The following is a 276,594-nucleotide window of genomic DNA, read 5'->3' as shown; positions in this document are numbered from 1 at the left end:
CCTCTAGAGTTTCCAGGCCGGGTTTTTTGTTTGTTTGTTAGTTTTTTGTTTTTTTTTTTTAATTAGATAGAGACTTTTTACAGATCCCTGCGGGAGCAGTCGGATTGCAGACGGTCCCCACATGTTCACGGTTTCCCTACAACCTTTTTCCAGGCATTTTCGTCCCCGCCTCCTGCGATCGTGGACTCTCCTTGGTCGAGGCTCCCTCCGAGGCGTTCACTGCGTTTTCCCAACAACAGTTTTCTCGGGAAATGCACTCGCATTTCATTAACGTCTTGGACTATTGAATTAAAAGTGCGTGTTCCCAGGAGCACGTACAACCGACTGATGTTGAAGGAACCCAGGTAACTTTGGGGAAGTCCGCCGTGGAGCTGAGAGGGCAGCCGGCCTTGCCGGGGCCGACACTCAGCTGCTCTGGGCATCGGTGAGGGTGTTTGCCCTGGAAGGTCCAGGACAGCGGAGGAAGGGCGCACTGAGTGTCCTGGTGTCATGGAGTCGCATCTGGAGAGTGTCAGAAAGTGAGCCGGAGAGGCAGAAGTTCATGTAGTCCAGATTACACTTGTCATCATTAAAAGTGTGTTTGCCCCCGGCGTCTATGAGTTTCACGCTCCAGTGAGGAACGTTGCTGCTGCTTCATGAAAAACTCCCAAGTTCTGGGCGCCTGGGTGGCTCAGTGGGTTAAGCTGCTGCCTTTGGCTCAGGTCATGATCTCAGGGTCCTGGGATCAAGTCCCGCATCGGGCTCTCTGCTCAGCAGGGAGCCTGCTTCTCCCCCTCTCTCTGCCTGCTTGTGATCTTTCTCTCTCTCTGTGTCAAATAAATCAATAAAATCTTTAAAAAAAAAAGAAAAAAGGAAAACTTCCAAGTTCTTTGGGGTTGAAGCAATTCCTAAAACCATGAAGTCCTAAAGCAGTTCCTCAAGCCTCAGCTAGCTTTGAATTGGCCCTTTCGAGACAATGAGGGGTGCATGCAATGGTGTGTGGTTCCCACTCATTTCTTCTGCCTACTGCTGTCAGGGACTGTACACCTCACATTCATGTCTTAGAGTCACAAATACGCTTTTATGCCTCCCTTAAGCCCTGGCTCACCGCCTTGTCAGTTACTGGTGGTAACTTACATACTGTTTTTGGCCAAGGGACGGGTGCCTCACCTCACTGATAGGTGCTGTGTTCATTGTGACAGCACGGATGAGCCGTCTCAGCAGGGCAGAGTTGTTTTTCCAGCGTAGGATCAAATTGCTGTTGGGGGGGGGGGTTGGGCGACAAATGATTGGTGTTTAGGGGTGGAATCCTTTGTAACATCGGGCACAGCTTGCTGTGGTCAGAATCATGTTCCTAACAAGAAGCCTATGGGAAGACTGATTGGCAGCTCTTAGATCCTGCTCACTTAAGACCCAAGTGCACGGAGGCCAACAGGTGGCAGAATCTTGCATGTTAATTTATTTTGAATTATCTCAAATATTTCTTTTTATTTATTTGTTTGAGAGAGAGAGAGAGAGAGAGAGAGCACAAGCAGGAGGGGCAGAAGGAGAGGGAGAAGAAGTATCAAGCAGACTCTGGCTGAGCACAGAGCCCAATGTGGGGCTTGATCCCAGTACCCTGAAATCGTGACTTGAGCCGATACCAAGAGTCAGATGCTGAACCAACTGTGCCATCCAGGCGCCCCCAAATATTTCTCTTTATAATGTTTTGTTTGTTAAGATTTTATTTATTTGAGAGAGATCACAAGTAGGCAGAGAGGCAGGCAGAGAGAGAGGAGGAAGCAGGCTCCCCGCCGATCAGAGAGGCTGATTGAGGGCTCGATCCCAGGACCCTGGGATTATGACCTGAGCCTAAGGAAGAGGCTTTAACCCACTGAGCCACCCAGGCGCCCCTTTTTTTATAATGTTTAACCTAAGGTATGCAGTCTTGTAGATGAATATCCATATAGTATGACACCATTCTACTGTATATCTGGGAGACAAAACCTAAGTCTAATGGGCCTTGACCAGTTAAGAGATGAATTCTAGACCAACTGGTAGGAATGCATCTTCATATAGACTGAGTTCCCAGCCTTGTAGATTGCTTTTTTTTATTTTTAAGATTTTATTTATTCAAAAGAAATCACAAGTAAGCAGAGAGGCAGGCAGAGAGAGGACTGGAACCAGGCTCCCTGCTGAGCAGAGAGCTGGAGGCGGGGCTCAATCCCAGGACCCTGGGACCATGACCCGAGCTGAAGGCAGAGGCCTCGACCCACTGAGCCACCCAGGCACCCCTGTAGATTGCTTAAAATACCAAGTGATGTGGTAATATTGGAATGTCTTCAACAGTCTTGAAAGTTAATCAGGTTCTCCTGAGATTTTTAATATTTGGTATCAGGAGTCTGCCTTCTCCCCTATCATGGGACCATTTAGCATGGACCCACCCTGGTCAGGAAACCCTGAGTCCCCATGCCGACAAAATCCTGCTCCCATCACTTGGTCAAGGTTACTGTTGTTGAGAGATCATTTAGTGCTCTTTTTTCAAGATGCTCTTTTGAATCCGCACTGAATAATTTAATCTGTCTGTGACTCTGTCATGTATATTAAAATTGCCCCAAACCATGATTCTGAGCAAAAGTTGAGATGCCCTTGACATATTCATTTTCATGACACATCCGGTCTTCCTTTTTTTGATCTTCATTTTTAAGTACTCTCTACACCCAATGTGGGGACTGAACTTCCAGTTGTGAGATCAGAAGTCCCCTGCTCTCCTGAACCATGCTTGACACACAATTTACATTAGTTTCAGGAGCACATCCAGGCTTTTGATGGAAACTAAACAGAGGTTTTTTTTTTTTTTTTTCTTCTCCCATAATGGCACTTGATAGAAGCCCAGTATCTTCTGGGTCCAGCTTCTTGGTTTTCTGTCTATCGAGAGAATGAGCCATAAAATACGTATCATTTGTAAGGCAGCAGTTTGCATAGTCACGTCAGCGCTCACTGTTAGGATCTGTCCAAGTTAGTCCCGATCACGGGGGTTGGGCCACAGTGACATTGTCAGCTTCTGGATGGGTATCTGCGCTCTAGCGGATAAATCCCTTGTTATTACAAGGATGCCTTTTTAACCGATTATAAAACACTGTTTTTGCACAGTTTTCCATTTGGATAATTTGAACATTTAGAAGGCTGGATCAGTGACCTTTTCCAGAACTCTTCCAAAAGTGGGGGGGAGGGCCTAAATCCCAGTTATAATTTATTCATAATAATTAATAATGTAGATGTGATATAAACCGACCTGCCAGCTCTTGCTGTGCCTTTCATGCTAGCATCTGCCCTGTGCAGTACACCTAATGTTCACGGAAAACTCGTTGAAACAAACAGGGTTTCTTGGAGGGGGCTGGTTAACAGGATTTAGAGGAATATGGTTTTCTGTTTAGCATTATGTTCAGATGGATGTAATCATGTAACTTAGTTTTTAACAAGTAAAATCTCTATAATATTTTCTCTGCCTCCCTCTGGGATTTGGGGGAATCAGATGATATGTAAACGAAAATACTTTAGAAACTCTAAGTTAAGTGTTCTATAAATATTACATGGTATAATTTAGCCTTCCAAACATTATTTTTAAATGTGAACAACATGTGCATGTTTCTTTTCTGACTGAAGAAATCTATTGCTCATTTTTTTTTTTAAAGATTTTATCAATTTAGGGGCACCTGGGTGGCTTGGTGGGTTAAGCCTCTGCCTTCAGCTCAGGTCATGACTGAGGGGTCTTGGGATCGAGCCCCACATCGGGCTCTCTGTTCAGCGGGGAGCCTGCTTCCCCCTCTCTCTCTGCCTGCCTCTCTGCCTACTTATGATCTCTCTCTGTCAAATAAATAGATAAAATCTTAAAAAAATATATTTTATCAATTTATTTGATAGCGAGAGAGGGAACACAAGTAAGGGGGGAGAGAGAGGGAGAAGCAGGCCTCCCACTGAGCAGGGAGCCCGATGTGAGGCTCCTTCCCAGGACCCTGGGATCAGGACCTGAGCCAAACAACAACTGAGCCACCCAGGCGACCCTCTATTGCTCTTTTTTTTTTTTTTTTTTTTTTTTTTTATTTGAGAGAGAGACAGTGAGAGAGAGCATGAGCGAGGAGAAGGTCAGAGAGCGAAGCAGACTCCCCATGGAGCTGGGAGCCTGATGTGGGACTCGATTCCGGGACTTCGGGATCATGACCTGAGCCAAAGGCAGTCGTCCAACCAACTGAGCCACCCAGGCGTCCCTCTATTGCTCATTTTTAAAATGCTTTATATTTGGGGTGCCTGGGTAGTTCAGTGGGTTAAAGGCTCTGCCTTTGGCTCAGGTCATGATCCTGGGGTCCTGGGATGGAGCCCCGCATCGGGCTCTCTGCTCAGCAGGGAGCCTGCTTCCCCCTCTCTCTCTCTGCCTGCCTCTCTGCCTACTTGTGATCTCTGTCTGTCAAATAAATAAATAAAATCTTTTTTTTTTTTAAGATTTTATTTATCTGACAGGCAGAGATCACAAGTGGGCTCCCCGCTGAGCAGAGAGCTGGATTCAGAGCTCGATCCCAGGACCCCCGGATCATGACCTGAGCTGAAGGCAGAGGCTTTAACCCAGTGAGCCACCCAGGCGCCCCAATAAATAAAATCTTTTAAAAAAATGCTTTATATTCTAATATCTGAGAAACTACACTTACAAGACTGACTCTTACCACCGGATTCATGTGGGCCTGACTGATCAGATGATAGAAATAATAAAAAAACAAGTAATATAAGTAGCATGTCCTTCCAGAATAGATATCTCTGTCAAAAATATTATAGAGGACTCAGAAACCTGAGCGTACAGTTGTCTCAAGGAAAGCTATTTCCAAACAAAATGCATAACGGAAGCCTGACTTTCATAACAACCAAGAGAAGGAAAGTCTCGTTTACATGCTGAAAACAAATCTCCCTTTTTTCCTTCCTTTTTCTCTCTATCTTTCCAGTGTCAGTTTAACGTCAGTGGTCCAGATTCTTGAGTTTTTAATCTGTGCATTTCGCAAGCCTTCTCTCATTCTCTGGTCACTCTCTAACCACCCTTATTTAATCCCCCTTTCATGACCTCGTGTTTATAATGATAATTCAAGTAGAGATGCTCTTGGAGCAATTTTCAACCAAGAATAAAGTGAATTTTTGAACAACAGATCAGAGAGGGGGGAAAAAAGCCAGTGATGAGGAAACGGCTCAAAGATGAAATTAACCACCGTGGCATGGGTGTATCAAGTACTTTTTGTCTTCCCAACTGTGGGAAGGTGTTCAATCATCCTCTTGCTTCACCCTGCACCTGGGGAGCAGCCTAGCCAGGCCCTGGGTTGTATCTGGGGTCTTAGAAGAACATGATTTATTCCTGCAAACTGTGTGTTCCCATCCCAAATGAATTCAGATTGGCCCTGAGATAATGGGGGAAGTGAGGGACACGTAAAGAACTGGTAAGAATCTGAGAATGTATGAAATTCCAGAAAGCTTGTGAGCCTGTCCCCCCAGGTCTAGCTAAGACGGAGACTTCCTTTCTTTGAAGCCCTACCCGGTGCTCCACTCTTAATTATCTTATGGCGCGCTGACAAAACCCCCACTGTGGCAGGTGCTTAAAACCTCCCCATTTAGGAAGCCTGGGTGGCTCCGTGGGTGGGGCTCCTGGATGGGAGCCTTTGTCCTGAGATCCAGTCCCGCCTTGGGCTCCCAATCCGGATCCTGCTTCTCCCTCTGACCCTCCCCACTCTCATTTTCTCTTTCTCATTCTCTTTCAAATAAATCTTAAAAAAAAAAAAAAAAAACAAACCCACAGAATTTAAAAACATTAAAAACAAAAAACAAAAAACCCACAACTCCCCATTTGCTAAAAAGGCTCAGAAAGGTTAAGGTACTTAGCCAAGGATACGCAGATGGCAAAATCCAGACTTGGATCTAAATCGGCCTGTATCCAAGCCTGACTTCTTTACCGCTGCCTATCTGCAGGCTCCTGGCATCTCATCCAGGCAGATAGGATAAGTGAATCAAATACAAGGTATAGTCAGTTTGATGCCACCATGAGATCATACCAGAAGGTTAGAGACGGAGACAGGAAATTTTACACGGAGGAGGTCGCATTTGCAATGAATAGTAAAGGTGGATGGAATTCTTAAAAATTAAGTAACCCGAGTATTAGCCTTCTAATGCCTAACAGCAAAATGATCACATCGAAGGACTGTGACCTAAAAGGTCAATACACACGCCCAGTTCGCGCTTCAGAAAGATTGCACCACTGGACGGGACAGGGTATGAAAACGTCCACTTCCTCCACACCTGCCCCATTCCAGGGAAAAGGAGCATTCCTTCCCACCCCCCCACCCCCGGTTCTACTGTGCACCTTGATTTTGAACCAAGTTGGGTGTCTTTTCATCTTTTTATTTGCCATTCTCCTGCATGTTTCTGCAAAGGACATTCCTGTTTGCATTTTCTCCATTAAGTCCTTTGCTTCCCCCGCCCCCCCCATCTTACTCTCCTGTGCGAGTGCTATATACAATGAAAGAAATTGGCGTTTCTCTCCTTAGGTGTGTTACAATAGTTTCTCAGCTTGTCATTAGACCGTGACTTTTTTTTTTTTGGTGCGTTGTTGTGCTTAAGTTTTATGGTTGATACAGTGGAATGTATCCATTTTCTGCCTTATGTGTTCCGTGTTAAAAAAAATCAGTGGTGAGAAGAGCCTCCCCCACACCACGATGTAGACAGACACAGATAAATGCACGTGGACGTGCAGACACAGGCGTGCATATGTGCACAGACACCTTCACACGTTCTCCCCGAGCAAGGTTTCCGCATTTCCACATGAGCTTCAGCGGTCCGGGCTCTCCATTGCACCCTGCCTGCAAAGCAGTCCCGCCCTCCGGGTGCGGGTCCCAGTCCCATTTCCCAGTTCGGCCCGCCTGCCCGCTGGGTGGGCCGAGGGACATCCCTCCCGCAGGACCTGCGGGCTCGTCACTTCCCCTGCAGCCCCCCGGGGAGGTGCGGGTGGGGGCAAGGTCGTCCAGGCGGGGCGGAAGTCCTGCCCCGCGGGCACCTGGACTCTGCCCTCCCGGCAGGCTCCCATCGCGGGCCAAGGGGCCTCCTCCGAGCCCGGGAGCAGGCCTGTCCTGGGCGTTCTTGGAAATGCCAGCAGCACGTGGCCGCAGGAGAGCTGGTAGGGCACCTGCGTGGGGGAGGGAGGTGGGAGTTGCCCCCCACCCCGCCCCCGCAAAGCAGCTGCATCCTCGGGGGGCGCCTCCAGCCAAAGCAGAGCAATCCCAGAGCAGGTTAGGGCTTTCCGTGGCCATACAGTTTGCAGGAGGACAGAGACAGCTCCGGACACGCCCGTCCATCCTTAGAAACTGTGCCCAGGAGCCCCCTGTTCTGGTGTCCTAGCGCAGGGCCCCGCTCTTGCTCAGCACGCCGCAAGTTCGCGTCCCCAGTCCTCGCCCCTGTCCCGCGCCCCAGACAGCATCATCGACCCACAACGTTGGAAAGGTTCCCCTTTCCCACGGTCTTGTCCATCCAGCTAGTCCGGAAGAAATGCTCACCTTGGTATGCATTTTGGTTCGGTTGTCAATATACAGAACATAAAACTCCCTGTTGGAACCATTTCTAGGGGGACTGTCCCTGACATCAAGGACCTCCACAGTGTGGTGCAGCCGTCACAGTGAGCGGATTCCAGGACTTTGGCAGGACCCAAACCCAAATTCTACCATCAGGCAGTAACTCCCCATTTTCATCTCCGTCCGGGGCCCCATAACTTCTATTGTACTTTCTGCCTTTTCTCCATACCTCATAAAAAGAGGATGGCACAGTATTTGCCCTTTTGTAACTGGCTGCTTTCGACCAGCAAGTTTTCAGCGTTATTCGCTGAAGCATATGTAACAGAAATTTCTTTTTATGGCCACTTTTCCGTTCTATATGTATTTATTTTGCGTGTCCATTCATCCAACGGGAGGCATTTCCACCTTTTGTCTGCTGTGAATAATGCTACTAGGAACATTCACGAACTATCTTTTTGAGTATCTGTTTGAGTTTCTGTTTCCACTGCTTTTTCTCGGCTTTTTTTTTTTTTTTTTAAAGATTTTTAGTCATCTCTATGCCCCGTGGGGCTCAAACTCACACAACCCAGAGACTGAGAGCAATAGGCTCCCCTGTCTGAGCCAGCCAGGCACCCCCGTTTTCCTTTGGGATATAGTCCTAGAAGGGGATTTGCTGGGTCGTACAGTAAATTCATGTTGAACTTTTGGAGGCGCCACCAAACTTTTTTTTTTTTTTTAAAGATTTTATTTATTTATTTGTCCGAGGAAGACACAGCGAGAGAGGGAACACAAGCAGAGGGGGAGTGGGAGAGGAAGAAGCAGGGAGCCCGAGGCAGGGCTCGATCGCAGGTCCCTGGGATCGTGACCTGAGCTGAAGGTGGACGTTTAATGACTGAGCCACCCAGGCGCCCCACCATTTGGATTTTGATAGGGATTCTGTTGAATCTGTATTCACTTCCAATCTACAGCTGTTAGAGTGCCTTGCACAGAATAGTCGTTTTTCACTTCAGGTAGTATCGTCATTGTGACAATAGTGACTGTTGTACTCCGCGACTAAATTATCCTGCCACTCAATTATCCTGCCACTCGTTTAGGTCTGTAGTTTCTTTCAGCAGTGTTTTGAAGCTTTCAGTATGTAAAACTTTGGTCTCCTTAGTTAAGTTGATTTTTTCCTAAGTATTCCTAAGTATTATATTCTTTTTCATGCCCTTGGAAATGGAGTTGTTTTCTTAATTTCCTTTTTAAAAAATATTTTATTTATTCGTATTAGAGAAAGAGAGTGCGCACAAGCAGGGGGAGGGGCAGAGGGAGAGGGACCAGCAGACTCCCCGCTGAGCAGGGAGCCTGACACCCCACTCGATCCCAGGGCCCTGAGATCACAACCTGAGCCCAAGGCAGATGCTCAACCCACTGAGCCACCCAGGCACCCCTGTTTTCTTCATTTCCTTTTCAACTTGCTCATCGCTTAGGTTCTAGAAACACGAGTGATTTGGAACACCTGGGTGGCTCAGTCAGTTAAGCATCGGCCTTCAGCCCAGGTCAGGATCCCAGAGTCCTGGGATCCACTCCCCCAGCGGGCTCCTTGCTCAGCAGGAAACCTGCTTCTCCCTCTGCCTGGTTCTTTAGCACATCCTACATATAACATCATACTGTCTGTGAACGGGAATAATTTTATTTCTTCCTATTCAATTTTGATGCCTTTTTTCCTTCTTGCCTAATTACTCATACTAGGGCTTCTATGTGGAAAATACATGGGGAATTAAATGGGGAAAGCAGACATCCTTGTTTTGTTTATTTTTTAAGGTTTTTTTGTTTTGTTGTTTTTTTTAATCTTTAAGTACTCTCTACACCCAACATGGGCTCAAGCTCACAAGCCCAAGATCAAGAGTCACACGATCCACTGACTGAGCCAGCCAGGTGCCCCAACATCCCTGTTTTGTTCCCAGTCTTAGGGGAAATGCTTTCAATCTGTCACTGCTTATTATGACATTACCATAAAGCAGTGTTACATTTTGTGAGATTGGGGCACCTGGGTAGCTCAGTCATTAAGCCTCTGCCTTCTGCTCAGGTCGAGAACCCAGGGTCCTGGGATCGAGCCCTGCGTCGGGCTCCCTGCGGAGCAGGGAGCCTGCTTCTCCCTCTCCCACTCCCCCTGCTTGTGTTCCCTCTCTCGCTGTCTGTTTCTCTGTCAAATAAATAAAATCTTTAAAAAAAAAAAAGATTTTGTTAGATTATTTTTCTGCTCAATTGAGATGATCATGTAGCTGTTTCTCCTTCCTTCTGTTAATGAAATGTATTACATTGATTGATTTTTGTATTTCAGAGCAAAACGCCACTTGGTTATAGCACATAATCCCCTTAATGTGCTGCCGAATTCAGTTTGCTAGTATTTTGTTGAAGATTTTTGCATCTGTATTCATAAAGGATATTGACCTAGTTTTCTCCTTCTTTCCTCCCTCCCTTCCTTCCTTCCTTCTTTCCTTTTTTTAGAGAGAGAGCACAGTGAGGGAGGGGGCTGGTGCAGAGGGAGAGGGAGAGAGAATCTTACGCAGATTCCACACCCAGCACAGAAACTGTTGTTACTCAGTCTCAAGACCCTGAGGCCACAATCCTAGCTGAAATCAAGACTCAGACACTTAACCCACTGAGCCATCCAGGTGCCCCTATAGTTTTCTTCTCTTTTAGTGTCTTTGTCTGGCTTTGCTATTGTGGCAAGGCTGGTGTTCTAGAGTGAGTAAGGAGATGCTTTCTCCTCAGTCGTTTTGAAGAGTTTGAGATGGATTAACATTAATTTTTTTTAAAGACTTTGTTTATTTATGTCAGAGAGAGAGCAGGGGAGGGAACACGAGCATAAGGGACCCCGGGAGGGAAAAGCAGGTGCCTGTCTGCACTAGTCTGCTCCGGGAACACCAGACAAACCAAAGTGCACAACCCCAAAGTTTTGAAGGGCGATATTCCCCACTGCCCACCCTGGCACCCATCCAGCCTCTCCAGAAACACAGGCTGCTCTGCCCACAGTCATGGTGGGGCCCGAGGACCAGGCAATAGCGGCTGCTCTGTGCACGCTGGTTATGAAACAGCTGCCTCTCCCTCGTCAAGCACTCTTCTGGTTGTTACAAGGGCTTGATCAGGCCCCAGAGTTCTGAAATCGTTGATTACAGTCATTCTTTTCAACTCAATGTTTGCTTCAGGGGAGGAGGCACTGACCCCCAGAGCTGCCCGCTCAACCATTTTGTGTGACACCGGAATGGATTCTTTTTTTCATCATAGGAATTTATTTTTTTATGTTCTTGCCATTTTTTTTTTAAAGATTTTATTTACTTATTTGACAGAGATCACAAGTAGGCAGAAAGGCAGGCAGAGAGAGAGAGGAGGAAGCAGGCTCCCCGCCAAGCAGAGAGCCCGATGCGGGACTCGATCCCAGGACCCTGAGATCATGACCTGAGCCGAAGGCAGCGGCTTAACCCACTGAGCCACCCAGGCGCCCCATGTTCTTGCCATTTTTTTAAAAGATTTTATTCATTTATTTGACAGACAGAGATCACAAGTAGGCAGAGAGGCAGGTAGAGAGAGAGGAGGAAGCAGGCTCCCTGCTGAGCAGAGAGAGCCCGATGTGGGGCTCGATCCCAGAACCCTGAGATCATGACCTGAGCCGAAGGCAGAGGCTTTAACCCACTGAGCCACCCAGGTGCCCCTGTTCTTGCCATTTTTATTGAAATAGAATTGATGTACCATTGTGTATGGTTAAGGCATACAACCTGGTGGTTTTTATGAAATCATCAAATTATCATGATAAGGTGAAATGGTTATTATAATAAATCCGTTAACACATCGACCACTTCAGGTGGTTGCCCTGTCTGTGTGTATGCGTAATGAGAACAAAATGGATTTGTAAAATTAACGTAAATACACCCATTTTTTTTAAAGATTTTATTTATTTATTTGACAGAGAGAGATCACAAGTAGGCAGAGAGGCAGGCAGAGAGTGAGAAAGGAGGAAACAGGCTCCCCACTGAGCAGAAAGCCCGATGCAGGGCCCGATCCCAGGACCCTGGGATCATGACCGGAGCCAAAGGCAGAGGCTTTAACCCACTGAGCCACCCAGGCGCCCCATGATTCTAATTTCTTGAGAGCAGAGATCTCATCTCTTTCGTTACTTGACCCGAAGTCCTGGCCCAGGGTAAGTGCCTGTCACATGACAACGCCTAATAAAATAGGAGTCAGCCATTTGTTCCCAATCAGAAACACAGGTCCCTTGTCACCAGATTTTCTGGATTAAGAAAAGTCAGAAATTTGGATTTTGGTAGAACTTTCCTGATTTTTAATCACAAAATAGAGTTCAAAGTGAAAGGAAAAAGAAACAAAAGAGAAGGACATTTACCAATAAGCATTACTGATACCAGAACGATGCTAGTCCTTTAGCATACAGAACGGGCTGGTTTCCTGGGATCTGGGATTTTCTGGGATCTGAAAATGATCCTGAAAATGGCCTTATTTACCAAAGTGGCATTCTTGGGTGTGTTCACAAACTCACATTTAACAGCTAAACATCATTTACTGAGCAAACAAAACAGTAACCAGCTAACTTAGAAATGAACTGTAGGAACATTTTTGTTTCCACATACCATGGAGGTGTTCATTTTTTTTTTAAGATTTTATTTATTTATTTGACAGACAGAGATCACAAGTAGGCAGAGAGGGAGGCAGAGAGAGAGGGGGAAGCAGGCTCCCTGCTGAGCAGAGAGCCCGACATGGGGCTCTATCCCAGGACCCTGAGATCATGACCCGAGCTGATGGCAGAGGCTTTAACCCTCTGAGCCACCCAGGAGCCCCTAGGATCACAGTGTTCTACGCCTGAAACTAATGCTCAATGAAATGAAAAAGTCATAACAACATAAAATAGATACAGGTAATCTTATAGATTACCATAGAAGAACAAACAGGTCCCAGATGTTGACTAACTGAAATGAAACACTGTTACATCAGTGTTAAGAGTTCAAAGAGCACAGCCCAGGGACTCTGGGACTCTCTGTGTCATGCTGGGCCCCCCACAAGCGTGGCTCCCATCTGTCCCCTTACAACACGATTACAATACCATTGATTATATTGCCTATGCTGTGCCTTTCGTCCCCGCGGGCTTAGTTATTTTATAACTGGAATCTGTACCTCCCACTCCCTTTCACCCGGTTTGCCCATCCCCCCCCCATTTCCCTCCCAAACCACATTTTATCCATTATAACTCTTTGCGGGCTTACAGAAGCTAAAGGGCAAATGAGGAAAAGCCCCTCCTTTATGCTAGAAAAGGGATTGAAATTTGGCTTTGTCCCATTAACTTCTTTTTTCGTATATCCCAGGCAAGCAGACAAGAGCACAGACTAGTCAATAGCTTTATGAACTTTTAACAGGGGACACCCCTGTGTGCTCAGAACTCAGACCAAGACATAGGTCAGTGACAGTGTCCCAGAAGTCCCCCCCACAACACTCACCGTAATAACCACTGCCCTGATTTCCATGACCACAGATACATTGTGTCTCTTTCTGAACTTTTTTTTTTAAGATTCTATTTTTGGGGCGCCTGGGTGGCTCAGTGGGTTAAGCCTCTGCCTTTGGTTCAGGTCATGATCTCAGAGTCCGTGGATCGAGCCTCGCATCAGCCTTTCTGCTCCGCGGGGAGCCTGCTTCGTCCCCTCTCTCTCTGCCTGCCTCTCTGCCTCCTTGTGGTCTCTCTGTCTGTCAAATAAATAAATAAAATCTTTTTTAAAAAAGATTTTATTTTTAAGTAATCTCTGCACCCGACCTGGGGCTCGAACTCACAACCCCGAGATCAAGAGTCACGCGGTCCTGCCAGGCACCCCCCGCTCTTTTTGAAGTTTACGTACACGGAATTACGATGGGTATAAACTCTTCTGTGTCCTTTCCCTTCCCTCCGTATTCTGTTCATGAGATTTCCCCCATGTTGTTATAAGTAGCAATCATTGGGTTGCATCATACTTTGATGATAGGTTTAATTCTTTTTTTTTTTTAAAGATTTTATTTATTTATTTGACAGAGAGAGATCACAAGTACGCAGAGAGGCAGGCAGAGAGAGAGAGGAGGAAGCAGGCTCCCCGCCGAGCAGAGAGCCCGATGCGGGACTCGATCCCAGGACCCTGAGATCATGACCTGAGCCGAAGGCAGCGGCCTAACCCACTGAGCCACCCAGGCGCCTATAAAAGCATAAAGCAGAGCATAGGTACCGGTTTCCCAATTGCCCTGCTCGAGGTGGTACCGACGGAGTAAGCGCAATTCTATCTGTCGTACCAATAAACTGGAAAGGAGGAGAAAACCAGGCACACTTGGCCCCGAATCAAAGATAATGCTTTGTTTTCAAGTCAAATGAAATGATCTGCAAGCAATTTCCTCGCATGTTGCAGACAGACATAGGAAATTAAAGATTTTTTTTAAAAAATCTGACTAGGAAAGTTGAGTCTCCCAAAATCAAGCTTCATAAAAGTGCACGGACAGAACTTCCAACAAATACTGGAGGAACATTGACTGCATTCCGGGCCTCGTTCTAGGCACATCTCCAGAGCCGTTACATTGAGGCAAGGCAAAAGGCAAGCAGCGACGGCATAAACTTTGTTAATAAAATCAAAAGATTTTTATAGCAGAATACAAAACATAGCTGTGGCTATAAGCCCAATGAGAAAGCTGTGAATCTGGGGCGTCCAGGTGGCTCAGTGGGTTAAGCATCTGCCTTCAGCTTAGATCATGATCTCAGGGTTCTGGGATCGAGCCCCATGTTGGGCTCTCTGCTCAGTGGGGAGCCTGCTTCTCCCTCTACCCCTCCCCCTTCTCTCTCTCTCTCAAATAAATAAAATCCTTGAAAACAACGACAACAACTAGGAGCTGCTGCCTTACTTGTGGGTTCGTGCTGCTGCAGACGGCAAAGTGGGGGAATGGCCACCCGAACCCCTTCATTCATTCACTCATGTTTCCATTCGGTGAACGCTTCCCACTCTCTGTGAGCTGCTCCGCTCTCTGTCCTACTGCTGCCGCCTCCTGCCTTTGAGGTCTCCAGCATCATCACCTGAAGTCTTGGAGCCACAATTTCCTCATTTGCAAGTTGGGGGGAATCCCATCCGTGGTACTAGGTTGTTGGAATGTATTGGGTGGACTTACGTAGGCAGGGCGTGTTGCATAATGGACATTCAGGGAAGGTGCTAGCTGCCTTGGGGGGTGCAGAGGGAAATCGGGCACCATGCCTGACCTCGAGGCGGTACGGACTGTGTGGGGGGGACTGAAGAGTAACAGGTTATAATACAGTGAGGCTAGCCCTGCCATAGGGAGAGCCCTGAGGCCATGGGGGGAGGAGACACCCGAGTGGCGCTCTCGAGGATCCATGGAAACTCCCCACCAAAAACGTGGGGGGTACTGAAAGCACGGAGAGGAGCAGGTCAAAGACAGGGAGGTGTCAAGGTACAGGGCCCACAGAGAGAACGGGAACCAGTTCGTGCTGGCCGGGCTGAGGACCAGGTGCGGAACAGGCTGGAGAGAGAGACTCGGGTCCGCTCACAATGGGTCTTCTGTGCCACCTAAGTCGTTCGTGCTGGAGGCGTTGGTCAGGATGCCTGTCATTCCAGCTTCCCTTTCCAGGCCAAACGGAGCCACCCACTCGGGCAAGCTGGGCTAAGCTGCTTTAAAAAAAAAAAAACCAAAAAAAAAACACAAACACACACAAAAAAAACCCATTATTCAAGTACTTGATTTACACAGAAGAAAATGATTCCTTTTTCCGGGTTTCGTTCAATGCGTTTTTGACCAATGTGTTTACCCACGGAACCCCCGCCATAACCAAGATCCAGAACATTTCCGTCACCGACAAAGTACCCTTGTGCCCCCTTGCTTTGGTTAATCCTCCCCCCCCCCCCCCCCCCCCCCCCGCCCAGCCCCTGTGATCTTTGATCTGTTTGCTTTCACTCCTTTGCCTGTCCCAGACTCATCCAGTCCCTACTTTCTATGTACTAGGGCCTATGTCCCTGGTCCCCTCTAGTGCTTTGGGGTTGGAGTCACAGAAGAGTGAGTCAGTATCTCATTCCTTCTTACTGCTGAGTCGCATTCCATTGCATGGACGCGGCAGGATTTCTCCAGCCTCGACCAACTTCGGGATTGTCTCCCCAGTGAGGTTATCATGGATAAAGTGGCTGTGGTCGTAATACCCGTCTGTGTGGGGACGTGTTTTCACTTCTCTGGAGTAAATTATTAGAAATGGGATTGTGTAGGGGCGCCTGGGTGGCTCAGTGGGTTAAAGCCTCTGCCTTCAGCTCAGGTCATGATCCCAGGGTCGTGGGATCGAGTCCCACATCGGGCTCTCTGCTCAGCGGGAGGCCTGCTTCCCCCTCTCTCTCTGCCTGCCTCTCTGCCTCCTTGTGATCCCTCTATCAAATAAATAAATAAAGTATTTTTTAAAGAATGAGATTGTGGGTTCTTAGGGTGGATGCTTGTTTCACTTTTAGGAAACCACAGACTGTGAGAGAAGAGGAGGAAAGGGAGGGAAGGAAGAAGAGAGGGAAAGAGAGAGAGGGAGAGAGAGGCCCTCAGCCGACAGCCAGCTGCCCTTGGCTGGTGGGGGCTTATGGGGGGAAAGGAGGACATGGCAGGTATCTCTCAGCCCCACACCCATATCTCTGGGCCGCCATGGCCTCCCTGACACCCTGAGAAAGTCTTCCCCCGGTGTGCGGGATATCACATCAGACCTGAGGCCCCTGCAGGTTGGCGGGGGAGATGGTCTGGGCTGCTGGAATGAGCCCTCAGGGGATGGGCAAGGGGCTGTGTGGACAAGCAGTGAGTTATAGGAGATCTGATGGCCTCAGGAGCCCCTGTCCCATGAGCCCACCCGCCAGGCCCCGGAAGTGGCCCACGGTCACACCTGGAGGCACTGGAGGCCGGTCCCTTGTACGCCCGTATGGTCTAAAAAGAAAGGGTCGAGGGGCACCTGGATGGCTCAGCCAGTGACGCTTCTGACTCTTGGTTTCAGCTCAGGTCATGATCCCAGGGTCGTGAGATCGAGCCCCGTCAGGCTCTGCGCTCAGTGGGGACTCTGCTTTCTCCCTCTGCCCCACCCCCCCCTAAAATGAATGAATAAAATAAATCTTTAAAAAAGAAAGAAAGAAGAGGGGAAGAACAGTCCTTGACGCCTCAGGGAGGGCCTCGCCCGCCTGCGTTCCGCATCTTCGGAACATGCGCGATGCCACAGGTCGGGCCACCCGTGTCCCCTGGCAGTGGGGGTCACCCCAGCTGCCCTGGCCTGCGCTGGGCCCCCGCCTGGCCTTGCCACCACCGGGGCGACCGGCAAGGCCTTCCACTGCAGAGCAGTTTCCAGAACATTTCGTCAAGTAATAACACTGTTTTTCCGCACGGAGACAGTAAGGAGCGGTTGCTGACGGGCTTCCTGCCGAAGTCCTCAGGGCACCTGCTTCCCGGCTCCTCCCGGACCTAGCCTACCTTGACCCTGGCCCAGGTTGGCATGGGAAGTGCAGATAACACGGGGAGGCCTAGGATCAGATCCTCAAAGCCAAACCTGCAGAACCAGACCAGCCTTTTGTGAAATTCCCAGGCCTGAGCTCCGACCCCACAAGGCCCCTCTGCCCACACCTGGCCTGGGTTTGATCCCGGAGGGGCCCCCTCTTCCCTTTGCCACCGGTTTTCCTGTCGGGTTTCAGTTCCAGGATCTGTCCTGAGAAGCCTCCCGGCAGGCCCGTTCTTGTAGAACTCAAAAGACCTTGACCCTCGCCAGTTGCCAAAAGCACACTTTTCTTTTCTGCTCATCCAGGTGAAAAACGTGGGGCGGCGGCAGTGTCGCTGAACAGGCCCCCACAGATGGATTTTGTTCCACACACCCCAGCTCTCTACAGCGTGTGTGTGTGTGTGTGTGTGTGTGTGAGTGTGTTTTGCATACTTCATCGTGAAGTTCAAACTTTCAGATCTTGCGTTCACTGGCTATGCCTCCAGTGGGACGAAGGGGTGGTTGAAAACACCGTGCTCCCAGGGGCACGGGGCCGGCTCTGTCACGGGACCGTGTGACGCTTGATCTCCGGGGTCAGGAGTTCGAACCCCACGTAGGGTGCAGAGATGACATCAAGAAATAAACTTGAAAATATTTTGCTGGGGCACCTGGGTGGCTCAGTGGGTTAAGTCTCTGCCTTCGGCTCAGGTCATGATCTCAGGGTCCTGGGATCGAGCCCCGCATCGGGCTCTCTGCTCAGCAGGGAGCCTGCTTCCTCCTCTCTCTGCCTGCCTCTCTGCCTACTTGTGATCTCTGTCTGTCAAATAAATAAATAAAATCTTAAAAAAAAAAAGAAAATGTTTTGCTTCCGCAGAAAGACAAATGCTGTATGATTCCACTTTTTTGCAATCCTTAGAGCAGTCCTGTTCCTGCAGACAGAAGGCAGAATGGCCGTTGCCAGGAGCTGAGGGAGGTGGAATGGAGAGTTATTTAATAAATATGGACATTCACAAGCACCTGGGTGGCTCTGTCGGTTAAGCACCTGCTTCTGGGTCAGGTCAGGACCCAGAAAAAAGGGTCCTAGGATCAAGTCAGGCTCCTTGCCCGGCAGGGAGCCTGCTTCTCCCTCTCTGTATGCTGCTCCCCCTGCTTCTGCTCTGACACATAAATAAATAAAATCTTTTTTAAAAAACAGAATGGGCTATCGATGTGGTTAGGACGGTGTACAGAGGTGTTCCAGGCATGCAGTGTGGTCATCCCAGGGGATGTGTGGCCCCCAGTAGAGGAACACCTGGTCCCCAGCAGCCTGAGTTTTGCTCTTGGCCAGAAGCTGTTACTATGGGCTGCTGCTCTCTGGTTTCCAAGGCAGTAGGAAGAGAGAATCTGTTTCGAAGAGGGGAAGTTTGGCACACATTTATTTTTTTTACCAAGACATATCAGGACCACACTTTACAAAAAAGCCTGGAAAGGGAAGTGGTATGAAAATTGTTTTGGTTTTAATACAGAATAATTTTTTTTTTTTTTTAGATTTAGGACATATTTAAAAAAATGTTGAGTTCAGTTTAAATATATGCAGATACCTTCCAGAAAAAGGTAATATTACAGTAAATTAGTCTTGATCAGGCAGCATGGAGAAAATTTTTGGAATAGTTGCATTTGAAGATTCCTATTTAATGAATGGCTTTGACTCAAAACTGATTTAACCAAGGGGCAAAGAAGAGAGAGAGAGAGAGAGAGAGAGAGAGAGAGAGAAACAAATCCTAAGAGACTCTTAAAGAGAGAACAGAGGGATGATGGAGGGAAGTGGGTAGAGGGTGCGCTGGATGGGAGCTGGGTATTAAGGAGGGCACTTATTTAAAAAAAATTTTATTTATTTATTTGTCAGAAAGAGAGCTTAAGCAGGGTGAGTAGCAGGCAGAGGGAGAAGCAGACTCCCCATTGAGCAGGGAGCCCAATGTGGAACTTGATCCCAGGACCCTGGGATCATGACCTGAGCCAAAGGCTCAGCTTAATGACTAAGCTACCCAGGCAGCTCTATGGAGGGCACGGGTGTTGCATGTTAAGTGATGACTCACTGAGTGCTACTCCTGAAACCAATATCGCACGGTATGTTAATTAACTAGAATTTAAATTAAAATTTGAGGGGCGCCTGGGTGGCTGAGTGGGTGAAGATCTCTTGATCTCAGCCCAGGTCTTGATCTCAGGGTCATGATTTCAAGTCCTGTGTTTGGCTTCTCTCGTGGAGGAAAAGAAAAAAAAAATTCTTTTTAAGATTCGTTTATTTCGGGCGCCTGGGTGGCTCGGTGGGTTAAGCCGCTGCCTTCAGCTCAGGTCATGATCTCAGGGTCCTGGGATCGAGCCCTGTGTCGGGGCTCTCTGCTCAGCAGGGGGCCTGCTTCCTCCTCTCTCTCTCTCTGCCTGCCTCTCTGCCTACTTGTGATCTCTCTCTGTCAAATAAATAAATAAAATCTTAAAAAAAAAAAAGATTCATTTATTTCGGGGGCGCCTGGGTGGCTCAGTGGGTTAAGCCGCTGCCTTCAGCTCAGGTCATGATCTCAGGATCAGGTCATGATCTCAGGATCAAGCCCCGCATCGGGCTCTCTGCTCAGCAGGGAGCCTGCTTCCTCCTCTCTGCCTTCCTCTCTGCCTATTTGTGATCTCTGTCTGTCAAATAAATAAATAAATAAATTCTTTAAAAAAAAAAGATTTATTTAGTTATTTTGGGGAGGCGTGAGAAGGAGTGGGAAAGGGAGGGAGAGATTCTGAAATAGATTCTGGGGCTTGATCTCATGATCCTGAGACACCACATGAGTTGAAACCGAGAGTCAGGCACTTAACCGACTAAGCCACCCCAGTGCCCCCCAAAATATATTTTTTTTAATTTTTTGAAGGAAAAAAAAATCCTCAAGAGATCTGCAAAATATAAAAAACAAAACAAACTGATTTAACCAAAAACTGCTGATACTTTTATGAGGGGATTTAGAACTAGGTCACAGCAAATAAAGTACTTCAAGTAGTAAAAAAATAAAAATTAAAATAAAAATAAAAAAACAAGAAAACCCCCAAAACCGAAACCCACCTGAACTGAAGCATTGTTTTGGGAAGGGACAGAGAAGAGGGGAGGGGGGAAGGCCCTGCTGGGACGTATGGCATAGTCATCTAGTGCCTTTGGTTATCTGGACATTAATTTCAGAAGTGTCCTTATAATTAGAGTAAATTAGAGATCTTGCAAATTACAGGTCACGGATCTCCACTTTCCCTGTTGAATTAGTGTGTAAAGGCGATCGTGAAATGCTGCTCTAAGACCAGACGGCAAGTACGTCCACTGATCTCAGTGAGATCCCACGGAATCTGCGAGATTGAACTTGAAGCAGCAGCTTCCCAGATCCACTTAAGCGAAATCTTGGGTTTCTTGGCCGGCAGCGGCCTTCGCAAGGAAACCACGTGACGGCTCGGGGTAAGGCAGAATCCCTTCAAGGGCATTCGGAGGGTTTACGAAGTGGCAGCTTCAAGTTCACACCCCACCCACAGGGACTGGGGCCATTGCCTCGGGCTAGAGGGAGGGCTCCCGAGTGATTCTGCTGTGCCACCCGGGAGGGCAGCCAGCCAAAAAAGGATTGACAAGAGGATGAGGACTTTGATTTTTATTCTGCCGTCTTTCTGGGGTGGGAAACAGCAAACGGAAAAAAAAAAAAAAAAAGCGCCAGCTGGGAAACATATTTGGATGGCCTGGTGAAATATTTGGCTAACTCCCACTAATTTGGACAAACACCGGCTCAGAGATCAGGTGAGGGCCCAGCTGCTAAGAGACAGAGCCCGGGCTCCGCCTGGCCTTATCCATCTGCCCCTTTGTTCCGGGAGAGAAACAGTTCTCTTCTGTGACGGCCCATCCTTTCTAGTTTTTGTTCTCTGCTGCACTTGAGCTAACTGGGCTCCTCTCTTACTCTTGTCTCCTACTCACAGCGTAAATTGGGATCGGTGCGGATTTCTGAGAAAATAGAAATTAACAGGGCAGCCAGCTCCGAGAGCAGAGAAAGTAAGAGACACACTCCCGGCGGGGGAAGGGGGGGCACGAAAAACCGCCAGATGCCAGAATCCCTTACCTCTTACTTCCCATTGCTTGGCGGGGCTGACCTTGAACACGGCTTTCTGGTCACTGTGGTGGGAATCGCATTTTGCATCATTCATTAAGACTGCTGGCTCGGAAATGACCTTGAGAGGTAGAAGGAAGTCTCTGTCCGCCTCCCGCTTGAGCTGGCAGAGAATAGGTTGGAGAAAATTCCAGAAGAGAGCGACACTTGAAACCAGTTTTGCTCTGTAAATCGGGGAATTATTAAATCATGGCTTTTAGGGAGGCAAAGTTCACGTGCATGAAAGAGATACCACTTTAATGGCCAAAAAAAAACCCCAAAAAACAAAAACAAACCCACCAACACCGAAAAACTTGAATTTTCAGCTGAGCTCATTTTCCATGACTCCTTGAAGAGCTACTGCCACCTCATGGAAAATTTTTATAAACTCCCAGTTGAGGCAGGAATCCATGTTTGCTGTCTTAGGGGACCTTCTGCTTACAGCGGAGGTGTGATTTGCTCTCACACCAAAAAACCCCTGGCAGCCTTTGGCCTGCAAACTGCAATTTTTACACCGTTCTGGGTCCATTTCAAAGTGGTTAGAATATTATAGACACATGTGATTAGAAATCAGTAAATAATACTTCTCTTAAAAATATTTCAGGGAGGGGCGCCTGGGTGGCTCAGTGGGTTAAGCCGCTGCCTTCGGCTCAGGTCATGATCTCAGGGTCCTGGGATCGAGCCCCGCATCGGGCTCTCTGCTCAGCAGGTGCCTGCTTCCTCCTCTCTCTCTCTCTGCCTGCCTCTCTGCCTACTTGTGATCTCTGTCTGTCAAATAAATAAATAAAATCTTAAAAAATAAAATTAATTAATTAAGAACCGAGAGGCCAGATCCAAACTCTCACTTTTATGATCAGCTGATTTTTCAACAAGGGTGAGCGACCATTCAGTGGGAAACAAATGATCTTTTCCACAAATGCCCTTTTACAAGGGATCCCAGAGAGCTCCCTCCTGTTAGCATGAGACTAACAGCAAGCAGCTGGCCTCAATGAGGAAGCAGGCTCTCACCAGACCTGAACCTGCCAGAGCCTTGATTTGGGGGCGTCTCAGCCTCCAGAACCGTGAAAAATCAATTTCAGTAGTTTATGTTCTACCTCGTTTATGTTTTTGTTTTTGTTTTTCTAAATAGCAGCCTAAATGAACGAAGACAGTATTTATAGTAACCCCAAAGTGGAAACACTCCCAATGCCCATCTGATACATAGAAGTTTTTAAAAAGATTTGATTGATTGATTGATTGATTTGAGAGACAGAGCACGAGCATGATTAGGGAGGAGGAACAGAGGAAGAAGGACAAACAGATTCTCCACTGAGCAAGGAGCCTGAAACAGGGCGCCATCCCAGGACCCTGAGATCATGACCTGAGCCCGTTGCAGACGCCTAACTGACTGAGCCACCCAGGTGCCCAGAGATTTCTTTTTTTTTTTCAATGTAGTCTATCCATAGGAATCTATGGACTATTATTCCATAATGAAAGGAAATAAATAAATAAATAAATAAATAAAATACTGGAACATGCTAGAACAGGCATGAACCTTGAGAACATTATGCTAACTGAAAGAAGCCAGTCATGAAGGACCACGTATTATATCATAATGTTTAGGCAAAACACGCACAATGAGCAAATCGGTAAAGACAGGAAGTTCACTAGTGGTTGCCTAGGACTTTGGGGGCCGAACTGCGCTATGGCTGCTGGTGGGTCCCAGGTTTCTTTCTGAGGTGATGACAATGTTGAAAAATTGATCATACGATAGTTGCACAACTCTGGGAATATACTAAAAACCATTGAATGGTATGGTTTAAATGGGTGAATTGTATCTCAATAAGCTGTTGTAAAAAGTAAATTATGGGGGCGCCTGGGTGGCTCAATCATTCAACATCTGCCTTCAGCTCGGGTCATGATCCCAGGGTCCTGGGATCGAGCCCCGAATTGGGCTCCCTGCCGAGCGGGAAGCCTGATTCTCCCTCTCCCACTCCCCCTGCTTGTGTTCCCTCTCTTGCTGTCTTTCTGTGTCCAATAAATAAATGGAATCTTAAAAAAAAAAAAAAGTAAATTACAGTATGTAACTTGTTAGACGATCACGTGGCCATTTATTTATAAAAATTTAAACCATAAAGAATATGCCAGGGGCACCTGGCTGGCTCAGTGAGTAGAGCATGTGACTCTTGATATTGAGGTTGTAAGTTTGAGCCCCGAGCTGGGTATGGAGATTACTTAAAAATAGAGTCTTAAAAAAAAAAAATAGAATCTTAAAAAAAAGAATATATTCGGGCGCCTGGGTGGCTCAGTGGGTTGGGCCGCTGCCTTCGGCTCGGGTCATGATCTCAGGGTCCTGGGATCGAGCCCCGCATCGGGCTCTCTGCTCAGCGGGGAGCCTGCTTCCTCCTCTCTCTCTCTCTCTCTCTGCCTGCCTCTCTGCCTACTTGTGATTTCTCTCTGTCAAATAAATAAATAAATAATCTTTAAAAAAATTTTAAAAAAAAGAATATATTCATAATATGACATTCTGGCAATAATAAGAATAAGAAATTATATCATATCAACTGAGTATATTTGTAAAGGAGACACTGTTGGTACCTGCCTACCCTCCTTTTCCTCTTCTTCTGCCCTAAATGACCATGTGACTCAGGGGGCGCTGTCCCAGCTCTGCGAGTGATTGTTCTAAGTCAATGGCATGAATCCCACCTCTTCACCAGGTCTGTACGGGTCCGGGTCCGTTAACCTACGGCATTCCATTCCCAGCAATGGCGTCTGGTTCGGGAGCGGGGGCTTGCAGCAAGTTGGCCCAGTCAGACTACAAGGAAGACTATCAGCCCCTCCAGGCATCTCCTTGGGTCAATGAGATGCTCCCCTTGCCAGAGAAGGACCCTTGGGATGCAGTCAGGGTTTGGGTGGCCCTGGAGACGTCATCTGGGTCCTTTACAGAAAGTCATTGTTCTCCACCAACCCTAACATCTGGCCTCCTCAAGGTTTCCTGTTCCCTGGGGTCCCGAATAGCTTTCCTTCTATTTTAGCTTGTTTGAGCCAGGGCAGTTTCTGTTATCTGAGAAAGCATCCTAACACAATGTGCGTAGAAGAAAGAATGGAAGGAAATGTATAAAAATGGAGGCCGCCATTAGCTTTTGCTGGTGGGGTTATGAGGCCTTGAGATTTCTTTTTTATATTCTTCTGTGTTTTCAAGTTTTTCTAAAATTAGTATGGATTACACTTTTTCTTTCTTCTTTTTCTTCTTTTTTTTTTTTTTTTGTATTACACTTTCAATCAGATAAGCCCATTACCTTTTTAAAAAGGAAAAGGCAGGGGCATCTGGGTGGCTCAGTTAGCTAAGCGTCTACCTTCGGCTCAGGTCGTGATCCCGGGGTCCCAGGATGGAGCCCCACCCTGAGCAGGGAAGTCTGCATCTCCCTCTACCCCTAACCCCCGCTTGTACTCTCTCTCTCTGTCTCTGTCTCCCAAATAAATAAATAAATGAATAAAATCTTTCAATACAAAATAAAAAAGTAAAAATTTAAACAAGAAGACTGTCTTCTGTCCTGGGTGCTTACTCTCTCTCTCTCTCTCAGCTTTTTTTATGTGAGAGAGAGAGAGAGAGAGAGCACAGGGGAAGTGTAGCAGGAGAGGGAGAAAAGCAGGGGAGCCCGATGTGGGTCTCCATCTCAGAACCCCGAGGTCATGACTTGAGCTGAAATCAAGAGTCAGATGCTTAACAAATTGAGCCTCCCAGGTGCCCCCCTCATTTTCTTTCTTAAATCACTCTTTTGTGGGGGGAAGCTTGCTGCCGTGTTGTAAGTGGCCCCTTGGTGAGGCCCAGGTGCTGGGAAAGTGAAGCCTCTAGCCGCCGGCCGCACGAGTAAGCTTGGAAGGTGATTCTCCCGCCCCATCCAGCAGATGAAGGCTGCCCAACCACAGCCTGAGGACAGCCTCCTGGGGCGCGCCGATCCAGAAGCATCCATCCAACGGCTCCCGGATTCTTGACCCTCAGAATCAATATTAGACAATAAGTTTATTGATGTGTATATTTATTTTATTTTTTGAAAAATAATCTCAGTCGTTCAGCGTGTGCCTTTGGCTCAGGTCATGATCCCAGGGTCCTGGGATAGAGCCCCACATCGAGCTCTCCGCTCGGCGGGAAGCCTGCTTCCTCCTCTCCCTCTCCCCCTGCTTGTGTTCCCTCTCTCACTGTGTCTCTCTCCGTCAAATAAATAAAATCTTTAAAAAAAAAAAGAAAAAGAATCTCTATGCCCGTGTCGGGCTCGCACTTGTGACCCCGAGATCAAGAGCAGTATGTCCTACCAACTGAGCCAGCCAGGAGCCCGGGCCCCCGTGAGTTTATTATTCTAAGCTATTAATTTTCAGGGTCATGGTTCCATGGCGATCGAGAGTCACAGAGATGCCACTCTTTGCTCTCAGTGAGCCACTCTGGGAAAACCTGATCTTGAGGACCAGAAACCCCAGCATGAGTCGATGTATCTACAAGGGGCCTTATTGCCTCTGCCTTTGCTTTAGGAAAATACTGGGTACAATTAGGAAGGAGGGTGATGCCATTCTGTGGGAATGTATGCGTGCCTGTATGCGTGAATCTGGAAAGGTTCATGGCCCACCGAGTGGGGAGCAGAACGGTTGCTGAGTCCCACGTACGGCGTCTGTGGGAGGCGCTGCTGGAGGTGGCTCCCCGGCACCTCTCCTCCCCTTCCTCCTCATCCGCAGGCTGTGGTCCCAGCGTCAAAGCTGAGAAGCTTCCCTTGCAGCCCCTGGCACAACCACGGGAGCGTATTTCTGGCTTATGAGATAGAAGCGGAATCCCCAGGAAGGAAAGTTACCAGTTTTTAGTAACATGTATATATATATATATATTTTTTTTTTTTTTTAAGATTTTTATTTATTCATCAGAGAGAGAGGGAGAGCGAGCGAGCACAGGCAGGCAGAGAGGCAGGCAGAGGCAGAGGGAGAAGCAGGCTCCCTGCCGAGCAAGGAGCCCGATGTGGGTCATGATCCCAGCGTACTGAGCTGAAGGCCGCTGCTTAACCAACTGAACCACCCAGGTGTTTCACATGAATACATTTTTTTAAAAAAACATTTTTCAAAATTTATTTGAGAGAGAGAGAGAGAGAGAGGGAGTGGGCGTGTGAGCGGGGGAGGGGCAGAGGGAGAGAATCCCAAGCAGATGCCGCACTGAGTGTGGATCCGGATGCGGGGCTCGATCCCACGACCCTGAGATCATGACCTGAGCTGAAGGCAGACGCTTAACCGACCGAGCCCTCCAGGTGCCCCGATCCGTTTTTATTTAAAAGAAGAAAGGGAGGAACATTACGGGGGTGTGTGTGTGTGTGTGTGTGTGTTTACTTGTGTGAGCGTAACGACGTTGAAGGATGCGTATCCGACTGTCAACACTGTAGAGGTTACGAAGCTTTTATTTTTGCCCCATTTATGTCGTGATGGCAAACATTTGTTCATCTTCTGACGCATTATAATAGGGTCCACAAACCTTATAAAAAGAGAGGAAGAATCAAATACGCTAATATCCATATAGGAGAGGAAGAAAGGCAAAGGGCACAATGGCACAGCGTTCCGGAATTACCAGTCATCGCTCCGGCTCAAGGCAAGCGGGTCCTCAGTGACCGGGCGGGTACCGAGCCGCGTGCGGGGGGCCGGGAGCGGACAGCTGAGGAGATGGGACAATCGGGCTCTGCTGCGGGATCGAGCACTACCAGCTCCAGATTTGTTCCACGGGCCTTGGTGTGGAGACCCAGCCATCCCGGAGGTCATTGGGACCCCACCGGGACCCGGGAGGCCCAGAAGGGTAGATGCAGCCTGGCTGAGAAGGGAAGCAACCAGAGGAAGCAGGGCTCCGGCGTCCGGGGCCGGGGGATGCAAGGCGGGGTGGGGTGGGGGCACGGCTGCAGCCCCCCGCAGCACAGGTCCCGGGCTCCCCTTTGCTTTGAAGAGCAGGTGTCTGCTCCTATCCCTGCTCTGGGGCACCTGGGGTTGTGGCCTGATCCCACCCTACAGGTGCTGAGCAGGGCTGCGGCACATGGAGCCCCGGGTTGGAACAAATCACCGTGTCCTGCAGCTGGCTGGGGAACATGACCTATGTCTTCCTACTCGGTGGCTCTTTGCTTCCTAGTGCCGCTCTGTGCTGGGCCCCTGTGCTGCCCTGGGGCTGGGGGTTGGGGCAGCAGGGCTGCTGTCTGGGATCCGCCTGCCCACCCCCTCCCAACTGCCTCCCTGCACAATTTCCTCTCTTGCGGCCGCCAGGGGTTTCCTGTTCTCTCTGGCTGTCTGGGCAGCTTCCTCATTTCCCCTTGCGACACCCACATCGTGCAGCAGCTGTCTGGATGGCTCCGGCTCTCGGCAACTCTGGCCACCAGGGACCGAGCCGATGAGCCTCTGGGCTCACACCAAGGTGTGCCACGGAAAGGGACAGCGGCTCAGCCAGGCCAGGCCCGGCCAGGTTCTGGAGGAGGCCGAGGAGGGAAGCTGCCATTTCTGGCTTATGACCCAGATAACACACGGAGCTTACTGAGGCTTGAGAACTCTCTGTTGCTTATCGAAAATTTCCCCTTAACGGAACATCCTGTATTTTTATTTGCTAAATCTGGCTGCCCGACCCTAAGCGGCTCAGCCTTCAAAGTTCTAATCGTATTTTTCCAGAACGGGAAGAGAGAGAGGAGATGAGAGAAAATAAGAAACTCCCCATGGAAAGAGGCTGGGTGTGACTCACCAGCGGCTCCTCCCCACTGCGGGCCGGACACGGGGCCCGGGAGAGAGGGCAGAGCCGGAAGGGGCACTCAGTCCTGGCTCAGCTACCAACTTCCTGTGGGTCACCCGGGGCCCGGGCTGGCCCTCTCTGGACTCCCAGGCTGGAGTCTGTGGCCTCTAGCACTCACTGGTCCATCACGGTTGTCCCCAGCGCCCCCTCCGTGGGCCAGACCCAGGTCTGGGAGGGGAGCCGGACTCCTGGGCCCGGGAGCAGCTGGCTGGCAGGTGGCTCGTGGAGGATATAGACGGGAAAATAGATCCCCATGATCCGGAAGATAGAATTTCCACTTCCCTCCTTCAAAGGGAGGGGTACTCCGTTCCCACTGGGCCCTGCACCTGCCTTCTCCTTCTCCCCCACCCTTTTTTTTTTTTTTTTTTTTTAAGATTTTATTCATTTATTTGACAGAAACCAAGAGAGAGGGAACACAAACCAGGGGACAGGGAGAGGGAGAAGCAGGCTTCCTGCCAAGGAGGGACCAGCACTATTTGTCCAAAGCATATTTCTTTTCTTTCCTTTTTTTTTTTTTTAAAGATTGGTTAGTGGATTTGGCAGAGAGAGACACAGCGAGAGAGGGAACACAAGCAGGGGGAGTGGGAGAGGGAGGAGGAGGCTTTCCACCGGGCAGAGAGCCTGATGCAGGGCTCGATCCCAGGACCCCAGGATCATGACCTGAGCCAAAGGCAGATGCTTAACCACTGAGCCACCCAGGCGCCCCTGCCTTCTTCCTCTTCCTGGTGCCAGTGGCCGCTCCGGGATCTGTGGGAGCTGCCTACTGGTGGCCTCGGCTGTCATGGCACTGCTTATAGACCGAGCCACCCTCAACAGGAAGCCCTCCACAAGGCCTTGCTTCCTCTGGCAGCCCCCAGAGTGGTGTGTGGGGGAGGGGGCAGAGCTATGGGTTGTGAAGTGTTCTGGGGGACTTGTTTCCTCTGGACCAGTGGGTTGGGTTGGATCCAGGCAAGCCTGGGTCTCGCAGATGCCCACCTGCGTGCCCAGGGGCTTCACATCACCTGATGGCTTCAGGATGACACAAGGTGGCAGTCCGCTTTTTTCCCAGCATGTGTGCGTGGTGGGGAAAAATAGAAGAAGGAATTTGATTGAATTAGGGTGTGGCGGGGGATTACCTGGGTGGCTCAGTCTGTTAAGCGGCCAACCCTTGGTTTGGGCTCAGGTCATGACCTCAGGGTTCTGGGATCCAGCCCTGCATCAGGCTTGGGTGGGGAGTCTTCTTGTGGATTCTCCCTCTTCCTCCGGCCCTCCCCCCTGTTCTCTCTCTCTCTCAAATCAATCAATCAATCAATCATAAAATAAAATAAAATAAATTAAAATAGGGCGCCTGGGTGGCTTCAGCAACTGCCTTCAGCTCAGGTCATGACCCCAGAGTCCCGGGATCGAGTCCCGCATCGGGCTCCCTGCTCAGCGGGGAGTCTGCTTCTCCCTCTGAGCCTCTCCCTTCTCTCACTCTCTCTCAAATAAATACATAAAATCTCTAAATAAATAGATAGAAAATAAAATCTTTAAAAAACACATACCATACCGTTTACCATTTCAGCGTACAACTCAGGGGCATTACGTACGTTCCCGATGTTGTGTAACTATCACCAGTATTTCTAGACCTTTTGCATCATCCCAAGCAGAAACTCTGTACCCAGTGAACAATCATTCTCCCCTCTTCCTCCTCCCCTCCCAGCCCCTGGTAACCTGCAGTCTACTTACTGTCCCCGTGAATTTGCCTGTTCTGAGTGTGTCATCTGAGTGGAACCAAACCCCGTGTGTCCTTTTGCGTCCGCCTGCTTGCACGTAGCCTGTTTGCGGAGAGCTCCTGTACTGTCGCAGGTGTCAGTGTCCTTCCTTTTTATGGCTGAATCATAGTCCACTGTGTGGCTAGACCGTGTTTATCTTATCCATCGTCCGTGGGTGGACACTTGGGTTGGTTCTGCCTTCTGGCTACTGTACATGATACTGCAAATGATCGTGGGGGTACAGAGATGGGCTGTTTGAGTCCCTGCTTCCAGGTCCGTAGCGTCCACACCTAGACCCGGATTGCTGGGTGACAAGGGTCCACTCTGCTCTTCTCCACTACAACTATACTTCCGGTCTACACTTCGGGTCACCAGATAGGTGGGTTTTTTCCAAAACCAGGCCTAGGCATGAATGATTAAACCACAGACATCGGTAATTAATTCAGTTTCTAGCCCGCTCTCCTCTCTGGGAGTCAGCATGGGGCCCTTGTTAGGGGCTTTCCAAACGTCTCTTCAGTAACATAAAGTTGGGTGTGGTTGAAGATTATTATAAAGATTATTATGAATAACAAAAGACACTTGTTGCGCTTATCAGAAGATTCTAAGGGTTTTAGGTGCTGGTATCAGGCATGCAGGTGAAATACACGTTTTTTATTAGATGACAGGATCACATGGGGTCATATGACAATTCTGCCTCTTTCCCATAACAGCTGCACCATCATTTTACATTTCCACCAGCAACAGATGAAGGTTCCGGTTCCCCACATGCTCACCAGCACATGTTATCCTGTTTTGTTTTGTTTTATTTTATTTTATTCTATTTTATTTTTTATAACAGCCATCCTGGTGTTGACCCATAACTAGGTTTGCCTCTTGGTGGGTGTCGAATCCAAAAGACACCACTGAGCCAAAGAATAGGGAAAGGAAGGGTTTTGTCTGCAGCTAGTAGAGGATACTGGGGCCATTTCCCAAAGTGGCATCTCCTCCTCCAGCCACAGAAGAACTGGGAAGTTTTAAGGAAAGGACGTGTATAGATTCACACAGGGGCTTGCACCGTAGGGGGTTCAGCATGGAATTAAGGCAAAAGTCATCACAAGGTGGTCTGTCTGTCCCGGTGGCAGGCAGGAGGGCCAGCAAGAGCTGGCATTGCCCATTCCATGCCTCATTTGACTTTCCTCCGTTTGAGAGAAGTTGAGAATGTGTGTCAGGTCATTTTTTACTTTGGAGTCAGCACTGCGAGCTTTACCACGGATTTATTGTCCCCGATATGATAAGACTATCTCCTTGCGTGACAGAGGCTTTGTTTTTACATTCTTCTGTTCCGTTAAAAATCATTATCTATTGGGGCCTAGTCTTCTGTAATTTGCAGGAGGAGACGTTTCATTGAAAGGTAAAACAAGGGGGGCGCCTTCGTGGCTCAGTGGGTTAAGCCTCTGCCTTTGCCTTGGGTCATGATCTCAGGGTCTGGGGATCGAGTCTCATATGGTGCCTCCCCCCCCCCCCCGGTCTGCCTCTCTGCCTACTTGCGATATCTGTCAAATAAATAAATAAAATCTTAAAAAGAGAGAGAGAGAGGTAAAACAGGAAAGAGGCACCGCTGTGAGTTGGGAAGGAAGGGAAGCCCTTTTGAAGAAATGGAAGGAGGACCCCCAACCCCATATGCAGACGGCCCCGAGGATGACCTCTGAGGAACATGGGGCAGAGGCCAAATCATGCAGAAAGTCTTAGGGTCATTGGGTCCTGTTTTAATCCCCACTTCAGCTGCTTCCCACATCCCTACTCGGTATCCTCAGACATCACCCAGGACATTGCGGACCAGAGCGGTGCGTCTGGAGACTCACCAGCCTCTAGCCATGCTCCCCCACCGAACTTGGGCCTCAGTTTCCCCACTGAAAAATCATGACTATTTTCCCAAAGACCATTCCCCTTCCACTGGGCCACTGCATGAAGCATTACCAAAAAGAAAAAACAAAAAACAATGGTCTACTTTCCTCTCCATCTTTTCTCCTCTTCTCTGGCTGGGCTAGGTGGCTGGAGGAGACTCTGTGTCATGGGCTTCAGGGAAGAACCTTCAATCATTTTTTAACATTTATTTTGGTGGGGGGTGGGGACGCCTGGGTGGTGCAGCAGGTTAAGCGCCTGATTCTTGGTTTCGGTTCCAGTCCTGATCTCAGGGCGAGATGCTTCCTCCCTCTCCTGCTACCCTCCCACGCGTGCTCTGTCTCTCTAAAATAAATAAATCTTGAAAACCCACAGAAATCTACTTTTATGTAATCTCTGTGCCCAACATGGGGCTTAAACTCACAACTCTAAGGTTGAGAGTCAGACGCTCTAGGGACTGAGCCAGCCAGACGCCCTATGAAGTGTGGACTCCTTAAAAGAAGACCCTGTCCCCAGAGCTCAGGTTCACCCTGTTTTTTTTTTTTCAGCGGAAGGGGTGCACCTGGGCGGTGAGGGAGGATGGCGGCGGGGAGCAGGTGCCTGAGAGCCGCCCCTCCCTCCCCTCCCCTCCCGCCTCACCCTAGCTTTGTCCCTGCGCTGATGATTGCTTTATTACTGTTTTCAGTCAGATATAATTCCGGCATTTTCTATAATCTTGATCTTTTCACTGATACCAGATTTTTGCACAAAGATTTGTATATAAAATGATTATGTACCCACCAGAATACATTCCCCGGCAATTACAGTGTTTAAGATGCAGCTCCTAACACTCCTTCGGCACATTCCTCATTTATTACTTTTGAAAATGTTTTTGTTGATTTTTTTTTCTAATTTTTTTTTTCGGTGGATGTGTTTACAAATCCAATAACAATCCTCATTTAGAGTTGCAAAACACGAAGCCGTTTTGAACCCAGACAGATGGCAGCTAAATGAACTTTAATTAAAGAATGAGTGCTTTGAATCAAATCACTTGAAAAAGTACAGTGCGCGGAGACTGGAGAGGCCGCATAAACAGCATCTGGGCTCTGCGGCAGGACGCGGGCTGCCTGCGGGAGCCGGGAGGCGGCCCCGTCCGTCGGATCGGGCTGGGTGGGCACCGCGGGCAAAGCGGGGCACGCGTGGGGGGGGCGGCCCCCAAAAGTGCCCTCGGTCCGGACGCACCGTCCGGCGCGTAAAGCTCCCGAGACGGGCTGGAACGGACACAGGCCACCTCCTGGGTCAAGGGCTCTGCCTTGCGGGGGATGTGGGGGTCCCTCCTTCTGCTTTCGCGGAGTGCGGTCGGGCCCCAGGGCGCGGGGCCCCGCCGCACCACCCGCTGAGCCGCCCGCGGGAGCGCGAGCGCAGGCAGACAGATGGCGGAGGCTCCGCAGGCCGCGGCGCGCGTCCCCGGGCCCTCCCCGGGCGCCCCGCCTCCCGCGCAGCCGCCCGCCGGGCAGGAGCCACTTCCGGCCGCGGCCGCGGGGCTGGGCGGGGGCGGAGGCTGGTCTCTAGGCGACCGACAGGCGCCAGCCGGCCCGGGGTGGGCAGCGGGGGCGCCCGGGGAGGGGAGGCCGCGCCCGGGAAGGCGGGGGTCCCCGGCGGCACCCGCTCCCGCTCGGTGGTGGCGGCGGTGGAGAAAGGAAGGGGGCGGGCGGGGAGGAGGGGTGGGCAGCGGGGCGCCCGGGGAGGGGAGGCCGCGCCCGGGAAGGCGGGGGTCCCCGGCGGCACCCGCTCCCGCTCGGTGGTGGCGGCGGTGGAGAAAGGAAGGGGGCGGGCGGGGAGGAGGAGAGGCAGGGGAGGGGACGGAGGGGAAGGGCCGCGATCGCCGGGTGGGCGTTTGCACGCCGTGCCCGGGCGGGGCGGGGGCAGGAAGAGCGCCCGAGGCGTCTAATCCGGGGAGGCGGGATTAGACGGGGGCGCCCGGCCTCCAGGAGCGGGGGCTGAGGGCCAGGTGGCAGCTGCCGGATTGTCTTGGGTTTCAAGAGTTTCTGCCTCCAGGGCCGGCGGGGCGGGGGGGGGGGGGGGGGCGCCCCAGCCCTGATCTGGAGAGAAAGGGGCAGGGCTCTGCGGGTGGGGTGGCTGGCCCTGGTGACCCCTGGGGCCACCGGGATGGGACGGGGAGGTGGTGGCAGCAGCAGGGAGAGGAACAGTCTGGGCTCGGCGTGCCAAGCCTGTGGCTTCTGGCTTCTTGCATCTTTCCAGGAGGAAACCGAGTCCGGAAGGCTGTACCCTCCCAGGTCTGGGCACCTGGCTGACCCCACGGGTTGGCAGAAGCTCCCGGCCGGTTTGGATCGTGTAATTAGCTGAATCAGGACTCAGGCTCATTGGAATCCTAGGCCGGCTTCTAGCCCTTGGCTAGACCTGTGGTCACCGTGACCCCTCCGTGCCCCGGCGCTCCTGTCCAATTGACTTCCAAGTCCTGTTGGCTGACCTCCTTGTTATTCTCCACCTGGCTGGAAGCCGGGCCAGCTCTTCCCGGAATAAGCACAGGAGCCTCCCCTGGGGTCTCCCAGCTTCTCCTTCCAGCCCTGACCATTCTTGCCCGCAGGAGGCCGGGTCCTTCTATAATTGGGTGGGGACTCCCCCCCTCCCTCCAGGCCGCCCCTGGCAGGCCCCAAGGCCTTCCACACTTCCACATGCCGGTGGAAAAAGCGACGCAGGATGTCCCCAGGGCGTCCAGCTCAGCCTGAAGGACCCAGGCGGCATTTCTGCCTCACTCACCCAGCCAGCGGGGCTCCCTGTGCGGGCACAGCCCTCATCCCGCCGGCAGCCACTCCCTGTTCCTTGAACGCCCAAGGTCTCGGGTCTCGGGCAGCCTCCCAGCCTCTGCACAGGCGGCTCTCCTAGATCACGGTCCTGTCCTCCCCATCCTGCTTTGCCCTGCCAACCCCAGCTGGGTTCTCGGAGTTTCTGCTTCAGAGATGGTTCTAGGTTGGGCACTGCCCTGTCTTCCCAGGGCACACCCTGCCTTCCCCACCCTGAGTGAATGGGGGTGCTGCCCACTGTCAGGCCCTTTTCGACCTGTCCTGCTTTCAGTCTTACCCCTTCCTTCCTCCTCCTCACCTTGCCACCAAGGTGGCCTTGCTGAGACACAGCTGTGACCCATCACTCTGCTCAGATGCCCTTGAGCGCTATCAAAAATGTGCCCCACCCCTCTGGGTCCAACCCAGAGGCCCCTCTGCCAAGGTGCCTTCTCCCCAGCCATGGAGATTCCAGGCTTACTGGTCATACTGAACACTTGAGCTGTCACCTCTCCGTCACCAAGACAGCCCCCTGCCACCCTGTGTACTCTGAGGCCAGGGGTCAGTCTGTCACCTGGCCTCCCGTGGCAGCTCATCTGGAGGCCACAGGGTCCCAGCAGCAGAGAAATGAGAGAAGTCTGTCCCTAGACACCAGGGCCCAGTGGTCAGGGACACCGCCTCTGCTCTGGCAGGCACCAGCTCTGGCAAGGAAGGGGGACCTTGGCAGGCCGTCTGAGCCGGGTTTCCTGACCTTGTCCCAGTGACAGCTGTACTTGTTAATTCCAAACAAGAACACGCAATAAAGTTATGAGCAAGGGCCATGCTTTTTTTTTTTTCTTTTTTTTACTTATTTAAAAAGGCCTTGGTGGCAGGAATATAGTGTAAAAATCATTGGAAAAACTAAAAGGCATCGATACATATCCGAATATACACTTTGTACATAAATTACATTTCCTTTAGTCTTTCTGAGTGAGGTCCTGATTCAGCACTGAGGTCTAGTAATTCAGAGGTCCCGGGAGCTGCACGTTTAGGCCGGCGTAGTCCACCATGTACATTGGCCACTGCTAGAGACAGGGGGACAAAGGGTCTGCGTTAGGACTCCGGGATGCGGAAAGACCGCCAGACCACTTAGCGATGCTTTCCGAAGGGCCTTGTCAGATGGTATTCGTCTGGAGGCAGCTGAAGGTCCAGAGAGGGGACGTGACCTGTCCAAGGTCACACAGTTCACCAGGGGCCAGGGAGCCCGGGCTGTGGCCTTCTGACCTGTTCCCACCTGTGTCCCAGGGGCTGTTTCTGTGGACGGGACGAAACTGAGGCGTGGCTCAGAACAGCAGTCAGCCCTCCGGGCCTTATGCCCCAAAGAGTCTGTCCCTCTCCCTCCAGGCTGCCTCTGCTTGGCCCCCAAGACCTTCCATGTAAGGATCTGGGCAGTGGGAAGAGCTAGGGACCCTGTATAGGCACCCCTAGGTGGGGAGAAAGGGATAGCCTGAATTGGGGGGGGGGGTTCCCCAGGAAGGGGTTAAAGGGAGGCACGGTCAAACGATAAATCCCCACATCATTTTTTAAGGCATCCCACTATTCTCCCCACCGGACTCAGGACTTCAAAGTCGGTATTTTAAAGTCAGAAAGAACTCCCGAGGGTGTGTGCCCCTCACGAGGTTTTCCTCTTGGAGGGGACACAACCCAAGCCAAGCCCCTGGCGGACGGGAGGAGGCAGCGGTGGCTGCGGGTGGGGTCCTCCATCTGCGCCGACCACAGCGAGGCCACAGTCAACCAGCGCTGACCCCCGACTGCCTCCTCCACACCCTGCGGGTAACACCTGCACCTCACAGGGCTGTGGCGAGGCAGAGGGGAGCGCAGAGATGAACTCAGCCTCTGGTAGCCTGGGAACCGAGAGTCTGCTCGGGGTCCTGCTCTGGCACGGCCAGGGGAGTCCCCTACCCTCTCTGGGGGCTCCCACCGCCCACCTGCCCCACGGGGGGTGTGACTTCCTGCCTGGGGTGGGGGCGTGAGCCGCCGGGGACAGGGTTGGGCTATGTCTTGAGTAGATCAGCCCCATTCAGGGCCCAGCGTCTCCCGGCACCCCAAACGCACGCCCCAGAGGAGAGAGCCATGCCTGCGTGCGGCGGGGAGGTCCGGATCGGTGCCACCTTACCACGAGTGAGATCTGGTTGGACGCCACGGACTCCGGGTTAGAAGACGAGGAGGAGGAAGATGAGGAGGACGAGGAGAAGGAGTTCCCTTCTGAGACCCGCTTTCTCTTGCGCTTGGGAATGCTGCTGTCTTTGGCTGGTGGGAGAAAAGGGGCGCTGGGTCTCGGCGCTGAACCCCTCTGGAGAAGGCTTTTGTTTTCAGGTTTCAAGCCCCTTTCTCGGCATTCAAGGCTCCAGAAGCCCCAGGCCCCTGAGGCGCATCCCTCCAACCTCCGACCTTAACCAGGTCCCACTGCCCCTTGGGTCCCCTGCCTTTGCTAACACGAGCCTCACCCCCCGGGTATGCCTCCCCGAGTGGGCTCAGTTCAGGCCCAGGTCCCCCTTGTACCATCCCAGGAGCATCCAGCCTTGGCGGGGGGAGGGGCTGGCCTCCCTAGAACTCCCAGGGCCCAGCATGCCGCAATGAAGGGCTTGACCTTGGGCCCTGGAGAAAGTCACTTCAAGTCACTTGGCCCTGTGCCTTCATTTCCTCTGTTAACTGTGGACGTGTGATGGCTCCGACCTCAGACTGCTGGGACAGGTGACCGTTCCCAGCAGGCAGGGCCCCCAGGGGAAAGAGACCTTGGTTTCCAGTCAGACGTCCCAGATTCCAATTCTCATTACTGCCAGCACTAGCTGTGTGACCCTGGGCAGATCGATTAACCTCTCTGAGCCAAATGGGGAAAACCGTGTGATGTGAGACTCAAAGGAGATTACTGTGTATCAAAGAGCCCAGCGTCCAGCCCAGCACGGGGCAGGACTCAGCTGGGGCTCTGCTGCGGCAGAATGACATTGGGAGGTATACGTGAGACGTAGAAAATAGATTTGCAACTGCGGGTCACACAAGGAGGGTTCGGTGCTAGACTGAGCGGCCAGTTCCCTGAGTAGAAACCAGCAGGGCCCTAGTGACAGCATGAGGGCTGGCTGGCTGACGAGGTGGCTGTTTGTGCAGCTGGTGAAGACAACTCAGAGGCTGGGCGTCTGTGACCAGGGTGTAGACAGACATCCTCGGAAACCGAAGATACTGGAGGCGGAAGGAGCTCAGGGAATGGGCCGGAGGAAAGGGGTTTTGGTAGGGGGCCCCATGTGAACAGGAAGGCAGAGGTGCTGGCCCAGGATCACGGCCAACCGGGGTGCCTGGAAAACCCTAAAGATGGCCATGGTGGGGTAGGGGGAGTGGTGGACACAAGTCATGGCATCCGCCCTGGGAGCTCGTGGCCCCGGCTCTCCTCCGTGGGGCCTTCTGCATCTCTGCCTTCGACCTGGGAACAGCTCCCCAAACTTGTCACCTCCCCACCCGAGAGTCTGGTGCCCCGCTCGGCCCCCTGTGATCAGCGCAGGCCAGAGGGCAGCCGGCTCCTGGCAGGGCTGTGCCACCCTAGGCCGTGGTGGTCCAGGGAGACCCAGACCCAGCTGGAGATGGGGCCTCGGGTCTTAGGCCAGGATGGGGGGCCCATCACTGGGCACCTGCTGGACCTGCAGTTCGGAGGGATGGCTCGAGGGGGCCACCAAGCTCCTCACATGGGCCCGTCAAGCTCCTTCCCCTCTCTGGGCCTCAGCTTTCCAACAGCACACTGTGGCCAGAGGCGTGCCTCCCAGTCACCCCCAGGAACACAGCCCCGTTCCCCTAGTGCATCTTCTCAGTCGGAACCATCGTCTGCCGGACGGTCTCCCAGCTTCCTGTGTGCTCAAGGGTTCTAGGGGAGTTTCTGGTGTAGGTGTGTGTTCTGCAAATGCAGGAAGGATGGTGGGGTGCCCCCACCGTGGGTCACCTCCCCTGTGTCTGTCTCCTCCTCGGGGGGGTGCCATGATCCCACCAGCCCTCCCCCCCCCCCCCGCTCCAACCTGCCCGTCATTATCTCCGGCTCATAGGACATGCTCAGCCAGGCTGTGGCTGCCCCACCCCCGGCCCTGGCAGGCACCTGCACCCCATCTGCCCACAGACCCTGGTCCCCGAGAAGCAGAGAGGTGGCCTTTCCAGCCACTGCCTTACCTGGCACCTTGGCGTCATTACAGATTTCTGCAAAAGGTCTGAAAGAGAAAGAAATGAGATGGCGGTTAGAAACATGGGGTTTCCCCTCTTCCTTCCCACCTGCCCCCTGAAAAGAGGCGACACCTCTCATGAGAGGAGATGCTCCGGGTCTCAGGACCCCGAGGTCAAGAGTCACATGCTCTACCGAAGGAGCCAGCCAGGTGCCCCGCAAAATCTTTCTTTCTTGTGACAAGGACTTTTAAGATCTACTCTCTTAGCAATTTCCAAATGTGCGATCAACTATTTTTAACTATAGCCATACAGTGACTGTGTGGTAATTTATTTGTAGTCTTGATTTTTTCTGATAAGTTTTAATTTTTTTTTAAATAACTTTTTTTTTTTTTTAAGATTTTATTTATTTCAGAGAGAGAGAGATGACAAGTAGGCAGAGAGGCAGGCACAGAGAGGGGGAAGCAGGCTCCCTCCCGAGCAGGGACTCAGGACCCTGAGATCATGACCTGAGCCATAACCAAGAGTTGGATGCTGAAGCGACTGAGCCCCCCCCCAGGCGCCCCGAGAAGACGGGTCATCCGGAAACTAGGAAGCGGGTCCTCACCGGACCCTGAACCGGCCACCACCTTGATCTCGGACGTCCCAGCCCCGTGGAACCGTGAGAACGTGTGTCGTACTGAGTTCCAGTGAGTGGGACGGAGTGGGAGAGCCTGGTCTGCCTCCCAGCTGACCCACCAGGACTGAGCCCTGCCCTTCTCTCGCTCTGGGGAGCGGTTTCCTTTCACCGAAGAGGAGAGTGTTAAGCTACCTGTCTCCCGGATTCTGGGCAAGCAAGAGGCATGTGTGTGTCTGTCTCTGCCTCTCTTGTTCCCCGGCTGCGACAGCTTTGGGAATTTCTCCACCCTTTCCCCCCACGGTCCCTGCCCTCTCTGCCCTCCCCCCACCGCACTCTGGATGACGGGGTGGGGAGGTGGGGGGAGGGCACTCACTGGAGCTGATTGATGATGACCATTCGCACGTGCTCGCGGGCCTTCAGGATCTTCTCCAGCCGGTGGATGTCGTACGTGTTGGGGTTCCGGAACGGGATGTCGTCAGGCAGGCCCGTGACCTCTACGGCGTCCGGGCTGTCCCGGATCAGTTTGTAAGGGACCAGCACAGGCCGGTTCAGGCCCAGGGCCTCGCCTACAAGACACGGTGGGTCAGCGCCAGGGGACGATGTCCCCCGTGGGAGGCCACGCCCTCCGAGGACGGGGCTGGATCCCGGCGTGGTCCAGCTCCGTGGCCACCGCAGTACAGAGTTTAAAAAATCAGTACACGCCCTTTTTAAAAATCCGCTTAGCAAAACCATAAATCTAATACCCAGCGCTGAGAATGAAACAGGCACTTGAGCGCGCCCACCTGGTAAAGCAGGTGTGTGTACCCACGGTAGAATAACTACAAAGTCCTTCCTTATTATTTATACTTACATTAATCTATTATTAGTTACTTATGAATGATAGGACGGGGTGTCTTGGGTGTGTATTTTTTTTTTTAAAAGATTTTCTTTATTTATTTGACAGACAGAGATCACAAGTAGGCAGAGAGGCAGGCGGGGGCGGGGGGAAGCAGGCTCAATCCCAGGACCCTGGGATCATGACCTGAGCCGAAGGCAGAGGCCTAACCCACTGAGCCACCGAGGCGCCCCTTGGGTGTGTTTTCCCAGATTTTGAAGCGCGTTCGAGGACGCAGAGCAAGTCAGGTTGGCCAACGGCTGGCGATCCCACGGGCTGGCTCTGGGTGACCGGGCGGGTCACCAGTGCCGTTCTCTCCGCCTTCATCCCCGTTTGAATTTTGATGTCACCATGACAAGTGACAGATGACCCCAACAACGGCCAGCAGAGTCGCCTGTCACTTTCAGGACGAAACCCCAACTCCTTGGTCGACCTGCCTGCCCTTCCCCGCGCATCGGGGCCTCCCCTCAGCTGCTTGCTCCAGGTCCTCTGGCCTCCTTGCTGGTCCCCAGTCGCCCAGCCGTCCCCAACGCCCCACAAGCTTTTCCTGGCACGCGTGTCCTCTCCTGACATTTGAGTGTCAGCTAACGCGTCCCATTCTCCCAGGGGCTTTCCTGCCCCACCCCCCAGGCCCGCGACCCTTTATCCTGCTCCTGCTTCTCCATTATCACTCTCCTAAACTCTACTTTAAAATATTTTTTTATTACTGTCTGTCTCCCTGCTACGGTGCAAAATGGAAATGATACTGAATTCTTCACAAGTAAAGCATCTGGCATAGCTCGGCACTCAGTGACCTAAAAATCTCAACTGTAACCATACTATTATTATTATTATTTTAAGAATTTTATTTATTTATTTATTTATTTTAAAAAAGATTTTATTTACTTATTTATTTGGCAGACAGAGATCACAAGTAGGCAGAGAGGCAGGCAGAGAAAGGGGAGGAAGCAGGCTCCCTGTGGAGCAGAGAGCCCGATGCGGGGCTCGATCCCAGGACTCTGGGATCATGACCTGAGCTGAAGGCAAAGGCTTTAACCCACTGAGCCACCCAGGCGCCCCGAGAATTTATTTTATTTTTAAGAATTTACTTTTTAAGTATCCTCTACACCCAACGCGGGGCTCGAACCTGTCACCCTGGACCGAGAGTCGCACCTCCCCCCACCCACCAAGCCAGCCGGACGCCCAGTAACCGTATTATTAACTGCCCCATCTGGGCTCTGCCCTGGCACCCTGGACGCCTTCCCCTGGCATGGCACGGCCCTAACCCACTCCGTGACCACCTCCCTGCATAGATTCAGAGCCCCAGGATGGCAGGGATCGGACCCCTTGCCCTGGGTCCTCACAGCTAAACGTGTGTGGGGCAGGTGAGCTCACCAGCACTTGGCCGTGGGCCATGGCCTCTGCCACGCGACCCAGCCCTAGAGCAGCGGAATCGCTGACCGCCACCACCGCCCTGGGCGCCCCAGACAGGCTCTTTCCCCTTCCTCCGACGGGGGACGTGGGGGGGTCAGCTCCCACCAGTCATGGGCAGGGCAGCTGGCAGGGGCGGGGGTGGGCGGGGCTGGAGGCGGCAGGGCTGGCTGTAGAGGGAGGAGGGGCTGCCCGCAGACCCCACTCCTCGTGCACTGACCGTATTTCTCATTGAAGAGCTCCTTCACCTGCTCGCGCAGGATCACCTTCTCCCCGAGTCTGTTGGCGTCATCTTCATCTACGAGAGGAAGACAAGGGGGCCGTGAGGTCAGCCCGGGCCAGCCCCTGGACGGGCTCCCGTGCGGCAACCCCCCACCCCCCCGCCTGCCCACAGAGCTTAGTATCAGGCAGCCTCGTTTCTGGCTTCGGTCCTCTGTTCTCCAATCCATCTGCCCCCCTGCCCGGAACAGCTTCCCCAGCGCGGCCCCCGTGTCCGGCCCGGAGCACTGAGTCCAGGGAGGCAGGGGACCTGCTTGGAGGAAGGAAGTCCCAGCCTCGTGTGGGTGGTGCACACTCGCAGCGCCTCAAGTGTGACGGGAGAGCCGGGGCAGGAGGCAGGGTGCCCACCCCCATCTGCAAATCCGGGCGGGCTCCCTGGAGGAGTGGGCTGTTGGAATCTTCTCTCGGAAGGCAGGCAGGGGACTTGGGATGGATGGATGGATGGGGTGAGGTGGGGTGGGAAGAACTGGCCCAGGCCGGTCTGCTGGATGTGGCCGGAGCATGGGGGCTAGACTGAGCTGGGCTGTCGGAAACTTGCCCCGATTGCTGGGGGATCCTGAGCCAGAGGCTCCTGAGCAGGGAGACAGGTGGGCTGCCGGAGCAGGGGGTCTGCACATGCTCCCACCCAGGGCCCAGGACAGACCTCCATGGGCACCTGCTGTTGGACCCTCGGCTCCCCTCAGCCCTGTTCTGGGTCTAAAGGAGCAGCTGGGAAAGTCCTGAGACGGGGCCTAGGGGGCCGGCCAGGCTGGGGGACGTGGAGGATGGGGATGGGACGCAAGGATCCTGGGACAGAGGGGCCTGCGGGCTTGTGTCCTGGGCTGGAGATCCAGGAGGGGTGCCCTGAGCCAGCAGGGCCTCCAGCAGACAGGGGTGGGGGCAGAGGGTGGAGCGGAAGCGGGCAGGGAGCCAGGGCCTGGGAGATGCGGGGCAGAGCAGACAGAATGGGTTTGTGGAGAAAAACAATTCCTGTTTTAATCTGGAAAATCTCACAGAACTTAGTTCAAGTTCAGAGGCCAAGGCAGGCACTGGGGCCTCCCTCCCCAGTCTGCCTGCCGTCCCTGCCGCCCCGGCCTCCCGATGCCCCTCCCTCCCCCACCACCCTGTGCCCTGTGCGGTCCGGGTCATGTCCACGCTCCAGACTCTGGACCGAGGTCTGCCGTATCTCCGAGTTTCTGCATGTGTCTCTTCAACCACGACCTTCCAGCCACCTGGGTGCCCCTGAGACCCGGCAGACGTCTGGCATCCCAGATAACAACACCCTTTTCCTGTGTCCCCCTCCCTGGGAATTACAGTCCCATCAGTTGGGCCAAGGCACTGAACTCAGCCCCCCTGAGAGGCCCCCTCCTCCCCACATCCCCCCGACACGGCCTTTCTAGATAGTCTTCAAGACCTCACGGTGGCAAGAGTCAACGTGACCCTTCTCCAGGTCCTGAGGGGACAACCTGACAGACTCCTGGGCCCAAGGGCCACCCAGAGCCTGTGCGGGAGTGGGCAGATGCTGTCCATTTCCCTCCTTCCCCCCCTGGCATTCCCCTGGGGGCCAGGATTCCACACAGACCCGGTGGCACCCATGGAGCAGGGAAGGATGGCCTGGTCTAAAGTGGGGAATGGGGAGGGACACTGGGTGACCAGTGACCCACTGGTCTGGATGACTACCAGTGCAGGGCATGCAGTGGGGGGATCCTAACCCAGCTGAGAATCAGGGAGGGCTTCCCAGAGGAGATGCTGCTGCTGGGTGCTCAGCACCTCCTGTGTGCACAGTGCCAGGCCTCAGAAAGGGTGCCTCTTGGCTCCTCCCTGCTCTTTGTTTTCGTTCATTTTTTAATTAAAAAAATTTTTTCTTGGTTTTTATTTAATTTGGAGGAAAGAAGTTCCCGCTGTGTCCCTGCGCCAGCCCCGACGGGGAGAGCCAGGCTGCCGGCTGGAGCCTGGGTGGCCCAGCCAGGTGACCCTCTGGGTCGGCCGTGGGCAGGTCACGAGCCCCCTTTGTGACAGAGCCGGGTTCCTGCCACCACGGCTGCACAGGTCGTACACTCACCATCGGGAGAGGCTGTGGCCAGGCCTGCTGGTCCCCAGGGACTGTCCCCAGGACTGCGGGGGGAGCCGATGCTCTCACTAGCCTGGGCTGGGGCAGGACAGGCCCCCGGGAACCATCTCCTCTGAGTCTGGTCTGCATGTGGGCAACACAAACCCAGGAAACTGTCCCCGAGAACACAGGGTAGGGCAGGGAGCACAGCCACTGTGGGGCCGTGTGGGGCCTCGGCCATAAACCCAGTCTGAAGGGCAAGCCCTGCGGCCGGGAGGTAAGAGTGTTTACTCCGCTATCGGACGGCTGGGGTTCAAATCCTCTGTTATAAGCTTGTGACCTTGAACGATTCTCCAAACTGCTGGATTTCCTTGTTTGGAAAGATCTGGCACCAAATCTGTTCTGGGGGGAACGGTCTGAGCTCCCCTGAACCCAGACCGGCTATAAAGGATGCCAGTGTCTGTAGACATTTCAGAACGTTCTCCACTTGGAGATGTCACACTTAGGGACCCACGTGGAGTGTGGGTCCCCCCAGGGCACCTGTCTGAATGCCTGCATGCATTGGGGAGGAAAGGGGTCCCCAAGGGCCTGTGACGGGGGCTGGAGGGGGTGTCTCTGGCCGAGCAGACCGCAAGGTAATCTTGGTTCTACCCCTAATGCTATGTGATGTTTGGAAAGTCACTCGACCTCTCTGGGCCTGTTCCCACATCCCTCAGCCGGGAAACCTTCGGGATCCCCTGACGTCACGTATAAAAAGTCGAAGACCCTGTCACCAGAATCAGGTTGTCACTGATGCTATTCGTAGATCAATGCTTCCATTATCCTGGGGTATCAGGGAATTAAACGTCACACAGGAGACTTCCGGATAACGGATGCTTATTCTCTCCAGTCCCCCGGGTTTGTCGTACCCATTCTGGGCAGGCCACTTACTAAAATGCATCGAGTGCCCCTTTCTTAGGTAGCACGTCGTGGGGTAGAGAGGTCCCCCTCGGGATCTCCCGGGCCAGAAAGTGCTGCACCTGCCCTCGCAGAGCAGAGACCTGGACCCCCTCCACCCCTCTCCCCACCGCAGGGACCCCCTTCGAGGACAGGCCCGCCCTGTCAGCGTTTCTGCCCCCTCCCCCACCCCTGCTCCTGCCAGCTTATTGGTCTCCGTCACTCCGTGGGCCCCAGTAGCTCTCATCTGGCTGTTTCTAATCTGCCGTCTGTTAGCCTGAGGATTAACTGAATTTTGCCCCGGGGGAAGAACGCAACCAGGCTTATTAAATCACCGCCAAGCTGGGTCCACAATCAGAGACCAGCAGGCTCCGGGTGCCGACGGCAGGGGCCCCACAGTCCTCTGCCCGGGAGCAAAGTATGAGAACCCCGAACACGGGGGCTTCCCCGCACCGGCTGGAGGTCCGCGGCTCGGACTGATGTCTGTACACGGACCGTCAGGATCGTGGGGCCAGGAGGAGCCCGTCACAAGGGACAGGCTGCTCAGAGGGACACGACGCCCCCCTCCCCTCTCCCAGCGCTTCCGCGGGACCCCTCCTCTCTGCGAGGCCTGGGCTGGGCCATGCAGGCGTCACGTAGACCCTCAAGAGAACAGAGGGGGGGATATCCACGGGGGTCCCCCTGTTGACGGGACAGCAGGCCCTGCAGCTTGCACACCTCCCTTTCCTGGCTCCAGACCTTCACCAGAGCGGGAAGACACGCTCAGCTTCACCCGTTTGCCCCTCTCAGCCAGGCGTGCAGGTGCAGCGGGAATTCCATCAGTGGCTCCGAGAGGCCACGTGTGCACGGCAGTGGGGGGGGCCCTCGCCCCCGTGCCTGCTCTCCCAGACCCCCGAGAAACTTCTTACACGTGCCAAAGGAAATAGGGTCCAGAGGGCTAACGGCACCCGTAGTCACAGGAAAACCACAAAGCGCCCCGAGCGGCCGAGGACCGCAGAGGTGCAGGGTTGCCCGTTGGAACCGCACGGTGCAGTGGCTGCGAGCCGGGGCCGTGTCACACGTCAGTGTCGCCTTAGGTAAGGCCGAGTGAGGAAAGTGAGTCCGGACTTGACACACGAGGGCACACCTCGCTGATATAAGTAAAAAGCAGGGAGCCCAGGGAGGCTCAGTCAGTTAAGCGGCGGACTCTCGGCTTCGGCTCAGCTCGTGATCTCGGGGTCGTGAGATCGAGCCCCGCGTCGGGCTCTGCGCTCAGTGTGGCGTCTGCTTGACATCCTCCCTCCCTCGCCCCCTCCTTCCGGCCCCTCCCGGACCCTCTCTGAAATAAATAAATACATCTTCAGAAAAGAAAAAAAAAGGTAAAAAGCATGCCAAAGGAACAATTTCAGTGTCAGCAAACATGACACATCACAGAGCCCCTTCAGAGGTCAGCCTGTGAGCCGTGAGCGAACCTTAGATACGCTGGACGTTTTTCTTACACATACACACCGACGTAGAGTGTAATTTAGAAACCGGGCACAGTAAAGAGATGAGCGACGATGATGGCAAAACCGAATTGTAACAACGTACGGTATTGTAACAAAGTCACGAGAATGTGGCCTCTTTCTCTCTGTGAACATGTAATTGTACTGTGGTTCCCCTTCTTGGGATGACGTAAGAGGATAAGACACCCACCGGGGGAGGAGCATCGAGGGGAGGGATGCAGAGGCCGGACGTTGGGCTACTGTTGCCTGGAGAACAGTGGCAGGTCTCGGGACCGCAGCTGACCGCGGGCGGCCGAACCCCGCAAAATGAATCCGCAAATAAGGGGAGCGGCTGTATTTGTTCCGGGGAGAGAGGAGGGCAGGAGGGGGGCGTGCACGGGGGTGGGGGCATGTTATCTGCCCTGTTTTTTTTTTTTTTTAAAAGGTTATTTATTTATTTATTTATTTGACAGACAGAGATCACAAGTAGGCAGAGAGGCAGGCAGAGAGAGGGGGAAGCAAGCTCTCTGCTGAGCAGAGAGCCCAATGCGGGGCTCGATCCCAGGACCCTGAGGTCATGACCTGAGCCGAAGGCAGAGGCTTTAACCCACGGAGCCACCCCGGCGCCCCTACCTTCCCTGTTTTAATTCTCGGATGGCAGCGGGCTCACGGAGTTCACTGCTGTATCGCTGACCAAGCAGACACAGGAGCAGGAATAGGAACAGAAAGAATTAAAAAAAAAAAAAAAAGAATGTGTGCTACCTGCACTCTGGTATGTAAAAATCACTAGTGGAGGAACTCAAGCATCTGAACAGAAAGCCTGCGGTTTAGTTAAGCGTATGCTATCGATCAAGGTTGAATTCTTAGTGTTGACAAAAGTACGCGGTTCTGCCGACCCTGTGTGGGTCAAAGGGTCTATCTGGGGAGTCCAGGCTATCTTGGCAACTCCTTGGCGATTAAAAATGATCTCAAAATAAAAAGCTTAAGCGAACCATCGTCAGATGCAGGGATGACCGATGGCAGAGCCGGTCCTGGACCCGGGGTCAGGACTGATCTGGTCAGTGCTCGAGGTCCAGTCGGGAGGGGGACAAGGGAGGGAAGAAGGCAAGCCTTCTTCTCCAGAGTCTCCCCGGACAGGTCTCTGAGTCCACATGCATCCATCTCCCTTCCCTGGTCGGGTGCTCCCTGCCCCTCCCTGGAGCTCAGCTTTGTGACCTCTAGCTGTACCGAAGGTCTAGAACACCGGGCTCTCTGGCTGGAGCCTCCCTGCTGGGGTTGGAGATTTGCCCTTCACGCCTCACGACAAGCCTGACCTCCAGCGCATGGTCCCATTCTACAGATAAGGACACTGAGGCTCAGAGGAGTCAAGGTGCTCACCCAACATCACGAAGGTCACAAGGTCTGTGATCGGCCGCACTAACACGAAAACCCAGTCTCTCTGACCCGTGGGTACTGCTTTCCTCTCGGAGAGTGGCCCAGCACCTTCTCGAGGGCCTTTGTACCAACCTGAACTTGCTGTCCAGGCAAACACCAGGTCTCCTTGTGGGGGTTCATCTGGGATCCTGGCGCCAGCCACGCACATGGCCCTTCCCAGGGAAAATCACCTCCTTCTCCGTCCTCTCCTGTTCCTTCCTCCCAGGTCCCAGCTATGCGCGCCAGACATCACTGACGTCACTGACCCAAGGCCGGGCAGGCCCCTGGCTGACCTGGGGCCGGGACCAGCCCGGCACACCGCGCCCTGAGCACCAGGAGCAGGACAACAGCGCCCCTCCTGGGAGAGACGGACAGATCTGGCCCCTGGGCTGCAGGAGCCAGGACACAGGGAACGGCGCATTTCTGCGGCATTTCTGCGGCATCACCTGGGGTGCGGGGGCAGATTCCCAGGATGCGACCAGTGTTTGTTCAACAGCAGCTCAGGCTGCCCCCGAACACAGGAGGACGGTCGCTCCCTGTGGCACGCACGCTGAAACGTGTTGGCTCTCACCCGTGTGTCCAAGAGATGAAAGCCCTAGCGCCCGTGATGACGCCCAACGCCAAGCGACTGATGGAGAAGTCAAGGTCTGGCGCGCGGCCGGGAACTGTTCTCACAGCTCCGCGTGGATCCATCCCCTTAATCCTTCCAACAACCCTCTGTGGCTGGCCCTGGGACTACCTCCGCTTTACAGACAGGGAAACTGAGGCACGGAAAGACAAGCTACCTGGCCCGGTGACACAGCGAGTAAGCGGAGGCCGGGACTGGCCCCCGACTTCCAACCAGCTGGCATGAAGACAGAGTGTCCCAAACCCAGGCTTGTGGCCGTGCTGACTGCTGATCAGGACCTTGTTTCCACGCGTGGGGGGAGGAAGAAAGAGCATCCGTCTCCCCGTCTCTGCACCCCCAACCCCCAACCCCACATTTCCCACTGCCTCTCGGAACGCCTTTGATTCTGCATGTCCCCGGGCGGCCTCTCCACGGCTCCCTCAAACCCGTCCCTCGTCTCTGGGCTTCCTTCCCTGGGGTCCCCCTCCTGGTCACCCAGGAGAGACACCTCGGCTGCTTCCAACCCCGGAGCAGGCGGAGTCGTGTCCCCCTCCCCCCCCCCCAAGCTGTTCCCGTCCCAGTCCCCAGAAGCCCGGGACTACGGTTCTTTACACGACAGAAGACACTGGCTGGTTCAGGTAAAGGTCTCGAGATGCGGAGGTCATGCTCAATTACCCAAGGGGGCCCTAACAGTGATCATTAGAGTCCTTCCAAGGAGGCAAGAAAGGCAAAGGCAGGAGAAGTTGGGCCAACAGAAGCAGAGGTCAGCGTGAGAGCTTCGGAGCTGGAGGAGGGGGTTTCTGGAAGGTGGGAAAGGCCAGAGCCTCCTGAGGGACCTGCCCGTCCACTCATCTCGGGTTCCTTACCTCTGCAACTCATGGGGAAAAATACTCGTGTTGTTCAAGCCACCATGTTGGGGTGATCCGGCCCCGCAGCCACAGGAGACCTGTGCCAACCCCACGTGTCCCCGTTATCCACCCATGCAGGCGGTCACCACGATGGGTCACTTTCCCAGAGAAGCCTCTGGCAAGCCCGGCCCACGGCGAGAGAACTGGTCCTCTCATGGCGGGGGAACTCCCCGCTTGGCCGCCCCAAGACCATTCTTGGCTCTGCAAGTCGCACCGATCGCTCTCAGGAGTCTAGGGGACCCCGTCCTTCCTGTGCTTGAAGCCTGCTAAGGACTCTGGTGTTGCTGTCCATGGGGCAAACCCCTCCTCCCTCCCCTGGCAACCGAGACCCTCTGCTGGGGCCACTCTTCCTGTTTCCCACCCCAGAGACGGCACACTGGGAACTCGGGGCTCCCCTACGTCGCAGAGTGTGCAGGGGGGACCTTTATCTCCTCCCCTACCTCGCGTGGCATCTGTAATCCTGCTGCGGGGGGAGGGGCTGGGTCCTGCTGAGGAGCCACCACAGCTCGAACCCAGGACCCTGAGATCATGACCTGAGCCAAAATCAAGAGTCGGACGCTTAACTGACTGCACCTGCCCAGGGTGCCCCAAAAGTGCACGTTCTCATCCAGCCTCCCGCAGACGGCCTCCTCTCCCCATTTCCACCTCATCTACCACTTCCCCCACCTGCTTCCTCCCACACCCTGGCAGGTGACCCCAGGGCCTTTGCCTGCACTGCCCTTCTCTCTGCCTGCACTGCCCTTCTCTGGCCACCCCCGGGCTCACAACCTCCCTCTTTGAGTACTCCCCGGACGCCCACCCCGAGGGCTCACCACCTAGTTCATGTTGCAACCCCCTAAAAATAACCGCAACCTCCCCCCATCTGCTTCCCCGCCTCCCCTGAGCACACATCTGACACACTTTAACACTTGGTGCGTGATTTTCCGCAGCCACACCAGAATGGCGTCTCTGTGAGGCAGGAGTTTCTTTTCTTTTCTTTTAAACTCATGTTGAGCAAAAGTCCCGCACCCAGCCCGGCAGAGTGCCAAGAACCTGAGCTCCCTAAGGGGAAGGTCCTGCTCCCTGTGCCTGCGGCGGGCTTCAGGATAGGGCTGCCTGTCCCCTACTCCTACCTCCTACTGTGGGGCCTCTTTTTTTTTTTTTTAAAGATTTTATTTATTTATTTGACAGAGACCACAAGCAGGCAGAGAGAGAGGAGGAAGCAGGCTCCCTGCTGAGCAGAGAGCCCGATGCGGGCCTCGATCCCAGGACCCTGAGATCATGACCTGAGCCGAAGGCAGCGGCTTAACCCACTGAGCCACCCAGGCGCCCTGTGGGGCCTCTTTTGTCCCCAGAGCTGTCCTTAGCAGGCCAGGCAGACGGAGTCCCCCCGGTCAACCACGCGCGCTGAGTCCCCCGACGCCTGTGGCCCAGAGACGCGTTTGTCAGCCAGTGAGAACTTCTGATCTGCACGCCGGGGCCCCGGGACCCTCGGAGCCCATCTCAGTCCAGCTCCAATAAAGGCACTGGTTGCTCCTGTGAGCTTGGGTGGTCCCAGCTTGGGAACCAGTTTCAGCGTGGTTTTCTGGAATGCTGCAGAAGAGTCTGAAGCCTCCCTCCACCACCCCCCTGCCTTCTGGGGAGCCCACAGCCTAAGGCGCTCTAGGAACCATGGGGTCCCCCTTCCCAACGGGCAGGGCTCTGGGAGGACAGGGCCTGGGGACCACTAGCCCAGTCGGGGGCGGGGTGGGGCTGCGGGGACCCAGCGGGGTCCTCACGGGCCAGGAAAGGGTAGGGGCCTCCCGACCGACGGCGTTCCGCCCTCCCCTGCGCTGGGCCTGGAAGAAAGGAGGCAGCGGGCCAAGAGCGCGGGGGGCCTGGCAGCCCCGCCGGGCGTCTGCCCACAAAGGCCTCCGGGCCCCGCCCCGCAGATGCCAGCTCTCCCCGGGAAGGCAGCGGGGAGGCTGTTCCTGGAGCCTAATTAACAAAGAAAAGCAGAGATAATTAAGTGGAGAAACATGTGGCTGGCGCTGGAACGGGGATATCTTTAGAAACGCGAGAAAGGACGGCTTTATTTTGAGCTCTCAAGAGGGGGACAGCGTTGGAAGCGGAGAGAGGGGGGCGTGGGGGCCCCAGGGAAGGGGCGGTGGAGCCAGAGGAGCAGGTGTGTGTGCGTGTGTGTGCGTGTGCGTGTGTGTCCACCCTGAGGAGGAAATGACCCTTGGGGGGCTAAAGGGAGGGGGCAGGGGACCGCGGAGGGGTCTAGAGACCGGGGGGGTCACTTATCCACCGTCACGCAGCTCAGAAGTGGTGGCATCGGTTCCTGAGGGGGCCGGAGGGGACGCCGCACTGCCCCCCCGCTTTGTCCCCGTCCCCCTCCATCCTGGGCTGAGAGCAGCCCCATGCTGGCCCCCTTCTCCAGGAAGCCCACGCGGCATAGCGGCTGCTGAGTGGCAGGAAGCCCCCCTTCCCCACCGGGAACAGGACCCCAGCCCTCTGCATGAGAGGCCCTCGGCCCACCCCGCTGCCGCGCTTCTCGGGGCCGAGCTGGGAGCGTGTCGTGGGTCAAGGGGGCTGACTCCTGTCTCTCAGCGAAGGCGACCGAACACCGCTGCTCTTCTAAGGGCAGAGTTTAGGGAGCAGACGGTGTAGGTAGAGCGAGGACCCCCCCCCACCCCCAGCCCTTGGAAACTTCAGCCCTGCCCTGCAGGGGTGCTGGGCTCCGGCCGCGGGGGACGTCAGCGGAAGAGCCTGCCAAGGCCGGGTCTGCAGGGTCTAGTCCACGCTGCAAAGCCAGGCCTTCCAGGCCCTCCACGCTCCGCCTGGCCGGCCTCGCCGCCTCGCGCCGCCTCCCGCGCGCCCCCGGCCCCCCCCCCGCGCCTCCCCGCCCTGCCCCGGCCGTCCGCGTGGGACCTTCCCGCTTTACAAGGAGGGAAACCGAGGCCCAGGCAGGCGAACCTGACTTCCTGGAGTCACACAGGAAGTCGGCAGCTCTGCTCCGTCTCCGGGACCCGGAGCCCCTGTTCTGGGGAGGAGGGGGGCTGCTGCTTGGTTTCTGGCTGAGGGTCCCCTGGAGCCGGCAGGGAGGGCCACGCCACTTGGGGGGCGGGCAGGGACCGGAGCAGAGGACACGGGCCTGGGTCCCCCGGGACCCTGCGTTTGCCAGAGGGCGCTGGGGTTGGGCGGCTGGGCCTGACCCGCGCTCGTGGTTCCCGAACACCAGAGCGGGACCCTGCGGAAGTTGCGGAGCTGGGAGGCCCTGGGAAGCGATGGGGTGGGTGACCACCTTGCCTCTGAGCCTTTCCAGAGCTTCCTCTCACCAGGCAGGGGACAGTGAAGCCAAAGGCGGCTTCCGCGGGGACGTGGAGGCTCCGATCTCCACTCAAATGCCCCCAGTGACGGGGAGTTCATTACCCAACAAGGCGCCACCGCCCCCTTTGTTTTTGCCACTGCAATTCGAGAACAGTTCTAGAATGTTATTTTCTTGATCCCTCTTGTGCCTCCCTGAAGGGCCCGGCTCTCAGCTCTTCTTACCAGCAAATACTTCCACTTCCTCCCCCCACCCCACCCCGTTCCTTCACAGGCTCTCCTCCTGCAAGGTCTCCCAGGGGTCAGTGTGTCCCCTGGCCCATCGCCGAGGGCGACCCACTGGCCTGAGTGGTGGCGGCAACTGCCACCTCCGCGCGCGGACCGTGCCCAGCCCCGTCGCCGCCTTGCGCGGAAACACCGATCGGGTCCACCAAGTGCGACAGGCCCCGACCCAGCCTCCGGCCCGGGTACTGCCATCGCTCTTCCAAAATGTTCCGCCCGGCCTCCCCCTCACTCTTCGGCCATCTCTAGATCCTAGCACCACCCACCTCCCGGGCCTGCTGCCTCCCACCTGGGGTCAGCCTCCTCAGCCCTCCCCTGGCTTCACCACCCCAGTTTTGCTTTTCCAATCCACCCCTGCTGGGCGGCAGCCTGGTTACCATGGTAATCGTAAGACAATGTGAGGCGGATCCTGTCATTTCGTTGCCTCAGAACGCAAGCCTCCAGTGCCACCAGAGAGGGCCTGAATCACCGGTGAAGTTTCTGGTCCAGGCCTTTTCTAATTCTGGCCTCACTCTTTGCCCCCCACCCCCCCACCCCCGCACGGCAAGAGCCCAGACCTGGGTACGACTTGGGCCCCGGGCTAACCCAGGCTGTCGCCTGCAGCCTCACTCAGTGTGCACAGCTGTGAAATGGGCGTCACCACGGCATCGACCCGACAGGCTTGAGAAGGGCTCCTTGTGGCCGTGTGAGAGGCCTTCCCCGGCCTCCTGGCAGGAAGCTAGGTCTCCGGGGGGAGAAGGGCTGGTCTTTGCCGCAGGTGGCACTGAGCTCATGACCAGGGGGGCTCGGGGACACCCACCTGGCTCCCATCCCATTTCCTGGGGAGCAACGCATAGGCAGACGCACCTTCCAAGCCCCTGGCCCCCCGTGCCTCGACGGCCACGTCTGAACCTCTTGGTCACCCACGGGGGCAGCCCCTCCATGGTAGCCCACGTCAGGATGGACGGGACTGTCCCTTCCCACCTTTCTAGCCGTTGCCTCGAGGACCTGACTCCACCGGTCTCTCATGGGCACTGGGGCCCACAGCGCCGCCCCATCCCTTTCCCGTCTCCCTAGGAGGAGTCAGCAGGGGCTCCGGCACCAGATCTAAGATCCCCTTGTCCATCCCTGTTTCTCGGGGGGCTGGGGGGCGGCGGGGTCCCTCCTTTTGCCCCTCCCCACCCCCATCACTCATTTTCCTAGAATCACACTGCGGCTCTTCTTACCTCTAAAACCCTACTCCTCTCCCACGGCAGCCGGCAGCCCTGCCCCATCTCTCTCCTGCCCCTGGAGTGATCCATTTCTCTGCTCTCCGTCCCTCCTGAGCCGGCCGCAGCACCCAGGTCCCCTCCCTGGAACGGCTGCTAACCCCACTGGCCACGACCTCTGGGGGTTGCTCAACCCCACGGGCCGGTCTCTGGTCTCCCGTATGTGACCTCGCCAGCAGCATCTGGCTCAGATGCTTGGCTTCTGGCCGCCTGTCTCTCCTCATCTCTCCAACACCTGAGTGTGGGAGGGCCCAGGGCTCACCCTTGGGCCCCTCCAAGCCGTCCACACTCATTCCCATGGTGATCCAGCTTCACGACCAAAACACGCTGCCGACGGAATCGTTCCTACCCGCATGGTTCCAGCAGGATGCTCTCTCTCTGATTTACAGATCTGCCTGTCCAACCTGGCCCCTTGGTGTGTGCCTGATAGACCCTGACCCCTCTTGCCCTCCAGCTGCTCACGACAAAATCTTTGGCTCACACTCCACGCTTAACTGCATCAGCAAGGGCCTCAGGGCCTTTGCACGGACCCCCTCCCTAGACGCTTCCGCTGGGATTTCGACATGGCTCCGACCCTCATTTCCCTCAGGTCTTAACTCCTGCTGGGCCTATCTAAAACTGTCCTTTTGACAATCCTACCTGTGTTGCATGTCCCCATGGCATTCGTCACTATCAAATACGGTGCTCTTTGTCCTTATTTATCTTCCCCATTAAAAAATAAGCTCCATGAAGGTAGAGACTTTTTTTTTTTGTCTATTTTGTATTCCTAGATTCTGCCTGCCACAAAGCAGGCCATATATACATATACTTAATATACATACATATTTTATAGATATACAAATATGTATTTTTAGATATATATTTAAAGTTTGAGAGAGAGAGTGCACACAAGCAGGGGACAAGAGAGGGAGAAGCAGACCCCAAGATCATGACCCAAAAAGAAGGCAGACATGCGCCCTTATATGTAATTTTTTTCAAGTAATATCTACACCCGACGTGGGGCTTGAACTCACAACCCCGAGTCCAAGGGCCGCACGCTCTTCTGACAATATATTTTTGTTGTACATATACATGAACCCAAAGGATTAACTGTGAACCTGAAGAGGGAGAAGCAGGGCCTTTGTTATGGATGCCGGCAGCCAGAAGGGGGCAGCAAAGAGCCACCCAGCGCGGCTGAAAGCTTGGGAAGGCACCAGCACAAGCTGTGTGACCTTTAGCGCGTTCCTTAACCTCTCTGAAACTCGCGTTCTTCCTGGAAGACTGGTTACTGGGGGAGACCCCGTGTGCTGCTACGGGAAGGCTTTGTGACTGGCCGGATCATGTGTTCGATGTAGAGGTCAGGTGTCCACGGTACGAGGAGCTGTCCGATGTCCCCGGCTGGGGGACGGGACAGTAACTATGACGCAGCCTGACCAGGGAATGTCATCAGGCGCTTTAAAAAAAACATCAGAAAATGGTTATGTTTCTAGCGTGTGTGTACGTAAATGTACAGAAAGAACAACAGCGAGATGGGAAGTTAATAAGCTTGGGGAAAATCTGGAAGAAACGTATCATCCGAAAAACGAAGAGCTGTCTGGGCACTTAGATTTCTGTATGTTCCAAACTTCCACCATGGACACATACTCTGCATTTCCCTTCCGGTTTTTATGACCTCCCAGAATGTTCTGTGGTTCTTCCTACACCAGGATCCCGGGCGGAGGGCCTATCCTTCCTGGGTCACCGATGCTGCTTCCCAGCATTACCCCAAAGAGTCCCTGCTGCTGTGCTGGTGTCCACGGCCGGGGGCCCCTCTGGGTCTGCTTCCAGAGTCACCCAGATCCCTTCCACAGCAAACACGTCCTCTGTGCTCTGTGGGGAACGGTGGCCTGTGGCTCCTGGTGCACATCTGTGTCCGAGAGCTCGATGCCGGGGCCTTTGAGGAACTCTGAGCGACTCCTAGTGCTGTTCCCAGGCACCTGCCTCCCAGCCCCGCCGGCCCGGCCTCCCTGCTTTAATGCAGTTCAAGCCCACTGAGGCAGCCAGCAGCTCCAACAGTGTGGACCTCTCCTGTTCTCACTCACAACGGCTCCTGAGCTCACGCCTGGGTCACCCGGGCCCACTGAAAGGCAGGACTGGAGTTCACGCTGGTATGAGCAGAGGGCCCGGCGCCCCCTGCCCTCTGCAGCCCCAGGTCTCTCCACCAGGCCCCTCCAGCCAGCATGCCGACCCCCTTAGGGATCTGTCAAGCGGCTGGCCCTCGGCTCCCCCCACCACCAGAGGCCCGAAATCATACCCACTGTTCTCTGAGACTCAGTCCAAGTCCATCATTAGCCAGGCGCCTGGCCAATACTCCGGAGAAGGGCTACTAGACACTGTGGGGGAAACTGAGGCCCGGACGGCAGATGTGATGTACCCAGTTGGGATAACACTAAAGGCCTCTGGTATCATCTCTTTTGCCCCAGAACAAAGCTAGCTCTGAAATGTCCACACCCTCACCCCACTCTGGCCCAGCCCACGACTCTAGGAAGCACCATGAATGCCCCAGGTCTTATGACCCATTTATCCTCAAAGCGTCATTTTCTTTTAGAATTCACTTGTCTCGGAAGGTTCTTGTTAGGAAAGGCTTCTATGGGAGCCTTTGCTGAATCACCTAGAAAACCTCAGAGCTAACCTTAACAGGCCTCCCCCTCCAGGAAAGCCTCCCCTTCCCAAGCCCCGCAGCCCCGCACCTCCCCACCGCACCCCTGATCTGCCCCCTCCCACCCTGTCCCACCCATGGACCAGGCCCTTCCCCAGTCACTGGTCTGCTTGCACTCTAACTCTCTGTAGTAGGAAGTTGCTACACGGGTGGGCTTCTTAGAAGGTTCCAGGCCCTGGGGGACCTCAACAGGGAGGAGCAAGGGGCATCTCTCCAACCTTCGGCATGGACAATTGTCCATGTCGTCTTGTGGGCACCCAATGTGGACACATGATAGTCAAGACTTGGTGGCCCCGTGATCCTAACTCCTTGGCACTGTGACGCCTTCTGAAACCTGGACACGAGCCCAGGGAAAAGGGGAGGAAAATGGACTCAGATTCTCCCACTATGCCATGCAGCCTTTCCGTAGAATCTGGTTTAATTTTACATGTCTTGCGCTTCTGAGTTTCCGTTCCGTATTTCTGGAAGAGGACGGAAGGAAAAGGAAAGTGTCTTGATGGCCCCGCTGTGCCCAGGAAAAGGCCTGTGTCTTGGCCATGACACGCCACACCCTCCTGGTCACGCTGGTTTCAACCCTGCCCCTGTCCCAGCCACGGCCCCCGGTGTCCCCTGTGTGCCTTCGCTTGGGCTGGGCCCTGCGTCTGTACCACACACTGTTCTCCTCGTCCCCGAGGCCCGGCTCAATGCCACCTCCTCCAGGAAGCCTTCCTAAACCCCAGGAACAACCGTTGCCACCGTCCCCGTGGCTGAGCACTTCACGTCACTGCCAGCCCAGGCTGAATGATGTGCCAACGTCTCACTCAAGCGTCAGGATGAAGCTCCCAGGACAGCAGGGGGAAAACAGTCCTCCACAGCCTGCCGGTCACTGCCCACCATTTACCCAATTCCGATCACCTAAGGAGGCAGGTACGCCTTTCCCCATCACAGAAAGGAGGAAGCAGATGCTTGTGGATGGGAAATAAGGCGCCCAGAGTCACATGGGTACAAAGTGGGGTGGGGCAGGGATTTGAACCCAGGTCTGAGCACCAGGCTGGGCTTCCCTACAGTCTACGCGGTCCACGTGCTGCCACCGGCCCACAGCCCATGTCCGCCGTCCACATGCCCTGGGCACCCCCGTGTCCGGTTCAGCCCACCTGCCTCCAGACTACGGCACCTGCCGACGTCCCACCTCACCCAGACCCCAGATCCGAGCTCCCTCTCTGGTTCATCTGGGGACCCCAGGAGCTGGCCTGTGTCAGAAAGCTCCTCTAACTGCCAGTGGGTCACCGGGCTCCCTGGGCTGGGGGAACTTGTCAGTGGGATGGCCCAGCCCTGTGGTCTGCGGGAAGGTCGCCGGCGAACCTTCTGCCCCCCTGTGTTCCTCTGCAAAGCCTGACTTTCCTCTACTCGGCGGCTGCTGAGTTACGGACCACCCGCATCATGGGGCCTGCCTGCCTGGAGCCAGGCTTGGGACCCAACGGTCCCTTCACCAGAGGTGGGCATCTGGGCAAGTCACTGATGTCCCCTTGGCCTCCGTTTCCTCCTCCATATAAAGGTCACAGGGCAAAGCCTTGTAGCCCAGGTCAGGTGTCGGAACTGAATTCCTTTCCTGCTCGGCAAGTTCATTAACGATTGTGTCTGCCCTCCACCCCAGGGCAGCGACACGCTCAGGCCCCCACAAGGACCCTGCCTTCTGGAAGGAGGGGCTGGGAGCACACAGACGCTCACTGCGTTTCTGCTCTTCCTCTGCAGAGATGGGGCCTGGGCCTGGGCCAGGCCGCAAGGCTTCCCGTCTCTCCATGCACAGGCTCTGGGGTCAAGAACTCAGCAGAGGCAGCGTCAGCCCTGGAGATCCCGAGGCAGCCCAGAGGACTCCAGAGGCAGTCATGTTGCCCCCACAGGGACAGGGACAGTCTCTGCTCATTCAGGGTTTTCTGGTCTTTTTTTTGGTAATCTCTATGTCCGATACGGGGTTTGAACCCACAACCCCAAGATCAAGGGTCACGTGCTCTACCGACGGAGCCGGCCAGGCGCCCCTCTCCTTCAGGCCTTAGGAGGGCCAGGACACAGCCCGCAGAGGAAATGGAGACAGCGGGGGCCTTGAAAGGCGGTCAGGAGAGACAGCTTGCCACCTGGGGCTGAGGAAGCCCTCACCCAAGTCCGGGGGTCCTTATGCAGAAACCCCTCCCTCTGCGATGACAAACCACCCGCCACCAAGCTCACCCACACACGGAGGTCAACCCGGCCCCTTCATCAGGAGCAGGCCCAGCCCCTCCCTCCCGAGCCCTGGCCGGGTGAACGAACACGCGAGTCCCCGTGCCCCGCCGTCCCCCTTTTCTCGGCCGAGGTTCCGCTGTGGCCCTCCTCCTCCCACCTGGGGCCGGTGCCCAGAGGAGGTGGCAGAAGAGAAGGGCAGGGCCTGGCGTCCCACAGAAAGCCGGGGCTCCGGCCTCTGGCCCCCAGCACGGCGGCCGGCCTGCCTCCCACGCCAAGCGGCCCCCCCCCAGCCAGTGCCTCTTACCAGGCTTTGGGATGAGTCCTTGAAAAGGCCTGGAAGAGAAACAGAGATGGGAGTATCAGGGGGGAGCCTAGGGGCTCTGCAGAAATGTCTGGGGCCCACACCACACAGGCTGCCTCAGGATGGCATTTTAACCAGCTGCCCGGGGACTCGGTGCTTGGCCGGATACAGTGACAGTGTGGTAGTGTGCTGTGCAGGAGGGGGCCCGGGGCCTCCTGCTGGCTCCGGAACCCCAGGCAAATCACCGGTCTCCCTGTCCCCCCCTCTGGAGTGGGCTGACTGCCTCTCCCCGGGGCTGGGAGGGCAGTGAGTGGGAGCTGCAGGCAGGTCGGGAAGGAGGTGACAGGAAGGCCACCGCTCTGCTGTGGGGGCTGACGTGGGGTTCCCTGCACCCTGCTGGCCTGCAGTCACCCTTCTGCACCCTCTGCCCCAACCTGGGACCCAGGATGGCACCGGAGAGCGGAACAAGGCAGGACCAGATCACATGAAAGGCTCGGGGTCCCGCTCCTACTGGTCTGGCCTCCTCATCCTTCCCCCGAGTACCTGGTGACCGTGAACTTGATCTTGTCCGCCACGGCGAGGATCCTCTCCAGGTTCTGGGAGCCAAAGGTGCAGGGCTTTCGAAACGGGATTCCCGGGGGGAGCCCCTCGATGATCACCGAGCCGGGGTTACTCTTGATCCGCTTGTAGGGGACCTGGACGGGGTACTTGATGCCCAGGGCTTCTCCTGTGGAAGAGGGACGAAGCGTGTGTCGTCAGGAGTCAGAGCAGGGCTGGCGTGTGGACGCGGGGGTGCAAACGCGATGGGAAGGCGTGCGTGTGGGGTTGCGGGGGTAAGTGGGCTGGCGTGTAGCCCCGTGGGAAGGGACGATCAGTGCGGGGCCGGGAGTTAGGGGGCGGGTCGTGCAGGGGTGCTGAGTGTGTCCACGCAGGGCTGAGTAACAGGCAGGCACACGAGGCTTCAGCCACGGGGAGGACAGTGGCTCAGGTTCCTTGGTCTCTCCGCCTGGAGGATGGGACCCGTGGGCATGGCTGGCCCTTCTCTACAACACCTGACCCTCCGTCAGCACCCCCGGGACCCGCCCCGCCTGAGGACAGACTGCGTTTGGGGTCCCTCCTGGTCAGAGGGAAGGAACTCCCTGCCGTCCATCCAAAGGGCTCACTGAGAGCGCCATCCCCCGCGTTGGCAGGGGGATGACGTGTCTTCTTTAGGAGGACACGATGCAGAAATCTCTGCCTGTCTCAGCGTGAGGAGCTGAGCCTTCTCTGGGCAAGAAACTGGTTTTTATCTCAAGGATACCGGGATTGGTAATACCAGACTCATTTCCCTTTTTGCTCTGGCTCCCAGGAAACTCAGAGCCTCATCTGTCATCTGTATCCACCACTTACAGAATCTCGGTGGTTTCCTAGGACCCCTGACTTCTGGCCATCATTCCAGCCTGTTTTTTCTTTTTTTTTCATTGAGATATAATTTCCATACCATAAAGCTGACCATTTTAACGTGTAAGATCCAGGGGTTTTCAGAACACACACGAGGTTGTTCAAGTCTCACCACTAGCTAGTTCCAGGACACATTCATCACTCCGGGGAGAAACCCTGCGGCCATCAGCGGTCTCTCCCCATCTCTCCCCGAGCCCTGGCGACTGCTCCTGCTCTGTCTTGATGGATCTGCAGCCCGTTTTTAATTCTTTATCCTGACTGTGCTGCTGACAAGGTCACAGGCGATGGCTAAGAGATCCTTTTTGAGATGAAAAAATAATTGGACATGCAGGAAATTTTATACCCGTGATCCATCAATGGGAGCCCCGCTGTCTCCACTTCTACCCTCTCCGCTGGCCCTTGCTACAATGACGGATGGCCTCTGTGTGGCCAAATCCAGTAGACTCCTGCCCTTCTCTCTACATAGTTCGGCACAGATGACCACGCTCCCCTCCCTGAAGCCCTCTCCTTGGTGTCCATGACCCCGTACTTTCCAGATTTCCACTCTTTCCGGTCACTCTGCTCCTGCCTGGACCTGACCTCTAAACACCAGGGCTCCTTGGCCTTGGTCTGGGTCCTCTTTTCGGCTCCTCTGCCCCCTTGGCCTAAACAGTAGACTGGATCCCCCCTTGCCTGTGAGTCTTTGCAAGACATGCAAGATGGCACCCATCCTCTCCCCGTCAAGCTTCCCCTCCTTGGTGAGGGCGCTGCCCCTTCTCTCTAGCTGACCGTTTGGGTGTCCACCTGTCAGGCCGATGCTCCACCCCTGCCTCTCTCGCTCGTCAGGGTGATAGGTCGCGATCACCCCATGAGCATGTGGTGTTTCCCTGCCACAGGGATTGGATGAGGAATGGACATGTGACTCAGTGGGGGCCAATGAGAAACAAGGGAGGGGCTCAAGGAAAAAAACCCTGCTCTCTGGAGAAAGCCTGTGAGACAGCCAGCCCTCTCCTTCCTTCCTCAGGGCATAGGTGGGATAGCGCAACCTGCTGTAGCCATTTTGCCACCAAGAGGGAAGCCAGCCTAAGACTGATGTCCACCTGGTGGAAAGACACTAAGGAGATCTTGGAACTGCTGGATCCAGCTGATCCTGAAGGCGGATCTATTGCTGGAATTTCCAGGCTGTGCGCTCTGGCTGATGATACTGCCCAGAGACAGCTGCACCAACATTCCTCCCAAACCACAGGCTCCTTTAGCGTCGCCAACACTCCCCCATGGAGAACTGGACCTATGTGACCCCGGGCAGGACGTCGTAATCACCTCTACCAACAGAGGACTGCGGAGGCTCTCAAAGGTGACGGCTCCCACCTGGCTGGCAAATCCAGCCACCTTGGAGTCGCTGGGCTGGGGCTGGGGAGTCCACGTGGGGAGACGGCATGGAAACAGGGACAGAGGCCCGAGCAGCCCCGCTCTTCCCGTGCCAGCTCTTTCCCCGGCCCAGCGGTCCCATGTGAGGAGCTGTCAAGGTGACCCCAGCTTCAGCCACCTTCCAACTATGACCCCAGGACAGACTCCGAAGGACAGCCACCCCGAACCGCTCCCAGAGACTCCTGACTCATGGACACCACGAGGAAGAATAATGGCCACTGTTCTTTAGGCAGCTCGGTTTGGCCTGCTCTGGGCTGTGGTCCTAGGAGCTGAGCCAGCAGCCAACCAACACCTTTGGCTGGGGCAGCTGGAGTGTTTGTTTTTGTTACTTGAGGCTTTAAAGCACCTGAACCACACGAGCCTGTTTTCTTCAAATCAGACTCAACAGGAGGCCTTGGCCCCCTTTGCCGTCCTGCTCCCCACCAGGTGGGCACCTCCAAGTTGACCTCTGTAGCTTGCCTCCGCTCCATCCACCATCCTCTAGCACCCCTGCCGGGGCCCGGCCAGCCTGTCGTCACTCCGGTTCTGAGCCAGTCGCCCAGCCCTGCCCTCTTGCCCCTGTTCACCTTCCTCGTGGGCAGCCAGGAAGACACTTTACAACTAGAGTGTCTTCCGTCACTTGAGTCCTCCCAACGAAACACAAAAGCGAGACCATGGTTCCTTGGAAGGGCCTAGGGGACGGGGTCTGTGTCCTGGCTGCCTCTACAGGGCCCCGCCCCTCCAGCCCCCCGGGTCCCTTCCTAGGACAAGCCCCAGGGCCTTTGCACGTGCTATTACCTTAGCTGGCCTGCCCTTCCTTCTCCGTGAGATGAACTCCTTACCCACCCTTCAGGTCTTTCTTTAAAGAGGCCTCCTTGGCTCCCTCCCTAATCCAAGTCAGTCTCTCCTGAGCGGCTCTGCTCTTTTCCTGTGAAATTGTGGAACAGGCCCTTGTTGTTATCAGATTCTGTGTGTGGTGACTGAAGGTCTGTCTCACCTCCCTGGCCTATGGGGCCCAAGAGGGCAGGGCCTCTGTTTCCTTCACTGCTGTTTCCCAGTACATAGTAGGTGCACAAGAAACGTCCGTGCACGAGTCCCTGGTTTTCCCAGAAGTGACCACGGCTCCAAGCAGGAAGTTCCCGTCTCTCCTCCCACGGCGGGCAGGCGGGCTGCCCTCCCCCCCTGCCCGGGCACCCCGGGGCTCACCGTATTTCTTATTGAACAGATCTTGGACTTGCTCCCTCAGCGTGTTGGCAATGTCGATGCGCGAGAGTCGAGCGTCATAATTCTCTGCAAAGGGAGAAACGGTTATGGGCGGGGCCGTTAAATTAAAAGGCACTTGGGGACTTTTAAGGAATGTGATTTTCTAAGGGTGGGGAGGTCCCTCTCGGGCAATTATCAGACCCTCGGAGTGGGCCCCTCAGAGTCCCTCAGAAGGACCGTCTAGACGGAGACGTGTTTTTCCGGAAGGACGCACACAGTTGTGCCAACAGCCGTGAGTGGGGAAATGAAGTTAATTGTCGGCCTTTGAAAACCACCAAAGCAGTAAATAAGCCTGGGAGATCAGAGGCCCCACGAGTGGGGAGCAGGTTCTGGGGCTCGGCGGGGCCGGTGAGGAGGGCCACCCCAGGCCACTCCCCCAGCCGGGGGGGGGGGCGTTGTCTAAGGAGCCCACGTGCCAGCCATGCCATGGGGGCCCCAGAAGGGCCCCTTGACCTCGAGAGACTGCAGCCCCGCACTGCCTGGGGACACAGAAAGGGGAGGGAAGGAGGGAGGGTCCCCAAGGTGGCCAGGGTGGGCGGATGTGGTGAGGACCCCCGGTCTGCTGCAAGGCTATGAGGAGCCGCGGGTGGGCTGGAAGCCAGGGGGTCCCTCATGGCAGCCACGTCCAGCTGCCTGGGAGGCAACAGAGAGAGAGACAGGGCAGGGAGTAGCCACCCCTCCGGGATCTGGGTACCATCTCTGGGTACCATCTCTGGGGTACCCAGCCACCCTCTGGGGGATCTGGTACCCCCGCTCTCTGGGCTGGCCCTTCCTATCGCTGGTCTCGCTGACCTCTCTCCCCCTCCTCAGAGCCCCAGGGACCAGCCGGGGGCCACTGGGGAACGACCTGGCCTCGGGGATGCGTGCCCACCCCCTGGAGCTGGCCCCCCCACACGTGGACCTCCTGCTTCTGTGTCTCCTGCCTGCCCACACACCCGCACGGGTGCAAGCTTCTCCTACTTCCACCCATCCTTCTCCCTGCCTCTCGGCCCTTCTTGGCCGGCAATGTTCTCCTCCACAGAGCCCCTGCCCCTCGGGGCCCACGCCCATTTTTGGCTTTGGGCATCCGGGAGATGCTGACAGCCCGATACAGAGCGGACCGGAAGGACAGTGGGCCAAGTCCTGTGCCCTGCTGCCTCCCCCACGCCCTCCTGGAGCCTCTTCCTCCTGCCCCACCTGCCAGCCGGCCTCACTCAGTCCCCCAGGCCCTGGTGTCGGGGGCCAGCCCCTCCCCCACCCCCAGTCTGGCCCTCCAAACCCAAGCCAGGTCAAGGTCACGGCGCTGGGGCAGCTGACCCCATCCTGAGCTGCAACCTTACCTTGAAAACCCTGTCTCTTCAGGCTCTCGTCCACAAGAGGGTCCCCGGAATCCCTCTCTGGGGGCGGGGGGAGGGGGAGAGAAGCCAGGGTGAGCAGCCAGCTCCTGGGACCCCCCGTAGGAGGTAGTATCTGTGGGTGGGGAAACCCGACAGGGAGGGCGGCGGCGGGGGGCGCCGGGAGGCGGGACTAGGCTAGAGGAAGGATGAGGGATGGGGGCAGAGCTGGGACCCCTCCCACAGCCGGCCCGTGACCCTGCCCGGGGTACCTTGGCTGTCCGTGATGGGCTCTTTGACTCCCTCGGTGAGCAGCTCGGGCCTGGAAAACACCACGAAGGGACAACTGCTTAGGTCCCTCCGGGCCTCCCTGTACAGGCCCTCCCAGCTCTGGGGTCCCCCCCTTCCCTTCCCCCCTCCACCTGAGCCCCCACACCTGTCCTGCAGACCCATGCCTGAGATTGCGGGGCTCTGAGGATCGCGGCCCAGAGGGATGGTGGCCCGACCCAGACCCAGGGGACGCTGCCCACGGGGCCAGTGTGAAGCAGAGAAGCAGCCGGGGCTGACCATGGGGCGAGATCTCGGAGGGGCAGGCAAGGTCCGGGGTTTCTGAGGAACACCTCAGAGCTGCCGTGTCACTCGGAGTCGGGGCCTTGGGGACCAGCCCCGGCTTTCCACTCACTTCTGTATCTCGAGACCGCACAAAGCCCTTCCCAGATGTCTGGTGCCCTCCTGACATGCTGGAGGCGTGAACTGTTTCCATCGCCCCATTTACCGGGTGAGGACACAGGCATTGGGGAGGTGAGCGAGGTGCCCAAGGCCACGCAGCAGGGAGGGGCAGGGCTCCCTCAAGGCCTGCTCCATTCCTGACTCGCGCGGGGGACGGTGGGGTGCCAGTCTCCACTTTCTGGGGTTCAGTTTCCCCACAAGGAGAAGGGGTTGAAGGAGTGTGTGTGTGGAGGGTTCTACACGCAGCTGAGGCCTTTTCCAGCTCCTGAGGCCGTGCTCCAGGCCGGGGCTGTGCCTCCTCCCTCGGGCCCTGTGAGCCCAGCTCTGGGCAGATACCCAGGTGCCAGGTGCCCGCTGGCAGGAGAGGCACCAAGTCCTCATCCACTGGACCCCTGGCCTGGGGGAGGGGTATGCCCTCAGAGTCCGGCCTTTGGTCTCCTTTCTAGGCCTGGTCTCCTCTGTGCCACTGCTTGGCTATCCCCATGATGGGGAGCTCATTACCTGTCCAACACCCTCATCCACAGACCCTAGTCCAGCACCCCTGTCCCGCGACACCCTTCGGGAGATCTGAAGCAGTGGTTCCACTACCTGTCCCACCCCACTGTCCCCTGTCCGCCTTCCCCGGGCCTGCGTGGCGCCCCCCAATGCCCTCAGCCTGCCACAGATTCCAGACCATGCCTCCCTCTCTTAGAGCGGACAGGCCTACCCTAGCTCGACAAGTCTGCAGGGAAAACAGGGCACTTAGGGTCAGTACTATATAGTACTATATAATAAAGAGTTTCCTCCTTGTCCCTGCGTCCTGGGACATAATCTCTCCCCTTTGGTATTTCTCGAGGGGCAGGAATATCCGAGTTCTTATTCCTGGTGGGACCCTGGGATCACAGCTAAGTTTATGCTAATGAGGTGACTTGGGATTCTGGAACCCAGACCCAGCGATCAGAGGACGGGGGCTTTAGGTGACCTGATGTCCGCTCACCCTCCTGATTTCTGGGGTGGGGAGGGGGCCGCAGACGGAGCTCAGTCACACAGCCAACGACCCAAGCAAGCGCGAATCCCAGTAAAGACCGTGGGCACGGAAGCTCGGTGCTCGAGGGTGACATGTCCTGATACCGTGGGGACCTTGACTTTCACGTCTCTGTCTGGCTGTCTTGATTACAGAATCCTTGATATAAAACTGTAACGGTAATACAGCGCTTTCCTGAGTTCTGTGAAGTGTTTTAGCTGATTACTGAGCCCCGGGAAGGATTCTGAGACCGCTGCTCAGAAGTGTGGTCAGCCCAGGGGACCGTGAACTGGCAGCAGGGACCTTCTAACACCCGGTGGTCGTTACCGGAACACACGGCAGCACCGCACGAGCCAGAACCTTCCACCACGACTTCCCTGGGTAGCCGTCCCCGTCCGTGTGAATCCACGTGTGATTTTCAACTTCCAAAGGGTTTCTTAACTTCAGAGAACTGAATGAAAGCAAGGGCCCCTCTCCCCAGGAGGCACAGAAGATGAGAACTTGGCACACAGGTTCAAGGACTGGGGTAAAGAAGGCTTTTCGACCAGAGGTTTAGAAGGTTTAAATGGACTTTGTGCCATCCGTAACTGGTCGTGGTTGTCTGCGATATTGTTTAGAAGGACGTGGAACTCAGAAAGAGTGACAGTTGGGGCACCTGGGTGGCTCAGTGGGTTGAGCCTCTGCCTTTGGCTCAGGTCATGATCCTAGGTCCTGGGATCGAGCCCCACATCAGGCTCTCTGCTCATGCGGAGCCTGCTTCCCCACGCTCCCGCCTCTCTGCCTGCTTGTGATCTCTCTCTGTCAAATAAATAAAGAAAATACTAAAAAAAAAAAAAAGAAAGAAAGAAAGAGTGACTATCAGCAAGTGATGTCTTCCGTAGGTGTTTCTCACACACAGGGACACGCAGCCGACCGTTCAACACGGGTCGGAACTGCGCAGGCCGACGTACAGGCATGGTTTCCTCGATATAGGACTGTAAATGCCTTTTCTCTTCTTTATAGGTTCTTTTCACGTTTCCTTTTTCCTAGTTTCCTTTATTGTAATAATACAGTACGTTACATACGTAACATATAAAAGACACATCCATCGACTGTGTTATCGGTAAGGCTTTTGGGCAACAGTAGGTTATCAGGAGTTAAGAGGTTTTTTCCCTTCTTTGAAGATTGATTTATTTATTTTAGAGAGAAGGGAAGGGGCAGAGGGAGAGAAGGACTCTCAAGCAGACCCACCGTCAAGTGTGTAGCCCGACGTGGGGCTCGATCCCAGGACCCCGAGATCATGACCTGAGTCAAAGGCAGATGCTCAACCCACTGAGCCACCCAGGCGCCCCTAGTCTGCTTACAGTGGACACACAATGTTACGTTCGTTTCAGGTCTAAGTGGCTAGGTTTGTGGGGAGTCAGAAGTTATATGTGAATTTTCAACTACAAAGGGGTGCAGGGGGCGGGCAGCACTCCTAACACCCATAGGGTTCCAGGGTAGATTTTAATATTTTTGTTTGATAGAGAGAGACACAGCGAGAGAGGGAATACAGGCAGGGGGAGAGGGAGAGGGAGAAGCCGGCTTCCTGCTGAGCAGGGAGCCTGATGCGGGGCTCGATCCCAGGACTCTGGGATCATGACCCGAGCCAAAGGCCGATGCTTAACGACTAAACCACCCAGGCACCCCGGGTCAATTCTATACTTTTACAGGCTGAACTGTGCCTCCTCCAAATTTCGTATGTCAAAGCCCTGACCTCCGAGGACCTCGGAACGTGCCTGTTCTGGAGATGGGGTCTTTAAACAGGTGGTTAAAATTCAATGAGGCCAACAGAGGTGCCCTCATTCCGGGCTGGGTGCCCTTCTAAGAAGAGGAGATTAGGTCCCATGGAAAGAGACACCAGGGATGTGTGCACACAGAGAAAGGCCACTTGGGAGGCACAGCGAAGGGGACCGGCGTCGGGAGAGGCCAAACCTGCCAGCACCTTGACCTTGGACTTCCAGCCCCCAGAACGGTAAGAAATACGTTTCCGTCGTGTAAGCCGCTCCCATCCGTGACGCCTCGTTACAGAAGCCCCGTCAGGCCAGTATGCACGTGCACAGTCTCAAAGTACGCCCATCCCTGGTTTTCTGTACACGCAGGCAGTAGCGGACACAGCTGTGCTTCTACCTGATCCCAGAACACTTACGTCACCCCTGCCCAAAGGCGCCCTTCTCTACGTTAGGATCAGTGACGAGCAGCTCTTTGGTGCCAAATATCCGTTTAACGGTATTTTCTGCCGGTTTTTATTTTTTTAAATATTTTATTTATTTATTTGACAGACAGAGATCACAAGTAGGCAGAGAGGCAGGCAGAGAGAGAGGGGGAAGCAGGCTCCCTGCTGAGCAGATTGCCCGATGCGGGGCTCGATCCCAGGACCCTGGGATCATGATCTGGGCCGAAGGCAGAGGCTTTAACCCACTGAGCCACCCAGGCGCCCCATGGTTATTATGTTTTTAATTCCATTTCATTTTTCTGCTGGACTTTAAAATGAGAAATAACAAAATACACGAAGGACCCAAATCTCTCAGAATCAGCCAGCGAGGCCACCCCCTTCCCCCACCCAACACTGCGCCCTGCAAAAGCTCATCGCGTTCTCCTATGTGAGCCTTCGTCCTTGCCTGGCTTTCCGGGGGCTGGAGTTGGTGAAACTTACTCCTTAAAACGGATCTATTTTTAAAGACATGAGATCCTCATCCAGGCAACCACACGAACGAATCTCAAAAGCTCAAAAGTGAGAGAAACCAACTCAAAAGGCAGCAGCCGAATCATGGCACCTGTAGAACGTTCTGGAAAAGGCAAGGCGACGGCAGAAGAGAGATCGGCGGTCCCCAAGGGATACGAGGGGAAGGTTTTGGGGGGACAGGGCTGTCCCGTCTCTTTTCTTCTTTTTTAAATTAAATTAAATTTTTACTGATTTGTTTTTGATCATGTTATCTTCGTCGCCATGCAGTACATCATGAGACGGGCCCCTATCTTCAGGGCGGTGGCAGTTATAGGACGCATGAGCTCACCGACGTTCAAACGGGTATGTGTGCACCTAAAACCCGATGTTAGGGAAAAAAAGCCATCTCGATGGGGTACTTCGAGCGTGCCAGGCCCTTCGCTGAGCCGTGACCCCACTATCACTCCGGGACATGCTACGGTGCTTCCCGGTTAACAGCCCCTGAGAGCAAGCTGCCCAAGGTCATGGGGAAGAGTGGGAAGTTGGCGGGGAGGCGGCCTCTCGAGTCTGCCAGAGAGTCACCGGGCTGACCCGCCTCCCTGTCTAAGTGTAAAATGGTGTGAAAAATGCTCGTGAGCACAGGAGAGGGAAGCTGCATCTTCACTGAATGATGAGTGGCCTCCATGCGGCATGACCCCCCTGAATCTGGATGTTCAGGACATTCCGCTCCCAACGTCCTGTCCCCGCCCCACCCCAGCCTCTCCCCTGAGCGGGGCGGGGGGGCGAAGTCCCATTATCCACCTGCCATCCCCTGCCACCCCCGGAAGGCCCCGGGCCCCGCAGGCACAACAGACATCTGACCCCACTCGGGATCGCGGCCTTCTCCTGCACCCCCCGTCTCAGAGAATGGCATCACTGCCGCCCCAGGTGCTCAGCCTTGACCCCGAGCCATTCGGAACCCCCCTTTCTTGCACACGCCATATCCCATGTATCAGCGCATCCTGACAGCCCATCTTCCGAACACGGCCTGAAAGTGACTTCTCACCAAGCCGCCAGCCTATCCCCGGGGCCAGCGCAAAGCCTCCTCCTTGGTCCTTGCTTCCGCCCTGCCCACAACCCCAAAGCCCCCTTCTATCTCACAGCAAGAGAAAGAAAAAAAAAAAAAAAAGACCAGATCATGTCATAGTCTCTTTGGAATCTTTCAGTGAGTTCTCATTAAATGTAAAATAAAATCCAAACTCTTTTAGCCAGGCCGAGACCCTCCGTGATCCCAACCCCGCTCCCTCCTGGGCTTTACCACCCTTTCCTCACTCACCGTGCACAGCCATACCAGTGTATCATGGGCCTTCAAACACGCAACCATGCCCTGCCCCACGGCCTTTGCACCTGCTCTTCCCGCTGCCTAAATACTCTCTCACCAGATATCGGCATGCCTCGCGACCTTAGATAGGTTCCTCCTGCCCCTCTCTGTCCCCAGACCCCAGGTTCTAGCATTTATCTCTCCCTGACATTATATGATAGTCTTAGCCCACAAAACAGGCCAACTCAAGACGTGCATTGTTTGAGTCTTCTGGAGCCCCCTCGTTCTTGTTCCTCCTGGTGCAAACCAGGGCCTCGGGGGACAGGACTCTGCCCCACGCCCCATCACCCGCCATGAAGGTATGCCACGAATCTCCCAATTTGGGGGCCATCGCCATCAGCAGCACCCCGGTGCCCCCGGCCCTGGATACCCACACACGCCCAGAGAACGTGCAGAACGGTCCAGGAGAGGTAGCTGGCGGGCAGATTCCCATTCCACGTGGAGACACACGGGCGAGTTGCTTTGGGTCTGGCAGGCCCGGGCAGGATCTGGGCAACCTCCCGCTGGCCCAACTGGGGCGAAACCCTCCCTAACACCCCACTGTTCCGAAACACCGTAAGAGCCTGCCCCGACGTGAAGACCAAGACGGCGCTCTGGCGCTCCCCCCACTCCCTGCACTGGACCCGTCCCCCACCGCGGACACGGCCGGGCCTCACCTCTTGATGACGAACTGGATGCTGTTGCTCGCCTCCAGGATCTTCCGGAGCTTGGCGATCCCGAAGCAGTTGGGCCTGCGGAGGGAGATGCCTTCAGGCAGCCCCACCACAAACAGCTCCTCTGGGTACATCAGGAACTTGGAGTAGGGCACCTTGACGGGCTCCGAGATGCCAATGGCCTTGGCTGCGGAGACACGGCTGCTGTAGGGCCATCTGGGACTACGGGGGCCACGAGCCCCGGCTCCAGCCTCCCGCGTCTGCGGGGGTGGGGGTGGGGAAGCAGGTGGCAGGGCTCCCTCGAGAGTCAGTGCTGAGTTGACCCCCCCCAAACCCTGAGAGGTGGGTACTGTGACCCCAGCCTGCGGGTAAGAGACCAGGAGTTCAGAGGGGATGGGACACAAGGACGCAGGGGTTGGTTTCGTGCGTGAAGCCTCCGGCCAGTGCCCAGCAAGCCACTGGGGCCTAATAAAAGAACAGCCTCCCCTGCCTGCCCCACCCCCATCCTTGTTCCCGGACTCTCGAGTGGGAAGGGTCTTGCTGGGTATGTGTCCTCCTGAGGACCCCGAAGGAGGGTGTCCATGAGGACGGAGGGGCAGCTACGCAGTGGACAGAACAGGTTCTCCAACCCGAGGCCAAGGCCGACCGGGAGCGGGCAGGTGGCAAAGGCCGGGGGCCGCGTGGCAGGAGGAATGGTTTCCCTGGGTGTCCCCATCCCCTTCCCCGTGCGCCCTGACCCCTCGGTCTCCTCCCTGCCTCGTCCCAGGGCAGGGAGCAGGAGGGACCCAAAGTCCCTCGGCACACGGGGCCGCCGCAGGGAGGGTGCGCTGCCCGGGGGCCCCGGCCGGCTCCTGGCTCACCGTATCGCGTGTTGAAAAGCAGTTCCACCTGCTTCCGTAAGGGCCGGATCACGTCTCCGTGGCTGTCTGGAAGGCAAAAGGCAGCCTGCTGGGCCTCCCCGGGGACAGCGCGACCCCGCTTCGCAGCTCATGTCCCAGCTCTGCCGGCACCAAGAATGACCCTGCATTGGGACCTTGGAATGCGGGAAGGCCGGGGCCGTGGTGGTAACAGGAAAGCTACTTCCTCAGAAACGGCACCCCCGGACGGGTCCACAATTTCTGAACTCAACTGTCTGCTTCTAAAGCCAGGTCTACGGTGTAAAGGTGTGGAAGATTCTGCCGCCTAAGCAGAACCACACATCTTTCGAAGCGTGTAAGTCATCCTAGACCGGCTCAGGGAGTGACTCAGCTAGTGGGTGAACGGCCGGCCGGCACGGAGTACGCTGCCCCCAGGTGGCGGTGGGGTTTCAACCTCCCCCGCACGGAGGTCGGGCCGGGGTTTAGGGAAAGGACCCTTCTCTCCTTGCACGCCCACTCCGATTCCGTCCCAGGGGCAGGTACTCCCAAGAGGAAAGGGACCCATCCCCGCTTTGATCTCTCCTCCTGCACAACACTCGCTCAGCGGGAAGGGAAGGAGCACTGTTCCTGAGAATGCGCGGGGCTGTTGGACACAAAGCCGATTTTGCGCTTCCCGGCCTCCGTGCAACTTGCTGGGACTCCAGACTTAAAACCTTTGTGAAGCGGGTGCGTGTCTAAAAATAAAGATGGAAAACGCTCTGTATTTCCCTTAACCAGAACGAGCTGCGTATGCCTCTGCCCAGGTGTCTCCTCGTTCTAGAACACGGGTCTATCGGCCTCCCCCCACTTTGGGGCAGCCCACAGGACTCCCACCTCCAAACGGGGGGCTGGGGAGTGATGGCGTGGACAGAACCAGAAACACCGGGGAGAGGAAGAGTTTGGGGGAGACAGATCGGGTGATGGGATGGAAGGGAACGGACGGCGCCTCACCCTCCACAGGCCGCTCCTCGGGCTGCGGGTCCTCGCTGGGGCCTTTCTCTGAAAGAGAACAGAGGATGCCAGGAAGCCACGGGCATGGTCTCCCGGGCCCTGTGCCGCAAAGGTCAGGCCGAAACGTGGGGTGCAGCAGGCTGACTCTGGGGCAGAGCACAGCGCCCCCCCCTCCGATGGGGTCAGGGACCTTGATGCTGTACGGGCACCCCCACCCCTGTCTTCACACAAAGAGGCCACGTGTCCAAACACGTGTTCAGAGCCACGTGTGCAGAGCCACGTGTGCAAGCACGTTCGGTTCCTACCCTCTGGAGACCAGACCCGTGTGGGTCGGTCCTTCTTTCTGTGTGCAAGGCTCTGCCCTCGACACGAGGACATGCAGGGACAAGGCAAAGCCCTATTCTCCTGCTGTGACACCAGATCGGACACGGACGGCCCGTCAGCAGGGATGCCGCGAAGAAAGACGGTTCGATAAGGGGAGAGCAAATGGGCCCAGGGGCACGGAGCGACCCCAGGTCAGGGCGTCCGCGGGGCTCTCTGATGCGATGGCACGGACTTTCGCCTGAGCTCAGAGCAACAGACCCATCCTTGTCCCCAGACAGCCAGGACGCGGCCCGTCAACAAGGAAGGGGAGTACTGAAGCTGTATGGGGGTGGGGACCTGTGCTGGCCTGTTGCTGAGGGAGAGGAGGGAAGGCTTCCTGGAGGAGGTGAGCACCTGGGCTGGAGATGAGGGTCTAGAAAAGCAGTCGGGGAGAGGCAGGGAGGGAGGCGTAACGTGGGGGGCCGTGAAAACAGCCACGCTACACGGCGTCCCTCCGCAGCAGCCCTTTATGGCCAGGGCTGGGCCCAGGAAGGCCTCGAGGGCTGGTCAGCACTGGAAACCACCAGGAGGGGTTCTAACCGGGGAAGCTCGCTGCCACTGTGCCTAAGCGCCTCCGAGGGCCTGTTTCAGCCCAGGACGGGCAGCCGAGCTAGAGGGACAGGCAGAGCCCGGGTCTGCCAGACTCCCGGCCGCCGGCCCGCGCCCATGTGCTCTCCTGACACCTCCTGGAAGGCGCACGTGTTGACAAGGGAGACGAGGCACGGTCCCCTGTCCCAGGCGGGACGGTGAGCCGGAAGGAAAGGCGCTGATCCCGGGTGAGCTGCCGGGAGTCCACATTCGCTCGGGACGGAGGGAAAAATGAGCCTGTACCTCGGATCCCCAGACAAGCCTGAGGCTTGGGACTCGACGTAGAAGGCGCTGGAAGGTTCTGGAGGGCAGGAGAGGACCCGCCCCCTCCGTTCCCCCCCGAATCCAGGTATCCTCGGCCCCACGAAGGAGGGGCTTCTGTAGGGCTGGGGCCACGCCTGAGTGGGGGGCTGTGACCCATGTGCTTTGGGGTCCCAAATTCCAAACGTGGAGAACCTGCCAGATTCTCCACCCAGACGCGGGGGCTGGGTTATTCACCGGCTCGCCGCGCCCCCCCATTCTCCACTGTTGAGTAAGTGGCGACCCCCTCCAGACACGAACGAGGGCACGCCAAGGACCCCTGTGCTCTAGAGACGTCCACGGCCTCTGGGAAGGGAGGGAGGGACAATGTGTGCACAATCCTAGCCACAGGCATTCGCACACGTGCAGAGAAAGGACACGGGAAGGCCGAAGGACGCGAGACGGGCAGCGGCTCCAGGAGGGGGAAGGAAGTGCCTCCTGTTTAGGTCGCCGAGCCCTGCGTCATTTATTTTATAATGCACACGTGTCAGCAGAAAAAGCACACGCACACACATACCCCGTTCTAATCCACGGTGGTTCAGCATCTTCCTACTCCCTCGGTTTCGAGTGTGGTGCTGGGAAAGGCACCTCAGACGGGCAGTCAGCAAACCTGAGCTCCAGCCCAAGGCTGGGTGCCACTGGGGAGGTGGACTGGCCAGACGGGACCTCAGGTTCCCACTCTCTGTCACGCCAAAGAGGAGAAGCCATTCCCGTAGGTCTGCTGGTCTGTGGCCGCCCAGCCCCCTGCGGTCCGGACGGAGACGGACACGCGTGATCCTCTCTAAGGGGCACTGCGACCTGGGCGGCCAGGCCCCTCTGTCAGCTCATCCCGAGCCTCGGGTCACCCCACTGCTCCACAGACTGTCGTCAAGTCCGGTCCCGTCCAGCCCAACGAGAACAGTCTGTCTTCACGGCCACGGTATCAGAAGCCCATCCCGACCCCCGGAGCAGACAAAGAGATACGCCCCTTCACCTCCCAGAGCGACCGTTCCAGCACTTTCTTCCATCTTCCGGTGCTTTCCACAGCTGCCAACACAACAGCCCAGCGCCTTCACCGGCTCCCCACTCGCTGCCGATTTTGGGGGGCTGCCGGCAGTCCGTCGGGGGGATGCCACCAACAGGTCCCCGTCCTTTGTTACCAGTGACATGGTCGCAAACTCCTCCGTGCAGAAGACGCTGTCCGGGTTTCAGGTCATTTCCAAGGACCGGACCCCGGGGACTCCCAGGGGTGCTCGTTCTGACCCCTCGTCACGTTGATCCATTTCTGGAAAAATCAACTCGGCACACTGCCTCCTCACCAGCACCAGAAGGGCATCCCTTCCCCAACACGCACAGCAGAGGTCCCGCCCCATTCAGGGGTGCAGAAGAGGTGTCCCCTTCCCGTTCCCGAGGCGGTGCGTCGTCACGAGGCCCGCTGTCTCTTCTGCGCGCGACTGTCCATCCGTGTTGCCGCGGACACTGGGTTGCCCCCCTCGGGTCCCCTTCTGGGGCGACTCCCGTCCCGCGACCGATGGAGGATACCCCAGGTCAACTCCGAACAACGCCAAGGGCCCGTTCTGGCCGCGGAGCTTCCCACGGGGTCGGCAGAGGCTGTCGGTGGGGCCGGGACATGCCTCCGCCTCCCTCTCGGCCCCCCACGCACCCATCCCCTATTACATAGATGCTGAGCCTAAGGGCAGCCCCTGGGAACCCCCCCCACCTGTTAAACGCCAGCTCCGAGCCTGTTCCCTGGGGAGCTTTACCTATACGACACGTGTCCTCGGGCTGTGAATTTTTCCTGCGGGTTCCAGGCCAGCGTTCTGGTCTCTGCAGGCCACGGTAACGTTATTCTTGGGTGCACTGCCTGTCCTCTCCCAAGGAACCTACCAGGGCAGAATCTTGCCGCCTGAACTACCTTTCCCCGACTGACTGATCCATGAAACAGAAGGACAGAGTCCCCTCCCGGGACACCGTGGGAAAGCCCCCCAGAGGAGGCTGGGGTCCCCGTGGTCCCCGCTTCTCCAGCTGGCCCGCGATCGGCCCCAGATCCTGGGGTCCCACGAGCCGACTAGGTCCCGATGAATGAGTCTCTTCTCGTGGTTTGGTCGTCCATGTGGACACTGAATCCAGAACCGAACCCACAACGGGCACGGGCTCTGCCCGTCTGCAGATTGGACAGACCCTCCTCCGGAAGTCGGTTTTCCACGGTCGTCGGCTCAGACTCTGTTCCCCGCAACCTCTCCGGTGCTGTAGGTGGGGGACCACAGCCCGCGGACCCCCACACGTCGCCTTGCTGGGCTGGACTCCCGGGTCCTCTTCCTGCTCTTGTTTCCGGAACATTCCCCCAACAGACGGGAGCAGACGAGGAGCAGAGACGTTCTGCTTTTACTCCGCCGCCGCAAACACGGCGCCACTGGGCTGGGCCGGCAGAAAACCTTCCACTTTTCCAGTCATGAGTCTACTTTTGGTGTGTGTGTGTGGGGGGGGTATGGATTTCTCAAGTGCAGCAAAGCACGCAGAAGACTATTGTAATAAACACCCCAGAGCCCACCGGCCAGAAGGAGTGTGTTATTAGCGTCTGGTCATTTCTGCATCTGATTTTTTATTTATTTTTTTTTGCACCTGATTTTTTAATGAAACATGCAACAACACTGTTTTGATGTTTCCAAACTTTTCCAAACTTCCACCAATGCTGTCATTCCTGCCCTTCTGCAGGTGCGTTTCACGCTGAACGTCCTGTTTCTGAGACCTCTTTGCCCTGTTTTTTAATTTTACTGTTTTCAGGGTAATCTCTTTGCCCAGGTGGGGCTCGAACGCACGGCCCTGAGATCAGGAGTCCCACACTCCATGAACTGAGCCAGCCAGGCGCCCCTGCGCTGGTCATTTAAACGTGGCCTGCTGTATGCTTCTGAATGCCATCCCCGGGCACCCCCGTCTTCCGCTCCCAACCGGGCCCACGCCGGATATTGCACACACGGCAAACAAACAGAAGCCAGTCCAGTCCCCTTTTTTGAGTTTCGTGGCCTGGCCCCGCCGGTATCCTGTATTTACAAAGCTTTCCAAGTTTTAATTATTTGAGTACTAACGTCATTTTCTAGCCTCTCTGTGAACCTTGTGTCCCATACGTAACATACCATCCGTCTTCCGGATAACCAACTCCTAAGAAATATCACCTAGGGGCGCCCGAGCGGCTCGGTCAATTGTGTGCCCAACTTTTGATTTTCGGTTCAGATCAGGATCTCAGGGTCGTGGGATCGAGCCCCACGTCGGGCTCTGCGCTCAGCATGGCATCTGCTTGAGATTCTCTCTATCCCTCTGCCCCTCCCTACACGGTGGTTCACACTCTCTCTCAAATAATCTAATTTTTTTTTTTAAAGATTTTACTTATTTGTTTGATAGAGAGAGAGGGAACACAAGCAGAAGGAGTGGGAGAGGGAGAAGCAGAATTCTCACTGAGCAGGAAGCCCGACATCGGGCTCAATCCCAGGATCCTGACGGAGCCACCCAGGTGCTGCTCAAAGAAATAACCTTTAAAAAAAAGACCTTTTTTTTTCTTTTATTATCCATGATAAATACAGGACATCTGTTGACAATGGCTGGAGATGGGAGGTGGGCGCATGAGAGCTACTGGTTTCAATTCTACGTGTTTTTGAACATTTCCAAAATGAATTTAAAAACACGAGACCTAGAGAAGCCCACACCTCCCCTGCCGCTATCTACCTGCTGGGCCAGTCCTCTTGGCTAGGATACTGCAATAGTCTGTTCCTGTCTTTGTCCTCTGTCCCCTGTGGTTTATCCTGAACCCCATGATCGGAGTAAACATGGTTAAAACGTCACTCATTAGCTCCAACCACCCCGTGAGGAGGCTTCCGTCTCCGCGGAGTCATGCCCCCATTCTTTCCTTTGACGTACTTGCCCTGCATAACCCACACCCATCACCTACCTGCCTCCCTGACCTTGCTCTCCCCACCTCACTCTGTGCTAGCCACCCCGGCCACCTTGCTTCTCTTTGGACATGCCGGGCACAACCGACCACAGGGCCTTTGCACATGCTATTCCTGCCGCCTGCAAAGCTCTTTCCTGACATCCAATGGCTCCCACCACCTTCAGGTCTTTGCTCCAAAGTCACTTTCTCAGTGAGGTCCTCTCTGACCCCCTAAGTCCTATAATAACAACTGTACCCCTGGCCCTCATGCCTCCCCCTTCTGGCTTTGTGCCCCCCACTGCACTTACCACCCTGACTTTCTCTTTCCCCTCTTGATTTGCTTACTCTGTCTCCCTGCACTAGAAGCACATGGACCTTGGTTGTCTGGTATACTGCTCTGGCCCCGGCACCTCAGACAGGACCTCCTGGAACACAGTAGGTGCTCAGTAAACAGTCACTGAATAATAGAACAAGTTAATTCACGTGGGGGTTCCTGGGGAAGATGCAGAAGCCAGACTTCATATAAACCAAGACCGACTGCAGGTTTCCAGAGAGGAACCCAGCCTGCGCAGGGAGTCAGGCACACACTGGGTTTTCCCTGGGGGTGTCCTGGCCCACCCCGTCTCCCTATGACGCCCCCGGGAGGTGAGCCCCCAGCCCATTTCTTACCAGTCAGCATCTCCATCCCGTAACCAGAATCTTCTGAGGGCAGATGCCCAGGCATTGAGTCTGTCATCTCCTCAGAGGTGGGCGAAGGGTCTGGAGACAAAAATGACACCAGCATCTTCTGCCTGTCCCACCCCATCATGGTCCCTTGGGGACCCCCAGCCCCACGTGCCCGCAGAGGGGGACCCTTCAGGAAGTCGTGCCCCTGGAACTCCGGGAGGGCAGCTTTAGTGAACAGCTGTGTCAGAGGCCTGGCCGGGGCCCGAGGGGGTGTGGGATCCCACACTGAGCCTCCGGGGACCACGTCCACCCTGTTTTTGCACAGATGTGGACACTGAGGCTCCCGGGCCTTCAAGTCTGACCCTCCTATTCCCGTACCTCTTCTCCTCCCCCCTGCCTTCTGAATCCCAGGGGAGCAAGGCCTGAGAGAGCAGGCTGTGCGTGTAGGGGGCACCCTTAAGAAGGCTGGAGCAAGAGACAGGACCGTCAGCGCGGGGGGGAGACCCAGCTGCGGAGAGGGCATGCCAGACCCCACTGCTCTCGGGACTGACTAGAGACCCCTTCTTGGCCCTGGGGAGACAGAGGTGATAGCCCAGGAGGGGACATGGTGGTTCCGGTCAGCCCGGGGGCAGGAGGTGCTTGGTTCCTGGAGGCCCACACAGGGCACCCTTCAGACACCGGTCCCTTACCTGGGACGGTGACCTGAATAATATCTAGATCCTCTGGCTCAATTTTAATGGGCCTCAGCCCACTCAGCTCCCCAGAAGTTCCTGCGAGGAGGGAATGAGGGATCCAGTTAGGTGCAGGCATACGCTTGGCTGGGCAAAGCAAACCATTCTAGAACATTCTTCCATCCGCAACTTATTAGTAACGCCCCAGGAAGTCATGCCGGCCCCGAGTTCCTGCCCAGCCCAGGAGTGGAGGGTCATCAGGCAGGCCCTGAGACCCACAGAAGGAAGCCACACTGGCAAACAGTGGTGATGCCAGAATCCAGGTGCCCCGACTCGCCCACAATGCCACCCACACCCTGCCCGGCCCTCCAGCCCCGTGATGAGCTCCCAGCATGCTCAGAGGCCTGGGGCGTGGGGGGCAGGGACGGACAGTGTAACTCATCGGTACTGCGGGCGCATGGTCTGAGCTTGGCTCCCTCCTCCCCAAGGCTGCGGGGAGGGGAGACAGGGGGTGCTGGTGGACGCCCTCTCACCGCAGGACACACACAGCGGGTCCTGCTCCTCCTCACCTGGCCCAGAGTCTTCAGAGACACCGTTCTTGTCGGACCTGTGGGAAGGAAGGAGGCCAAGAAACGACCCTGGATCAGCCCTAGCTCCCTCCTCCAGGCAGCCGGGAGCCCACGGGGGCTGCCGGCTCCACAGCCCCCACCCCGGACCATGTTCACCCCCCTGGTCCCCACAGGACAGTCCTCCCTACGGGAAAGATGCCCAGGGTGGGGGTCTCCCAGGCCAGCAGTCACCCGCTGCCCCAGCCGAGATGCTCCGTATCCTGGGGTACACGGTCTGGGTGTCCACCTTCCCCACCAGCTGGGAGCACCTGCGGCCCGGCTTGGGCCAGAGTGGGAGCCCCACAGCTGAGCACAGTGCGGGTCGACCGGTGCTTGCAGGGGGCGGATTGAAAGCGGAGGGGGTACATACAGCCTGGAGGGGCTACCGAAGCCTGGGAGGAGGGGTGGGGAGCAAAGGGGGACAGGGTCCCCAGACGGATGATCCAATGAATTCACAGAGCACTGTTGGGGAGGCCCGGGCTGGAATAAATGGGCCGTCCCCAGCCCCCAGGAGCCCAGAGCCTGGGTGGGGGACACTGGTGGACAGTGGTGACCCGGCCATGAGCGGAGTGCAAAGTCTTGTCAACTCGCAGGGCAGACGCCCGACCTAGTCCGGGGGCCAGGGAAGGCCTCCGAGACACGAGGCAACAGCTGGCGAGATCCTGAGCGGGGACAGAGCTCTCCAGGTGGAAAAAAAGTAGGCAGAGACTCTGCTCTCCTGTCCCTTCAGGTTCTCCTTGGCCCGCAGCGGGGGAGGACACAAGGGTGTGTATGTCGGGGGCGGGGGTGTCTGTGCAGAACGACCCTGTGCTTACACACGGTGCTTACACGGGTGCCCGTAGCCTCTAGGCATGGCATCCTCTCGCCAGCCCCAGACCTTGCCCCTCCCCGCAGGGGTCACACCACCAGCCCCGAGTGGCGGAGGCAGTAGGCCAGGGGCTGGGGCGGGGGGGCCTCACCGAGCGGTCCCGGGCAGCTCGAGGACAGCAGCGCGCGAGATCTCGGCAGAGGTATCCTCCGGGGGGCTGGCTGGCTCCAGCTTCGTGGGGTCTTTGGTAAACTTGTTCCCTGGGTAGAGATGTGGGGGAGGGGAAGGTCAGGGCCAAGGGCCTCCAGTCTCCGTCCGCCTGCAGGGCACCCGGACAGGGGCCTGTGGGAGGCTCTTGGGGTCTGGTCTGGGCTCTGCCAAGCCAGGAATGGGTCCTGGGCAGAGGAGGAATGCAGGCCCCAGTGCCAGAGAAGGCCAGGGATCTCGGAGGACTGCAGGACAAAGCAGCAGCCAGAAATGACCGTCCTGACCTCACGTTCACTAGGAACGCTGAGGGCGCCCTTGGAAAAGAGGCCAAGTTGCCCCCTGAGGCTGAACTGCAAAGCCGCCCTCCCAGGAACTCGGAGGGAGATGCGTCTTATTACCATCCCCACTTCACAGATGTGGAAACCGAGGCCCGGAGGACCCTGGCCAAGGTCACAAAGCTGGGGGCATGGAGGGTCGGAACCGCAACCCAGGCACGGCCCACCCCAAGACCTGGGCTCCCTTTGCTGCACCAGGCAGAGCCTGACACTTCCTCCATGCGGGGGTGTGCTGCCCACGGCGGGGGTCCCTGAGCCCTGCATGTGCAGCCAGGCCTCACCCCCGACTAGCTGAGCTTCAGGGTAAAAAGCAGAACCCACTTCATAGTATAGCACATGTTAGCTTCGTTATTCCCGAGGGGCTGTCTGCACCAGGGAGCTCAGGCGCCCGCCCCGCCCCAGGCTCCCGTCTGGCAGTCCGACTTGCTCGGCCACTTCAGAAAGGACCGGCTGCCCCCACATACCTGTGAAAATTCGCTCATCAAACATCCTGGGGAGAGAGGAGAGACCGGCGTGAGGGCAATGCAGGCCTGGACACCCCCCCAGGCTCGGGAACAGGCCCCCCTGCCCCTCAGGGACGCTCACTCGAGTCCCACACACACGACCACTGCTACAGAGCTGGGTCCCGGGCTGGTCACACGTGGGGGCAGGAGACGGCACGTTCCAGAACAGCCGGGCACCCCAAAACACTTCTCTGCAGTCCCCACCTGGTTCTGGAGGCTCCAACCTGTTCATCGTGGGGCCCCAGGGGCTTCCTCTCACCCTGAGCTCTCTATGGCCACCGCAGGAAGGGAGGCCGTCGGGCAAGTGGGCAACAGGGGAGCCCCCGAGGACCACGCCATCAGCACGCAGACCGTGCACTGGAGGGACGGCTGGGGGCCTGTGGCCATTCGGGACCCCCGCATCGCCCGGCCAAGATGCCTGCAAGTCTGGGCCAGGAATGGGGGCGGCAGAGGGAAGGCTGGCGAGGAAGCTGGGGCCACCCACCCCTCCACCTCCGGGGGCGGCTCTGCGGCAGGCCCCCTGGACCGGCCTGGACTCAAGAACCAAATGGTGCCCAAGGCAGGTCCAGCGGGAAATGTAAACAGGAGCCAAGGGGTCAGCATGGGAGGCAGAGGTAGGGTCCCCTGCTGCTCCTGGGGGCCCCCGAGGCTGAACAGCAGTCATGGGACCAACTCTGGGCAAAACCGACTTTCTCTCTGAGGCCCACTTCCCCTGCGGGGTACGAGGAACTGCCAGCCTCAACTCTGGTTTTATGATCAAGTCACCTTATGATCAAGGTCAGCCACGGTGAGGACCCACATACCAGGGTCAGGCACGTACGGGGACACCGAGGCATCCCTGCAACTTTCTTCTCACCTAGGCCCCCGTCCCCCTCCCAAGAGTCAACACTTGGGCAGCCGCAGGAGAGAGTTACACTAGAAGTCAGCAGTGACCACTGACTTCTGCTCACTCCAGAATGATCTGTCAAGTGGGACCCCACAGTCGGGGTCGTGAGGGCACAGGAGACGGCGCAGAGGCGGCCCCGCTGCCACAAGGGAGCAGGCGACACGCTCCTCCTCCTGTCAGACGGGGGCCCTCTTTCCCACCGCCGTGTCCTCCCTGGCGAGCCCTCCCCGGCCCAGGCTCAGACAACGCTCAGATCCCATCTCCGGAGCATCTCCAAGTCAGCACACCCCGCATGGACTTCCCACCGCACCCCTGCTTCCCCCGATCGTACGCTCAGACACACGGGGTGATCCCGGCCTCCGTGCTCCCCGCCACGCCCCCACATTCAGCCGGTACGATTCCAGCCCAAAGGCAGCCCCTCGTTCCCTCCGCCCACCATGCCAGGCCTCCTCCCGAGTCTCCCCACCCCTGCGGCTTGCTCCTCACCCCCCAACCTCCGCAACCCCGCTCTGGCCTCCAGCAACCCCGCAGAGGTCCTTCTCATGGCTGGAGAACAGCGCTGTGCTCCCGGAGCAGACCCCCCGCCCCCGCCCGGCCTCCCCGCATTCACCCCGCACGCACACACTGGGCAGCTGCTGTGTCCCGGGGGCCGCTCTGGGCACTGGGGATTCAGCGATGAGACTAACACAGTCCTTGCCCTCGGTCCCGGACGTCAGTCTGAGCACAGGCACACGCCGGGAGCGAGCCCCCACAGAGCTCCGGACGCACGCCTGCGAGGGGGCCGGGGCGGCGCTGCCCCGAGGCAGGGGGCTGGCCACCCCTCCGTCTCTAAGCAATTAGGAGGAAACGTTTCAGGCAGCCTGGGCATTGCCCGGAGACCCTGATGCTTCCTGGGAGGTGGGTCCAACCAGCAAACTCCCCTGTTGGAGTCCGGAGCAGAGGCTGGGGGATGGGCAGTGGCGGTCTCCCTCCCCCATACTCACGCCCCGCACCCCCCACCAAACCCAGCCACCCTGGGGGGCTGCTGCTCCGGAGAGCATCCTGTCTGCTCACCCACCCACCCCTGCGCCAGGGGAGCCGGCTGCCTGGGAGGGCGGGAAGGGCATCCAGCCACCAGCAGGTAGGGCAGCCCCGTGTGGGTGTGAAGGGGAGAGACGGCCCGCTGCACCTGAGCTCAGGTGAGCTCCTTTCCCACGGCAGGAAGTTCAAAGGCCTCAGGTCTTCATTAGGGGGAGGAAAACACCTCTTACAAAGGACCGATCGGGCCAGGCTTGGGCCAGGCTCTGTGCCTCGGTTTCCCGTTCAGGCCTCAGAAGGGGCCAGGAAGTGGGGGGCCCCCCCGTACAGCTGCCAGGTTAAGGAGCCGGACACCCCCTCCCAGACCTGCCTGTTCTGTTGGCTGCATCCGAACCCCTTCACTCCAGCCCTGTGCCGTCATCGCCTCCTGGGGGCCCCTGCCCCCTCCTCACCCCTGTTGTCCCTCGCCCCCCAGACACCCCAGCACCCCAAGCTCGGGCCCCGCCCCCCACTGCGTACCTCTTAATGACGAAGTGGATGCTGTGTCGCTCCTCCAGGATCCGCTTCAGCTTGGGGACCCCATAGGTGCAGGGGCGCTTAAAGGGGATCTTGTCCGGGATGCCCACGATCTCCACAGCCTCCGGGTCGCAAGCAATCTTCCTGTAGGGGACGGGGACCATGTGGTCCAGGCCCAGGGCTTCCGCTGGAAGGGCAACGGCAAGGCTGAGCACGGGACGGAAGCGGCAGGACATGCGGGGCCCCAGGGCCGCGGGCACCGTGACCTTCCCCCGCCCCCTCCCCTGCACCGAGTCGGCCATGCAGCAGCATGTCGCTTCCTCTTGAAACTGCCCACAGGCTCCCATTCCCCTCAGCGACAGCCAGAGTCCCACCTGGGCTTATGAGGCCCCATGTGACCGGGATGCCATCACCTCTGATATGAGGTCCCTCCTTTCACCCCTCAGCTCACCCCGGTCTCTCCAGCCTCCTTGTTGCTTCTCTAACAGGCCAGACACACACCTGTCCCAGGGCCTTTGCACATGCTTTTCCGGCTACTGAGATGCTCTTCTCCCAGATCACCATTCACTTCTCTTCCTCCCTTTCCCCACTCAAGCGTCTCCTCCAATGTCCCCTCATCGGCCGACAACAGCCCCTTTCATCTCTCTGGCATACCCTGCTCTGTTTTCTATCCCCCATTTACTGTGACCCGACATCATAAGCATATGCATCTATACGCTCGTCCACTATCCGGAACGTCAGCTCCACGGGAGCAGGGGGCGGTCGCTGCTCCACGCCTGGGATCCAGACAGGATGGGACACAGGCTACCTGCTTCCTGCACCCCGAGTGAAAAAAAGGCTGAAGGAAGCTTCTCAGCAGGACCCCTCCAGCCCCCCCCAGATATGCTCTTTCCTCCAGGGAGGCGTCTGGCTTTCCTCTCACTCATCATGGACAGAACCGAGACACTGACAGCTTTGCCAACGGCAGTGTAGACAGAATCCGGGCTTAGGAAGTGGTGACTCGTTCCTTTCTTCCTTCCAGACCTGGCCAGGTTCCCCCCTGCCTCGTCCCTCCCGATTCCCGCGAAGGTCCTGCGTCCCCGGGGCCCTTCCTCGGGCCCCTCCCCATCCTGGCCTCGCTCCTCTGTCCACACGGCACTTTGCCTGTGTCCCGGCAAGTGCCAGCCCCGAGCTGGCCTCCCCTGCGGCCACACCCTGGCCGGGACGGGGCAGAGCTGCCCAGGGCCCTCCCTGGCACGCCGTCAAGACTGTATTCCTGTTGATGCAGCCAGGTCTGCGTCGGCGGCTTTGGCAGCCAGATCCTACTGTGAAGCCACACTTAGCTCGTTGTCAAATTAAACCCTCGAAATCTCAACAGCTGTCAAACCGCGTCTCCCCCCACCCCCCAGTCCCAGCCCCAGCCAGCGAGCGCCGGCTCCGGTGAGTCTGCGGGCGGTCACTTGCTGGGCCTGCCTCTTCGGCCGCGAGGACGCCCGGTGGACAGAAGGTGACCCCGCCTGGCCCCCAGCCTCTGCTCCCTGGGAAGGTGAAGTCGCAGCCGCCAGGCGGGAGCCTCTGTCCCTCGTAGTCTCAACCTCCTTCCAGGTGACAGGGTTCCGGAGGCCTCCTGGAGGCGGCGGATCCCCCGTTTCTTCCCTGCTTCATCCCCACCCCTGCTGCTGCACCCCCAGCCCCACGGCTGGCCCCTTCGCCCAGAGCTGGTGACCAGAAGGGCAGACCCGGGAGCAAGATCCATTAGTCTAGGGTGTGCGGGATGCCGCAGGCTGCCGCTCGAGGGCCTCACCCCCCGGGACGTCCCCAGGCCTCCGGGGAACTTCCTTCTCCCCAGCGCAGCTGCAGGGGAAGCTCTGGCCCGAGAAGGGGCAAGGCCTCAGCCACTCCGAGTCCAGGGCTCCTCCCTGGCTTTGGATGGGGCGAGGCCAGGGCTGGGCTGGCACGGCGAAAGGCTCAGCGTTCTGGACACCTCCAGAGTACACAATAGGCAGGAAGACGGGCGGCTGCTGGGCCAATTTGGCTGGGGCAGAATGCTCCCAAGGCAGCCCTCCCCAGATTCCCAGCCAGCTCGCACCTGCCTAGACAAGAGGGGGGTGGGGAGGAGTGGGTCCCTGGAGAGACCACATCAAAGGTAATCAAAGGTGCTCAGCCCATCCCAGACTCCTCACTAGGCCTCCCAGACTCCTCACTAGGCCTCCGGAGCCTACCTCCTGCTCAGCCCCACCCCAACCCAGAAGGCGCAGCTTGCCAAAGCCCCACGGCAGATCAAAGGGCACCTCCTCCAGGAAGCCATCCCTGACTCCTCAAGCCTGGGGAGACCTCGCTTTCTTCTGCGCTGCCCTGTCTTTCTGAGGGCCCCCACCCCTGCGTATTACTGTGCACTACTCCGTCCTACTGCACGCGGTTGCCCACACCCGTAGACACCTCTCCCGACACCTGCCAAGCACCTTGAGATCCGCGGCGGCCTCCGGGCCTGGCACGAGGTAGGGAGCGGGGCGCTTAAAATTCGTGACCCATAAGTGAGTGAACCAGTAAATGAGTGAGAAGAGAAAAGAGGGGGAGGGGGCAAGGGTGACAGGTGACCTAAGAAGTCGCGTGGTCTTCAGTGTTCCCAAACCCCCGGTTATTTCCTTGAGTGATAGGGCTGAGGAGAGAGTCCTGTTTTTCCCAATAAGCCCCATTCGGCCCATCAGAATTTATGGTAAGGAGGGGCGGGCCCCCAGCGCCCTCAGGATGGGGACAGTTGCCGGGGCAACCAACCACCTGATGAGAGGGTGGGCACTTCCGGCCTCATCCCCCACCTCCTAGGAGGGGCGAAGACTGAGCTAATCATGGAGGGGGGCGGTATTTTAATCAAAGCTGCCTATTTCATAGGACCTCTGTAAAGACCCTAAACAAGAGGCTTCAGAGAGCTTCTGGGTTGGTCGGCCCCTGTGCCAGGGGGGTGCACGCCAAACCCCCCCAGGACAGAAGCTCCGGTGCTCGAGACCCTTCTGGACCTCACCCTAGGTGTCCTGTCATGTCCCTGCTCATCTGTATCCTTTATAATAAACCGCTAAAGACAGATAAAGCGTGTCTGGGTTCTAGCTGCTGTTCCAGCAGACCGACCGAACCTGGGTGGGGAGGGGGGTTGTCGCAGGAACCATGGATGTGCAGCCAAGTGGGACAGCAGAGCAAATGCCCTGGGGCCATCTTATGGGACTGAGTCCTTAACCTGCAGGCTCTGCGTCACTCCGGGAGGTCAGTGTCGTGACTGAACTGTAGAGGCCACCCAGACAGAGCACTGCTTGCCGTGGAAAACCCTCTTTGGGTGTCAGAAGCATTAGAGAGAGGGTTTTCCTTTAGCAAGGCAGGAGGGGAGGGAGGAAGAGGAGGAGAGGAGAGAAGGACGGAAGGAGAGAGAAGGGAGGGAAGAGGCAAAAGCCCCACCCTGTCCTTTCTGCTTAAGGTGAGAAGGCCAAGGCTAGAGAGGGAGGCAGCCGACTCCTCTCTTGGTTGCCGGGGGCAAGCGGCTGTGGACTCCCAACACAGTGCTCCTCCTAGACCATGCATGTTCAGGAGGCTCCCAGGGTCCCTGCCCCTCCTCTCCGTTGGCAGCCCTGGGTGGCATCCGACCCTGCCCTCCCTTCGCCCCACGGGCAGAGAGGGCGGACATGCACTCTGAGCCCGGCGCGGACACAGGAAAACAGACAAGGCACGTCAAACGCAGGACGCATACAGGGAAGAGCCCATCGGGGCTCTGGGAGCCCCATGGCCCGGGCTGAGACTCGAGGAACCCGTGGCAGTCTGCTCCCCAAACACGCCAAGGGCACGCCAGGCAAAGGGGCCAGGGAACGGCGCAGTCTGCGGGGGACCTGCGAGCCTGAGGTCGCGGCCACTTTCCTGGGTCTCCCCTGCGGGGTGTCATCCTCCCCCACCCCCGCAACCTGCAACCCTATAGGTGAGTCCAGCTTGGGGCTCTGCCAACGGTCCCACCCCCTGGAAAAGTCTGGAAGGGAAATATTGACACAACCGCCCCCTCCCCAGACGCCAGTACCAGCATATGGCTCCCGCTGTCATGTTAGGGAACACGAGTGATTGCCACGTAATGAGATGCTCAACACGCTGCCGGGGGCCACGCGGCGGGCCGCGCCGCCCACTCACCATATCTGCTGTTGAACAGGATCTGCACGCACTCCCGCAGCGTGTTGATGTCCTCGGTTTCCTTTATGAAGGCGTCCCACTTCTCTATCAAAACACAGGAGGTACGAGGGAGGGTGGGTCCGGGCAGGGACGCCACGGCCCCGCTGCTCCCCCTTTCCCCCCTCATGGGGGCCTGGGCCCCGGAGACGGCCACACTGCAGGCCCCCAGAGTCCCACAGAGGGGCTGAGCTCTCCTGTTCACTGCCGCCTCAGACACCCAGCCTCCTCTGGCAGGCGACCCTGCCCAGATCCAGGGTGCTCGGAGGACCTCCCCCCCTCCCCGGCTCTCTTCTCTTGCCTCTGTCGGCCCCCAGGGTCGGTGTGTACAATGCGGGCTCAGCCTGTCCCTCCTGCGTGTCTCGTGCCCCACACAGGCAGGGGGTCTGCGGGGCCCTCCGAGAGGAGTCGCCAAGTCCTGCCCTCGAAGGCACTAACCCTGAGGCTTTGCACATCCCGGGTCTTCCCCGGCCTTGGCCCCATGGCCTCCCTCAAACCCTCGGCTCTGCTGGTCTCTTCCCCAGAAACAAAGCCTCTGCCTCCACTTACTATTAATAACTAGAGCCACCATTTGGATCATTGTAACACCATTATAAATGCCGCCTTTAATTTATTTATTTTTGCTTTTTAAGAGATTTTATTTATCGGTCAGAGAGCGAGCACAAACAAGGGGAGAGGCAGGCAGAGAGGGGGATGCAGGCTCCCCGCTGAGCAGAGAGCCCGATGTGGGGCTCGATCCCAGGACCCTGGGATCATGACCTGAGCTGAAGGCAGATGTTTCACTGACTGAGCCACCCAGGCGTCCCCCATCTTTAATTTATTAAGGGCTTATCTGTGTTGAATATTTTATATATTACATCTCAGTTCGTCCCTCATGGCAGCTTTGAAGCACAGACAATATTCCCACTCTGAGGCCGGCAAACTAGGCTCAGAGAGGCTGAGCATTTCGCCGGAGATCACCCAGCAAGCACCCAGCACGCAGCTGGTACCCCTTGCCCACCACGGCCTCCTGTGATGCTACCGCACCAGGGATGGACCCCGTGTGGGGCCGTGGGGGTCTGCATTCTGATCTCAGGGGGTGACATCTTCTCAAAGAGCCTCTCACGGAAGGTGAGGCCGAGACCCCCACCGAGTGTCACTGCTGGGCAATCTCGCTTCACCCCCATCCACGAATCCCAAATAATGGCGTGGTACTTGTAAAACCCGTCCACGTAGTTCTGTGGCCCTCCCGTCTTCAGGAGGTGGAGTTCAGACGGCCTTCAGCAGCCGCTGCCGGTGCCCCGAGTCCAACCTCATGACACAGAAATCCTGAGCCAGAAGCACCCGGCTAAGCTGTTTTCCAAATTCCAGACCTGCCCGAACTACAACGTGTAAACGCTTGCTGGTTTAAGCTAAGTCCCGGGGCAGTTTGTTACACAGCAACACCTAACTGTTACACCCGTTTCACTCCCATGCCCCTGGTGCGGAGCCGTCCCTCCCGGCGGACACACCTCCATTTCGGGAAGCAGCGCCCTCAGCCCCGGACCCCGACTCTGGTCACGGCGCCACTGTGGGTACCACCCTACCTGACTTGTCGTGGACGATGGAGAAGAGGATACGCTTCGAGGCATGGACGTTCTGGATGAGGGGACCACCGGGCCCGGGGGGCTTCTGTCCTGGACAAGGGAGAGGAAAGGCGCACGTTCGAGGCCCCCCCTCCCGCCCGCCCCGATCTGGCCTGGATGCAAAGATGCCGGCTCCAGGGTAACAGTCTCATCTAGCAAGGAGAATTTAGAGCTCTGACCTAGGGTCGTAAGCTCAGGGCAAGTTCCCTGCCCGGAGGCCTGAGACATTCTTCAGCAGAGTTTGCGGTCCAGACGGCAGATCAGGGAGGCCAGAGTCAGGATGCCCGACAACGGGTGGGGACCCCAGTTTAGGCGTGTGAGTCCCATCCCGCTGCTCAACTCTCCGTTTGGCCGGGGGTGGGGAAGAGGGAAGGGAAGTCCTTTTTTCTCCTTCTCCTAATAGTAAGTGCAACTTATAAGCACCTACTGTGTACCAAGCACTGGGCTGTGCCTTAACACAGCAGCCGTCAAGCCCGAGCACCCGTTGGAGCCACTCGGCAGATTTAAATACACAGACGCTTGGGCCCCCAGCGGCCCCCAAAGCTTCAGATCTAGCAGGACGCCGGCAGGGCCTGGGAATGTGCATTTCGAACTTGTCCTGTCATTTGACCACGATAATAACCTTGGGAGGGGTCCTGCTGGCGACTTGACTTGAAGGCTGAGGCAACAGAGGCTCAGGGAGGTAGAGATTTGCTTGTCCCAACACGCCTCCTTCCTCCTGGGGTGGGCCTGAGCACCCCCATCTGCCCAGGGAGAGTGTCCCCCCCCACCCCCCGCAGGAGTGACCTCTGTCCCACCCCCCGGACTCAGGGTCCCAGCAGCAGCTTACCACAGCAGTCGGGGAAGTCCTGGGCCCCAGAGGCCTTGGGGTCAGGCCCAGGCCGGCCAAGGCCCAGGTCGCTGGGGGCAAGTGGGCAGGCGGGCGCCTCCTGCTTGAGCTCTCTGGGGGTGTGGTTAGGGAGTGCGGGGCTGTACAGGAAGCTGGCCACGGAGGAGGTGGCGGTGGGGGGAAGGTCCTGGGGTGGCCCCTTGGGGGCTTGGCCGTGCAGGCCGCAGTCCCGAGAGCCCTTGGCTATCAGGGAGACACCATTCAGCTCCACGAGGGCCTTCGAGTCCCGTCCGCCATCCTCGAGCGGCCTGGGGGATGGAGAGAACACGGGTCAGCTTCCCATGCCTGGCCCTCTGAGCAACAGGACGGCCTACGAGGTACACCGTGGGGAGCTGGTCCCCATCCTACAGGCGGGGTGCAGACCCAGGGCAGGGATGTGATGTGGCCAGGGGCACAAGGCCGGGCCACTGGAGGCGCTGGGCCCTGCCCCTCGGCCCCAACCTTCCCCCATCCCCCACCCGGGGCGTAGGCCTCACCTCCACGGCCAGCCTGGGAGTTTGCCAACCGGGGTCCCTCATGGGTGTCTGAAGTCCCCTCCCACGACGTCCCCTCCCACGACGGGGTACATGGCCTCAGGTGGCTAAGCCAGCACGGACGCGGGTCACCTCCCCCACACCCCGCCCGCGCCAGCCCGCCCTGGCCCGGCCCTCACGGTCCAGCAACCTGGCTCTGGGCCCACTCCCAGGCTGACCGCTCACTCACCTCTTGAGCTTGAAGCGGATCCGGTGGCTGTGCTCCAGGATGGCCATGAGGGCCTTGGGGTCGTAGTCGGCCGGCCTCCGGAAGGCCAGGCCCTCGGGCAGCCCCTGCACGGCCAGCAGCCCCGGCTCCCTGAGCAGCCTCTCATAGGGCAGGGGTACCACGCTGGCCCTTCCCAGGGCCTCGCCTGTGGGGGAGGGGGTCGAGGAGAGGGTCTAGTGTGAGAGGGCAGCCAGGATGGCGCGGGGGCCAGGCGTGCCCCGGTGCTGGGGCCGTGTGGAGTCCCTCCCTGCGGCGCCGGGTTCCTGGGAAACCGGGCCCCACGGGCCCCTTCCCTGCGGACTTCACACAGAACAAGGAAGGCTCTGCAGGGCAAGTGGGGCAGGCGGGCGCTGGGGACGGGCCCCTCTGTGTGCCCTGAGGCCCGGGGCTCAGGGCCGCGGGCGGGCGCTCAGGAGCAGACCCGCTAGAGAGAAAGGAGGGCAGTGCAGAGGCTGCGGGGGAGAAAGCCACGGGGAGGAAGGGAGGAGGAGAGAAAACCGGAGAAAGAGGGGACGCAGACAGAAGGTGGTGGGGCCGAGGAAGGGCCGCGGGGAGGGGAGACTCCCTGGGGACGGAGGGGGCGGGACAGCCCAGGCGCTGGGCTCAGGAACACCCGCTGTCACTCCCACACTGCAGCCCTCCCGGAGCCAGAAAGAGGCCGTTCACCTCAGACGCCGCCTGAGGTGGGCAACTGGGGGGCAGGGGCAGGGCAGAGCGGGCTGAGGTGTGGGGAGGGCGAGGGTTGAGGGCACGAACCCTGTAGCTGGCAAAGCCAACCCCAGGTGACAAGTCCTCCCATCCCGGGGTAGACGGCGTGCCCGCCCAGCGCCTCTGGGCCTCCCGTCCCACCTGGGTCTCCCCTTCCTCCTGACAGCAGGAGATCGCTCAGAACTGTGCTTCACACACAGCTGGGACCCTTAGGGACCAAAGGGACCTGCCCACCGGGAGGCTGTGACGGCTATCACTGGGCCAGAGGGAGGCCAGGCCTGCCCACCTCCCCCAAGCCCCAGAAGAAGGACTTGGCTAACTAGTTAAGTTAGCGCTCACTCAGTCATTCAACAAACACCCCGCGGGCCTCAGCCCGTCGCCGGAGCTGCGGAGGGGGCAGGCACAGACCCCGGCCCCAGAGGGCACCGGGCTGGTGAGGCGTCAGAACACAGTGGGTCCCCAAAGGGGGCGTGAAGCCAGCAGCAGGGGCTTCCCAGAGCTGAGCCTTAGAGAACATGGCGGGGTCCGCCGGACCGAGGGGAAGGCAGTCCCGGGAGGCACAGCGGCGCGGAGGCGAGGTGTGGGATGGCACGGGAGTGGACCGGGGAAGGGGAAGTGGCTTCCGAGGCAGGGCAACAGGGCGGCTGGGCTGGGGGGCGGGGCAGAGCCCAGCGGCGGCAGGGAGGGTGCCGGAGAGCCCCCAAGGCCATGGTCAGAAGATGCCCTTGGTCACAGGTCACAGGACAGGTGGGCACAGCAGGGAGCTGGCGAGAGCAGGCCCAGGCAGGCCTGGGGAGGTGTGGACGGCAGGGGCCGGGAGGGGCCTGCTCCGCAGGATGGGGACGGGGGCTCCCACCCGCCTGGGGGCCCCAAATGGAATGAGGAAGGATCTTACTATAAAGAACATCAAACACCTCCTCTACCATCTTGCGCAGAAGGTACACGTCCGAGCCGTGCTCCAGGGAAGCCCGAGGGACGCTCCGGCCGCCACCGTCGCCCCGCGACACCTTCTTGGGCTGCTCTGCCTCCGGCTCCTTCCAGGGGGCCCCGCCTGTGGGACACAGAGCAGCCGAGCCAGGATGAGCACCTGTTTTCCCCCCTACCCGGCAAGCTGAGGTGTCCCTGCCCCACGTGGAACCCTGTGGCGGACACTCAACTGGAGCGGAAATGAAGGAAGGAATGAGGCACGAGTGAGCGGGCCCGGCCCCAACCCCCTGCCCAGGGCCCAGGCTGCTCATCTGGGAGCTCCTGGAGCCTAACACGGGGCTTGGGTCTCAGCCTGGTCACCTCCAACTCGCTGTGTGACCTTGGGCAAGTCCCTTCCCTCTCTGGGCCTCAGGGTGTCAGCTCTCGCAGACCAGCTGGCCCGGCTCAGAACTGGGGTTCAACCACTGCCGGTTCCACGCACCCCTCTCTGTCCTCGGACACTGATGCTGTCTTAAATAGTCGAGGCCCTGGCCTGCTGCTCTGCCCCGTGAGGAGATGATGGGGACCCCACCAGGAGGCCAAGGGGGCTACAAAGAGGCAGGTTTGTGCCAGGCTGGGCCAGGGAGCGTCCGTGGGCCCCCGGATAGGGAGATGCTAGAAACTTCATGGGAAAGGGGACGAGACGGGGGCCTGGAGGCCCCCCCTCACAGCCGGGGAGCCTGATTCCCTCCCGGGATCTGCGGAGCCTGAAATAAACCAGCCGAGCTCCCGGGGCTAAAAATAGTAGCTCTGCCGGGCTTGGGAAGGCAGGTGCACCGTCCCCGGCCCCCGCCTGGCAAACTGGGGGCCACAGAACCCTGCCACTGTCTGTTCTAGCCTGGGCCAGTCCCCACCCAACCGTGGAGAGGGGACAGGCTCTGAGAGCTGAGTGGGGGTGGGGCTGGGGCCCCAGGGATGACCTGCCCGGTGCCGGGGGGCCAGCCTTCCCCGAAACGCCTGATCTAGGCTCCAGACCCCAGGGGGCCCTCCCCTTTCACTGACAAGGAGGTTGAGGCCCAGTAGCCGGCAGGTGGCAGAGCCAGGACACAGCCCGGGGGACAGCCCCAAACCGTAGAGGACCTAACCCACCGAAAACGCGAAGCTGCACAGTGTGGGGAGTAACCACAGGGGCAGGGGCGGTGCGGGGAGAGGGCTGGCGTCTAGGGGTGGGGGGCGCAGAGAGGGCCCCAGGCGGGAGGCACGTGGACACGGAGGCTGGGGAGGCGGCTGCCGGCCGAGGCAAGGAGGGAGGGGGACAGCGGGCACAGAGGCAGAGGGGAGAACGTGTACAGAGCCGGCGAGCTGGCGCTCAGCCCGGAGCCGCCTGCGGTCAGGGTGAGGGGTGCCGGAGGGGTGACGCAGACGGAGGGGCTGGGTTTCGCGGGTCTACAGGCCCCGGCAGAGTGCGGAGGAGCTGGGGGCTTCGGAACGACCCCCCGGCTTCGGGGCTGTCAGCACTCTGAGAACTGCTCTCCTTTTCAAGTGACCAGGAACCCCCCAAACAGCCCATCCCCGGCAGGGCTCCCGGCAGGTGGGGGGTGGGCAGGAAGGATCCTGCTGCACCCGCCCCCCCTCCCCGCGCCCCCGATTCTGAAGGAGTGAGTGCGGCAGGAGGAGCACGGGTTTCAGAACAGAAGCCTGGCCTCCGTCACCTGGGGGCTCTGTCTCCCTGGGCACGCGGCTTATGCTCACCGTGCCTCAGTTTCTCCCTCGTACACTAGTGCGGCTTCCGGAACCTGCTGGGGAAGCGAACAGAGCACGCGGCCTCGCCCAAAGCACTACTGATCACTACGAACGGCTCGTGCTGCCGGTGTCCTCAGTCCCTTGGTCCCCAAGAGCCACCACGGGCCGCACACAGTCCAGGCTCAACCAGTGTCGGTTGAACAAGGCCACCTGGGCGCTGCGTCAGAGACGCACGGGAACTGGGCAACACTGGGCCTCAGGGTCCCCTTCTGTCAACGAGCAGATGGACGTGTCTGGGTCTGGCCCGCCCCACGGAGGAGTCACCCCGTCTCTGGGGACCGAGGGGCCGCGGGAAGAGTCACGCCCCGATGATGCCCCGTTGGGAAGCCTGCACGGCCGCGGACACAGGGCGCCCTGGCATTGTTCTGGGGACCCAGAGACACGCCGGAGCTCCCGCCCTCGGGGACCGCAGGCCCCACCCACGGGAGCCCCGGGGTACTCACGGCAGAACCTGAGGAAATCGGACTGCAGCTCCTTCCGTGCGTTCAGGAACATTCTCCCCTTCTCGGTGCCCACCACGAAGGCGCTCTCATCGTGCACGGCGACACAGGCCACCTCTGCGTTCAGCTTGGACAGCGCTGAGCACTACGGGAGGGAGCAGGGTGCGTGAGCCTGGGGGAGGTCCCCCTGCCACGGTTCTCAGTCAGAGCCTGCGGAGGAAGGACTGAATGCCCCCCACCTCCCCAAAGCTTGGCCACGGTCAAGGGAGAAGCCACGTCAGGGAGCCCCGAGAAGAACAAAGACACGGGGCCTCTGCTTTTCCCTCCTTCCTCCTGGTCCTCCTAGCTCTGATGGGGCTTCCTGCTTGGGATTGGGCTCCAGCCCCAGGCACAATCCTGTCTTTGGTTTTTATTAAGTCCTAAATGAGAAGAGATGGGGGCAGGCAGGAGAACCAAGGCTCGGGCAGATACAGGTTTCAATCCCCCATCAGCCGCTTCTTGCTATGGGACTAACGCACGTCTATCCCCCTCTGGGCTCGATCTGCAGAACGGGGACCAGCAGTGCAGCCCCCTTTCAGTGGGCTTGGTTGTGGGGATTCAGCGAGGCCCGGCAGGCAGGAAGGATCTCTAACCCAGGGTATCGCTTGTGGGCCCACAAACAGAGAGGTCATTCCAGCAGCCCGAGTTGAGGGGTTGGCTGGCCTGCTGCACGGGAAGCCTGAACACGGGGGCCTTGCAACCAAGACCACCAGCATTTCAGCCTTCCAGACCTGTCGGCGGAAGCTCTCTGCCTGCCAGGCTCCCAGCCTGCACTCAGCGTCCCATAAATGCTGGGTTTTAGGTGAGTCTGGTAGCGTTCGGCTGGCAGGCACGAAGTCTGGCTTCTCATCCCAGTTCCGCTGCTGTGTGACCTAGGACAAGTTTCTCAACCTCTCTGAGCCATAATCATGCTCCCTGGCTCCAGCCCAGAGTCCCTGTGCCAAGGAAGCCGGGGACATCGTAGAGCCGACCGGCCTGTCCCCTGGGATCTCCTACAGTGAGGGGTGTGTGATTTCCCGCTAAGATTAAAATAAAACCTGCCGCTCGCTTCCCCCGTGGCAGTGCCCCACAGATCGTCACAAGCAAAGGAGACAGAGTCACTCGTTAACCACACGGGAGGCCCATCGGAGCTGGAGGGCTTCCCCTTAGATGGGGGGCCTGCTTCTCCCTCTGCCCTCTGCCCCTCCCCACTGCCTGTGCCCTCTGTCTCTCCTTCTTTTTCTCTTAAAAAGCAAAACAAAACAAAAAACTGGTCGTGCTGTGTGACTCCAGGCAAGGTGCTGCCCTCTCTGAACTCAACTTCACCATCCTCATGGGGCTGCAGCTAACGGACGCCAGACAGCTTCCAACACCCGCCTACCCACTGTCCCAGAACCTCCCCCCAGGGAAAGGCTACAGTAAAAATGACATTATCATGTCCTCATCCGGGAGAAACCACTACCAGCTTCAGTACGTAGGCAACAGTGTCAAAGGGATTACGAGGCCCCATTCCTCTCTCCTGGCCCTGAGATGCTGTCACATCGGGGGTGACAGCTTCCTCAGGAGTCACTGACCACACAGATCCTGTCCTCGGGGGGCCCTACTGGGGGTCGGAGACCTGGGACCTTCCCAACGACGGGACCGGAATGGCCAAAGGCGATGAAATGAGGACGAGGGGTCAGGGGACCCGGGGACCAGGGCCAGCGCTGACTCCAGGGCTACATTTTCACATCCTTGGCCGCACCCAAGCCTCTCGCTTCCCTACCCCGCCCCCGATGTTGGCAGATGGGGACAGTGAAGGCCCCTCAAGGTGGCGGAGGTGGGACTCGAGCTCCTGCCTCTGCTGGCAAAGGCCGGGGCTCCCCACCCCCCGTCTGGGGCAGACTGGGGCACTCACCATGGAATCTAATGCAGACACGAGGCTGGTGATGATCTCGTCCTTGCGGGTGAAGGCCGAGCTCCAGCGGTCGGGCCCGCAGCCGTTGGTGGGAATGTCGCAGCGCTTCCCCAACAAGGCCATGGTCACCTGGATGGAAGGGGGACGCGGAGGTGGGCGGGTGCTCCCCCCAACCCCGCCAGGGCCCCAGACCCCTAGGGCCGCCTCTACTTCCCAGGTGGGACGAATCAGGGACTGGCCCCCGCTTTCCCCGAGGGGTCACGTGCATGCAGGCGTTAGACCCCCCACAGGCCTAGACCGGGAGAAGCCTGCACACAGCTCCGGACAAGCACGGGCGCCCGCGGCCAGGCAGCCGGGGAGTGTGGTCCATGGCGTGTCCCCCAGATCTGCCACTCCAGGGCTGAGCCCAGTTCCACGGCCAGTCTGCCTGGCCTACCTCGACTGCCAACTCCCCCTGCACGTCGCTCTGGCCACGGCTCTCCCTCCCCCTTGCTCACACACCCTCCATGGCTCCCTACTCCCCAGGTGAGCTCTGGACTCCTGCCCCTCGTCTAACTCCCCCTTCGCAGCCCACACTCCGGGTCCCCCAAGCACACCCACGTCCTTCACGGCTCCCCAGCTGTGGCGGGTTCCACCCTCCCTGACCCGAGCGGCCTGCTGGCCCCTCTGTGGTGTGCCGACCGCCCACTCCGCTTTTAAGGATCACCTCTGCTAGGAGGGTGCCCTCAACAGCCCCACCTCTTCCTGCCCCTTCCTGCCCTGCCTGGGCCAAGGGTCCTGGCTGGTTTCCCACCTGTCGTCAGGCCCCCCGGTCACAGCTTTCAAACAGGCTATGCTGGGCAAGGCCACTGCCCTGAGGCCCGGGAGCCCGTCTCAGAGGTTCAGAAAGACAATGGAGGCCACTTCATCTCAGGACAGGGTTTCCCCAAGACAGGACTTTGTCCCCTTGTCACGAGGCTCCTGGAGGACAGAGGTGCGCCCTCCCCTTGCTGGAATGCCCGCAGACTGGGGCCCAACGTCAGGGCTCCCCCAGGCAGGGGACAGGCCTACTGCCCGTGCACCACCTGGCTCAGGCCACGCACCCATGAGATGAGACACAAAGGTCACCCTCCCTCACTTCCAGTCCCGGCCTGCCCCTCCCCAGCAGAACCCCAGGAGTCAGATCCCAGGGGCTGCCCCAGTGCCAGAGCTTTCCCCTTGCCAATCCCAAGCAAAGGAGAAGGCAGAGGGCGGAGGCAGGGACCCTCAGTTTTCCTCTCGGGGTTTGGCTCCCCTAATGCTGTGTATGGACCCCAGGCCAGGTCAGAGGCACAAGCAGGGAGCAGGGTTGCAGGCCTCAGAGAGAGCCTGGGGGTCCTGGCCTCCCGGCTTCCTGCAGATGGGGGTCACCGGGCAGGCTGACGGTGCCCAAGCCGGAGCGTCTTCTGCCCTGCAGCTGCCCGCACCCCCCGGCCAGCACCATAAGCTCGCTGAGGGCAGAGACCAGCTTGCCTGTCACTGCCACACCCCTGGGTCCTGCTCAGGGCCCGCCGCGCACGACCACCCGTGAGTCACGAAACCGGCCGTCCGGAGTGAGTGTCACAGAGCATCACCCACGACAAGGTAAGGAGTGTCCCAGCTACAGCTGTGGGCACCTGCGGAGGCATCAGGAGCACGGTGGGGCCTGGCTCCCGCCTCCCGTCTGGCCCGCGTCTGCTATTTGGCTGTGAATAAATATCGATTTTAACAGCTGGTCGGTCAGCAGTCGGCCAGCGTGGGAATTGGGTTCACTCCGAAATGTTACAAAATGTATTTCTTCACCCAGGCTGCGACTTTACCATGTCTGATGTCCACGGTGTTAGGGGACGCGGAGAGCGTGACAGGCCCCGTCGGGGACACCCTCATGGGAGCCGCGGGCAGCCGCTGGCCAGAGCCTGAGGCCTTGTGCAGTTCGAAGCCCACTGGAGGGTCCGCCCTGCGACCCGCTGCGAGGTTGGCCCGCCCCGGGGCACGGGAAGGCTCCTCCCCCCTCGAGCCATTCCCAGAAAGACCTCAGCCCGCCAGCCTCCCGGCCCAAATTGAATCAGGGCAAAGCTGCCGGCACCAGACAGCCCTGGCCTCCGGGTCGCCCCAGACAGCTGGTGGCTCCTTCCTGCAGAGTCCTAATCCACTTAGGAAGGAACGAGGGACGCGACGGACGCGGGCAGGGAAGGACGGAGGGAGGGAGGGAGGGAAGGTGGGCTCCGTGTCCGGGGTAAGGTGGGTGCACTTTGGGGGTCGGGAGGGAGCAGACCCTCCTGCAAATGCCCTGGGCCTCTGGGAGAGTACCTCATGTGGCCGGAGGTACGAGAGCACAGGGCCCGGGGAGAAAATCCCCCGATAAAGCCAACAAACGATTCAGCACAGAGAACGGGAAAAGGAGAGCAGTAAACCAGGAGGCGAGGGACAGCACTAACAGGACAGCGTCCCGGGGGCCAGGGTGGGGCGGGGGGGTGTGCAGGGGGAGGGCGGTGAGGACAGGAGCCACGGCTGGAGACCCCGTGCACCGCAGCCCAGAGGCCAGGGCTGGGCAAGGCCGGGGGCACCCAAGCCCTGCTCTGGGACCTCCAGGGGAGGACACCGGAAGCGTCACGTCAGGGGACAGACAGCTGGCTCCTGAAGCAGGGGACAGGTCGGGAGGGACTGCCAGCTGCCCTCGGGTTCCTAGGTGGACAGGCCTGCAAGGGTCGGGAGGCAAGGAGCACGCAACCTCTCTTCCCCTGACACATGCTTCTCCTGAGGCTGCCAGGGGGCCACCCACCTGCTTTACCTCCCACCTCCCGGCCACTCGCCCTGCCGGCACTGCCTGCCAAACACACCGCCAGCGCTGACCGCCAACACTGCCTGCTAACCCCACCGCCGGCAGGCAGGTTCCATCCCGGCCCCTCCTCTCCCCCATCCAGTTCTTGGCTTAACGTCACCTGGAGGCTGGTGACTCTCGGTCTCTCTCTACCCCCCGTCCTGGACCGCCCCCTCCTCCTCTCCAACGTCTAAGAGGCCACTCGACCAGAGCAGGCCCCCCTATTTCCTGCTCAGGCCGGCTCCTCCCCGGCCAGCCCCTTGGGTGCTCAGGCTCCAACCGGGACCTCGTCCCCGGCTCCCTTCTCCCTTGCTTCGAGAACGACGTGGGGAGAACGCCGCTCGTGCGGCTCCAGAAAGCAGCCAGATCTGCCCACCTCTTGTCACCGCCAGGGCCACCTCCCCGGCCAGGCCACCATCCGTGCTCGCTCACGCCTCGGCCGGGCCTCCCTGCCCTTCTCTTGTGGCCACGGTCCCCTCCGGCCGAGAGCAGCCTCACGTCCCTTACCTGGAAGAGTCCAGACAACAGCTCCCCGAGCTTAGGTGCTGTGCGAGCCGGGCCCACCGGCCTGCTCTGGTCCATTGGCCTTCTCCCCTGTGCGCCGGGCTCTGGCTCCAATCCCCTCTTGTCCCTCACGTGCCACCCGGGCTCCCCTCTCTGGGCACCATGACTGCGGTGCCCCCGTGCAGCGGGCTCTCCCAGGCCTGCCCCTCCTGCCCGTCCCCGCCCCCATCGCCGGCTCCCCGGCACCCGGCCCCTGACGGCGGGGCAGGGCCACCCGTTCGCCGGCTTCCCCATCTCTTCCGCACAGAACCTGCTGCCATTCGAAAGAAACCTGTTCACGGGCTTCTCGCCCGACTTCCCCAGCAGGAATGGGAGCCCTGGGCCGGGGCCAGGGCCGGGGCTGTGCCGCCGGCCAGGACCACAGGACGCCCGCTGCCTTGGGCGCGCAACGAATATTCGGGGAACCTGCCGGTGCGATGGGCGGCAGGAACCGGGAGGGCCACAAGCTATACGCAGGGCGCCAGGTTTGGGCTTGGAAAGCTCTCAAAAAATAAAAATTTTTTTTAAAAAAAAGAGAGAGGCAGTGTGCGACACGGCAAGTGTGGCTGCTTTCGGATCACGGAGGAAGAGTCCAGGAACTGAAAGCGACGGAGGCTGCTGGGTCAGGGGTCCTGGAGGGGCGCCCCTGTGTGTGGCCCAGGACCCCCGCACCAGAGCCCGCGGACACCTGTCGGGCGGGTCACCAGCGTGAGATGAGGCTGCTGCTCCCGAGCAGCCTCACGCCCCACTGACAGGTTGACAGGACTTCCTTCTCCACAGAGATCTCAAGGAAGGGGGGGACGCCGCTCTCTTGACCTGTCTGGAGACCAGACGGGTGGGCCAGGGTCTTGTTTCATGAAGCACTGAAAGGCAGAGCTGGGGCGGGTGAAGAGGCCGGTCCCCGGTCCGCGGGAGCCCTCCTGTGTGACATCGGCCCCGTCCCTCTGTACCTGGGAGCAGGAAGGCCCGTACCCCTGCTGGCTGCCGAAACCAGCCTCCAACTCCCGGCCTCCTGGGTCCTGCCCGCTAGAAGCCCGGGGGGGACGGGTCGCAGCAGGGTCCGGGACACTAGATCTCTAAGTTCCCGGGGGGAGGCTGACACACAGCCAGACACAGCCGGAGGATCTCTGGGCATGGGTCCAGCCCCAGCATCCCGACTCCCGTTTCCGAGCAGCTCTGCCCGCGGCCCATCTCCCCCCACCCGGCTGGGGACTCCTTGCCCAGACAGCGGCAGCCTCGCTGGCTGCCGAGAGTTGGAGGGCAGCCCGGTATCTGAGTCAAAGATTAGCCAAGGGCTTGTGTGCCCGTCCGAGTCACTAGGGCCCCGACCCAGGGCGGACCGGTCCCCAGTGGGAAGGCACCCATGGGGGCCAGGCCCAGAAAGCCCACTCTCCAGCGACTCTGGGGACAGCACCTCAGCAGGGGTCTGGAATCCCAAACGCCGTACACCGGACACTCCAGGCCAGCTGGGAGGCTCAGCAGGGGGTGTCCCTGTTCCTGTCCTCTCTGCCACCCGTGGGCTGCATGCCTGGGGAGACAGGTGCTGGCCCTGGCGGGTACTTGATCCCTAGCAGTGACGTGTGGCCCAGCAGGACACGGGAACGGGGCTGATGGGATCAGAGGTGGGAGACGGGTGTGCAAGCAAAAAAGTCGGGGCTGCAGAGGAACCTCTCGGCCCAGACCGTCTCAGACTCCCCTTCCCCGCCAGCATCTTGGTCCGTCATCCAAGGGTTCAACCTCCTCCTCCTCCTCCCCTCCTTGCCCTGCTTCTACGGGCGGCTCCTTCCTCCTCTCCCAGGCTGAAGAGCAGGCCTCGTGGCCACCAACCACGGCTGTCCACCGGGGTCCCCTTGGACACTACTGTCCCATTCACAAGCACCCTGACGTCTGGGACCTCTGTCCAGGGAGCGGGCAGGATGGAGGGGACTTCGCCCATTTCAAGGGTGAAGAAACCAAGACCCACAGGACCTTCCTGCTCCAAGGGAGTGACAAAGGCAGGATGACCTGTGGGACATCTGATACAACCAGGCCTTTTTGCTCGTACTTAGGGCAAGACTCCTCATTCTGAGGCACGGGGCTCATGGCCGAAGGCCGGGCATGGTGAGACCCCCAGAGGCCAGCAGAGAGAGACTGAGGCAGAGCTTGGACATTCGATGACAGGAGTCCGGGAGCCAGCCCTCCACACCGTGGGCCCCGGGGCTCAGGGTGACACGGACACCCAAAAGGGCCCAGGCCTCAAACAGCAAGTGCCAAGGAGGTGGGCTCAGGCAGCCGTCCAGGGACCTGGTTGCCCCTCTCCCTGCCAGGAGCCCAGCGGAGGGGAGTGAAGGAGGGAGCGACATGGCCGTTTCCCAAGGACCCAGGCCTGGTGAACCCCGATGTCTGGCGAATTCCCCCAACCACCCTCACTTTCCAGAGCAGGACTTTGAGCCTCAAGCACCTTAACCATAAACCCCAGAACCAGCATGAGGAAGAGGTGGGATCTCGGCCCAGATCACCCCGACGGAACCGGGGTCCCTCCTGATGCGGCCTTCAACTACGTCCCTCTGGTATGCCAACCGATCGGCAGGCTTGGCCTGGCCGGCAGGGAAAGGGGAGCCCACCCAGCACTCGGCTTCCTCGCCCATGGGGCCCAGGCGGGTGCAGGTAAGGAGAGCCCAGGAGGCCCCGCAGGCAGTGGGCCTGTCCCCTGAGCCTGGGGCCACTGCTGGCAGGTGCCTTTCCTGGCCAGGGGCCTCCCTGGGAATCCAGGGCCCACCCCTCCTTTTCCCTGCACGTCTACTAAAGCCTGACATGTACGTGCTTAAGGAGGGGGCGTGTCAGGGCATCTGTGCGTGTGTCCACTGAGTGTGCAGATGGGGCCGTACGTAGGTCTAAGAGGGCAAGCACCGTGGCAGAAGGCATGGGATGGGTAAGAAACGGAAGAGTGTGTGTACGACCCACAAAGAACAAGAGCAGCCTCACGCCCCGCCACAATGACAGCGCGTGGCCTGGGCCACCAGGCTGGGGAGGGTCCCTCGTCCCCGTGGCTTTGGGACTGAACCATGAACCCAAGGCTGCCAGCTCTCCGAGGACCAGCATGCTAGGGAAGGGCAAGCTGGGGGCCACCGGCGAACTGGGGGCCACCCACGAGCTAGGTCTGTTCCGCCCCCTCCGTAGCAGGGGCGGGGACACCCCTCCCTCCCTGCTTCCTTCCACACACTTGTTGATCCCCGAGGGCTACACTGGGTGTTCATCGGCCACCCAGCTGGGCTGTGCTGGAAGACAGCAGACTCTACCTGGCCGTCGGCCGGGTCCCGGTGCCCAGGCCGGGAGCTCCGCAGAAGCGGAGGCTGGGGTACCTCTCAGGTCTCAGGCAGGAGGCTTCCCGGGGCTCCCTTCACCCCAATCTGTGTATCCAATCCTCCTGGGGAGCCTGTCCCGGGCCAGGCAGACTTGAAAGGACTTGGATGACCCCGCCGGCCCGCAGAATGATCGGACCGTGAAATGAAGAAGAGCAGGAAAGCGCGCGCGTTACAGAGCCTGACACCAGGGAAAGGGGTTCCTCGCGTCTTCTGTTTCTTTAGCTCTGGGGGAGCAGGGGTCTCCAAACCAGGTTTCCCGGAGTTGATGGATATGGAGATGGGCTTTGAAGGGTGAAGAGGAGTTCTCTGGGGGGCACACATGGAAAGGTGGCTTCTGGGGGACAGCGGAGACGCTTGGCTTGCGGATACACAACCTTCACTCTGTAAGCAAAGGGAAGCGCTTGGTGGTACTCGCCCAGTGTTTACCCTGGACTGTCAGTCCTAGAGTAAGAATGGATGCTTGGTGGCCTCTGCGGAATGAAGCAAGGGACAGAGGTGGGGGGGGTACCTGACAAGCCCTATCTCTGACCCAGAGAGGAGTGTGAGCATTAGGAACGCAAACATGCTTACACGTTCACACACTTGCACAGGTGTACACACAACCGTGGTCAGTGCAAGTCTTCCCGAGGCCAGTCTCCAGGCACGGTCACTCGTGAGTGTGGGGGGACCCTCACAGAGACTTCCCACAGAGAAGATGCCAGCCCAAGCCCAGGCAGGACAACCTGTTGGCACACAGATGAACAGGAAACACGCCACAGTCCTGTCCAGCCGACCTGCCTCCACTGCCGGCCCCCTCCAGGGCCCCCCAGGCCAGCCTGCAGGGCTCTGGACACGCCTGTCCTCTGGCTTCTGGAAGCCGGCACCTCCATGTCCATTGTAAGAGACACCCTCCCCCTTTCCTGGCTTGCTCTTGGAGTCAACCTGCCAGGCACGTTGGTGCCTCTGATCCTGACCCCCCTGGCCAGCCCACTGCCCCCTGGCTAGACACCCACAGCTCCTTCCTCCTGCTCTGCGAATCTCCCTCTGCCAGGACGCAGAGGCATCTGGGCCCCCATGAAAGTACCAGCTCTTGTGCGCCCCCCAGACCTGCCAAGAACCAGCCTGGTACACAGAGCCGGGCCAGCAAAGGTGTTCGGTGGGGAGGGGCCACTTATTCCTGAAGGAATCGGGAGGCAAGAAGAAAGGAGGTGGGGGAGGTGGAGGGGGTATTCTGGACAGGGAGCAGCACTAGCAAAGGCCCTGAAGCACCAGCCAGCAGTCGGGGGTCCTCGTGGAGGCTAGAAGGGGAGCTGGGGCAGATCCCTGAGCCCTGACAACAGAGACCGAGGTCAGATTCTGAGACCGTCCGTGCTCCACCCCACCCTCAGCCCCGGAGCCTGGGCCTCACTTCAGGGGGGCCCCGCTCCAGCCCCCCTCCAAGGGGCAGCAGTTTGCAGGCCCACGAGGACACACTCCACTCAGAGCATGAATCTGTCCCCAGAATACCTCCTGGGTGCTCAGGGCCTTGGGGTCCACCGGGCAAAAAAATCCCCGTTCTGGGCCCCCGGGGTCCCCTTCTCTGGTGTGTCCTCCCCTGTGGCTCTCAGTATGACAACAAATTACTGGACACATCTCCCCGCAAGTGGAGGCATCCAGTTGCCCTCCTCTTGAACATGGGCCTTCATAACCCACTTCTAACCCACACACGGCACTGGCATCGCCACCACATGACCTCCAAGGCCTGGTCCCCAAAAGGCACTGGGCCCCTCCCGGCCTCTCATTCCCTCCCCGAGACACTCGGCATGGGAGCTCTGAGTTGACACGTCAGCAGTCCGGCTATCCCAAAGCCGCAGTGATAGAAGGGGCAGGGGGCAGGGATCTAGGGATGCCTGGGGAGCCCCAGCTCTTTCCCGGGCCAGCCGCCAGCAAGGAAGAAGTCTCTGAGACAGCCCCAACCCCAGCCATCTTCCGACTGCCCGTGCAGGAGATCCTGAGCAAGAACCATCAGGCCGAGGCCAGCCAAGCCCCAAACTGAGAGATTAAAGCAGGAAATGACTGCTGTTGCATAGTTCTGAGTCTGGGGCTACTTGTTACACAGCAATTGGTGACCGATACACCCCCGGGGCAGACAGTGCAGAGCAGGTGCACCTCCAATGGGCAGCTGTTTGGGAGGGGGGGCTAGAGCCTGGAAAGATGTTTGGGGTGTCCCATCCATGCACTCGAGGGCCCCCCAGCCCAGACACAGCTGGGTCAGGCAGAAGAGCGGAACCCCTACGTGTCTGCCCCTTCCTAGACAGCACGTACCATATGAGCCCGTGTCTGAGAACAGCTGCTCTAATTGCCCTTAGAGACTCGTGGGAGGCCCCAAAGTGGCCCCCGGAAGACACTCCTGCCCTAACCGCTGCAGCCTGTCAAAGTCACCTTATACGGGAAAGAATCCCCTTCTCAGAGGCGGCGACTGAATGAATGACCACGAGACGGAGAGATTATCCTGGACAATCAAGGGGGCCCTGAATGCCATCACATGGATCCTCGTAAGGGGACGGGTTTGACACGCCGGGAAGAGAGGGTCATGTGAAGCAGAGCACAGAGAATCTGCTGGCCTTGGGGAGCGGAGCGGCGCGGCCGCAAGCCAAAGGATGCCGGCAGCCACAGGAGCCGGAAGAGGCAAGAGGAGGGGGATTCTCCCCGGCAGCCCCCAGAGGGCGCCCGGCTCTGCTGACTCCTGGATTTTGAGCCGGCGGCCCCGATCTGGGTTCCGGCCTCCAGAACCGGAGAGAATAAGTTTCGGTGGCTTTAAAGCACCATGTTTCTGCAATTCGTTACAGAAAATGAATCCTGGACACCGTCGTGCCTCACACCCCCACTCCCGAGTCGCCGTCCACGTCCTCAATCTCCTGGACCCACATTCCTCAGCTCAGACCTCGCGAGAGCTCAGGCCTGGGTCTGCCGGGATGTTCTCCAATCCCCTCCTCATCAGAAACCCCAGAACCATCCCTGGAAATGGCCGGATTTCTCCGGATGCCGGGGGAACGCCTCTGATTCAAGTCACCATGCCCTAAGAACCAGCTGGGCTCAAGAGCTCGTTTAAAAAAAAAAAAAATGCACTCAACCACGCAAAAGGCAAAGGCAAAAGCACACACCACCCAAACACGGCCCCCGCACCATCCGCCGCCATATGCTTGTGTTTCTGGAAAAAGAAGCTTGAGAGAACAAACAAAATTCTCCCCCGTGGAGAATTTTCTCCTCCCCAGCAACCCCTCCCCCCACTGGATACTTCCTCTTCTCTCCCGGGGGCTCCCCAGTGGGGATGGAGACACCCGGGGCCCTGAAGTCCTGCCCCCTCCCACTGTTCACCATCACGGCGGCAGGCAGAGAAGACACCGGCCCGAAGCCCTGAGTTCCACTTCTGCCTGCCTGGGAAGGATCCAGGCAGGGCAGCTGGGCAGGGGGGTCTTTACACTAGCTGCAGTCTGGACCCTGAGTGCCATCCCCAGCCCTGGTCCCTCCTCCCTGCTAACAGAGCCCTCTCTGTGTCCTGGCATCTTACAGCAAGTGCCTTGGGCAGCGAATCTTGGTGATTCTCTACTGCTTACATCCAGGCAATCCTGGTCCCTTATCTGGGGCTGCTTTCAAGAGAACCATATGACCCAATCCTGGCTACTCCGACTTGAGGGGCTCCTAGGGAAGTTCTCCTTGGTCTTCAAATGTGACTGAAACCAGGGACGAACTCCTTCTTCTGCATGGGGCTCCTGCAACCATGGCAGCCACGTGGGGACCACAAGGGGAGCCCACCCAGGTGGTGACGTGGAAGACACCCCATGGAGGAACCTGGCCCTTCCTGGCTTGGAATCTGGGCTTCCAAGCCCACCTCTGGGCTTCGGGTCAGATAGTCAATGTCCACATTGCTTAAGCCGCCTTTTTTTACTTCTTTTTCTTCTTCTTCTTTTTTTTAAGATTGTAAGTAATCTCTGAACCCAACGTGGGGCTCGAACTCACGACCCGAGATCAAGAGCCATTTGTTCCACCGACGGAGCCAGGCCCACTTAAGCGACATTTAATGGAGGTTTCTTTTCCCTGTGGCTGTCCACACAGATGAACACTCACCACACCGGACACTGCACTTTTTTAAAGGTTAAAAACGAAGCACCCCAGGAAGTCAGCATTTACTGGTTATCAAGTCACATATTTTGGCTTTGTGGCCTGGTCTATTTTATAACAGACCAGGATTCCCTTTCCAGGGACGCCTGCCTGGTTCTGTTAAGCCTCTGCCTTCGGCTCAGGTCATGATCGCAGGGTCCTGGGATGGAGCCCTGCATCAGGCTCTCTGCTCAGCAGAGAGTTGGCTTCTCTCTCTCCCTCTGCCTGCCACTCCCCCTGCTTGTGCTCTCTCCCTGACAAATAAGTGATAACTTTAAAAAAAAAAAAAAAAGGATTCCCTTTCCAGTTGATGGGTAGAGAGCACAGGTCCCGTTTGGTTCCCACGGCAAGAATCTAGGCGTCTGTAGCAGACCCCCATGTGACCCTCTTCTCCCCTGCCCATGGAGCAAGTGCCCACTGTCCCTTTAGGCCGAAGGGACCAAAGTCACCACTCAGGACGGAGCACCAGAAGACAGGTGTCGGTCCCTCTGAAGGGTTCAGCAGGTGCCCAGGGCTGGGCCACCCACATCCAGGTATCTTGTTATTTAATTTCCCTGAACCCTGCTCTTGTCATCCGTAAAATGGGGCAACAGTACAGACCTACCACAATGCAGTGGGGAAGAGGTGGGGGGGAGTGAATAACATTAGTTGAAACAGACTGGTGAGGCCAGAAGTCTCAGCTGGCTGCCGAACGAATGGACTTGGGCCCTGGGTAAGGACCAGAAGAGGTGACCTATCGGAAGCGTTCCCAGCGGGAGATCTTAGAGCAGTGTCGGTGGTAATAAAATAATAGTCTCAAAGAGATATTTCTATACCCATGTTCACGGCAGCGTCGTTTGCAATAGCCAGAAGGTGGGAGGTCACCCAGCGTCCACGGATGGAGGAACAGATACAGAAGATGCGGTCCTGGGGCGCCTGGGTGGCTCAGGGGGTAAAGCCTCTGCCTTCGGCTCAGGTTGTGATCTCAGGGTCCTGGGATCGAGCCCCGCATGGGGCTCTCTGCTCAGCGGGGAGCCTGCTTCCTCCTCTCTCTCTCTGCCTGCCTCTCTGCCTACTTGTGATCTCTGTCTGTCCATTAAATAAATAAAATCTTAAAAAAAAAAAAAAAGATGTGGTCTAGACATACAACAGAATACTATTCAGAATATTTATTTTATCTATTTATTCCAGGGAGGGTGAGGAGCAGAGAGAGGAGACAAGCAGATACCACGTTGAGTGTGGAACCCAACACGGGGCTCGATCCTTAGGACCTGAGCCGCAATCAAGAGTCAGATGCTCAACCGACGGAATCCCCGAGGCACCCCCCCCGAGAACAGTATTACTTTTAAGCAGGAAGAGAATTCTGGAATATTCTACAACATGGGTGAACCTTAAGGACACCATGCTGAGTAAGATGAGCCGACGGCAAAAAGGCAGCTAGCGTATATTTTCACTTACAGGAGGTCCCTAGAGCAGCCGTACGCACATGGACAGGAGGAGCACGGTGGTGGCCGGGGGCTCAGCGGTTGGGGGAGGAGGACTTTGCGTTTACTGGGGAGAGGGTTTCAGTGCAGGCAGGTGAGAAAGTTCCGGAAATGGGTTGCATTGCAATGTCCATGTATCTAATGCTACTGGGCACGTAAGGGCTGTTGTGATGGTCAGTCTGATGGGATTGGGTGTTTTACCCCAACTAAGTAGTAACAGCCGCTGACTGAGTGTTATCATGGGACCCCCCCGACACTAGGTCTGGTGATGTGCATGGCCTCCCCAAGACTTGAGCCCGCAACAGGCTCTGAAGTCCCACACTAGCCCCAGGCTCCCTGGCGTCCCAGGAATAGGGGCTTTGGTTCGACCCAAGGAAACACTTCCCAGCGGGGTGGGCTGTCCCCGGTGAGGGCAGAACAGACGGCCATGTGGGCACTGAGCTCCCCGTCCCTGGAGGTCTGCAAGAGGAAACTGCCCATTTATCAAGACCTTTTGAAGAAGGAGTGTGCACGTTTCTTGAAGCAGAGACTTCCACAAGTCACCTGGCAGGGAGTCACGGGGGTGGAGGTCAAGGATAGATCATCTTTGCTTTGGGTAGAAACTGAGGCCAGACAGAAGGAGGACACGGCAAGAGGAAGCTCCAACCACTTCAGATAAGAAGCTCTGGCTGCTTCTGAAGACACAAAGTCAGGGTGTGCAGAGCTGGATGGGCCGCTTGCCCAACCACCTCCCTGGACATGTGGGGAAACTGAGGCCCAGAGAGGCCAGCCCGTGCCCCAGATCTCCGGACGCCCAGAGCACGTTCATGCCATAATGCGACACAATGCCACCCCCCACAACTGTGCGTAACTGCTATGCCATTGCAAATTCTCTCCGATTCACTGGCACGGGTCTTCCAGAAACAAATTTGATTTCTTCGTACCTGGGCAACCGTTGCAACAGCAGGCATCCTGGTTTTAGCACCGTGCCCACATGCACTTGCTTCCTGGGCCTTCTCCCCGGCCCCTGGTCCATTGAAAAAGACATCAGACACGAACACACCACAATACACAGAGCAACACGGCCGAGTCTCTCCAGCGTGATGAAAGCACCCAGAAGCCCAAGGTCACACCATAGGATTCCACTGATGTGCGGCTCAAACACATCTGAACTCCGACGTTCGAAGTCAGGATGCTGGTCCTCCGGCTGGAAGGGCGTGAATGGGGCTTCTGGGGGCTGGGAACGTTCTGTTCTCCATCTGGGTTGCGACTTGGGTAATTCGCTTTCTGAAAACTTTCCGAGCTGCTGACTTACAATGACTAGCTTTCCCTGCCCCCGCCACCCAACCTCAATAAAAAAGTTTTAAAAAGACGTCAAATGCCGGGATCCCCGGGCAGGCAGCAGACACCAGCAGAGCTGGCCGCGACACACCTCCAGAGGGGGAACCGGGTTCCCACCCTGGGACTAGCCCTTTCCGTCCCATCCCTTTATAAACCTGAGAAAATTCTCCGCAACACGGTGATTTACGGGCAAAGGCATCTCGCCAAAGCGTGTCACACATCCACAAGAACACACAGCGCCCAACACACCAAAGGGAAGCAGGAGACCATCCAAGAGCCCCCCGGGGGCTGGAAGCCGCGTCGTGGGAGTCACGACCGGCCCCCGGGCCACGTGGACAAAGCCAGCAAGGGACACCGCACAGGCCCTTCACCTCGCTGGGGGGGGGGGACCTCCATGAGTGACCCACCTTCCCACTGCTTTTTGGTCCTTTGTACCGGTTCTCTGAGCTAAGGACGTTACCACTTTTGCGACTGGTAAAGAAAAAACAGAAAACTCCCTCCTTAACGGCCTCCCCGCCCCCGGGGCAGGAAAGCAGGCCCAGGGGCTGGGCAAAGGGCAGGCCCAGGGAAGCACATGCCTCCTGCCGCTTTCCTGGAAAACGAGGGAGGTCTCCCTCCCGCCTTCTCTGTGGAGGGGGAGCTGGGGGAAGGGGCAGCTCGGTGGCCCAGGCCGTGGGAAGCCACCTCCTCTCGGTCCAAGGGTTCCAGAAGGCACGGCTTCATGTCTCCGGGGTAGAGAGCGGTTCGTGAAGCGGGGCGGACGCCTCCCGGACGGGGCTCCCCAGGGCCAGGCTGGGGCCAGGCCTGCGTTCTGGGCACAAGACAACAAGGGGAGCCCCTGTGTGTCAGCCGTGTGTCTGCGCCCCTGCAGAAGACGGGGTGCTGCAGGAGGGGACGGGGTGGCCGGTGGCCCTATGCCTGCCTCGCCAGGAGGGGAGCCCGGGCTCCAGCGGACAGACGGCTCTCCGGGGTCAGGTTTCTGCCCCGTTATTTAAAGCCCGGCTCCTGGCTCCTGGCTCCCGGCGGGCGGGCAGGGGCAGCCGCCGCCTGCGTGACTAGGATGAGAAATCGCGATCCTGACTGGGGCCGCGCGCCTATGGCAACTGCCGTGGTGGCCTTGGAGACTAATCTCCAGGCTGCCAGGCCGCAGGGGCCTCCCCAGGCGGGGCCCCAGCTCCCTGCAGAGGCCCTTGACTGGGAAGGAGGGGACCAAACCCTGTCCCCACAGAGGACGGGGCGTCTGACCTTGCAGGGCCACAGCCCCGGCCACAACCCCCACCCCGTGGTCACACGCGTGGGATGTGGCCACCACACGCTTCATTGGACACCCCACGGCAGGCGCTCCTGCCCCTGAGAGTCTCAGGTGGGGGAAGCAGGGGCTTGGACAATGACAATAAAATAGGCTATTAAGAAAAAAAGATTAAAACACTGTGATACATCTTAATTGAAATGGCGGCTGGGGGGGTGTCTATGCAGGTAGAAACTCTTCACGCTAGACACTTGCAATGTCCCCGTTTTACGGTAAGTTACATGTCAGTTCAAGGTAAAAATAAGGAACTTGCAAGAAGCCCAGACGTGGGGAAGTCAGGGGAGGCTCCTTGGAAGAGGTGACACCTGAGCCGAGCAGGACGTCACGCCACAGGGGAGCCGGGCCCAGGGAGGATGACCACGCTGCCCGCCGCCCCCCCCGGCGCCCCCACCCAGCCAAGAGATGCTGAGCAAACACGGCGAGACCCGTCTGAAGTCTGCCAAATTACCAGCTGCCCGGGAAGCCCAAGCAGCAGCCCAGCCGCCCACGTTGTGTCTCGGCTAGGCCAGACTGGGGGTGGGGGTTGGGGGGGCTGGCCCCGTGTGGCTGGAAGGGCCGGGAAGGAGCAGGAAGTGGTGGGCAGAGAGCCAGCCTCTGCCATGGGCACCAGGTCAGGGACTTCAAAAGGTTGTCACCGAGGGGGAGGGAATCACTGCAGAGTTTGGAGCAAGGGCAAGATGTGGTCAGTTTTTAGGGGTGAGGGTCCCGGCAGGACTGGGCAGACGGGGCTCCACACCCGGGGAGCGGGTAGTTCTGAAGCTTCTGCAGTGGTCCGGGCCAGAGATGGGCAGGTCTGAGGCCAAGGGCAGCAGCAGGACAGAGGAGAACAGGTCTGCGACCCAGGAAAGGGCAGAGGCTTGTGTCAGCGGGGACAGGGGAGCCCCGAGGAGGGGCCACCTGGAATGACGTTTCTGGTTCTGATGATGGGGCGGGTGACGGTGCCCCCAGCTCAGCAGGGGACAAAAAGGCGGGGGGGCCAAGAAGCGGCGGCGTCTCCGTCAGGAGGGCCACCTGTAACCTGATCGGGGCTGGGGGCGAGGTGGGGGGGCTCCAGGCTCAAGGCTTGAAATCTGAGAGATGCAGGAGCAGCAGAGGCCCCGGAACAACGCAGCGGAGAAGTCAGAGGGCAAGCGAGGACGAGGGAAGGTCAAAGATCTGGGCCTCTCCGCCCAGGCCCTCTGGTGGTCTAGGACGATGGAGGGTCCCCGCCCCGCCCCGCCCCACGGTGGCTTCCTACCCGTGGACAGGGAGGTGTGCACAGGACAGGAGAGGGAAACCACAAGCCAGTCGAGGGAGGGGGTGGTCTCACCCGCAGGACATGCCCACGCGGGCTGGGCTCCAGGACCACAGCACCCGCCACACACATCCTTGCTCGGTGGACGAACAAGGAGCTCCGAGGAGGTCAGCGTGGGGACCGCAAAATGAAGCCGCACCGAACCAGACCATCCTGGGCCTCCACGGCCCTCCCCGGGCACTTCCAGCCCCGCGACGTGGGGTCCCCCTGCCGCCCCGTCTGCCCCAGGCTGGCCCGCGGCTTGTGACGTCCAGGGAGGCCGACGCATCATGCCTCAGTTTCCTTGTGAGCGAACCTGTGCCACTAACTCTGCGGCTCTCAGCATTTCGAGCGTCTGGCGCGGAGCCCGGAGACCACAGGTGCTCATTAAAGGCACAGCGGTGGCGGCGTCCGGCCCTGACATCACTGGGTCCCGTGCACTGTGGGGGAGCTCACGCAGCCCGACCGACGGGCAGCACAGGGGTGCGTCTGTTCCCCGGTGTGAGGGGGCCCGGGGGTGGGAACGCAGGCCCGGCAGCCGGCTGGGAATCAGGGGACCCGGGCACCTGTCCCCCCCACCCCCGCCCAGCCCCGTTTGGACTGACCCTTAGCCATGCACACAGGGAAAGTGTGTTTGGGTTCTTAAGCGCCCAGAGCGCTTGGGGGCTGGGCGTCAGGAGATGGTGGGAAGGAGCCAGCACTGGGGTGGTGCCAGCCCCTGGGGCGATCGCGTCTCCCCAGAGCCCCCTTTGCCAGACGTAAACAGGCCTTCTGAGAAGGATGAGCAATGTGGATGCGGAGCATCAGGCCCTTTCTTGTCGGGAAAAGGCCGGGCGGAAAAAAGCTAATCACGGTGGGTGATCTAATCCCAGGGCTCTGGCTCCCAGGTTCCCACCCCAGCCAGCCAGCTCCCTCCCCCCTCCTGTGGCTGGCTGGCCAGCCCCTCAGCCCAGGCGGCCAGGGGTGCATGGCAGGGGTCCCAGGGAAGGCTGGTGGGGGCGGCTTCTAACTCCAGACACCACCCCAAAACAGGCTCAACTGGCCCTTTGGCAATTTCTCCGAGGACCTTCTTATCCTCCACCGCAGGTGAAGGGACCATCCCGCCCCCTCCCCGGGCATCTGGTCCCCACACCTGGGCAGCCCATGGCAGTCATCACAGCAGCCCTGCCCCCATCTCCAATGCCCCCAGCCCCCATGCCCTCCGACCCCACACTTCTTGCGGCTGACTCCTTTAAATCCCAACACCACAGCCTGCAGGACCCCTTCCTCCCACGCTCCCCATTCCAGGAGCTCCCCTGCCGGTGCCAGTCCGGGGCCCATGCGTCCCCGGGGGCGAGGGCAGCATACCCATCTGTCGGCCGCGAGGGGCACCCACTCAACACAGGGGCCCATCGGGCACCTGTATGCCCCAGGCCCGATCCCGGCCCCGGAGCTCCCAGGTGGGGAAAAAGAAGCCGGAAGTTGTACGTGGTGATGGCCCTGGAGCGAGGAGGCTGTCCCCGCTCGGAGGTATTTGTCAGATGTACCTGCTGCCTGGACCCCCTCCAGGCCCGAGGGATGGCTGTGCGCATGCGTCTCAGCTCCTGCCCACCTGCGCCCCGCCCCGCCCCGCCCCTTCCACAAATACTTCAGCATCTGCACAGGCCCACCCAGGGCATCCTACTGAACTCCCTGCAGCCACCTGCTGGGCCGGGGGCTGGCTCCCGTTAATGACCTGGTCCCTGGGGGATGACACACTTTATGTTGTGGCTGGAGGGTCTCGGACACAGACAAGGACACGCAAGGGCACCCCCGGCTTCCGTCACAGCTTTGACACCCCATTGCACCAGTCTCCCCAGGACCCCCAGGAGAGAGGCAGGACAGGGCAGGGACCATCATCCCTCCTGCGCTGGACGTCGGAGGTGCGGTGACCTTCCCGTGATTACACAAGAACCCCAGTGGGGGAGCAGGCGCCGTGGCCATGTTCACGCCATCTCCCAGGCCTGCCACCCCAAAGCCTACATGCTCATGTGTCAACACTCACGACGGCCCTGCTCTGTGCTCCCCACTCCCTCACGCGGACGAGGAGAGCCTGACCACCTCGATCCGAGCCACCAGGGCAAGCCAGGCCAGGTAGGATTCTGCAGAGCCCTCCTGGGGTCAGGAAAATCTGGAGGAGCCCAGCCCAGGCCGCGCCATCTCCTCCCTAGGACCCGGAGACCCGGGACACAGCAGCCCCTCACCAAAGCCCAAGGGTGCAGGCCAGTCCTTGTGAGATGTGGGTCCAGTCAAGGCTCTGCCGACCCAGGGGCTGTGTGATGCTGGGCAGCCTGCCTCCCCTCCCTGGGCCTCAGTCTCTGCCTCCAACAAGGACGGACATCCACAGCTCCCTGCGGCTTCCTCCCTCACAGAGCCGCGGTGGGAGGTGAAAGCAAAGCCCAGCAGAGACTTCCTATCCAAGTCCTACCTTGGCCTCGGGCGGAGCTGAGACGCCACGGCACGTTAGGCTCTCATCACCACCGGAGCCACACGCCTGGCCAGGGCTGCGCTGTGGGCATCCTTTCAGGCCTCCGCAGCAAGCCTAGAGCCCAGTGGCTTTCTTGCCGTTTGACAGGTGAGGATGGGGATGCTCAGAGAGGCTGAGTAACTTGCCCAAGGTCACACAGCCACAAGAGTCAAAGCCAAGTCTGCCAGAAGGAGCAACATCACACCCAGCCCAAGACAACACCCCCAAAGCAGCACCCCCAGACCCGCCTCGCTGCCCCGCAACGGCACGCAGATACTCTCAGAAGGCCTACTTAACACTAACTCCTTTTCTGCCTCCCCCAAAGGGTGAGGAGCTTCAGGAAAGGGGCCAGGCTTCCTGTCTGGCGGCAGAGACCTTCCGGGGCCCCCGAAGGGACCCCAAAGTATGGAGACCTCATTTTCCGAGCCACCAACAGGGCTGAGGGCCCAGGAAAGGGTCCTGTGCTGCCAAGATCATGGGCCTTCCAAGACGGTGGGGTGGTTACAGACACAGGATGGCAGGATTCCAGGAACTGCCTGCCCGCAACACAGACCCAGACCCTCAGGTCACCCACCACCCATCTGCAGCAGCACAGAGCCCCCATGTGTGGGAGCAGGGGTCCCTGGTTTCCTGCCCCGAAAGGACACCCCCCCCGAAGCCTGGGATCAGAGAGCCGGTCCTCTTCCAAAGCTGTGGCCCCCGCAGAGGTGCAGCTGGGTGGGAAGGGGTCTCGGGCCTTACTCCTGGCCATCCTCATGTCCCCCTCCAAGGCAGCCGCTGGCTTTCCAAGGCCTGCAGCATGAGAACCCGCCTCGTGGGGCGGACACAGCCCTGAGCCGGCTCTCTTGAGGCGGCTGACACCAACCTGGCTGGGAGCCAGCTCCAGCTCCCTGCGGCAGGCGGACCTGCCTGTCCCCTCCCCCGGGCCCACCCTCCCAATAGCCTCCAGACCTCTCAGCCGTGCGTCGAGGGGGGGACACAGCCCACACAGCAGTGACTCTACATCAACGCCAGGAGAAACCCGGGGCCTGCCTCTCTGAGACCAGACCCACCCATCGGAGGAAGGCCACCACACACGACACCCCGACCTGCTCCTGGTCAGGTCTCCCAGGCTCTCTCCTCTGTCAGCCTCACCCTGCCAGCCCCAGGGCCCAGGGCTGCTGGATTTACCTGGACCCATAATGGGGCTTCGGGGTTACCCCGATGCCATGGGTTTCCAGGGCAGAAGCCAGCGCCCCTGTCTGTTGCCTGTCCCTGGGGGCCACCAGCCAGTCCTACGGGTCCCCATTCCACCTCCAGCCACCCTGCGCGACACTCCCTTCTCTCCTCATCTTGGGTGTCTTAGAGGCCCTGACCCACCCACCCCCAGCCCTGCCTTCTGCCACGCGCTGCCCCAAAGCCTACCCCCAGCCCTGCCTTCTGCCACGCGCTGCCCCAAAGCCTCCCGCCAGCCGTCTGGCCTCGATGTGCCCGCCCAGTCTCCAGGAACCGGCAGACAAGGGAGGCTCCAGGCGCACGCCCCAGGAGGGCAAGGAGTCCCAGCCCAGGAGTCATGAGATGTGGTTTTGGATCCTGACTCTCGTAATCCTGGAATCAGCCCAATGCCTTCCCAGCCCTGGCCTCCGCTCCACCACCCGAAAAGGAAAGGTCGTTCACCTATTCTGAGGTCCCTTCCAGTTCTAATGGTTCGTGGATCTAAGGCACAGGGCACGGCAGAGGCCATCCAGGGGGCTCGTGAGTAGCAGAGGCAGAAGGGGGCCCAAGGACGGCGGCGGGAGGGGGCGCTGGACATACGTTCCATGAGCCAATCTGAAAGCCCCAGACCCACCAGTCCCATGTCTACGGAGGACCGGCACCCGCTGACGTAGATGAAGGGCTCACCCTGCACGGCGGTTAACGGGGAAAGGCCAGAGCAGGTTCAGGCTGGCTTTCTGAAACTCAGGGGCAACATGCACCCGCGGAAATTCACACTCCGGCAGAGCTGGGTGAGTTTTTAAGGATGCAACCTCGTGTAACGGCCACCACAATCAAGACACAGGGCAGCCCCATCAGCGCCCCAAGTTCCCCCACGCCCCCCATCAGCCCCCACCCCCACGCAACTCCGGGTCCCTTAGTTTTGCATCTTCCCAGCTGTCACACAAACACCACGGGGCCTGGCTTTCTGGGTCTGCCACCTGCCAGCACCCGTGCTGTGTGTTGCTTTTTAACACTGACTCGTACCCCACAGGCTGAAGTCGGGGTTTGCTTAGCCACACACCCCCCGGCCGGACACTGAGATTGTCCCCCACGTGGGACAATGATGAAAAAAGGTGCTTCCGATATATTTCTCTTCTTCAGGTTCTAATGTAAACCTTCATTTCATTTCCCTTGGGTAAATCCCAAGGACCAGAACTGCCGGGTCCAATGGCGAGCCTTATGTTTTAACTTCACCAACAGATGCCCCCAAATCCACAGAGACGCGAGCAGCGGTTGCTAAGGGGCTGGGAGTGCGGGGGAGAGTGGGGAGGAACTGCTAATGGGTCGGGGGTTTCTCTCGGAGGTGATAAAAGTTCTTCTGGAATGAGACAGTGCTGACAGTCGTACAACGTGTGACCGCACGAAAAGCCACTGGGCAGAATACTTTAAGATGGTGAATTTTACAATGTGATTATATGTCCACGCAAATAATAAATAGACTGTTTGCCAAAAATGGCCATACCACCTTACTCCCACCAGCTGTGTCTGGGGTCTAGTCCAGGCCAGACGTTCCATAGCTGGATGGACGGAGGGGAGGAGCAAAGGCCCTGAGGCAGATTCGAGTGAGCCCTGGGCTACAGGCCTCCTGGGCTAAGCAGAAAGGAGGTCTCTGGATGGGAATAGGGGTGAGGGCACCCACTGCTCTCCACAAAGTAGGATCCCCACAAGCCCCCAGATGGGCAGTGTAACTCTGAGCCACATAAGAGCCAAGCGCCCATGATCTAAGTCCCCGCCCTAATTGTTGGGGGTGGGGGGTGCTCCATATCCCTCTTCATGCTCCTGGAGAAATGCACTGGTCTGGGCCATGAGGGGCAAAGAGGGGCAATGCCTGCCCACCGGCATTCCCAAACCCTTCCTCCCCAATAGGCACGTCTCTATCTTCCCAATTCCCTTGTAGTTAGGGGGCACCACAGGACCAAAGTCTGACCTGTGCGGGGCGCCTGGGTGGCTCAGTGGGTTAAGCCTCTGCCTTCAGCTCAGGTCATGATCCTCGGGTCCTGGGATCGAGCCCCGCATCAGGCTCTCTGCTCGGCAGGGGGCCTGCTTCCCTTCCCCTCTCTCTGCCTGCCTCTCTGCCTACTTGTGATCTCTCGCTGTCAAATAAATAAATAAATAAATCTTAAAAAAAAAAAAAAAAGTCTGACCTGTGCAAAACTGGAGACGCGCCCGAGGAGAGCGCGTGAAGGCAAAGCTTTGAGAGAAGCACTCTGCCCTCACTCCTTCTCTCCATCTGGACCTTGGGTGTGAGGGCTGGAAGGGATGCAGCCATTCTGTGATAAAGAGGCATACGCATAAGGACAAAATCCAACAAGCTAATTCAAAATCACATGAGAGAGCACGTCACCCTTCCTAGGACGGCTAGAATCAAAACAATACCAAGTGTTGGCAAGGACGCGGAGGAACCGGAACCCGCATTCACTGCCAAGGGGAATGAAAAACGGTGCAGCCATGTCGGAAAGCAGCCAGGCAGGTCCTCAGTATGTTGACCGTGACACTGCCATCATAACCCAGCAAGTCCACTCCCAGGAGTTTAGCCAGGGGAACAGAGAGGACAGTTCACACAAAAGCTCGTACACAGCCGCTGGCAGCGGCGCTATTCACAACAGCCAGAAAGGGAAACGACCCCGATGTCCCTCAACCAATGAATGGAGAAGCAAGAGGTGGTCCAGCCTCACAAGGGAATATTATTCAGCCATGAAAAAGGAACAGACCTCTGACACCGGCCACAACACGGATGAACCTCAAAAACGCGACGCAGAGGGAAAGGAGCCGGGCATGGAGGCCACGTGTCATGGTATTCCACGGACGTGAAACGTCCAGTTGAGGTAAGTCTGCAGGGACAGAACGTGAGTCGGTGGTTGCCAGGGGTGGGGGGGGTGAGGGGAGCGGAGGGCTGACTCCTCCGTTGGTCGGGATTTCTTCTCCGGGTGATGAAATGCCCTGAAATGAGCGGTGGATAGCATGCGACCAGGAAAGCGCACTTCAGCGCATGCTTCCTAGAAAATAATTTCTAAAGGCGCTTTGACAATCCGACAAGCTCATTTCTGAGCCCCCATCAAAGCTGGTCGGGTGAGGTTTTTGATCACCTGGAGTCAAGCGTGCCCCTAACCAGCAGCCTCGTCCCCCAGTGCCACCTGCCGGGACTCAAGGGGCTTTGCACACGGGCAGCACCGGTGCCGGGCTGGGGGTCGGGACTCAGCGAAACGCCAGGTTATTCCAGCCGGTCACCCCCGGCGGCCCCTGGAATGCCACACCCCCGTGCACAGGCACATACACACCCACGTGCACGCACACAAGCGTGTGTGTCTAAATAGCCCAGGGGATTAACTGTCCTGATGCTGCACACTTGTGCTCCCTCCACACACACACACACACACCAGCTGCCCTTTGCAGAAGGGACCCTCCCCCCGCAAGACTGGGCTGCACCCGGGCCCCGGGAGGCACAGTGTCGTCCCCCGCCCAGGGAGGTGGACGGACAAGGCATCAAGGCACGGACCCAACGGAGGGTGACAGGAAAGTCCAAGGACGGCCGGAACACAGGGCCATGCTAGGGGACGTTCGGGGACTGCAGGAACCCAGAGGAGGGGCACCTGGCACAGCCCTGGAAGGGGGCACAGGGAAGGCTCCCAGAGAAAAGGGCCACCCGGGCCGAGACCCGCAAGTAACAAGCAGCCTGATGAAACAGACAGGGAGCATCACGTCCGTTCCCGGGAGGAGCACCAGCACACGGGCAGGCCCGACGCAAGTGCCGTATGTTCTAGAAACCCAGGGAAGCTCACTGGGCTGGCACGGAAACAGGCCAGGGCCTGGCCGTGCCCAGTCTTGGAGTGGGGTAGCCAGAGGAAGGTCTTTGCCTGGACCCCACACAATGCCCCAAGCCGGGCCCCGCCGGGGAAACGGCCACCTGGCCACAGCACCATCACTGACACTCCTGCCTCTAGACCCGTACGCTGCTGCACCCCCCAGACTCCCCGCTTCCGCCCCCTCCACACCTGCACTTGCGATGCCCGTCCCAGACTACTCTTGGGTCCAAACCCCGACCCATCCTCCAGGGGCCAGTGAAAAGTCACCTCTCACAGGCTGCCCTTAGGCATATCCCCAAGGGAAAGGAGGGCTCTCCAAAAACCCGCCACAGGGCCCCTGACCCTGCAGAGCCCCAGCCCCAGGCATCGAACCCTGGGGTTTTCCCAGCTCGCAAAAACAGAAACCGAGGCACGGCATGCTCCAGGCTCCACGGGCAGAGGAGGGAAGAGCATGGCAGGGAAGGACAGCATCCGGCTGGTCTCCGGGCAGGGCTGGGGCCCCCAGAGAGCGAGACCCTGGGGTCATCCTGAGACAAGGTGAGGAAACACTCCTGAACGGAAGGGCACCCAGCTTCCCCCGGAGCACCTCAACGCAGGGAGAAGCCCCCTCATTTGTTCTGCTGAGGCTCAGAGAGGTCAAGTCACTTGCCTGAGATCACACAGCACAAAGGTGGTCGGAACTGGGACTTGAACCCATGTCTGTCTGGCTTCAAAGGCCCTGCCAGTTCCCTGGCATCCCTGGTGGCAAGTAGGGAAGCCCTGAGGCAGGTAAAGGAGCCCCAAGGCGGGGCACTGGCCTCTGACCCGGGGCAAGGAAGGGCATCCATCCCTGGGATGTGCAGGACCATGGACCAGACCGGATAGAGGAGGTGGTCACTCCCCAGCCAGAGGCCTGAACCCCCAGCCGGAAGCCAGGAGCACACATCCCCCTTCTCAAACTGGGGTGAGGGGCAACCACCCCCCTTCCCAAAGGCCCTAGCTCCCCCCACCTGGGCCTCTGCCAAAAGCCGGCACACCTGAAAAACCAGCTCCTGGATAAACACGAGAGACACCAGACCGGCCCAGTCATAAGACTCCCCTGGAGCCCGCCGGGACCACCTTGGAGCTGGGTGGGTGGGCGGGCAGGGCCGGAGAGCCACCCAGGAGCACCGCGTCTGGGCCTCGCCTGCTCCAGTCCTCCCAGGCGTCCCACCAAGGACAGCCCAAGGGTCGGACTGAGGGGTGCAGGCCTCGAGACCAGGCCAGGGGAGGGGGAGGGGTTCCTGGGGGCTGTCGAGCTCCCCAGGAAAAACAAATGACTTATTTACTAAAAACAAAGTTAATACCCCTCCCATCTCTCCAGACAGCCATGCGGGCCATGTTCGCACCCCAGGGGCTCCCTCTCCTGCGGGGCGCACGTGCCCTGGGGGGCCACCAAGCTCCTGGTGGGAGATGCCGCCGTTCAGGCCACCTACCCATGACCCCGCAAGGTACTGCTGTCCTCCCCCTTCTCAGATGGTCAAACCGAGGCTCAGCCGACTCGGCAGCCGTCCACCTCACACGGTGGACAGTGGGCACACCGCAGAGCGGGAATCGGCCGGACTAGAAGCTTCTGTGACCAACCGAAATCTCAGTGATGCCCGCGGAAGTGTTCAGAACGGCCGCTGTCCATGCCGCGCGGACCACGGGCAGAGGTAGACGGCAAATGTCTTTACTTAGAACCCTAACGGGTAAAGTGGCTACAAGCGGCCCTACTCAAGTGGAGGCCTGCCTGTCCCCACCCCCTCCCAGTCAGCAGCCCCCCCCCAATACACTGCAGGCTCCGTGGAGGCCCACAGGCCTGTGTGACCACAGCTGAGTCCCTCGCTGGCCCCACTGTCCCATTTGCAGATGACCAAACCCAAGCACAGAGATCAGATGTCACTTGCCCGATGTCACACAGCCCCCTTCTAGGGGGCCCTAATCACGCTCCTGACCGGGACGCCGGCCTCAATGTCCCCTCCTGCCCACCTCCCCTCCCCGAACATATCCTGGCCTTGTTTCAGGCAAACAGAGACGTTCGACCCCGAGCTAAAAGAACGCAGGAGTGGAGATCAGGGACACACGGCCAGGAAACCGGGACGCCCGGAGATGGGGGAGACACCACCGGGCCCAGACCGCTGCCCTCGCCCGCCCCCCAGCTGTCCCCAGCCTCAGGGCATCATTGTCCCGGGAGCCCACCTGCACGGCGAGGGCTGTGTGGATGGGAGCGCGGCCGCGGGCAGGCTGTAATTTCATCGGGGGCTCGCAGGCCGGCTGCGTCACCAGACCCGGAGGATGAAATTCTAGCTCGGCGGACGGAGGGGTGCATCTCTCCTGGCTCCGGGTTAGTGCTCAGTGGGGGTGGGGACGGGGCACAGGCCGTGCCTTTGCGAACATGAATGAGCCAAAGGTACCCCTGCCTCTGGGTAGGTCCCCGATGGGGCTCTGCCAACCGGGTGTCCCTGACCCCCGCCACCGCTGCCACCGCAGAGCTAGGAGGCCCGGCCTAACGGTGGCACCTTACTCAGCCACCGAAAGGTTGATGAAGCCAGACGCAGGCTACGTTCTGTGTGACTGCATTTAGGTGACATTCTGGAAACGGCAAAAACTGCAGGGACAGAAATGCACAGTGGTTTAAAAAGAAGAGAGAAAGAAGGGCGCCTGGGTGGCTCCGTAGGTTCAAGCCGCTGTCTTCCGCTCAGGTCATGATCCCAGGGGCCTGGGATTGAGCCCCGCCTTGGGCTCCCGGCTCAGTAGGGAGCCTGCTTGTCCCTGTCTCTCTGCCTCTCCCGCTGCGGGTACTCTCACTGTTTCAAATAAATAAATAAATAGCAAAAAAAAAAAAAAAAAAAAAGAGAGAGAAAGAAATAGAAAATAGAAAACACACAGTGGTTGCCAGGGGCTGGGGAAGGGTAGGAGGCTGGGGAAGGAGCTCGAGGGGACTTTCAGGAGTGATGGAATGTTCCATGTCCTGACGGGGCGAGCTGCCTGAATGTGGACAATGGCCCAACCCCTTGGAAAGCACACGGATTAAAACTTGGGCTTTTCCCTGGCTCTCCCTCATCCCTCGACGAAACACAGAACAATGTGAGGGGTTGAGCCCCTCCTACGTGCGGGCCCGGGGCCGGATGCCAGGACCTGAGACCCCGCAGAGCTGGGGGGCAGGGGGGCATCTGTAAGTTTCCCACTGGCTGGTGGACTGACAGACAGACAGATGGACAGATAGGGACTCCCCTCTATACTGCTTCTGTCAGAAGCCAGAAAATGTACCTTGAACCACTCCCCCCACCCCACCCCGCCCTCACCTTAGACCCTAATCAGCAAACAGGCCTGGCCCCGTCCAGGAAAGAGGCCGCCTGAGGACTATCTCCAGCTTCTGGCCTCCAGCTGTGAGCTCAGGCCCTCCATCTCCAACTACACAGCCCTGCTGGGCACCTGCAGGGGCTGCCCAGGACCCCAAGCCCCTGAGCCAAGACCACTCACCTCTCTGGCTTCCCGCACCATCTCTGCACCCCTGCACTGGGGTGACCCACATTTCCATGTTCTGGAGGCCCCTCCCCAATCATAACCCCTGAGGCTCAGACAGGATGATGGGGATATCCTCCTCATTCTACGTGTGAGCACATATCCTGGACTTGGGGGCAGGGGACATGGCCCACAAGACCCTGCCCCTTACTTCCGGGCCACAGTCAGTCCACACTCCCGGGGCCTCAGCATGGTCCGGAGGCTGATGTCACACCAACGAGGCAACCCCCCCGCAAGGGGACAGGCCTGCACGCCTGTGACGCAACCCAGCAGAGACCCTCCTCCGCCAGCCCCCCCACCCCCGAGGCAGATCTCCAAGCCTTGCAGCGGGGAAAACATCACACCAACGGCCTCCTGGTGCTCAGGGCCGGCTCGGCATATCTGGATTGCAAATCCTAACTTGGGTGTCTGATGCAGTGTACCCCACAACTTCCCTGCCCCCTCCTCCTCCTCCTGCCACAGCGGCAGAGAAATCTCTGAAAACCAGGGCTTCCCAGACTGGGGATCCCTGAGTCCCCCCCACAGCACCCAAGCCTAACCGGGGATCCGGACTAGAGAAAGGATCCAGACTAGAGAAAGCCCGGCCAAGGAAACTAGATTCGGCGCTACCTGATTCCAACTCACCCAGACCATCCCTGAAGCTTTAGGTCGAGCCCTGACCCCCCACCCCAGCTCTAGGCCCAACCCCACCCTGAGCCTCTCCGCAGCCCGCAACGGTCCCCTGGCCCCGGAGGTCACGGCAGTAGGGTTGCCAGATAAAATACCAGACCCCGGTTCAGCTTCAGAGAAACAAACAAGTCAGTCTTCAGTGTAAGTTACATCCTCAATCCCGCATTATCCGTGGCTTACCCGAAATCCAAATTTAACCGGGCATCCCTATTTTTATTAGCCAGATCTGGCGACCAGAAGCAGGTGGTCCTGAGGGAGGGAGACAGGTGGGGGCACGCATAGCTCTGGGTTGGCCGGGCCCAGCTCTGGACCCCAGGAAGGGGGTCAGGAGCAAGAGCTCTGCCTGAGACACACACCCCACCCCCACGCGTCCTCCCCAGCCCGGGAAGGGACAAAGTACAACCTCACTCAGCTCACGTAGCAAGTCCCCGTGAAGGAGGGCTCAGCCCCCCACCGCCCCAACCCTCTCCCCAGGGGCTCTGCACCCCTTGCCCATCATCAACCAGGACCACACTGGGTGTGACATGACAGAGCAAGCTCCCTGTTGAGCACCAGCATCACAGAGTCCTAGCCAGACACGCCTGCCGACGAGGGAGCCGAGGGGGAGCCTGCCCCCCTGTGGCCCCCGCCTGGACACCCCCACCACCCACACGCAGAAGTCGCCGCAGAACGGGGGGCATCTCACTGCCTTCAACCATTTTCATCTCTTCCTGCTGGGAATGCCCTTGCAGCTGCCCCAAGGGTCCACGTCTCCCGGACCCCACACCCTTCCAGAAGGTTCCGTGAGCCCCTGGCCCCGAGTCCTGCTCCGCTCGGCAGTGTTTGTGAATTAACCCTGCAGGTCTCTTTCCCGGGGGGCCCCTTGAGGGGAGCTGGGCCTCGTGCTTGTCTCATAGAACCTGGCTTCGAGGCAACACAGAGGTGCCCACAGACAGCGAACAGACCGAGGACCGAGAGCCGCGGGACAGAGGACATCAAGGGAGCAGAGCCCCAGGCTCGTGGTGTGAGGGGAAGACACAGGCTGGGGTCATGGGGAGAGGGGGCCCCGGGAGGGTGGGGAGCGGGAGGCTCAGGGGAAGACCCTGGCGTTCTCCCCACTGGCGAGTGGGGGGCCTTCCCCGGAGACAGGGATTCAGGATCACAGAAGGAACTGCTCAGCCGTGCGGGCCAAGGCCCCGAAGTCAGACTCCATTCATCTCCTCAAGCAGCCACTCGCCAAGTACTTGGGGACCAGCCCCAGGACACCACGGACTCCAAAGCAAGCCTTGATCTCTGCCCTGGCCTTAGTGCACTTGGGGGACAGATGTGGAACTTCTGAGCGAGATCCCCAGTGGGACAGAGGAAGGACAGGACATCATGGGGGGACACAGAGGTAGCACCGTGGCCAGCCCCGGGATTCCAGCCCAAGGACACGACAGCCAGAGAAGCCTTCCCAGAGAGGAGCCGAGAGGGACAAATCCTGCCACCCCTACCCCTCGCGCTAGCCCGGTCGGGCCATCAGAGGAAGTCCCCCACTCCCTCAGCGGAAAGATGGGAAGAACCTTCCAGGGAGGAGGGACAGCCCGTGCCAAGGCCATTCAGGAAAATGTGGGATTCAAGACGCCAGTAGAGGAGGGGGGAGAGCTGACCCCCAACCCAGGACGGGGACGGCCCGAGGAGATGCGGTCTGTGCCTCCAAGGTCACCCTTGGGATACCAACGCTCCAGGGTGTCCTCACCCACCACAGGGCCGTGAGGTCCTCACCTGGGGCTTCCAACCATCCGACTGCCACCAAACTGTGCAGGCCCCGGCTGCTGGAGACGGGCTTCTAGAACAGCTGCGTCCGAGACCCCTATCACTATGCCTGCCTTCCCGACTATTCCCAAGCATCCAGTGCTAACGACCGCGGCCGTGTCGGCAGCTAGCCTGGCTCCGGGAGACTGCCTTCACCGAACAGATAAGAAGTATTTGCGATTAACACGCTGCTGCACGGGAAATGACCCCTCCTCCAGCACCTAGAGAACAGCGCCCTAAGGAAGTGGGTTAAGCCTGCCCCTACAACGACCATCTTCTGAGACCCCGCCACCGGACCTCCCGCCCCAGGTCTCCCGCATTTTCAACGCACGGGGCAGCGAGTGGCCACAGAGTTCCCACCTTTGCTTGGTTCCTCTGCAGGGGTCCTCTGGGACCCTCTGAGTCAGAGCCTCAACTTTCTAGGTCACTGGCAGAGCAGGCGAGGGAATGGGGTGTGGTCTGACGCCTCTCATATCCCAAAAGCAGGCCAGGGATTCCGACATCCTGTCACCTCGGAGCCCCGTCCGTCCCTTGGTCCAGCAGTCCCTGTTCAGAAGAGGTCAGCATCTACCTCGCAGCCTCCTGAACCCCTTCCCGCCATGGGTGGCTCGGGATGGGCACCGGACCACCCCCGTCGCTGCCACCTCTGTACCCAGACCCTCCCCGCCAGCCGCCAGCAGCAGCCACCAGCATCCTAGTCACTGCCACCTCCTGCTCCGAATAAATAATCGATGACCATGCCCTTTCCCTTTGGGAATGACGCTGCTGAAATAAATGGCTGCTTGGAAAGGCACCTCCCAAGCCCCGAGGACCCGGGCAGTGCCAAGAAGCACACAGTCCCAGCCACGGGGCAACTAAATCCCACAGGAGGAGGTCCGAGCAGCTTCTGGCCACCCCTTCCTCCCCCTGCGCACAAACGCCCACTCCTCTAGATGTCCATGCCTGCCCCTCCCCGCCGCCCCCAGGCCGGGGCAATCCGAGGGCAGTCCCACGCCCCACACCCCACACCTCCAGGACCACGCTCCATCCAAGGCAGACGCTTCCCCCGCGGGCCTGGCACCGAGACCCCCTCACTTGGGCTGTGGTGGGGACACAGGAGCCTCCCACTCAAGGCCTGGTGTCCTGGGAGGCTGGGTCACACGGCCAGATGTCCAGGGCTCCAGCACTGCCAGGAGGGCAGAACTCTGGGCTGCAAGGTCCCCCCTCTGCCCTGGGCCCAGGCCAGGGCATCGTTCCTCTGGCTGGCGGCAGGCCGGGGCTGGAGCCCAGGACAGGCATCAAGCCCATCCTTTCCAGGGACTCAGGATGCGGGTGGGGGGTGGGTGGGCATCAAGCACCCTGGGGCGCTCCCCAGGCCTCCCTGCCCAAGTGCAGGAACTCAGAGACCACCCACATGCGGGGCACCCCCAACTTGCTCTCCTGGAAGCTTCGGGGGCCCCCACGGCCGCCCTCTGAGACTCCTCCGCACCCTCCTCCAGAGGTTCAGCGGCCCCCCACTCAGGTCGGCCCCCTCCCAGGAGACCCCCGCCAGAAACCACCATGCCGGGGCAGTCCGCGCAGTGTTGGACTCAGCCTGCTTGCGGGGGGGGGGGGGCCGCCGGCCAGGGGAAGGCCCAGCCCGAGGGAGGCAGAGGTTGGGGGGGCGGGGACCCGCGGCCTTCCCAGCCCCCCTCCGCTCCCACACTGGCACCCGCCGCCGCGGGCAGCACGACTGACCTCATTCGCCAACTGCAGCAGCCTGCGGGCGCCCGCCGCCCGCCCCGGGGCGCCCCCCACCTCCGGGAGGGCCTGGAGTTCGTGGGGGGGGGGGTTGGTGACAGCTCCCGGCTCCCACCCCCTCCCGGCAGGTGGGGGCGGCCGGCCCTTCCCTCCCACCCCCACCACCACCCCCCGACCTCCCCGGCCCGAATTATAATCCCAGTCACGTGCCTCCCCGGGCACCCAAAAGCCGGACCCGGATTCTGGAGCACCTTGAGGGGGAGGGGGCCACGGGGGGTGGGGGTGGGAGGGGAAGGGGAGAAGGGCCCGGGCGCCCGCCCCCCGCAAAAGTTTCTCCTACCTTGGAGGATCCCCAAGCGCTCCTGCCAGCGGCGCCCCGGCCCCCGGCCCGCGGCCAGGACTCAGCCTCCTGCCGCTGCCGCCTTAATTAATCCGGGAGAATGGGGGAAGGCGCGGCGGAGGGCGGGCGGGCGGGCGGCGCGGCGCGGCGGGGGGGGCGCGGGGCGCGGGGCGCCGGCCGGGGAGGGGCCGCGGCGGGGGCTCTCGGGCCGGCCGGGGGGCTGGCGCTCGGCGGCCCCCACCCCCGGCGCGGGCTGCGGCGGAGGGCGGGGCGCGGCGCGGGGAGCGGAGCCGCGAGCGGGAGCGCAGGGAGGCTCTTTGTTCTGTAATCCCAGTAAGATTGCCAGCCATTCGCCCCGGCCCTAATCCCAGCCCCGCGCAACACCACCCTCCATTGGCTGCCATTTACATACGGGATTAGCCCGCCCGGCCCGCCCCGCGCCCCGGCCTGGGCACCGCGGGGGGAGCGCCGCGCCCCCCGCCCCGCCCCCGGCGCCCCGAGCGCGCGCCGCCGCCCCAGCGCCCGCCGCCAGGGGGGCCTGCGGGAGGGGCGCCCGCGGCCTCGGCGCCCCCTGGCTGCCGGGCGACGCCCCTCGGTCTCCCCAGCGCCCGTCGGGGGGCCGGATTAGGAAGCCGGGGCGCGGGAGTGGGCCCCCCCGGGCGCGGGGTCAAGGTCACCCGGCAGGGCGCGGGGAGGGCCCCCCACCCCCACCCCGGGAGCGGAGGCCGACGCCCGGCGCGGTGGCGGCGGCGACGGCGGCGGCTGGAGGACTGAAGGCGGGGGGCTGGTCACTCCCACCTTGCCCAGGTTGGCTTCCGGTGGCTGGTCCAGGCACCTCTCCCAGCCTTTGTCCCCGGAGATGGGACGGAAGGCAGGGGCATGCCCAAGGTCGCCGCAGACCCAGCCGGAGGCTCCCAGGCCCATCTCGGCTGGGCAGCCCTCCTGCTGATCGCGGGACTCGGGCTTCGGCCACCCGCCTCCCTACCATACCGGCCAGTCCTCTGGAATCCAGAAGCGCATTCCCCATCCTCTCCGGAGCCAGGCATCTGAACTCGGCACAAGGAGTCCTGCGCCGGGCCCCTGCCATGCTGGGCACTCCTGAGAGGGACAGAAGCCAGGCAGGCCCCAACCCCAGGGAGCTCCTGGCCTAGATGGAGAGAGCTGAACAGAGACTGAGAATCTTCCAGGTCCCAGCAAAGCCCACGAGGTCCTTGCCCAGCCTCCTGAGACCCTGCTGGGCACACAGCGGGCACTGGGTAAAGGATAAACTTCGGGGACCAGGTCTAGCCCACAAGCCCATCAGACCGAGCTCCTTCGGGCAGGGCAGGTCCACAGTGCACAGCCCGAAGCCAAGCCCAGAGGGGCTCAGGTGCCCCCCGAATGCCTTGCCCACAGCACTAGCCAGAGCAGTGGGGACTGGGAGCGAGGCCATGATCCCCCAGCCCCTACCCCACACTGTCCTTTGCCCTCTTGGGCGTACCTCCCCAACCCCGCCATCACCTAGGAGGCCGCGGACGCCTCGACCGAGTGCTGTGCAGCCCGCCTGAGACTCACACCCCCAACTGCCCTCTCCTGGCCTTGGTGCTGCAGCATCACCGAGGGGGAGGAGCTAGGACCTAGAGACTGTGGGTTCAAATCCTGGCTCCTCCTCTTAGCGCCATGTGTCCTTGGGCGAGGTACTTCACCTCCCTGCACCTCCGTTTCCCCCTTTTTTTTGCAGCCTCTCAGTAAACCACAGCGTGGCCCCTCAGTGGATGACTTCACTGAGCCTGTGGAGGTGTCTTGCATTGGCCTTAGACAATGAAGGGAACTGACTTGCTTAGGGACGTACATCATGGGCATGACGTGGCTGGCCCTGTCTCCGTAGCCCTGGTTCATCCCACCTACCGTGCCTCCCTCCATCCCACGGGCCACCGCCCATCTGGGGAGGTAAGGTGTGGCCTCTGTAGGCCCAACTGGGGCACTCTGGTCCCCGGAAGGGCCAGCTGGTTGGGCTGTTGGTTTCTAGGGAGAATGTTTTCCAGACCCCAAGTCCTGGGGCAGAGAACCCAAAGCGTCTGCAGCCCAGGGCCACCACCCCCTTCCCCCTGGATCTGAGCCCTGGCAGGGTGGGAGCACCTTTGTGTGCTCAGTACTGCCCTCTGCAGGCAGAATCCAGAGCAGCCATAAAGCGAGAAGAGTGTTGGGGGTCGGGTGCTCTTCTAGTCCAGAACAGCCAGCCTGAACCCCACCTCGCCCAGGCAGACTGGGGACAGTGTGGTGCAGTAGAAGGCCTTGGCCCGGCGTGTCTAGGCTCCGCCCCTCTATGTGGGACGAAGGTAAGACACCCGGGCTTGACCTTCACAGTATCTTCCCGGCCAGTGGACTGACCTCTCTGGGCCTGAGCTTCCTCATCCATAATATGGAGACAAGATAGTCCTTTCTCTGTAGGATGGCTGTGGGGGCCGAAGGACCTGTGGCACCGGAGAAATGCTTGGTGTAGTGCCTGGTGCACAGTAGGAACGCGGGGAAGGGTGCTCAATTTCATCTAGGGGCACAGTCCCAGTCACCGTCTTTGCTGGAACTGACCCTCCTGAGAAGGTGAGAATTCTAAGCACAAGGTCATGGGCATTCCGTTGTCGTCAAGTTCAATTCCTTCCTCTGGGAAGGGCAGCAGCTGGGAGGGGAGTTTGGAGGAGTCCTTGCTGGCGGCTGCTCCCTACCTGTTGGAGCTTCTACCATTTGCAGGTGCCTGGGTGGCTCAGTCGGCCAAGCATCTGCTTTTGGCTCAGGTCGTGATCCTGGGGTCCTGGGATTGAGCCCCGAGTCAGGCTCCCTGCTCAGCCGGGAGTCTGCTTCCCCCTCTCCGTCTGCACCCCCACTTGCTTGTGCTCTTTCCGTCTCTCTCTCAAATAAATAAATGAGATCTTAAAAAAAAAAAAAAAGCACATTTGCACGGTCCCTGAGGCCTGACTGCAACCCGCGTATTGCACAGACCTGGAAACAGCCGCTGCTCACCGCCTCCCCTTATCAACCCGGAAGCCAGAGGACTCCCTCCATCACAAAGCCTCTTCCATGCCTGCCGTCTTCCCGAGGACCCTCCTGGCAGGTGGCCTGCCAATCCCCATTTCACAGATGGGGATCAAGAATGCCAGGGATTTGTGGAAGTGAGTGTGTCCCCGGGGCATCCTGTATCCCCATCCATCCAGAGACTCCCTGGCAGGAGCTGGTCTCTCCCTCCTGGCCCAGTGCATGTGTTCCACTGTCTCCAACCAGCAGACTGGCCAGCAGGGAGAGTTGCCCACAGGGACTCAGCCCCCATGTCCCCCTGGGGTTGGGGCCCAGTCCTGGGTCCCTGACCTCCCGAGTGCATCATTTCCTTCTCCGTGATTTTGATTCCACTTCTCCTGGCTTCTTGCTCCTTGGAGGTAAGGCTCTAGGGGATCAGGGAACAGATGGAGGGACCGTCCCGCTGCCCCCAACAAGGTAACCCTTAGCTGGGGGCAAGCCTCCAGGGAACCTGGGACTAGGCTACACTAGACATGACCCCAGGGGCCAAGGGTGAGGACAGTGAGCCCAAGCACTTCCTCTTACAGGTAAGCAGCACGATTATGGAGACGGAAGGATGGACTCAGCAGCCTCACAGTGCGTGTCTGGGTGGACCTCAGGACTCCCCATCCCCAACCTGCCACGCCTTTGTGCCATCTCCGTGGCCTTCCTTGGCTTTTCAGGAAGTGATTTTCTCTGATAATTAGTATTCATCCTTTAAAAATAAGACTCGAACAGCTTCTGGAATGAGCTACCCCTGTTTCTCTTCAGAGACAGTCTCCTGCTCCACCACGGAGAGCAAAGGGAAAATCCGATTCAGTGTATGGAAACGGGCTCTGAAAGTGGCCAGCCGGGTCCCTACAACAAGGTCAGACAAGGCGGGTGTAGAGTCTGGAACGTAGCTGGGGCGCTCAGGCAATGTGGGGGCCATGTAGCCCCCGAGGGTAGGTGATGGCTCATTGGGGGCGGGGTGGAGGGGCCTCCTGAGTCTGTGACCCAGACCCCCCCCACCCCCACGCCACAGATGGGCCATTCCCCAGGCCACCAGCGACCCCTTTCATTCCCAGAACTGTTTCCGTGGCCACTAAGGACAAAATCACTTCTGTCTCTGGGGTGTCTGATCTGCAGAGGAACCTCCGAGCCTTCGGGACCCACCAACATAAAGCCCTCGCTTTGGGATTTCGGCCCCCACAGCTGGCCAGCCCAGCCGAGGCAGGAAGCAAGGAGGTCTGCCATCAGGGCACGGGCAGACCTGTGGCCTCCGCCTCTCGGGTCCCAGGGTTTGGCCCCGGCGACTCGTCTAGGGCACCGCTGGCCCACAGAAGTAGAACGTGAGCCACAAAATTTACGCCACAGAGGGAATTTTAAATTTCCTAGTAGCTGCGTTTAAAAAAAAAAAAAAAATGAAGAAGAAACAGGTGACATTCACTTCAACGATGCATGTTATTCACTCCAGCCTTGTAGTCAATGTACGCAGTCCAAACGGCATTCGTTTCAACGCATAATAGTATTTTCTTTTATATGGAAATATTTTCTATTTCGTAGTCCTTGCCTTAGACGAAGTCTCTGATATCCAGTGTCTGTAGTACACTTCGAACACCTTCCAGTTCGGCCGAGACAGACTTTTCAGATGTGGCTAGTGGCTAAGGGTCCCGTGGGAGCAAGTTCTAGCTCAGCTCACTGCTGACTTTGGGGAGCCCGGGACTCAGTTTCCCCACCTTGGGAGCTTGTCAAAGGTGCGGGCCCAGGCCCTCCCAGGAGACGGGTTGGCTTGACCCTGGAGCGCTGGGAGGGAGGCCCGGGACTCGGCTCTACAGAACACAGCCCCTAGCTTTTCGGACACACACTCAAGCTGAGGGAGTAGCATTCAAATTCTGGGGCTCTCGACGCTGGCCCCCAAGCTGGGAGGCCTGGGAACCGCACCAAAGTGCCCTGTCTGTCCCGGGTGTCACGCAACCTGGGGGCCCTGGGCCAGCTGCTGTGGAGTGTGCAGGAGTGAGCCGCACGGTGTATCCACCTAAGCTGAGACGGTGCCCCTGCAACCCCCCCCACCGCTGTGGGGAATGGGGGACCCACTGGACGGCCCTCTCCGGCCTCCATGCCTAAAGCCCCCCTGGACCAGGGTCTCAGCTCTTCCTAAAATATTTCTCTCCTGTCCTGAGATTTTCTGGGATCCCAGGGCCCTCCTGCAGCCCTCACTCCCAGGGGAAGAGACCCCCACTGCCCCCCTACCAGCTTGCCCTGCCCCTCCTTCCGCCAAGGAGGGATCTGCCCAGACCTCGGAGTCAGAGCTTTTGCTCTTGCATAGTGGAAGGAAAGCCGGCCTTGGTACGGTGTCCTGAACCCAGTGTCCTACCTGCCTGTTTCCTACTCTGCCCCTGGCCAGGCCAGTCCCTCATTCTCTAGGTCTCGGCTTTCCCCACCTCCCTGGCTCCCAGAGCCCTAACGCACTCTTGAGTCTGCTGCTCGGTCGGTTTCCCACGGAGGGAGTGATGACTTGATCCCCATTTGACTCACCCACTCAAATCAGGGGAGGCCCCCAGGGCTAGCGCACCGAACAGACGTTTGCTGAGCCATCGGAGGAAGGAAGGAAGGAATGGACGGACGCGGGCCTCCTCCGTCTGCTGTCAGGCGCGTCGCCGAGCTCTGCGTTCTCGCGCCGTGTTCCCTCCGTCTGTCGGTGGCCGCCTTTGTAGGCAGCTCTCTGGAGCGGGACCCCCGGCTCTGTGCGCCTCCCTGCCTTGCGCCTCCTCTCCGTGGGGCCTCCTCCCCCGACTTTCCTCCGCGGGAATCTGTCAAGAACAGAGAGAGGCATGTAATTGAGTTGGGGCCGTCTCCATGGCTGCAGCCCGGGAGTAAGTAGAAGATCAATTTGGAAAGACTATCTCGGTAATAATTGCGCCTTAATAGTTTCTGCGAGGCCGAGCACGGCTCGGTGTGCGGCAGCGGTCGGGACAATCCCGGGACCCTGGCGGGAAGAGGCCCCCTTGGAGGCCCCCCGGGGACCCCTGGGGTCAGGCTCTGGAGGAGACTCGGCCTTGGCCAGAAACAGGAGGGGAGCGGAAGCCGGGGTGGGGAGGGGGAGCGGGGGGCCCGGCCAGTTTCTCTCTCTCTCACACACACACACACACACACACACATACACACGCACACCCACTCACACACACGCACGCACACGCCTCCCAGAGGTAGCCCCGCCCCCGCTCTTCCTGGTCCCCGCTGCGGCCCGCTCCTGTTTCTAATTTATGCTTATGATCAGAATTATCAGCAATAATGATAACGTGATTATAATTGCCACGCTGCCAGGCTCAATTGCAGCGCTGTTGGTAAATATTATGATAGAGAGTAGCGTGAGGTCACTGCCTCCCGGAGCTTGAGGGGACGGGGTGGGGGATGGGAGGGTCACGAGGGGTGGCGGGGTCCCTCCCCCTCCCCCATCCCACCGCCCCAACCCCCTCCCCCCCCACTCCCCCACCCACGGCCAAGCCCGCCCACCCTCTCCAGAGAACTTGGCGCTGCTTGACCGTTCCCTCATCCAGTCCCCCAACAGCCCTCCCTGCTTGAATGGAACCGAAATCACTCCTTTGGGCCCCGCCGCAAGCGCTTGGAAGCCCACAGGTGCGGGGGTGGGAGGGTGCCATCTGTCGCCCCACCAACAGAGGGCACTCCAAGGCGTGACTCCCACCGGGGAGGTGAGGAGGCCCCAGGACCTTCCCTTCACACTCAGGTTGGTGTGACTGGTGACTAAGTCCTGCAGGAACTCAGAGGTGGCCCCGGGGGGTCTTCGCGGGGGGTGGGGGGGGCTAAGGGACAAGGCACACAGTTCCTGGGGGACAGGCGGCATTTCTGGCACCCAGAGGCCTTCCTTTCTGTTCAGGAGAAGCGCGTCTAGAGCCCAGGGGAGGACCAAGGATGGCTGCTGCCTTGGACGTAAAAAATGGCCCGAGGGCAGGGACGAGAGGTGTCCTGAGCAGCCGCCGGACGGCCGCGCTGTGGGCTGAGCCGGCTGCATCCCCGTGGAACCAGGCCCTGCCTCAGCCTGCGCCCTCCAGCCTCGGTCCCTGCTCCCGTCCACTGTCGATGTGTTCAAGGACGTGTCCGGAAAGGCTCGTGGCGCTGAGAGCCAGGCAAAGGCCGTGAGCTAGGACAGCAAGGCCCAGGGCGATGAGGATGGGATCCACGGGCCCACCCGTGGCAAGGACAGGCTCAGCACCCTCCTTTACAGCTCGGGGCTCCGATGCCCCGAGAGTCTCCCCAGGCTCACCGAGCGGCAGGTGGCGGGGCAGGATCCCGCTGGGCCGGTGTGTGGCGGCTTCTGGGACAGGACCAAGCCCAGCCCCCAGTCCCCCAGTCCCTGGCTTGTTGCATTATTCATAAGCCCGACATTCCCCCAGGGGTAAACATTCAGGAGGAGCGTTTCAAATCCACTTTCCTGCTCTGAAAATAAATAAATGAACAGAGAATGCCAGCGCACTTGGACAGGTTCGGCGGAGCCCTGGGAAAGCTCACAGATGGCCTATTTCTGTCCCCCCCTCACCCAGCCCGGGGGCCCCTGAGTGGCAGGCCCGAAACCCACGAGGTGGACCAGCCGAGCGTGGACCAGATTGCAGCCCCCGTCTGTCCCCTTGGGACCAACCACCCAATCACCACCGAGGCATCACCTGCCCGGTCCCCCAAGGCTGCCGCCTGGGACCCCTCAAGATCTCAGAAGGGGAGTGTCCTTTGGGTGACAGAGTCCGGACTATGAATTCCCCTAGGAGACCCCTCTGCGGGGGAGGGAGGCAGGAGTTGCTGTTCAACCCAGGCAAATCTCTGCCCCAATCCGGGTTTTCATTTTTAAATGAGAGAGGTCCCTTTTAAAAAGAAAAAGATTTTATTTACTTATTTATTTGACAGAGAGAGAGATACAGCGAGAGAAGGAACACAAGCAGGGGGAGCGGGAGAGGGAGATACAGGCTTCCTGCCAAGCAGGGAGCCCGATGCAGGGCTGGATCCCAGGACCTGGGGATTAGGCCCTGAGCCGAAGGCTGGCGCTTAACGGACTGAGCCCTCAGGCAACCCCTCTAACATCCTAATGACTTCCCCTCGGCTGCATCCTAACTGGTGGCCCTCTGCTCCAGAACCAAAGAGAACCAAGCGATCAAGAGAAAGAGGTTGTTCAGCCCTAGTGGATAAGAGTGCCAGCTCCAGGGCCGTGGGGGGTTCAGTCGTTGAGCCTCTGCCTTCGGCTCAGGTTCTGATACCCAGGGTCCTGGGATCAAGTCCCATATGGGGTTCCCCACTCAGCGGGCAATCTGCTTCACCCTCTCCCTCGGACCCTATCCCTCCATTGAAATAAATAAATAAAAACTTTATTTAAAAAATAATAGGGGCGCCTGGGTGGCTCAGTGGGTTAAAGCCTCTGCCTTCGGCTCAGGTCGTGATCTCAGGGTCCTGGGATCGAGTCCCACCTCGGGCTCTCTGCTAGGCAGGGAGCCTGCTTCCTCCTCTCTCTGCCTGCTTCTCATCTCCGTCTGTCAAATAAATAAATAAAATCTTTAAAAAAATAATAATAATAATAAAGGAATAAAGAGAACCACACTCACACGTTCACAGTCACCCAGCCTGGCCCCCTTGTTGGGGTGGGGGTGGTGGTGTTTATGCAAAGTGCATGGGTTTCCAATGCAGTCGGAGTTTCTGCTGACACAGCTGTATTTTCAGCACGGGCATTGTGCTTGTATTTGGGTCAGACCTATTTTAACTCCGCTGGGACCAGAGCTGAGCTGAGACGGCCTTCTGGGGCCGACAGAGACAAGCGGTTGGTTCAGCTCAGCTGGGCCGCCGAGGGCCCACAGGGTCAGGGGGGTGGGGGGGGCGGGGAGGAGGAAGGAGGTGTGAAGAGACACCACAAGGGGCAGAGAGCCTTGTCCCCCAGATCCCGACCCGTGTGGGGCCCCTTGGCTCTCTCCCTTCCCGAGAGACCCCCGACACACACTCAGCTGGTAGGGGAGAGATCCTCGGATGGAGCCTCAGGGGACGGGGTTTACGTTCATCAGTGTGCAGGTGTGACCGTCCCCCCTTGATGTCCCCACCTGTGTGATGACGCGCCGCTTCGGTGATGCTAACCTACACGTCCAGTTTCTCGGGTCCATGCGGTTAAGAGGGACCCTTGACTTGGGGCACCTGGGTGGCTCAGTCGGTTAGGTGTCTAACCTCCCCTCCGGTCATGATCTCAGCGTCCTGGGATCGAATCCCACAGCGGGATCCGCGCTCAGCAGGGAGCCTGCTTCTCCCTCTGCCTGCTGCTCCCCCTGCTTGTGCTCTCTGCCTCTCAAATAAATAAAGTCTTAAAAAAAAAACAAAACAGTCCTGTCGGGGGGCCTGGTGTAGTCACCCACTAGCTGTGTGACTTCTGTCCAGTTACAAAGCCTCTCTGTGCCTGAATGTCCCCCTGCAAAATGGGCATGAAAATAGGAGCGATCTCACGAGGGTGTTGGGCGTGGGGTAGCAGGTGGTTCGTGAGAAGTGCCCCCGCCTGGCACACCGTAACCGGTGGCGGTGGCCGTGGCTTTGCTTCCGTGACCGTCGTCCGGCCAGGGGGCCCCTCACCTCCCACCCCTTCTCAGCCCTGGCCCCAGCCTCGGAGACCCGGGCTCATTGACATTCCAACCACCGGGGTCCTTCCCCGGCCTGAGCAAACCTAACCCGCGTCTATCTCCCGATCTGGTAATTAATACCCTTGACGGTTTTTATGGGAATAAAGCGCGGCCTGCACATGACTTGCTTTTTAATTAATAAGCAGTCTCTCTCACCACTCTCCTTCCCCCGCTGCTGTCCTTGAAGACAGGCTGGGGCAAGGGGCCCCCGAGTCACCCTGGCCAGTTCAGCCAGCTACGGAAGGAGGGGTGAGTGGTTGAGCACAGGGAGGTAACCCCGTAGCCGCTCCCCTGACTATGTCCCAAACATTCCCTGTGCCAGGCACAGGAGAGCCCAGGGGATGCCCCAGACGTGGCCCCTGATCCTGGGGAGCTTATAGCCTGGGGTGACCAGACCCACGGGCACATGAGCCCCAGAGCAGGGGCTGGAGGAGAAGTGTTTGAAAAGCAGAGCCAGAAACAACCAGCGTGGCCCGGAGGCTCCAGGAAAGTGGCCTGGAAAGATCTGGAAAGATGACGTAGCTCTCCTGAGTGGAAAAGAGGAGACACAGGCTGTCCCAGGCAGTGGGAGTCCTCTGTGCAAATGCCCAGGTCAGGGTGAGGTGGGGGCCCTGGGGAGCACTAGGGATGGGGGTTGGGCGGGGGGGAGAGGCGAGGGACCAGGAGAAACAGGTCTTGAGCGCAGGACTGAGACTTTTACCCTGGGGACAAGGGGCAGCCACAGCAGGTTATATACAGAGGGTCAGATCTGATATGTAGAACCACCGCCTGGGGGTCCACTGTGCGCAAGGGACTGGAGAGGTCCCGGGATGCGGACACCAGGGTCCGGGCTGAAGCTCTAAGGTCTCGTCACCACACCAGGGTCCCAGAAGTCTGGACCTTCTCGGCCATGGCGCCTGGCAGCCTCTTTCCAGCCCCAAACGTACCTCCTTGCTCCTGCTGGGTTTTTTTTATTTATTTGAGAGAGAGAGAGAGATGGAGGAAACACAAGCAGGGAGGAGGGGCAGCGTGAGAGGGAGCGGGGAGCCTGATGCGGGCTTGATTCCAGGACCCAGGGATCACGACCTGAGCCAAAGGCAGACACTTCACTGAGCCCCCCAGGTGCCCACTCCTGCTAATTCTGACGGCAGCCACCTCCTTGAGATTCAAATGTGCATCTCTAAACTAGGCTCCTTAGTATAATTTCTGTCAATTAGCATTTCCAAGGTGCCAAGAAGATAGCACACACACAGGCCCAGGAGGGGAACCCCCCCTCCCGCTGCTCAGTGCCCCCCGCAGAGAGGGACCCGGGCTTCCAGAGAGAGAAGCACCTTCCCCTCGTCCTAAGAGCTGGGCCTCAGATGGGGCCTGGAATGTCCGCGTGCTTGGGTGGGCTCTTGGCTTCTCCGGCTCTCAGTTTCCCCATCTGAGAAGCGAGGCCAGGTGGTGTGATCCATAAGGAGATTTGCTCACTCTTGGCTCTAAAACCACACACAGAGTCACCTTTCCTCCTGGCAAACGTGTGAGGGTATGGGGGATGATGAACCCATTTCACAGATGAGGAAAAGAAGACCAGAGAAAAGGAGGGATTTGCCTGTGGTCCCTCAGGGCTTCAGTGGTGGAATTAGACCTTTCATCTCACCGAGTAGGGTCTCCTGTGCGCTGTGGGCTTCCTCGGTATTTGGGGAGACCACACCCTCGTGGGAAAACCCTGTAAGCAAAAGCGAGGCAGGTGAGCTGCGGCCATCGTCTCCGAGGGCCGAAGCAGCCGGGAAACCTTTCCTTTCGTTCTCTGGGTCTCAGCTCCGATTTGCCTCCTCCAAGAAGTCTTCCCAGATCTCTGGCTCGTCTGAGCTACTTTCTCCCCCACTCTCCACGTTGCCCACTGTCACCTGAAGCTCTCCGGTGGTCCTCTTCTCCCAGGATGCTCCGGTGTCCTCGCTGGACCACAGCTTCACTGAGGACGGGATGGAGTCCCCTTCCCTCCTGGCCTTCCTGCCCCCTCATTCCACCTGTGGCCTAGCTCGAGCCTGGACAATCAGGATCGGCCGATCTCGAATGCCTGCGTTTCTAGCACATGGCAGGACTCTCCACGCCCGCTGGACGTGTGAACGAGCCACGTTCCCGGATGGCTGGGACCATGCTGTCTCCTCTTCTTCGGCCAACGCTTCCCACCCCAGGATTTCCCTGGGCAGGGCTGAGTTTCCGGTTAGTGCTCAATGAGGCCTTTGAGAATTTAGGTTGGTTTACCTCTCGTCTGCAAACTGAGAATGCTGGGGCATTTTTACGGAGCCCCTGCTCCGTATACGGCACAGCAGCAGAGCCTGGGCCCGGCAGAAGACGCAGATTTGCCCACCCCTGTCTGCTCAGAGCCCAAGGCTAGCTGGGGAGACACCCAGCACAGCTGGGAAAAAATACTGGGTAATTAGAGAGAGAAAGAGAGAGAGAGAGGGAGACAGAGAGAGACACTAACGTCTGAACTCGTGGGAAAGGAGCAGGACACTGAGGGGCGGGAGCTGGTGCCCCAGCCCCCGGCTGTCCCCCTCGGTGGGACAATCCTGTGGTCCCCAGCTTTCAGAGAGTCCCTTAAAAAACCAAGCCCCCAAACTCACCTGCTCCCTGGTCCATTCTTTTTTTTAAATTTATTGACAGATCACAAGTAGGCAGAGAGGCAGGCAGAGAGAGGAAGGGAAGCAGGCTCCCTGCTGAGCAGAGAGCCCGATGTGGGGCTCGATCCCAGGACCCTGAGATCATGACCTGAGCCGAAGGCAGAGGCTTTAACCCACTGAGCCACCCCGGCGCCCCTCCTTGGCCCGTTCTTCACTGGCTCTCCTCCCTGTGCTCACAGACACCCATGGTCACTTCCCGACCCCTGGCTCCAAGCCCTTGGGGGATCCAAGTGAAGACAGCCAGAGTTCTTTCTCTGAGATCAGCTCTGCCGGGAAGGAGAAGAGGCATTTCAGACAAGGAGGTAGAAGTAGCTCAGGGCAGAGCTGCAGAAGCCACGGGGAAGAGGGGGTGTTTGCAGCGGTAAGTAAGGAGCTATAGAAAATCCTTCCATTTATTCAGTTGTCTGGATGGCACCTCATTTCAAAGACGATTGGAACCTACTTCGACCCACACATACATAACACTCGTGGCAGTTGGGGACCCCTATTGCCTTATATGAAGTCACATCCCATTGCTGGGGTTTGGTCCTTAAGGTCACGGGATCACCGTCTCCCTGCCCAGACAAAAACCAACCTCTGGTCTCTGTGGGGTGTATGAGAGTAAATTTCATGTACTGCATTCTTACCCTTTTCTTATTGATTTGTAGGAATTCTTTATATATGATAGACCGCAAATCTTTGCAAGTTATGCACTCTGCAAATCTTTTCCCAAACTAAGATTTATCTTTCATTTTGTTTTTAACATTTATGTTTAGATTTGCTATTTATTAGAAGTTTTAGGGGCATCTGCGTGGCTCAGTGGGTTAAAAATCCTTTGCCTTCGGCTCAGGTCATGATCTCAGGATCCTAGGATCGAGCCCCGCATCAGGCTTTCTGCTCCGCAGGGAGCCTGCTTCCCCCTCTCTCTCTGTCTGCCTCTCTGCCTACTTGTGATCTCTGTCTGTCAAATAAATAACTAAAATCTTTTAAAAAAAGAGTTTTAGATTTTTCCATTTAGTCGCACTTGTCAATATTTTCCTTTAACATTTATGCTTCCTGCACTTTGTTTCAGAAAAACTTTCTATGGCCAGTTTCTGTTGGTGGCCTCCAATATCCATTCTATTCTTCCTTTGTAACAGAATTTCAGTTTTTTAGCCAGATGTATTGCCAATCCAGCTGAAAGATTACATGGACTAGTCTCCTTTCCAGCTGGTTGTGGCCATTAGACTGACATCTGGCCAATGAAATGTGAATGAAAACGTTTTGTGGGACTTTGTAGGACATGTGTCCCTCCCTTACCTTCCTCATTCTGCCATCCAGAAGGCAGATGTGGGGCCCCTGGTTGGCTTAGTTGGTAGAACAGGCAACTCTCGATCTTAGGGTCGTGATTTCAAGCCCCGTGCTGGGTGTGGAGACTACTTAACAAAAAAAAATTTTTTAATTAAAAAAGGAAAAGGAAAAAATTTAGGAGGCAAACGTGATGGTCGGAGCTCTAGCAGTCGTCTTGAATGTTGAGGTCATCTCAGTAGGGAAGCAACACGCTGAGGATGGCAAAATATAGAACAGGAAGCTTTGGGGCGCCTGGGTGGCTCAGTTGGCTAAGCGGCTGCCTTCCGCTGGGGTCATGGTCCCAGAGTCCTGGGATCGAGCCCCACATCAAGCCCCGCATCGAGCCCCACATCGAGCCCTGCATCGGGCTCCCTGCTCAGCGGGAGGCCTGCCTCTCCCACTCCCTCTGCTTGTATTTTGTATTCCCTTTCTTGCTCTGTCTCTCTCTGTCAAATAAATAAATAAAATCTTAAAAAAAAAAAAAGAAGAACTGGAAACTTCTTTTTTTTTTTTTTTTAAGACAGAGAGAGTGAGTGCATTGGAAAAGGACAAAGGGAGAGAGAGAAAGAGAATCAAACCCAAAGAGGAATTCAACGCCATGACCCTGAGATCATGACCTGAGCCAAAATCAAGAGTTGCTGCTTAACCGACTAAGCCACCCAGGTGCCCAAGAAGCCTCATTCTTGATATCCCTGTGAATTGCCACATTTCTGGTTTCATTTTGTTTTGTTTTATTACCTGCCCTGGCGTGATTATACCTGAGATAAAGATGATCATAGATAAGAGAGTTTACTTGAGCCTCTGTGGCTCTGGGTTTTTCCAATCGAATACACCTCCCTAGCCTACATTTTCTTCTAAAAGTTTACAACTTTACTCTTCCCACATAGTTTTCTAATTCATTGGGAGCCAGGTTTTGCATATGTGGGAGGTGGAAATCTAATTTTATTTTTTTTCCATATGGACAGCTAATTGTCCTAGCATCGTTTATTAAACAGTCCAATACAAAATAAAAGGTGTTTTGGAAAAATTTTAGTACTCAGACCTTTATAGAAAATGCTGTAAAGTTAACGTACATTTTAAAAACACTTAGATAGGGGGGCCTGGGTGGCTCAGTGGGTTAAGCTGCTGCCTTTGGCTCAGGTCATGATCTCAGGGTCCTGGGATGGAGCCCCACATTGGACTCTCTGTTCAGCAGGGGGCCTGCTTCCCTCTTCTCTCTCTCTGCCTGCCTCTCTGCCTACTTGTGATCTCTCTCTCTGTAAATTTAAAAAAAAAACTTAAAAAAAAATAAAACAAAAACATGTTAGGAAGTTAGGGAAACTAGGACAGGAAAATAAGAGGCTGGCCAGAGGTGAAGGCTCTTGAATCTGTCAGAGGCGGGAACCACACATTTCCCTTTGAAATTTCTGGCAACCAGTACACAGGGAAACAATCTGTTTTAAGCTAAAGGATTTAAAAAAAGAGAGAGAGAGAGAGAGGTACCTCGTCACCAGGTAAACACGATTGTTCCTGGGAGCCGTAGTGGGACCGGAGGAGGCCCGCTAAGGGATCCAGCGGGAGGGTTTCTTTTTGGGGAAATGTTCTAAGACCCAGCCATAATGGTGGAACACTCCGCAAATACGCGAAAAGCCGTCGCATTGCGCACTTCAAGTGGGTACGTTGTGCAGCAGGCGAGCTATAGCTCAAGAAAGCTGTTAAAAAAAAATAAACGGGAAACAAAGAAGAGCTCCCAGTGCGGCATCCTGGGTGTGTGGGTGGGCGCCGTGTGGCTCGCTGGCAAACCCTCGGGGACGGACGGGCTCTGCACCAGGCCCGCGGAACTCAGCGGGGGCGACTGGGCTGAAATGAGGTATTACCGACACGTCTGTAAAAGGTTGGAGCATCTCCAAGCCCCGTGACCCCGGGTGGAGGGTCTGATGGAGATAACGAACGGCCGCGCCAGATCGGGTCCAGGCCCTGGGAGAGTCCTACCCTCTGCCTGAGGTAGAATGCTTCCTTTTTTGTTTAAAAAAAAAATTTTTGTTTTAATCGAGGTATTACTTCCAGGAAAGTATATAATCATCTGTGTGCAGCATATTGGGTTTTATAAACTGAATGCTTCCATGAGACCAGCACCCAGGTGAAGAAATAGAATATGCCAGACCCCCAGAAGTCCCCTTATACCTCCTGCTGGTCATTACCTTGGAGGCAGATGACCCTGACTTTGATGACTGTTGACTGTTTTATTCCTTATCCAGAGGGAGCCCTCCAGAATGTGCTGTTTTAGCTGGCATCTTTTATTTTGTTTTTTTTTTTTTTTAAAGATTTTATTTATTTATTTGACAGACAGAGATCACAAGCAGGCAGAGAGGCAGACAGAGAGAGAGGAGGAAGCAGGCTCCCCGCTGAGCAGAGAGCCCGATGTGGGACTCGATCCCAGGACCCTGGGATCATGACCCGAGCTGAAGGCAGCGGCTTAACCCACTGAGCCGATTTGACTTATTTATTTTTCAGAGAGAGAGCATGAGCTGGGGGGGGGGCGTGAGGGGGGCGCGGCAGGCAGAGGGAGAAGCAGCCTCCCCTCCTCCCCCGCTGAGCAGGGAACCTGATGCAGGACTCGATCCCAGGACCCCAGGATCATGACCTGAGTCGAAGGCAGATGCTTGATGGATTGAACCACCCAGGGGCCCGTGTCATCTCTCGTTCTGATGGACGAGTATTTTAAAAAGGAAAAAGAACCTGTCACCCACTTACTTAAAAAAATCAATAAAGGGGAAAAAATTTTTTTAAATGGGCAAAAAAAAAAAAGGAAAGGAAAAACCCTGTCTCTGACTTTTCTGTTCTTTATAGTTGGGGGTGAGGGGTGCCTGGGTGGCTCAGTGGGTTAAAGCCTCTGCCTTCAGCTCAGGTCATGATCTCGACCCTGGGATCGAGCCCCACATCGGGCTCTCTGCTCAGCGAGGAGCCTGCTTCCCTCTCTCTCTCTCTGCCTACTTACAATCTGTCTGTCAAATAAATAAATACAATCTAAGCTGGGGGTGAGGGGCGGGAAGGACGTGAGACAGCCTGAAAGGTGGATGGTCTAGAGCATCCTGGCAACAGGGCCGAAGTACTGGGGAGGGGTGTCCCACCGACTGGCCTGAGCCATGAGCCCACATGGGAACCAATGCTGGCGCCCCCAAAGATGATCCCCGTTTGGGATAAACTAGACAGGGGTCCAGTGCTCCTTGACCCTCAGCCCGCTGGGAGGATCCTTGCACGTGTCTCTGCAGGGACCCGTGTGAATAGGGCCCCTGGGAATTGGGCAGTATGGTGGCCCAGGTGTCACACCGTCTTCTGGAGGTCTTCAGAAGGAAATTGGGACGTCAGGGCGGCCTGACAGCAAGCTGGGCCGGGGGTGGCCCGGCGGTGACCCTGTCCTGTCCTGTCCTCCCTCATGCCCGGTATCAGCCCTGCAGCGTCTGATCCGACCAGCGTCCCGCCAGAAGGCGGCGACCCAGGGCATGGGCTGGGCATCCTGCCCGGCCTCCCCTGCGGGTTGGTGTCCCACTAGGGGCAGACTCTGCCCTGCCTCCCACAGCGTGGGTGTCAAAAGACCACAGATTCCAAGACACGCAGGTCTTTAAACAAAGCCCAGGCAGCAGGAGACTCGGGGCAGCCCCACACTCGGGAACCAGACGCACGGAGGAGCCCGTGAGCCTCTTGAAATGAGGTTTTCGGGACAGGGCGGGGTGGGGTGGGGGAAGCAGTTGCAAAAGGCAGGGAGATTCACGGGGCAGCCTGAGGGGCGCCTGCAGGGACAGGGAGGGGGGTGAGCCCCATCCCACCACCCCGCCAGCCTCCTGGAGGGCACTGGGAGCCGGGAAACGGGGGGTGAGAGTCTGGCCTGGGCTCACCATGCCTGCCGCCACTCACTAGCCAGCCCTGTGACTTGAGCAAATGCTCACGCTCCTTGGGTCTCATCTGCTCAGCTGTAAAAAGGGATTTGGCGACAACCCTTGAACCCTGATTGCAGGGGGTGCGGAGCAGGGGGCGTTGAGAACCAGGAGGCTGGATGTTGAGGGAGAAGGAATCACGGAGAAGAAGGAGCCTTTTAAAAAACAGAGCCATGGGGCGCCTGGGTGGCTCAGTGGTTTAAGCCTCTGCCTTCAGCTCAGGTCATGATCTCAGGGTCCTGGGATCGAGCCCCACATTGGGCTCTCTGCTTAGCAGGGAGCCTGCTTCCCCCTCTCTCTCTGCCTGCCTCTCTGCCTACTTGTGATCTCTCTCTGTCTATCAAATAAATAAATAAAAATTTAAAAAAAATTAAAAAAAAAAAAAACGGAGCCAAATCAAAAGCCGGCAAAGGCTAAACATCCAGGGTTTTTGTTTGTTTGTTTGTTTTAAGTAATGAGAAAAATTTCAGGTGAAAAGAACTCACAGACGGGCCCAATACGATGGCCACTGTGAAATAGAGTTGTGGGAGGTAAACGTCATCAAAGTCACGATCAGCACAATACGAAGCTAAAATTTAAAACCAGGAAGTCGGGCTGAAAAGTTACCCTGAACGAGAGACAGGAGTTAAGAGGTTTAAAATAATGGCAAAATAAAGTGACAAAGTGAATGTGATTTAAGGCGGAGATCAAAGCCTAAAGTCCGAGATTAAAAGCTTAAACATGTGAGCGTGAAGACGTAAGAATTTAAGGAGATCCAGACGACCACCCACGAGACGAACTGAGATTTTCCAGAGGACAGGACCGTGGATGAACCAACACCAAGGACGGAGATACTAGGGATGTTTATCTTCTAAACAAGACATGCACTTTATTTTTTATTAATGTATTTGGGGAAGGAGAGGCGGAAAAAGAGGGAGAGAGAGGATCCCAAGCAGGTTCCATGCCCAGTGCAGGAGCGACTCAGGGCTCAACCCCAGGACCCTGAGATCACCACCTGAGCCGACATCAAGAGTTGGACACAACAGACTGAGCCACCCAGGTGCCCACAAGATGTAAACTTTAAAGAAGACTAAGAGAAAACCTACTTTAGGGGCACGTGCATGGTCCAGTTGGAAGCGTCTGCCTTCGACTCTGGTTGTGATCCCAGGATTATGGGATCGAACCCCGCGTCGGGTTCCCTACTCAGCGGGAAGCCTGCTTCTCCCTCACCCACTCCTCCTGCTTGCGTTCCCTTTCTCACTGTCTTTCTCTCTCTCTCTGTCAAATAAATAAATAAAATCTTTAGGAGAAAACAGAAGAGAAAATCTATTTCAGAGGACACCATCGTCAAAAGCTCGGCGATCCCAGATACAGCTGGTCAAGTCAACTCAGATTGCAAATAAATGAGGACAAGCAGGTGACTTGGAAAGGGCCACCGGAGGAAGACTTTTATTTATTTACTTATTTATTTGTGTTTCAGTAGGCTCCATGCCCAGCGTGGTGCTCAAACTCATGACCTCAAGATCAAGAGTGGCACACTCCGCTGTCTGAGCTCGCCAGGTGCTCCTGGAAGGACATTTTTTTTTAAACCAGGGTTGAATCTGCCAAGATTTGGAGCTTAGGGGAGTCATCAAAGAGGAGGGCAACAATTTACGGTGTCTGGGAGAGTTGATCCATCGGATCACTGTTTATTGTTTTAAAGATTTTATTTATTGAGTTGAGAGAGAGAGCGAGAGCGTGAGCAGGGGCAGGGGTGGGCAGAGGGAGAGGCAGAAGCAGGCTCCCTGCCAAGCTGGGAGCCCAAAGCGGGACTCGATCCCAGGACCCCGGGATTAGGACCTGAGCGGAAGGCAGATGCTTAATCAACTGAGCCCCCCAGGTGCCCCCTCCCACTCAGCAACTATTTATTGAGCACCTAGTATGTTCCACGCACTGGGCTAGGAGTTAGGGCTGTGTGTGAGCTCACGGGCAGGCCTGCCCCCGGAGAGACACAGGCGTTAGACAGGTTCCCTCCCAGGATGTCCCTTCACACGGTGGTGTGCACACGAGGGAGCAGAGGGAAGGCAGGGGCAGGGAAGGCTGTGCGTGGCGTCCCTTGGAATGACTCCTCGGAGGGTGTGGGGTCTGAGCCCGGGTCTGAGAGCAGAGCAGAGAGAGGGGAGGAGGGTCCCCTGCGAGGGGGATGACAGGCTAGTTATTTGCCCTGTCCCAGGCTGCCTCCCGAATTTACTCTGGGCCCCAGACTTCAGTCTTTTTTTTTTTTTTTAAGATTTTATTTATTTATTTGACAGAAATCACAAGTAGGCAGAGAGGCAGGCAGAGAGAGAAGAGGAAGCAGGCTCCCCGCTGAGCAGAGAGCCCGATGCGGGGCTCGATCCCAGGACTCTGGGATCATGACCAAGCGGAAGGCAGAGGCTTTAACCCGCGGAGCCACCCAGGCGCCCCCAGACTTCAGTCTTAAGATATTTTCCAGCCACTCGTGGGGAGTAGGAGAGGGACCGGGGTGCAGGCCGGGAGCTGGGGTTGGCATCTGTTGGGGGGAATGGGGGGTGGTGGTGGTGGAGACAGAGCTTGGGGCAGAGACTCCAGGCTCAGGAGGCAGCTCCGTGGATGGGGGCAGAGCCTGGAGTCAGGAGGGCAGATCGGTGCGGGATCCTGCAGGGGTGGGGTGGGGGGGAGCACCGTAATGGGAGGAAGGAGACTTGAAGTCCCGGCCCCCGTTGGAGTCCTGGTGATAGAGTAAACATCCACCCCCTACCGTCCCAGAGGGACACTCATAAAGAAGCCACATCTGGGAGGCCACGGGGTCAGAGAACTCTCGGGCCGTTGCTGAGACATCTGGGTCCCGGTTGGGCTTTGGCTGGGGATCTGTGCCATCATCCCCCGGAGCCTCCGGGACCCCTTCCAGCCGCGGTCGGGGCTTGGGAGGGCCGAGGGTGACACCTGGTGGCGAGCAGGCGGCACCGCAGGTGAGAGAGAGGGCCAGACGCGGCTTGCACGAAGCTGCGTGGGAGGTCCCGCTTTCTGGGTGAGGCGGGGGGCTTCGATCTCCTAACTGGGGCTAGGGGTGCAGGTGGCACCCGTCCTCCAGCTTTCTCCCAAATTCCCTCAGGAGGAGAAGGCCAGGGCCTCCCGACCTACCTGGATGGTCGGATCAGTGTCTCCCCAGGCAGGCAGAGCAAAGAGGGGGAGGGGGACCAGAGTGGCAACAACCCGGTGCAATGCATTTCATTGTCCCGATCCTACTGGCGATGGGAAAGCGGAGGCCCGGGGACTCTGGGGGCTCTGGTGAAGGTCATAACCAGGTGAGCGGCTGAACTGGGAATTCGAACTCAGACAGTCTCACTCTCAAGCCCCGCTCAGGTTCCCTTCATGTCTCAGGGGGCCAGGGCCGTGTGCATCCGATGGAGGGGTCGTGGGGACCCCCGGTCCCCACAGCAATCCACAGCAGCTCACCCCTGCGCCTGGACACTGCTATTCCAAGTCCTACTGAATCCGCCCAAAACGGGACCAACGGGACCACCTGACCCCATCCTAGGAGGAGGGACCCCCAACCCCTGCTCAACTCAGAATTGCCCCCATTTCCCTCAGTGATTCCCCCCAGGCCTGGGGATTACACTCCCAACTTTACAGATAAGGAAACTGAGGCGTCGGGGGTGGTTCCCCAAGTCCAAAGGCAGGTTAGGGCCAGCATCAGAGGCGGAAGCCTGCTCTCAGCCTCGTGGTGTGGTTTTGCAAATGGACAGATGCGGAGCCCTGTGGGCTCTGAGGCACTGTTAGGTGACTCCCGCGCCATCAGGAATATAAAGGGGGCGGGGTGCCCAGGTGGCACCTGCTCTCGGCTCAGGTCATGATCTCAGGGTCCGGGATGGAGCCCGGCGTCAGACTTCCTGCTCTGCGAAGATCCCGCTTCTCTCTCTCTCCCTCTGCCCCTCTCTTGACTTGTGCGCTCTCTCTCTCTGTCTCACTTTCTCTCTCAAATGAATAAATAAAATCTTAAAAAGAAGAAGAAGACGACGAAGACCCCAGGGAAAACTTCTGCTGTCTTCGAAGTTGGGGGACACCGTAGATGGGGGCCCCACATTTTAAGTTCTGACTCGAGATTGTGTTTGTAATCAAAGTGACCTTGGAACTCTCTTCCCTGTGAGAGCCCCTTGGCGGGGGTGGTGGGTGCCCCAGCTTTCGAGGAGGGTTGAAGAGGTTCCGTGACCAAGTGGGAGACGAAAATGAAGTCGGGATCATATCCTGGGAGTCCTGCCTGGCTCTCGGTCTCGGGCAGATTTCTTCTCATTCATCACGCTCGGGAGACTTGGTATCTCACGTGCTTATCTTTCACCGATTCTGGAAATTTCTCAGCTGTTTCTTCGGATAATGCCTCCTGCCGCCTGGCACCTGGCTGGCGCCGTGGGGGGAGGAGCAGATGACTACTGATCTTGAGGTCATGCATTCAAGCCCCACACTCAGTGTCAAGACTACTAAAAAAAAAATACGATAACTCATGCCTCTCCACAATTCTGTTTTCTTTCGGAACCCAATTAGACATGGATCCGCTTTTCTTCTTCTTCTTTTTGTCACTTGTTTATTGAGCAAACATTCACTGAGTGCCATGCCAGGGGTGACTTGGGGGGTGATTTGGCCAATGTAAGCTCCCTTGTGGGTCTTCTTTTTCTTTTCTTCTTTTTTTTTTTAAATATTTTTAACTACTGATTTAAGTGTTTTCCTTGAACTTTGCTATTTTATTTATTTATTTATTCAGAGAGAAAGAGAGAGGGATAGGGAGGGGCAGAGGGAGAATCTTGAGCAGATGCCCCTCCCGAAGTGGGACTTGAACTCATGGCCCCGGGGATCATGACTTGAGCCGAAGCCAGGAGGCAGACGCTTTAACCTCCTTCAGAGGTCTGCTCCTGTGCCTAGACTCTCCCAACAGGTTCTATGCTGGTGAGTGTATCCCTTTGTCTTTCCTGACCCCCCCCCCCGGTCTGGAAAGTGCAGACCGACGGAAGGAGGGCTCGCTCTTTGTGCACTGGTTTAGTCCTGTCTGGATTCCCAGCTGGAGACCGTGGGTGGGGGCCTCGTCCGCAGTGGGACCCTTGGTGTGGGGCTCCGCTCGGCCTCCTGTGGGGCCGCCGTTTTGCCAACCCACACCCCCGAACCCTCCGTGCAGCTCCCCGGGGCCTGAGGCAGGGACGCGGGGGGGTCAGTCAAAGGGGACAGATCTCCCAGACCCTGGCGTCCGGTTGTCTGTCCGTCCCCTTTTACCAGCAATGATTCTTCACGTGTCGTCATGGGTAGAACATACATTCCTCAACCCACCTGTGCATCCAGAGAAGACGGGATAAAGGCAAATGCTGTATGATCTCACTTACATGCAGAATACACTTTTTAAAGATTTTTTTAAAAATTTTTTAATTTTCTTAAAAGATTTTATTTATTTATTTGACAGGCAGAGATCACAAGTAGGCAGAGAGGCAGGCAGAGAGAGAGGGGGAAGCAGGCTCCCGGCTGAGCAGAGAGCCCTCTGCGGGGCTCGATCCCAGGACCCTGAGATCATGACCTGAGCCGAAGGCAGCGGCCCAACCCACTGAGCCACCCAGGTGCCCCTAAAGATTTTTTTAATTAAAAAAATTTTTTTTTTAATTTTTTAAGAAAACCGTCACAGATACAGAGAACAGATGGGTGGGTGCCAGAGACAGAGGGGTTTGGGGAAGGTTGGTGAAATGTGTGAAGGGGGTCAAAAGGCACAGACTTCCACGTATAACATAAATAAGAGGCATCTGGGTGGCTCAGTCAGTTAAGCCTCTGCCTTTGGCTCAGGTCATGATCTCAGGGTCCTGGGATCGAGCCCGGTGTCAGCCTCTACACTTTGGGAGGAGCCTGAGTTCTCCCTCTCCCTCTGCCCCTCCACTTGCTCATGCTCTTTCTCTCTCTCTCTCTCTCTCTCTCTCTAAAATAAATAAAATATTAAAAAAAAAAAAAAAGAGGGGCACCAGGAGACTCAGTGGGTTGAAGCCTCTGCCTTCGGCTCGGGTCATGATCCCAGGGTCCTGGGATCGAGCCCCATGTTGGGCTCTCTGCTCAGCGGGGAGACTGCTTCCTCCTCTCTCTCTCTCTGCCTGCCTCTCTGCCTACTTGTGACTTCTCTCTCTGTGTCAAATAAATAAAATCTTAAAAAAAAAAAATCTAAACAATAAATAAATAAATAATAAATAAATAAATAAACTAAACTTATCCTGGAGATCATTTCCTGATGTACATGCGAACAACTCACGAAGTGGGACTCCTGAAATGTGCCCAGTGTATCTCAATTTTAAAAATAGTAATAATAAATAAATATTTTTTTTAAAAGAGCAGAGTGGATAAGTACATTGTGGTACATTGTTGCCATGGCAGATTTAGCTAGCAATAAGAATGGACTTCACAAAACAAAACAAAACAAAAAAACTCAGGATATTGCAAGGCACAAAAAGGAGTGAAATTCACAAGTGTTCCTGAGAGCCAAAAACACCCTTCCAGAGCCCAGCAAGTGGGTAAGAAAGCTCATCAGTGATGACAAAGGTAGAAACCTGGGTGGTCTCTTGGGTGCCGGGGGGTGAGCCGGGGCTGGGAAGGGGCCCAGCAGAGCCTGCCTGGATTTGGGAATGTCCTGTATTTTGACCCGAGCGGTGATGACGATAGCGTACACTCACGTAAACAATGCATCCATCCGGACACCGAAGATCTGGGCATTTTACCGCATGTGAATTACTCCTCACCAGCAAAGAAAAACAAAAACTTATGATAAAATATTCCAAACACCCGAAACATTAAAAGGGATTGTATTTTATTTTTAAAGATTTTATTTATTTATTTGACAGAAAGAGAGAGAGAGAGGGAGCACAAGCAGGGGGAGTGGGAGACGGAGAAGCAAAGCAGGCTCCCCGCGGAGCAGAGAGCCCGACGTGGGGCTCCATCCCAGGACCCTGAGATCATGCCCTGAGCCAAAGGCAGAGGCTTGCCATTTATTCCCACCCCAGCCCCATTCTGCTGCCCCTCCTTCCGGGCTGGTTGTGCCCAGGGGCTGCCAGCCTGGGCTCCGGGTTGGGTTCAGCCTCGGGGAGGGGCAGCTGGAGGAGGGCAGGAGAGAGCCGGGGTCATTGTCTCCTGATCCTTTCCGCCTGGAGTGGGGTCCTCCGCACAGCTCCAGTCCCAAGCACAGTGCCTTTGCTCTGCTCCTGGGAGCCAACAGTGGCTCCCAGAGTCCCCTGTGGGCTCCCTTAGCCCACCTGTGCCCACGGCCCCACTTCCCTAAACCCTTCACCCACGCACAGCCCCCACAGCTTCCTCCTTCACTGCTGACACAGTACCTGGGAGCCAGCATGAAGCTTCCAGATGTATTCAGCTGTTAACCCCGAGAGCCTTGATGGTCTCCCAGGACAGCAATGTCAAGTGCAAAGCCTGTAAGATGACCCCAGAGCTTGCAAACCCTTACTGTTCATTTGATCTCGAGAGAACTGGCTGCAGGAGATAGAATTCCCTCCCTGAGGTTCCAAGTGTTCCCGCAGAACTCCCTGAACTCGTTTTAGTTATTCTGCACATCAGGGAGAGGTTTCTTTCCTTCTTGTGGGCCCCCTCCTCCTTCTAACAGAGTCAAGTCCAAACCCCCAGCCCTCTTCTGGCAGCCTTGCCCGGCCTGGCTGCCTCTGCCTGCTGTCTCTGGTCCTCGGACGGTCCCTGCTGGGTTCCTGCTCCTTGGATGGGCTCCGGTCCTGGTCTCCTGGGTCTCTTCAAGCCAGGCCCTGTGAAGCCCTCATCAGCCCTTCACAAATGAGTAAGAATTAACCAGCCACGAGCAGGACAGGACTGACACCCACTCCTGACACGCCCCAGCGGGCCCGCAGAGAAAAGCAGACAAGGGTCCTGGACATCAGTCACAAGCTTTATTGTCTCGAGCACGGACTCGCCACACTTCAACAATTCCACTTTGGGGAGGACAAGGGTTGGGGAGGGCTTGGGGACGGAGCACAGGCTGAACCCACACTGGGCAGGGGGAGGCGTTCACAGGCAAAGGGCTTCTTGCCACCTGCCAGGTGCCCTGGGGGCTCAGCCCCTCCTGGTGTGGGCCTTTGGCTGTTAGTAGACTAATCAGTGCCTTCTGTAGGCGGGGTGAGCTGCCGGATTTTGCTGGAAAGAGTAGTAGTTAACTCTGGGTTAGGCCACTAAAGCGTCGCTTCTAGACTGTTGTTAATAAAACCGCATGCGAGAGCTACCAGAAGCCAACGGGGAGGTGGCGGGCCAACGGGACGATCTGGCTAACCGCCCCCCGCCCCAAGGATGGGCAGCATTTGGGCAAGAATGGGGGCCCCCTGGGTCGCTCTCAGGGCACAGACTGCATACCCATCCTGGTGCGCGGCAGGAACGCCTCAATGGGCCATCAGGCTTCCCCGTTGAGCTCCGGGGGGGGGGGGGAACCCCAGAGTGACAACACTCCCTGAGCTGGGGGAGGCGGAGGAAGGCCTCCACGGGGACACTGAGGCAAAGGCAGTAACCTGTGCGCCCTCCAGCTCTAGAGGTTGTTCTACTGGCTTTTCCCACCACCCACAGGCCTGGAGTAACCCAGACGGGCTCGCCGGGCATCGGGGAGAGGCGGTTAGATCTTTCTTCTCTCCAACAGCTCTCGGGTTCTTTTCTTGGCTGTGGGGACGGGGCTTCCAGAGCTCGGAGCAGGTGCCCGGTAAGCAAGGAGGCTGTTGGCAGGCGAGCCCTCCGACGACTGTGCCCGGCCCGCACGTCCCTGAACAGCCACCGACGTGTACCCGGGTGTCCACGCACATGGCGCGGCTGCAGAACCGTGTGGGGCGGTGTGTTCGGACACGGCCCTGCCGGGCCGGGGGTTCGACCCCAGGACCGCAGCGCACGCATCTTCCGACGGCAAATGCCCCTGTCCACACGGCTGCGCGTGCGTGCGAGACCCCCCGGGGCGCAGGCCAGGGTCGGTGCGTGTCTGGGTCGGAGCCTGCGTGAGCGTGTCTGCGCGGGAGAGGCCCAGTTCTGGAACAGCTGGTCCACCCCGGGGACAGCACGTGGCGGGCCAGTCCCCGGGTCTGGGCTCTCCAGCGGCCCCGCTGCCCCAGCGCCCAGCCAGGTCCGTGAGGGGGGATGAGGAGAGGGGCTTCCGAACTTCCCTAATACTGTGGCTCCTGGCCTTGTGGTGACCGTGGGGCCAGCGGCTTGGAGCTACGTGTATGAGCTGGTGCTGGGGGTGGGGAGGACCTTGTCCCCACAACACCTTGAACTTGGGCCAAGTTGGGCAGAGGGGCTGAAGGGGGCTTGTACCACTGTTTGTGGGGATAAGAGCCTGGGGGCTGCAGAAAAGGGGGTCCCCACCTGGCTCCCGAGGACCGGACTGCCCTCCTTGGTGCCTAGTGGGGCCTCCTCTGACCCTTTCCCGGGACAATGGCTCTCTGGGGTGTCAGGGGAACCCGGGAGAAGGAGGAGAAAGGGAGGGGAGGGACACGCCCCGGGTGCCAAGATGGTGCTCAGGGCGGCTCCTTCTTGGGGGGGGGGGGGGCGTGGGGGGCCTGGCCAGATCACCTCAGCCTCCCCCAAACAAATTCCAGAAACTGCTGGGGCATCCAGGCTGTCCAGGCCGAAGGTCCCGGGGGGCCAGGCCGGGACTGTACCGCTCTCTGTGGGAGGTCGTGCTTGAGGAAGCCTCCTGGTCCCGCAGGGGGGGGGGTCGGGGATGGGGGATTGTCCGAGGCAGTGGGCACGTCATTGTTACAAACACTGTTCTTGTCTCCAAAGTGACAGTCCTGGCCCCTGCCTGGAGGAGGCGCCACCGGGGCAGGCTGCAGGGGCTCTGGTGTGGACCAGGCTGCTCCACGGTGTCCCTCGGGGTCAGTGCTTCTCCTGGAGAGAGCAAGGGCCTGATCAGCAGGTGTCCGACCCTGACCGGTCCCATCTGGCTCTCCGCCCCTCCCCCACAGGCCTCAGCGGGGCGGATCCTGCGGCCCAGGTTCTCCCATCTCTGGAGGACACAGTGGCTTGGGAGGGGGGGCTCCACGGCCCCAAGATGAAAGGAGGAGAGTTCCTTCCCCTGCTCAGCCTCGCCCCTGCACGTTCACTGAGCCTCCCAGGCACCCCGAACATCCGACTCTTGATCTCAGCTCAGGTCTTGGTCTCAGGGTCGTGAGTTCAAGCCCTGCCTGGGGCTCTTCACTGGGCCTGGGGACTACTTAAAAAAAATAATAATAATAACAGGGCTCCTGGGTGGCTCAGTCAGGTAAGCGTCTGACTTCGGCTCAGGTCGTGGTCCTGGGGTCCTGGGATCGAGACCCCAGTGACACCCAACCTGGGGCTTGAACTCGCAAACCTGAGATCACGAGTCACACGCTCTTCCAACTGAGCCAGCTGGGAGCCCCCAGGGTCATTTTGAACAGCAAGATCAACAAGAAAAAGTACGAAAATGGGAGAAACACGGCACCAGACCGAGAGTGGAAAGGATCGTTATCAACTCAGAGCTGGAACTGGCGGTGGGCATCGCCCTGTGCAGCCTCTGCCGGGACTGTGCACAGCGGGGGACGCGAATTTCTCTCCAGTCTGCGCACGCCCGAGAATGACCTAAAAGGGCCGTGAGCGCTGATTTTGGGGTCACAAATTTCATGAAGTAGGTCGGTTTGCAAATAAGGAATCAGCAAATAATAAGAATTCTGTACACGTACACACGCACAGAGGGAAGTTCCACAAAGAGATCATCTAAAAGTTGTCAACCTAGGTCATCTCTAAGAGTACGTTCTATTTTGGTTTTTTTTTTTCCCCCAGAAGTTCCCCAGTAGGCACGCAGAACTTTTACTATGTCAGTGTTAGGAAAAATCGAAACAAGCTGACAGGAGCAGATGACGGCCCGATGGAGAGTGGCCACCCTACCTGGGGGACTCTGGCACCTTCGTAACTGGGGTGGCTTCTCGGGCTTTTTTTCTCCTAAAAAGTCAGCCCGTGAGTGTGGCAAGGGGTCCCCTGTGGGTGGGCAGGGCGTCCCTTACCTCTTGTTTGTGGCCCTTGTCTTGCTGGTGGATGCCGTTTGCAGAACTGGAATTGCTGATGGCCTGCAAAGAGTCCCCGGCAGGGGCTGAGTGACGGTCACCAGGCGGCAGTTCCCGGTGCGACCACTAGAGGCCACCAGCGGCTCTTCAGAAAGCGGTTGGGGTTGGGGGTCTCAGGGCAAGGCCACGTCCCAGCTTAGTCTGAGCTCCCCAGGATCAAGCCGTGTACTCCCCCGGGCTGGGACTCCTGGAGGACAGTCTCCCTGCTCACAGACCAGGGTTCCCAGGACAGGGCCATGCTTCCGACGACAGGGCGCGCCCCGCGGCTCGCCGCCGGGTCCGCCCAGGCCCGGCCTGGGGCTCACCTGGGACTTGTCGGGGCAGCTCCTCATGGCCTCCATGAGCTTCTCCACCTGCTGAGCCTGGTCCAGGGCGTCCCGCAGCGCGTCCTCCGTGCTCATGAGCTGGCGCTGCAGCCTCTGGAGCTCGGGCGCCGAGGCCGGGTCAATGAGGGAATAGCGCCGCTGGTCCACCAGGGACTTCTCTTTGTCCTGCACGCAGCAGGGGAGACGGAGAGCCCGCGTGAGAGCCTGGGCGCGCTCGTCTGCACGCGTGCACGCGTGTGCTGGGAGAGGACGCGCCCGCCGGCCTCCTGGCTCCTGCACAAACCTGTATCACACTGGATCACGCTGCCCCCAGGCCGGGTGCCTCCAGAGCCTTCTGCTCCGCTCTGATCCTCCCCTCAAACCTCCCTCACCGCGGGGACTTTCTAACCACCGAGCCCTTCCCTAGTTCTCCTGTGGCACTGTGGACAGCACAGGGGGACACGGGAAAGGCTGCCCTGGGCGAGGTGCCCAGAGAAACTCGACCAGCCTGTGCCCCACGGCGACGAGCCAGAACAGGAATTCACGCCCTCCACGAGGCTCTGGGAAAGCCTCAGGGAATCGAAACTTTGAAGTCCCCACGGGCCCCAGGGCCTTGGCTTCTCCTGACTTATGCCTGGATACAGAGCCAAGGGCCCTGGAGTCCTGCCTGTGGACTAGGCCTGCCGGGACTGGAAGGGTGTGCAGTCTGAGTGAGCCCTGGCCCTGGACTCCGCAGGTCCCCCAGCTTCGGGCAGGTCCTGTCCCGCTGCCCTGCCCGAGAGGCCTCCCTTCCTCCGTCTCCTCCAATGGCTGAACCCGTGCAGGGTTCATTCCACATCCCACGGCAAGCCGGCCTGTCTTCCCAGAACCTGTCCTGTCCAACCCTGGGGCTGACAGGGCCCCATAGCTGGCCACAGGAGGACCAGTGGGGACAATTCTGTCCTGTGTTCCCAGCGTGGCCCACCTACTCCAAGGCCCGCATCTGGGGACTCAGCTCAGGCACGTTTCTGCTCCTGATGGAGTCGTCCTAGCTCCCAGGAGCTTGGGGTTAGAAAGAGCTCTGGTAGGTCCCATCTCCTTCCTGAGACAGATGTGTGAGTCCCCCTGGCAAAACCCTGAGTTAGGAGCTGGTTTCTGGCTGATTACTTCCCCCGATGGGGAGCTCAGCACCCCGCAGGAGCCCATCCTAGCTCTGCACAGCTGGGGGTCTTCGGAAGTCTTCCCTCGCACTGTCACCAGACTGCCATGCGGCCAGCCACGGTGTCTGCAAAGGGGTCACCCGTGGCCCTTCCACCAGCTACATCACTGACTCTGTGATGTTACAGCCTCTAGAACCCTCCCTGTGCTTGGCTGTCCCCGGGGTGGCTCCAGGACAGCACCAGCCTCCGCCCACCGCGGCACGCCCCTGTCCCCAGACTCCCCCTTGCCCACGCACCAGCCCGGTCAGCTTTTCTCGCAGGCCCCGGATGTCGTCCTTGAGCTTCTGCTCCTTGACCCTCCACTCGGCCTTGTGGACCTCGCGGCTCAGGTCCCTCTCGGGCCCCGGGGAGTGGCGATTGGCCTCCAGCAGCAACACTCGAAGTTCGTTCAGGCTCCTAGCGGGATTCGGCAGGCGGGCACAGGAAAGCCCGTCAGCCCTGGCCCTCGGCTTCCACACCCCGGCGATCGGCGGCTGCCTACGGGCTGGCCGCGCTATGGGAGGGGCTGCCGTGAAAACGTGGGGCACGCAACCGTTCGCTGGCAGCCCGAGAGGGGCCGGGATTTGGGGATGGGATGGTCAAGAGGACTGGGCCTTTTCTAGAATGTTCTTCAAGTTTTAAAAACGGAGAACAGAGTATCTGTTTGATTAAAAATTAAATAAAGCAGGGGTGCCTGGGTGGCTCAGTCAGTTAAGCATCTCCGTCAATCTGCGGGGTCCCAAGATTGAGCCCCGCATCGGGCTCCCTGCTCAGCGGGGAACCTGCTTCTCCCTCTGCCTCTGCTCCTCCTCCCTGCTCGTGCCCTATCTCTCTCTCTCTCTCAAATAAATAAATAAAAATTTAAAAAAATATATAAAAATAAAAATTGTTTAAAAAGTTTAAATAAAACAAAACATTCATCCAAGAGAGCTCGTGTGCAAGACTTTCTATTTTTTTTTTGTTTATTTTTCAAAGACTTAATTTTTAAGAAACCTCCACATCCAACGTGGAGCTCGAACTGACAACCCCGAGATCAAGAGCCTCGTGCTCTCCCGACCGAGCCGGCCAGGCGCACCTACGTGGTATATTAATAATATTCTGAAAAGGATATTAAAATACTTCTCTCTCTTTTCCAACTACATTATCTACATAAGGTCAGATTTTCACAATGTACTTCAAAATAACAACTGCAGAGACGGAAAGCAGAGGAAGATCCGAGAATCCGGCTGTCCTCTACAAATTACGAGACCCAGAAAATTTGCAAAAATGTAACACAATGCCACTCTTTTCCTAAAACAATTTTTGTTTTGGAAAACAGTCACTTTTTTAAAAAATTTATTTATTTATTTATTTAAAAGATTTTATTTATTTATTTGCAGAGAGAGACAGCTAGAGAGAGAACAAAAACAGGGAGAGAGGGAGAGGGAGAAGCAGGCTTCCCGCCGAGCAGGGGGCCCGACGCAGGGCTCAAACCCAGGACCCCAGGATCACGACCTGAGCCGAAGGCAGACGCCCAATGACTGAGCCACCCAGGCGACCCCAGAAAAACGGTTACTTTTTATCAAAAGCCTATTATTTACATGTGATGCAACTGGCTTGTTATAATTTTTAAGTGGATTTAGAAAGATTTCTAAACTTCTGTTTTAATTGATAATATGGTAATTACAGAATAAATAAACAAAAGCTTTTAAGAAATCCTCGAAAAGAGATTAAGGGATTAAAGGGATCCCAGAGACCAAGAAGTCCGGGAACCACCAGTGTTGCCTGCAGACTCTGCTTGGAGATCTGTGTTGAGAAGGATTCTGAGGTTTCACCGGAGCAGAGGACGGTGATCGCCCGTGATGCCAGGCACCTGTCTCACCCGGCCCACCCCTGCCCTGCCTCCGGAGAGGACTGGCTAATGTCCAGTGGAGTGGGGTCAGGGTCAGGGTCGCCCGCGGCGGACTCACCGCTCCTTCCGGAGCAGCTCCTGGCTGATGAGGACCAGCTGGCCCGAGGCGTCATGCGTCTTCCGGGACACGGCCTCCAGCTCTGCCTCCAAGCGCCGCTTCTCCTTCTGGAGGGCGTCCACCTTCTTCTCTCCCGATTTGCACTTTGTCTCCAGTGCTGAGGGTCAGATGGCAGGGAAAGCAGAGAGAGAGAGGGTCAAGCTCTCCATGAGAATCTGTCTCCGCTGGGGGTCAGGGAGCCAAGTCCCGGGAAGGGAGCTGGTTTTCGCGGGGGACCAGGGGGACACATTCCACGGAGCGGGTCTTTCTTGTCCTGGCGAGTCAGCAAGGGGCCGAGAGAACAGCCACACAGAGCAGGCCACAACCCAAGTTCAGCCACACAGGCCCTTTGGTGTGGGCAGAAGCAGGCCACCCTTCCCGAGACAGGCCCTGGGCATCAACACTGTGACCTGGACAAGGGAAAGCTAAATCCTCCCCTTAGCCTTGGAGAGGTCTGAGGTCAACCGCCCTGTGTGGGGACCACTGAGGCCACGTGAGCGTGATGGGAACTGGACAGAAGTGGGAGCGGGGACCACTTCCCGGGACGGCGGCGTCTCACGGACATCACCACCGGCACCACCATGAAGCATGGCCAGTTCTCAGAATCACAGATTCCAGACCTGTGCCTCTCTCCAGGCTCCCCTTCTGTCCTTGTGTCCCCTGCGTCTCGCTCCCTGCTGTGGCCAGCATCCTCCCTGCCCCCCAAGTCCGAAGGCCTGTATCCTGTATTTCATCTAGAAAAGCAGCCGGGGGCGCAGACACTCTATGTGCACGACCAACGTTAAAGTCGAGACAAGAGATGGGGCGCCCGAGCAGCTCAGTCGGTTAAGTGTCTGCCTTCGGCTCAGGTCATGATCCTGTGGTCCTGGGATCGAGCCCCGCATCGATCAGTGGGGCACCCGCTTCTCCCTCTGCCTCGGCCGCTCCCGCTGCTTGTGCATTCTCTCTCTCAAATAAATAATTCTTAAAAAGGAGTCAAGAGGAGAGAGAAAGCTGAGGCAGCTCCGGAACACAGAGAACACAGAACTGGCTCTGTGGGAATAAGGCAGCAGGGGTGCTTGGTCACCCCAGAGATGATGGGGGGCCACACCCTTCCACTCTCCGCTGCTCAGGGGGGAGCCCGAGCAGGACTGGCCCACGTTGCCCTCTCAAGGCAGAGTGGGAGAGGGCTCCCAGACCCAGAAGCCAACCCAGTCCACGCCCCCTGGCTCCAGGCCCCCGCAAGAGCCCCCCGCATCTGCCCTGCGGGAGGGAGACTTACCACTTACTTGGGCCCTGAGCATCTCAGTCTGGGACATCAAGGCTGTCACTTCTTTGTCCCTCTTGTTCAGCTTGTCCTGCAGGCCTAAGGGAGAAAGGAGAGACAAGGGGCCACAGTGTTGCAGGGGCAGTGGGTGAGGGCGTGGCCCTCCCGCAGGAACCCGAAAACGAGGCCACCCTTGGGTCTCCAGGGTCCACATCCTTCCCCACACAAGCCCCCTCGCTGGGGGACCCACTCCAAAGAAGCCTCCAGTACCATGCGGTCTCAGGCCATTTAACTCTTGGGGAGTCTGTTTCCCTGAGTGAAAAATGGGGACAGTCACGGTGCCCACGTCACACAGCTGTGTGTGTTCAAGAGCCTCAGAATGATCCCCAAAAGGACAATCTACGGAAAGTGCTAGAAACACATCCAGTTCCCCTAAGTTAATACATGTACGTAGGATACCCATAAAAATACCAACAAGATTCTGAAATCACTTGGCAGATAAGCAAGACCAGCCAAGGGGTTCTAGCAAATCCTTCCTCAGTGCGTTAAGACACAGAACACACGGGCACACCCCGAACACGGGCACAGGAACTCGCATGCGTCTCCTTGCGTGTGTTTACAGCGACACCACTCCCAAGAGCCCGGAGGCACAAACAGACCAGCCCTCCATCAACAGCTAGCTGGAGGAGTAAGACGGGGGCCCACGACGGAGTATTACTCGGGCATGAACAAGAACGGAGCGGGGACACGTGCTACGTAAGTGAACCTTGCTTACAGGGCGCTAAGTCAAAGAGGCCAGGCGTCCGCCTATGGCATGATGTACTGGACGGCCTGAATGGGCAAACCCACAGAGAGCAGACCAGTGCTTGTCAGCACCTGCAGCCGGCAGGGAAGGGACTAACGATGGGCATGGGGTTTCCTTCTGAGGAGATGAACATGTTTTGGAACGAGAGGGAGGTTGCGGTTACAGAACACTGATTGAACATACTAAATGCCCCCCGAATTATTCACTTTAGAACAGTTAGTTATGGGTGCCTGGGTGGCTCAGTGGGTTCAAGCCTCTGCCTTCGGCTCGGGTCAAGATCTCAGGGTCCTGGGATTGAGCCCGCATCGGGCTCTCTGCTCAGTGAGGAGCCTGTTACCCTCTTTCTCTCTCTGCCTGCCTCTCTGCCTACTTGTGATCTCTCTCTCTGTCAAATAAATAAATCAAATATTAAAAAAAAAGAACAGTTAGTTATGTGTTAATGTTGCATCTAAAAAAAAAAAAATCACCCAAAAGAATTTATAATTTTGAAAAAGCAGAGCAGGAAGGACTAGTTCAGAGGGACTAAAACATAAATAAAGTCTGGGTGGCTCAGTCAGTTAACTGTCCGACTTTTAATTTTTGGCTCAGGTCATGATCTCTGGGTCATGAGATCGAGCCCTGCATCAGGTTCCCTGCTGAACACAGAGTCTGCTTGTCCCCTTCCACTTGCTCCTCTCTTTCTCTCTCTCTCTCTCTCTCACTAAAATAAATAAATGAAATCTTCAAAAGAAATCTGCATGGCATGCATGACCATATGAAAAGCCAAAAGACAAACTACAAATGGGGGGAAAAATGTTTGCAATGTCATATATAAAGAGTTTCTAAAAATCAACAAGAGGATCAACAACCTGCTAGGAAAAAATGAGCCAAAGACGCCAAGTAGAACACAGGACATGAAGAAAGAGAAGGGCAAGCTGAAGTTACATCAGGTAACATCTTTCACCACTCAGGCTGGCAAAGACCACAAAGTGTGATGAAATATTTTGCTGGCGAAGCTTGTGGGGAAACATACTTTCAACCTCAGCTGGTGGGAGTTGACGTTTTGAGCCCCAAAGAGCAGAAGGTAATTTACTGAAGCCAAGTAATAGACAAAGACTGGAAACAACCCACAATCCATCGGTAGGAAACTGGGTAAACACATGACAGAGCTCCAAGCAAAGGATTATTCTCCGTCATGGAAGAGACTGGAACAGACTGAACAGTCTCCGAGAGGCACTGTAAAGTGGACAAGAGAAAGGGGTGGAACGGCGCGGGAGGTGTGGCTGGGCGACCCAGGTGTTTGTGCATAAGCGTCTCTGGAAAGGAACCATAAGTTGGCCAACGCGGTGCCTTTAGGGAGAGAACTCAAGTGACAGGGCACCCTTTTCCGGACGCTGCCCTTTGACCCACTGGAAGTTTATATATTAAAAAAAGTAAAGTTAAAACCAAACAAGCAACAAGCGGCTTAGCCCAAGGCTGGGCACTTCATAAGCCCCAAAGCCCAGGGTCCCGCCCAGCCCCGCGGCCACTCACCCTGTATAGTCTCCTTCATCCTGACCTTCTCCCCTGAAATGTCGTTGGACTCAATCATCTGAAAGAAGAGCCTGGTAAGGGGGTCGCTCAGCCCCCACCCTTGACCCACCCCTGGCACCACCACCACCCCCCGGCCGCCAGCAGAGGCAGCACCCCTCACCCCCTACAGGCTGGTTCTCAGGGACTTGATATGGGGGCAAGGAGCACAGATGTTCTCCATCCTGCCCCCTGACAACAGAGGACCCCCCCTTCCTGCTCCCAGTGCCCCCCAAGGCGGTTTGTGCTGCTTCCCTGAGAACGCTTCCCACCCCTTCCTTTGTTGCAAATGTCTATTATGTTAAACAGATGTCTCCTCCCCTGGGACACCCACAGAGATCAGTCCTGGAAATCTGTTTCCATCATTATCCAGAGGCAAAATCCCCGGCTTGGTTTCTCATCCATAAAACAAGCATCAGCCGCCACAGGGCAGCTCCCCGAGGGACTTCAAGGAAAGCTACTTCCTCTCCCTCCAAGACTTCTTTTTAATAATAAACCCAGAAGCCAAAGAAGAAAAGATCCATTAAGAAAAACAAATCCGGATGGCAAACGTCAACAGGATGCCCGCGGCTCCTCGGGAAAAGTGTCCAGACTCTGCCCAAGCTGGCTGTTCTCTGGGCCTGCAGTTCGCCAGTCTAACACTGAGGGGCAGCAGAGAGCCAAGCAGGCAGTCACCTCCATCAACCCACCCCTCATACTTCTGTTCATACATCCCAAGCCCCCTTCTGAAGTCTCAGCCAATTGTCCCTGCACTTAAACCTCTGCATCTGGGAGTCATGTGGGTCCAGACCAAAGCTCCACGTGTATGAAAATCAGGAGATGGGCCTTCCTGAGGTCACTGCCCACTCCTTGGCCTAAGGTCTGTGACTGAGGGGAAGGGGGCCGTCCTGTGGAACCACAGCAGTCCCAAACCACCTCTGCTAAGGGACTGTCCCCATTCTGAAGCCAACCAGGCCTTGGGCACACAAGCGACTCTGGGGGCTGTTCCTTTCCCCTCTGCCTAGGATCCTGGGAAAACACTTGCTAAAAATGGTCCCTCCCTAGGAGAAGGGGGCAGAAAGGCTGCCATAACGGGCCTCCAGAGGGGACACAGGCAGAGGTCCCTCTACAGTACAAGCTGTCACTCGCTGTCCCTCATCTGGGATTGGACCCAAGTCATCCTGGGCACCCTCAGCTGGCCCTTTAGCAGCGGAGCTGGGCCTGATCTCCACCGCTGGTGGGCAGGAAACCCTGTCTCAGGCCTGCTTTGCTCATCTGAGACAGAGACAACACTAACCTTGCAAGGGTTCAGCTAAGAAAATGCAACACAGGTCCCCGCACAAGGGTCTGGTGGCCAGAGCTACCCGAAAGGTCCTTCCCCGCGGGCATGCTCACGGCCCACACCGCCCAAGGCCTGGGCCTCCCCAGCGTGCTGAGCTGAAGGAAGATGTACTAGATGTTTAGAGGACTTCTAGATTCGGACCAGAACGGATACTGTAGCAACAGCCGCTCTGGAACTATGCCCTTCCAGCCTCCCACTGCCCACTCTGGAGACCCCACACTCTGGCCGTGACTGTGGTTCAGGCTCAGCAGGACTGGCAAAGGGGGCCGTGCTTAGGTCACCTAGGTTGGTGCCTGTGTTGGGAGATGCCCCCTGCCCCCCCTGCCGCACCACGCAGCTCCTGGTGCTGGCGCCTTGGGGAGATCCAGGAGCCCGCAGAGTGGGACACGTCTGGGAGAACCAGGGGCCTGGGGACGGGGAGGAACCCTGTGCCCTGTGCCGGCGTACGCATCTCTCCAGGCCCAGCCAGGTCAGCTCCGCCCGCTTGGGCCCCACGGTCACCCTGCCCTACCGATGGAGGGATGAAGGGGTCCTCTGGTCTCACGTGAGCCTGGCTGGGAAGAGGGGTCCGCCAGCGCTGGGCGCCCCCGTGGCCCCGTCCCCCCGCCCCAGCCAGCCCGGCCCGAGAGGCGGCTGCCTACGTTGCTGTGCTGGGACGAGCACAGGGACTCGACGGCCTGCAGTCTGTTTTCAGCCACCAGAAGCTTCTCCCGCAGCCTCTCGGCCTCCTGCTTGCTCTGGGCTTCCGACCGCTGCAGCAGCTCGTGGTCCAGCATCTTCTTCTCAGCCAGGGAGATCTGCTCCTTGAGGAACTCGATGGCCTGCGCCTGGCCGCGATACTCCGCGTCCAGCTTCTCCAGCTCGTGCACCCGCAGCTCTGCGTCGCGGCGCCGGTCCTGGGCCTCCTGCAGCTCCAGCCGGTGCTGGCCGGCCTGCGCCTCCAGCTGGGCCCGCCAGTGCTGCCGCAGCCCCGCCAGCTCCTCCTGGGCCTCCTGCAGCTTCTGCCGCAGCCCCTCCTTCTCCTTGACGTGCACGGCCGTCTCGATGTCGTGCTTGGCCCGCAGGTTGCCCAGCTGCAGCTGGTGCTCCATCTTGATGCCCTCCATCACCGCCTTCAGCTCCCCGATCTCCTTCTGCTGGGCGCCCGGGCCCGAGTTCAGGGTGGCCTTGAGGTCCTCCAGGGACTTCTGGTGGTCCGAGGCCAGCGAGTCCAGCTTGGACTTCCAGTTGTCCATGAGGCCCATGTTCTCGCTGGTGGCCTGCTGCACCTTGGCCTTGAGGTCCACCACCTCCTGCGCGTACTTCTCATTGGCCGCCCGGAGCTTCTCCACCTCCGCCTGGTAGGCCCGCAGCGCCTTCTCGTACTTGTCCCGCAGGGCGCCGCTCTCCCGCGGCTGCTCCTGGCTGGAGGACAGCAGCCGCTCCCGCAGCCGCAGCGTCTCGGCCGCCTCGGGGTGGTCGGCGGGCGGCGGGCCCGAGTGTCGCAGGCACTGCTGCAGCTCCTCGATCTGGCCGCGCCGCAGGCTCAGCTCCTCCTCCAGCTGCAGCACGCGCGACTGCTCGGCCACCGTGGTCAGCTGGCGGGAGAGAGGCAGGCGGAGGTCAGCGGGCTCCGGGGAAGGGAAGGGTGCTTCCCCCCCCCCCCGACCCCAGCACCTGACCCGGGCGCCGGCCATCCCCGGGAGCACCCCCTGCCCCACTCCCGGCCGCAGCCTCCGGAGAGACTCCCCTGGCCTGCAGCCCGGTGACCCAGGGACTCGACTGTCCCTGCGGCCCTGGGTGGCCCAGGACAAACTGGCGGTTGAAAGAAACCACCTGTTCGAGGTTCTGGCTTTCCTGAGGAGGGAGCGTTGCCTTATCTGGCTCGGGGAGGGTCCCCGAGAATGGGTGGGTTCACTAGGAGGGTCGTCTGGAGCGGGTGGCCCAGGAAAGGTCGGGCTTAATGCCCAAGGCAGAACAAAACTGGTGCTCCCAGACGCACCTCCTGACGGGTAACAGAGGAGAGGCTCATCCCCGCCCCCGCCCCCTCCAACCCCACCTGGATCACGACAATTGCCGTCGTATTTGGAAATGATACATTTACAAGTTTTAAATCTCTTCCTAACTGGAAAAAATTTTTTTTTGTTTCTGAAGGTGACCTTTAGTTCTGGAAGTCCAGTTTTGTCTTTCTAATCAGGGTGACCCCCAGATCAAGATGCCTCCAGGTAGAGGGCTCCAGCCTGCCCCAGGGGGCTGGGTCGGTTTCTGCAAGCAGCCTCCTGGCACACGTGCGCATCCCGCACAAGCACACACGGTCACCTGACAGTGTGCGTGTCTCCAGACACACGCACACACACTCACTTGTGTGCCGAGACTGACCTGCAGAAACGGACCGCGCTCGCCCCGGCCCCCACCCCGCTCAGACTGGTCTCCACTCGCCGGCTGTTTGGCTCCGAGGCCAGACCTGCAGCTGGGCTGGGCCGGCCAGCTGTGTGGATGTGTGTACCTGCTCAGGGCCCGGCCCTGGGGCACGTTGGGGGGGCCGCCAAGGGGCCAGGTGGGCCCAGACCTACCCCCCACCAGAGGGTCTCCTGAATCTCAATGGCCCCACCTCTGCGTCTGACTCAGTGCCCCAGGGACACTCCCACACCCCAAAAGCCCCAGGTCCTCCAGGCGAGCCCCTCCCGCTAGGCTAGAGAAGCCGGGATCTGCACTCCACAACCTCCTGCCTTCCTCAGCCTCCCGGGTCTGGCGAGAAGGGGAGAAGGGGAGAAGGGAGGCGTGGATAAGTTTTCCCTGCACCTGTCCATGTATATATATATATATATATATATATAGAAGGGGCAGACCGTGCCCAAGAGCCCCCTCGCCAATTTCTGAACTTGACAAAGCCTTGCGTTGGCAATGCATGGGGAGGCAGGGAGGGGGAGGGCCTCGCAGGACACCCCCAGTGGCACCATGCGCTGGGCACAGGGGCCGGGACAGCCAAGACCCCCCTCCTCCCCAAAAAGCGTCACGTGGCAACGGCATAGAAGCACCCCTAACCCTTGACTTCCCTCCTAGAAGGGGCACAAAAAGCGAAACACAACGAGGAGAGCAGCCAAGACGGAGAAAATAATAAAACAGAGAAGCCGAAGGAGGTGAGGGGGCGGAGGCGACGGGCCGGGGGCGGCGTTACCCTGTTGTCGGCTAATTCGCGGAGCAGCCGCTCGGCCTGCGCCTTCTCCAGCAGCAGACTCTGCTCCAGCTCCCCAATGCGGGCGTGCTCCAGCTGCGTCTGGGTCTGGTCCGCCCGGGGCGGGAGGGGAGGCGGCCCAGGGGAGAGGAGTACAGGGCAGAGGAAGCCGGAGGAAGAGAGACAGAGAGACAGAGAGAGAGAGACAGAGAGAGGCGGCGTCATCTTCCGTGCACAAGACAGGAGAGCAGGTCAAGGACAGGAGGCGGCTCGGGGACAGAGGAGGTCTGGGGAGCGGGGCCGGGGCCGGGCTTGCCAGCTGCCCCTCGCCGCAGGGTCCCCAGGTGGGTTTGTTTAAAGGCAGGGGAGGGGCTGCGGCACTCCTGCCCCCATAAGCCAGCCCACCCCACAGCGGGTGGTATCAGGGCACCAGACTCTGGAGAGGACACCCCCCCCACCCCCCGCCTGCTCCTGCTCCCCATTCAGGTGCCGGCCCCGTTTTCCGCCCGGATCCCGCACGCTGCAGGGCCCGAGATGGACGGATCAGTAATGGAACCCAGGACTCCCGGCCCCCCAGGCCGGAGCTGAGGCGCAGAGCCATTCGAAAGGGAAGGTTTTACAAGATACCTCTACCCCACGGGTAAGGCCTGGTCTTCGCAAAGCACATGAACGCCCCTCTTCAGGCTTCGCACGCTAACAAAGCCCGACTTTCTCAGCCATCCGGCCGGGCGTCTGCTTAGAACAGAGTTGCAAGGGTGGTGCCGGACCCAGGCCCCCCGGGGCCAATCTGGAGACCACGTTCATCGCAGGGAGAAGCCAGGGGGCCTCCTCAGCCTCCAACCCCCGGAGAAGCCGTTTAGAGCAAACCTGCAGGGCCAGTCTGAAGAGGCAGCCGGTGACTCAGGGACTCGACTGTCCCCTGCAGCCCGTCACCAGCAAGGGGGATGCAGATAACATAGACCCACCCAAGAAACACGCGTGCGGTTCCTGCACAGCGAGAGACGCCTGTGTCGTCTGGCCTAGGATCTGATCTCTGTGAATGTTCCTGAAGGAACAACTGGAAAGCTTCTCTGTCCCTGTGCCTGAAGAAGGCAGCACGCCGCATGCTAACGAGCTGCCAGGCTCAGGCTCCTTCAGGACATTACAGGCTGACAATGATGTCTCGGGGTCAGCCCCTGGGTGCTGGCCCAGGGGGTGGGGGGGCTCGTCCCCATCCTCCTCTCCTAGAGGGTGGGCCCCGCAGCTCGGGCAGGACCCACGCTAGGCGGGCCCAACTGTAAATGATTATTGCTGGTCCCACAGACAAGAAAAAGCCCCCAGCCTCATAATCCCAAGTTCCACTCGGTGCTCCCGAAAGGACACCCCCCTGCTGCCCCACATCAGCCCCATCCCAAACTTCTAGCCTCCCGGTCTGTAGGCTGGGGTCTCCACGAAGGAACAGGGGGACCCAGCGAATTTGCTTCAAGGGCTTAATTAAGATAAATTCAACCACAGAAAGCTGAAGGATGGAGAACAGGCTCTTAGGCTACATTTTGGTGGGGGGAGGCAATCTGGCTTTCCATCCGCTCCAGGGGCACAGCCCAGGGTGTGAGGAGGGGGCCCCCACGCTCCTGCTTCTCAAGCTCCCTGGAGCTGCTGTTCATCAGCCGTGCCCACGGTCGAGGTGCTGGAAGCAGCGGGAGTGAGGGCGGACGTCACTTCTGTCGCGAGCGCTAACTATAGGAGCCAACCCCCGCGGGGAGGGGGTCTCGGCCGTCTCCCCGGCTCACAGGCGGGAGCGGCTACTCCAGACGAAGCCTCGGCCGGGCTCGGGATCACACAGCAACTCGGGGCAGCTCCAGGTCCGCAACTCAGACATGCCCCCCACCCCCACCCCTGGTGCCTCTGCCTGGAGCCGGCCGAGCTCCTGGCGGGGGACGGTGCTGGGGTGGGGAGCCACAGACTTCCAGGGGCAATACAGACCATCAAAGGGGGCTCCTGGAGCAAGGGACCCCCATTTCCCTGCTGCAGCTCAAATCCAGGAGCTCGGCCAAGCCTTGCCTACGCCCGCGCCTGCAGCGTGGCCTCTCCCTGAAGACACGGGGGCCGCACCCCTGCGTAGCACAGAGCCACCGTCCCGAGATACCCCTCGGGTAACTGACGGCTGGAATCGTTACTGGGGGAGGAGATGCCTCACCTGCACTAGGGTCCCCTGAAGGTCAGAGGCACGTGTCACCGCTCTTGACCTCTCTTTAGTCCTCACAGCGCACAAATGGACAAGGAGCGGACTCTGAGTTCACGAGCCTGGCCCTCTCTGCTCCCCCCACGGGTCCTCCCAGGCAAGTGACCGAGTGACCCAACAGGTGCTATTTAGTTAACAAAATCGTAACACGTTTTGAGCCCTGGATGACTGATTAATCAACAACCACCGAACCCCGAGAAGGTCGAGTCCCCACTGGGGCGGCAGCGGAGAGAGGCACGCACATTTTCACGATGCCTCGTGGCAGACGTCCACTCAAGAACCAGAAAGCCTGGCCCCAGCCCGCGACCTGGGATTCCCACCTTCCTGGGGCTCCTTGCCTGCTCCAGTCGTGGGGACTTAACGGGGCACGAGACAGACAGGGTCCCTGCCCCCCCAGGGCATACACTGCAGGGAAGGATGGAAATGATGGATGATTTCAGGTTGTGGGTGCGACTGGGAACAGGGCTCAGGGTGGGGGGCACGGCGGACAGACGTACCACCGAAGGGGCAGAGGGGGCGAGGCAGAGGGGGCGTCTCCGAGAGAGACCGTGGGAGGTGAGGCCCGAAGGAGAAGCAAAAATCAGCACACGGAGTAGCTCAGAGGCAGACGGAGCCTGGAGAGTCCGGGAACAGAGAATTTCACGGGCCTGCGGCCCAGGGGCACGGGGCCGGGTCCCCAAGGGGCTCCTCTGGGCCCTTTACCTGGGCTCGTGGTGTCGGAGGTTTGAGCATGACAGCGGCAGGGGCTGGTTACCCTTCTTAAGAGATCTGGTCGGTTTGCTTTACTGCAACATTGAGAGGGGGCTGGTATGGCGGGGGGGGCCGTACTGGAAGAAGACTGGCCATGAGCTGACGGTCACTGAGCCCGCAGAGCCCGCGGACCGGCCAGTGATGCGGGCTCCTTGTCCTTCTTCCCTAGTTACGTGTAGCCTCCAAACCTCCCAGCGGTAAAACCTGCAAAGCTTCGGTGAGGAGAGCGGGTAGCAGAGAACACCGGAGGTGCCAAGCAGAGGCTGCTGCGGTTGTCTGCGGCAAGGTGCCGGGGGCCTGCCTGGCCCAGGAAGGCGGCCCGTGGGGAGGCAGAGAAGGTCAGAGGCAAGGTCAAGGTCAGGATTTCTGACAGAGGGATGAAGGAAAGATTCAAGATGAGTCAGCTAAGCAACCACCTGTGGGATTGGGTGGTGGGGGGGGGCGACTACCAGAACAAATGCTCTGGGTTGAATAGTGTCCCCCAAAACCTCACCTTTACCTGCAGCCTCCGAATGGGACTCTGTTCTGGAAGAAGGGTCTCGGCACGTGTGACTCGTTAAGATGAAGTCATGCCGGATGAAAACGGACCCCAACCCCAGTGACCGGTGTCCTTATTTGAAGGCAAGTCAGGGACACAGGAACACACAGGCACAAAGGCCACATGACGACAGAATCAGTGACTCAGTCTCAAGCTGAGGGAAGCCAAGGGTTTGCCAGCAGCCTCAACGAAGCGGGAAGACAGGCATGGAACAGGCTCTCCCCCAAGCCTTCCAGAGGAAGGAAGCCTGCCAACCCCTGGATTTCAGATGTCTGGCTTCCAGAACAGCGAGAGAGTAAGTTTGCGTTGTTTTAAGCTGCTGAATTGCGGTCATTTGTTACGGCAGCCCCCAGAGGCTGCTGCTGGCACCGTGGTCCCTCCTGGGGGAGATGTCCGGTAGGCAGGCCCGTGTGCACACCGGGGGAGCGAGGGAATCGTGAGCTCACAGAGGATGCTGAACGGTACAGACTGACGCTCTCGGGGACAGTGTAGGTCGGGGGACAAAGGGGCCCTGGGACAGGCCGACACTTAGAGATCTGGAAGGAGGCTAAGGTTGGAACCAGGGAGTGAGGCCAGGAGGAGGCCAAGCAGAGAGATGGGGAGACAGCTGGCTCGAGACCGGGAGCTCACAGGAATGCGCTGCGCTTTATTTTTTACTCCCGAGATGGGTGGGTGTGAGCAGAACTTTGGGACCATTTGCGTTCTGGTCGTCATGAATGTGGTCACAAGGAAAGCAGCAGCAAGGGGACCCCGGTGCCCCCCGACTGGCTGGCTGTCGCCGTCTGTCAGGGTCTCTCCCAGCTGGGGCTGAAGGCGTCCGGATGGACACCGGATCCAAAGCCGGCGGGCTCATTGTCTAGCCTGAGACCAGAGGACAGAGGCACGTGCTGGTGGGAGGCGGTGCTGGACCCTGGGCAGGGCCAGGAGGCAGTGGGTGGGCGGGGCCAGAGGTGGGTGGGCGGGACCGGAGGCTGGCAGGTGGGCGGGGCCAGGAGACTGCAGAAGGCAGGCGGGAGGTTGGGGCAGGAGGAGGAAGCAAACCTGCTTAGAGCCCAGGAGATACAACAGGCTAGAGGAGAAACGGAGAGACAGACAGACGTGGAGACTGACCACGAGTCGGGAGCAGAAGGAAACCTCTGAGCAAAGAAGGGGCTTGGCTCCTGATGCCATTTCTTGCGTTAGGTCCTTGAACTGCCGGTGACAGTTCCCTGTAGCCTCTCAGTAACCCCCCTCGAGTGACGTGCGCAGGAGGGGTCTCCGTCTCTTGCAAGCACAGGTGCCTTTTCCAGAAGCCCACCCCAATGCCTGCAAAGAGGGCCGCCGCCCGGCAGGAGAGCTAGCCACAGGCAACCACTCAACCCGCCCCCTTGGCTGAGACAGAACCTACAGGACAACGTCGTCACGCTGGGCTGGGGTCCTACATGGGGGTTGTACCCCGATATCCATCCTTACAGCTAGGTGGTAAAATCTGCTCCATTGGGGGCAGCCGCCAGGAACCCTACCCCGATCACACGCACCCCTCCCCCAGCCAGGGTCACCCAGGGACAGGTCAAGCACAGGCACAATTCTGCTGGGCAGCAAAGCCACGGGCCCTTAAGGCAGCTCTTTCACAAAATCAGAAACTGTAGTTTCCAGTTGGGGCTCAGAAATGATCTAGTATAGGGACGCCGGGCTGGCTCAGTCAGTGGAGCCCGTGACTCTTGATCTCAGGGTTGTGAGTTCAAGCCCCAACCTGGCTGTACAGATTCCTTAAAAATAAAATCTTAAAAAAAAAAAAAAAAAAAAAAAAAGATTGAGTTCAGTGATCCCCAAGTATGTTCCCTAGACTGGCGGCATCACCTGGGAACTTGCTAGAAATGCCAGTTCTCAGATCCCAGACCTGTCAAGCAGCGAGCCTGGGCCCAGCACCTCGTCTGAACACGCCCTCTAGGCAATGAATTCAAGTCTGAGAATCACTACCTAGTTCAACCTCCTCGTTTTGCAGATGAGAAAAGGGAGGCCTGGGGAGGGAAGGGACTGCCGGGGGCCAGTTAGGGCCAGGCCGGTGTGTGGAGGACTGAACTCACTGTCCCCCGCCCCATCTGGTGGCTCCAGGAGCCCCCTCTTCCCTGTCACCTCCCAGGGAGCTGGGAAGACCACAGCAGCGAGGCACTCCTGCACACCCAGATGAGCCCTGAGCTCATTTGGCGGCGTGAGCCCTGAGGTCTGTGTGAAGCGGTGGAGGGCGGGGTGGCGGGGGGCGTTCACTGACTGATGGGCTCAGAACGGGTGGGGTGAGCAGGGACTGAAAGGCTCACCTTTGCCCGGACCACCTGTCCAGGTGTTGTAACACAGGAGGCACCCTAATGGTCCTCCTCACGGCGGAGCTCGGGAGCCAGGAGTCCCGGGTCCTGACCCCAGGGGCTGCAGCCTCGCTCCCTGATTGGGTGAGTCCCTTTGATTTTCTGGGGCTGTTGTGCCACCCCTAAGCCCTGAGACCCAACAACAAGCTACTTCCAGCCCAAACGTCACCCGGAATCCAAGGCAAATGAAGAACCCACGGGACACCTCTAGGGCGACTGTCCAACAAAGAAGGGACGGGGGAGTCCAGCCACCATGTCCTAAGGGTACCCTAGTCCACCCCACCTGGCAGCCAAACAAAAGGAGGCCTGTTCCCCCCACCCCGCCCAGAGGAGCTGAGCCACTTCCCGCCCCCCAACACCGGAGTCTCTCATGACCTGCCCCTCCCCATCCTCCCAGGGGCCTCTTCTGGATTTCCCCCTTTTAATGTCCCCAGCCCCCTCCCGGGGAGGCCAGAGCTGCTGCCTGGTCCTCAGGACCGTGTGCCCGGCAAGGGCTGGGGGAGGGCAGTGGGGAGTGGAGCTCGGGCAGGGGCGGGGCGGGGCGGGCGTTACCTCCAGGTCTCCTTTGGTGATGGATTCCTCCTCCACCCGGAACTGCAAGTCCTCCACCTTCCTGCAGGGGGAGACGGGGCTGAGCGGGCTGGGCTCGGAGCGGTGGGCCGTACCTCAATGAGGGCAGGGAGGGGCGAGGCCGCCAGCCAGTACTCAGGCCCAGAGGAGGCACCGTCCCAGAGTCATGGTGATTGGGGCAGAGGCTCCTGGAAACCTCCAGCCCTCCCAGCGTCCGGCCCCGTGCTGTACTCTCAGACCACGGGCTTCTCTAAAACGGGGGCAAGTCAGGCGACATCCTTCCCGCCTAGGGTGGCTGTGGACGAGGGAGGATGGGCTGTCCTGTTGCCATCCTCGGGGAGGGAGGGGGTGTGGGCTTCTTCCCCGCTGACCACTCTCGCATCCCTTCCCCACAAAATCGGGGCCCGGAGCCATGGAGCTGCTCCCTAACAAGGGCCCCCACTGCCCTGCCTCCCACAGTCACCCACCCACGTGCCAAGATGGCACAGGGGAGACGCGGGCACGCAACGGCGCACGGAGCTGCCCGTCCTGGGGCCTCCCGACAGCTCCCGGCACACAGATGGGGAGACGGGGGCTCCAAGGGCAAGAAGACCTGCCCAAGGTCACCCAGCAAGCCCAGGGGCCCGCACGCAGGCCCTCGGTGAACACAGCCCCCAGGACAGCCTCGAGTTTTCTGTTTGTTGGCCTCCGGTGTGTCACCATGGGAACCAGATGTGTGGGCCCCGAAAACTGTCTCAGGCAGATATAAATAAGCCCTTCGCTCTCCAAGTCAGACAGTAACAGCAGCCTGTGGCTCACAGGCCTTGGCTAAGAGCTCCAGAACAGCCCAGAGGCGGGGCTGAGCATGGGGGCTGCCTGAGGCATGGGGGAGGGGAGGGAGCCCCAGGAATCTGGGTGTTGGGGGGCATCTGGGTGGCTCGGTCGTTAAGTGAGTGCCTTCAGCTCAGGTCATGACCCCAGGGCCTTGGGATCGAGTCCCGCATCGGGCTCCCTGCTCAGTGGGGAGTCTGCTTCTCTCCCTACCCCCCTGCTCAAGCTCGCTCTCTCTGTGTGTCTCTTTCAAATAAATAAATATAAAAACTTTAAAGAAAAAAAAAAAAGAAAAGAAAAGAAATCTGGGTGTGGGCTAGGGGACAGGGAGAGGACCCTGGGCCAAGAGAAGCCCTGTCAGCTCTGTCCTGCTCTGACCCAGGACCAAGTCAGGCCCGCAGGGCGGGAACCATGGTCCCCACCGGCTGCTGGGGCAGGAGAGAAAGAACCAGCGCCATCATCAACAGACCGCCCCGTCTGAGCTCCGTTTTGTCATCTGTGACCTGGGGGCGACAGCCGCCTCCCGGACTCATGGTAACTCCGGAGGGGCCTCTTGGAGCTGCTTCTCTGAGCCTCGGGGACCTGACCCAGCCCAGGGGGATGCTCTGCAGGTGCAGCGGCGTGGGGGGAGCCCACCCCGCAAGTTCCCCTCAGGATGTGCTGTCCTGGCTGGCAGGTCAGGTGCAGCGAACCCCCCGCCCTCCCGGTCAGGAAGGAGAGCAGCGGACGGATGTGGTGACCCCTCGAGCCTGCAGAGATGGGGACCATCACCCCACTTAGCGGACGAGGGGCCGGCCTGCAGAGCTCAGACACCCCCCGGCCCGGGGCAGGGATGCCCCATACCTCCTCTCCTCCTCCAGCTGGTTGGACAGGTCCACCTTCTCCTTCCGCACGCTCTCCACCAGCAGCCGGGCCCGCTGCAGCTTCTCCTCTGTTTCTGTAACATACTGGGCCCCGAGCAAGGGCCAGCGCGGCGTCAGCCCCCTCCTGGGCCTGGGGTCCGGGTCGGGGGAGGGATGCAAGCGAGAACCCAGGCCTGCCACTCCGGCCACCCCCGCTGGAGGGGCACAGCCCATGGGCTGTTAAGGGAGGACAGCCCAGCTGAGCGCCAGGAACAGCACAGGCCAGGCTCACCGGTGGGAACCTCCACCTGTCCCCAGTACCCGGCACTCCAGTGCCTGCTAAGGGCCCAAGACCTGCCGTGTTGGGAAGGCCCCTGTCCCAGCACACGCGGGAGCCTGGCCTTTATCACCAGGAGGCCGGGCGGAGTCAGGCTCGCAGTGGGGATGGGGACCCAGGAGGGATCTGTCACACAGGAGACAAACTCCTCCATAAGGGAAGAGAGGCAGGTGACAGCAACAGACCCAAGTCGATGGGAGAGGGCTCCCCGCCCTGAACCCAACACACGGATCTACCCGAAAGCACGATCTGGAACGTGGACGGAGGCAGACCAAAAAATGTGTACCTGAGTATATTTAGACGATGTGAGTAATTGGAAATAACTTGAGCCACCACAGGGGAGTGGCTGCGCGGGTAAGGACACAGCCTGCAATAGACGGCCACGCAGCCGCGAAAACAGGAAGAATTTTCCATGACCTAGAAAGTGCTCCCACTCTAGTTAAATAGGAAAAAGCCCGCTAGAGCCAGGCTCCGGATCGCCAGGGGGAGGAGGAGAGGTCTTAGGATTCTCTGTGTGAGGGTGCCCAGCAAGGCTGACCCGGGCGCACCCCCAACGCGCCCCCCCCCCGCGACCCCACCGGCCCAGCCACCTGTTCATGCTGCGCCTTGAGCAGGGCGATCTCCTTCTCCACTTCGCAGATGTGGCTTGTGGCCTTGGCCACCTCGGCTCGCTCCAGGTCCCGCTCAGCCAGCAGCTGCTCGATGTGCTGCTGCTTCTCCTTTAACGCCTCTTGCAAGGCAGTGGTGCCCGATATCTTGCGGGCGTAGCGCGAGGAGGTCTCCGTGAGCTGCGGGAAGGCGCGGGTGCAGGCGGGACTCAGGGGTCTGGAGCACCGTCCAGACTACGGCTCGAGCGCCTCGCCTCCCGGGCGCCTGCTCCTCCTGCCAGTGCCCTCGGCACTCTTATGTAGGGGGAATCGTGACGTTCGAGATGCTGGGAGCTCCCGGCTCTTGGGAGAGCCCGACTGACCCCTGACAGTCACAGCACCGGGGCTCTGCCTCACCTGGGCCACTTTCTCTGCACACATCCTAGACTCCCCGCCTAGACTTGGACTGCCCCGAAGGCTCTATGCCCCCAGCAGGGCAGCATTGCCTTCTCCCCTCACCCAGGGTGCCTGTGACCACCTGGAACTCCCTGCCCTCAACCTGCCCCCCATCCATACTACCTGTCCTGTATCTGCATGACCCTCCTTAACTCCCAGGGAAGGGGTAAGGCTGCTGACAAATCCGTAATGTAAAAATAACAATAAACGTAAATGGATCAATCTTTCCTATTAAAAGACTTCAACTTTCATCTCTTTTTTCCCCTTCTTAAGTAGGCTCTATGTCCAATGTGGGGATTGAACTCACAACCCTGAGATCAAGAGTCACATACTCCACTGACTGAGCCACTAGGGATCCCTAAGCTTTCACCTTTGTGCCAAAACCCCACACTGGGATACGTGGAACACAGCAAGTCAGGGGAGAATGGGACACCCGGATCCTTCTGTCCCTACCCTCTCGCCCCCACACACACCAGGGTACCCCTTCCCCGCTCCCCCCTCACCAGTCCGCTGCGGCTGGGCCGGCCCCCCACGGAGGAAGCCACGGAGCTGACAGAGCTGATGGAGGAACTGCTGGGGCTGTGGGTCAGCGCTGAGACGCCCATGGCCATGCGCTTGGTCTTCTTGGCCTTGGCCGGGCTGGTGGACGGGAAGCCGATGCGGATGACCTTGTGGATGGGCGCGAAGAGACCAAACTTGGGTGGGCACTGGAAGTACCTGGGGGAAGCAGGAGGGACTCACACTGTCGTCACGGCCCAGAGCCTAGTATCCCCCAGCAGAGTCGCTTATCCTTCGGGGCCCAACACCCTCACCCCACGACCAATACAGGGGACTCCTAGAAAGGGAACAGAGGGAATTGGGCCGGAGAGTCTCTGTAGCCATAAAGAGCCACTGGGCATACGTGGAGGGGGCTGGGGGAATAATGATTATCCGAGTACCCACCCATGCCCATTCCTATCCCCAGCCACTCTACTCTCATCCACGTTTCCCGGATGAGGAGATGTAGGCTAAGAGAGGTTAAGGAACTTGCTTATGGTCACACAGCTGGTTAAAGGCAATGCCAGCATCGGACTCCCCAGTCTTCTGGGCTTGGCTCCCACACACCATTCAGAAGCCCTCCCCAGTCCTATCTGCAGCCCCCACTTTCATGATGGCCCGCAGGTCACCCCAGACCCAAGGAACCCCACTGACCCCTGCTCGCAGAGCTCCCAGTGTGCAGCAACCAAAACCTGAGGGGGACACCTTGGAGGTGGGGGGCTACTGCCCCCCGGCCCCCGAATTCCGAAGGCAAGAGTGAGTCGAGAGAAACGCCCAGCTTGCCAACAGGAAGGCGCAGTGCTGTCAGGGGAACGCCGGCCTGTCTTCTCTCAAAACCTCTCAGGGCTCGGATTCCACCAGGGGCCGGGGAGCCGGTCCCGTCCAGTTCCTGCCTCACCTTGAAAGCGCCTCCGTACTTCCTACAGGAGGATCTTTACTAGGACTGCCCCCCGCTCCCCGGACCCAGCAGACCTTCCACAGAAAGAGCCTCCTTTCCTGCCAGAGCTGGGTGAAGGAGGGCTGTTCCCCCAGAGCTTGACCTGAAGCCCAGTGACCGCTCCCTTTCAGAGGCGGCACAAGCCAGCCCCAGGACAGCCGGTGCACGGGGGGCTGCCCGGCCTTAGCCCCATGCCCCTGCCAGACTGCTCACCCAGAACCTCACAGCCCCGGCCCCAGACTCCAGGCAGCCAGTTCCCTCTAATCAGAGAGGGCGTGAGACCTGGAGCCCAGCGGTGACCCTACCCGGAGCTGTAGGCCTGAGACAGTAGCAGATGATTTCCCTTGTCAGCCCTCCCTCTCGCTTCCACGGCTCCCGCCCCACCTAGCCACACGTGGCATGCAAGAGCGAACACAGAACCGACAACTCTCCCAGCACTTGTCCGTGACTGTGTGACCTTGAGCAATGACCTCTCTGGCCTCTGTTTTCTCATCTGTAAAATGGGGATGCTATTCCTCAGCCAGAAGGAAGGTGGCAGCACCTCTCCCGTGGTGCCCGGCTCAGCTACCGGGAGCCTCGATACCGGCTTCCTCAGATTCCCCAGCCCCCACTCCCACCCCAGGGAAAGAGGAGCCCCTCCCAGGCAGCCCGGGGGACGTCTACCATACCTGGTGCCTGCCACCGCCCCATCGTTCTTCCCAAGGGGCTCATCCAGCTCCACGCCACACCACTCGCCCTTGGCAAAGTCTGTCTCCCCCACGTACCGCACCACGCCGGTCTTCGTCCCGCCAACCTGTTGGCACACAGACGAGTCCGGTCCGGAGGGTGCACTGAGCCCAAGCAGAGCCGGCGTGGCCATCCAGCTGCTCATCCTATCCTTCCCTTCCGGTGTGCAGGGGACAGGGAAGGTAGTGGGGAGAGGAGAAGAGGCCCAAGGGCAGCGGGCCTCAGCTACCGGGACTTCCCGGGCCTGTCCCAGGCAAGAACTTTGGAGACAGACAGACAGACCTGCATGGAAACCCTCTGCCGCGTACCAGCTGTGTGGGCCTGGGCAAGTTACCTGACCTCTCTGAGCTTCAGTCTCGTCATCTGTAGAAAACATTCCTTTTATTTTTCTCCCCGAGGATGAAATACTTATGTCTGCCCCATACTGGAGTGTCAACAAACGTCATCCTTAAACATTGTTCGATGGTGGTCGCCAGTGGGTGGGGAGACGGAAATCGGGAGCTGTTTGATGGGAACCGAGTTTGTTTTGCAAGAGGAAGAAACCCCGTGGGTCGGGTGCACAGCAACGTGAATGCACTGAACACTACCGAATGGTACATTTAAGGACGGTTAAGGTCTATTTGAGGGGTGCATGGGTGGCTCAGTGGGTCAAGCATCTGCCTTCAGCCTGCCTGGATCCTGGGTCTTCCATTTTTCTTCGTTTACTTCCTTTTTTTTTTCCTTAAAAAGATTTTATTATTTATTTATTTGACAGACAGAGATCACAGGTAAGCAGAAAGAGAGGAGGAAGCAGGCTCCCCGCTGAGCAGAGAGCCCGATGCGGGACTCGATCCCAGGACCCTGAGATGGTGACTTGAGGCTTTAACCCAATGAGCCACCCGGGCGCTCCAATTTACTTCCTTATTTTTAAGAAAAGGTGCCCAAAGAAATAAACTCTTCGAGCCTCTGCAATTTTCGACATCATTTTTTACTCTAGCCTCCCTTTGGCTAATCAAGGTGAAAATTCCACTAACATCAAAATTCACCATTTTTAACCTGTTTAAATAAAGTGTCCAATTCTGTGGCTTTTCGTTTGCAACCATCACTGACTGCTCTGGGATCCTGGGACAGTTTCATCACTCCCAAAAGGAAACCCGGCCCCCAGGAGTTCCGACCCAGCCCCAGCTCCCGGCAAGCACCCCTGTACTTCCTGTGTCGCAGACCACCTCATTCGGGGCATTTCCTACCGATGCAATCACCAGTAGGTGACCCTTAGCGTCCAGTCTTTTTCCATCTGGCGTAGCGATTGCAAACCTCCCCCAGGTCTACCACCATGAGGATCACTCATCAGGATCCTTCTTATCGACGGCCAAATAAAACTCCAGCGCACGGATTACACCAGATTTTGTCTGCCCGTTCACCCACTCTTGGACATTTGGGAGGTTCCCACTTTCTGGTTCGTGTGAACCACGTTGCTGGAAACATCCATGTGTAAGTCACTGCGTGAACACTCGCTTCCCTCACTCCGGAGTGGGGACGGCTGGGTCCCTTCCCTCGGGCATTCGAAGGCTCCCGTCTCACAGGACTGTTAAGACATTTCAAGTCCAACGGAGTCCCGGTCCTTCGGGTGAGCCCGTCTGCCCGCCCCAGAAACCCACAGGGCTCGCTGTCTGCACCCGGGGTTGCCCAGATACCCAGGGAGGTCCAGGGTGGGAGCCTCTAGTCCTGGGCTCCCCTGGGCCCTTCCGACCGAGAAATACTTGACTTCCTCCTCCTTTTCCTGTTTTCTCTCTCCAGAACCGCTGCGTTTATATGTTGGAGGTGCTGGACGGGCTCTCTGGGAGTTTTGTTTCCATCTGTCTTTTCATTCTACTTTCAGGGAGATTTCCTTAAATTCGTCTTCTAAGACTTCGTGGTTTTTTACGTGTGTCATCAGATTTTTTTTTTTCATTTCCCAGAGCTTTTCTGTGCACCGAAGAGTCATGTTCATATATTCACAGGCACTTCCTCCAAATTTTAATGTGTGACCTTCCCGAGCTTCCCAGAGGACCGGCCGCCATCCCCAGCAAAGCCTCTTGTGTTCGTCACCGAGGGGGGCACGGGCTTGGCAGCCAGCGTTCCAGCAGCAGCCAGCCGGGAAGGGGGCTCAGCCTTCAGGATCCAAATGTTCCCTGAATCCACCTTTTTAAATCCAACCTGCCTGGGATTCCCTCCCCTGTGCCCCCCTACCCCCATCCAAAGACTCTCTGCAACCCGCTCAGGAGATGAAGAGAATTGGCTGAGCTCTCCTGAGAACTCAAGTCCACAGCTGACGACATCAGGGTTCTCTCGTGGTGGTGGACGTTCCGGGGGTCTTGACAAACGTAGAATGACCAGCACCGACCATCACAGCATAATAGAGTAGCTTCACGGCCCTAGAACTCCTCCGGGCCACACCTGTTCATCCCGGCCACCCCCCAACCCCTAGCAACCACGGATCTTTTTACTGTCCCGTGACATCTGGCTTTTCCAGAAGGTCAGTGGTTAAAACCAAGGCCCTGTGTGGAGCCTTTTCAGATGGGTTTCTGTCACCAAGCAATTTGCATTTAAGATTCCCCGGTGTCTTTTCATGGCTTGACAGGTTTTGTTTTGTTTGTTTGTTTTTTAAGATTTTACTCATTCGAGAGAAAGAGAATGGCGGGGGAGGTGCAGAGGGAGAGAAAGAAAGAAGCCCTCCCCATCTCCACCACCCGTGGGTTTTGGGGGCCTGGAGTCCCTGCCCGCCTGGGCCGAGCACCAGCTAGATCTGGGGTCCCTCGGAGCAATGGTGGGGGGCAGGCCGAGCTCCTCTGGTCCTCAGGGGCTTTTCTCTGAGGAAGTCAGAACTGTGACTCACTTAAAACATCTGCCTCTGCGGCCGGTCATCTGTCCAGCTCTGCCGTCAGGAGGCGGGGGCGAGCCGGCCCCCCTCGCAGGGCTGCTCGGGGGACTGTGAGGGGCTCGTGTCCGAGGCTGGAGCGGCACCTGCCGGGGGGCTGGGGGGCGGGAGGGGAGCGTGCAGAGGCAGGGGTGGGGCTGCTGCCAGGAGGAAGGCTGGCCGGGGAGATGGGTCGCTCCCGGGGAGTGGACGGGACAGAGGCGGGCGGCCCCTCGGGGGTCTTCTCTGCCAGTGAGGGGAGCCTGTGGAGCCCCGACACGGTGCCCGTGGTGCCTCACTGGTTTGGGGCCACCCACGGGGCCCTGAGTCATTCACCCAGCAGGTACGTTCGAGCACCTTCCTGGCCCCAGGGTCTGGTGCAGGCAGTGGGGGAGGAAGTGAATAATCCAGGTGGCCGGCGGGGGCTCGCAGAGCGACACCAGAGCCCTCTATCCCAGAGAGCCCGAGGCGCGCAGCCTAGCGGAAGTGGGACAGCCAGCTGTGGGACGCCCTGGGGGACGGCGTCCCCGGCGCAGGAGCCGGCCTGGGACACGGGAGGGAAGGAGAGCCGGCAGGGGCAGCTGGGCCCGGCCAGGACGGAGGGAGGGAAGCCGCGTCATCGGACAGTGGGCGGGGGTCACAAGGGGCTGCGGGCCACGGGAAGGCAGGTGGATTTTATCCCAGGTGAGATGGGAACCTCTGGGGTTCTGGGACCTGGGGGAGGGTGGTGACGAGGAGGGAGCGTTGCTGTCCAAGAGAGAGCAGCTGCCCGGGGAGACGGTGGGAGGGGGACAGATTTGGGGGTGTTTCAGAGATCAGCACCAGAGACCTCCCGATGGGTCCCGTGGTTGGGGAGGAGACAGAACAGGGCCCAAGGCCGGGTCCCCAGTTCCTGGCCTGGTCAGCTAGAGACGCAGGTGCACGTTCCCAAGGATGAATATGATGGGGAGGACAGGGTACGGGGGATAAACAACTGAATTGCGTTTTGGTCATGTGTGACATGTTGTGTCCCCAAAAATGACATGTTCAAGTCCTGACCCCCTACGGTCCTATAGAAGGGATGCAGTGAAGAAGAGCCCATCAGGGTGGGCCCTAAGGGATGGGACTCATGTCCCTGCAGGAAGACAGACGGAGGGAAGAATGTGAAGGCGCCCGCGGACACTGGGGCACACGGCCCCGGGGACGCCTCAGACCCCAGATTTCTAACGCCCAGAGCTGTGAGAGCGGGCACCTGTTTCCCTTAAGGACCTGGCTCGTGGTCCTCTTACAGCAGCCACAGGAAAATAACACGAGCTCGGAGGCAGGGGCTGTGGTGTGATGTAAGAGCTGGCAGGAGATCCAAGCCTAGGCGGCAGGACGCCCCCAAGTGCCTGGAATGTTCTAGGTCAGAGGCCCAGACGGTCCCATCAGGGAGAGAACACAGGGGAGACAGGCTGAGGCCAGGGTTCTGACCTGACCTGAGAAGAGGAACAGCAGGGAATGGGGGCCGGAGAGCTGGCAGCGGGCCAGGGCGCGTGTGGAATCTGAGAAGTAGTGGGAAGACGGTGCTTCTAGAAGGAGGCGGGGAGAGGCACAGTGGCCAGTTCTGCCAGGCCGGGGGGCGAAACGAAGCCATGACGGAGAACTGGCTGTCGTGTTCGCAGCGTGAAGATCCCTGGCAGCCTTGGGGGGCAGTGGTCTCCCCAGAGCACAGGGTGCAGGAGAGCAGGGGCGGGGGGCGGTACAGACCGTGTGCACAGACGGGCCTTTCGAGGGGTTTAGCCAGAGGGAAGACAGAAGTGGGCATGGCTGAAGGGATCAGGGATCGTTTGGCTTTTACAGTGGACGAAGGCGGGGGCAGTGAGCAGAGCCATGCAGGGAAAGGGGGACCATTAGGGGAAAAACGAGGTCCTGCACAGGGGTGGGGGGGATGGTGACTAGGGCCCCAGATGCAGTCCCCAGACCGAGAGCCAGGGCCGAGCGCAGTGGGAGTCTGGGGGGCGGGGGTCAGAAGAGCTCACTGCTGGAGGCATTCCAGGCTGGGGTCAGTTTTCCGTGGGCGTACCGGGGCAGCAGAGAGGTGGGAAAGGACAAAAGCAAGGCCACCGGTCACCACAGAGTGGCCCCCAGCAAGGGCTTGACCAATGACAGCCAAGGACATCAGGTCATCACGAGCCACTGTGTCACCTCAGGGAGCCTCTCTGAGCTCTGAGCCCCTTGCTGCAGCTGGGACCCCCTCCCCACCCCCCATGGCCAAGGATAACTTTAATGCAGATGAGGAGACTTTAATGCAGAAAAGAACTAAGGCTTCGGGGCGCTTAGTCGGAGCCACACACCTTCTAAACACTGCGCACGTGGCCGTGAACTATTAGCCCATCTCACAAGCGGGGAAACTGAGGCACAGAGCGCATACATAACCAGCCTACCCATGTTCAGTTAGTATGTGGACCTTGGGGGGTAGCCTCCCGTGAAACCAGGATCCATAGGTATCTCTCAAGAACAGCTTCAACTTAATGAACGTGAAAACCCCTCATGCCCGGTTCAGATCGGCCGGGGAAGCTAATACCTTCTACGCCGGCCGCTTCCAAGAGCCTGGGAGGGGCCCAGCTAGCGCACATACAAGATCACAGGATTTAGAAAACGTGCAAAGCAGTTTCTTTTCCTGGGTACTGTTTTTCCTAGAGTCCCTGACCTCAAACAAGTTCCGGCCTCTATAGTACCCCACGGGTAGCATGGAATTTTCTCAAGGGCGTGGTCGGGGCAGGAAGGCGACGTGGCCGGTGTTTAGAGCAGGCACAGGGAAGCAGCAAGCTGGGGGGCCGGTCAGGCCAGCTGGATCCTGGCAGTGCGCAGCGGACCGGGCTGCAGGACTAGCGCTAGAGAAGCTGCGGACGAGGATGGGGTGGGGAGGCCCGTGGGCTCTATCCTCTCGGCAGAAAACAAACCCCAGGTTCGAGTTCTCCCCCCTCCACCCAGAATCCAAGGATATCCCGCTTCTGTATACAGAACTGAATGGTCTCTCGTCCCCCGGCTGCGTGACCCTGGGCTGAGCTCAGTTTTCTCCTCTGTAAAATGGGAGAGAACACCCACCTTCTAAGGCAGGACCCCAAAGACTAGGTACAGAACGTGCTGGGAAGTCCACAGGGCCTGCGTGCTCTGGCTGCTGCCAGCCCTGCTGACGGGCTAGGGCCTGGCGGACACTTCTGGAGCAACGCCCACATCGTGCAGGCCTGTCCGCCTCCGGCCCTGTCCTGCATGCCTACTTCCCACTCTCTGAAGGGGAAGCAGGTGCAAGGGGAAATCCCAGACAGGATCAAACTGGGGTTCGACCTCCCCGCTCCCCCAGCCTGGGGACCAAGCAGAGCTGGCCGATAACCCCCACCGGAGCCTCCACGTCCCCACCAAAGAGGTCGCAGACCACACCAGGGCAACTCACGTGACGCTAACCAGACCCTGAGAGTCCGGCCTCCCCGTCCCACAGCAGCCCCAGACTCTCCGCTCCCGCCCCCTCCCGTCCTGTCCCATCTTGTGCTTAAATCATGGATCTGCTTGTGGTGCTGCGTAGACCCTTCCACGGCTCCCTCTGCAAACAGAGCAAACCCCCTCCGCTCCAGTTCCGGCCCCAGCCCGGCAGGGTCAGCCCACACCAGCCTCATAGGCACCGTCCTGCCCCTGCTCCCCTGCTCTCGGCTCAGCCCCCCTACTCTTCTGCTTCTCTCCGTCCATTCCCGGCATCTCAGTCCTAGCACTGGCCTCGGGGATGCAGACGACCAGGTCAAGCCTCCGCGATGGGCTCTCAAGTCACTGCATTTCTTCACGGCACGTATCCAGATCCACAAGGAGACCCTGACGTCTGCAATCACATGGATCACCGTCTCTGTCCCCTGATGGACTGTAAGCCGCCGGAGGGCAGGGACCAGGTCTGGCCACGCCCACCGCCAGATCACCGCAGGGAGCGCTGCTGTCCACAGGGCAGCGGGCTGGCAAAGCAGCCCCAGGGAAGTGAGGGACAGACCCCAGACAGATCAGCAGGGTAGACACAGTGCGGAAGGCAGGTTTCAGGGGCTAGTTTGCATCTTGGCAAGTTACCACGCAAGTTCTTAAACTTCCCTGAGCCTCAGCGTCTCTACCCGCTAAGTGGGGATAAAATTGTACCCAGTGTGGGCTTGAGGATCCAACAAGGCAATGGGCGTGAACATTTCCTCTCGTGCCCCTGCCCCAGCCCAAATGCTCTTCCCATATGCCTCCAGGGGGAACCTCAGCCTTATGGGAGGTCCTTGGGGTAGGGAAGGAGAATCCCAGACAGCGATACCCTCCTGTGGTCCCCACAACGGAACCCCGGAACCCCGGAACCCTGGAATCCCTTCTCCACTCAGCCTTGGTGCTCCAGACATGTGGTCACCCCTGTCCCTCGGGAAGATTCACTGACACACACGGGACCTCTCCCCCCAGCTGACCACCCCCCACTGGCTTCTCCCACCCAAGCCCAGCGACCCCCTTCTGAGACCGTCCCATGTGTTGTGCTATCCTTCCCAACCCTGTGGTTCTGGGGGCCACCCCAGCCCCGGGCTTGGTGTAGCGGGACAAGATCCCTTCCTGTCATCACCTTGCCACCCCCAGCCCAGGCCCGACCACAGCAGGTGACAAGGGAAGCACTGCCTTGCTGCCGCATTCCAGACTTCTAAGGATCTGGGGGCCGCTGCTCCCCTTTCAACCTGGCCCAGTCCCAGGGACTGCCAGAGAAGAGGGGTCCCTGGTAGGAAGACTCGGCTGGCAGTCCCTCAGGCTCCCGTGACCCAGTTCTCTCCCCCCACAGCAAACACGGTCACGCGTCACAGCAGATTCGGCGTCTGAACCACCCGACCCTGGGCCGGAGCTCCTGAGCACGTCCGGTCTCAGACTTTTCCAGGACAGGCCTGGTGTAGCCACACTGGGGGACTGGATCAGGGGAGGGTACCAGCAAGAGCTACCACTCCAGGAGCACTCCCTAAGCGGCTGGCACCGTCCAGGGGCACCACACGTATTTAGGCACTTCAACCCGTTCTACAAATGGGAAGACAGGGGCCCAGAGAGGTTAAGACACTTGCCCGGGGTCACACAGCGGCAGTCTCCAGAGCTCACTTTACTTGAGTCCCCGACCGCTCTGCGGTTCTGACGAGGATGGGGAGCCCCAGGCTGGACCCCACCCCAGACCCCCAAGTCCCCTCCCCGTCCCCCCCCACCCCCGGGGGTCCAGCGGGTGGCAGGGGAGGGGCAGGAACTCACCAGCACGCGGTCTCCTGGGCGCAGGTCCTTGTCGCCCCGCTTCACGGAGCCGCTGTCCGAGAGGTTGGAGCCCGACTCGTTGCCGGTCTTGACGGAGCTGTTGAGGACGCTCTCCCGCAGCGGGAGGACCCGGCTGCTGAGCGGCGGCGTGGCCGTGCCCGAGTGCAGCGACAGGTTCTGGGCCGTGAGCGACTCCACCGAGTGCGCGTCGCTGCCCGAGCCCTCGGCCGCGGGCTGCCGGGTGAGCTTGGAGGGCCGCGTGAAGATGCCCTGCAGGGCCGGGCACTCGAAGTAGCGCACGCCGCCCACCGCGCCGTCGTTCTTGCCCACGGGCTCGTCCAGCACCACGCCCGCCCACTGGCCCGGCGCGAACTGCGTCTCACCCAGGTACCGCACCACGCCCGGCTTCACGCCGTTCACCCACACCCGCTCGCCCACCGCGAAGTCCCCCAGGAACTCGTCGCCCACCTCGGCCGCCTTGGCGCCCGGCTTCTCGGGCGCGGCGGCGGGGGCGGGGGCGGCGGTGGGGGCCACCGGGCCTGAGGCCTGCTTGTGCAGGGGGGAGCCTGCGGGGGAGGGAGAGAGGCTGCGGTCAGGGCCCCAGCGGGGCGCAGAGTCCCGGCCGGGGGCGCCCACGCCAGCTCACGGGTGGGGAAACGGAGGCAGGCGTGGCCAGGTGTGGGGCCTTGGGCAACCCGAGGTCTCCACGTCCCAACCCCGCCCGGCAGGTCAAGGATTCGGAAGCTCGGCAAAGGGTCTCCCTTCACTGCCCAGAGTGGCTGGAGATCGAGGGCCCTGAAGGAACCCTTTCTCGGAGGTTCCAAGCTGCTCCCTCCCCATCCCCCTGTGGGCTCCAGCCCCAGCTGTTAACCTGAGACCAGCCACCACCCTCGACCCTCCGCCGGACTCAGATCTTGTGAGTGGTCCCTATGTCCCCCACCCCCCGCCCCAGTCAGCTCAGGACCCCACAAAAGGCTCTCGGACTGTTCCTGGACAACTGGCGACAACCACAAATGCCTTGAGGCAAGGAAGGGGCCAGAAAACCTCTTGTTCCGCTCCGAGTCTCCCCTCCCTGAGCTGCAGCTGCACAGAGCAGGGAAAAATGGGGTAGAGGTATGTGGGAGGCAAGTCCTGCCCCGCGACATTCCTGGGGCTGAACTCCAGGCTCTCTGGGCTGCCAGGTGCGCTGGCCCAGCCCCTCTTCAAAGGAAGCATGACCCTGAGGCTAGGAGAGGCAACAGCCTTGCTCAAGGCCACCCAGCAGACTCGGGACTCAAACCCAGGGAAGGCGCCTGCAGCCTAGGCCTGGGCTCTGATGGGCCACAGATGCGGAGTGGGGAGGGAAGGGGAGCTACTAGCTCGAGGTCACTCATGAGAGACAAAGCAGGGCTGGAACCCACGTGCCTTGTGTGCATCTGGCTCCTGGGCCCCATGAAGGGCCTCCTGAGCTGTGGGGCTCAGGAAGACCCGCCCATTCACCCCACGAGGTCTGGAGGCTGCCCCCCAACTTCCTGCCAGATGCAGCATCAGACAGAAAAGGCCCCATCCTTCTCGACTCCGGAGCCTGAAGCGTGTGGGATACGGAGATGGGGGACAGGAGGCGCGCAGGTGCGGCCACACCCCAGCAGAGCTGCCTGTGTTTCAAGTCCTTCCAGGGGCAGCCAGTGGGGGGGCCACAGGGCAGCAGCTCCCCCCCAGCACCTTCCTTCCAGCCAAGGCCAAGAAGCCCAGGCCTGGCAGGACGCTGTACCAAGACTAGATGCCAGAACTTCTCAGGGCTGGAGAAGCCACACGGCCCCCAGACAAGCCAGACCCACGAGACCAAGCACAGGGGTTCTCTCTCTGGGACCCTGGGACCCCAGCAGAGGCATTGGGGAAGCACGTGGCACCCAGGGCCTTGGCAGCCAGGATGGGGGTTCCTGACCTAGGGGCTCCTGGGAGGTCAGCAGGCTTCGCTGCTGAACTTGACTGAAGCCACACTCACCACACCCACGCTGCTAAGAGACAGACGCACAGGAGCTCACCGGACCCTCACGGTTAATCCCGTGAGATCATTTTATCTCCCATGGACAGAGGAAGAAACAGGCTTAGAGACATCGGGAGGTTCACCCAGGCCCCCAGGCGAGAGGCAGCAGAGCCCACGGGCCACAGGCTCTTGGTGTCAGGCACATACATAAGTCAAACCAAACCACGGCGCTGAGCACTTGCCGTGCCAAAGCCTCAACCTAGAACCACCCCCAGTCCCTTGGGCTCCCCTGAATGGACCCGTTTTCCAGAATCAGGCCAGACCCTCAGCTCCCTACAATCTCGCCGTTTACTCCAGCCTGTGTAGGGACGTCCCCTTCGACGTCCCATCCGGAGAAGACCCCTGGGGTGGGGGTGACCGAGACCCCAGCAGGCGGAGGCCACTGTGGCTGACAGAGCAGCAACTAGCCCCCCGGCCCAGGACTGCTTCTCACCTGCACCCCGGTTCTGGGGCTGTTCTCCGTGCCCGGCCCGTACAGGCACGCAGTGGGCACTGCCTGGTGTTATTCTGATGAGAATGATTTATACAAACGCTGAAGAATTTTTAAAAAAAATTTTAAACCACAAAGAGGTCCCAGGAGGCCCAAGAAAGGCTTCCAGGCAGGTTCCAGTGACCCTGGGCAGGGGCTCTACCCCTGAGTAAAGCGAGGCAGCCGGCGGGGTCTTCCGCAGGTGGCACAGAACCCGGAAAAGTAATCGTCAGCTCACAGACCTTGTCCTCATGGTCCCGGTCATGCCCTAGCACGGCCCGGTATTATAAGGAGCCTCTGCAGGGCCCTGGGAACCCCGTCCACCCCCCGCAGACGAGGCGGGCACCGTCCCTAGGAAAAGCCGGTCTGGAAAGCAGCCTTACGTGGAAGAAGCCATGAATGAGAACATGACCCAGCCCACGCACCCCGTCGTCACGCGGCCCGAGGAGCCGTGGGGCCCATCATCAGGGAGCCAGCGCGGCAGCGTGAAGACCTCAGCTAGGACTGGACGCTTTCCATGCGTTATCCTCTTATCGTGCAGACCAGAAGCAGAGGTCGTGACTCTTGTCCAAAGCTACCCAGGCAGGAGTGGGGCCCAGCCGGTCTAGCTCAGGGCCCTCCCCTTGCCAGCCCCGCCATATGCTCGCATGCATGGTACGTGCCCTTCCCATATCTGTTTCTAGAAGCTTCCGTGCGCCCTGGGGCTCCGTGATGCCCGCGAACTGACCCGGGCAGCTGGGAGGTAGGTGAGCACCTGGGCCTACCTGGCCTCTTTGGCTGGAGCGGAGAAGAGGGTCCCAGGCCGGGGGGCACCCAGTGTGGCTATTCCTGGAGAGAAGCTGTCCGCCCAGCTGTCCTCCTCCCCAGCTGTCCCGGGCCGGGCAGCCCCTCAGGTAATCTTTCTGCCCCGTCCCGTCCTGCCCCTTCCAGAATCACAGGCCCAGAGACCAGCTGTTCCAACAGCTGCTCAAATCCAGGTCTCAAGCCTGCGGCGACGGCGCTCGGGCGGGGGCGGGGGCGGTTCGCCTCATTTTTCCTCTTCGGTGCCCTCAGCTGCCCCAGCCTCCCGGGGACAGACCCTCATCAAATCCCCGACGCCAACAGGGAAGCCTCCAGAGGCCTGGGCTCGGGAAGGCAAGGAAAACTGGGACAGAGCCCCCTTCCCTCCAGAGAGCCCTCAGTAACACCGGGGCCGGGCCGGGCGCCTTCCCCTGTCTGGGCCTGTCTCCCTGCAGGAAGAAAAGGGCTAAGCCAGGAACAGCCAGGACCTCATGGTCTCCGGCCCACCCGTCCTCCCAGAGCTGTGGGACCTGGCTGGCTCCCCCCAACCCCACCGCCACACCCCCAGGGCTCCGAGGCAGGTTCCCAAAGCGCCCTGAGGGCAGGGCCTGGGCCCCCCTCCCTCAAAAGCCGCCAGTGGAGCAGCCGGGCCCAGTGAGAGCCCCCAAGAAAGCAGAGGGCAGCACTTAACCCTCTCTTGAGCACTTGGTCCTTTCCCCAGACTCCAGGCACGAGGGAATTTCCTGCTGGTTTCAAGTTCAAAGCAGGACTTTGAAGAAAAAGGCTGAGGGGCCTGGTGCGGGGTGGCAGCAGCTGGCGGCCTGCTGCCGTGGAGGTGGGGGCTGGCGGGGGTGCCCGGTGGGGGCGGAGAACGCACCCGCCCCTCCTCCTCCTGCAGGGGCCTGGAACCCACCCTGCCCAGGGAAGTGGGGACGGGCCTTGCCCATGACCGCCGAATCTCAGCTGCCAGGGACCCCGTTCTCCGAGCCCCCAGGGTCAGACACTAGGGACCACAGGCACAGACAAATGGGGACCCGGCAAGGTGACTCAGCTGGTCACTTCCCTGACAGGGAGGAACCTGGATCCATGGGACCCTGGGGCTGCAGAGAGAAGGCTCCCTGGGAACGGAGATCGAATGCCTTCCAAAACCTCTGCCAGACAGTCACACAGCTCACTCCTCACCTCCTCAGAGAAGCCTTCCGTGATTGCTTCTCCTAAAAGCCAGTCCCCCTGCATCACCCAGCACCCCCATCCTTCCAGAGATTTACCCCACATTTCACCGTGCCGTGTGCCCCCCATCCTCGAACAGACGCTCAGGAGGGCCATTTCCACTCTAGCACCGGGCTCGCAGGCCCTCAGTGCAAGCTGCCTGCTCAAAGCTGGTCCCACTCCCAGGAGGAGGGGCCGCCGCGGCTCTGCGCTGGTGCACGGACTCTCCACATCCCCGAGCTGGTGCACGGACTCTCCACATCCCCGAGCGGCGGCGAACCGTTCCCATTCCTCCCGGCGAGGACAGAGGCTCAGTGCAGCCAGCTCCTGGCTCACCTCGTCTCCCCCTCCCCAACCTCTGTACCCCCCGAGCCCACTGTTAGCCCCATGTTTCTATAGGAAAGCCAAGAACGTTTTGGTCTCCCCAGGGACCTGCCTCCCCACTATCTCTTGCCTCTGTCCCCTCCCTGGCTCTCCATGTGTGCCACCAAAGCCCCCAGCCCACAAAATCACAGCTTCCCCCATGGACACCCCTCTGTGGTCCCCGCGGGCGTTCCCCACCAACTGACTTTTCCTCCTTCTATGGACGTCCACTGCCGAAAAATCAAAAGGCAGAGTTACTGATTTTCCTTTTTTAAATGAAACCACTTTGCGTTCCATCAGACAAACACAATCACATTTACTGTCCTGGAGTAGGTTTCTCCAGACTTTATCCGTGAGGGGATGTTGCGTACACAGACTTCATACTTGCCTCCTCCGCCCCCTGCCCCCGCCCGTGGTCCTGTGTTCCAGCGGGCGGGCTGCAGGTCAAGGCTTATCAAGGAGCTGTCCGGAAGGAAAATAAGAACCCTACCCACCACAGTCAATTTCAGACAGCCCACTCGGTGTTCCTCTGAACACGGAGTTGGAAAAGAAATCATATAGTGTTTCCACCACAGAGCAATAACCTCAAACACAGACATTATAAAATCTGACCTCTAGTAAAACAGTAACATTTTACCGGTAGTAAAATGGCGGTATGAACACTACTCTAAGTACGAGCAGAATTCGTGAGTTTTGAGTATTGGTTACGGATGTTTTGAAGAGAATTCATTACACTGCAAGTTGATACGATCTGGTTTCTTAAGTCAAGGTGGTGTTTCACATCCGGCTTGTAAAATTCCTGACCGTTTCACCACTGGTTCTCCGGGGCGGGCAGCACAGGGCTAGTCCCGCTCCAGCCCAAACCCTGCACAGGGGGCCAGTCCAAGACCCAACAGAATTCTCGACAGACCCCCCCGAGTGACAGACAGGAGAGAAGACGGAGGAAGCGCCAAGTCTCTGACCCGTCTCCCACGCAGGGAGGCGGAGGGGAGGGGTGAGAGGCAGGAGGGATGTCCTCCTCCTGTGGTCAGCACCCGGGGAGCCCTGACCTACACTGTACGCCCCCCACAATCTAACCCACTCCCCCACCTTGAGCCGCTGCTTATCCGTCACCACGTCCCTGCTGTTTTTAAGCCACTAATACATTCTCCTTGTAAAAGATCCAAGTGACAGAGGAAGATGCAGAAGTTGGGCCCCCATTGCTCTCTCCAGTGCTGATCCCATCCCTGGCCCCTGGACCCACCCTCCCGGCAGCTGTCACCTCCTGGAGGTCCCAAGGACCTCACACTTGATGTTCTAGACCGCAGTGACCTCCTGCAAGGGTTCCTCCTCTGTACTGCCCAACTACGGGGTACAGCCCCCCAACACCCATTTACTAAACCACAAATCCTCATTGCTCCTTCCCCCTCACTGTGGCCCCCAGTCCAGTTATCCGGCAGATCCAGCAGTTCCACAGAAGAAATACCTGAAACGCACACTTCCCTCCAGGGTCCCCGAGGCCCCTCTGGATGGCAGGCCCGTGAAGTTCCACACCACCTGCCGCAGCAGCCTACGGAAGGGTGCCTCCCAGCCTCCAGCACCCCTGCCCTGCTTCAGCCCCCTCCGGAGACATCCAGGAGCCCCCCCAAACACAAACCCACTCACAACATCACTCCCCACCTGGGTCATTTCCACTCTAGGCAGGGAACACCTTCTAGGTTAACCTTGGAATTTTGTAAGAAGCCTGTGTTACTTTGGTTAAAAAAATGTCAAAAAATGAAATACAACAGGGGCACCTTCGGCTCAGGTCATGATCCCAGGGTCCTGGGATCGGGCTCCCTGCTCAGTGGAGACCCTGCTTCTCCCTCTCCCTCTGCCTGTCCCTACCCCTGCCTGTGCTCTCACATGTGCCTGCTCTCTCTCTCAAATAAATCAAACCTTAAAAAAAAAAAAAAAAGAAATAACAATATTTTTAAAAAGAAAAAATTAAATAGAGAATATCCATTGGTCCATTTCCCAAAGAAGTAATTTAGACAGAAAAAAACCTGTCTTCTCATTCACAAAACAAGCAACAAAAAACCCTCGGGGTGTGTGGCTGGCTCAGTCAGAAGAGCGTGTGACTCGTGATTTCAGGGTTGTGAGTTCAAGCCCCACACTGGATGTAAAGATTACTTAAAATTAAAAAAAAAAAAAAAAAAATCTTTAAAAATACCAAAATGAAACCCTGAATCTAAGCGCCCCCAAACAGGAGAGAATTATATGAATTACGGTCAAGTCTTTCAGATTCATAAGCAACTTTTTAAGATTTTCTTACACTTCTGTCTACACCCAACATGAGGCTCAAACTCACAACCCCCAGATCAAGAGTTCACACACTCTACCGACGGAGCCCACCAGGCGCCCCCTAAGCAACTTTGAAAATAATTCTTCCAGGTTATGTGGAAAGGTGTTTCTGACGTGACACTGGGTCAGAACTCAGGACTCCAGAGTACCCGGACACGGACACAGGGACACAGACGCCTGGGTGCAGGGCGTAGGATAAAACGGTTATCAATTTTACAAAAACACAAGAGGGGACTTGCAGGAACCAGTGACGACATGGTCTGAACTGAGTGTCTGAGCCGAGTCAGCCCTCTTTCCCTGAAGGCCGGAGGGAAATAAGCATGCCTATGCTAAGACCCCATTCCTCAAGGAAGGAAGCAGTTCCTTAAATGTTCCACAGAACACAGTTCCAAGCGAATTCATAGGTATTATGAAAATAAATAATCTCCAAATTCCCACAATCTTGAGAAATAGCAGCTTAAACAAAGTTAGGGGGTTTTTGGCTGCAGGACTTGTCAGAGCATTTAGCATGCTAATGAGCACCGACCTCGTAGGAGGGGCTCTAAAGAAGGTGACCACATGATTCGTCACCCAAAACCAGACACCTTGAGAGAAGGGAGGCGCTGTTAATACAGCGTCATGCCGAGACCACAGACATAAACTAGGGCTGTCCCAGAGAGAATGGTCACCCAGGCATTTTCCTCTCCGTGTCACCTAAGGAAACCCTGCCTGTCCATCAGACTAGCTCCAACCCCCCGAATGGCACAACCCCACTGCAGGACTCCGTTTCCCTTGCTTCAGGCAGCCCGCCTCCCAGGCTGCCAGGGTGCACATCCGAGTCCCCCTCGGAATGCAAGGGGGGCCCACACCGACTCGACTCCACGCTCCATCCTCGGAGCCCGCGACCAGGCTGAAATGCAGACTGGCCACGACCGTGACCTCCCCTCCCTGGTGGCCCCAAAGCAACACACATAAATGCACCATGAACCCCAAAGCTGCCCTCCGCTCTACGCCCCCTCCTCTTGTCCCCAGCGGGTGCTCAAGGCATTGGTCAAGAAGGGGGCAGGGTCTCTACAGCTTTCCTCAAGGGAGCCGGCTTTCCTACAGCGCGGTCCCCAGCCTGGCCACTCTCCAGTCAGTCCTTCTGACCACCCACTGAATCCACCCCAGGGCCCACCCCCTGTGGCCACAACAGACCCGGCGTCCGCCCCCACCCCCTCACCCCCCGGGGTTCCGCTGCCTCCAGTCCGCCAACCCTGAAGAAGGAACCCTCTATCCGCCCACGCTGGGGTGAGCCCTCTATCCGCCCACGCTGGGGTGAGCCCTCTATCCGCCCATCCCAAGGATAGCTCGGCGTCCCTCCTGAGCCAAATGGGACTCCGAAGTCCCCTTCCGTCCTCCCTATTCCGGAATCCAGGAGGGCAGAGCCCCACCCCGCAGAGTCAGGCGGAGGCCGAGGGGGAGAGAGACGTGCGAGGCTTACCCTGGAAAGAGCACAGCCAGCTCCCCATGGAGAAGCCCTGCTCTGGTCTTTGCATGGGCCAGCCGGCAGGCAGGCAGGCGCTAGCAGATGGGCCCCTGCCACCCCCCCCCACCCCCGATCGATACTGGGCGACGTCAGGAACATTAGGAGGCTGCCCTGCCCCCCACCTGCTCTGCAGCCCAGCCACAGAAATGCTCAGCTTGGCTTTCCCCTCCTGATGCCATTAAAAAGTTTAGGATGTGGTTAGGGGAGGAGGGCCGGAGAAGTTGACCTTGAAGGGGGCTAGGTGCCGCCTGGGGTTGGCAGGCTGTGCAGGCGCAGAGGCTACAAGTCTGTCCCGGCTCTGCCCACATGCGCGGCAGCGGGGCTGAGTCCCCGAAAATGGGGATGCTGCTGGCCGCCCTCCCAGGGAGCGGGGTACCACGGCGAAAGCCTTCCTCCGGGGCTGGAGTGGGGCAGGGCCAGGGTCTAAGACTGGGGCAGCTGCAAGCTCTGTGGGCTCCACCTGGGCCACCGTCAGGCTGGTCCCTGGGTCTGGAGTGCCCACGGGGTACGGGGGGCATCTGGGCCCCAGTTCCGTAACCAGAACGGAGAAGCTCTGGGACCGGCTCTGTGCAGGCCCTCTGGGCGGGGACCCTGGGCCTGGTATGGGCGGTGGACCCTGCCCCGAGTGGCCTGCTCCCCGCCTGAGGGGGAGCTCCCTGCCTGCTCTTCCTTGATCTCCATGTCCTGGTCCCCAGCTGGAGGAAAGGCCACAGGCAATGTGGGGGACACTGCTGACCAGCCTAACAGAGCCGATCACTCGTCCCACCTGCCCAGGACAGGACTGAACCAGGGGTCCCAGCCACCCCACCCCTGCAGTCGGGAGGTAGGTGCCCACGGCCTGAGCCAGACCCTCCTCCCCAGCCCCGCCACTCTCCGCGGCCCTATTGCTCTGGGAAACCCTGATGACAGCCCGAGCCTCAGTTTCGTCAGCTCGAAAATGGAAAGAACAGCTCTTTCCCTAAGTGGGACACCTCTGGGGTGGGACCACAGTGCCGGGGAGGAGAGGAGAGCCCCCCACCCCGCCCCCTCGCAAGGACCCACCTTCCCTGGGGGAGGGGCAGAGGGAGCGCAGCAGTGGCCTTTGTCTGTCCCTTGGCCTGGCAGCCCTGAGCCCTCCCCAGGTCACCCATGCTCGTTGGGGCCAGGAGGGACCCCTACCACCAGGCCTGGCCTGCCTCCCCCTGAGGCCCAGCAGCAGACCCCAGGGAGGGCTGAGGGCTCCTGGCCACGGCCTGCCGCTGTCCCCGCCTGCCCACCATCACAGGGCAGCGGCAGACCCTGCCGACCCCTCAGGGCTCTGGCCTCAAAGGGAGAAGTATACTCCGGCAGCAATCCTGGCCGCTTCCTGGAAGCTGGGACCCCCATCTCCTCCCTCCGGCCCAGGATGGATTCCAAAGCCCCAGGGGCCCCCAATCCCGTGCCAGCTCCCAGCTTCCCCCTGGGGCCCTGGCACCTGCCTGGACCCACTCCCAACACCCCCCCCTTGCCTGCTGGAGCTGCAAGACTCGGGCCCTTTGCAGCCATTGTCCCCTCTGCCCCGATGCTCTTCCCGGCTCAGCTGGGCTGGCCTGGCCACTGCTTGTCTGTCACTCAGGTCTGCGTACCAATGTCACCTCCTAAGCAAGGCCCTCCCTGACAGCCTGATCTGAAACAGCTTCGGGGGGGGGGGTGCTCCATCCTGCCTGGCTGGGCTGCCCCCCGCCTCATGAGCCTCTGCACACTGGTGGGCCCCAGACCGCCCTCCTGCGCTCCCCCTGCTCTGATCACCTCTGGGCCTCCTCCCAGTAGGACGGTCCCCCTCCAACGGCCCCTTGTTCCTGCCACTTCCGGTGTGTCCCAGCTCTGGGGACTGACGCAGCCCCCCTCCGTCCCCACAGAGTGGGGGGGCAGGGGCATCGGTCCAGGCCCGGCCCTCGGCCAGACCCTCTGCCCGGAGGCTGAGCTCATACTTTGGGAGAGAGCCACTGCCCCGATTCCCAGAGTGGGGCCAGTTTATTGCTGCCACTCCCCCCGCCCCACCCCCCGGGCTCCAGCCTCCTCCAGACCCCCTCTGGGGCCCCAGTGCCCCTCACACAGGGTCCCGGCCTCCTACAGGGGTGGGCACGTCCCGCACCTGGGACAGCAAACAGCCAGGCCCACGGGGTGCGTGAGGGAGGCAGAGGAGCCAGCAGGGGAGCGGGGGTGACCCTGACCTTCTCTGGGGCTTCCACCCGCCCCCCATCCTCTCCTGAGACTGGTTCTAAGACCCAGAGCCGAGCAGGGACAAAAGCAGCTGTGGGCCTCAGAAATCTTCCTTCCCCCTCTGGCCAGGCCAGTTGCTCCCGGCTCTCTGCTCCCTCTCCGCTGCCTGCAAGTCTTGCCAGGACCTGCCCAGGCGGAGGGAGGGGGACACGGAGCCCAGCTGCAGCCTTTGCCGCCTTCGTGCCCAGCAGCAGGCACGGGGGTGTGCCTGTCATCAATCGGGCATTCACAGCGTGGTACCGCCTCTCTCTGGAACCATCCTGGGGGGCGGGGCGCCCCGTTGGAGTCAGACCCCCCCAGCTCCCACCCTCATGGGCTCTGCCCTGCACTGTGTGACCGGGAAGCAAGCAGCAGGCCACATAGGACAGCAAAGACACCGCAGCGGCTCAGGGGGCACTTCCTACAGAAGGCAGTAAGACAGCGAGACGGAGATCAGGGCACAGCCCACGACGGAGCTGCTTCCAGCTGGACGTACCACCCGAGAAAAGACCAGAAGGAGCGCTAAAGGTGGCCTTAAGGAGAAGGGAAGGGTAGCGGCTGCTTCTTTTATTACTTGCAAATTTTTCTGCACTGGGGCTGGGGAGGGATGCCAGGGATGGGGAAAGGAAAAGTGAGGAATCCTTCCAGGGTTTTGTACCTGCAGGCACTTCACACTCATTAACTCCCCACATCCCATGTGTGGCTCAGAGAGGTTAAGTCCCTCTTCCAAGGTCACACAGCAGGGGCAGTTAGAAGTGGCATGAAGTGTTGGACCAGAATTCAGACCCCTCTAGAGCAGGGAGGGAGCAGTGAGGGCCAAACCCAGAAGGTGCTGCGGAGCTCTCTCCAGGAGGCAGGAGGGTCAGGTCGGGCTGGTGACCTCCCAGAGAGTGGCCACACGACCTCCACCTGGGCCAAGCTCATGGGGGACCAAGCTCAGCCGGCTTAGTGCCACTTCCTCCACGGTCCTCCCCCGCCCCCGCCCCCCCCCCCCCCCCGCATTCCCATTCCCTCCATCCTGAAGGCGGAGCTCGTTCCGCTTCCTCTGGGAAGCCTTCCCTGATAGCCCACTCCTGGTGCTCAGCCTCCGACCGCCCCTCGCCGGCAGCGAGTGCAGGCCTCCTGACCTGGGGGGGCCACACGCCTCCTCACTCGGTCCTCCCCCAGCTTCTAACCCCACAACACGTTCTCCACAGCAGCGGTCTCCCGCCACGGCCCTGCTGACCGCAGTCTCCCAGAGCTCCGGTCACCCTGAACACCAACCCGAACCGCTGCCCTTCATGACCTGCCTCGGCCACCTCCCCCAACCTCATCTCATACTCTTCTCTACCCAGGCTTGTCTTCCTTCTTTCCTTCTCTCACAAACCAGGTCCGTTCCTGCCTCAGGGCCTTTGCATCGCTGCCTTCACTCCACATGGACCATCCTTTCCCCTTTGTTTTCTCTCTCTGGCCTCTTCCCATGGTTCACTAACGCCTCTCATGAGTAGAAGGATTAGCCACGTTGGAAAGGAAGCCTGGGCCTCCAATGGAACCGCTCTGGACAGGCCTGTCTGCACAAGTCACATGGAGCCGCTCTGGACAGGCCTGTCTGCACAAGTCTGCCCAGCGACCGCACCACACAGCTTCCTTAACCAACCCCCACCCCGGCCCCGGCTCTCTGGCTGTGGAGGGGCCCTGCTTCTGCCAGCTGTCCGTACCTGCGGCTCAGCCTCTCCTTAACTCCACCCAGGGCCCACATTACCTAATCTGGCCCCTGGCTACTTTCCTGTCTCTCCAAACTTCTGTACCCATCAGTATCTTAACCCTGGACAGCATCTTGCCTGCTTGGCAGAAGTATCATCATAAAAACCAGGATTTGTGCCCGAAGACATTCATCCCAGCGTCATTTATCAAAGTGGAAGAATAGGAACCAGTCACCCCCAACCACAGAGAATCAGTTAAGAACATGTTCTCAGTCCTTTTGTTATCATATCCCTTTCAATTTGAAACTCTCCGATGGTTTCCCAGTGTTATTCCAACAGAAGTGAAATGCCCTGGACAGCCCCAAGCGGTCCCCACCACGGCCCACCCTCTCTTACCAGCACACTTGTCACTGGCCACACACCAGCCACACTCTCTTTCCCTCCCTTACATTTGCCCTGTGCTCTCCTGCCACTGGGCCTTTGCAAGAGCTGTTCTCTCGGCCTGGAACACTGTCCCCTCTTCAAGTAATAGACTGTCGCCCTCCGGACCGCAGCTCACCTGTCCCCTCCTGGGGGCTGACCTCCCAGACCTGGTCAGGCCCTGGCTCTAGGATCTCACGACATTCCACCCCCCCACCCCCCACCAGACCAGCAGCCCCGAGGGAGGGCTGGACCCACATCCGGTTTTGCTCAGAACTAAAGCTCTGGGGTTTTGAGACTGTGTCAATAAAGCAGGCCTTTGATTTAGGGTCATTGGACGGACCGGATACCTTACATCCATTAAAAATTACGTGGAAACATCCACTGGAATCATAGAGGGAGAAAAACCAGATTTACAAGTCGTAGATGCAGCACAACCCCAAGTACGTAGGAAAAAAAAAAGAAAGTAGAAGGATAGAAACCAAAATAACAGGTACCTCTAGGGGGGTTAGATTATAGACGTCACCTCTGCATCAAACTTCCTAAACATGCCACCGTGGGCTCCCCAAAAGCTGTCCCCACCCACCGCCCGGGGACTAGGACAATCCCAGACCCTGGAGGGAACACGTCAGGGCAGGGAGGCCGCTGGAGGCTGGAGTCTGAATTCCAGCTCAGTGACCTTGGGCCCCGGGCCATGCCCGCCCGGATCCCCACTTTCTCGCCCCCAAGCGGAGTCCGCAGTAAGATCTGCCCCCGCAAGGAGGGGGAGCGTGAGAAGGAATGACACGTAGAAGGCTAGTTAATTAGGAAAGGGATTACAGCCAGACAGAAGGAAGAACTTCCGTGTGCTGCCAGCCCCCCGGCTGGTCTTGGAGGGGCTCTTCTGGAAGGGCCACTCCCCACACCCGGCCCCGCACCCACCACCTTCGGCCTCGCGCACCTTCCTTGGAGCTGGTGGCCGCCGCCGCCGCGGACACGGAGGCTGACCCAGTGGACGTCCGGCCCACGGGGCTCGAATGCTTCCCCCCACGGCCGGGGGGCTTCAGGCCGCTGGGCTTCTGCATGGTGGTGCCAGTCGGTGCGTGGAGAAGGGTCCGTGCGGGTCACGTCCTCTCCGCCATCGCCCTCACCTGCGGGCAGACGGGAGCCATCACCTCATCGTGTCTCCACTAGTCAGGGCCCCCCCCCGGGTGACACAGCAGGATTCCTGCACCCCCTACCCCATGGGGCTGGGACCACCACAGCCCTCTTTCCTAGCTAGGGAAACTGAGGCACAGGGCAGTGGCAGGAAGCGTGGGTCCCCTGTGGTCACAGTGTGGCCTGGCACGTGGCCTGGCCCGCTGGACCCCGAGGTCAGGCGTGCTGTCCCTGCCCACCCCCAGGGCCCGCGTGAGAGCAGGAGCAGGCTAATTTGGGGGGTCTGCTGGGATAGCCGCACTGGCCCCAGCAGCAGCCCTCCACCAGGACCCTGCACGTCAGCGCAGCCACCAGCGGCCGAGGGGGCCTCCCCCCGAGCACAGGCTGGTATGGCTTCCGACACGCGTGGGCGGCCTGGGGCAGACAAGACAGGCCCGCCGTCCCCCGGCCCTCTCCTCCACTGCCCTGGCACACACCCTCTCCTGCACCAGACGTTCACGGAAGGCTGGCCAGGGGCCAGACCCGGCCCTGCCCCAGGGCTGCAGGCCTCTGTCTGGAGAGGACATTGTCCAGCGAGGAAAGGGAACACAGAGCTCCAGCAGATGAGCAGAGGACGCTGGCAAAGGCATCACCCCCCTGGGACCTCAGGAACGGGGGAAATCTGTGCTTTCTGGGTGCTCGGCCCATGACCCAGGCCTGCCCGGAGCCCCCAGGGTTAGTTAAGGAAAGATCATATGACCCAAAGAGCTCCAGGGCCTGGACTCTGGCTGGTACCTTCAGGAAGGGTTATTTCCTTTCTCTGGGCTGCCTGGGTGTGGGCTGGATGCCGGGCTGGATACAGGGCGATCCCAGTTACCGCATGGAGGAGGCTGCCAGGGAATGAGGCCAACGTGGGGCAGGCGGAGCTGAGTTGCTGGATTTGGATGGAGGGCCTGGATCCAGCCGAGCCTGAAGCTGGTCCCTTGAGCTCCTCACTTACACCCGTCAACACAACCTCACACACAGACAACAGTTTCTCTTTTTGCCTACACCTACTGGAGGGGCCCTATCGCTTGCAACCCAGAAAGTTGTGACTAATACAGAAGCCCACCCACAAGGCTCACGGCAGGGGTCTGCCAAGTGTCCTCCGCGGTCACGTGAGCAAGCTGACCCGGCGACTCCATGTTAGCACAGCCGATGGGACCAACTGGGCTGCCGGCCCTGAGAGCAGAGACAGCTAACCCCCAAGGCACATGGGGAGACGCATACACGCCCAGGTGAGACAACAGGGACATGGGACATGGTTGCCAGCCTTGGCCTGGTCCTAGAGCCTTCCAAACCCAACATCTCACTCCTCCGATGGACGACTCTGACGCCCCCAGAATTCCGAGACCGGGAGTCGCTCCATCGGTGGGTAGATGAGGGGCTCCCTGTCCCCCAGAAACTGGCCCTCCAGCGAGCTCACTCCCCAGGGAAGTGACTGTGGTTGCAGACATCACTCTCTGGTTTGGTTAGGACTTGCTGGCCTCCCCTCATAAGCCCAAAGACTTGCTGAGCCAGCAGGGGGAAAGGGAGCTTGCGAATTCCCCTCCCCAGGGGCTAAATGGCTTCCTGCCCCAGCAGCTTAGCAGAGGGGCCCTAGGACCCAGGAAATCCTAATGCAAAGAGCCCTTTCCCCATGCCTTTTGGGGTCCCTCTCTGCCTAAACCCCCCCCCCAGGGAAAAACATTACAAATCATACACCTAATAAAAGATTTATATCCAGAACACACAAAGAACTCTAATCACGGGGCACCTGGGGGGCTCAGTTGTTAACTGTCTGCCTTCGGCTCAGGTCATGATCCCAGGGTCCTGGGATCAAATCCTGCGGGGGGGGGGGTGTCCCTGCTCAGTGGGGAGCCTGCTTCCCCCTCTGCCCCTTCTCCCACTCATGGTCTCCATCTCTCCCTCTCTCAAATATACAGTCTTTAAAAAAAAAAAAAAAGCTGGAGCGCCTGGGTGGCTCAGTGGGTTAAGCCTCTGCCTTCAGCTCAGGTCATGATCTCAGGGTCCTGGGATCGAGCCCCGCATGGGGCTCTCTGCTCGGCAGGGAGCCTGCTTCCCCCCTTCTCTGCCTGCCTCTCTGCCTGCTTGTGCGCTCTTTCTCTCTCTATCAAATAAATAAAATCTTAAAAAAACAACGTTACCCTAACTGCAAGAAAGCAAACACAAGACTCCATATTGCATGACTCTTATTTATAGGAAATCTCAAAACTACACAAAAAGAACGCAGTCGGGGGTTGCCTGGGGGTGGGGGCTGGGACTGACCAGAAACAGGCAAGAGAGAACTTTCCAGAAGGCAGAAGTGTTCCCAAATCGGACTGTAATGGCCCCACAACTGACATCTATACTAGATATCAAATGTGTCACCACGCCGTATTTAAAAGGGGTGAATTTCATGGTCTGTAAGCTAAATCCTAACTTCTGAAGATCACATAAAAAACAAAGCCCTCGAAGGCTCTCCGTAGAAGTTAGTTGCCGGCCTTCAAGCCCCCCTCATCTCCCCCTGCAGCCCTGTGGCCCCTGCCTGCCCCACGGACCAGGCATTGTAACAGCGACCCTAGCATCAGAGTCTCCCCAGCCAGCACTGCCACGGGCGGCCCGGAATTCCCTCACTGCTCACCTGACAACCCCCGCCGGCCAGACCCCACCGGTGCCTTTGCTCCTGCCTGCTTCACTCTTCCGACCACCTACCTATATGATAACCCAGCCCCACGCCTCCTCCTCCGCGAAGTCTTCCCAGACCTCCGGCCCACAGAGACCTCAGGCTGGCACGCTTAGCCGAGGAGAGATGATACTGTTCTCATTTATCATCTTGCCTCCCGGGAGCCCGCAGGCAACCCCAGCCGGGGCCCCAGCTTCTCTGAGAACCCAGCCCAGCACAGGACCTGGCCCAGAGCCCGAGATCCGGAAACCCCGTGTGAGGGCACACCTGCCATTGCCCAGAGGACAAAGGCCTCCAAAGCCGCAAATCTCGAGGACTCTCCTCCCTGGGGAGGACTCCGGAGTTGCCCTGCTCCCTCCCGGACCCCAAAGAGCCCAGCAGCCTCCAGGATGAGGGCCTCTGCCAGGCCTTGCAGGAATGGGCCTCGCTCACCCTCCGGAGCCCTGATAAGCCAGAAGCTGTCTGGGGAGGGGCATGGAAAGCCCAGGAAGGCACAGGGACTCACTCACCCAACCTCACACGCTGCTTGCTCAGCCGCTGTGCTCCCCATGGGCTGCCACACTGTCAGCTGGGCCCAGCCCTCCCCTGCCTCCCTAGGCTGGCCAGCCTGGGCCGGGACTAACATTTGCGAGACCCCTGGCCTCTGCGGAGAGCGCCCGCGTGCCTCGCTGACAAAGGAGACCGGAGGAGCCCGTGCACTCACTCTGGTGGGGAGGGCTGGGCAGGAGAGGCCAGCGGCCACCCCCACCCCCAGGGTCTCCGAAGGGGGCGGGGAGCTGAGTGAAGGGGAGAGGGGAGGAGAGAAGAAAGGGTGAACAGGAAAAGGGGGAGGAGACCTGGGGCGAATCACCCCCTTGTGACTCAGCCCTGCTCATGGGATAGAGGAAGGAAGGGCTTTCTTGGGAAAAGCCGGGATGTGGTGATAAATTGGCCACCGGCCACGCTGGCTGGGGGGTTGTGGCGGGGAGAGCAGGCCCAGGAGACAGCAAGGGAGAAGGCTGGAGGCAATGTGGGTCCAAGGTGGCTATGGGTCCGTAGCCCAGTGGGAGCCTGTTGCATCGCCCGTAAGATGGGGTGACAGTGTGGCAGCCCATGGGGAGCACGGACAGGTGAGTCCGGACACGCACACCCCACGGGCACCCCTCTGTGCCCACAGACGCCCCCAGGGAAGGGAAGGCCCGGGGGGCACACGCCGCCTCCCCCGGGGACTCGGGGACTCGGGCCAGGAGAGGCAGGCAGGGCGGGGGCGGGGAGGGCAGGCAGCATTCAGACCAACAGGCCCCCTTTGTGCTGCCCTCAACTGCCATTTACCAAAGACAACCCGGACTGCATTTCAGGGTTTCCATTTCAGCTGCCCGGGGGTGGCGGGCCGCGGGCTCAGCAGAGAATGAGGCCCAAGAACCCTCTGCCAATCGGAGGCCCAGGGTATGTGGCCCCGACGGAATGGGGGGGAAGGTGCCAAGCAGGGCAGTGGAGAAAGCCCATCTCCCGGCTGCTGCCAGGGCCCAGGGGGTGAGGGAGGAGGGCACAGGGAACCCCACTGAGGAGCCCCAGGCCCCTCTGGCTGGAGGGGGGCGCTCTGGTAAGACCCCGCTGCTGGCTGGAGCCCAGCCTTCAAGCCCGGCCTTGCCACCTCCAACATCAGGGGCCCCCCTGGGCTAGTCCTCCTCCTCCCGCCTGGCCTCCGGGGTCAGCAGCCAGAGTGCCCAGGCTCCCCTGTCCTCTCCCAGCCCTGCGGCCTGACGGCTGGCCGATGGGGCGCCCTTGGGGCGGCCCAAACTCTCACCAGCAGCCCTAAGGCTCAGGCCAGGCAGCCTCGCAGGGATAGGGCTGGGGGAGTGTTCCAGAACAGCGAGCCCAGGGCACTGGGGGCCAGGCAGGCGAGCTTCAAGCAGAGGCCAGGTTCTGCCAGGTCAGCCAGAGTTGAGGATTTACCAGCTAAAATGTGTGTGTGTGTGTGTCGGGCGGGGGGGGGGGTCATGCAGAGGGAGGACAGCGGAGCAGGGGAAGGTCTCCCAGCCCGAGTGGATGAGAGGCCCTGGAAGGCATCCGGCAGTGGGTGGGACAGAGCAGAGGTGCCTGTCGGCCAAGTCACTCGGGAACTGAGGAGGGCACTGGGGCGAGTGAGGGCAGGGAGGCCGCGGTCCCGGGGGGCCGCTGGGACAGACAAGGGACAAGACTGTGCAGCCTGAACCACCACAGAGGCGGAGGCTGGAGGGGACAGGGAGGGGAGAGGTGCTGGGCAGCATCTGGTGGCCGGCAGTGTGGGTGTGGAGGGGGCACCTGGGGGCCCCGTGGGACAGGGAGGGACCTCGGAGAAGGTGGGGGCTGGGGGAGGGAGCCCGGTTTGGAGCGTACCAGGTGTGAGGTCCCCGAGGGACCCTGGGGGGCAATGCAGGGGGCCAAGTGATGGGGCGCTTGGGAGGGTCCCCGGGGACAGCAAAGACCAGGGAGGAAGACAGACGGCACCCCGGACGGACAGACGGACAGATGGGTGAGAACAGACCGCTTTCGAGGAGAGGGTGCCCCCGACAGCCACCGGGCCTCCCAGGTGGCAGGAAAATGCAAATCCAAGCCACAAGGAGATCCCGTTTCCCACCCAATCAGATGGGCAAGAAGTCAAAAAGCCCGGTGACACCTGGAGCCTGTGAGGCCGGGCAGCGGGGGCTGGTGGCCGCGGCGTCCAAACCTGGACCACGGGGCAGCGGGGGCTGGTGGCCGCGGGGTCCAAACCTGGACCACGGGGCAGCGGGGGCTGGTGGCCGCGGCGTCCAAACCTGGACCACGGGGCAGCGGGGGCTGGTGGCCGCGGGGTCCAAACCTGGACCATGGGGCCGGGAGGCACCAGGAGTTGTGCTGATCGTGGCGTCCACACGATGGCCGGGGGGGGGGGGTGTGAGTCTCGGGCAGGAACGGGGCTGGGGCGTGGCAGCCGGGGGCTCCGTTCCTATTTCTAAGATTTTTTCTTAAGTCCCGCAGGACGCACGTGGTGGCGATCAGGTTCTCTTTATTCCTTTTTCTGAGTGCCTGAAGTAGTCCTAATTATTTTTTAAAAAACACAGAACTCTACCTCTGACGCTAATAACACACTCTGTGTCCATTCATGAAATTTAAATAAAGTAAAATAACATTTTCTAAAGCTGTAAAGACAGACATGGGTGGGGGGAGAAGCAGAGAGTCCCCCCCCTCCCTGAGCACACCCACCCGAGGAATGGGGGGGTGGGCCCCAAACTGAGCGGACCCCCCACAGGGGCCGACCGCCAGCCCAGGGCTCCCCAACACCCCCACCCAAGCCCAGCAGGCGGGCGCGACCACCACCCCCACGGGCCTGTTCCCACCTGGCGCTCCCTGCCTGTCCTATCCTGCTCTGGAGGGAGGCTCACTTCGTCTGCACTTGACCCAGGCTGGGGCCTTCCGCCCGGTGCCCTCCCCGCGAGTTCGACCAGCTCGAGGACAGTCCAAGCCGGGAGCCTCCCGCCAGCTGCCCAGGACGGCCGGGGAGATGGCACCAGCCTACCTGTGCCTCGTTGCCACACCCGCCCTTCGCTCTCACCCGGTCAGCGGGGCCCCACAGAGCAGGCCCAGGCCGGGCAATCCTGTCACTCATGGGGCCGCAGGCCAATGGCAGGAGATGGTGGCCCCAAGAAGGACAGGGAGCTAACGGGGCTTGCTTGGGGTCCAGAGTTCCCCTGGGAGTACCGGGTGGCCTGGCAGCCATCCAGAACCAGCCCAGGAAAGGGGCTGGCCTGAGCGTCGCAGCAGAGCTGGGGCCTGAACGCCACCAGCCGACGTGGCTTCAAGGAGAGGCAGGCAGAGGCGGGAAGACGGCGCGGCGGGCGGGCGGCATGGACACGGAGGGCAGGGCACACAGAGGCTGAGCAGAGGACAACCCAAGGGCCCCAGTGGACCCCAGCTTCCCTGGCACCTAAGGGGCCGAGTCCAGAAAACCAGGGTCGAGTCCCACGCGCTCACCCTGTTCAGGGCTGGAAAGGCCAGTTTGTAAAGTCAGGATCTTCCCATCCTGCCCAGGGCCTGGGTGGCGGCAGAGCCCCGGGAAAGCCTGGGCTGTCTGGTCTGTCCTACCTGAGCCGGACACACTGCAGATGGGCCATCCTGCCCCAGGCTGGGGGTGGTTCAGATCCCGTCTCTCCGCGCAGCAAAGGGGATCAGGGCCGTGTCGGGTCTGGGGAGGGGAAGGAAAGTCAAGGTCAGTATACGTCCCTTGCCTGAGACACACACACAGAGTCGGCACGTTTACAACCAAGGGACTGCCATGGCTCCAGAACCCGCTCCGGGCCGTGTGGCCACCCACAACCGGTGATGGGGCAGCTGCGGCCCTCCTGCCACCGGCCCACGATGCGGGCCCGACACTAGCTGACTCAAGCTGCCCTCTGACCCACCTTTATTCCCATCTCCCAGAATGGGAAACCGAGGCCCAGGCTGCCAGTCACGGAGCCAGGGACCAGGGCGGTGAGGTTCAAGTGACACCTCCTCTCCAGGGTCAGGATTTGCACGACACCAAAAAAACGCTGCTGAGCCCAGTCAGTGAAGGGTCTCCCTTCAGCTCAGGGTGGGATCTCTGAGGGGTGCTGGGACACAGCCCGGCCTCGGGCTCCCTGCTCAGCGGGGAGTCTGCTTCTCCCTCGCCCTCGCGCATCCCCTGCCCCATTTGTGCACTCTCTCTCTCTCTAATAAATAAATGAAATTGTTAAAAAAAAAAAAAATACCCTGGAGCAAAGGACAGTCTTTAGGGTAAGTGATGCTGGGACAACAGGAGGACCACAGGTTGGTAAAAGATCATGATCCCGTCTGCAGCGGGTAGAAACGACAGCCCCCTCACGGTGTTCTGTGTCCCCATCCCCGAAGCTGTTCCCACGCTAGCGTCCACACGGCAAAGGGGAGTTAAGGTTGTAGAGGGAATCAAGGATGCTAGTCGGCTGACCTCCAGACGGGAAGATTATTCTGGATGACCCAGAGGGACCCGAAGCGATCACAAGTGTCCTTCAAAGCGCAAGAGGGAGGCAGGAGGGACAGAGTCAGGGAGAGGGCAGCGCGCCAACCACTCGCTGTGACATTGCCGGCTTTACGGAGGAGGGGGCTCCCAGCCCAAGAATGTGGGCAGCCTCGAGAAGCTGGAAAAGGTCAACAAACAGATCCTTTCCCGAGCCTCTGAAAGGAACACGGCCCTGCCGGGATCCTGGCTTTAGCCTGGAATGATCCAGGTCAGTCTCCTGGCATCCAGGATTGTGAGATAAAATACATTTATTTGTGCTGTTTTGGGGCTGGCACATTCGGGCTCACTTGTCAGAGCAGCAAAAGGAAACTAATACATTGACTTCACGTGGGACACAAAGTTCGATTCCAGAGGGACAGTGCATCTAACCGAGAAAGGCAAAACAATCTAGCTTTTAGCAGAAGACACGAGAGAAGATCTTCGTGACCCCGAGGTAGGCTATGATTGCTTAACCAGGACCCAGGGAGCGCTGGAAAGCAGGGCAAGGATGGATAAACGGTCACGATTAAGATGAAGAGCTTCTGAACGTCAAAGGACAACACGGAGAGACAGAGTGTGTGTCAGGAGTTAACCACGGACTAGGAAGGATATGTCTGCAATTCCTACGTACCACAAAGGATTCCTACTCAGAATACAGAAAAGCCCAACAAATCAAGATCAGCCAAGGGCGCCTGGGTGGCTCAGTGGGTTGGGCCGCTGCTTTCAGCTCGGGTCATGATCTCAGGGTCCTGGGATCGAGCCCCACATCGGGCTCTCTGCTCAGCAGGGAGCCTGCTTCCTCCTCTCTCTCTGCCTGCCTCTCTGCCTATTTGTGATCTCTGTCTGTCAAATAAAATCTTTTAAAAAATTAAATTAAATTAAATTTAAATTTAAATTAAAAAATAAAAATAAAATAAATAAAAAGTGAAAATACAGCGGCGCCTGAGGGGGGCTCAGTCAGTTAAGCATCTGACTCTTGATTTCGGCTCAGGTCAAGATCTCAGGGTCATGAAGTCAGGGTGGTGAGTTTAAGGCCCCGGGCTGAGCCTGGGGCCTACTTAAAAATAAACAGACAGGGACACCTGGGTGGCTCAGTGGGTTAAAGCCTCTGCCTTCAGCTCAGGTCATGGTCTCAGGGTCTTGGGATCTTCTGCTCAACAGGGAACCTGCTTCCTCCTCTCTCTCTGCCTGCCTCTCTGCCTACTTGTCATCTCTGTCAAATAAATAAATAAAATCTTTTTTAAAAATAAATAAATAAAATAAACAGACAAATAAATAATATAAATATAAACAAGCAAACAAATAAGTAAAAATGAAGATGCCAGAAATCAGGGAAGGGGTCCCCCTTGGGTCGGGGTACTGACTGTAAGGACAAGCCAAGAGGGGCCCTGGGGAGCCAGCTGGTTCTCGTTCCCGATCTGGGCTCTGTTACACAGGCGTTTCGGTTGGAGAAAATTCAACAAGCACCATGCACACTTTTCTGTACAGATGCTATATTTCCATAAAAAGGTTTTATGGCAATATAAACATTTTATGGAAATACCTATATGTTTCTAATATATACATACATTTTTTTTTCTTTCCCTAATTACCTAGGCTGGGGGTGGGCAGCAGCAGAAGCAGAGGAAGCAAGGGTGGTCCCTGCCTCTGGGGCCTCCCCTCCCACCAGCCCCAGGAGGTGGTGCCGAACCCTGGGGCCCATGCGAGCTCCTGTCTGCCACCCCCTCCCCACCAAGGCCTGCAAGCCCCACGGAGTTCTAGCACCTAGAGCCTGACACACAGCAGTGCTGTGCTCGCTGGACAGCCTCCAGCACGCCCACCTTCCTCCCTCAACAAAGCATGCAAGTCAGCACCCCAGCCTCCCCTCCCGAGCCTTCCCCTGCAGGCGAGGGGCAGGTTGGAGGCTGAGACCATGAGCTGGGCCTGTCCCCTCACGGACACAGGAGAGAATGCAAACTGGGGCCCCTATGGGAGCCTGGAGAAGGGACGAGCCAGCTGGGGGGCCACGGGGCACCATCTATGCCCCCAAAGGGCAACCCAGGGCTGTTGGCAGGGGGTAAGGAGTGCTGGGTGGGGAGGGGCAGAAGCTGGTAGCTCCAGGGGTGAGATCCGTCGCTAGCAAGCCCTCACAGTCAGGGTTTCCTTTTAGTGCTTCCAGAAAAGCAACGGCCACCCCCAGCCTCCAAATGCTAGTGGAATGCCGCAGACGCCCGCCCACCCACACACAGTGTCACATCGCCGGGGCCTCGCACGCGCTGTTCCCTCTGCCAAGGATGCCCTTCCTCTCCTCGGCTGGTAAACTCCCTCACCTCTGGCTGAAAGCGGCTCCAAGAGGGCCGGTCCTCTGCCTCTGTTGCTCAGTGCCGGGCTCGGTACCTAGGACAGCGCCCAGCACACAGCCCTCCGCGGTGAACACAGGCGTGAATGAAGGAAACATGAATGAACAGAAATGCCCTCCTCTGCCGTCCTCGTCCTGCCCGTGTTTAGCTGGAGGCCCACAGCAGCCTGTCCACGCGCCATCGCTGCGCTCGCTGGCCAGCTTGGAGCCGTCTCCGGGAAAGGAAGAATGTTCCAAAACAACCAGCAGCCGGCGCACAGAGTGGATGCTAACCACACGTGGGTCCGGCGAACAAAGAAGCTGGCAGTGAGCCTCCCATCACTGGAGGGGATCAAGCAGAGACTCGGGTCTGTTCTCAGAGCACGTTTCTGCTCCAGTTGGCACAGCCGCCCTGGGAGGCTCTCCTGAACCCACACAGCGTCGGACACCGTCAAGAGCAACATTAACCGTTAATGGGCCGTGCTGAGCACCTGCAGCCCCCCAGGGCGGGTCCACCGCAGGGAGAAAGGGGACCCCATGTCCGCACCACCCCCAAAACAGAGAGCCTGCTTCTTCACTGCGCTGCACTCAGACCCTGTGTGGCTGTCCTGGGGGTGGGGGCTTCAGGGGGGAGTGGGTCTGGGGGTGAAGGGCTCGGGTGGGAGGAGCCCCCCTTCCTCTGAGCTCCTGCAGCCTGGGGAGCCACGGACCTGCACAATCTGTTCTGCTCCAGACGCTGGTCCGAGGGCTCGACAAGTACCAGTACAGCAGACCTTCGCAGCAGCCCTGTTATGAGCCCATCCACTTTCCTAGTGGGGAAACGGAGGCCTGGAGCGTTCCGTCCTTTGCCCGCGGTGACAAGGCTGACGGAGAGCAGGCGTGGAATTTGAACTCAGACCCTCTGGCCACAGAGCCTGAGCTCTTGACCGCGTTTCTGACTTTCTCAGAACCCAGACGGACTCTCCTCCAGGCACCCGGGAGGAGGTTTGGGCAAGAGGTCAGGAGGGTAGCCCGAGGCCACGGTCTGCCACATCCCTGCCCACCGGCCCAGGCACTGCCTGCTTCTGGCCTCATTCCCTGCCCCCGCCCCAGAAGTCTTCCTTACGGCCTCCGTGAACTTTTCCTTGCTCCTGGGGGCATCTCACCCCACCGCTCACCCTGCCCAAATGCCTCTCCCCTCTTCTACCCCTCGGCCAACTCCTGGGGCTGACTGGGCACACAACCTGGGTGCCGCATGTCCTGGCCCCATGCCCCCTCGTGAGACAGGGATTCCTGGGCACAGAGCAGCGTGGCTCCTGGTTCCCAGGCTCTCACCCACACCTGGGACCGGTCAGACCCCGGGGAGGGGCTGGCTGTGCACAAGAGCTCCAGCTCTCAGCTGGGGGCAGGGACCCTCCAGGGGGAGGCTTCGAAGAATCAAGGGGCGGCAGCTGCCCCCCTTGTTTATCCCTCAGGCTTTGGCGGGACACACAGCGGGGCTCACGCAAGGCAAGACAACCGTACAGCCCCTCCAAACTCCTGCTCCTTCCTCGGATCTGGCTGCTGGAAAGCTCGAAGTCAAATTACCTCCGGGAGAAGGTCCCGTGGGCCCCCTCCAGCTCCGTTTGATTTTTGATCTTCCTCTTGCTCAACGTTCACGCGCCTTTTCCGTCCCCTTATACCGTGTTTCCTTCGGCAAATCACCTCCCAGCCCTTTCGGGGGTCAAAGAGTGCGCAAGACCCTGGTGAAGGTCCTCCCTCCCTCCTTTGCCCTGAGCGCCGTGTGTCCCAGATCAGTCCCTGGTCTGAAAGAGCTGTGTCAACGCACCAACGAGTTCATGCAAGGAACAGCAGAAAGGGAACAGCCTGAGCGGAGTCAGGATACAGAGAGGCAAACCCCCCACAGACACCGAACGTCGCTCCCTCCCTCCCTCGTGGCCAGTCTGGCTTCACGCCCCACTTGGAAGAGTAGTGGGCTGCAGGCTGAGCCCCCAGCCGGAAAAACAGGGACCCCGGGGGAGCCTCAAATTCCAACCCCTCACGGCAGAGAGGCTGCGAGGGCGAAGAAGGACGTGAACTCGGAGCGGGTGTTTTCCTGGGCAGACAGAGTCCGGGACAGACTCCAGGGACGCCCGAGAGCTGCCCAGAGAAGACGGCACGGCCACGTGGACAAAACCCCACGCCTCGTTAATGAAAGCCACCCGACATGCTCTGCTTCCTACTCGGAAGGGAAACATTTCATTATCATTTTGAATCATTTCCTCTGAAAACATGAGTTTTGTATGACTGTTTCTGCACACACACACACACACCCCGCAGCCCCGCACGGGAGTGGGGGAACAGGGCGGGCTGTGGGGTTGCCGGGGTCCTGGGCTGGCAACCGGGCCTCCGGTCTCCAGGTCCTGAAGGGAGGACCCTCATCGGCTTCTGTGCCACAGCTTGTGGGGGAGCAGGTGCCGTGGTTCACCGTCCCCGCTGTCCCTCACCGTCCCCCACCATCCCTCCCCCCCAACCCAGGTCGGACTGGTGCACTCCAGCTACTCCCAAGAAATCACCCAGTCAACTGGCCTGGGTCTGCCTCTCCCATCAGATCCTGAGTATCCAAGGGGGGCAATGCCCCATTCACCCGTCCTCCCCCAGGACACGCGCCCAGCACACACCAGGCAACCATCACCCCAAGGCGGGATCCGCAGCCCCGAGCCCCCACCTGGGCTGCCCCACACCAGCGGAGCGGCAGGGTGGGTCCCCTCACCCAAACTGGGTCAGTCAGCCTCTCTAGCACCCCCAGAACGAGGGGGGCCCCCCAGGATGTCCTGGGGCCTCAGTTATAGTCACCACTCAGGGCAGCCGGCAACCCAGACAGAGCCAGCCTACAGGGAGGGGGGCAGGGACAGATGCAGTGGGAGAGGAAGAGAAAATGAAACCCCGGTCCAGACAGCAGCAAGCCAGAGGAGGGGCTGCCTGCCAGCATCCCGGGGCCTGGAGGACCCCGGGACGCCTGTAACTGTTGGCTCTGCCAGTTCCCCTTCCCTCCTAACTCCCCTCTCCCTTAATCTAACTGAAAGAAGTTTCCTGAGCCCTGCAAAAGCAGAGAATCCCGAAAACACGGGTCAGGACCCTCCCTGCCTTCCTGGCACCACCCCCAGTTTACCAAAGCTCAGGCTCGTTGTCCGGGGTCAGGCCAGCATGGGTGGGTGGGGAGAGGAGAGCCAGGAAGGTGAGGGTCAGCCTGGCTGGGCCCCCAGGGAGCCAGAGAGCGAGCGGGACTGTGGACTTGGGCAAACGGGGGTGGTGTCCGAGGAAGGCATAGCCCAAACGGAGCCCTGGTAATAGTGCACACAGTATGGTAGCCTGTCTCCCCTGGGAAAAACAGTTGGTGCTTAATGGATGCACGAAAGGCAACCAGGGAAAGCTCTCTGGGTCCTCATTCCCGCATCTGTGAAATGCAGGTTGTTCCGACAGCCACACGTGAATACAAGCATTTAGAGAGCTCGGGAAACGGTTCCTGGCACAGAGCGAGGGCTTGGGTATGTGTTGCTGTTGTTTTAAAAACCTACACAAAAGCTGAGCTCTCCCCCAGGGACCCCAGAGCAGGTGCTCAGGTCTGAATGTTTGTGTCCCACACCCCCCCCAGGTTCATATTTGAAACCTAACCCCAATGTGATGGTATGGGGGGAGAGGGGACATCTGTCCTGAACGGGATCAGTGCCCTCATAAAGGGGACCCCAGAGAGCTCCCAAGTCCCTTCTGCCAGACGCGACTACAAGAAGTCTGCATGCCGGAAGAGGACCTCCCCCATCGGAGCTGGCACCCCAAGCTTGGACTTCCAGCCTCTAGAACCGTAAGAAATCAATTTCTGTTGGACCTGAGTCACCCAGTCTGTGGTATTTTGTTCCAGGGGCTCCGATGAAGACGGGGTCAGGAACGCTGTCCCCACTCTGGGCATGGAAGCAGAGGTGGGAGACACAGCTTCAAGAGGACCAGGGTCAATCTTCAGGGTGGCAGGGTCAGGGAGGGGAGGGTAGGAGGGGAGTGCTTCCCCCACATCACAGATGAGAACAGAGGCAGCAGCCCGGGGTGGAAACTGCGGTGAGCGGTAGGATAACAGGCAGGACTGCCCCGCGGGGGACAAAGAGTGGGGGAGGGGACGAGCCACGCAGTTGTGGATGGAGGCTGGACCCAGGGCACTAGCAAAACAAACACTGGGCACCCTCCCCGTCACTGGGCACACACTTTACACACATCCATCCATCAGATTCCCACAGTGACCCTAAAAAGGCAGAGACCCTAAGCACCCTCATTTTAAAGGACAGGGAAACTAAGCCAGAGAAGTACAGTAACTTGTCCGAGGTCACACAGCTAATAAATAACAGAACTGGAACCCAGGCTGCCGGGTGCCGGCCTCCCAACTCAACCACCCAAGCAAGCAAGGAGATGTTGAAAAGGGCCTGCTGGGTGGCTGAATCCCCAGCTTGGGATTTCAAGCTCGGGGGCAGGATCCCAAACACCACCAGCCTCCCTCTGCTAGGTCCTCCGCCTTTGAAGCTCTGCTCCATCTCTCTCCCCACCCCATGCGACCCACAACCCATACCCCTACATCTCTCCCTGGCCAGGTCCTGCAAATGCCAGTGCAGCCTGGGCTCACAGTTCATGGAGGAGGGAGCTTGCGGGCGGGGGTGGGGGGGGGACATCTGCAAAAATAGGAAGGGGAAAACTACCCCAGTCACCTAAGTCCTTTGCCACTCCTCCAACCCAAGAGCCACCAGGCCTCCTTTTGGGACTCCAAGCCCCTGCCCATGTGACTTTGCCTGCCTGAAACCCCCTTTGGCATCCTGGCAGCAAACTGTGGCTCAGGGTTCTAACCAGCTTCCTCCTCCACCCCATCATTCAGGGGTCCCTCCTGTATCCTCCCAGTTCCCCCACCCAGCGGGCCATCGGTGCTGCTGGGCTGTGCTCCTCTGGGGCAGCGAGGCCGGTTCCAGGGACCTGCCCGCCCCTGGCAGTGCTGGGACAGGTGACAGCAGCCGGATGAATGAAGGACTCATTGTTTACATTACAACTGGTGGGGTGTCTTGCCCCACGTGGCCTTCCCAGCACTCCCCTCTGCTGCCTGCAGCCCTGGGTCAGTGCTACCCCCACGAACCTCCCTTGGCCATCTTACAGGGGTGAGGACATCCCCCCCCCAAAACTGGACTCCTACTTCTCACCCACATGGGAGCGGCGGGGTATCAAAGGTGGGGGATGCGCGGCTGGGTGTGTGACACTCCCCAAGATGCCCCCTTGCCCATCCTGCCCGGGGTGGGGCTGGGGCCTGGTGACAGCGCCCAGGGGGCACCCGCCCCGCCCAGCCCCCCGCCTGAAGGGCCCAAACGGGCGCGCCCTGGAGGCCAGGGCGAAGCATCTCGGCGGCGAAGGCCCCTCCCTACGGGGAGGGCAGAAAATCTGCTGCCTCACCAGCTCCCAGCGCCACCCCTGGGGGGGCACCCCTGCGGGAAGCCGCCCTGCCCCAGCCAACCCCTCACCCCTCCACCCTGCACTTCAACCAAGTTTTGCGAAGGCAATGGGCCGGCCGACCCCAGCCGGCGGGGCGGAGGCTCCGAGCTCCCCCAGAGCCGGGGGTCTGGACCAGGGGACCGCGCGGCCGCGCCCACCCGGCGGGGGCACCCCCGCCCCGCCCCCCACCGTCCGGGAGCCCCGAGAGCCCTGCGGCGTCCGGCCGCCCCGCGCTGCCCTTGAGGCCCGGGCCGGGCGCCCCCCCGCCCCCCGGCAGCTGTGCGGAACCCGGTCTGCGGGTGCGGGCGCCGAGGGAGCCGGCGCTGCCTCCACGCGCCCACCCGCGACCCAGGGAGCCCCCCCAACGCCGGCAGCCGCCCCTCCTCGCCGGCGGGCGACCGGGAAGTTGGGGGTGCGGGAGAGCACCTCCCGCTCACGCCCACCCGCCGGCCCCCGACCCTCCCGCCCGCCCCACGCCCCGACAATGCCGCCCCGCTGCAGCCCCGGCCGGGCCGCCGCCGCCTCCCGCACCGCCCGCTCCTTTGTTGCCCGGCGAGCCCCCTCCCCCGGACCCCCACCCCCGAGCCCGGCGGCTCCTACCTGCGCCCCTCCGGCGGCGGGCTGCACGGCGGGCGCCTCGGGGCCGGGCCTCCTCCGCTCCCGGCCGGGGCGCCGCGGGGGGAAGAGGATGCTGCGGCCCCTCCCCGCGCGCCGCTGCCCGCCGGCCGCAGCCCCTCCCCGCGCCCGGGCTCCGCGCTCGCGCTCCGGGCCCCGGGCCTCGCGCCCCGGCGGCGGCGGCGGGAAGGCGGGAGGCGCGGACCGAGGAGCCCCGGCCGCCGCCTGCGCGCCCCGCGGCCGAGCCGAGCCGAGCCGAGCCGAGCGGGAGCGGAGCGAGCGGCCCGGCTCCGGGAGGGAACAAAAGGGGCCGGCGCTGGGGCGGGCGCGGGAGGGCGGGGCCTGGCGCGGCGGGGGTCAGGCGCGCGCTCACGTGGCCTCGCGTTTCTCGGGCCGCCGCGCCGCGCCGCAAGTGGGCGGGCGGGCGGAAAACGCGGCCTCCCCTCCTCCTGCGCCCGCCGCCGTCAGTCGTGGGGCGTCGGGGGTACCCCCACCCCCGCCTCGCCGCGGGTCACCTACAGGCGCTGAAAGAGCCTCCGTCGGCCTCGCTCTGCGCACGGGGATGTCCCAGAGCCGCCCCGGGAGAGGTGGAAACTCGGGATGCTGGGGGCGGCTCCTGGAGTTTCCGGGAAGGCTCCACAGAGGAGGTGACGTTTGGACTGGACAGGAAGGGATGAGGAGGAGATGGTGTCGCCGAGCTGAGACCTCCAGGCCTCTCCGGGCTGTCCTGAGACCAAAGCGGGTGGGGGGAAATGGCACGGGTGATGAGGTTCCCAACTGGTCTTTGGAAAAAGTGGTACCCAAGATCAGGATGACGGCTGCGCCCTCCTCCCCTGAGCGGGATCGGCCTCCAGTGATATCAGCGGAGTTTACAGGTGCCAGCCCTCTCCACCCCCAGTGCAAATTCACCTTCATTTCCTTCAAATAGGGGAATGAGGGTGTGTTGGGGGAGGTTGTGGTCTGCACGGTGACCGTGACACCAAGGAGGACAGGCTCCAGACAGTCTCCTTCATAGCCCGCAAGGCACCCAGTCCAGTGCCTGGCCAAGGGCAGACACTCAATGACACCAGAGTGAATGAACTGGCTTCGTCCCCACCACTGTCCCTCCATTGCTCTTCTTCCCATAATCTTCGAGAAGTGAGTTCACCTCTTGAATTCCCCACCTACCGACTGGGGGTACTGTTTCAGTTCACTTCTGCTAAGGGGTAAAAGTATGAGGAGGGAGGCTGGACCCCGGCCAGCCCTGAGGAGGAGGTCCCCAGCTGGTGGGTGGAGCCAGAGCTGGAGACCAAGGGGAGAGGAGGCCCTACGGTGGGCCCAGAGAAGGGCTGTCTGGAGGAGGAGTCAACCTCATGGGAGGGATGGGGTTCCAGGTGGGAAAGGCTACCTTTAAGAACCAAGAAGCTACGGGCGCCTGGGTGGCTCAGTGGGTTAAGCCGCTGCCTTCGGCTCAGGTCATGATCTCGGGGTCCTGGGATCAGGGGTCCTTTGATCGAGTCCCGCATCGGGCTCTCTGCTCAGCAGGGAGCCTGCTTCCCTCTCTCTCTTTCTCTCTCTCTCTGCCTGCCTCTCTGTCTACTTGTGATCTCTCTCTGTCAAATAAATAAATAAAATCTTTAAAAAAAAAAAAAAAGAACCAAGAAGCTAAATTGTATCCAGGTGGCCAGGGGGGACGGTCTGGAAATTAAGATAAGACACAAGGCACAGTGCCACGGTGAGAATTCAGCTTCATCCCCTGCCCGCTGATGGGCAATCCTCTCTAGGCCTCAGTTTCCCCATCTATACACCTCCAAGGTTGTTGTCAAGGTCAAGTATCTTAATCTTCATGAAGCACTAAGAGCAGTCAGCACTTAGTACGCAGTTAGCCTTCCACAAGCATGAACATCAGGGTCCCTGGCCGGCGCAGTCTATAAGGCATCGACTCTTGATCTTGGGGTCATGAGTTCAAGCCCCACACTGGGCATAAAATTTACTCTTAAAAAAAAAAAAAAAAAAAATTTTTTTTTTCAAGAAATGTGAACTTCTTTCCAAAAGAGCCGGGTCATCCGAGGACGTGTTAGGAGCTTGGATCTCCTCCTGTGAGCGTGGGGTTTCAGACAGGGTCTTCTCTAACCATTGGAGTGGAGGACACACAGAGTGAAGGGCAGGGCTCTGTCAGGTTGCTGGCCTCCTAGAGTCTGCCACTGCCCTCCCTGCAAAGGCCACAAGGGCTCTGAAGGTGGAAAGCAGATGAGAGCCAGTCAGAAGCAGCTCAGAGGGCTACCTGGGTGGCTCAGTGGGTTGAGGGTTAGACTCTTGGTTTCGGGTCAGGTCAGGGTCTCAGGGTCCCACATTGGGGGTGTGCTGCTTAGTGGGGAGCCTGCGTCCCCCTCTCTAACTGTTCTGCCTGCTTGTGATTCTCTCTCTCTCTCTCTGTCAAATAAAGAAATAAAATCTTTAAAAAAAAAAAAAAGAGAGAGAGAGAGAGGCAGGGCTCAAAAAATAATAATTAAAAAAATAAGAGAGGAGGGGTTTTTCCAGGGTACAGGGTCTGGCCTGCTGTGATGTACCTGAGCTCACCTGGTCCTGTCCAGTTCCATCCACGCCCCCTCCTGCCTTCCACCCACCCCTGACGGCCCCCAGCCCCCACCAGCAGCTCCCTCCCTCACTGACGGCCCTCACTACTATTCAGCCCAACAGCTCAGGCAGGTCCTAGCTTCCCCCTGCCCTGGGCTCTGTGGGGCGGAGCCTCAAAGGGGAATCTCACCCCGGCCAGACTCCTTCTAGGTGAGAAAAGAGTTTCTGTCTTGTGAGAGCTGGGATTGGGGTTTTCTGCTTCCAGGACATCAGGCCTGGGGAGGGGCAGATGGTGGGTAGGGGCGAGGACCAGGGGGGCAGAGCCCTCCCAGCTGCCCTTCTCACCCAGCGCTTTTGTCTCCACCAAAAGTGCTGATCTGGACATTTTCTTGCTGACACGGGCCCTGACTGACAGCCCCATAGGAAAGGGGGTGGGGGGGCCGTGCTTTCAATGGGAAAAGCGTGTTGAGAGTCACAGAGGGGCTGGGCAGAGCTCTTGGAGGCCTGGGGAGGTGACAACCACAGGTGAGGCCTGGGGTCTGCCTCTCTGGTTCACTTTTTACTGTGGTCTTTTTTATTTTTTAGGACCAACAGGACATCGGAGTGAAGGAATATTTTGTAAACTTTGAATTGCTTTTTACGAGAAATCTGTAATGACATGGGAAGCCAGGGGCACCTGGGAGGCTCAGTGGGTTAAAGCCTCTGCCTTCGGTGTGGGTCATGATCCCGGGGTCCTGGGATCGAGCCCCGCATAGGGCTCCCAGCTCAGCAGGGAGTCTGCTTCTCCCTCTCCCACTCCTCCTGCTTGTGTTCCCTCTCACTGTGTCTCTGTCAAATAAATCAATAAAATCTTAAAAAAAAAACCAAAAATCCCCATCACAGACACCTGAAACTAACATAGAACACTGTCATGTTAATTATACTTCAATTTTTAAAATGCACAAGATAAAAACTGTGGATATAGTAGATTCCCAACCTTTGAAACGACGGGGGGGGGGGGGGGGGACTGGTAACGGTGGGCGGCTTTGGGTGGAGGGAATCCTGGCGATTTTTCTCTCCCCTTTTCTGCATCTTTCCATGATCAACGATCAAGGTACCTGTTACTTAACTCACAAAAGGGCGTTTAACCCAACCCAACCCCCCCCCACCTTCTGTTCAGAGGATTGTTCAGATGTTGTGTTTCTGTTCAAAACACACACAAAAAAATGATTGTTTGGATGTAGCCGCGGGCTGGGCTGGGAGTGACATCACCATGGAGATATCAGGAGAGGCCGTCCCTCTCCAGGCCACACCCTTCCCTGCAATCACTTGGACTTTGCCTGCCCTCCGGGATCAGATAGGATCAGATCAGAGCAGAGGCTGGAGGATCTGATCGTGGCACCTCCCTCCCCCACCTACCCCCACCCACCACCCACCCCCGCCCCGGGGCTGATAACACCCCACCGCGGAAGGAGTCCCAGTCCTGAAGGAAGGTCTCTGCTACTGGTTCCTTCCGTGGGGGCTTTTCAAGGTCCTGGGGGCTTTGTCGGCGTGGCTCCCCAATTTCCTAAGGACAGATGGCAAGCTGAGGCTGACCAAGTGAACTGAAGGCTGGCATTGCCGAGGGCTTGTTAGAGGGAAGGTTTCAAGCTACGGACCGTCTATGGGTTGCAGAGATAAATGAAGACCCCTTAGATGAGAAGAAGCAAAGAGGGGGTTATCCAGAGCCGGCGGGTATGGAGGGAGGGGGTCAGCCACATCGCTTGTGTTTCGCAGACTCCAAGCTGGCCAGGGAGCGGGGGAGCCTCCGAGTAGGCAAAAGGGAAGGGCTGGGTAGGTCTGGATGGAAGGCTGTTGGCACAGAGAAGCCGGAGGCAGGATAACTAAAATCAGGGTATACATCGCCTCTGTGATGGGCCAGGGAACATACTCAGTTGTTTTCTTGTCGGTCCTGAGTTGGGAGTAAAGGCAAAAATTTGGGAAGCGGGCAGTTACCGATGGAGTCCTGGCCGCCTGGGCCCGATGGCTATGGGAGTCATCATTTGTTCTCCTGTCCTCTTGGAGGACAGGCTGCAGACTGTGGGTCCCTTCTTTTTTTTTTTTAAGATTTTATTTATTTGTCAGAGAGAGAAGGAACACAAGCAGGGGGCGTAGGAGAGGGAGCAGGGAGCCCATGTGGGGCTGGATCCCGGGACCCTGGGATCATGACCTGAGCCAAAGGCAGACGCTTAACCGACTGAACCCCCCAGGCGACCCCCAACTCTGTTCTTTTTCATATGGGGTCTGGCCCTGTGTTTCAGAGAGGAGGAAACCGATCACAGAGAGGTTAAGGGACAGGCCCAAGGTCGCAGCTCCTGTGGGCAAGGTGCTGGGCAGAGGGGGAGTAGGGAGAAGCTGCCCTGAACTCTCATCTGAACTCAGCTGCCTTCGGGCTTTGTGACTCAGAGCAGGAAACGTTGGGAAACCCGCTCTGTCCCTCCCTGGCCGGAGGCAGGCTGAGAGGAGCCGTGTGTGCAATGTGCCAGGTCCCACGTGCACCTTTTGAGCACCTTCTGTGTGCGGTGTGTGTTCTTTACTGCGGTTCTAAGCAACCGAGAGTCTGTAAACTCACGGGATCCTCAGGCGGCCCCGGGGAAGAAGATCCTCTGCTTCTGACCCCGGTTACCGGTTCACAGGGCAGGTAGGGGATGGGGAACCAGCCTCCCCACCAAGCCCCCAGGGGCCGGAGTCCATGGTTGTGCTAGTGCCTCCACTTCCCGCCCCTCAGACCACATAGAGACTGTGAGTGGGCAGCTGGGGGTCCTGTCTAAGGGCTTTGCTGCCGGGATGGTTCTTGCCAAAGTGGAGATGCCCCTCTCTGGGATGAGGCCTTAGGTCCTCATGCACCCCCACCCCTTCCTGGCGTTAATTCCTTCTTGAGTCTGGACCTGGGCCAAGTACCTGGTCTCCTCTTGCCAAGGGAAGTCTCTAGAAGGTGCTGGCGGCAGGTCCCACTGCTCCCCCACGCCAGTCCCTTGGTTTCCAACCTTCACAGCTGCTAGTCCTCATTCCTCTCTCCCTGTCCCCAAGTGTGCACATCTGTGCATTGCATCACTGGGCCCTCAGTGGAGACACGCCCCGGGGAGTGTGTTTATCCTGTGTGTCTGCAAGCCTCTCCCCCGGGGAGACCGCGCCAGCATCTTTCTCCCTGGGACACTGCCCACCCGGCCTTTGCTTCCCCGGGGCTGCCCACGTCCTCCTGGGTGCCCCGGGGACATCTCTGGGTCCTTGGAGTCCTTCAGAAAAGGCACACACCCATCACCCCTCTTCCCAGCCTCTGCCGTGGAGACCGGCAGAAAGTTTCCTCATCTGTTACTTTACCAGGAAAAGTCACTGGAAAAACAGGGCGCCCGCACCGTTTCCTACAAGAAGGGGTGTTTTGGCTCCAGGAATAGGTGAGGGCATCCTTTGGAATCAAGGACGGCCCTTTCAATGAAGCCCATCCAGCTTTCTGGAAAGTTCTTGTGTTGCTCACGTCGCCGCGGATGGAGAACACTTGGCCAAAGTTGGCAGCTGTGGCTGGAACATTTGGAACCAGTGTCCTTCGGAGGCTCGCTCTGGCTTCGAGACCCAGGGCGGTGACTTTCTTGGGCCCCCCGCCCGCCCCCGATCCGGGTGTCCTCAGCGGTGTTGGTTTCCTAACTGAGTGACGCTGCCCAGTCTGGCTTTTCTTGGACCAGCTCACGGGTCCTTCGACCCCCCACTGCCTTCTGGGGCCCTCGGAGCCTTGGATATCATTACGCCCCCAGGGCCTTTGAGCCAGATGTTTGGGGAGAAGGGAGGAGGTCATTCGTCCAACTCCTGTCGCTTTTCGGCCGCAAGGATAAAGTGCCATGAGGCCAAGTGGCGTCAGGAGAGCTCCCAGACCTCCTAAAAACAGTGGCCGCTTTCTCTACAGCTTCATCTCTCATTAGCCAGCCCTGCATCCCACAGATGGGGTCCATGTGTGCGTAATATACAAAAGCGAGAGCTCATATTCAAACCGCTATTGTCCCAGCCACAAAGCCCCTTTTACTGCTTTAAAGCCTCCAGCCCCCTCTCTGCCCAGTGTGTGGCTACGGGATTGCTTGGCAGGTGCACACACAGGCTTCTACCGTATAAAGCAAGAGGGGCTCTGGTGGAGGTAGGGGCAGGGTGGTTTGGGGCACATCTAATGCTCCGTGGTGGCTTCCTGGAGGAGGTGACCGCCCGATATGTCTTAAAGGGTTAAGGCGTGGCAGGCAGAGCAGGGCAGCCAGAGGGGCTCATTGGGAGGAATCTGGTGCACAGGGAGCAGGAACCACGGCTTACTTAGATGAGGGCAGAGGGGTGGCTGGGCCTGCCCACACATGGCGGGGTTGCAGAGTGAATTTCTTCTTTTCCTTTCTAAGATTCTATTCATTGATTCGATGGGGGTAGGGAAGCGATTGCCAGGGGGAGGGGCAGAGGGAGAAGCAGGCACCCCACTGAGCAGGGATCCTGAAGCAGGGCTCAATCCCAAGACCCTGGGATCATGACTGAGCTGAACCCAGTCTTAACCCACTGAGCTTAACCCACAGAGCCACCCAGGCGCCCCGAGGTGGGCTTTTAGCTCAGGCCGACAGGGAGCCCTCCGGCGTTCTAAGCAGGGGAGGGACCTGAAGTTTAGACGTGAAGCCTTGTCCCCTAGGCCATGTGGGGCTAGCAGAGTGACAGGTGGACAGGCAGGAGAAGAGGGTGCTCAGGGACAAGGGGGTGGGGCCGTGGTGGGGTGGACAGAGAGGCGTGGCTGCTCAGCGTCCCAGGGCTTCAACCCCTGGCCGGGACTGGGCTGAGAAATCACATCCTCGAGGACAGGGAACCATCCCCCCACTTTGGGCTCCCCCATACCCCGGCTCCCAGGATGGCCGTGACCATCCTGGGCCCAAGGAAACATGGTGCCCCAAACACGGATGCTTCGGTGGGGGGGGGGTCCCAACCAGGGTGATCGGGACGGAGGGCTCCTGGCCCGGTATCCCCAGGACACCCTTCACTTTGAGACGCAGCCCTGGGGCGGGGTGTGCCGTGGAGGACGGAGGCACAGGCCTGGGAGATCTGCCGGACCCGAGGGACCCTGTCCTGCCAGCAGCCCAGCAGCAGTGTGACCCTGGATGAGAGACGCAAGGCCCCGCCTCAGTCTCCTGGTCTGCAAAATGGGAACGACCCTGGACAGACGGACTCGGACCGAAGCCGTGACCGCTTCGCTGGGGAGCTGGAGACATGGCCTGGGTGACCATGGCGCTAAGTAAGGGGGCGCAGGGGCCAGGAGGGGCGTTGTCACCGCTGTCTTCAGATGGGCTGAAGCGGTCAGCACCGACCAAGGATGTGGCAAGGGAGAGGGGAAGGGGCCCGAACCAGCGTTCTTGTCTCTGGCAGGAGTGAGTGTGTCTGTGAATGTCATCAGCTTCCTCCCTCCCCCAGCCTGCAGAGCTGGAAGCTTCTGCGTAGTAACTCCCATGGGGCTCCATGCGAGACAGGAAACGGCCCCTGACTCAGTTTCCCCGGCACTGCGTCCCCGTTTCCTCTTTCAGTCGAGCTCCGTGGGGTCTCGGGGCTGGTGCCCTGAGTAGCCAAGGGGGCTTTACCACCCTTGGTGGGGGGGAGATGCTGACACGGAGCCTGGGACCCACAGCTCCCCTGCACACCCCTCTGCCCCTCTGCCCCTCCCCCTCCCCTCAGGCCAACCAGCACTGAACTGAAATTTCCAGAGGCCCCGGCGGAGCAAGTCAGAGGGGCTGCCACAGGTCTGGAGGGGGTTATCTACCAGGCCCCCCAACATGTTGAATCATGAGGCACCTGCCTGCCCACCTCCAGCCTGTAACCAGGTTTTGGGACCACCGGGGGCTCTGCCTGAGGCCCAGAGAAGAGGGCCGGGTGGCCTCTCCCCACTGTGGTGCCTGACGGCTCCCCGCAAGTAAGGGACGTTCAGGCTGGAGTCTGATTTACCCTCTGGCCTTTGTACCCTGGGGCTGGGGTCAGCCCATAGACCCTGGTCTTCTCCCCGGAACCTCCTGGAAACTTTTGAGACGAGTCACAGTGGAGCTTCTAGATCAGGATGGGGGTGGGGGGGGTCCCTCCTTCAGCCTGGGGATGACGTGGGGGTCTTTGGATCAGGGCAGGTGTGCAGGTAGAATCCTGGGCTCTACCCCCACCTCCCTGTGTGACTTGGGGCAGGTTTCTTGCTTCACCAACGTCATGCTTGGTTCCTAAGATGGAGGGAAGTGTATGGGGGGTAAAATGTTTTCAGGGTTTTTTCAAAAGATTTTATTTATTTATTTATTTATTTATTAGCATCTTGTTTATTTATTTGACAGAGAAAGAGAGATCACAAGTAGGCAGAGAGGCAGGCAGAGAGAGAGGAGGAAGCAGGCTCCCTGCCGAGCAGACAGCCCGATGTGGGGCTCAATCCCAGGACCCTGAGATCATGACCTGAGCCAAAGCAGAAGCCTAACCCCCTGAGTCACCCAGGCGCCCCTGGACACAAGTTTTTAATAGGACCACAGTCACGTTCATCATAATTTTCTTCACGGTTTAAATCGGAGATGTTCAGTTTACGTTTTAGCAATGTGGCTCTTTGTTTAAAAGAACCCAGGTATGTAGTCCGTTACAGAACGTTTCTTAAAGAAAACTAATTGCCATGGAGATTAATGTTACTTATGTATATTTGAATGTTACATATTTTTTAAAACTAAACAAAATAAAAGCATAATGTTCAGTGTTTTTTTTTTTGTTTTGTTCAGTGTTTAAATAATCAAATCTTGCGGTACCTGGCTCCCTCCGTCGGATGAGTGTGCGTGTGACTCTGGATCTTGGGGTCACAAGTTCAAGCCCCACGTTTGGGTGTAGAGATTACCTAAATAAATAAAACTTCAAATAAATGAATGAACAAGGGCGCCTGGGTGGCTCAGTGGGTTAAGCCGCTGCCTTCGGCTCGGGTCATGATCTCAGGGTCCTGGGATCGAGTCCTGCATCGGGCTCTCTGCTCAGCGGGGAGTCTGCTTCCCTCTCTCTCTCTCTCTGCCTGCCTCTCTGCCTACTTGTGATTTCTCTCTGTCAAATAAATAAATAAAATCTTAATAAATAAATAAATAAATAAATGAATGAATGATGAACAAATGAACCTTTGTTGCAACAGTAACGAATCCCAGACAGATAAAGACAGGTAAAGAGAAATCAGTGAGGACCACAGACTCTGCCCACGTACGCCTGGTGCTCTTTCTGGCAAAGCTGGCGGTTACCCAGTGTCAGGCCAGGCTCCAGGACCCCCTCATAACGGGCTGCATTTTTCTTTTTTAATAAAATTAGATTGGGGCGCCTGGTGGCTCCGTGGGTTAAGCCTCTGCCTTGGGCTCAGGTCATGATCTCAGGGTCCTGGGATCAAGCCCTGAATCGGGCTCTCTGCTCAGGGGGAACCTGCTTCCCTTCTTCTCTCTTCCTGCCTCTCTGCCTACTTGTGATCTCTGTCTGTCAAATAAATAAATAAAATCTTTAAAACAATAAATAGGGCGCCTGGGTGGCTCAGTGGGTTAAGCCGCTGCCTTCGGCTCAGGTCATAATCTCAGGGTCCTGGGATCGAGTCCCGCATCGGGCTCTCTGCTCAGCGGGGAGCCTGCTTCCTCCTCTCTCTCTCTGCCTGCCTCTCTGCCTACTTGTGATCTCTGCCTGTGAAAGAAATAAATAAAATCTTTAAAAATATATATATATACACATAAAGAAATAAACTTAAAAAAAAAAAAAAAAGAGTTGCCAGGACGTAAGAGGGAGGTTAGTAAAAGGGAAGCGCCCCCTCCCCCCTGTCTGGGTGGGCTCCTCGGACGTGGGCTGCATGTCAGGGCATGGCTGGCTGCGGAACTGACCTTAGCCTTGCTTGACGGGAGAAGCCAGCTCAGCCTAAACCCTCCTGCCTGGTCACACTCCAGTTGTCTGTTAAAATGTGGGTTCGGGAGGCGCCTGGGTGGCTCAGTCATTAAGCGTCTGTCTTCAGCTCAGGTCATGATCCCAGGGTCCTGGGATCGAGCCCTGCATCGGGCTCTCTGCTCAGCGGGGAGCCTGCTTCCCCCTCCCCCACTCCCCCTGCTTGTGTTCCCTCTCTCTCTCTCTCTCTCTCAAATAAATAAATAAAATCTTTAAAAAAAAAAAAAGTGGGTTCGGCTGTTTGTCTTCCCACCCTCCGTGTGCTGCTTGCCGAGGGGGTGGGGGTCGGGGGTGGCTGGAGGGGACATCTGCCCGGTGAGGTCCCTCAGCTTTTCAGCCTTGAAGCCGCAGCCCAGGGAGCCAGGGCTGGGAAAGAACCCGTGAACCCTATTTCCCCAGGACGCCCCCTCCCAGAGTTCTCCAGAGCACTCCTTCCTACAGCCCAGCCAGACAGAGGCCCCAGACATCTGAGAACCCTCACTCCTGCTCCCCCACTTTTGCCTCAGGCGAGGGGATGAGATGACACCTCAGACCCAAGTCCCAGGGTGTCTGGGACCCTGGGGGGGGGGTCTTTCTAAAGATAAAGGTCAGTGGGGTGAGGTCCTGTAGCCTCTGGGGCTCAGCCTCTGTAGAATCCCGGTGCTGCCACCATCTCTGCAACCTTGCAGGACGACATGCATGGCTCCGTGCCTCAGTTTCCCTCTTCGGGGGAGCAAAAGGAGACAGCATTTTCTCCGGAGTTCACAGGGCACCTGGCACGCTGGGAGGGCTCTGGAAGACAGCGACTCCGCTCTCTTGCGCTCTCTGAGTGGGGGTTCACCCGGGGTGTACGCCAGAGGCGGGGAACCCAGGGGCAGGGCTCCCTGAGACGGAACATTCCAGTGCACCGGAAACGCTTACCAGCCCCAGCCAGACAGGCCGTCCAAACGCCCCCAGGGTGATTCACTCACCCCCAGGGCCTGATGTCAGCCCCCACCTAGAGCCCTGGTCCTCATCAGCACCGTGGCTGGGTCCTCAGCCCCTGCGTGTCCCCGGCTCGTCTCTCGCCTGTGCCCTGTGCTCCAGTCCCAATGTCACGCCCTGGCCCGCCTCCAGCCCCCAACTTCCAGCCACTGGGGGGGGGCAGGTGGGCCAGGGGCTGTGGGTAGCCTTGGCCTCCCCTCCTCCCTCCCCTGAGTCCCGGCTGGCCTGGCCGGAGCAAACTGCCAGGCCCCTGGCAGGACTGATTCTAGTAGATTCCCAGATGGTCCATTTAAGCCTGGAGTTCTCGACTTCCTGTTTGGTTTTAGGTCAGCAGTTCCTAAACCAGAACTTTCTTTCCCATAAAAAGTATTCCTTCAGGTTACTGACACTGTTATGCCACGGTGAAAACCAGGGGAATGTGGGACATTTTTTTTTAAATTAGGATCAAAATGAAAATGAAGGTCTGCTCAGGGAAGAAGTCGAATTTTAGAGCTCTGCTCTGGCCTGGTGAGCCGGGTTCAAACCCCCCACCCACCCCCCCAACTTGCTGGCTGCCTGGCTGTGGGCACACGGTGCACGGCCTCCACGCACTGCTCTTGCGTATCAAACACAGGAAGAAGGATTTCTTCGCTCATGACATGTAGAGATGAAATAAAATATCACAGGAAATGGCTCCTTTTTTAATTTATTTTTTAAAATATTTTATTTATTTATTTGACAGATACAGATCACAAATAGGCAGAGAGGCAGAGAGAGAGGAGGAAGCAAGCTCCCTGCTGAGCAGAGAGCCCAATGCAGGGCTCGATCCCAGGACCCTGAGATCATGACCTGAGCCGAAGGCAAAGGCTTAACCCACTAAGCCACCCAGGTGTCCCTGAATCTTTCATTTGTTAAAAAGACTTTATTTATTTGAGAGAGAGAGAGCACGAGCAAGGGGGGTGGGGGGGCAGAGGGAGAGGGAGAAGCAGACTTCCTGCTCCATCCCAGGACCCCGAGATCACGACCTGAGCCAAAGGCAGGGGCTAAACTGACTGAGCCACCCGGAAGCCCAAAGCGTCGGACTCTTGATCTCAGCTCAGGTCTTGATCTCAGGGTCATGAGTTCAAGCCCCACACTGGGCTCCACATTGAGTGTAGAGTCTACTTAATAAACCAAAGCATTTTTCTTTTCTTTTTTTTTTTTTAAAGATTTGTATTTACTTGTCAGAGAGAGAGAGAGCACAAGTAGGCAGAGTGGCAGGCAGAGGCGGAGAGGGAAGCAGGCTCCCCGCTGAGCAAGAAGCCTGATGAAGGACTTGATTTCAGGATCCAGGGATCATGACCTGAGCCAAAGGCAGCGACTTAACCCACTGAGCCACTCAGACGTCCCTAAACCAAAGCATTTCTTAAAAAAAAAAATGTAATAGACGTTCCATATTCACCTGAGATGTTATTAATGGGGGAAACTGTGTGCCAGGAGAGGGGGGTCTGTGGGACCTGTACTACCCCTGTACTATCTGCTTAATTTTCTGACAATCCAAAACCATTCTGTAAAATGCTGTCTATGAATTCCAGTATTTTCCAGTATTGGACCCTGGCGACAGGGAACCTTGACAGCTTATCACTGATTAGCCCGAGTGGTCCCAGACAAGCCCCTTGCCCCTCTGAGTTTCCTCCTCCTTAAAAGGTGGCTCAGTCAGTTAAGCATCTGCCTTCTGCTCGGGTCAGGATCCCAGGGTCCTGGGATCAAGCTCCTGGTTGGGCTCCCTGCTGGGGGGGAGGGGGTGTCTCCTTCTCCCTCTGCCCCTCCTGCTCATGTTCTCTCTCTTAATTAATAAATAAAATTAAAAAAAATTTTTAAAGGAGCGCACTGGGCCAGATTATCTCTAAAGTCAGCCTCTGCCAATGACAACCTTGGACTTGAATGACATTTTGGAAGGACAGGAGAGTGACAGTCTGGGTGTCTCAGGAAACAGCCCCATGAGTCAAGTTCAGGGGATGTGCACCGCCCCTGGTTCAGTTCCTAGAACCCCCGGAAGGTCTAGAAAATGCCCAATCTCCCGCCTGGGTCACCTTGATGGACCAATTCCAACTTCCTCCAAATATCACGCGGGAGGCGACAGCAACCGAAGCACTAAACGGCCTCTGGTCCCCTCCAGCAGGCAGGGGTTTCTTCCCTCCTGGGCTCGGCCTAGAAGCTCATATTTTATTCATGAAAATTGGAGGCCCGGGGAGGCCTCGGCATAAACAGGATGTAAATATTTGCGGGCGGTGGGGGAGAGGTGGTATTGGAGCAGGGGCTGCCCGGAGCGGGGACCTAGGGGCGCCGCGCAGTGGGGACCCGCCCACCTCCAGCTCCTCGGTCGGTCGGGCGTGGGGGGCATGTGCGGGCTGCACCCCGGCTTGGAGACCCGGTTTGGGACTCCAGTACCCTCCAAGCCAGACGGGGTGTGGCTTAACCTTCTGGTGTCCCCCCCCCCCCCCAGCCCAAGCCATTCCCCTGATCAACAGCGTTCCTTCATCCCGCCTTTCTGAGTTGGGGACTCGGACTGGCTTTCTGGCACTTGCAGGGGTGCCTAGCACCCGCTCCAGCCCCTCACCTTCCCTCCCTGCACCTGGACACCCTTTGTCTCAGCTCTGGGAGCTCTGGCCGTCCCCAAGGCTGTACCTTTGCTTCACTCGCTGCTGCTCCTGCGGTGAACTTACATCTTTGAGCTTTGACTTGTCTTGGAGACCCCCTCCCCACGTTTGCGTGGACTACACCCTTTTCTGGAACCTGGGGCCAGCAGTACCCCTGGGGCTCTCCCAGGAGAATAACTCCCGCTCCCTTCTCAGGGCCTGGCCTGGGCATCCCGTCCTCCAAGAAACTGTTCCTGATGTTTGTCCTCAACGTCTGGGCTCAGAGCCCGTCTGGTCCTCCCACGGCATGTGCCCTGGGGAGCAGAAGTCTGTATCCGAAATGCGCACAGGGCCCTGACTTTGGTCCCGTTCACGAAATACTTGTTGAATAAATGAACGGGGGCGTGGATGGGGGAATGAATCAAGGCATGGCCCGGCTGCCACCTGTGTCTCTGGGCATGTGTCTCTTTTTCTTGTCCCCCCCTGCCCCACCCCACAGCCTGTGTACTACCTCCCCACACCAAGGACGCTCCCTGGGGCAGAATAAGCCATAGTTCTGGTGGAATCTTTGAGGTTACCGAAGGTTTCCAAAGTTATACCCTGCACCCCAGCACCTTTGGTGTCGGGCAAACATTTCAATCTGGGAGCCGCACCTTCTTGGAACTAATGCCCTCGGGGCTTCCAGAAGAATGCAGGGCAAGCCCAGACGAGGCTTCCCTTTCAGATGCCCTTTTCTTTTTAAAAAATTTTTTTTTTAAGATTTTATTTATTTATCAGAGAGAGAGGGGGAGAGAGCGAGCACAGGCAGACAGAATGGCAGGCAGAGGCAGAGGGAGAAACAGGCTCCCCGCTGAGCAAGGAGCCCGATGCGGGACTCGATGCCTTTTTCAGATAGGGACACACCCATGCTTGGCTATCTCTGGGATTCAGCGGAAAAAAAATACACCCCCAAGTTGGACGCAAGAGAAGCAACCCGTTTGCAGTGGAGATGGTGGGCGTGACCTAACCCGGAGAAGAATGTCCTGGGGGCACTGGTACAGAAAGAACCCTCAAACCGCCTAGGTGAGATTCCCCCCCACCAAAGATTTTATTTATTTATTTATTTGACAGTGAGCACAGCAGGCAGAGAGGCCTGCAGAGGCAGAGAGAGAATCAGACTCCCTGCTGAGCAAGGAGCCTGCTGCAGGGCTGATCCCAGGACCCCGAGATCATGACCTGAGCCGAAGGCAGCAGCTTAACTCACTGAGCCACCCAGGCGCCCCTAGGTGAGGTTTTTAAAAATGCTGCCACCCTAATTGATCCTGGGTGGACACGTAGTTTTTCTCCATTGTAGGGCTTCTTAGCTTAAAGTGGGCTCCCGGATCTAGCTGTCCAAATGCTCCATGCCACAGAGAACCCGAGAGGAAGCAAAAGAAAGAAAAAGTCCCACAGAGCAGTCTAAAGGGCGTGGGCCAGCACAGTTCTGCAGGGAGAATCCCCACACCCCACTCACACTGCTGTCCCTGCGTTTATCCCTCTATTGGGGTCTTAGGGCAGAGGTTCGTTCCTGCTGCGTGTCCAGGCCCCCAGACCTATGACGTCGGAACCTTTGTGGTCCCTCCCCTCCCCCAGCCGCAGCATGTGTCCCACGCTCTGGGTGATTCTATGCAGCCAGGCTGGAGAACCCCTGACTGGGGATTCCTGAGCCCACATTTGTGTCCTGCTCCCAGCCGAAGCTGAACCACCCCTTATGCAGCAAGACGTCAGATAGGATGGTTTACTCCAGGGGCGCCTGGCTCACTCAGTCAGTGGAACTGCGATGCTTGATCTCAAGGTTGTGTGTTCGAGGCCCGTGTTGGGTATAGAGATGTCTTTTTTTTTTTTTTTTTAAGATTTTACTTATTTATTTGACAGAGAGACAGATCACAAGTAGGCAGAGAGAGTCAGGCGGGCTGCGGGGGGGAAGCAGGCTCCCAACCGAGAAGAGAGCCCGGATGCAGGGCTTGATCCCAGGACCCTGAGGTTAGGACCTGAGCCCAAGGCAAAGGCTCAACCCACTGAGCCATCCAGGCACCTCTGGGCATAGAGATGTCTTAAAAATAAAATCTGAGGGGCGTCTGGATGGCTCAGTGGGTTGAGCATCTGACTGATTTCAGCCTGGGTCATGTCCTCGGGGTCCCGAGATGGGACCCCCCAGCTGGGCTCTGAGCCGGGTATGGAGCCTGCCTAAGATTGTTTCCCTCCTTCTCCCTCTGTCCCTCCCCTTGCTCGCACGAGAAATAAATAAATCTTAAAAAAATAAATAAATAAAGCCTTGCTAGCAACTGACAAACCGTTCTCCCAAAGAGCTTTACAGTTTGCCCAGAACAGAAAAACAGGCAAACAGATAAGTCACGGAAAAGAAATAGAAAAAGTCAATGCATTTATTAAAAGGTGCTTATCAAGAAGGTGAAAATTATGAAGCCAATATAACATATTGGCTTAACATGATCTATGTCAACTAACTGGAACTCAAAAACCCGGGGCACCTGGGTGGCTCAGTGGGTTAAAGCCGCTGCCTTCGGCTCAGGTCATGATCTCAGGGTCCTGGGATTGAGCCTCGCATCAGGCTCTCTGTTCTGTGGGGAGCCTGCTTCCCCCTCTCTCTCTGCCTGCCTCTGCCTACTGGTGATCTCTGTCTGTCAAATAAATAAATAAAATATTTAAAATAAATAAAACTTTAAAAGTGAACATGAAAGCAATAATGACATATACATACAATGTTATATGTTACACACCATGTATGTTACAGCTAATGTGCGCACATGTGTGTAGATTTGCACACCACATCGACACCCAGGCAGAAACATGCACTCCTGGGGAGGCTGGCCGGCTCTGTCGATACAGAGCACGCAATTCTTGGTCTTGGGGTTGTGAGTTCTAGCCCCACAATGAGCGCAGAGATGACTTAAAAACAATAAAAAAATCTTTTTTTTAAAAAAAGATTTTATTTATTTATTTGGGGGGGAGTGAGAGATAGAGCACAAGCGGGGTGGGGGGAACAGGAGAGGGAGAAGCAGGCTCCCCGCTGAGCAGGAAGCTCCGACACAGGGCTCAGTCCTGGGACCCTGGGATCATGACCTGAACCAAAGGCAGATGCTTAACCGACTGAGCCATCCAAGTGAACCAAAAATAATAAAAAATCTTAAAAACCATTAGTCGGCACTCCTGTCTCGCACCGGCCACTGCCGGAGGGGTAAGTGGACAGAACTGGAATGAGCTGGGCGCTCTGGTCCCCCCTTGTCCCTCAGCAGATGAAGCAGCCACAGGAAGGCCAGGGCAGACACGCCGACGAGGACACGAAGAGGGGCCAGACCGGACGACTGGACAACCGGAACAGAACTAGAGTGGGAATCCACACAGCCCAGCGGTCCAGGCTCTGCAGCGTGCGCCGACAGCCTGCCCGCAGCCCTGGGGTCAGGGCCACACAGCAGCACGCAGATCCCACGGTCCCCGGGGCGCTAGGGAAAATTCTGTGCCCTTTCTTTTCCCCGAGAAGGCAAGGAAGCACGTGGAAGCCATTTTCGAAGTTACCCATTATGAACATTTAACAAAACCGCTAAAAGGACAAACTTTGCATACAGAAGGCACTTAAACAGCATGGGTACTTCCCAAGAAGGACACGTTTGCTCAGGCGTGACGGATTTCAGCTTGGGCTGGGGCTCCTTGGAAGACCTAGCTCGCGGGGCATCTCCCTGTGGGGCCTGGGCCACTCCGTCAGGTCTCCAGGTGTCGCCCATCACTTGGGCGACACCTGTACACCTGCCAGGATTCTCGAGCCATGAAGCTCCTGTCAGACTCCCTCTGCGCCACCTGTTGTGGTCAGAAGAGTGCTCCCAGAAAAGCGCTCCCGGAACACTGCTCTCACGGGGCTGGTCCCTTGTGAACTTTCCACGAGGGAGTCGTGTCCCGGCTCCAGAGTGAGGACTGTCATTGTCCAAGGGGCTTCCCTCTCTGGGACGCCTGTGGAGAGAGGCCAGGCGGAGGTTACCCAGCGACCTCGTTAACCAGAATGACAGCAGCAAGCCACACACTGAGAGACACAGCCAGACTTGGGGATAGACTCCAGGAGAGGCGGAGACAGGCCCAGAGGGCCGTATGGGGTCCAGGTAAAGCCCTTTACCCTGGCCAACTGCTAGTTACTATTACTGAACCTCAGCGGGGCCTGGAGACAGGCACCAGCCCCACATTCACTCCGGGGACAGCAGGCAGAGAGGCAGCTGTCCAAGGTGGGGAGCTGGGATGCTTGAGCGGCCATCTGTGGCCCAGCCACAAATCGCAGTGGCCCGGGGTTTTCTCATGTGCAATAATAACAGTACTTGACCACGGAGGGGCACTTTACTTTTCATTCTTCTTTTAAAGATTTTTATTTATTCGAGAGAGAAAGAGCACGAGTAGGAAAAGGGGCAGAGGGAGAGGGACACGCAGGCCCCCCCACTGAGCGTGGAGCCGACGGACACAGGGCTGGATCCCAGGACCCGAGATCATGACCTGAGCTGAAGGCAGACACTTCACCGACTGAGCCACCCAGGCGCCCTGCAATTTGACACTCTGAATTAGGATTATAAAGTTCCCTTGATAGACACTAGTATGTCAAGTTCTCTTAAGCATTTCAAATCCTTGAAAGACCAAATATGTAATGATTACACCTGAGCACTATGGAAAAATATTAATGTAAAATTTTGACTGACTTCATCGTGTCTGTAATTCTGAAACTCCCAGGGATTCTTCATTTATTCCAAAAATATTTCTCAATGACACCCGAAACTAAAAGAGCATCGTGTGTCAACTATACTCGAAAGGAAAAAAAAAAAAAAAAGGAAAGAACCCTTATTCTTCTTGCCAAAAATTATCTATCATCTCTGTCTGCTGAATGCTGCCATTATTCAAGACGCTGCCACAGCAGTGGCTAATATGGAGAAAAATCCTTGCCATCATGAAACATACTCTAACGGGGGACACAAAACACAATACATACTCAATACATATTTATCAGCTAGCGTTACATGTTATAGAAGAAAAGGGAAAGCCGGGTAGGGAAGGGACAGGTGGAAGGAAGGAAGGGAACAGGGAAGCCTCAACGAATAGGTAACACAGAGAAGAGATCAGAATGAGGTTAAGAGAACAAGCCACGTGCACATCTGAGGGAAGAGCATTCTAGGCCAAGGAAATAGCAAGTGCAAAGGTCCTGAGGTAGGGATGTGCTAGGCCCTTCTCATTGAGCGCAAGGAAGCCTTTGCGCCTGGAACAGTGTATGAGGGCAAGGGTGGTAGAAAGGGAGGTCAGGGAGATGGCCTTGTGGAGGAAAATGCACGAGGCCCTGTAGGGTTTGGGTTTTTCCCTCTACCTTGATGCCGAATGTTCTGTGAGGATCTGCCTGGAGACCTACTCCATAAGGTCATTCTAATGACCCTAATGAAATCGAAGATTCTCTTGCTTGGAACCTCGCAATTCTTTTTCTATTTCTACCACTCTGTTAAGTATCTGAGTCTTGAGGTCCGCTCAGGTCATGATCTCAGGGTTGTGCAATCAAGGTTGAGTGGTGGAACCTGCTTAAGGTTCTCCCTCTCCCTCTCCCTCTGCCCTTCCCCACCCCCACCTGCTTGTATGAGCTCAAAAAAAAAAAAAAAGAAAGAAAGAAAAAAAATACAAAAGCATATAAAACAGGCTCAGGGCTCAGACCACCCAAGGTAGATCCAAGAGATCCCCCACTCGCCAAGAGATCTTGGGGACACAGTGTGACCTCTCTGCCTCGGGTTCCTCTTCTGTAAAGTAGGGGTAGGAGAGAGAAAAGGAAAGAATGGGGTAGAGAACTTTAGTGGTATTCATAATGTTTTCTTTCTCTCTCTTTTTTTAAGATTTTATTTATTTATTTGACAGACAGAGATCACAAGTAGGCAGAGAGGCAGGCAGAGAGAAAGGCAGAAGCAGGCTCCCTGCTGAGCAGAGAGCCCGATGTGGGGCTCAATTCCAGTTCTCTGAGACCATGACCCAAGCCAAAGGCAGAGGCTTAACCCACTGAGCCATCCAGGCGCCCCAAGACGCAAAATTTTAATATCTGTCTTGGTAGATGGGTATATGAATGTTGATATTATTTTCCCTTCGGGGCGCCTGGGTGGCTCAGTGGGTTAAGCCTCCACCTTCGGCTCAGGTCATGATCTCAGGGTCCTGGGATCGAGCCCCCTCTCCCTCTGCCCCTCCCCCTTCTTGCAATCTCCTTCTCTCTGTCTAATAAATAAATCTTTACAAACAAAAACAAAAACTGGGCCTTGCTGCTTTTACCTAACCTCTCCTGCCCTGCACAGTCTGGCCCCCGCAGGCCCCTTCCTCTGCAGCCCTGATTCGAGCTCACCCTGGATCCTCTCGTCCCTGTGGACTCATCATGTCCTTCGGGCCTTGACAGGCCACAGGGATGCCGTGGTGACCAGGAGGGAGGGAGCTCCTGTTCGCAGAGAGCTGTCAATCTGGGGGGCGGAAACGAACAGTAAATAAGGCAATAAATCCAGATAATTGTAAGGACAATACAGAAATAAACGGGGTCGTGGGGGAGAGAGAGCAATGGAAGACAGGGAGGGCGTTGGGGGCCACCTTCCAGGCAAAGCCAACAGGCACTCAGCTCTCAGATGCAGGGTTCAGATCTCGGGTCAAACGCCCCCTCCCCAGCAAAGCCCTTTCTGACCTCTCAGCTGGGGTGGTCCCCACCGCTGCTCTCCTTCCGAGCATTCAGTGCCCTTTCCAGCACTCAACCGTGATTATAATTAAATCGACATAGGACTGGCTGCTTGATGCCTGTTTCCCTCCCTACAATTTAAGCTCCTTGGGGGTGGAAGCTTGCCCTGTCCACACATCCCGTGCCCATCGTGGTGGCTGGAGGCACTCAGTCAATATTTGTTAAAGATGGAAACCCAGAGTCGGGCTGACTGATTTCTACCAGATTCCAAATTCCCAAACATCAACAGAGCGACTCCTGAGGACAAATGTCACCAAAATAACAATCCTTATGGTGTAGATAGGTTTTAGGATATATGCTTTTTTACTACATAATGAGCCTTTTTTAAAAGATTTTATTTATTTATTTGATAGAGAAGGAGAGATCACAAGTAGACAGAGCAGCAGGCAGAGAGGGGGGAAGCAGGCTCCCCACCAAACAGGGAGCCCGATGTGGGGCTCGATCTCAGGATCGTGACCTGAACCAAAGGCAGAGGCTTAACCCACTGAGCCATCCAGGGGCCCCCGCATCTGATGGAAATTTGATGGGAATGCTCTGGCTTTTGGTAAAAGTTTTTGTTTGTTTGTTTGTTTTAGAGAGAGAAAAAGGAGGGAGGGGGCAGAGGGAGAGAATCTCAAGCAGATTCCATGGCCACATGGAACCCAACACAGAGCTCCATCTCATGGTCGTGAGATCATGACCTGAGGTGAAATCAAGAAGAGTCAGAGGCTTGGGCGCCTGGGTGGCTCAGTGGGTTAAGCCGCTGCCTTCGGCTCAGGTCATGACCTCAGGGTCCTGGGATCGAGGACCGCATCGGGCTCTCTGCTCGGCAGGGAGCCTGCTTCCCTCTCTCTCTCTGCCTGCCTCTCTGCCTGCTTGTGATCTCTGTCTGTCAAATAAATAAATAAAATCTTTAAAAAAAAAAAAGAAGAGTCAGAGGCTTAACTGAATTAGCTACCCAGGCACCCCAAGGACTTTTTGTTTTTTAAGATTGACTTATTTATTTGAAAGAAAGAAAGAGAGAACAAGCAGTGGGAGAGGGAGACATGGACTCCCCGCTGAGCAGGGAGCTCAACGCAGGTCTCAAGCCCAGGACCCTGGAATTATGACTTGAGCCAAAGGCAGATGCTTAACCCACTGAACCATCCAGGCATCCCAAGGATTTTATTTTCTCTGCTTTCCATGTCCTTCCTCTTTGGTATAACTAATTGCCCTCGTACGGTAAGAGTCAGGGGGTTTTGCCTAGGTGCAGATTCAATTTCCCGGGATTTTGCCGATTTATTAGGAGAGAAGAGAAGGAATTCATTTTGGCTTGTCCTTGACCTTTCCTTTGGTTTGTTCCTTGATCTGTGGTTTCCCCAACACACCTGGGACCCCAACGTGGCTGCTGAGCGGCTCTATAGCAATGGACAGAGTTTTTAAGCTCTGAGCTCTGTCTGGGAACAAGTTCAATGAGGCATAGACAGCTCAATAAAAAAAAGCCTTGTTACAAACAACATCAAGAACAACAACAAAACCCTATCGCGCAGTTCTGCCCTAAAGGTCACCTCCTTCTCTGATGCTCCTTGCATTCCAAGTGCAACGGCGAATGCAGAGTCCTGGGCGCCCCCACAAGCTTCCTGTAGTGTGGGATTTTGCAAAAAGAACCATGAAAGGGTTAAGAATGACACACTGTTTTCTGTATTTACTGAAAATATTTTGTTTTTAAGCTATGTATGTGGTTGAAGGGGGTGTATGACTAGAAGGAAAATATTAGTATTACCACATGGAAAACATCCCAAGGGAAAACCACGAGAAAGACGTTTCAAAGAGAGTTTATGTTTCGAGAAGATTTGTATCTTCTCCTCCAGAGAAGTAAAGGATCTGTGAACAGGGATTTTAGAAACATGCAAGACGGCTCCCTTAGTTCAAAGGAGAATGGAAGGAGAGACAACTTCAAGCGTTTTTTTTCCCCCAAAAAAATCATGTTAAAGGGGAAAAGAAAACCACTGAGCAACTTCCCCACCTGGAGACTTCAGGAATCACCACCAGGAGAACAAACTGCTTCAGAATCTGAGTCATTTGCGGTCCCTGCCCAACTGGCATCACGTGTTCCCGTCCATCTCACAGGACACAATTGCAAATTGTCCTCACGGCTTCGAACTCGCTAGCCCGGCTGTGGCACTGGAATGAAATGAGCCATTAGCAGACATGAACTCCGGCGTCTGCTGTGGTCCAGGGGAGAAACCAGGAATCAGGCGGCAAGCACCTCGTTCTCAAGGAGCTGACCCCTCAGGTTGGGAAGATGACACACAGACTTGACACACTTCACATGAAAATGAGTATAAGAGCAATCATGTCTTCCCCAAGAAACAGCCGTAATTGGGGAAAGGAAATTGAAAGGTCAGGATAAAAAAACTGGGGGCGCGTGGGTGGCTCAGTGGGTTAAGCCTCTGCCTTTGGCTCAGGTCATGATCCCAGGGTCCTGGGATCAAGGCCCACATCGGGCTCTCTGCTCGGCAGGGAGCCTGCTTCCTCCTCTCTCTCTGGCTGCCTCTCTGCCTACTTGTGATCTCTCTCTGTCAAATAAATAAATAAAATATTTAAAAAAAAAACTGATCAGAATCACTTGGGATATAGCCTTTGGAGCCCATGTTCACTTGAATGACTAATCAATCACCCGGAAGACAAGGTCTTCCACCCGTAATGTATAGAGACTTTAACTGGTGATGGAAGGAAAACAGCCAATGGGGTTCTGATCCGGCGCCTGGGGAAAGCAACCCAGTTCCTCACAGCTGATTCAAACTGTTCTGGAAACGGGGATCCCCACTGTTCAGGAAAGACACTGGAATGAGAAGATCTACAATGCTCCAGGCCTTGTGCTAAGCATTAGGGATAGAGGCTAACGGGTCCCAGTTCTTACCTTCCATTTGCACATGAAATAATAGTATATATTATATTAATATTATAATAATATTAATAATAATAAAACCCAGTTTTTATCCCGACATTATGACGCGATACGCTTAAGTGCACTACAACGGAATTTTATAGGAACTGCTTCGGCAGCCTGGTGGGGAAGGGATCCCGGCTCCCCCACTTCCCCTAAATGACTCCGGCCCCACGACTCCATCACTCTCAAGCCTGTTCCTGCGGACACACCTGAGCACCCACCCCAGGTCTAACGCACAGCCCGCGACAGTCATTGTTCATCACGTTTATTTACTGTTCATCGTTACTCTGACACCTGGGCTATGTGAGCGAAGATCAGTGCAGCAGGGAGGACCGGAGCCCCAAACGAGGCTGGAAGCAGTGGTCAGAACGGAGTATCCCGGCAGGACACCGAGTCCCATACAGAGGGGCAGCTGCCGCCTCCTCCGCCAGCCCCGAGCGCTTCCCACCCCCGGCTCCGCCCCGGCATCGGGAGACCTGCCTGACCGCAAGCACCGAGTCCCAGGGCGCAGGAGCCCACCCCGCGGCAGCCGGCGTCTCCACCCGCGATCCGGCCGGCTGCGCGCGGTCAGGTCCCAGGTGTCACCGCCCAGACCGCAGTCCCCGCCCGAGTCCGCCGTCCGCCCCGCACCCGGGCGGCGGTGGGACGCCCCCCCCGCCTCCCCCCGCCCCCGCCCAGGGATGCCGGGGCGCCCAGAAGGCCTCCCGCACAAATCACACAGAGACGAAAACCGCCGAACGTCCCTTCCTGGAGCGACCTGCCTTCTCGAAGGTCGATGCGGCAGGTTCTCGGCCTCGTCTCGCGCCCCGGCCGGGCGCCAGGACTTCCGTAGCAACCGGCGACTCCTAGCCCCGGCCACGCCCATGCCCTCTGCGCAGGCGCGGAAGGGCGTGGGTTGGCCCACCGCTTCCGCGTCCGCTCGGCGTCTGCCGGGTGCTAGGGGCGGGGTCTGCGTGATGGCGTCACGGGGCCGGGGCCTCCGGCGCGGGAAGAGGCGGCGGGAGAATGGAGGTGCAGGAGAGCGGCGATGGCGCCGGCGAGCGCGGGGACCAGGACCCTGCCCCCGCCCCCAGCAAGGGCCCGGGCAGCGCCGGCCACTACGAGCTGCCGTGGTGAGGGCCCAGACCGTGAACGATGGGTGCTCTGGACGGGTGGGTGGGCGAGTTGGCGGGTCGTGGCCCCGGGGGACCCTCGGGGCGGGAGCTCGTTCTAGGGGGTCCTCAGCGGAGCAGGAGGCCCCGTGGGGGGGCAGCGAGTAGATTTGAATTTGGAGAGGGCGAGGGACGCGCGCCGCTGCCCACGCCCGGGCTCAGGAGTGGCGGGTCTGAACTCTGGAAGCGGGGTCTTGCCCGGAGCAGAGCTCACTGTGGTCATAGCTGCCCCCCGGGACCACCCACGCAGCGCCTGGAGCTGTGTCTGCTGCTGCTCCGACGGCGGGAAGCGTCCGATCGGTTCCGAACTCGGGGTTGTGTGTGGAGGGCGCATCCGGGGTCGCTGAGAGGAGCTGGTGACCTGGAAGGTGACCCGGAAAGTCACCTGCCCCGGGAGGGGGGGGCGCACAGGTGTGGTATGGACGATCCGCTCCGGTCCCACCGCCTCTGCGCGTGGGGATGGTTTCCTCTCCGCCCTCCGTGCGGGCCCACCCCTCCAGCCCACCCCGGTCCTGAGCAGATGCCTAAATGGGGCGCAGTGCAGCTTCCCAGAACGTCGGTAGCAGCACCGCTCAGTCCCGCAGCCACTAGCCCCTCAAGTCCACTGACAGCCCTAGAATTGCAGCTGGTCCCAGCTGAGATGGTCCCTGAGTGTACAAAACACAGCGGAGTCCCAGGACTTCGTTTTTTAAAAATCTCATTGGTAATTGGTATATTGGTGACATGTTGAAAATGTTCATCTTTCGAATGGATCCGGTTCAAAAAATGATTAGTAAAATTAATTTCCACCTATTTTCTTTTTACTTGTTTTTAAGCATTTTTACTCATTTATTTGAGAGAGAGAGAGAGAGCATATGCGCATGTACGGGATCAGGGAGGCTTGATCTCAGGACCCTGAGATGATGACCTGAGCCTAAGGCAGATGCCTAACCCACTGAGCCACCCAGGCGCCCCTCTTTTTCCTTTTTTTTTTTAAGATTTTATTCATACATTTGACAGAGAGAGAGATCACAAGTAGGCAGAGCAGCAGGCAGAGAGAGAGGGGGAAGCAGGCTCCCTGCCAAGCAGAGAGCCCGATGTGGGGCTTGATCTCAGGACCCTGAGATCATGACCCGAGCTGAAGGCAGAGGCTTAACCCACTGAGCCATTCAGGCGCCCCTCTTTTTTACTTTTTTTTTTTTTTTTTAAAAGAAAGAATCTTTTTTTTTTTTTTTTAAAGATTTTATTTATGTATTTGACAGAGAAAGATCACAAGTAGGCAGAGAGGCAGGCAGAGAGAGAGAGAGGAGGAGGAAGCAGGCTCCCTGCTGAGCAGAGAGCCCGATGCGGGCCTCGATCCCAGGACCCTGAGATCATGACCTGAGCCGAAGGCAGCGGCTTAACCCACTGAGCCACCCAGGCGCCCTCTTTTTTACTTTTTAATGGGGTCGCCAGCAGGTGTAAAATTACATATGTGGCCTGAGTTACATTTTTTGTGCGTGACACTACTTTAAATGCTTAGGCTATCTCATTCTACAAAACTCACTCTGCTGTCCTCAGCTTCCATTTGATAGGGAAGAAAGAAAGAACAAACCAGTAGATAATGGAATATCTTTGATGATGACAGGTGGCGAGCGGTAAATGACTCTGATAGTCAGGGAAGGCTTTTGATGAGATGACATTTGAGCAAAGACGTGAGCTCAGGGAGTGTGCCAAGCGGCAACATGGAGAAAGCTTTCAGGCAGGGGGAGCCCTTGTGGAGGCCCCGAAGGACCAGGGTGTTTGCCGTGTCCACGGTCTAGCTCAAATTTCCCCTGACATTCCTAGGTGCTGATTCCACTACCCCGGGTTTCTGGAACCTGGTTAGCACTGTAGGAGGATCGTCTCAGCTCTCCGTGCTTGCTGGTAGGGAAGGCCTTTAAAGCAAGAACCATGTCTCGCTCCTTTCTGTACCGTCCATGTTGCCTCCCCCTGAGATCTCGAGCTCCTAATACAGTGCTCGGCACCTAGGAAGGACTGAGTATGAACAAGAATTGAGCAGGCACAAGCACGCTCTATCTGCTGGTCTTGGAGGGGAGCTCTTGATTCACCGCAGTGCGTGGCAGACAAGCTTCTTGGCACGTAGCTGCTTCTGCCGCAGAACTCGGCCCCTAGCCAGTGCAAGCTGAGGGTAAATCAGAGTGTCATAAAGGGCAGAGGAAGTGCTGATGGTCAGATTGTTACAAATCGGCTGCCGCTTCTGTTCTCCGAGCTAAAGAAAGTCATTTGCTCATAACATGGCTTGCTTATTCATTTGGAGGAGAGAGGTATGGGGGCTCCTGGGCGGCCCACGGGTTGGAGCATCCAACTCGTGGTTTCAGCTCAGGTCGTGAATCTCAGGGTCATGGAATCGAGCCCCGACTTGGGTTTTGAGCTCACTGGGAAGTCTGCTGAGTCGGCTTGAAGGGTCTCTCTCTCTCTCTCTGCCTATACCCCTATTCGTGTGTGTGCACATGCTCACTTGCTCTTTCTCTCTCTGAAATAAATCTTTGAGAGAGAGAAGTATTGATCTGAGTAAGCCACTAGCGGGTCCACTTCCCATAGCCTTGTAGGATCCCAGGGCAGACCTGTGGCCACTGTCTAGCCGGCCCCGCTGGGCACCTGGCACCAGTCTGCAGAAACTGACAGGTAAGGGATAAGACGGGAGCTCGGCGGCACCCGGGTCTGTCGGATCCGATGGGGTCAGCGCCCCGTGTGCTGAGCTTCTGTCACGGCGTCACGGCGCTCCAGATGGCCCGCTCTGGCCCCTCTCCAGCAACAACAGGTGTGCCTCCATGTCTCAGGGTTAAAGGCTTCGGTGCACAATTCTTACGCACTTAGCATTTCCATTGGCACTTGGGTTACCTCTTTAAGTTTAAAACCTGCAGCATTTACTGTGCTTAAATGGCACATGTATAATTTCCCGACAGAGCCCTCGGGAAGGGCCTTTAGTGCTTTGCTCCTGAGCCCTGACGTGAACATAGTCATGTCACCGTCTTTACGCGTTTTCCTTTTTTTTTTTCTTTATGCGTTTTCTTAAAAACAGGGTGGAAAAATACAGGCCAGTGAAGTTGAATGAAATTGTCGGGAATGAAGACACAGTGAGCAGGCTGGAGGTGAGTGATTTTTTGTTTTTTGTTTTTTTTTCGGAGATGGTCTTGGGTTGTATTATGTGGTTTTGACAAGCTCGAGGAAGGCGTTTGGAGGAAGACGGCCAAGGTAGCGAGGGAGGGGGCGGGCCACAAATGCAGAGGAATCGAGGGATTGCGAGCTGGTCCGTTTGGAGAAGACCCGAAGCCGTGGTGGCTACCTTCACGTGTTGGAGGCGCTGGCTTCTCGGAGAGGGGTTCTCTGACCCACGGTTCTAGAGCCACGACGGCAGACTTTTTCCGTAAAGGCTGACTAGCAGGTGTCTTAGGCTTTGCAAACCCTATAACGGCTTTGTCTAGTATTCTTAATTTTTTAAACAATCCTTTAAAATCATAAAATCATTCTGCGCTGGGGGGCTTATAAAAACAGGCCCCGGGGCGCCTGGGTGGCCTGAACATCTGACTCTTGATTTCGGCTGGGTCATGATCTCAAGGTCATGGGAAGTCTGCTTCGGATTCTGTCCCTTTCCCTCTGCCCTTCCCACTGATGTTCCCTCTCTCTGTCTCTCTAAAATAAATAAATCTTTTGGTTTTGTTTTTTTTTTTAAGATTTTATCCTTTCGTTTGACACAGAGAGAGCAACAGAGCACAAGCAGGGGGAGCGGCAGGCAGAGAGAGAGGGAGAAGCAGGCTCTCCTCAAAGCAGAGAGCCCGATGCAGGGCTCGATCCCAGCACCCTGGGATTCTGACCTGAGCCAAAGCAGATGCCCAACTATCTGGGCCACCCAGGTGCCCCCAAAATAAATAAATTAAAAAAAAATAAGATAAACAGGGCTGAGGCTGGATTACCGCCCCCTTCCCACCAACCCCCCTCCACGGTAGTTTGCCAGCTCTCGCCCAGAGGGACTAAGTGACAGCATAGCCAACTTCAGGACGACAGGAACAGGAGTGAGCAGAAGTGTGCACCATAGGGCAAGCTTTGAAATCCTCACCCTACAGCTCTTTGGGCGGAATCTAGAAGGCCAGCTACGTGAGGCATCACGGAGATAGTCTCCGCAGGAAAGGGGACTTAGACTCTAACAGCTACCAAGGTACTTGTTTATCTTACAAATGAGTTCATTTTACAGATGTTTGCGGGCCAGACGGTGCAGTGTTCGGACCTGCTGATAGAATGCTGAACCTGATAGACAGGACCCCTGCTTGTGTGGGCCTTAGTCTCACAGGGGTCAAAGTGCACAGGCCATGTGAGGAGCACTCTGCCGGAGGGGAGGGGGGTGCTATGGAAGCACAGGGGGTGCGGGGCACTAACCTGCTCCCAGTGTCTTCGTTCTCGTGGAAGAAGGGACCGCAAAGCTAAGTAAGTGGGCGTTAGCCAGACTTGGTGGGGCAGGAGAAGAGGGAGGCAAGGCAAATGCGAATAGCATGTGCAAAGGCCCAGAGGTGAGAGAGCTTAGCTTGTTGGGGGTGGGCTGATGCCATCTGATTGGAATATGGAGTAGGGCTTTCTGACATTAATGGGTGGATGAATTGCCTGCGGGCGTCTTGTGAAAAATGCAGATCCTGACCCAGGGAGTGGGGCCGGGGTCTGCATTTCTTTTTATTTTTTATTTTTTAAAAGACTTTTTGTTTGTATATTTGACAGAGAGAGACTCAGCGAGAGAGGGAACACAAGCAGGGGAGTGGGAGAGGGAGAAGCAGGCTTCCCATGGAGCAGAGAGCCCGATATGGGGCTCGATCCCAGGACCTTGGGATCATGACCTGAGCCAAAGGCAGATGCTTAACAACTGAGCCACTGAGGCGCCCTGAGAGTGTGCGTTTCTGACTCGCCCCCGGGGGATGCCGATGTTGCGGGTCGTGGAGCCCACAGAGGAACAGGGGCGTGGAGCGTTTGTATGGGGGTGTGGGAATGGGCTGGTGAGGTGGGCAGGGCCTCCTGAGCCCTATTTGAGAGTTGGGGCTCACAGGAGTCATCCGAGGGCTGCGTCAGGCGCAGATGTTTTGACAGATGGGCGTTCTAGAAGGTTGGCCGGGGTCACAATAGAGAAAATGTGTGGGTGTGGCACAGGATTAGCGGACCCTGAGACCAGTTAGTTAACGGCCAGTTAAAAACCATCCAGGCGAGAGGTAAATGGGAGAAGGAGACGGCAGTGGGGCAGAAAAGAAGGACATAGAAGCAGAGAAGGAGCGGCCAAGCCTCTGTGCCTGAGGCGCTGTGTGCGCGGCCAGGGGAGCGCGGGAGGTCCGGTCAAGGACGACCGTGACCTCCAGGGTCCTGGCGTGGCGGGTGGGGTTGATGGCACTGAGGGCCCACGCAAGGGGAGGCACAGGTGGCCCCTGGGTGTGACGGGCAGTGGGGAATTCGCTTCGGAATATGCAGAGCTGAGAGTTTCATGGGGCACCCACGTGGAGAACTCTGTGGCCGTGTCACCGTGCGGGCCCCTGGGGCTGGGGACGCTTGGCACCGCGGGTCTCCAGATTAATGGGTTCAGACACACCTTTGTTCCTCCAGGTCTTTGCAAGAGAAGGAAATGTGCCCAATATTATCATCGCTGTAAGTCCCCCGTTCGGGCCCTGTTAAAGGTCTTGGAGTCTCACTTTCTCCCCAAGAGCTTCAGTGCCCAGAGCTTCCTCGTCCGAGGGGCCCACGGTCACCAGAGCCCTTGCCAGTCCCCTTGGCAGAGGGAAGCATTCGCCCCGGTTGGTCGGGGGGTCCTGTGGGTGGGAGGCTGTGTTGATTTGGTGTGTGCGGGGTTGGGGGGGTTGGGGAGGTCAGCCTCAGGCCCTTGCGGTCTCCTCCCCAGGGCCCCCCAGGAACCGGCAAGACTACAAGCATCCTGTGTTTGGCCCGCGCCCTCCTGGGCCCGGCATTCAAGGACGCTGTTTTGGAGCTCAACGCCTCCAATGACAGGTACACCTGGGAGTTGGGCAGTTTCATAGAAACTGCCTTTTTGCAGGTCTGGGTTGTCCTTGGGGTTTGTCTCGCCAGCTTTGTGTTTTCCTTTGATCCTTTCCGGTGAACGAGAATGGGCGTCACTTGCCTGTTCACGTAGCATCATAAGCACTGACTTGCTGGCTTCCTTTTTTTATGTTTTTTTTTAAGATTTTATTTATTTATTTGACAGAAAGATCACAAGTAGGCAGAGAGGCAGGCAGAGAGAGGGGGAAGCAGGCCCCCCACTGAGAAGAGAGCCCGATGCGGGGCTTGATCCCAGGACCCTGAGATCATGACCTGAGCCGAAGGCAGAGGCTTTAACCCACTGAGCCACCCAGGCGCCCCTCCAACAAGCGTCTTTAAAGATGAGCGAATACTGTCACAAAACAAGATGGTCCACGTTCTGGTCAGAAGATATTAGGGAATGAAGTCCTCCCTGTTGAGTGACAGGTAGCTGAAAATATATTTATTTTTTGTCTGTAGATATATGTTGTTCACTCCTTGATGCTAAAGTTCGAGGAAGTTCACCCACGATCTTGGCATCAGAGGACCCCATGCTCTGAGATGGTCCGACTGTGGTCGGTTTCACGGCCCGAAGTGCTGCCCTTCGCCTCTCTGTGGCCATTTTCTGATTTGTCTGATAATATGGAATGTTCCCTGTCGCTTGTGTTCATCTTTTGTGAGTGGAAAATGAAAAAGTTTTGAACTTTCAGCTGCAGTCCGTGAATGCTTTCAAAAACAAAGATGGTGTATTTGAACTTCTTGTGTCGCTTCTAGAAAGAGAATGCGGTGCCCTTAGCAACGCAAAACACTGGAGGACAGGGCGGGCCAGGGGGACAGTTTTCCCTCCTACCGCAGCATCCTAGGGAAGTGCGACAGTCTTGCGTTTTCTTAAGACTTTAATCTTTTCGGGCGCCTGGGTGCCTCAGAGGGTTAAAGCCGCTGCCTTCGGCTCAGGTCATGATCCCAGGGCCCTGGGATCGAGCCCCACTTCAGGCTCTCTGCCCCACAGGGAGCCTGCTTCCTCCTCTCTCTCTCTGCCTGCCTCTCTGCTTACTCGTGATCTCTGTCAAATAAATAAATAAAATCTTTAAAAAAAAAAAAGACTTTAATCTTTTCCTTGCTGTTGTTTTTAGCATAGTTGGGAATGATAAGGAACAACGAAACAGTCACTCGGATAATGACATTGCCATTTTCATTTCAAAATACAGGAAGAATAAGGTCATAGAGACCTCGTGACATACCTCAGATTATCAGAAGGTCCGGGGAACTTGCAGGGTAATTGCAGGAGAAAATGCCTCTCTTGCTACTCTCTTGTGCCCTTGCCTCTGGTGGTACAGGAATAAGTGAACTTGATCTTCGTTTTGTTGGAGGACCTCCAAGAAGGAATCAAAGTAGTGAAACGTTAATCCTGATACACAGAACTGCCCCGAAAACTTACAGACTACAGCCTTGTGCGTGGGGGTGTGGTCTGGGGGTCAGAAGCCCCCTGAGGGTACGTGGTTCTCTCTGGGAAGGCGACAGGACAGCGAGGCCTTGTCGTTTCAGGGGCATCGATGTGGTGAGGAACAAGATCAAAATGTTCGCCCAGCAGAAGGTCACGCTTCCCAGAGGGCGGCACAAGATCATCATCTTGGATGAAGCAGACAGGTAGGGACTGCTTTGCCAAGTGCACAGTGACCTCGATTCCTCGGTCTCTTATCAGGCTTTAATTACAGCGGGCGGAGAGCTCTCTCCCCTCTGCACGACCGTGGCAGACCACCTTATCACATCTTCCAAAAGCAATTTAACAGGGACCTGACCCCTTATCTTCATTAAGCGACATTCGTCGAAGACCATGTCAGTTAATGGGTTCGTTCCAAAGAATTGGGGCGCCTGGGTGGCTCAGTGGGTTAAGCCTCTGCCTTCGGCTCAGGTCATGGTCCCAGGGTCCTGGGATCAAGCCCCGCATCGGGCTCTCTGCTCAGCCGGTAGCCTGCTTCCTCCTCTCTCTCTCTCTCTCTCTCTGCCTGCCTCTCTGCCCACTTGTGATCTGTCTGTCAAATAAATAAATAAAATCTTAAAAAAAAAAAAAAGATTTTAGTATTAGGGAGGGAGGGAAGGAGGGAGCACAAGTATGGGGAGGGGCAGAGCAGGAGGGAGAAGCAGACCCCCACTGAGCAGGGACACCCCCCCCCCCACGGAGGTAGGGCTTGATCCCAGGACCCCAGGACCATGGCCTGGACTTGAGGGTGCCGAGGCTCTCTAGGGAGGGCTTTGTGTCCCGCGGGCCCTGGGCCCCGGTTGCAAACTGCCCGCTTGTGTTTTTCTTCTCAGCATGACTGACGGAGCCCAGCAAGCCTTGAGGAGGACCATGGAAATCTACTCCAAAACGACTCGCTTTGCTCTCGCCTGTAACGCTTCTGATAAAATCATAGGTGAGGGTCAGCTCTGGGCGGCTTGGCCTCCACCCGGGATGCTCACGTTGGCTCTTTAGCCACAGAAGGGTAGGGCGTTTGGGGTTGCCTACCCTGGGCCAAGCACTGCAGAATCAACTTTTTCATTTGATCTTACGTAATTCTATGTGAAGGTCTTCTTAACTCCACATTAGGGAGGAGAACACTGGAGCTCAGAGAGGTTGAGTAGTTTGGCCAAAGTCACACAGCATGCAGAAGAGCCGGGCCTGGAACCCCGGTCTGTCGGGCTCTGGCACCGTCGTGGGCACACGTGACATTTTGCTGGCCTGGGTACAGTGTCATGGTCACTGCCTTGCCCCAGACGCTCTCCTGTACTTTCTGTGCACTGGGCCCTTGGCACACACCCAGTCCACACCCAGGGCTTTGTCGTCACCGGGGACTGCCTCCCCTGTGCAAGCTCACCCGTCAGCCTGCTCTGACCTCGGACCTGGCGCTCCCTCCCCCGTCCTGGCTGTGGTCACATTCTCCTGGGGAGCCTTAGAGAGACCACGCCCATGTCCCATGTCCCTGCTCACCTTGGACCAGCCGGTGGGGACACCAAGCTTACACTCACACAGTGACCAGAAACCCCCACATCGACTCACCCGCCCGCCATGGCTCCTGGGTGTCTCGTTCCTAGAGGGTCTTTTCCCCTTCTGGAAGCGGAGGCCAGCCAAGGCCATCGGGGCAGTGCAGGGGAGGCCCGCTGGTTGATACTTGGAGCTGGTGGAGAGCCGGGACTGGGGAGGGAGCGTTGGTGCCCCTGTGGCTGGTGCGTGTCCCGAGCAGGGGCTTTCTGGCACGAGGGGGGTGTGGGGTGGGAGTCCCGGGGCTGTCGGGGGTGGGCCAGCGTCTGCACGGAGCCTCACCCTCCTGTCCTGGTCAGAGCCCATCCAGTCCCGCTGCGCCGTCCTCCGCTACACGAAGCTGAGCGACGCCCAGGTCCTCGCCCGGCTGCTGGCGGTGCTGGAGCAGGAGAAGGTCCCCTACACCGACGACGGCCTGGAAGCCGTCATCTTCACGGCGCAGGGAGACATGAGGCAGGTGCGCGCCGCCGAGGCCCCTCGGCCACCTACCTCCGGGGCTGCGTGTGCCTTGTTCTGGGGGGGCCGTTGTGCGGAGACAGGGACCCCGCTCACTGGGGCAGACCCGGGAGGAGGGGGCTCTGGTCGGACCCCGGTGTTGGGGGCGGTGGCGATGGTCAGGACTGAAAATCGTCATCCACGTGTGCTTGTGTCTTCCGCAGGCGCTGAACAACGTGCAGTCGACCTTCTCGGGATTCGGCTTTATTAACAGCGAGAATGTGTTCAAGGTACAGGAGCCCGGGGGGCCCCCGGGGGTTCTGCGGAGCCCATTGGCAGCGGCGAGTGGGCGCCTTGTGGCGGTGTTGGGACCCTCCGTGCGCCCGGGGGTTCTCAGATCCGGGGGCAGAGGACACAGGCTCCCCGCTGCCCCAGGGGTTGTCCCACTGCTGGAAGGCGGGAGGGGCCGCCGAGCCCCTGCTGCCCGCCTCCCCCGCTTACCGAGCTGAAGGACAGAGACGCCCACTCTCTCTGGTTGGCCACGGTTTTTGTCCTGGGAATGCGTTTGAAAACCGCTGACCCCTCCTAACAACCTGCCTGTCTTACACTTTCCCCCTTACTTGGGGGTGAAACCCGGGTGGGGCTGTTCTTAGCAAGTTTGTGGGTAAAGAAAGCTGCAGGGAAAGCCTGGTTTGCCCCTGGTGGTGACTGTGTTTTCAGGGCTGCTCTGGGACACTTCAGGCTCTGGACGTCCTGGTGCAGACCTTCAGGGCTCTGGAAAGCAGGATTTCTGGGGGAGTTAACCGCTGAGAGGTTCTAGGGTGCGTGGGGCTGGGGGAGAAAGCAGAGGGTTTCCTTTAGAAGTTGTAGATAGAGGGCGGGGCGCCAACTCTTGATCTCGGGGTTGTGATTTCGAGCCCAGCGTTGGGCACGGAGACGACTTTAAAAATTTAAAGAAATGTTTTTTTTGTTTTATTTAAATTCAGTTAGCCAGCACAGCCCATGGTTCATTTCCGATGTCTCCTTCAGTGATTCCTCAGCCGCATAAAGAAGTTTTAAATGTGGGTCCCGAGGTGGAGGGTGGGGAGGGGCCAGCCCCAGGCTCGGGGACACCTGCACCACCGCCCCCAGGCCCGTCTTCACGCTGACATGCTGAGGTGGGGGACCCTGTCCCAGGAAAGCCAGTTTCCATTCCGGGCGGGAGGCTGGTCCCAGTTCTTAAATGGATTGTGAGTGGTTCTGGGCGAGCGGTCCTCCGAGGGACCTAAGGTGTGTGCGACTGATCGATGGCTTTTCATGCGACAAGAGGCTCCTGCTGGCCCCGTGTTCACCCCCCCGGTGCTTGGGCCGTCTGTAGTGACAGGGTCAGAACTTCCTGCCCAGCGAGGAAGCCCGACGCCATCCTCCGGTGCCTCGCTCGGTCGTGATGGGGCCTTCTGGGGTCCTGTTGGCCAGAGAAGGCGATGACACAGGCTGGTGTGTGTCCGGGCTCCCCCTCAGCCCCCGACTGACCTTTCTCTCCGGGTTGCTCAGGTCTGCGACGAGCCCCACCCCTTGCTGGTGAAGGAGATGCTCCAGCACTGCGTGAACGCCAACATCGACGAGGCCTACAAGGTGGGCGTCCCTCCTCCTTCCCGACTCGGGAGGTGCGGGGGACTTCGCTCCCGCACCTCGCTCCCCTCGGTTCTTAGCATGAGGCGGGGAGTTGGGTGCACCTCACAGGAGGAGGCGGAGTCTGGGAGGCTGGAGTCCTTGCTCTCAATCACTGTTGACAGGCGTTCAACCCGCAGTTCGGAGCCCCGTCTTTGTCCTATAATGATATGCTCCACAGGGGAACGTTGTCCCCCCAGGACCTGAGGAGAGACCAGCCCAACTCCTTACATTTCCGTGACACCGCCTGTGTGGGCCGAGGGAAACTTGGCCCTCCGTCCCCCCGAGGGACAAGAAATGGCGTTCTGGGACCCAGTGGTCCCTGGTCATCCAGAAGAAGCAGGACCCAGGGCTTCCGGCCTCATATGGAACCTGATGCCGTGTGCGGATTCCAGGGGGTATCGTCACAGTTCAGGTGACCCCTGGCGGTGGTACGATTTAAGGCCACTGGCCCCACCACAGCCAGTTTCCCTCCGCCTGCTCCCACCCTAGGCCAGAAGTGGGCTGGGTTTAGGGCAGGGCCAGATGTCATTCGAAACCAAGTGGAGAAAAAAAATATCTATATAGAAAATAAAAAAGTAAAAACCAAAGGGCGAGGTGGGGAAACTGAGGCAGAGACCCAGGCACACAACCCAGAGGCAGCCTTCAGATTTAGGGACCCAGAGCTTCCGTGCCCCCTGCATCCACCCCAAGATGCCACAGCAAAGGCGAGACAACGGACCCCAGACCCCGTCCCACCAGACCCGGTTGCCTGAGTGCGCTGAGGGGGGCTGGAACCCCCGCCTGGGCGCAGACCGGGCAGAAGGCCAGGACCCTGCTCCTGCGGAGACCTGGTGGAGGCTCAGCCTGCAGGGGGCGCACGTGAGCGCTCACTAAGGTGAGCCCAGTCCTTAGGGAGCACCCGGCGGGCAGATGCTGCTTCCGCTTCCCCTCCCGGGCTCACTGGGGTGGTTCATGTCGCTTTTTAGGACCCTTGGATAGAGCCCCGACGTGGGTGTCGTAGACCATGCAAAGCATTTTTACTTTTATTCATGAGAGAGAGAGACGGAGGGGAGGAGGGGGCAGGGGGAGGAGCAGAGGGAGAGCCACAGGCAGACCGCGCTGAGCTCAGAGCCCCCTGCGGGGCTTGATCTCAGAACCCTGAGAACATGATCTGAGCGAAACCAAGAGTTGGTTGCTTAACCGACTGAGACCCCAGGTGCCTCCGACCGTGGAATACATTTTAAAATATTTGTGATCGTGGGGTATTGGGCTGGTGCAGCCGGCAGCACAGGTGCCTCTTAATTTGTTTCTCTTTTTTTAAATTTTTTTAAAAAACTCTACTAATTTATTTGACAGACAGAGATCACAGGTAGGCAGAGGGTGGGTGGGGGGAAGCAGGCTCCCCGCTGAGCAGAGAGCCCGATGCAGGACTCGATCCCAGGACCCTGAGATCGTGACCTGAGCTGAAGGCAGAGGCTTAACCCAGGGAGCCACCCAGGTGCCCTGCACATGTGCCTCTTAATCTCAAGATCCTGAGATCAGGCCCCACATCAGGCATAGAACCCACTGTAAAAAAAAGTAATAATAGCAAAAAAAAACCAAAAGGTAATAGTAAAAAAAATAGGGGCGCCTGGGTGGCTCAGCGGGTGAAAGCCTCTGCCTTCGGCTCAGGTCATGATCCCAGGGTCCTGAGATCGAGCCCCACATCCTGGGTCGCCAAGGATGATCTGTCCACTCCCTGCTGTGTGATGGGCCCAAGGCTCGTCCCCTCGCTCCCCCCAGTACCCTTGTCACCCAACGGATCTTCCTCTGTCTAGATTCTCGCTCACCTGTGGCATCTCGGCTACTCGCCGGAAGACATCATTGGCAACATTTTTCGAGTGTGTAAAACCTTCCAGATGGCGGAGTACTTGAAATTGGAGTTCATCAAGGTTGGTGAGAGTCCAGCAGTGGCTCTCCTGGGGACCGGGGCCCCGCCGCAGTGTCTTGGTTTGGCTCCCGGGCCTGGCCCCTGGGCTCAGTGAGTGTCCCAAGCCCGGGTGGTCCTGGGGCCGGGAGCTGGTTTGAGCCTGTTCTGCTGGTCAGCAGCCTAGGGTGCCCTCAGCATCTAAGATTTGTTGGTTGGCTCTGAAGGTCGGGTTAATTGAGGTATAATTGACATAAAGTACAACGGAGCCTCTCGGTGCCTTCTGTTAACAAAAGTGTTCGGTCTCCTAAAGGCCACGGCCAAGGTCAGACCAGTTCTATGATTTCCGCGCCCGCCGCCTCCCAAATACATGAGCCCCTTTGTAGCCAGTCAGCTCCCCCAACAGCCAGAAACCACCGCTCTATCTTTTCTCTGGCGGGACAGAATTTTCCAGAATGTCCTACGGAAATGACCGTGGAATCACGAAGAAGGTAGCCTTTTAAATATATTATTTATTTATTTATTTGACAGAGAGAAATCACAAGTAGATGGAGAGGCAGGCAGAGAGAGAGAGAGGGAAGCAGGCTCCCTGCTGAGCAGAGAGCCCGATGCGGGACTCGATCCCAGGACCCTGAGATCATGACCTGAGCCAAAGGCAGGGGCTTAACCCACTGAGCCACCCAGGCGCCCCTGTTTTTGTTTTTATTCTTAACTGTCCCACATCCTTTTAGAAAAAAAGAAACTGAATTTTAGACATAACCCATGACAGCCTGGAGTTCATTTTCCAGCTGAAATTTGAGTTCGCTGTATCAGTTTTAAGTACACTGCTAGTTCAAACGTAAAAACCTCAAGTTCTCCCTCACTTACCAACCGGCTGGACGTGTGCTTTGTTTTTCAGGAAATCGGATACACGCATATGAAGATAGCAGAAGGCGTGAACTCCCTCCTGCAGATGGCAGGACTCCTGGCCAGGCTGTGTCAGAAGACAATGGCCCCGGTGGCCAGTTAGGGCAAGCGAACTCGTTGCTGGGGATGGCGAGGGTCCTGAGGATCCTCGTCTGGGAGGGACAGGAGTCGGGGCCGACCCGTCTGGAGAGAAGGCTGCCCTCGCCCGTGGCCTTCGCTCCCCGTCCGTGAGTGTCTGCAGTCCGCCTCTGACTCACAGACGCGGTGACAGGTGACCGGGGCCCAGAGAACCTCAGGGCTTGGCACCCGACCTGGCTTCGTTAATAAAAACACTGTCTGGTTTCGTCGGCGCTAAGGCAGCGTCGCCAGGCCACAAGGAGACCCGGTGTCCCGTCCCTGAGTGTCCCCAGCGTCTGGCAAGTGGAACAGGTGATGGAGAGAGTCGGCTGGTGAAACTAATCTCCGTGCTTCTAGAAGCCTGGAGGACAGGTCTGTGGGGTATGGGACGGAGACGGACGTCCCAGAACAGCCTGGGACCGTGAGGCCTTCAGAGAGGACCGGCAGGGGTCACCGGGCACAGTGGTGTGACACCTGCCCACTGGCCTCCTCTGTTCCCCAGTCAAGTTTTTATTACCTCGTATGATCGTTTCTCCCCCACGAGGTATAATTTTTTCCCCGTTTTTCAAATTACGAAAAAATACTGGTGTACATAAAAGTAGAAAGAAAAGGGGGGCGCCTGGGTGGTTCAGTCGGGTGAGTGTCCGACTCTTGCCTTCGGCTCAGGTCGTGATCTCAGGGTCCTGGATGGAGCCCCGCATCCGGCTCCTTGCTCCGTGGGGAGCCTGCCTCTGCCCTTCCCTCTGCCCCTCCCCCTGTTCACGCTCCCTCACTCTCTCCCTCTCTCTCAAATACATAAAACATTTTTTTAGGAAAAGGTGGAGGGGGAAGAATTAAGGTCCTCAAAAATGGCAAAGTAAGGTTTTAAAAAACATTCTAACATATTTCCCAATCTTCCCCTTATCTGGAGCCTCCTGATCACTGTGAGTTTGCAGGGGAGGACCAGGGCCCAGAGGCTCGTGTCCGAGCCGCACACCCCGTAACCGTGGAGGTCGGACTCCTGCCCACCCAGAACCCCCTCCATAGCCCCACTGTCCCCCTTGCGTCTCTGAGCCTGGGAGATGGGACGCTGGGTAGGAAGGAACAAGGGGCCAGCAGCTGTGTTCTGGTTTTCCTTCTCATTTCCTAACTGATGGCATTAACTCTGGAAAGTCAGTTTAGCGCCCTGGAAAGCGTGGCCTCCGGGACCGGGCTCCTGTCCCCAGCTCGCTCTCCTTCTGTCTCGGCCTCAGTGTCCTTTTCCATTAGGCAAGACGCTTGACTTCCGCTCCCCTGGAAGGTTTTGCACGAAGCAGGAAATGCAGACACGAGAATCTCTAGTAAGAACAGGCTTTATTGAGACGTTTCAGTTGAAGGAAACATCTAGTCCCTCTGGCTGTGGCTTTATCAGCCTCCGTAGGTCGCTGGAGGCCCCTGTGCTTGCAGTGAGGCAGCTGGGTTCCTGCTCAGCTCAGCGAGTCCAGTCCTGGGGCCGGGGAGGACTCGGGGACAACGGAGAGAGGCGCCACTCAGCCGCTCTGTGCTGCTCCTTCTCCAGAAACACGACGTGCTTTGCCCACAGCAGACGTCCCCACGGAAGGGCTGTCCTGTAGCTTCACCGCTTCCAAGTGGACTGAGGCCCGAAGAATGGGGCTCTGGGGGCCCCCCGACGGCGGCCATGACGTGTAATGCTTCCAGGAGACGAGACAGGCGACGCTCTGCACCCGGGGATGTAGATTATTAAATACGGTCCCACCCACATAAATTAACTGTCCACGTCCACGGCTCACAAAAAAGACCCCAGCCATCGACACGAGTCAGCAATTTGGAATCTGAATCCGAAGCAAAAAGGCACAGGAATCCCAGTGACATGCGGTGTTTCTCAGACGTGGGGACAGGAAGGTAGCTCGCCGTGACCCCGGGGCATCGGGCAGGGCAGGAGCCACGCTGCCCTCAGCCTTGGGCTCTCGCAGAAGCCAGGCCAGGGGCTGATTTCCCCGTATAACTGTCCTGTCCCCGGCCGGCCCCCCACGGCCTGACGGATGGTCCTCTGGACGTCTCGGTGCATCTCCCAGGAGTGACCATGGGCTGTCTAGAGGTTGGGCAGCTCCCGAGAGAGAAGTGACCCTAGGGGGCCAGTAAACAGCCCTCGGCCTAGTGGCTCCCTCGGCTCCTTAATGAAGACCGAAAAGGTTTGTTAGAAGGGAGAAGGTGGCTTGGACTAGCACTTTCTTCCCCGCCCCCGCCCTGGCCCTGGGATGGCTAGGTCAGGTCGGAGTCAGGGTCGGGGAGGGAGGCATGGCGATGGTCAGTTCTCAGCCACCTTCCTGCAGCCAGGCTGAGAAGGGCCCGCCCACCGAGCAGCCTCTTTTTTTTTTTTTTTTTGAGATTTTATTTATTTGACAGAGATCACAAGTAGGCAGAGGGGGAAGTGGGACGCAGGCTCCCTGCTGAGCACAGAGCCCGATGCAAGGCTTGATCCCAGGACCCTGAGACCATGACCTGAGCCAAATGCAGAGGCTCAGCACCCCAAGCAGCCTTTTTTCCCTCCTAAATTCCTATGCTCGTGGATCCTGGCCAAGGCTGGGGTCAGTCAGCACTGGACTGGTGACTGACCTTCCCCGCCAACCCAGAAGGGACCTGCCGGGAGCATCAGATCTAACTCAGCGCCATTTCTGCCTCACCGAGCAAACCTTCCACTTCTTATCGGGTCCCTCTGGCCTCAGCAGGCCACTGCAGATGCCAGCCTGTGGCATCCCGTCCCCGGAGTGGGACAGCACCCACGATCCAGGTCCAGCCTCGGTCAGACCCCAAGCTTGAACCAAACCACCTTACAGCTCAAACACCTGCCCCACATCTCTGCTCCCCTCTGAAGCGGAGCTTCTGGAATGTTCACTCCCTGTCTGGGGGCTCCTGTGTTCCCAACACAAGCAGCTCCCACGCCCCCCGCACCGCCGAATCTCACCAGCGCCCACCAGTGCCCGGTGCATCTCCGCCTGCCTCGTGCCTGCTCACGCCCTCCCCAAGCGCCTTCCTCCGGCCCAGGATGCTGCCCTTTCTGCTTCACCTCCCAGCCTCCGGCCTCAGTGCCGGCCCTTGTTCCCGGCCTTGCTCTCCCCAGGGCTGACCGTTGTCACTCTCAGTGATGAAATGATGACAGCCCACGTGTGTCTCCAGCCTGGCTTCTCCCTCTGTCCAGGCCCTGCTGTCCCGCTGACCGCTACAAATTTCTCCCCGTGTGGGCAGCTCGAGCCAAACAGGTCCAGAAATAAGCTGGTTTTCCCACGAGGCCTGCCCTGCCCACAGCCTCTCACTGGGGACAGCGACATCCTCTCGTTGCTCAGCCAAAACACCTGCCGCCCATGGCTCCTCTCTACCTGGCCCCCAATGCCCAGTGCATCAGTGAACCCCGTGGGCTTCAAAACCAGCCGCCAGGGTGCCTGGGTGGCTCCGTGGGTTGAGCCTCTGCCTTCGGCTCAGGTCATGATCTCAGGGTCCTGGGATCGAGTCCCGCATCGGGCTCTCTGCTCAGCGGGGAGCCTGCTTCCCTCTCTCTCTCTGCCTGCCTCTCTGCCTACTTGTGATCTCTGTCAAATAAATAAATAAAATCTTTAAAAATAAATAAAAACAAAAATAAAAATAAAAAAACCCACAAAAGACAAAAAAAAACAAAAAACAGCTGCCATTTCGGACATCCCAGAGAAACACAGAACATTCCATCCAAACAATAATACACATTGTTTCCAAGCGCACGCGAAACATTCTTCAGAACAGACCACTTGTTAGGCCACCAAACAAGGCTCAGCAAACATAAGAAGGTCGAGATCAGAGCATACATCTTTTCCAACCACAAGGTGACGAAGCCAGAAATCACCAGAAAAATGGAAAAATGCAGTCACATGGAGGTCAACCAACATGATACCAAAGATCCGATGGGTCGACCAAGCCTTCAAGAAGAAATTTCAGAAATACACAGAGACGGGGCGCCCGGCTGGCTCAGTCGGGAATGCGTGTGACTCTTGATCTTGGGGTCGTGCGTTCGAGCCCCATGTTGGGTGTTAAACTTACTTCAAAATAAATAAACTTAAAAAAATCTGAGACAAAAGAAAACTCCATGCATGCTTGCTTCCCCCCTTTACCTGGATTCTCACTGGTCTCTGTGCACCCCTACTGTCCCCTGAATATATTTCCCCGCTCGGCAGCCAAGGATCCTGTTCCCTGAATCCCAGGCTGCGCCCCCGGCTCATCTCAGAGAACCCAGGGGCTGCTGCATGGCTGCCCCCCAACCAAGGGCTGCCCCCTCCCCTGTTGTCAGACCCTCTGGGCGCGCTCCTGCCCCCCTGCACATCCTTCCACCCCCCTCGGCGGGGCAGGCAGGGAGCACCCCAACTGCTCTGGCCACCCCAGCCCCGCTGTCCGCGGCCTCCTGCCTGTGGGTTTGTCTCCGTGGAGCTTATCACTCCGTCACATGCTACCTGTCCTTCCTGCCCTCCCTCTCAGCCCGCAGCCATCTGTGCCTTCACTCTCTCCAGAGTGACGCCCTGAACGGTCAGGGTAGATTTTTTTCTCTTTCAAGATTTTAATTTTAGGGGCACCTGGGTGGCTCCGTGGGTTAAGGCCTCTGCCTTCGGCTCAGGTCATGATCTCAGGGTCCTGGGATAGAGCCCTGCATCGGGAATCTCTGCTCAGCAGGAAGCCTGCTTCCCCCTCTCTCTCTGCCTACTTGTGATCTCTCTCTCTTTCTCTCTCTGTCAAATAAATAAATAGATAATCTTTAAAAAAAAAAAAAAAAAAAGAAAGATTTTAATTTTAACTCCTCTCTACACCCAACATGGGGGTCGAACTCACAACCCTGAGATCAAGACCCACACACTCCGGGCACCCATGGGTGGATTTCGTTCACTGCTGGGTCCCCAGCACCTGAGGCTGACTGGCCCCCCCGGAGAGGCCCGGGAGCCGTCGGGGAGCGCGTGAGCGGTGGGCTCATGCTTCCGAGGCCTCCTCTCCCAGCCCGGGAGCTGCCCACCCGCCTGCCTTCGAGGACCCTCTGGGGTCAGTCCCGCCTCCCGCACGGGGGTTACAGCCGGGGCCCCAGCAGCTCGCCCGGCCTGGGGCGGGAGGCTGAGTGCCCTGTGCGTTTGGGGAGCCCGAGCAGGTCCAGCCGCAACACTCACGGACGCCGTCCTCTACCCCCCGGTCCCACCCCACCCCTGTGTCCCAATTGCTCCATTTTGCAAGGGAGGAAAAGAGTCCCACAAGGTTAACCCACAAGGTTAAGTCCCTCGCTTGAGGCTGCAGAGAGCTCCCCGGGGCCCACCCCTTCACCCCACAACTCTCCAGCTGCCTCGGCCGGACACCCCCAACAGCAGACGGAGGCCCTTGTGGCTGCCGTGGGGCTGTGACGTCACCAGGCCTGCCGTGGTGTTGGAGGCAGGGTGGGCACAGACAGCTCAGGAGCTCAGTCCCAACACCCTACAGAGTCCCCCCATTTCAGCACCCATGGGTGCTACCCTTTGACCCCCTGCCGGGACCCCCGTGTGGCTCCCCTAGCCCTGTTTTTCCCTTGGGATGGGATGGGGCCCCTTCAGGCCTGTGAGGTCACCACCCTGGGCGGAGGCTGCTGCAGAGGAGTGTCCGTACCTTCCTTCCAGAGCCTTCCTAGGCTTCTGGGGCTGCCACGCTCTGATTCACGTAATCAGGGTCCTCATCGTCCTCGTCTGGGCTGCCTGCCAGGGTCAGAGGCTCTTCCCTCGGGGCTCGCTCTGCAGACCAGCGGGCAGATTGGGGGCAGACGGGTCATGCGGACACACCCATACCTGTTCCCCCAGCCGGGGGCTCGGGCCGAGGCCCCCAGATGCCGCAGAACAGCCTGCAGGAAATGCTACACGGAAGGCTGCACCAGTCCCATCTCTGGGGTTTGCCAGAGATTTCCACCCGGGGGCCAGCCACGGCGGCCACAGATGGGCCAGAGGCTCCGTTGTGAAATCAGCTACAAGAGCGACACGGGAGCCTGCCCGCCCCCCACTTCCTCCCAGGCCAGCCCCCCACGCACAACCGATGCACAACCGATGCTCCCTCCCTCCCTCTCCACAACCCCCCTGCCCGATCCTCCCAGGCCAGGCTCCCCCACCAAGTCCGGAGCCCCTGGTCTCCCCCAACATACCCACGGCCCTCCTGGACTCCCGCCACTGCCGGATGGATGCAGAGTTCTGGTAATCCTCCGATCCCTCGTCACCTGCAGAGACCCCGGGAGAGGGGCTGGCACAGGCGGCAGCCGCTGTGGCTGGTCGTCAGGCCCCTCAGGGGAAGAAGGGACCCTGGCCGGGACCCCTGGGGCCTCACCCAGGTGCTCGTCAGGGGCGAACCTTCTGGGTTGGAGGCGGGCGGTGACTTTGACCGGCGCGGGCGGGGCCGGGTGCAGCAGGCCGGCCTCCCTGCCCACTCCCCGGGCGCAGCCTCACCTGAGTCGGGTTCCTTCTGCGTACAGATGAGCACGTTCTCGTAGGAATTGGCATCCTCGTTGTCGTCATCTGCCAGGGAAGAGGGGAGGGTCAGGTTGCTGGGGGGCCCTGCCCGGCGGGCCTGGCTCCTCCTCCCTCTGTCCTGTCTTGGCCTGCCTTGCCAAGCCCCCCCGCCCTCTGTGTCCCCCACAAGGTCTCGGAACATTCTCCTGGACAAGGTTCTTAGTGGACGCTGGCCTGGCTCCGGCGGCCTCCACCCTGGGCTCCTTCCTGGTCTTCCAAGTTCACCCCAGATGCAAGGGGGAGGGGACACGAGGGGCGGGTTTGCAATCGGGCAGTTGGACAGTCGGAGGGAGGGAGGCCCATTGCTACCGGGCAGGGAGGGGCAGGGAGAGCCGCTGGGGGCCGCGGAGAGACAGGAAGCAGGCCTAGGCTGTCCTAAAGCCTAACCTTCAGGCAGGCAGGGTGGGCCCAGGCCCAATGGGGCCAGCAGAGCCTGGCACCCCCTCGTCGCCCCTGCAAGCTGAGCTCCAACCTCTGTGCCACCCGGTGGCAGCCATCTGAGCCAAAGCAGCTTCAAGGGAGGAGGGTCCCTCCCGTATTCAGCAGGGGTGGGGTGGGGAAAAGGGGACCCCCCCTCTCTGCCTGCCATGCGCCCCACCCCTGCAGCCCAGGGTGGTCCAGGCAGGAGTCGGGGGCGGGGGGGTGGGTGGGAGTGGGCTTCAAGCCTGGACCTGAGCTCCTCCCAGCAGGCCCTGCCCCCCCCTCAGTCCTCAGTTTCTCCTTCCATAAAGCCGAGGTGTTAAGGTCCCAAGACCCCCGCCTCCTTAGAGCCTGTAGGACCCGGAGTAACAGCAGGGCTGCCTGGCCCGGGGCCTTCCTCCGAGGTCCCACAGCACTCATCAGGGGCTGCCCAGCCCTGGGGGGGCCCCTGAGTGATGAGGGGCTCAGCCTCCCCCCGCTACCCCCCTCCCAGCTCCCCTTCTTGTTCCCGCACCTCTGCTGCTCTCTCCCCTCCCTGCTTCCCAACACACCCCTTCCCTCCTCTGCTCCCGGGGGGCCTGCCCCCACCCCGCCGGCGTCCCCCAGCTCCCCGGGCCCCCTCCTCCCTGCCCCCTCCCCCTCACCTTCCGGGGGCTTCCGGAACTGCCCCCAGTTGTAATAGTCCATGGAAATGGGGTCTCTGGCAAGAAGACACAGACACAGAGGTGGCTGGGCAGGCGGGGGTTTGGGCCGAGGAGGTGCCGGCGGATGCTCCAGCCGTGACCCCGCGTGGCTCCAGCCCCGACTGACTTGTGACTCTAAGTAAGTCTCCGTCTTCCCTGGGCCTCAGGTGACGCATCCGTGAGACAGAGACATCCCTGATTCTTGCTCTCTGGGATTCATGGAACTTATCTCTGGGCGGTGCCCTAGAGCGGGGCCACGTCCCGGTCCCCACAAAGGAGGGACGTGGCCCCCTGAGGGGAAGTGGGCTACCGAGCACCTTCCTGGGCCCCGCGGCTTCTAGGGCGGGAAGCTTTCCTAGAGGGAGGACGTTGGGGGGTTAGAGGGGAGGGGGCAGGCGCCGGCCAGAGAAGGCCACTCACGGGTGGGCCGCTTCGGGGCCGGATCTGGGTCCGCGTCTGGTCCCTGCAGGAGGAGGCAAGGGTCAGGCCTGAGCGCTGGGCCCACGGGCCCCACCGCAGCCCCCGCATCCCAGGGTCCCACCCACCTTTGCTGAAGTTCTGGTACCTGGAGGACTCAGAATCTGGAAGAAAGGCCGGGCTGTGCTCACGGCTTCCTCCCGCCCCCGGCCCACCCCCTCCCCAGGGAAGGGCCTCCAAGGGCCCAGGTGTTTCCTGCCTTCCCACCTGGACACCGGCTCTCTACCTCCTCCCCGGCCAGGCCCGGCCCAACTCCCCCGGGCCCTCAGGCCTCCCCGCACTGCATCTGTCCCACCGGATGTTCACCTGCCTCTCCGCCTCACCCCTGCCCCACCCCGCCTCTCGCCTCTCGGGGCCACTCACCCTCCAGGCTGGGGGAGAAGCGCAGCAGCTTGTCCTTCCTGCAGGAAAGGGGGGAGGGAGGAGCTGGGGGGGCCGGCGGGGAAGAGGCCCCGGGGTTTCGGGAACGACGGCCCCACAGCCCCCTCGTGGGGCCCTCGCGGTCCAGCTCTGGGGCTCCGAGGTCCAAGGGCTTGGCCTGAGCTCAGCCAGCTGGGGACCTTCCCATGGCCTCCTATGGGGCTGTGACCCCTCCGGGCCTGGGATAGGGGGCTTAGTCCTACCTTGTTGGGGCCACGTCGGAGTCCATGTCCACCAGGGCCCCAGGCCAGGCTTGCCTGACCACTGCAAAGGACAAGGGGGTGTTGGTTGGGCCCCCAGGCCAAGCTGCCAGCGCTGTCCCTCCATGCCACAAGATCGGGCCTGGCCGCGGTCCCTAGATGGACACCCCCAACCCTGAGCCTCGTCCCAGGACCCTTGGGTTCGGAGACTCACAAGAATAGGTCCGGGCCACCGCAAAGTTCTGCTGACTCTCCTCCCTGGAAAAACACGGAGCTGTGCCGAACCAGGGTCTGGCCCCCCATAGCCCAAGTGACAGAGAGACAGGAGAGACGGACAGACAGGGATAAGGACCAGAGTGGGGAGGGGCAGACCAGGGCAAGAGAGAGAGGAGGAGCTGACCCCTCTCTGGGCCTCAGATCCAGGGCTCCCCGAAGCCCCCATTCTCTGGACTACTCCCCAACCCTGCCCACCGGGCGTTCACGCTTCTCGTACAGCCCCGAGCTGGAGCCAGCGGCCTCCACGGCCTCCCCAGGACCCCCGGAGATGGTCTGGAAGGGCTGTGGGCAGGGCTGGGGTGGTGGCCCTCTGATTTTGAGGTGAGGGTCCGGTGACTCTTCAGGGACATCAACCAGAGGGTAAATAGCCTTCCTGAGATGTTCAAATGCACCATTGACTCCCACATAACTGGCGAGGTAACTTCAAGGCTTAGCAGGGACGCCTGGGTGGCTCCGTTGGTTAAACGTCTGCCGTCGGCTCAGGTCATGATCCCAGCGTCCTGGGATGGAGTCCCACATCGGGCTCCTTGCTCAGCGGGGAGCCTGCTTCTCTCTCTGCCTCTGCCTGCCACTCAGCCTGCTTGTGTGCACTCTCTCTCTCTGACAAATAAATAAATAATATTTAAAAAAAAAAAAAAAAAAGGCTTAGCAGACACAGCAAGGTAGCTGGCCATGCCTGGCATTTCCTTCTTCCTCTGAAATGGATTTTTATTTAGGTCCATCTAGAAGACTGTATATTCCAGCCTCTCTCGTGCCTGAGTGTGGCCATGTGATTAAGCTCTAGTTAATGAAACGCAAGCCAAGATTGTTGGGACTTTAGAGGAGGCATTGCCAACAGAAGTGCACCCTTTTTGTCCTTGTCCTTCCTTCTTACTACTGCCCGGAACACACAGGTGAGGGCTGGTGCTCTAGCTGCCATTTTGGAGCATGAAGTTCCCTTGAGGATGGAAGCCACTGCTAAGGATGGTAGAGCAGATTAGCTAGACATTAAAGCCTTTTGGGTTCCTCCTCTGGACCAGAAGGGGCACCTGGCCCAGCCTTCCAGGAGCTCTGGGATAGAGGGGCTGGGGAGGGGTCAGGGTGACCTGATTTAGGAAGGATGTTCTAAATGCACGGGCAGGACTCAACCCAAGTGAAGCGGGGTTCTCCCCTCCCGGCCTCCTCCTGCCCAGGCCCAGCCTTTCCACTTCCCATTATGAGGTGGTTTCATTTCTGGCTCAAACAGCCTATGTTTCTAACATCGATCAGAGGCCTGGAGTGGGCAGGCACTGAGAGAGGAGGGCAGAGAGGAGGGGAGACTAGGGAGGCCTGCCTGGGGGCAGGGGTGGGGCGGTGAGCGGCAGCCCCAGAGGAGTCTGTGGGCTGGTCATCTGGAGGACCAAGTGGCCGGAGAAGCCTGAAAAAGCCCAGCCCCAGCCCCAGCCCCAGGGGTGGGCATGGATGGGGACATTCTATTTTCAAATGTCATTGTGGCTTTTCAGTTGCAAAAGGAAATGAGAAAGGGTGTGTGTGTGCATTTGTATTTGTCTGTGAGTTCCGTGAGTTCCTTCCCCAGGCGGGAGCGCAGGGCGCGTGTACACACACACACACACACACACACACTCACACAGCACGGGCGGCGGGGAGAGGAGCGCTCCCCTGAACAGGAATGGGGGGGTGGCGGGGGGTGTGAGCGGGCGTGCTGGCCCGTGTGCATGTCGCACGCAGGTCTCAGAGGCCCCCAGGCCTCCCCCGGGGGGTGCCCGGAGCTCCATCCGGCCCAGACCCCACTGCCTGGCCTGGGGTCAGTGACCTCCCACCCCATTTCCTCTCTACCCCTACCTCCTTCCTCCCAGCTCCTCTGTGGCTCCCCTGTGCCCTTAGGACAGAGGCCACGGGTTCTCCCCACAGTTGAGGCTCTCCTCATCCATCTCACGCCGCACCAGAGATGCCCACACGTGCCACCTTGTCCCCAGAAGAAAGTGTCCACCCCAGGCCTGCAGGGGGAACCACCCGCCCCCTTCTCTCTCCGCCATGTCCCCTTTTGCCTTCTCTCTTAACGTCCTCCCCGCCTCCCCCTTCAGGCCTTCCTCCCAAGCCCTCCTGAGGACATGCCCACCACGCCCTCCCAGAGCTCGGCTGGGCTGGCCTTTTCCAGGGAGACTTGCACGTGGCTCATATTTTCTCTGCGCCCCGCATGGCCGGGGAGGGCAGGGCTGTCTGTCAAGCCCCAGCGCCAGCCCGGTGGGCTCCCCCAGGCTGGGGGCAGAGGGTGGATCTCTGGAGATAGAGGGGGGCCCGCCAGAGAGTGGCACCCCATTTCCCCAAAGCTCTCCCGGGCCCAGGCGGGGGTGGGGAGGGGCGAGGGGGCAGTGCGAGGAGAGCCCCCTCCCTCCCTCCCTCCCTCCCTGGACTGCTCTGGACCCGCTAGAGCCCAGCGTGGAGGCGGCGGGAGCGAGGGCTGAGGGCAGGGGTGAGTGGACAACACGAGGGAAGCCTGTGTGCTTGCCCACAGTCAGGGGACACAAAGTCCCTGGGCAGGGGACACCGAGACACTCACGGGCTCCTCTGCTCATAGATCTTCTCAGACTTCTTCACCGCTGCAAGAACAAGCCCGGATTAGCGAGCGACCCCAGGCCGGGGTGGGAACTGAGATCCGACATCCCCCTTCCTCTTGGCTCCCCTGTGCCCTGGGCAGGCCTCGGATGGGACGGATGGGACGTGGGGGCCGGCCCCCAGGATGTTTGCTATTAGGAGAGCAGAGCCTGGAGAAGGTGGATGCAGCAGGCAGCACAGCAACCCCCTAACCGCCATTTTTCCAGAACATTCCCCAGCCCCAACAAAACCAAAGCCCCACAGTGAGCCAGGCCCACCGTCTTCATGGGTGGCTCAGGGCCTCCTCCCTGCCTTGTGAGACTTGTTTGACCGCCTCTGGACCGCAGCCCGGGCTGGGGACCCCACCCCTGTCCCCGCCGCCACGTGCCCTTACCTGGGCGGGAGCAGCGCACGCACAAGCTGGCCACCGTCCCCAGCAGCAGCAACAGGGCCACCCCGGGCCACAGCAGCTCGCTCTCCACATTCATGTCCACTCCTGGCCACATGTCCGGCAGCGCTGCAACGTAGGACCCCCTGTGACCGGCTCTGTCGGGTGTCTGTCACCCCCAGACCCTGAGAGCCCCGCAGTGGAGCCCAGGCCATGGAAGCATGACCTCCCTTCCCTGTCCGAGGACCGAGTCAGGCCACAGCCAGGCCTGCATCCCCATCTGAGCCCAGACCTTCATCCCGGGCCCCCAGGGCCGTCCCCCACACTTGGTAAGTGCTGGAAGGTTCTGGGGACCCACCAGACCGCCCCAGGTGGATATGTCTCAAAGTGCCCTCGCTTAATCCACACAACCACTTGTGGCTCCCAACATTTCACAGACACAGAAACTGAGGCTGGGGATCCCGGCTGCAAAGGAGAAAGACAGGATTCCAACTCCAGCCTCCGGACCTCCTCACCTGTTGCCCCCTGCAAATCCAGCTTTGCTCCCTGAGCTCAGTCCTTGGTCTCTTCCATACAGAAGCCCTGGCAGCCCCCACGCACCCCAGGGTGCTTCTCTGTCCCTCTCCGTGCCCCCCAGGGGAGCTGGGAGTGGGATTTCCTTCCTTTCTAAGATTTCATTTATTTATTTATTTGACAGAGAGAGCACAAGCAGGGGAGCGGCAGGCAGAGGGAGGAAGCAGGCTCCCCGCTGAGCAGGGAGCCCGATGCGGGGCTCCATCCCAGGACCCTGAGACCACGACCTGAGCCAAAGGCAGACGCTTGATCGACTGAGCCACCCAGGCTTCCTGGGGTTTCGTTCTTTAAACACCGAGGGGGTCTTGAGGGCAGTAGGGGCAGAAGGGTGCTCTGGGGAGAGACTGGGAGGGGGGACCCTGTGGGGAAAGGAACCTCGGAACCCAGCCTGGCACTGGGTCAGTGACCGGCCCCAGTGGAGGAGCCGCGCTGTGATGGCCTGTCCTTGACCGAGCCACAGGCAGCCACACACCCAGGCCAGGGAGGACAAGTACAGCCCTCTTGGGGGGGGGGTTCCAAGGAGAATCTTGGCATCCCGAGAGACCCAGTCAGTCTCCTGGCAGTGGCGAGGGACACAACTGAGGGCCATAGTGGGGTTTCCGAGGGAGCCCTGCCCCAGGAGCGTCCCCTCTGTGCATGTCTGTTTCTGCAGGCTCGGCCCCCCCGGGAGGAGGGCTTCTCCCCATTTTACAGCTGGGGAAGGCGAGGCACGGGGAGAAGCTGAGCTCTGTACTGCCCAGTTCCTGTTTGGGGCTCCCCTGAGGCCTCGGCTGCACTGGGCTGCCCCCTCACGTCCCTGAGCTTCCTGAACCCTCATGGCACAAATGACAAGGAGGCCTGAGCCACACTGAGCTCCATCGGGGCTGTCCCGGTGAAGCCGCTCTCCTTCCTCGAGCACCAAGTGAGTCAGCGGGAACTCCAGAATTCCCAAACCTCGTGATGGGATAGGAGGGCGTCCGTGGGGAGCCCCTGCGCTCGGGGACTGGACCCTGCCCCCCCGCCGAGCCTGCACAGCCTCCTCCTTCTGCCCACCAGGGCCACACCGGGGCAGGCTATCTGCTGGGCCTCAAGCCGCAGCCCAAGGGCACTGGAGGTGGTGCAGGGCTGGGAGCACCGGGTGGTGGAGGGAGGACTTCTGCCTGTGCCTCAGGAGCTGTTAGCCTCAGTCTTCTCATCTGTAAAATGGGGACCAACCCAGGGCCTTTCTCAAAGAACTGCCGGCAGATGATAAGCAGCCTGGCTCCGCGTTCGGGCTTCCCGGAGAGAAGCCTATGCGGGCTCCTGTTTCTGGTTTGGAGATCTCCCTCGTGATCCCGAGGCCTGGCCCTCGAGGCCGCCGTCCCGGGGGAGGGCGGCCCACCATCCCAGGGGATCCTGGCCCCCAGAGAGCCCTCTTGCTTCCCGGATGCCCCTGCTCTCCTGGGACAAGCAGCAGGGTCTCTGTGGAAGGGGACGGGGCAGCCTCTAGGCAGCGGGCAGCCTGCGACACAGAGAATTCCTGCCTGTTCCCCAACCCTGCACGCGGGCCTGAGCCTCCCTCCGCCGCACCCCTGCCCCACACGTGGGCCATCACGCCGGGACCCCAGGGCAGGCTGGGATCCGCCCCAGCCCCTCCGTTGTCCCAGACACACCAAGACACACTGTGGGTGATGCTGGGGAGGGACAGCGAGGCCCAGAGAGGGAGTACTTGGTCCAAGTTCCTCCAGCGAGCCAGTCCCGGAGCCAGGGTCCCCAAGCTCGGGCCGCGCTGACCCCCAAAGCCCTCCCTGCTCTTGGACCCCTGTCTTGTATTACCTTTTGTAAGAACCATGAAATCTTTTTTAAAAGAGAGACAATCTGGGGAACAGGCCATCGGCGGCCCCCAGACGGAGTCAACCTGCCTCCAGGCCTGGCTTTGCCACCCAGGTTCTGAGCTGGCGGAAGAGGCTGAGCCCCCAGAAGGGCCCCAAGGGGCCGGCAGGGCTGGGTCGGGCGGGGACGCTAGGCGGCCACAGGCCGTGGTACGCAGGCCAAAATAGCACAAAGGGAAGTACGCAGTTTTCAGATGAACAAAGTTTGCAACAGCCCGGCTGGGGGAAAGCCCTCGGGGCTGGGCCAGGCCAGCGGGAAAGGCCCTCAGAGACCCCTCCTGCCCCGTCTCCCAGCCCGCCTCAGGCCGCACCTGCGGAAGGAGGCCTCCCTGGGCCACAGGGCGGCCCGTGGGGTAGGAGAAAGAGGTTGGGTCCGAGCCCTGGGGAGGTTTTATCTGCCGGGCTCTGTTCCGTTTTCCCGTCATCTAGGCCTTCAGCCTAGGGGCCTCTAATGGAGGGTCCAGAAGCTCGGGTGGCCACTGCGGGGCCCGGGCAGCCCTGGTCCTGGGGCAGAGGTGGGGGAGGTTGGCAGCCGGCATCAAGGAGCTCCCGAGCCCGGGGCTGCTGGGCCAGGCTGGGGGCTGGGCATGGGCAGCGGCGGTGGAGGGAGAAGGCTGCTTCCCTCTGGTCCGGGTCACTGGCGGGCTCTGGGCACACTTGCCCGGAGAGTCTCACCCGCCCTCCCTCAGCCGAGCGGCAGGGATGTTTCAGCCCCATTCCGCAGATGAGGAAACCAAGGCTCCTGGGTCTGGCCCCTCACCGGGTCTCTGGAAGCAATGAGACCCCCCCCCCACTCCGGCCAGGAGATCCCCCGCCCCCCAGGCCCGTGTAGGCCGGACTGGGGAAGGCGAGGGTGGGAAAGCGTGGAGCCCCAGACCCGAGCAGGGTCGTGAGAGCGGGGTCCCTAGCCAGGGGGCCAAGCCAGGGAGAGCCGGGTGTTCTAGCAACTTCCCAACCCCCCAGCCCTCCCGTAGGCCCTGTAGGGCCATTCCCACCCCCGTGGGGGGTCGGTGGGGGGCAGTCCCGGGGCCCCCCACCCCGGGCCGGGCCGGGCCCCGGGCACTGCCGAGGAAGACTCACCTGAGAGCCGGGCCCGGTCACTGCGGCCCCCTCATGCCGAGCCGGTGCACCTGCCGAGCGGACGCGGCGCCGCGGATACTGGCGGGCAGCGGGCGAGGCGGCGGCTTCCTGTCAGCCCTGAATCATCCCTCACATCCGCCGCTCGGCCGGACCCGGCTGCCTGCACAGACGGGGACGCAGAGACACTCGCAGAGACAGGGAGAGACGCTGAGAGACAGACGGAGGGGCGGGAGCGAGAGACAGGCACCAGCACGGGCTCAGAGAGGACAGACGCACGGACGGACACACGCGCGCGTACACACACACACACACACACACACACACACGGAACCCTGAGTCACACAAAGAGGAAGAGACACTCAGAGGGACTGGGAGAGGGGGAGCGGAGTGGGGTGAGCCCTCGGACACACACAGGCGGCCAGAGAGCAGGAAGCCACGGAGAGACACACACACTGAACCCCACGCACACACACACACACCGGAGAGGGAGAGGCCCCGAGAGAGACACACACACAGAGAAAGATGTCACAGGGCACGTGTCAGAGGAAGCGGGACGGGGAGGCAAGGTGAAGGGCTGGAGAAGGGGGGGAATGAGCCACGAGCCATGGCTCCCCCCGTTCCCCTCCCCCACAGTTCCCAGTGACCCCCTCCTGCGGCTGCTAGTCCTGCCGTTGCAGGCTCCTGGGGGGCCCATAAACATCTGGGGTGCTTCCGTGTCTCCTGTTACTGGGCAGTAAGTGACTGGCCCAAGGCCATCAAACCCCTGATGGCACCGACACTCCCAGGAGACTCCAGGGAAACCCCCGTCTGGCATTTCAGACCTGCGCTTCTTGGTCCTGGGGTTCCCCCACCTCCACCGGGCCAGAGCACTGGGCTTCTCTTCCAGCCTGTCCCGGGGCGGCCAGGGCTCCGACAGGAGGCCCAGCCCCTAAGGCACCAGCAGGCCCAGGCCAGGGCCAGGGCTGCCCGAGGCTGCCCCCCTGTGGGGAAGAAAGGTAGTGCGCCTGCCCGGCCTCCATGTGGGAGATCCTGCGGGCCTCGCCCAGGGAGCCTGTCCCCATCCTCGGGGATGTGGGACCCAGACCTGTGCGGGCACCGCCACACCCCCTTGCCCCACGCCGGGCAACGCTGCATTCGGCTCCCTTGGTGACTGGCCCCTTGGATGTCACGTACCCAGGGGATGAGGCTGGAGGCGCACAGAAGCTGCACCGGATTTGAACCCCCGTCTGCAGTCTGTTGTCTTCCCAGCCCCCACTCACGTGGGCCGACGTCGGTGCCCCTTGACCGCTGGACTGGGTGCCTGCCTAGGGGTTTCCAACTGGCAGAGACTGACAGAGGCTCCCCCGTCTGATGGGAAGGAGCCGTCCTCTGCCTGGCTTCTGTCCTGGGCCTTGGCAATGGCAGATGTGACCTCTCCCCACTGGCAAAGTCTCCGGGTCGATCTGCAGTGGGACCTGGGAGCCCCTCAGACCCTCCCCAAGCCCGTTTCCCATCTCCAATAATTTTTGTACCTTTTTGTACCTGCTTGGAAAAAGGAGGCTGTTCCCCCTTCTGGTCAATTTTCAAAGTCCTCCAAGGTCCTATTTTATTTATAAATCGAGAGTGGTGACTCAGAAAAGAGGCTTTGAAAAACGAGAGAGTTCGCGTCCAGTTGTGTCAAAGGTTTCAAAAAAAATTTTTTTTTAATAATCCAGTAGTTTTTGTGTATTACAGGTTTCTCATGACGGTTTATGATGTGGTACCATTAGCTTCCCAGTGTTGTGCAACCATCCCCACCGTCCGTCCCCAAACCCTCATCACTGCAGACACACTGGCTTTTCAGCTCACCGAGGGGCCCGCTGTGCGCACCCTCGGGACCCAATCAAGAGCCCCAGGTCGCAAAGCCACAGCTCTAAAAACTCAGCAATTCCAAGCTGAGAATCTTCGGGGGTCATATATATCCTAAAGGCTGATGGGAAGCTGTGCATCTTTTTCAGAAAAATCACCCAAGTGTGAACGACATTCTAGAACGCCCTGGAGCCCCACATGTCTGCACCCTCAACTCCACGTCTTAAGGTGACAACGAGCCTCCTCCTACCCCCTCCTCCCGAGCCAAATCTGACGTTTATTTGTGGTTGTGAACTCACTACCCAAAAGAACCTAGAGAATCCTCATCCTTCTGCTTCCCCTGACCTCAGGACCTGCTTCTTTTGCTTTGTCCTCTAGGTGTAGGTAGATTCTTGAAGTGGTTTGTCCTTTTTATGAACACCAACCAGGCCGTCTGACCGCGTCGGGCTTCTTTTCCCGCTATTGCGTCGTGACCCGATGCTGTGTGCGCCTCCGGGCTATTCCATCCTCTGAACACAGCTTCTGCTGCTGTGAATGTGCTTTCTCGGGGGCTCATACCCGGAAGGGGAACCGTTGGGCTCTAGAACACGGAGACATTCCATTCCCAAGTGAAGTCCCCAAGTGTAGTTCTGACTTACACGCTCCTCTGTAGGACACAAACTCTCTAGCCGCCGGCCTGTCCAGTCGTGACGGCGGGTGTGGGGTGGTGTTTTTTTTTTTTTCCCTCCGTGTGATCTTGACTTACTAGCCAGGACTGCTAGTGGGGTGGGGTAGCATTCTTCTCATCTTGTTTGTATTTTGATAGAGTACTTTAAAAAGGTTATCTAGTGAGCGCACTCTTAATTTCGACTAGAGGGTAATGCATGTCAGCAAGCCCTCTACCAAGGCCAAGGGAATCGTGGTTCTTTGCAGAATCCCTGGGCAGCCTGAAAAGCTTCCCGTGTTTTTCTCCTGCCCAGGCCCGTGCAGAAAGATAGGCTTCTGGGCCACTCATGATTGTACTAAGGGTCACCTTGCCTCCCACCGTGAACAGAATTCCAAACGGAACATCGGAGAGCCTGCTGTTGTGAATCAGTGTACTTTTATTTGTGTATTTGGTATTTTGCACCTAGGGGGTGGCTACAAAGGCGGGCAGAGATTAGTAGTAGGTTAGAGTCAAGTACGTTATTTCGGTTCATGTTCATGGCCAGAAACAGCAGAAGGAGTAAGATGTGTGGATTTAGAAGGCTGTGGACCTCGTATAAGCATCACACATTTCACCGTGGTGTTAGACTGGCCAAGAACACCCACCCGAGAGAGCAAAGTGCTCACCCGAAGGGCAGAAGCTGCCAGG

General features: G+C 58.3%; 4 protein-coding genes and 1 long non-coding RNA gene across 12 annotated transcripts; 1 reads left to right on the top strand and 4 right to left on the bottom strand.

Annotated features, from left to right (window-relative positions):
• Positions 1–35,136: 35,136 nt before the first annotated feature.
• Positions 35,137–129,089, bottom strand: GTF2IRD1 (GTF2I repeat domain containing 1). 5 transcript variants are annotated; one of them, XM_044234089.1, is made up of 28 exons: positions 128,976–129,089; positions 97,237–97,365; positions 95,325–95,466; positions 93,068–93,223; positions 91,426–91,609; positions 90,664–90,971; positions 89,796–89,885; positions 88,195–88,278; positions 84,061–84,244; positions 81,600–81,625; positions 80,745–80,853; positions 79,747–79,784; positions 79,196–79,276; positions 78,510–78,599; positions 72,686–72,733; positions 72,409–72,429; positions 71,699–71,764; positions 70,842–71,025; positions 64,683–64,732; positions 64,417–64,473; positions 63,041–63,124; positions 59,552–59,735; positions 59,012–59,040; positions 41,603–41,680; positions 39,472–39,664; positions 38,492–38,529; positions 36,462–36,595; positions 35,137–35,370 (listed from the first exon to the last, which is right to left on the bottom strand). In XM_044234089.1, the coding sequence occupies exons 2-28, from the start codon at positions 97,357–97,359 to the stop codon at positions 35,302–35,304; spliced, it is 2,850 nt and encodes a 949-aa protein (XP_044090024.1). In that variant the 5' UTR covers positions 97,360–97,365; positions 128,976–129,089; the 3' UTR covers positions 35,137–35,301. The 5 variants fall into 5 exon arrangements, with proteins under 5 accessions (XP_044090024.1, XP_044090026.1, XP_044090025.1 ...); XM_044234091.1 differs by having other exon boundaries at positions 35,137–35,367; XM_044234090.1 differs by lacking the exon at positions 128,976–129,089 and adding an exon at positions 98,030–98,129.
• Positions 129,090–154,380: 25,291 nt separating this feature from the next.
• Positions 154,381–219,655, bottom strand: CLIP2 (CAP-Gly domain containing linker protein 2). 3 transcript variants are annotated; one of them, XM_044233270.1, is made up of 18 exons: positions 219,619–219,655; positions 209,786–209,885; positions 202,823–203,012; positions 188,885–189,450; positions 180,708–180,832; positions 179,069–179,282; positions 178,113–178,310; positions 177,187–177,290; positions 175,516–175,576; positions 169,116–169,220; positions 166,600–167,535; positions 164,602–164,659; positions 162,300–162,383; positions 161,000–161,156; positions 159,308–159,467; positions 157,873–158,058; positions 157,508–157,570; positions 154,381–156,374 (listed from the first exon to the last, which is right to left on the bottom strand). In XM_044233270.1, the coding sequence occupies exons 3-18, from the start codon at positions 202,944–202,946 to the stop codon at positions 156,363–156,365; spliced, it is 3,153 nt and encodes a 1,050-aa protein (XP_044089205.1). In that variant the 5' UTR covers positions 202,947–203,012; positions 209,786–209,885; positions 219,619–219,655; the 3' UTR covers positions 154,381–156,362. The 3 variants fall into 3 exon arrangements, with proteins under 3 accessions (XP_044089205.1, XP_044089204.1, XP_044089206.1); XM_044233269.1 differs by lacking the exon at positions 219,619–219,655 and adding an exon at positions 219,085–219,219; XM_044233271.1 differs by lacking the exons at positions 169,116–169,220; positions 219,619–219,655 and adding an exon at positions 219,085–219,219.
• Positions 219,656–236,266: 16,611 nt separating this feature from the next.
• Positions 236,267–242,296, bottom strand: LOC122896189. The gene is made up of 4 exons (XR_006382371.1): positions 241,877–242,296; positions 241,419–241,490; positions 239,515–239,626; positions 236,267–237,125 (listed from the first exon to the last, which is right to left on the bottom strand). It is a non-coding gene; the product is annotated as an uncharacterized LOC122896189 (long non-coding RNA).
• A 1,482-nt stretch (positions 242,297–243,778) lies between these two features.
• On the top strand, positions 243,779–258,254 carry RFC2 (replication factor C subunit 2). 2 transcript variants are annotated; one of them, XM_044234247.1, is made up of 11 exons: positions 243,779–243,915; positions 246,998–247,067; positions 249,550–249,591; positions 249,842–249,948; positions 251,521–251,622; positions 252,289–252,389; positions 253,294–253,451; positions 253,654–253,719; positions 254,963–255,043; positions 256,879–256,992; positions 257,866–258,254. In XM_044234247.1, exons 1-11 carry the CDS (start codon positions 243,809–243,811, stop codon positions 257,974–257,976), a joined length of 1,059 nt encoding a protein of 352 aa, XP_044090182.1. In that variant the 5' UTR covers positions 243,779–243,808; the 3' UTR covers positions 257,977–258,254. The 2 variants fall into 2 exon arrangements, with proteins under 2 accessions (XP_044090182.1, XP_044090183.1); XM_044234248.1 differs by lacking the exons at positions 243,779–243,915; positions 246,998–247,067; positions 249,550–249,591; positions 249,842–249,948 and adding an exon at positions 250,291–250,422.
• Positions 258,255–259,305: 1,051 nt separating this feature from the next.
• Positions 259,306–273,449, bottom strand: LAT2 (linker for activation of T cells family member 2). The gene is made up of 13 exons (XM_044234249.1): positions 273,435–273,449; positions 269,938–270,060; positions 269,509–269,548; positions 266,908–266,951; positions 266,697–266,757; positions 266,437–266,474; positions 266,142–266,177; positions 266,017–266,059; positions 265,558–265,613; positions 264,431–264,499; positions 264,133–264,204; positions 263,610–263,731; positions 259,306–260,142 (listed from the first exon to the last, which is right to left on the bottom strand). The coding sequence occupies exons 2-12, from the start codon at positions 270,047–270,049 to the stop codon at positions 263,628–263,630; spliced, it is 675 nt and encodes a 224-aa protein (XP_044090184.1). The 5' UTR covers positions 270,050–270,060; positions 273,435–273,449; the 3' UTR covers positions 259,306–260,142; positions 263,610–263,627.
• Positions 273,450–276,594: the final 3,145 nt, after the last annotated feature.

The sequence above is a fragment of the Neovison vison genome, chromosome 14 (assembly GCF_020171115.1).
Source record: "Neovison vison isolate M4711 chromosome 14, ASM_NN_V1, whole genome shotgun sequence".
Lineage (NCBI taxonomy): Eukaryota > Metazoa > Chordata > Mammalia > Carnivora > Mustelidae > Neogale > Neogale vison.
Note: the sequence above shows the minus strand (reverse complement) of the source record. Positions and strands in the feature narration are given on the sequence as shown.

Excerpts from the sequence above, each read along its gene's own strand:
- CLIP2 (XM_044233270.1), bottom strand. The coding sequence starts at position 202,946 with ATGCAGAAGCCCAGCGGCCTGAAGCCCCCCGGCCGTGGGGGGAAGCAT. Across the intron at positions 169,221-175,515 it reads TCACCAAAGGAGACCTGGAG|ACCCAGACGCAGCTGGAGCA; the intron begins GTAACGCCCGCC and ends CGGGCGGACCAG. Across the intron at positions 158,059-159,307 it reads GAGAAAAGCTGACCGGGCTG|GACAAAGAGAAGTCCCTGGT; the intron begins GTGCGTGGGCAA and ends TGCTGCGTGCAG.
- LAT2 (XM_044234249.1), bottom strand. The coding sequence starts at position 270,049 with ATGTGGCCAGGAGTGGACATGAATGTGGAGAGCGAGCTGCTGTGGCCC. Across the intron at positions 266,475-266,696 it reads TCCGACGTGGCCCCAACAAG|GAAGGACAAGCTGCTGCGCT; the intron begins GTAGGACTAAGC and ends CCTTTCCTGCAG. Across the intron at positions 264,500-265,557 it reads GTTCCGGAAGCCCCCGGAAG|ATGACGACAACGAGGATGCC; the intron begins GTGAGGGGGAGG and ends CTTCCCTGGCAG.
- RFC2 (XM_044234247.1), top strand. The coding sequence starts at position 243,809 with ATGGAGGTGCAGGAGAGCGGCGATGGCGCCGGCGAGCGCGGGGACCAG. Across the intron at positions 249,949-251,520 it reads CTCAACGCCTCCAATGACAG|GGGCATCGATGTGGTGAGGA; the intron begins GTACACCTGGGA and ends TTGTCGTTTCAG. Across the intron at positions 255,044-256,878 it reads ACATCGACGAGGCCTACAAG|ATTCTCGCTCACCTGTGGCA; the intron begins GTGGGCGTCCCT and ends TCCTCTGTCTAG.
- GTF2IRD1 (XM_044234089.1), bottom strand. The coding sequence starts at position 97,359 with ATGGCCTTGTTGGGGAAGCGCTGCGACATTCCCACCAACGGCTGCGGG. Across the intron at positions 90,972-91,425 it reads ATCCGCTTCAAGCTCAAGAG|GCCGCTCGAGGATGGCGGAC; the intron begins GTGAGTGAGCGG and ends TCCATCCCCCAG. Across the intron at positions 39,665-41,602 it reads GCTCTTCAATGAGAAATACG|GCGAGGCCCTGGGCCTGAAC; the intron begins GTCAGTGCACGA and ends CGTGTCTTGTAG.